This window comes from Calonectris borealis, chromosome 21 (genome assembly GCF_964195595.1).
Source record: "Calonectris borealis chromosome 21, bCalBor7.hap1.2, whole genome shotgun sequence".
In the NCBI taxonomy this organism is placed as follows: Eukaryota; Metazoa; Chordata; class Aves; order Procellariiformes; family Procellariidae; genus Calonectris; species Calonectris borealis.
This window is the reverse complement of record NC_134332.1, coordinates 12715637-12953387: the sequence shown is the minus strand read 5'-3', so window position 1 is coordinate 12953387 and position 237751 is coordinate 12715637. Positions and strand designations below refer to the sequence as shown.

The window sequence follows — 237751 nt, the reverse complement described above, 5'->3', positions numbered from 1 at the left end:
AAATAAAAATAAATCAGCAGAAGAAATATGCAGTTTTCACCTAAGTTCTTCAGCATTGTCTAGGACTAAAACAATCAGAAAGAACTGTCCACCACTGCTCCTGCCTGAAGTGAGGCTGCTTGTCCTCCGAGACAAGGGCAAGGAGGGTCCTCCGAGAGACCAGGCAAGATGGACAACTGTTTAATTTCCTCTGTCTCCAGGGCAGCTATACCAAAAGCCCACCGGTACCCTTTTGGGTCCTTGAAATACCCTCTCCTGAGATAGTCTATGCCAAGGATGCACGGAGCCTCTGGGCCAGTCACAATGGGGTGCTTCTGCCACTGGTCAGGCTCACTTCAGCCTCCAATACAGTTAACTCTTGGGATCCCCCTGTCACTCCAGAAATACAAATGGGTTCTGCCCCTTTATAGTTTGATGGCATCAGGGTACGCTGTGCACCGGTGTCTACGAGAGCCTTATACTCCTGTGGGTCTGATGTGCCAGGCCATCGAATCCACACAGTCCAGTAAACCTGGTTGTCCCTTTCCTCCACCTGGCTGGAGGAAGGGCCCCTCTAGTTCTGGTCATAGTATCCATCTCTCACTTCCTGCAAACGTGAGTCAAGAATTTCTTCATTGCAATTACAATCCAAAGTAAGATCAGCCATCCTACTCTGTCTGGGGAACTGTTCACTGGAAACTGGACTGTCGTGAGACAGGTTTTTCCTGACAACTGGAGCAGCATTTTTCCTGGGAGAACCCCCTTGTGTGATTGTTTTTCCTTGCAACTCACGTACACGTGCCTCTAGGATGAAGGTAGGTTTTCCATCCCACTGCCTCATGTCCTCTCCGTGGTCACGCAGGTAAAACCACAGGGTGCCCCGTGGTGTGTACTTTCGATATCCTCTCTCTTGAGGAGAAAAACGCTGACTCCTAATGGCTGAGATACTGGTCCGTACAGGTGGAGAATAGGACATATCCTCTTCGAGTTGCTGGACCTTCCGGGACACTTTCTCCACAGCCGAGACAAGGGAGGAGGAGATAGTTTCTTCAAAATCCCGAAGTCTGCTAACCACCTCATCCACCGTTGGTGCTTCTTCCTCTTTCCAGCACAGTACTGCCAACGAACTGGCATACGATGCTGGTGCGTTCCGTACCAACTTCCGCCACATGGGTCGGGTGCACTGGACGTCATCGGGATCTTTGGGTGTTCGGGTGTCGTCCAGGTCACTATAAACCACCTCCAGCACGCCTAGTTCTCTCAGGTACTGGATACCTCTCTCCATAGTGGTCCATTTGCCTAGGCGATATATAACATCTTCCTTGAAGGGATACCTTTCCTTTACGCCTGACAGCAGTCGCCTCCAGAGGCTGAGGACCTGTGTCCCTTTTCCAATTGCTTTGTCAATACCCGCTTCCCTAGCAAGGGATCCCAGCTGTTTGGCCTCCTTCCCCTCTAATTCCAGGCTACTGGCCCCATTATCCCAGCATCGGAGCAGCCAGGTAAAAATATGCTTGCCTGGACGACGGCCGAAATCTTTCCGCATATCTCGCAACTCATTCAGGGATAAGGATCAGGTGGTTTCCGTCTCGTTTATGAGTTCTTCCTCTTCCTCCTCCCCTCCTCGTGATGGCCCTGCTTTTCCATCATCCTTTTCTACACGACCTGACTTCCGCTTCAAAGATTTCTTCTTCTGTACAGGGGCGACGAATACCAGCGACGGTTGGTCCTCTGGTTCAGCTGTAGTACCCGTCGCGAGGGTTTGGGTAGCTGCAGTGCCTGTCGCAGGGGTTGGAGTACTTGTAGTGACTGTTGCCGGGGTTTGAGTGGCTGCAGTGCTTGTCGCACTGGTTGGAGTAACTGCAGTGACTGTTGGCGGAGTTTGAGTAGCTGCAGTGCCTGTTGCGGGGGTTGGAGTAACTGTAGTGACTGTTGCCGAGGTCTGAGTAGCCATAGTGGTTGTTGTGGGGGTTGAAGTAGCCACGGTGCCTGTCGCAGGGATTTGAGTAGCCACAGTGGTTGTCGTGCGGGTTGAAGTAGTTACAGTGCCTGTCGTGGGGGTTTGAGTAGTCACCGTGTCTGTTGCTGGGGTTGATCTCTGGACAGTATTCCTGAATAGTTGTTTAACTCTAAACAAGGCCTGAACCACATTCAGAAGACATAGCAATATGAACATGCTCGTTTGAACATCCCAAGGATATTCAAAATTCTCAGGGAATATTGTGGATGTCTTCATGAAGAGGATAGAAGAAAAAGGAGTTTCTGAAGATATGGAAGGGAAGGTGAACAAGTGGGAGAAAGTGTCCCATCCTGTCTCCCCACTAAATTCATCCTCTGAGGTGAAGACGTAAGAAGTGTAATTATTAATAGTTTCCAAAAGATAGCTCCCGAAGAACAGGAATGATGGCAGTGCTGAGTACAGGCTCGTGACCAATAATTTTATCATAACATAAAGCCAGGTCGCACAGTATAGCAAAGCAATGACCTTAATCCATTTCCCAGAGATGACCAACCCCACATACAAACTGATAATCAGCAGTATAGACAGCCAGTAAGGTGCTATATACCACAACTCCAAAAACAGATCCAAAAACTCTGAGAGCAAATAAATCAACATTGTGAACATCGAGTACTAAACTGATATAATGAATGCTTATAACAAATTTGTTTTAACCTGTTCGGGTCAGATGTGTCGTTATCTCAACCCTTCGTGCCCCACGTTGGGCGCCAAAAAGGACTGTCGTGGTTTAACCTGGCAGGCAGCCAAATACCACGCAGCCGCTCACTCACTCCCCCCACCCCCAGCAGGACGGGGAGAGAATTGGAAGGGTAAGAGTGAGAAAAACTCGTGGGTTGAGATAAAGACAGTTTAATAGAACAGGGAAAAATAAGGGAAAATAATAATGATAATGATAAAATATACAAAATGAGTGATGCACAATGCAATTGCTCACCACCCGCGCTGACCGATAACCAAGTAGCGATCGGCACTTCCTGGATCACGCCTACCGTTCATATACTGAGCATGACGTCACATGGTATGGAATACCCCGTTGGCCAGCTGGGCTGGCTGTCCTGATTATGTTCCCTCCCATCTTGTGTACCTAGCTCAGTCAGTAAGCATGGGAGCTGTCCTTGGACTAGGAGGACACTTAGCAACAACTGAAAACATCAGTGTGTTATCAACATTCTCCTCATACTAAATCCAAAACACAGCACTAGGAAGAAATTTAACCCTATCCCAGCCGAAACCAGGACAGTTATGTGGTTGTGCCCTTTAGATAATGAGTCTCCATGCAACGGTAATGTTAACAAATCTTTATACGCATTTTTTTTTCAAGTAAAACAAGATAACAACAACTAAGCTAGCCTCAGGAATCTATCAGTAACTTTGATACTAAGCAAAACAGTTTATTACACGACTAATATCCATTTCCCTTTAAAACACGTTGACTTAGCTCAGTTCAATATTAGAAATTTTGATCCTCTTTAACAGCACACTTTGTCAGGTGAACCACTAGGTCAACATTTTCAAACATGTATGTTGTTAAAATTCTAATAATTATTATTATTATTTAATAAGTACTTGCTGGAGTTATTTCCAAAAGGAGTCTGAATTTATGCTTGCCTTTCACTTCAAAAGAAGTCAGCTGGGGCGCAAGGGAGGGAGGAAGTAACAAGTACATAGCTTTTCTGACTTCTCATTAACATGCCTTGTATTGATGTGAACTGTAACATAGAAAAGAAACTGCCAGTTGACTCTTTTCAGAAAGCAGTTTTAAAGCTCTGACCTGGATCATACCTTTCATGATAAAAGCTTTTCAAAGGTTGAGGAAGGTTGCCGGTAACTAATTTATTTTATTTGAATGCTATTGTTATAACTGCAAGTTATAAAATTGTTGTGAAAGTGGCATGTCATGACTTGCCTATTTAGTACTTCTGAGAGAGAAGCCTGTACAGTAGCTGCAGTACATACTGCTCAATACTCAGTAGGGCTGAGGCTGTCATTCTGGTCCCAGAGATTGTTTAGGTGCTAGATACGCAGGCTGGAATAGAACAGTTTTAAGTGGTTAGCCTGTGTAAGCCTGTGCAAGTGAGTTGATGGAACCAAATTGCTAATCCTTGAAAAAAGTGGTGGACTTAAAGTGTTTAGCAATGCAGTAAAATCTTCCCTTGTTGTTACTGCTCAGCAGCATAAGCAATAAATGTCACTAAGAAACTACCACGATCTGTGAATTTCTCATTTACAGAAAACAAAGTTTTCAAAATCACACCAATAAATAATTTTTTTTCCAGTTATCACTAAATGTATAGGTTATAAGAGCTATAAGAGAAACAAAAGTGAAATTGGTTTATACTTGTATCATACAAAATTATCAAGATGAATGAAGTGACACAGCTGGGCAACAGCTTCATTCTCATCTTTTTCTCCAGTATTCTTTTTGCCTTTTATTTAAACAAAAAAGTGTGATTTTTCTTGCCAAACAACCTGTTTCAGATAGTTAAGCAATCTCTTATCACCATTCTGTCATTGTTTCGTCTTCCTGTATGTAACGAGAGCCCACTCTTTCTTCATCCTATCTCCCCATACATCTGTTCTTGCAAAATCCTCCTATGCCACTGTGCAGTTTTAGAAATGTTTAGTATTTTTGCTAGGGGGAAACACACATTTCTGCTTCTCTCCTCCTCATTTTTTTTTCCTTCAGAAAAGGCGTAAACTGGACCTAGAATTCAGAGCAGCTGTGGATGCCTCCATTTCTCAGTATAGAAACAATCACACAGAACATGTTAGAGAGCAGCGAGGGCTGGCGGCTCTGCAAGCGACAAGCAGCTGGGACCTGAGGGGGAGAAGACAGCTGGCAGGGTAGGGGCCTCAGCAGCCAGGGCCCAGTCCCTCGGTGCTGGAGCGAGGTGAGCAGGGCTGGCCACGCTCAGGACCACAGCCAGGCTCAAGCCCCCATCCAGACCACCTGCCAAGTCCATGGGATGAGAAGGCCTGAGGCCAAGCTGGGAAGCCGACCCACAGGTCAGGTCAGGTCCAGTGGCTGTTGGGCCGGTCTGTGGGGACAAGGCAGGACCAAAGCCAAGCCAGGAAGCCAGTCAGCAAAAATTAAATAAATCTTGGGAGACATGAATAAAATCACAAGCATTTAATAGAACAAAATTCACACAAGCCCAAACCCAATCTTCTCTAACTACTGAAACAACATTTCAGACACAGAAGAATTAGGAAAAAAAAAAAATCAGTTTGCAAACACCTTTGTCTAGACTGCCTACATATCATAGTGCTAAGGGGTTACAGTGAAGGTATATCTGTCCTAAACCAATTCATCACTGAGACAGAAGCTCAGCAAGCTTACATAGCTGCAGGGAAAATTGCAAGATATCAGCATGCTGGTTTCAACCACCATTAGGATGATCCCAGTTATAGAGTGATCTTTAGTAACTGACAGCCTTGGCTTAATCAGCCACCATCTGAGATCATCCTGGGTCATACATACCCTACCTTAGCATCAATCCTTTTTTTGTTTCCTACCTTTTATGATGTCACAGCGTGCTATGTTGTCCTCACTCCAAAGTGAAACATTTGACTGAAACAAATATGCTCCTGCCATACAGTAGCCATGAATCAGGGGTTGGTACAGAAGTTGGTAGCTCTGACATTAAAAGATCTCCCCCTTTCTTTGTCTCCTCAGAGCACATAGACTAGGGCAGCAAGACAGAGGCAGCTTGATCTCAAAAGATGTCTAAGGAACTGGATAGCCACATGTGCTCCACAGATGCTTCCCCTAATGGTTAATCAGCACATTCACTGCTTCGGAATTGCTAGATCTCCTCTTAACATTTCCCATTTTACTGCTAATTGAAAGTAATTATCCCATTAGATTCACAGTCTTTTGCACCTCTGGAGATGGAGCATGCCCATAAGAGATTACATGAGCATAGAATCGGGCTAGATATTAGCCAAGGGCAGCCTCAGGCAGGCTATGCTACGCTGAGAACAGTCTCTTTGCTACCTGTAGGGCTTTTATGAACACTATCATGCTCCTGCCTCTAATTTTGGGGGAAGACAACTGCATTGTTCCCATGATACAAATTCGGAACAACTGTATGAATGTGCTCAACCTCCTTTGTTAGTGGTGAGTAACCACTATCCTCTTCTAGCTGGAGACTGCTCCAGAAACTTAATTACTGAAAGAGGAATTTAATTGTGTGTTACCTTACTGTCTTTGCCATCTCATGTTAGTTCTTTAAAAATTAATTACAAATCTGAACTATAATGTGAACATCCTTATTTGTGTTGCTCTAGGACCTAGGAACGCCCCTCTGGTTGTGGAGGGGTTCAGTACATGTGATGCTTCTGTAGAAAACAATCTATGCAAAACAGTATACTGTATTAACTCTCAGATACAACATATAAGGTGCTCAGCTTCACACAGTGATCCAAAAAATGGCTGCAAAAATGGTGTTTTTAATGACTGACTAAATAACTTTCATAAAAGCAGTAGCTGTGCTAAAACATGCTTTTACTCTGCCACCTGCACTCACCCTCAGGATCTGAAAATCAAGTCTCCTCAGCAGTTAGAAACATACCCTCTTTGAGGCTGGTAGGTGAAATAAAAACTATTCCATCCCCCTCTCCCAATTGTTGAAAGAATTAAAACAATTGCATTACTAAACAATGCAGGCAGGAATAGTTGGGCTTCCAACTATACCGTACTTGAAAGCAGCACAGAACGTCTTGTAATCAAAAAAGGAAGTGGTTATTTTTTATTTGTGAATCCTCGCCTGTGGCGAATAAGGACACGGACTCCGTCTGAGAGGGCACGAAGACGAAAATCCCTTTATTATACAGCACAAGCGCCTTTTTATACCTCACATTATGCCATGTATGCACTTCAAAGAATTCCCTAGTACATCCCCTAAGCAAAGGTCATCTCGACACTCTTCCGCTAATTTCCCTATCTTTGTCACGCCGTCAGAACCGTTAACTGCCACCTCATCTCCCTTTTTCCCACGGCTTCTTTCACTTTCCATCTTCCCATGGCTTCTTGTTTACCAACACTATGATACTCCTTGTACTCTCAGGCATTGATTCCTCCACATCTCCGCCTTTTTCTTTTACAACAAACACTAAGCTAACTGACTTTTCTATTATTCGTTTCACACATTGCAATAAACATAGTACACACACAAGAATACATACGAATACAATCAAACGTATAATTCCCAGTTCAATCAAACTCATTACCCATTTTGCCAAGCCCCAATAATTCTATCTCTTGTGGCTCTACACTCAGGGGCGGACGGTACACCAAACATCCGTCCCAATTGTCAGTCACATTGCAGCCGCCACTACAAAGTGTTGCATGCGGCTCCGTGAGACCTAGGGTCCAATTGTTCCACGGGAGTCCCACTAAGCAGGTGGAAAAAGGATCTCCAGGTGACGAGAGCAAAAGGCAAATGGTCTCCTGGCCCGTCTGATTCGCAAGGGCGATCCAGATGTTCTCTTTGGGCTGCGGTGGGGCCCAAAACGCGCTTACGCCTGTGACAACGGCGAAAAAGACGGCTTGACGAACCGCGCTGGTACCCATCTTGGTCCTCGATCTGTGGAGACACAAGCATACCCTCGACCCCAGGTTATCAATGGAAACGGGCCTTCCCACTCATGAGATTCCAGGTTTCTCACCTTTACCCACGCCTTGTCCCTTACGATTGCCTCATGACCTTCAACAGAATCAAAATGCCTGCAAATCGGGGGTCCACCTTCCTCAGACCACCGATTGAGAAAATTAAGAACATAAACGGCTTTTGCCAATCTTTCCTGTGGGGTCAAATCCCCTACTCCCCCTTTTTGTTTTGTTAACATGTCTTTGAGCGAACGGTGCGCGCGCTCAACAATGGCTTGCCCTGTGGGACTGTGTGGAATTCCTGTGATATGAGTGATTCCCCACGTTTGCAGGAACGTCCGTGTGGCTTGGGCAACGTACCCGGGGCTGTTATGTGTTTTTATTTTGCTCGGTACTCCGAGAATGGAAAAAGCAAGAAGAAAATGTTTTCGGACATCCCGGGACTTTTCCCCAGTGTGGGCTGTGGCTGCAATTGCTCCCGAAAAGGTATCCACTGAGACGTGGACACATTTGAGTCGACCAAAGTCGGGAAGATGTGTAACATCAGTCTGCCAAAGTTCGAGCGCCTGCAAGCCACAAGGGTTGACTCCCCCCCGGCTGTGGAGGGCCCGCACACTGGCACTCAGGGCATGCAGTGACAATTTGGCGTGCTTGCGTAAGTGGTAAATGAAACATTCTAGCCAAGGCCTTAGCGTTCTGATGATAAAAGTTATGTGAATGCCTCGCTTGCTCAAATTTCCCCAGGACAACAACAGCTCCTGCAAGCGAATCAGCCAACCGGTTTCCCTCAACCAGGGGCCCCGGCAATGCAGTATGAGATCTGATATGTAATATAAAAAAAGAGTGGATCCTTCGATGAATGTGTTCTCTGAGGGTTTTAAACAGAGCAAAAAGCTGGGCATTATTTACATCTTTCAAATAAGCAAACTCCATGCGGGACACTATCCCTGCAACATATGCAGAATCAGTCACGATGTTGACGGGGTATTGCCGTTTTTCAAACACTAGTACCACTGCCGCCAACTCCACGATTTGTGGTGAACCATCTTGTTTCCAGATATCAGATTGCCATTGATCGTGGTCGTCCTTCCAGACAAGGACAGACTTACCCGTACACCCGGACCCGTCCGTGAAGACCGTTAGAGCGTCCAAAGGGGTCACGCTACATTTCGGCAATTGCTGCAGTGGTAGCAGGGACTGCAGCCATTTATGACTGGGAGGGTGAATAGAAATCGCTCCTGTAAAACCTTCCATAGCCATTTGAAAAGGTACAGACATTTGCATCAACCAAGTTAACATAGGCATCACGACAGGGATGTAAATGGTGTGTGGCTCTTTTCCGCACAGCGCTATCAACCGTTGCCTCCCTCTCATGACCAGGGATGCAAACATTTCTGCTCTAGTGGTGATGGTTTTTCCAAATTGATGGGGAAGAAACACCCATTCTATGACCAACAACTGTTCGCCACTGGGTGTTGGCTTCCATTGAAACAACAAACCATATGGTTGGAAGTCAGTGTTCACTATTGCTAACTGAAAAGGAAGCTCTGGATCACAGCGCTGTGCTTGCCGAGCCGATATCATTGTAGCAATCCGCTGCAACGCTTGCTGAGCCTCGGGGGTTAACGTTCGTCAAGACCCCAACGCAGGATCACCTTTTAGCAAATTAAACAGAGGTCTCAACAGCTCGTTGTTGATTCCCAACAGAGGCCTTACCCAATTGATGGTGCCCAATAATTTCTGCAAATCAGTCAGGGTGTGGACCTGACTACTGATCTTGAGCCCTTGCGGTATCACAGTTTGCTCAGTAATGCGCCACCCTAGATATTTCCAGGGAGCGGTCTGATGCACCTTTTCTGGGGCAACTATCAAGCTGTTACGCTGGAGGCTTGCTACGACAACCTCCATGGCCCCTCGTATCATGGCCTCAGAGGGGGTTGCTACAAGGATATCATCCATATAATGATAAATTACGACTTCAGGCAATTGGGCACGGGCTGGACTAAGGGCCCGAGCCACGAACCATTGACATATGGTGGGACTATTTTTCTTGCCTTGCGGGAGCACCGTCCAATGGTACCGTTGACTTGGCTGGGCTACACTGGTCGCGGGTACAGTAAAAGCAAACCGCGGCGCGTCATCTGGGTGTAGTGGAACAGTAAAAAAACAGTCCTTAAGGTCTATTATAGTGATGTGCCAGTTCATAGGTATCATGGTTGGTGAAGGGAGACCTGGCTGTAGAGCTCCCATGTCCTCTATAGCCTCATTTATACGTCTTAGATCGTGAAGGAGCCTCCACTTTCCTGATTTCTTCTGGATGACAAAAACTGGTGAGTTCCATGGGCTCGTGGATGGCACAATGTGCCCAGTGCGCAGCTGCTCAGCAACAAGGTCCTGCAAATGATGCAGCTTATCCGTGGGGAGGGGCCACTGATCCACCCATATAGGCTTTTCACAGGACCATTGCAACTTCAGGGTGTGCTGCCGATCAGTAGCCGCTAGGATAAATTTGTCCCCAGCATGACTCCCCATTGTGACAAACAGTCTCGTCCCCACAGCGTGAGAGGGGCCGGAAGAACGAACGGTCAGACATTGGCCCGCCGACCCTCCGGTCCCTCGATTTGAATTAATTGAACACTCTGCAGTGGTGCTGTCTGCCCTCCGATACCTGTAAGGGCAATCGGGACCTGTTTCGTCGGCCATTGAGCTGGCCAGTGTGACTGCGCAATGACTGTCACGTCGGCTCCGGTATCAATAAGGCCGCTGATGCGCACAGACTGCTGAGGGCCACCGCCTGACAGGCAGCAAGTCAGCTGCGGTCGCCCCGCAGCGACAGGCTGCGCCCACCAGAGTTGTGGCGTGCCGGTGGAACCAAAACCTCCCCTCCCCCGTTCCTGAGGCTCCGCCGCAGGAGGGGCAGCTCGAAAGTAGACGAGCTGTGCTATTCGTGCTCCTGCCGGCACGTAACAGGGCGGAGTAGGCGTCCACAACATGATTTTAATTTCTCCCGTATCGTCTGCATCAATAACCCCAGGGAGAACAAACAAGCCCTGTAACGTGGCGGATGAACGTCGCAGTAAGAGTGCGCTGTAACCGCCACCTAGCGGCCCCCACACCCCAGTGGGCACCGCTTGAACAGCCGTAGAAGTCAGGTTCACTGGGTGGGAGGGGGCCAAGTCCACGCCGGCACTTCCCCGTGTCCGGGCGGATAATTCGGAGGCGTGGATGCCAGCGGGGGGCTGGGGGCAGTTTCCATCATCGCACGGGGGGCTGCTTGTATCATCGCGCGGCCCCTCCCCGCGCTCCTGCGACCGTTTCCCTGGATAGGCTGACCGTCTTTATCATACCGCGACCGGCATTGATTCGCAACGTGCCGGCTCTTCCTACATTTTGGACACGTTCCCAGTTGTGAGTCAGCCGGCTCCCGCCTCCGCCCGCCTGCCTCCGGGCACTGTCTCTTAAAGTGACCGGGATGGTCACAGGTGAAGCACGTCTGTTGGCTAAACTTAGAGTTTGCAAAAGCGGTAGCCATCGCCACAGCCTGGTGCTCTGTGGTCCCCACACGGTTGCATTCCTCTATCATTTCAACTACCGTAGGGTTTTTTAACGGACGGAGCACCTTCTGGCAATCTGCATTAGCATTTTCAATTGCCAATTTTTGTAATAATATTTCCGCGCTTCCTCATTCTCTACTTGTTTGTCCAAAGCCTCTTTTAATGTCTCGATAAATTTCATATATGGTTCCTGCGGTCCCTGCCTAATATTAGTAAACGAGCGTTGGGGCTTCCCTACATCGGGGACCTTCATAAATGCTAGGTAGGCAAGATTGGACACAATTGGACACAGGCATTGATTCCTCCACACTCACCTACTCATTTCTGCCCCAGCTAGTTGCCCCTTCCCTTGCTTTCAATTTTTTTTTGTCTCTTTACCCCATCACCCTCTAAAAGACAAGGCATACGTTCATTGTGTTTGTGTCAAACAGGTTCACATCAACAGTTTTGTATTATTACAAATAACCATTTTGCTACAACTAACTTCCAGTGTTTCCAGGGTTCCTATGTGTTCAAAGATTACATTTATCATTTTATTAAGACAGTGGTATCAATTAACAAATCATATGTAAAATAATTTATCTAGCTGGTTGTTTACTTTTTTTTATTCTGCAGAATTGGATAGACTTTTCTCTATACATACACTAGAACAAATCTATTTGTTTTCTGACCTTGCTTGTTTGCTTTATATTCAGTTATATCATGCTTGCAAACTCAAAGCATGAATCATCTGAAGCAAGTAATCACTTGGAACACAACACACTCTTCCTTAAAGCTGAAAAGCTGATTTCTGGCAGTAAGAGCACGGCTACAAAGTCCAGAAATATAAAGGATACTTCCTCCAATTCATTACTATCTGCACTTTCTCATGCACAACTGTGTTTTAGTTGATGCAAAATGGGTGTTTTCATCCTTTCTAATATGCTTATCTAACTTGCTCTCACATCTGAGGTCTACTGAGACATGTAAACTTTGACTTCTTTTTTTTTTTCTTTACACTCCCCCTAAGGAAAGGTCTGGTATGTTTTCAGAATTTGATAAACAAATGTTCATAGTAATGGATCACAGCTATGGAAATACCACAACAACCATTACTGATTTCAGCAGAAAAATTAATGCAATTTACCAGTGCCATCATTTACATGCCTAGCACAGCCTGACATCTAAAGTAGGAACAAACTTATTAAAGATTTAATTTTGGGTTTCTCTCCCAGGTTACAAAACAAGAGGTTTGGACATAATGAGCATTTAATGAGCTCTTCAGTACTTATGTTTGGGTGTTGCATCACAAAAGCATGTTACCTTATAGTGCAATACTGCAATGCAGAAAGTAGTTCTCTTTTTCCCCTGCAGTTTGCCTCTCTAACAATAATAATGGCAATATGGTATATGGTGATTGTTGCTTTTCCTTCCTAATGTGCTCACTTTGTTTATTTTCTATCCTGTTGCCTATGGGGAAGAGAGGAATTCCAATCAATTTTCCCATTTAAACTGATGCTATCAGTGAAAAGAACCATGCGGTAGATGTGAAAGATGCTTATTGATGCTTCCTTTATAAAATATTTACAGTGAAACTCTGGACATGACCCTGGAGGAAAATTGTATAGATCCAAGTGATTTCCAAGACTACAAAGTAATAAAGTCTTGAAACAGTCTTCCTGTTTCTGGCGGATAACAGGAAAAGGAGTCCATTTCAGGAAAGGGATCTGTGCTTTCTTTTTCAGCTCTAAAAGTAGCCATTTTATATGAGCTTGTTTTGCTCTCACCTTCAAATTAGGTAACATTTAAAATCTCTCAGGCAACTACTCATGAAATTAAGTTTCTGCAGAAATTAAAGCACTTTCTTTGCTAGTCATAATGTGGAGCTTATTTACCTTGAATGTGGAATCATAGAATTGGAGAATAGTTTGGGTTGGAAGCGACCTTTAAAGGCCATTTAGTCCAATCCCCCTGCCGTTGGCAGGAACATCTTCAACTAGATCTGACCTTGAATTCAACTGACCTTGAATGTTTCCAGGGATGGGGCATCTACCACCTCTCTGGGCAACCTGTGCCAGTGTTTCACCACCCTTACCGTAGAACATTTCTTCCTTATATCTAGTCTGAATCTACTTTCTTTTAGTTCAAAACATTACCTCGTGTCCTATCACTAGAGGCCCTACTAAATTATATATTAAAAGGCTGCAATAAGGTCTCCCCAAAGCTGCCTCTTCTCCAGGCTGAACAACCCCAACTCTCTCAGCCTTTCCTCATAGGAGACGTGTTCCATCGCCCTGATCATTTTCATGACCCTCCTCTGGACCCGCTCCAGCAGGTCCATGCCTTTCTTCTGCTGAGGGCTCCAGAGCTGGACGCAGCACTGCAGGTGGGGTCTCACCAGAGCAGAGTAGAGGGGCAGAATCCCCTCCCTTAACCTGCCGGCCACGCTGCTTTTGATGCAGCCCGGGATACGGTTGGCTTTCTGGGCTGCGAGCGCACATTGCCGGCTCATGTCCAGCTTTTCATCCGCCAGTACCCCCAGGTCCTTCTCGGCAGGGCTGCTCTCAATCCCTTCATCCCCCAGCCTGTATTGATACCGGAGGTTGCCTTGATCCAGGTGCAGGACCTTGCACTTGGCCTTCTTGAACCTCATGAGGTTCACACGGGCCCACTTCTCAAGCTTGTCCAGGTCCCTGTGGATGGCATCCTGTCCCTCAGATGTATCAACCGCACTACTCAGCTTGGTGTCATCTCCAAATTTGCTGAGCGTGCACTCGATTCTACTGTCTATGTCATTGATGAAGATACTAAACAGTACTGGTCCCAATACGGACCCCTGTGGGACGCCACTTGTCAATGATCTCCATCTGGACATTGAGCTGTTGACCACTACCCTCTGGATGTGACCATCCAGCCAATTCCTCACCCACCGAACAATCCGTCCATCAAATCCATAGCTCTCCAATTTAGAGAGAAGGATGTTGTGGGGGACCATGTCAAAGGCCTTACAGAAGTCCAGATAGATGATATCTGTAGCTCTTCCCTTGTCCACTGATGTAGTCACTCCATCATAGGTGGCCGCTAGGTTGGTCAGGCTTGGTGAAGCCATGCTGGCTGTCTCAAATCACTTCCCTGTCCTCGATGTGCCTTAACATAGCTTCTAAGAGGATGTGTTCCATGATCTTCCCAGGCACAGAGGTGAGGCTGACAGGTCGGTAATTCCCAGGGTCCTCCCTTTCTACCCTTTTTAAAAATGGGTGCAATGTTTCCCTTTTTCCAGTCTCTGGGGACTTCACCTGACTGCCATGACTTTTTAAAGATCATGGAGAGTGGTCTAGCAACTACATCAGCCAATTCCCTCAGGACTCTGGGCTGCATCTCATCACATCCCATAGACTTACGTATGTTCAGATTCCTCAGGTGGTCTTGACCCTCATCTTCTCTTCACAGTCGGAGGGACTTTGCTCCCCCAGTCCCTGCCTTGACGTCCATCCACTTGAGAGGTGTGGGAAGAGGGATTGCCAGTGAAGACTGAGGCAAAAAAGTTGAGTCCCTCAGCCTTCTCCTTGTCCGTTGTTACCAGTTTGCCAGTCATGTTCATTGGGGGGGGGTACAACTTTCTTTGACCTTCCTTTTCTGGTTGACATACCTATGGAAGTCCTTATTATTATTCTTTGTGTCCCTTGCCAAGTTCAGCTCCAGCTGCACCTTGGCCTTCCTGACCCCATCCCTACACAACCGGGCAGTGTCCCTATACTCTTCCCAGGATACCTGTCCCTGCTTCCACTGCCTGTGCATTTCCTTCTTGCCTTTTAGTTTGACCAGCAGGTCTTGACTCATCCATGCTAGTCTCTTGCCTTCCTTTCCTGATTTCTTACACATGGTGATTGAGAGAAAAGTGATACATATAAAAAGAGAAGTTATCCAAGAAGATGGATACTGGTCAACATTTCCACGTTGATCTTTTCCAAGAGAAAGTTCTACTGAACATCTGATTGCTAGGCTATCCCTGTCAGCTGTGCTCAGTGTTTCAAGGTTTCATCACTGAAATCAGAGAGGAAATTTCAGATTTTAATACCAGAAGATATTATTACACGTCTACACTGATATATGGTGTAATGCAGGGAAGATAATTCTATTAGTGGATGAAATATTTTTTCCTGTTGATTTTGGTGGGTGGAGTTGAGAACCCAAGTGTGTAGATAAAGTTTAATTGTAAGTGCAAAGAAATTTATCTTGCTATCCAAGACAACATGCAAGTTTGGCAGTGATAAAATAAATTTCTTAGAAAAACAATAGGATAGGTTCATCTCTACTTCTTTGGACTTTCCAAATCCCACTTGAAAGACCTGCAAATTTGGAGGGTTTTTCAATTTTCTGTTAGAAATTTGGACTCTGTTGTATTTATACTATTAAATGACTATACACAGTGCACTATAAAGTCTGTTCAACTGTATTACCATTCATTCACAAATAAAAATTCACAAATGCTTGCTGCCTTTGAGCTAAAATGTTCCTTCTATACCTCTACTATTCTTTTTCAGAATATTTTATTGTTAACAGCATACATACTCTGCACATTTTTAAACTTACAACCAAATGCAATTGCTGTTGAAGTAAACAAACTTTTTTTACATTAAAGTATTTAATTAGTGAAACAATCATTATCAATGTAACAAACTGAAAAATACAGCAACTTGATACAAGACTGAGGTAACAAAATACTTCGCCAAAAACCTAGATTCCAACGGCAGGGTTATTATGGGTGAGACAGTTCACAAGAATTATAGAAAGAATCCTTACATAAATGGCATGCAGTGGACTGCTGGAAAATACAGCCAAAAATAGTGCAACAGTTTTCACACAAAACAAACCAAAATGTTGAAATTGGTTTATTTACATTATAATGTGACAAATAAGTCGCAATTTGAAAACTACTTTCTTTGCCTCGTTTTAGTGCTATTTGGAAAACCATGCATTTTGGCACTGAATTACATCAACATTGCACATTAATAAATTGATAATATTACCTACATACATTCTTTATCTTCACAATTCTGAAAATAGTAATTCTGAGATACCATTTATTTTTACACAACTATTGCAATTATTCTCTTTGATGGATGAAAACTTGTATGGTTTGTGATATTTTTGTGAAAATGCTGTATTAATCAGTACTGATATGCGATATGTTGTATTTCAATAGCAGCTTCAGTTCACATTAAAAGTACCAGATGACAGCAAATGGTACCAAATGACAGCATAAAAACTCAAATCAGCAGTTACAAACTGTTTCATACTTAAAAACTCATTTAAAATTGGTTTAAGATATTTTAATAGTATTCTTACACTGCCATCACTCTGAATTCTTTTGTATTGTGCAGCAATTTCACAATTGTGCTATTCTGCAAAGATGTTTACGTCACTATTGTGTAAAACTATCATTTGCTATGTTAATCTTTCTTCTATATAATGCTTTTTACATTCAAATGATAGCAGTATGAGGGAATTCAAGTTACTTTTGACATATTTCCAAATTCCAAGGCTTTGAGTAGGATTTCAGTTTGAGGATTGAAGGGTTTAATTTTTCCACAGATTCATCTTCTGTCAGTGACAGATGAGTGGGTATAAGAATCATTCATAAATATTGCCTTTCATCCATGCCACACTGTTTTGGGGCCCATCACGGTTTCTGGCAAAGATGCTTCCTTTCTAGTTTAGAATCTGTTTTACAAGCAAGTGAAAATTGACCCTTCTGTAACTTCTCCAACAGGCTCTACAGCTTGTAATTTTGAGTAAAAGTGTATTTTTGAAGGCTAGAACACTCTACCTCTTGTACATACAGTAACACTTTAGAAACCCTTAAATTCTAAAAGCCATTAAATTCTGTGTGTGTACAGGCTCATTCTATTGCTATTTTATCAGTCAGCAGTTATTGTTCTTTCCAAGGGAGGCTTGTTAAACACAACTGAAAATGGTTACAACATCCATTGGTTTATCTCAATTGCAATATGCAGGAAAAAACGTCACGAGTCCTTACTGATGTTCACTTTCACTACATCACATTAGAAACGGGTAGGTATTTACATGCTTCTAATGTAAAATTACATGTACATTTCATGCCAGTAAGTGTTGCATTTTAAATTTAGCTTATATTTAAGACAGATCAGGTTACTCCCTTTTAAGGGGAAAGGGCTACTAATAAGGTTAACTTTAAAAAACCCTCTTGACTTGAACAGTTCTGTTTTGGTTAGTGTGTCATCATTTTGGTCACCGTTCTGCATGTGGTTCAAACCCTATGAATGCTAATAATACACAATACACATAGTCACAGGTGGCACAGTCATTAAAATGGCAGTCCACATAACACTTGCATCTTCATGAATAATCTCACTGGTAACTAATCACTAAAGTTCACAGGGGCAGAATAATTCAGATTATAACATATTCTAACAGTCTGAAGTCATTTACTGGTGAGAGGATTTTAGCACATTCAAAAGCTTCTACACTGTCCCTAATGGTATTGGATGCTCTGCCCTCGCATATATCGATGTTTTGCCTAGTTCAAATTTAGCAAAAAAGGAGGAAAAAAAGGTATAAATATATTTTGCGTTACCACTCTTTTCACACAACTCCTGAGCTATCAAAGAAACTTTGTCAACTTTACATACACTTTCACATGTTCCAGGATCTAAATGCAGTTGTCGCCAGGAACTGGTTTTCTTGAAAAGCTAGTATGTATTATGCTTCATTTTCAGGATTGTAACATGAACACTTAAAATAACACAAAAGTTACAGGTGACCTACATTTAACAATACAGGTATTTTTTTGTTGTTGTTGTTGTTAGAGAAGTTTTAAAATAAAAATTTAGAAAATCATGCAAGTCCACAGAATAAATACTCCTAATGCCAGGGAGCTTGTTCTAATATAGGCTCTGTTCAATTAAACTGACTTCCATTTTTTTCATGGTTTGTAAGCTAGAAGTTGGCTTGCAAATTTCTTCTCTATGCAATCTTAGGAAACTCAGAAGAGGTTTTCCGCTGATTGATGAAGTCTGAATACTGACGCCTTATGGCGAAAGAGTTTCAAACAGAAAAAGTGCTGAAATTAGCATGGGAACAGAAAAAAACCTGTGACCACAGGAATGCCAGGGCACAGCAGGGATACAGCTATGGATGTAGAGAGAGTTCCGTCAGAGGAGAAGGCTCAGTTACATTCCTTTTTTTTTTTTTTGTCCTCTGGACACTGGTGTGAAGGCTCCTTTGTACTTGCTCCACTGTCAGACAGTCTTGCCTAGCTTTCATTGCCATCGTGTTTTCATAATAGCAGTACCATGTGCCAGTACTACACGTCATAAAGGTGCATCAGGTACTGGAATTGAGTGGAGCTGAGTCATCCACAGAAAGACAGAACAGAAACAATGACATGGAATCATTCTGAGGAGCCAGGGCCACGTGATACGTTACACCTGATTACATGCTTCCCTGTACCAAGGGACTTAAGATGAACAACATTCAGACTGAAGAAAAAACAAACTTGTAAGCAACTATGCCACTAGTAAAAGAATGAAAGACAACCTTTTGCACAACATAGATTTAAACAGCCTTAAATCCATTGTCAGGGCATTCCTGAGTAACATAACTGAACAAAAAGAAAACCAACTGTCGGGTGCCAAAATACACTTTTCCCAAATAGCTCAAATGTGAACACCAGAATTGTCCAGAGATTTGATACAAAATCTGAGGCAGCCACATTGCCAAGCAACTCAGTGCACTTAGATTATAAAAATGTTGTTCCACAATTTTCTATTCTAATTGACACTTTGCAGCAAGTTAACACTGTCAATCATTCTGTGCATTAGAAAGAATTGAAACCCAACATGGGCCAAATATTCTTCAGTCACACAAAGCAGCTTAACAACAAAAAGAACCGTTTAAAAAAGAATAGGCAGAAGACATGATGCTCAGTTTGTGGTCAAAAATCAGTTCAGGGCAGTCTCTGACCACAAAAAGTTGAGGGCTCTAGAATCCTGCAGGAGTCAGGATTAATCTTCTGTCCATCTAACTTGTCTGCTTTCACTCAGTGCGTGAGACTTTATCTGGTCCTAAGGTCAACATTCACTTTCTGCTTGTAAAAGCTGTGTCAGAATCACTTTCAAGTTACACAGGAAAGTGCTGAAATATTTGTGGCTGGCTCACGTCAGGAAAACCGTTCTCCTCTTCCTCCTTAGAGAACAATAGTCTGTTTCTTCAGTTTGGCACTTGAAGTCGCACCAGGCAGGAGAGCAAATTATTCGAATGACATTAGATTAGCAGGTACCTGGAAGAGAATGTAAATTATTCAGCAGTATAATGCTCCTGAGCCTATTACGGCATTGGGAAACTGCAAGGTTACAAAATAGAGTGGGCTAATCATTTATTATCCAATGTGAACAGTGTAATCAGGCCCAAAAGAAGGCTATCCCCGTAACTGAAAGGAAAGATAAAGACTCAAGCGATTTTTCTATTCATGGACCAAATCCAGCCAAAGTATTCTAAGAAGTCATCAGTATGCATGGCGGGGGATGTGTGTGTGTAAAGAAGATTCTCGAGCTGCATCCTGTTTTAGGTTCTATATGGATCAGCATCCTATTAATATAACCTTTGGAAATCCTTTTAAGAATGAACATCTTCCTCAAGAGAAGAATGAGGCTGCTATATAAAGGACAAACATAGCATTTTATATGACACTGTCTTCAATGGCACTTATAGACGCACTCACTGGAGTAAATGCTAGCATGTTTGCTTTCTTTGTCCGTGAGAATGCCCCTTCTGAAGTAGAGATGGGGTTACCTCACTTGAAGCAGTGAGTGTAGAGGTTATATGCTGTTAAGGTAACCAAACCTATAGCTAGACTTGCACAAATTCTGATTTGGTGGGAATTCTGTAGTTTTAAATGATTTTTATTCCTCCTATTGAAAAATTGGATCAATGTACGAAATGAGGAATTATATCTGTCCCACAGGACTGTGTGTGCACACAGATTGAAAAGAGGTATCTTTTCTAGTAAGGATTTTCTGGAAAATATGAAAAAGTGGGTAGAAATAAGTTTCACAACCTTACCTGAGGCTTGGTGCTTTTGCATGCATCATCCAAATGCTTATGCCATAATATTGCATGAAACCTTGAACCAGTCTGGAACTTGTAAACATTGCCTACAAAAATAAGAAAATCAAAGGCTCTAAATTTGCAGACAGACATGTAGTTTCAAGGCATTCCAATTTCTGTGCAGAAGCCAAAGTCCTGAAGTAAACTGTTAAATTAATTTGTACGTCAAATGCTCAAACAGGATGTTGCCCACATAACAGAGACTATGTCAGGCATGTTACCCAACGATCCTCGGGTGAAGGGAGTATGAGAACACATGTGGCCTGCAAAGCTAAGAGGAGTGTATAGGCAGAGAGGCCAAATTACAGCCACCGAAAAGACCACTTAGGTCACATCTAATTTACTCCTGGCTTTCTTCTCATTAAGACTGTTGTGGTTACTGCCAAACTTCTTATGGATGTTTTTGATATTTGTGAACTTAGTTTTCTTCAATGTCCTATTGCAAGTTTCCTCTATGCCTCATTATTTTATAAATTGTTTCTTGCAGTCAAATACTTTGTGCATTTTAGTCAACACCCAAGAGATGCACTTCACACAGTAGATGCAAATCCATGTCCAGCACCAAAGGTGAAAATGTGGAAGGTGAAGGAAGCCTCAAAAATCTTCATGTAACCACTCAAAGTGCAAAATAACTCCACGGGCTTTCTGATCTTTTGAAGTTTTTGAAGTTTAATCAAGGCGGAAGAGTTATGGCACTTCAAAATTAATTATTAAAAAGTAATTAATAATTATTTAAAAAGCTTTTTTTGGTAAATGGTCTGATGTTTGAAGAATTTTCATAGTATTTTAACTGGCCTCAGTGTAAGTCAAGCTTTGATATTCACCAATTTTAAGAAAGCTATTCAGAAATTTGGAGATCAGGGTGTGCGGGCACATGGACATGCAGCAATCTCATATTGATTGGGCAATTTCTGCAAAACTTAGAGTAACTGTCAAGATGCAGCAATACCTCTGTAGGCACCACAGAAGCATCACAGCATATGGTAGAGATATGTTCAATTTCATTTGTACCATCCCTTGAAAATTCTATATTGAAAATGTCCCTCTTCAGTTTTTAAATGAGTGCAACTGCAAGTTCTGTAATCTACAAACTTATTAATAGAGATTAATCTACTTCTTGTCACAGAAATATAATGCAGACAATGTCCATCTTGCAACATCTACCTTTGTCGGGGTTATTTAGCTGGAAAATATCAGGATGCTCAGGGTCGTCAGGCAGTGCCACCATCCAGCCCACAATAGAGACTTTTTTACCAGGTGTAGATTTATACTGGAAGAGACAGACAGGTCAGTCATAGCTGAGATTGTACTAGGGATTAACTTTTGACTGTAGAAGTTGTGCACACATACGGCTTAGCCTGGAACAGCAAGTACACTTCAAACACGCTTCCAGATCTGCTTATGAATACGCAATTTTTGCTTTTAGAACAAATTTAAAGCTTACATGTTTTCTTTCAGTGCCTCTTAAAGATTTTGCTCCAAAGTACAGAAGAGTTGATCCTGAAAGCATAACCCAGTATCTAGTCCATGAGGAGAGCTGAATCAGAAAGGAAAAAAATTAGGAAAAACTCTGCATATCTCTGACATTTCAAAAACCTATTCACAAGCAAGTCCAAGTGCTACCAAAGTTAATTTCAGAAGCAAGGAATGGAGGGTTAGATAAAGAATGTCTCCTGGTGTAAATCAGCCCAGCTACCTAAATTTGGATGGATGGCTATGAATACAATCCATTGAGTGCACGCTCAGCAAATTTGGAGATGACACCAAGCTGAGTAGTGCGGTTGATACATCTGAGGGACAGGATGCCATCCACAGGGACCTGGACAAGCTTGAGAAGTGGGCCCGTGTGAACCTCATGAGGTTCAAGAAGGCCAAGTGCAAGGTCCTGCACCTGGATCAAGGCAACCTCCGGTATCAATACAGGCTGGGGGATGAAGGGATTGAGAGCAGCCCTGCCGAGAAGGACCTGGGGGTACTGGCGGATGAAAAGCTGGACATGAGCCGGCAATGTGCGCTCGCAGCCCAGAAAGCCAACCGTATCCCGGGCTGCATCAAAAGCAGCGTGGCCGGCAGGTTAAGGGAGGGGATTCTGCCCCTCTACTCTGCTCCGGTGAGACCCCACCTGCAGTGCTGCGTCCAGCTCTGGAGCCCTCAGCAGAAGAAAGGCATGGACCTGCTGGAGCGGGTCCAGAGGAGGGTCATGAAAATGATCAGGGCGATGGAACACGTCTCTTATGAGGAAAGGCTGAGAGAGTTGGGGTTGTTCAGCCTGAAGAAGAGAAGGCTTCGGGGAGACCTTATTGCAGCCTTTCAGTACCTAAAGGGGGCTTATAAGAAAGATGGGGACAGACTTTTTCGCAGGGCCTGTTGTGACAGGACAAGGGGCAACGGTTTTAAACTGAAAGAGGGTAGATTTAGATTGGACATAAGGAAGAAATTTTTTACGATGAGGGTGGTGAAACACTGGCACAGGTTGCCCAGAGAGGTGGTAGATGCCCCATCCCTGGAAACATTCAAGGTCAGGTTGGATGGGGCTTTGAGCAACCTGATCTTGTTGAAGATGTCCCTGCCCATGGCAGAGGGGTTGGACTAGATGATCTTTAAAGGTCCCTTCCAACCCAAACTATTCTCTGATTCTATGATTCTACTTGAGTATCTCATAAAAATATCAGGACTGATTGTTTCACAGCAAAATAGTGTGCTGCATTCTACTGGACAGATCTTAGACTTCTGCATTTGATCAATAAAATTTATTGAGATGACATCTCTGCAATTCTTCAAATCTTTTAGCACTGAACAGTAGGGTTACACATAAAAAATATCACTGAACTCTACAGAAAACAAAAAATTACCAAATGCGTAGGACAGAACCATGTGAAACCTGTGAATTTAGGTTAAGTATGAATTACCATGACTTTGGTGCTATGGGTGGATGCCCTGCAGCCTTCTCATTTCACCATGATACTAAATTTCTGCCCTCACAGAAATGCATGCTGATTTATAAAGCTGCTTTACTCTTGCTCTGCTGTCACAACCTGGAGACATTACTTGCAAATGCAAAGAGAGAAGCAAAACTGCTGTAGATCAAGTGACATACAAAGGTTACAACTTTGTCATAACCCAGTTAAAACTTGGAAGACAAAATGATTTTACAATTGATAACAACAAGGAACATTGTTTTGTGTGGTATCAAGCTGCAGGTTTAATCTAATCCTGCAAATTAAAACAGCCACTACTGAATTAGAATCACAGGAAGAATTAGAATTAGGATCACTTACAGTAGGTTTCTTGCCTTCTTTGAGCAATGTTTTTCTTCTTAATGGCCCTTCCATGGTAATGACTCCTGTTGAACTACCTAATGTGCAGCTGCAGGCCCCTGTTGGGCTGGAGAGACAAAACATTGCCGTATGTATTTCAGCAGACAAATAAGGTCAAGAAGCAAGTGATACAATTTAGCTCTAAATATATTTTTCCGGCATTGCCTTACATATATTGTATCATCTGACACTTGACTCTGTAATATGTATTTTCCTGACCTAGATATCAAATAGGAACGCAGATCTTTGAGAAATAGCAAATTAACAAAAGGTTCTATTCTGGGGGCTTAGACATGAAAAAATAAAACCAAACAGAATAAATATTGAAGCCCAAAGTCAAAGGGAAAACAGGCAATTTTCTATTTTATTTTGGTAAATTACTTATGGCTTAAAATTTTGGCAATAAGAGCTCCCAAAAATGTAATTTTATCTTAAAATAAACTTTAGCTATCAAAAAAGAATGTAGGAAATTACCGTGGCTAATTGGAAAAAATTGGGAAAACTATATAACAATGCCAAATAATTTGTTGTACAGTGATTAAAATATTTTTTCCTTTCCCAGGACGAACACAGAGCTTCCCACATACAACAATGAAAAAGTGCTACAACTGAAAGAACCCAAGTACAGGCTAAGTTAGAAATATAAACAGCCATTAAGAACAGAACAACCAAAGACTGATTGGTAGGTGATGATCTGTTAGAATTATCTGCTGTTAACCTCTCTTCATTGCCATGTGATCACAGCCCTGATATTTATAAACACAAGAGCCAATGAAGTATACCAGATCCAACTAAATCACGTCTAATAATGGATACAAGAAAAAGGACGTGTATGATCTACCATTCAGTTGTGAAAGGAACACTATTCTGTCTATGAACAAGTATGATGGTGTCATATAACACATGCTGGTGAAAGTGATATACACAGCAACACCACCTATGCAAGAACAGCACTTCAAACTGGCAGGTGCATCTTCTTCGATTAAATGGAATTGCCTTATCTGTGCTAATGTGTATTCTTGCCAACTCTAGTCTTCTGATAGAAGCAGTAGAGGATTCCAGAAAAGGAAGAATGAACGCAGGCATTAGAATTACTTGATGGTGGATAAATGTAAGAAATGTATTTTAGGGAATAATTCTTCTTTGTGGATTTAATAGGCTTTTCACATTTTTATCTTCTTATATTTTATATTTCTAGCTTGCATACGTTTTTGAAACAAACCTACCATGGACAAGTTAAGAGATTATTTTCCAGAAGCAGGTGTAATAGCTGAAATATTGTTCCAAAATTTAGTCCCTTACTTATTTATAATGTATGCATTTTTATTCCTGTCTAACTTCTTCAAACTTGTGCTGCTATCAGATGTTACTAGCTCAAGTAAAATGACTGTACTTACATTTACACATTATTATCAACATTTCTACAACAGCTGAAGCAAACTATACAAAATAAAAACTGACTGGATTTAAACTCCAACTAAATCTCAGTATTTGCAGAAAACTGTTTCAGGGCCCTATTTTCTTTACTGTTCATATATACTTCTTCACTTCCCACCACCACATAATTTATCAAGTCCAGGTCAGGTATGGATGCAATGAATTATTTTTGTCCCTCTAACTATATACCATTTTCCTCTTTTTGGGCTGTAAATGGATTACCTGTTTCTGAAAAGTCCATGTCTTAGTGACTAGCAACATTGGGAGTGCCTGCTACATATGGCATTGCAGATGTTCCCTCTCCTACTCAGGGTCCAAGGTAACACCTCTTTACTGTACAAATCAACACATCATACTATAGCTCTCTGACACAAACAGATGTTATGGGTAGCTGTCCTGCAAATCAGGAAATAAATTGTGAGAAAGGGTCAAGAAGGTGTCCTTCTAACATCATTATTTGTCACAGAAGGCAAAGACGGCCTTCATGACAAACCTGCTTCTGTAGTATCATAAACCCCTAAGTAAACGCTAGTTTTCTGCAATATGGAAGCCAGATATAATAAGTTAAATCAATAGCTAAACTGAATTTCATCTGAGTGGGCCATACCCCTGCTTCAGCATTAATAGAAATTTTTACAAGCAAGAGAGGAAGACTCCCATGAGTTGATATGGTCATACAAGGATACTTTTGGACAAAAAATACATTATGCTAGGAAAGCGAGGAGACCCAAATGAAAGTTTAGCACCATACACTGAGCAAGATAGACCCTGAACTGTACCTGTAGACACAGCTTCGACTCCTAGGAGAATTCCGGATTGGTACCCTCCAGTTAGGCCCCAGCGTGGCATATAAACGACCCCTGTTTGTGAATGCAAATATCTGATGAGGGAAATTCTAGTCTGAGACTTCAACAGTTAGGGTTTGGCAAACATGACAGAGATCGTGACCAAACTTTTCAAGTCCACGGGAAGAAAAACATAACAACTTTACAGTGCTTTATTTCAAAAAGTTTGCCATTTTTTCCTAACTAATCAATAATTTGATAAAAATAACTATTGATTTAGGGCTTATCTATGTTAGGGATCATTCGTGAATTTCTTAGCTAAGTCTGTAGAGTGCTCAGTGAGTGTACATGAAGACTAACTCACCTTTCAAGCCCTGACGGCAGCTCCTCACTAAATTCCGAGCTTTCACTGCTATCTAAAAAAGAGTAGTACAGAGAAGGAGTAAGAAAACCATCCAAGGGAAAATACAAAGCCAATGTATGTGGATCACCAGAATAATCTTTATATAGTACCATGGAAATTGCTTACTCAAATCATGTTTCAAAGGTTGCTTTAATTTTCATTATGCTGCTTTTCCTTCAAAAGCTGAGCACTTCAGGAACACAAAATCCAGTTACTTTGTAAAACAGTATTTCTACCACAACATCTGTCAATTAAAGTTATTAGACATGATACCATTGTTTGTTTTCAACAAGCAAGCACACCTGTAACAGAGGATATGCCAGCTGCATGCTGCTGCTAGGAGCCATAACAAATCAATATGATGGTATTCACAATGGTAGTCCCTATTTCTCCTCCAGGCCCATGACCGATTTGTCCCTCCTTCCCTGGCACAGCTATTTAGTTCACAGTTTTAATTTGCCCAGGGCTGATCTTCTAATGCTCAGCATAACACAGTGAGCTGTGCCTGTATTTTCAGAAGTTCAAAGATCATCTCAGTGTCAAACTCTTCTTGATCAAGCAACCTGCTATCCTTCACAGCCTATTTCCTATTCCAGAAATAGCCTGAGTCACTTAAAAGGTGGCTTTCTCTTGCTTAGAACACAGCTTCTCAATCACTTTGTTTTTATTATAATAATTATTTTATTAATTATAATACCATAATATAATTGTCATCATCCTCTTTCACAAGTTCATTTTATGTTTGTTTTGAAGTCTCAGAAAGCACAGCTAAATTATTCTCCCATCTTCTAAAATGTATCATTAAAATTAAAGTTTTCTTTGTGAAAAGGTAGCTTTCAAAATATATATACACTTTTCAGTAACGCTTTTTTTTTTCCTGGTGAAAGCTGACAAACACTCTGTGTCACATACAGAGCATATACAAAGACAATCTTCCTTCATGCCACTTTTACGAAAACCATCAGTAGGCAACTGAGGAAAGCTGAGATAAAGTTGACTAGGTGGCTGAGCAGCACTGAGCAGCACTTTCTTCCATGAAAGGGAGCAGTCTTTGGATAGGAGCTAACGATCTTCCTAATTCCCTACTTTTGGCTATCTCTGTGTGTTTCCAGAACACTGGGACAGAAAAGCAGGAATGTCAGTTCCCCACACAGACTACCTATGGAAAGGCCGTTGGTGAAAAGCGAGTTCAGTGCGTGGCTGCGGGCCGGGCTGTGCGACTCCAGGACGCTGTCATCCAGGAGGTGGCGCGGCTTCTCCGTCGGGAAGGTGGCGCTTTTGCTCTCCACTACACTGAACTGACACATCATGCTGGAAAATTGGAAAGAGAAAAATGCAAAACCCCTCTTATGTCATCTAAGAGCAACCCTCGGCTCCTGGTATTTCCACTCAGTCTTTGCCTCATCAATAGGTTATTAAGTAGCAGGCAATCAAATGGTACTGCTCACGCTTTCCCTCTGCTGTACATATGCTCCTTGACTACCACAACAAGTTTCAGATTTAAGTGGTCTTTGTAAGTAACAGCTATTAAATTTCTGCAGATGGGAAATTTTAAGTTTTTTGACTCCTCTCCATACAAAACCTGAACACCCTGGGTGGAGGCAAAGGTAGAAAAACAGAAAAAGCAGACCTCAGCTAAGCCATTGCTTAGTGGTCTTTCACTAAGGCTGAACTAACACATCAACACTCCATGACCTTGGACAAGTCACGTGAACTTTTTTTCCCCTAACCCGTTAATTGTGAAATTTGGTAGATGCTGAAACCTTAACTGGGGAGCAGGTACTCTCACTTAGCTGGGTAAATGGTAGAGAAAAATGTTTCTAATCCGTATTACCCAGGTAAAACAGTGCAAAAGATCACAACTTTCCTGAATGGTAAGGTGTGCCAAGCAGTTAGTAAGTTTCCTTAGATGTATTAGCAAGATGTTTAAAAACAAAAGGAAAAAAAAATCAGTGATGCACACCAGGAATCTGCAGACCAAAGTGAATACACAGCTTTCAAGTACTGCCAGCGTCTGGCACTAGCAAGCATTAGAGTCAGCAAAAAGTGTCAAGAGAAAACCTAGAGAATACACGGTGAAGCCTGAAGCACTCTTGCTATACAAGAAATGGAAGGGACAAATACCAGAGTGTTCTCAAATACCAGAGTGTTCTGCTGCTACCTTAAACCTTTGTGATGCATGAAATTGCCTGAGCGTGAGAAAGCCTGGAGTACCCACTTGTTCCCCAGGCTGTGACTCTTCCTGTGCCTTGGTACAGGAGGTGTAGGTAGACTTGCTGCTACTGAGGCATCAGGACATGTGGGTCTCCTGCTGAATTTCATAATTGCTGACACATCAGATGGACCTAAAAGACAGAGATCATTTAACATTGAACTGATGCAAGACCCAGAATTTCATGGGCTGGTGTGTTTAGCCGGTGATTCAAATGAATTGTTACAGATAACCAAAAGGCACCATTTCTGAAGAACCGTTTCTTGCGCATTAGGGTTACGCTATCCATTTCTGTTATGAATTCATTTCTATATTCTTGAACTGTCTGGAAGTAATTTTTAAAACAGCTTTGCACATACTTTTAACAATGAACTCCTACAAAAAGTCTTGGCACCCTTACAACAGCTGGATGTGCCAAAGTGTAATATGCAGAGCCATAAAGTCGGTTTGTACTTCGGGTGTGAGCAGGAATGCTCACACATGTTTCAAATTTTGTTCACAACTCCATGTTGTGAATAAACTGTAAACAATCTGCTCATACTGACTCACAGCTTGAGCATGTAAGAGAAAGCAGGGGCTTTTCATGTGTCTAATGGCCAGACAGATGCATTACTTCTCAATCATCTATGAGCTCTAGAGATGTCTCACTGCAATTATTCTTCCTCTCATTTTACAGATTTTATGAGGCCTCACGGAAAACATGGACAAGCTGTTCTTGTTCCAGTTCCTTGATGCTGTTTGCAGAAGGCTGGCAGCGAACTTTGCAATACAGTGGAGAACAACATGGCCTATCATCATCCTCAGTGAATGCAAGGCTGTTCTTGATTTCACAATAAATGGTTGAGGTTTCACTTTTAAACATTTCGTTGTGGCACTGGTGCTTGTGAAGAAGTGGGCATAGTGGTCATGAAAGTGGCCGTCTGCCCCGTATCTATCTCCGGACTTGGTACAGCTCAGGTAGCCGCAAAACAGACTTCCCCCTGCATTACAGGAGCCACTTATTGGAAGCTCCAGTGACCTTAGCTTAGTCAGCTTCTAGCCTCTAACCTAAAACCACCCGTTAAGAGGTCGACAGAGACAGAAACTCTGTGATGTGAAAAACCACATACAACTATCATCAGAATCGTTACAAAAGTGTCTGGCCTCAAATTAGCGATAAACAGAAATAGAAAAAACGCAAACAAAACCCCAACATTCCAGGGCACAGTTTGACAACAGGATAACAACTCATAACAGAAATGGTTCTGAGAAGGTGGTTGGTCACTGGAACAGGCTCCCCAGGGAAGGGGTCATGGCACCAAGCCTGTCAGAGCACAAGTTGCGTCTGGACAATGCTCTTAGTAATATAATTTAGTTTTAGGTAGTCCTGCGAGGAGCAGGGAGCTGGACTTGATGATCTTTATGGGTCCCTTCCAACTTGAGATATTCTATGATTCTATCTGTTATATAGGCTACTTCACCTCTCCCCATGCACAGAAGTTATTAATCAATTTCTTCTGCCTTAAACTGAGGATTCGTGAGACGCAAGAAGTAGCAGGAGAACCAGTAACGGGTTTGTCCTAGTAAGAGGCAAAAAATAATACAAATAGATGCAAGATGCTTTACTGTCCATACCTACTCTGCAATATAAATTTATATCAAGTTGTATGAAATATAGGAATTAATTCCAAACTACTTGTATTTTTATTTCCCCATAGCCTAGACTCAGGAATTTCACTATGAACTGGGTCATTACTCTTCATAGTGATGAAGGTTTTTCCCTAGCAATAAGGGGAAAAATCTCATCCACTCATCCACTGCAGAGCGTTCTACAGATTTCAGCAAACTGTTCATTGTGCTGTTTAATTAACCATAAAAGGAGCCTCAAGACAAGCAGAAAGAGGAACCTGCTTCTAGCAATATAGAGAGGGGAAACGAGTTCATTAGAGGAACCTTCAGTAGTATAATTCATCAAGTGATCAATTTAGTGGGAGAACAAAAAGAGAAAACAGTTTGTAATCCTGTTTTCTACTTTATTCCTATATACTGTCTTATATAGGACAGCATTTTTGCCTGCCTGTCTTTACTACCATCACACAATTCAGAATTTGTGAAACATGACACCAGTAGCATGAGTCACTGGCATATGCGGCTTCAGAGAAGATCTTATCCTTAAAGGCCACATGCAGTTTTAAAAAAATGCACTTTTAATCATTACTTGATCCAGAGATTCAACCAGAACCATACGTCTGGGAGGTCAGAAGAGGGCTGAGTACAATGTTCTGCTGCATTTTCAATTAAAATGTTGTTGCATTTGGGCTGTAAGACGACATTGGAAGCTGTTTCCCTAAAGACAACAGGGTTCATCTTCCTCTTCTGCTGTGGAGGCTAAGCACAAGTTAGAATATAAAAAGTATGAATCCAAGCACAATTAGGTGGTGACTAGTTTAGTGTAAAAACTGTTTGATATTCCTATTTTACCATTAGGCCTGAAAATCTCGTCTGCTGCATTACCAGCAAGAACATATATTTCACTAAAGTCTTTTACCAAAAGTTTTCATTACAAATTCTTAAAATTTATGCAGAGACAAACCAAATGCATTCAGAAGTTTCAGAAATGATTAAAAGTTCTTTTATTTGAAAACCTCCAGCCCTTCTGACGAACTAGGTTCACAAAAAGGAGTTCTCTCTACATGCTTTGTTTGTAGTGCCTTCCCATCAGATATTTTTCAACTTGTGAATAGTAAAATACTTAGGACTACTGAGGTGTTTACTACCTTCTACGAAGCTTAAAATATATATGTTTAACAAACTGTTAAAACTGTTAAAACTACAGCCTGTGAAAGAGTAGCAATCTCAAGGCACAGCCCTAAATGAGTACCAGTATGGTGCAGTGCTTTTTCACACAGACATCACGCCACATGTCAAAATGATGGTTAAATTTTCTAATACATAAGAGTTTAAAGGTTTAAGTTTCTCACCGTGGAGAGTCACAGAGCTGAAAGCAGTAAGACTGTTCGATTAATTTGATTCTAAGACAATGTTCATTGAAACAAAGCACGGAGACTGCACCAAAATTACTTTATCTAGAGAAAGAACAGCAAAATAACAAGTTTTGTGCTGACACAGTCAAGCCGTTACAAAATCAAAGTCAGCTGGATTTGACTCCAGGTATTTTAAAGTATGTATAGGTTCAAATGTTATCACTATCAAAACTTACAAAAAAAAAAAAGAGATGTTGTCTACCAACAAAAATAGTTCTTTGAGAGTTTTCACTCTACACTCCCTTTTTTTGGAAATTAGACCCACGTGGAAGGAAGCATGGAGTGAAATTTGCACTAATATGAATACAACACAAAAATATTTAAAGATTGAACATTATAACTCATTTTTAGCAAGAGCTTTTATTACCTGGACAGCTTCAGAACAGAAAAAGTTTGTTAAAAAAAACTGAAACAAATGATGTAATGCATCTAAAAGGACTACATATCTCAGATTGAAAATAAGATTATAGAATCAGACTTCAGTTCAGGTTAAAATACTGCCTGACTAAGGTGAGATGTGTCAAGGGTGACAGAATTTGTGGAAATAGGTATAGGAGCCTTACAACTTAAGCCAACAGTTCCAGCCTGGCTTCCTTGCTATTATACATGGCAATCACAATTGCTTTCATCAGTCCTATGAAAGGAGGTAATGAACTTATTCTAATTCCTAGTTAGGTGTCTTTAGTGAAGATCCTGATGGCAGAAAACAGAATGCTTTGTGGGATAAGATGAAGACAAAAATATCAGCTGTGCTGGTATTACTCTGTCTGGAGTGGCCATTTTCTATGTAGTTCTGCATCTTCCTCATCTCCAAGGCAAGAGAAGGAAATATATACAGTTTGGCTCTGTGAAGCCTGTGCTAAGGTAAAAAGAATCTGAGCTTAAAAACTTTTACGATGTCTTTGCATCTGCTCTGCTGTCAAATGTCTTTGAAGAACTGTGAAGTTCAGAGTTCTCGTTAGACAGGACCTGTGCTGCAGGGTACATTCAGTTCAGCAAGAAGTCTGGGGTGCAGAAGGTGTCAGCATGAGTTATGGAGCACAGGGGAGATGACCTCATTTCTGTAAAGGGGTAAGAGACAACAGAGCCTGTGCCAAGAAGCATGCCAAAAAGGGTAAGTGGTGAGATACTGATGAAAACTGCACAGACTAAGGGATGTTTATGGACATACCAGACTGCTGAGCAATTAGCTGGGGAAGCTATGCCCGATACTGCTGATAACAAAATTCCAATATTTAAATTCATTTGAGATTGAGTTATTTTGCCCCTTTTTTTCCAATAAGTGAAGTCATCTGCTACTGCTAACTCTCCTCTTTACTCTCCTGGCTCCACTCCTAGTGCATACTGTTACCATGATTGCTATTCTGTTATTTTGCCTTTCATGGAGACAAAGCACTCTTAAGTAGGATTTTCCAGTCAGCTGGCATGAACAAGGGTTAGTTTGGTTTTCATTATTTCTCAGCATCCTTTTCAAGACTATGCTGACATGCACAAAAATAATGTATAAAAATATTAAAACATTATTAAAAATTTGTTTGCGTTAGGGAACGTGAGACAACTTCATCAGAGTGAGCTGAGTGCTGTTCAGAAATCTGTGGCAAGAACATTTGGAAAAGTTTACACATATCCCAAAGGATCTCGCTGTTTTTTCCTTTGCATAATTTTTCCATGAATAATCCTTCAAATGTTATAAATGAATGTTACTTTTGCAATCCGTCAGTAGAACATGTGAACTTTTACAGTCTCCAGAGCTTTTAAAAAAAGCAACAGGGTGAAGGAGTTACAGTTCACAATTTTTCTCCACTAAAAACCTATCAATAAACCAATACTAGGCATTCAAACAGAAAACTGAAAATGAGTTGCATATTATATGCTGAAAAAAGGAATGATTTTTCAGAAAGGTAAAACAGTCTCAACTACTTACTATTTTTTGGTGAGCAGCTAACAAGTAAAACTGATACTTACTAGCTCTGTTTCTAAAACTTAAAGACATTCCAAGCCACAGACTCTCTAGTTAAATCTTCGCTGTAAATTTTTACTGTTCTGTTGCCATTGTAACCAAAGTCAGTGGGTGATAATTAAAACTTTCAAATAGAAAGACCTACTTACAAAACACACAATAAAGAACTTAAGAAGAATTTTGTGCACAGAATCAAGAATGACGCAAAAAAATTAAATCTAGAACGACGGCTATTGTAAAAGCATAGTTTTAATTTTCAGATTATTGCTTTACAATTCAACTAAAGCCTATTAATGCATACAACATGCAAGAGACATGTATGTTATGGCTGCTTCTCAGACAAGAGCAAACCAAGAACAAGAATCAGAGTCTTTGGCTGCACCTCTCCAAGCCCCCCCAAACCCACAAAAGCTCCCCGCCCCCCCCCAAAAAAAAAAAAAAAAAAAAGAGTGTGTTTTGGTCAGACACATTGAAGCCTGCCTGCTCACTTTGGAAACAGTATGCACAGGCCTGTTGCTGCAGAGGTCAGGAAGATAATTTTGGTTATTGAATGAAAGCACTCTTTTTTTCAAAAGGACTATCAACTATTTCTAATACCAGGCCCTGGGAGTAAAGGGAACATAAACAGGATTTTGTATTTCTGCCACATGATCCCTGTTGCTGTAATTACTGTCCTATTCTAATCTCCACCTCCACTCTACGTAACAGCAAAAGTACAGATACATTTATAAAAAGTAATTTGGAAACCTTCTTCTGCAGTGCATTTTTTTTTTTTCCCTAAGGACAATAATTGGTATATAATATTAGTCTGTCTACTTTGACAATCAAGAATTTCCAATTCTAGAAGTATCATAGGACGAAAAAGATTAATTCACTGTTTCATTCCAGACTCTATATTTTTAACGTTCCACAAATCCTCATTCTCTTTTGATTTTTTGCATCTAAGAAGAATATGTTAAGTCTAGGGAAACATTCAGTAGAAATCACGATTAAGATTGCTGCAAATAAATTGTCTGGCTTTGCTGCACTGTCCTTTCCTTCTCTAAGTGTTTTTCTTTCACTGACAATCCAGATGAACCACAATTTTCTCAAGTGCTTTCTACTTCTAATATGTGTAAAGAACATCCTGCTATCTATTTACATTTTCCTTCAAATCATTCTCAGTTTCTTTAATTTCTATCTTGCACTTATCCTGCTACAGCTTGTTCTTTTTTCTTGATTCCCTTCTACTTCTCAATGATCCTTCCTTTATTACAGCCTTTAGAAGATTTTCGGGTGAAATATGCAGATTTGCTTTCCTAAATAATCAGAGGACAGCTTAAAGAAGTCTAACAACAAACTTCTTCATTTAGTAATCCAAAAAAGTCATGATGTGGACACCTCCTTCCTCCCGCAAACTCAACTGATTTGCTTTGTGCAAGTAACCTCCCATCCCAAATTTCTTAAACAAGCAAACAAAAAATGGGAGATTGAGAGAGAGAGACCTGGGGTACGTGGTATTCTTTTGCTTCACTTTACTTCCAGGTTCTATTTTTCAGACCCTATTTTATGTTTACAGGACTCCAGAAAACACCTGTTAGGCAATTTATTAGAAGATGTTTCTTCATAGCCCTTATTGTCTCATATATATCTCCTCAAATCTGTAACAAGAATAGCTTGGCCCAGGTTTTTTGTTGTTTTTTACAAATGCTACCACCCACTGGTTCCAAAAATGCTTGGAATAGATACACAGTGTGGTTGTCCTTCGATGCAATCTTTGCTTTATGTTCAAATTTGCATTAACAGAACCCACTAATTTAAAGGTTAATTCCAAAAGCATGGTTTGCAGTGAGGGAATAAACACTGACATGTATGTCCATCTTCTGCAATGTCTATCAATAACTACAATTATGAAAAAGAGAACTTTCAATCACATGAGCATATTAACTTATTCTTTTTCTTCCCATAAATTTAGGTATAACAGTGAATCATGCTGGGTTGTTATCTCAGGATACTAATGTCCCTTAATGGGCAAGTACAGCTTAGGCAGGCGCAGCTCCGTTCACCCTGTCTCCATTGCTGTTATGAAATACCTGCATCCATGTGTGAGGAAGTAGCTCAGTCTTGGACCATTCAATTCTGGCTTACTTTTTTTGCTATAATTGCCAGAAAGGGACCAATTAAGTGATGTGGACACAGAGGGGAGTTTGTTGATGTTACTGTATGAAGCGTCAAAACATACAAAATGGACCTTAGAGGAGTTTGCCCGGTAGTACTCAATCCAGTATCTCCAAGAGCAGGATTGTAGAAATATGTTAATAATGTAGTGAAAAATGAAATTACAGTACAGGTAAGATCACAAGTTTAATATAGTTAGACAACAGCAACAGCAAACCAGCTGGGGTACTTTTGTCTGTGCCACTCTCTCAAGATCAAGTACAACTAACCATATTTCTAATGCACAGTAAGCACACTTGAGTGTATTTCCTTCAAATGCTTCCTGAATAGAAGTGATACTTTCAATTTCAGGTGTTACTTTTATGGAATCACTAATTGTCAGCATTTGTGTTACTTATACTGCACCAGTGGAATGTGCAGAACCCTGACTTACACTTCAGCAAAAATGCTGAATTTCTTGCAGCTGGATCTGCAGGATAGTGCATGAGCTTGGATGACATCCATATTGGTAGTGAAAACATACCCATTGTGAGAGCATAGCTGCAGGGAAACTCTGAAGTTTTCGTTCAACAAAATACATTAACCAATCCATCAAAAAAATAACTTTTTGCAGAAATTATTTCAGGTGACTGCTCTGAAGAAAGAGACAAAAAAAACCCCAGAGCAGAAAAGCCCCTTGTCCTCTGGCTGTTTTACATGTTCTTAACATTCCTAGGGAGTAATAGCTTGGTAGTTAAAATAAGCATCAGTAAACTAGGACATTCAAGAGACTTGTTTGGTAAGGAAGTCACAGAAAATAATAGAAAGTGATAAAGTTAAAAACTGAGCATGATCGTTCTCTCCCTGATAACTTTCTATTTGCTTTGACAGAATATTCTTTACAATTTTTGTGAAGCTTTGGTCTGTTAAGAAAAAAACCACAGCACACTAATTCTGGCTGGATTTAGTGGTTGATAACAACGTGTGAATCCCACACATTTGTCTGGTATTAATTTATTTCAAAAATACTCAAATGAGTTGTAACAATAGGGAAAGTATCACAGAGGAAGAGATTGGAAATGAGTTTGAATAAGTTCAAATAAGTTTGAAACTAAAGAGCAAATTTTTCTGGATGATTTGTAAACTTTTGTGAAGAAAACTTAGTTCTTCCATTTCTACCTTAAGTACAGCGTAAGAAAAGCAGACACTATGCACATGAAGCAATAACCAAGCACTCACAGGAGGATTAGACAATCCTCATTTCCAGAATGATTGGCTGCTAAAGCACTTAGCACAAACTATTTATTAGTTGCCAAAGCAACCAGTAAAACAAATGGCAAAACTAAATGTCAAACTCAGTGTTTACACGGAAAATGATGGTGTGGGGTTTTTTTATTCTAAAATGCTGGGACTGCTGTACAGATGTCACTAGTGTAGTATACTTACTTTCAGAGGGTTACAAATGTGCAAACATCCCAGTCTTTCCTCCTTCTGTTTCTACATTTTATACATTTTTAACTCCTACATATCACATACTTTACATCCAGTAAATCTACTGCTTCTAATTAATTAAAATAAATATTAAAAGTTCTTTAGCAACTGTCAAAGTTGAATGGACCACAATGGGCTGAATTTTACCCCAATAAAAAAGAGAATACACCTGTTTCAGATTGATTACTCCAGATTCCTGGTAGGGCGGTAACATAAAACCCCTAGTCTACTTATTCTCCTCTCAAGAACTATACCAAGACCTACTTGGAAAAAAAAGGAGGCAGTGAGGGTCCATCCCTGACTATTGAATAACAAAAACCCCAAAATAAGGGCTGCCGACAGCTGAGGCCTGGCTGTTGCTAAAAAGGACTTCTAAATGCTAACTTTAATGCAGGGGTTCGTTAAAAATCACGGAATCATGAAGACCAGTCTTTGAATCACTTAATATTAGATACAATTTTCCAGATATGGTAATTATTTTAACATTATTCTATCTTTTTACATTGTTTTCCAAGACAGGATAAACATGGTATATTTCAGAGAACAAGTAACCATTTTCTATATTCTGATTAGCACTGCGCCCTGAACTTTTCAAAACAGTAAGATGATAAAGAACATGCATAAAGTTTTCTATACTGAGCTACACTTGGTGTGCAAATTCTAGGGAACTTCAGTTGCTTAGAAGGCTAACTTATTTACCATATATTACATTAAATCTTTTCTTTTGTTCTGGGAAAACGTATTGAGTTATACCTTCCAAAACAATCTAAGAGCTGTACCATAAATGCTGGGCACCTCCTAGCCAATAATGCAGGAACACAGATGTCTTTTACAGCTAATTCAACTGGAAACTGTGAACAGTTAGCATACTATAAGCTCTCCAGCTACATTCTCCCTCTCTCTCTCTCAAACCATAGCAAGGCAGAATGAACAGACTTAAGTTGCTGCCAAGGAAGTTGTGTGAATCACACAGTTCCTAAAAGCATACAATTAAACTGTTTAAAGCTCCTTTTTAAATGCTACTTGCAAGAGACAAGAATATCTGCAGCGTTATGGAATGCAAGAAATCTTCCTGTGAAAGCACTATTCACAATTATATATGCATTTGGTAATTAAATGAGACCATCTTAGCCACTAATATACAAAATATAGCTTGTTCTGAGACATTCATTTTAATCAGATGTCTACCTCCTGTTCGAATTTACTGGAAAACCAGTTGGCAACCAAAGTGGAAAATGGACACATGGTTTTCTCCAGTACTTTGCAAATAGAAATATTGAAGGATTTAACTGTTTTTATTGAGCCTCACACTCATAAAGATACTTTAAGGGGAAAAAAAGAAACCCACAATGTCCCTGGCTAGAGTAAACTGTTAATCTTCTTTTGAAAGAGAGAAAACTGAAGTTGGGTAGAAGATAGAGTCACAACACTGGGAAGGAAACTCCATTTCCATCATCAACACAAGTAATTATACTTTAGGACATGAAGACGACACTATTCCCTGCACTTAAGTCCATTACAGACTTTGGAATTATTACCACAACACTGAGCTTTTTCTCCATATTTGGAAACACATGGCAACCTATAAGAAGGCAGTATGTCACACACAGAACTCTAGACTTAGTGCTATTGGCAACGTATTAATTTTTTGACTATCAGGAGAACTGATGACTGCCCTTATGGCCCAAGAACCTTTATTTTACCTTAAAATCACTGTATTCAGACTCCTATGCCTTAAACTATTGACTGGAACATTAAGTTACTGCCTAAAGTATTTTGAGATCAACTCTTAGCATTATAGCTTGCTGACTGCAAAGGATTTACTCCTGGCACACAATGGCTGAAGTGGAAATAACCTCAAACTATAATTTGAATCCAAATAAAGGTGACTCGAATACCTTCGAATGTGCTATTTTTAATTCTCCATGATCAAATATGTCATTGCTGGTATTTCGGTATTTTAGCTCGGAATTATTCAAGAATAACATACGGCTATATTTCTATTTATTAATGTTATGAAATAAACAATAAATTATTGCCTTCATGCTTGGTTAAATTTCAATTTGAATTCATGCTAACTTACTTAACTAACCTTCTCCAGGAATTTTTTTTTTTTAAACTGGATTCCCTTTAGTAGCATTTTTGCAGCCACATAGGTGCAGGTCACTGAAAAATTAATGTGGGTATTACAAAGTGCTGGTGGCATTCATTGTCTAACTGGCAGTAAGTGAGAACTCTCTAGCTGAGCAAGAAATACAGCAGTACACAAGCGTGTCAAGCTTTTGAAGGAAATACTAACAGAAAAATGGAGCAATAGGAATGACTCAAGACTTGGTTTCTAGTAATCATATTAATTCTCACTCTGAATAAAGCACCCTTACAGAGTATATAGGGGCACTGCAGATTCAGAGGGGAAAGTTCACATTGTCCTAATACTGTCAGTTACCATACGATCACATATTCAACTGAGTAGGTACTACTGAACATTGTCCCGATCAATATCTGTGGACTCCAGCTGAGTTCACTGCAGTATAAAGCCGTATTACTTGCCTGCCTCAGGACAGTTCAAAGTTCTTGTTTCCAACTTTGGAAATGTATCTTTAATTGCCTTCCATTATAGATCTAATAAAGTCTAAGCCCTTGATTAAGAATTACAAAGTATTGGTGATGATCACATGCTATGCTGCTATGACTGAAGCTAGAACTTCCACAATCATCCTGATGAAATGTTAACATCAAAAACCTTGTGTAAAGCATTTAAACATGAGCAATACAAAGTGAAAGCCAGAAAACAAAAAAGTTCACTCATATGTCTGTTTTACATATGTAAGATATAATCATATGAGAGGCAATGACTTAGTTTTAAGTTTCAAGTATGAAAAAGCAAATCCTCACAAAAGCAAAATCAAGTATTACATGATGTAGTGGGTTGACCTTGGCTGGCTGCCAGGTGCCCACCAAGCTGCTCAATCACTCCCCTCCTCCGCAGGACAGGGCAGGCGAAAATAAGACAAAAAAACCCTCGTGGGTCGAGATAAAGGCAGTTTATTGAAGAAAAGCAAAGGCTGCATGCAATGTCCAACCACTGCCTGGGAAGAAGGGCCTCAGCCCTCGCAGCGGTTGCTTTGGAAGACAAATGCCTTAGTAACGAATGCCCCACCTCCTCCTTTTCTCAGCTTTTATTGCTGAGCACGTCATATGGTATGGAATATCTCTTTGGTCAGCTTGGGTCAGCTGTCCTGGCTATGTCCTCTCCCAACCTCTTGACCACCCCGAGCCTACTGGCCCTTTTGGGGAGGAGGGGGTGGATTTGGAGAGACAGTCTTGATGCTCAGCAGTAGCCAAAACACTGGGGCATTATCAACACCTTTCTAGCTAAAAATACAAAGCACAGCACTATGAGGGCTGCTATGGGAAAAGTTAACTCCATCCCAGCCAGACCCAATATACATGTCTGTACAAAGAAAGTGTTAATTAAGAACTCCTTTTGAACTTATCTAGTTTAAAAAAAAAATTCCTCCTGTGAACTACTTCCTTACATTTTACACAGCAATTAATAATACTGAGCATTGGGGGGGAGGGGGGAGAGTGCATTCCTGAAGACATGTTTTCTTCCAACTTACTATTTCTTGGAAGAAATTTTATTTAAATAGATTTATAAAGTAGATTTTATTCCTTTTTCCTTAGAACTGTATGGACTGAAGACCAGGTCAAATGTTTATCTGACTCTGGGATTAGCAATCACAATCCTGAGACAAACCAGAGGGCCCTTATAAATGACTGGCCATTTGACACTTAGAAAGGGTTTCACAGCAGCCAACATAAAGAGCTTGGAGGCGGAGGAAAAACACCCTTATTTATTTTTCTCCTTTCATATGTAGCATCTTCCTTTTTCTTTCTCTCTTTCATTCACTTTGTCTCTCCCTCATTTGGTGAGAAGAAAAGACATTTTGAATGTGAAATGAAATTGCTTGTCAGATGTAGTCTGGACCCCTTGGGTTTTTTACATTCACACATGGTTTAACATAATGAGACAGAAAATTGGCCATTTAGGTTTAAGAGATTAAAATAGAAGAGCTTTTGAGATAATGGCTCCTATAGTAGTGAGTACATTTCACATAGTCTGATGTTTGTTTAGTCTGCTCATAGAAATAAACTGTGTTGGTACAGCAGATTTGTTTTGGTCAACTTAAGGATGGTACGGTAGTTTTTTAGATATTGCTAAAAGCTATTACAAATCTTTTGTCCTCCCACTTTACACAATGAAATTGTCTCAAATTTATGTGTTAGTTCACACAGAAACCTGAAAGGAGAATTTCCTATGTTATTCACTGCATTGATTCGTTTGTACTGAAAGAGCGCTCTTCCTTCTTCACTTAATAATGAAAATGCAAGCATTTGTAAAAAATGACACAATCTAATTTCTGTTCCAATGCTAACAAACACCCTGTGTTACCCCTCGAACTGGAATTGTTTATATACAAGTCAGCAATCTTTACTGATGACTCATGCTACTGATAACACCTCTGAATTACCAGGTCTGGCTTCTGGACAAAAAAGCTTACAGCAATATTACTGGGAATCATGGTCCCTCAGGAGACTGATATGGTAGCAGGGTTAATGGAAGACTTGGTATTGATACTGATAACCTTGGCAATTTACGCTGGTCAATTCCAGCAATTAATTTTAGATGTACTCTGCTGTAGCTGGGTTTTTAATCTCAGCAGAGGAAAGTCCAATGCTACCTATTAAAAATGTGAAACCTACTAATAAAAACGCACCTCTTTGCCACCCAGGTAAATCTGTTCTCCAGAAAAGCAAATAACATACATCCCTCCTCTACAACCTCTGCAAATTAAATCTTACTTCTGAAATCAAATTGTTTTCATTCATTTAAGATCAATGGATTTGTTTTGCCTAGTCAAATGAATGCTGATATGTGTGAAATCAATCTTGATATGTGGGATAGAATTTGTTACTGTAAGAACCTCTGACAGTGGATATCATAAAGGAAGGAAATTATTTAAGACAAAGGACAGGGCTAACCCAAGTACAAGCTGGCTATGTAAAAATCTGCAATAAAAATCAGATCTTTTACAACTATCAGAGGAGTGGTGTTCTGGACCAAGGATGCTCTGAAACTGGGCATCTGCAGGGAAAGGCATCAATTTTCTGACAGCCCTTACAAGATAATTCTGTAATTGCAACAAAAGCCCATATTTGAAACTGATTAATTCCTCCAAAACCCCTCTGATATAAAATGGGTTTTCCCATATACTTCAGTGGAGGATTTCTGTTATTGAAATTATTTCCTTACTCAAATTTTCAAATGAAGTTTTATACCTGCAAGATCTTCTTTGGAGGAAACCAGTCGAGGAGAGCTGTTACCTGGCTCAATTCTTAATGATAATCTGGAAAAACAAGTTTTTAGAGAAATTAACAAAAAAATTTTCTCAATAAAATTTGAAAGAAACTGAAGAAAGTAATTATTTTGGCAGTGGTAAGCAGGAATTTTACTTTGTTGGAAGTGTAGTTTTTTATTTTGCTATGTAACAAAACAATAGATTTTTCAAGTAAATCACTACCTGTTAGATCCAAGAAAGAAACTGTGAGGGAAGCCTATGAAAACAGAAATGGAAATTGGTATTTTATACTCCCTATCAATGTAAAAACGTAAGTTCATATAGTCTTTCACCGGGTAAAAAAAAAACTCCAAAAGTCAGTAAATTTAGATACAAACCTAATAGCAAACATTTTATTCCCTCTGTGCATGAAAAGTGAATTTATTCTGTTATTATGTGGAAATAGCTGTTTAGAAATATTAGTTACTATGACTTATAGAAAAGGAGCATAAGTGGGTAAAGTGACCAACACTTAATAATAAAAGAAGATAATTAGAAGAAAGTTATAATATTATATGCCCCTCTGCCTCACTCCATGTGTTTTATGATGCCTCACTGTTGCCTTATCTCAGCACTCCAACACGTCTTGATCTTCCAGTGCATATGACTTCTGCCACCTCTCAAGTTTATGCACTCTTAACTTGACATTCATGGGTCCTTTGTTCTGTACCAGTTTGACAACAAAGTATGGAGCACTACAATGTTAAGTAAATTTTAACTGCATAGGCATAAAACCAAAGGAAATAACTGCTGTCATTGCACAGCATTAAACACGCAAAAAAGTTGTGAAGGTTTTGAGCTACAGGTTGCAGTACTCTGCTGTATAGAAACACCAGTGGAAGTCTTTCTAACTTTAGATGAAAACACGCAAAGGGGCGGGGAGGGGAAGGAACGTATGACAGCATTTCAAAATATCACATATGGCTTAACTATCACTTTCCTTACTACCTTGTCTTTCATGCACACAGTTTTATGGGGAATGCCTTCCAGTCCATTCTCCACTGTATTCAAACATTGTCAACTATGTTTTAGTGTGAAGTTAATTAACAAACTTATGGTCCCTTTTCATGTTTTAGAATTTCTATTCTTCTGATAGTACTAGATTCTTTTAACTATCCAAAGTATTTCAAGTAGGTAATGAATCATTCCTTTCCAGACTATCTTTTCTTTCTGTCAACATGATTTCCATGACCAGGAAGGGGCAACAGCCTCTCCTAGAAGCCAACAATGAGAAAGTTACAGTAATATAACTCAGTGCATGATTCAAATGTTAATCATATGGGAATTCCTTTCAGTATGGAAAAATGGCAAAAAAACTTAATGAAGTCTTTCCCTGTAAATAGTGTGAAATTTATCTTCCATGCCTGTAGAAATGCTCCAGTTGAATCCCTTGCACAGTAGTTACTCCTTTGTTCATTTTTAAGGCTGATCTGTTCCTCACTATATTAGAGGCTTATTGTTCCCATGCTGTGAGCTTGATTTTTGCACAGAAAGCTTTTTAAAAAAATTTTTTGGTTTTAAGAATCTCCTGCGGAACTGTGCTATTTACAGATCTTGAGAAATTTGGGTATTAAGCTCATTATACTGGGTTAGCGCCTATTTGACGAACCAAAGTCCTTGTGCAAAACAGAACACTCATTTCAACTTGTTTCACGTAACGGTTGTTATCCAAACAGAAGCAGACAGCCCTTCTCCTGCTAACCCGTCACTGTTCCACAATTGCTAATTTCTTTCTTCTATTTCTGTCTGTACAAGGGACCTGTTACCTATCCCTCCCCACATGTGATAACTGCATGTTTTAGTTTCTGCGAGCTTTAAGGAACTCATCTCTGATGCTCTTTCCTTATCCTGTTATCAAATAAATTACTCGGTTTTATTAGTCCCCTGTGGCAACAGCCACAATTTATTTGGTCACTGTGGAAACATTTGTCTAATAAGCCCATTTGCAAAAAGATATGACTGCAATTCAGTCCATGTAAGCAAACAGTTTCTCCCTTTTACAATGATGTGATTTGTAATGCATTCCTCCTGAAAATTTCTTGCTTTGTTAGACTAAAAGGAATTTAAATCTGTATGTAAGGATTACAGACTATTATTCTTAAGCATGCTGAACTGAATTGTGCTCATTAAGCAGGTCCAGTCTATCATTTCAGACAACTATTTACAGAACTAGGTATTTTTCAGAGCAGTTGTGGCAGGACTACCTAACCCACCTGAGGCGGCCACAAATCACTGGTCCAACTTTACATTTTTTATCAACTTAATTACTTTACTATGTATCAAGCTCCAAGACCCAGTACAACTCTTACATGTTTGAAAAACAGCACAGGTGAAATACTGCCTACAAATATGTACATGAGGGGAAGTGCCATGACCTGCTATCAGATTTAAGGCAAGAGCATTCTTATACCTTTAGTGACAAGAACATCTGACAACTTCCATGCAACTACTTGTACTATGCTATTTGTCTCTTTCTGTTTAAAAATACTCTTGTAAAGAAGAAAAGGGGAAGACAACAGCAGAAAGTAAGACCTAACACCTTTATGCTTTTAACAAGGCTTTAGAAAGAGGCATGGTATTATTATACAATCTAAAAAGCACCTGTGGTGTGTGCTGCACTTAAAAGTTCACTGACAGAGCAACAAGTGAGTCTTCAGTGCTATAAAATGATATTACATCACTTTCCACTGGTCATCTCTCCAGAAAATGTAAAGTTAGATAATGGTGTTTATCTGTTTGATTATGTTAAAATACACTCTGAAATCTTAGCCCTTGCTAAGTCTCTGACAGTTTGGTCATTGACTTCAATGATGCCAGAATTCTGCAATGTTTTCAAAATAACAAAAATGCAATTTAGCTATTCAACTGAGGAAAATACAGGCTTTATTAAAAGAACAACAAATAACTATGAGCCTAAATTTGAGTTTTGGTAAATATAAAATAGTCATGCTGACATGTTTAACAAAATATTTAAAATAAACTGTGAGAAAAGGGAATATATTCTGACAATGAGATGTCATGCCTGGACCACCTACTTTCCTCTTCCCTCTCTCTCCCAGAAGGCTGGAAACAATCAAAACCATTGTTATTTCAAAGAAGAGATACTGACAGTCAGTACAGTTTCAACCAGTCTTGGCTTGTTTGTCACCACCCAAATTCATTTTTGCAATTCCTCTGACACTGCATTTTCCACTAAGAAGCACAGGTTACATGCATGCACATGCATGCTCATCTGCTCTCACCTCACTACATGTGCATATAGTTATTCCCTCAGCGTGAGCAATGCCTCCCAAATAGCACTCACAGAGTCAGAATCTTTGGCCCCACAGAGGCTTAGTGTGAATCTATCAGTACGTCTCTGCAGACTTTGACGCCTGATGTGCTTACAACCAACATTCATCATTAAATAACACTCTGCTACCGAGTGCCGCCAGATAGCTCATTTAAGAGTAACCTTCCCGATAAGCAGGAAAAGAGGAACCTAACATAATGCAGAAAATAAAATAGGTAGCCGGTCTTGAACATAGTTCTGTTTCATGTGAGTATGCTCTCCAGTACAGGATGAAAGATCTGCTAGGACAGTAAAGCTACCTTTACTCAATTCTCCTAATATTAAGGAAGTGAATGAAGACAGAGAATAACCTTACATGAACAAGAAAATTAGCTGCTCCATGAGGAGGTTGAACAAAACTTATGCATCTTTCTTGAGACAAGGAAGATCTAAGTTGCAATAAAGCAGTGTAGTCCTCAAAGCTGTCAAAGCTCAGGGCATTTCTGACCAGTATTTGTTGTACGAAGCAAAACGGGTCTGACACACCTGGAACATTTTGGGTTGCCTGTGTAGCACTTAAACAGTAGGTCCAACAGTTTCTGGAAGCTTCACTGTCCCCAAGAATGTCCCGTGGAAGAGGCAGCCAAGTCACAACTACAGTTATTGATCCATATGGCCACTGGATCGGTAGAAATCTCAGACTAACAGTGAAGGTTTGTCCCTACCCCTGCCTTTGACAACAATTCTTGGAGGAAAAGGTCCAGGGAATATAACTGCCTGGGAGGCCTATTTAAGATGGACTGTAGCCAAGGTTCACTGTTATAGGTACTAATATTTTAAGCACCTGCCATACAATTCCTGTTACCATAAGCCCAAAACCAATATGGTGCAGCTGGCACTTTTATAGCGCCGTCATTGTTACGAGTCAGTATAATGTTTTAATTGCCTATTAATTTCTCTTGGATGCTTTCCCATACCATCCTGCCTAACAATCTAAATTTGAACTGATTTTTCTGTAAATCATCTTACTAGTATATTGGAATATCAGTGTCTTGCCTAATATGCTCTAAAGAACTGAATCATATGTATAGATAGCAGCCTACAGAACGGGATTCCAATCCCGATTGTCCTGCCCAGATAGCATTGCAATACAAATAATAGCCTTCGAACTGGCTTTACTCAAAGAACAGCTGTGGAGAACACCAAGGCCAATGTAGACCAAGAACAACTGTGGAGAATACCAGGCCTGACCTAATGATACCAAGGCATGGCAAGTTAGGAAAGGGTGTGGCATGATGCCACAACGTTTGGATAGCGCTGTCTAGCTCAGGGAAAAACTGCATACCTGGGGACAAGCACTCTCCTCAGATCGCTTCTTATGCTCCTGGGGGAGGAAGAAGACCCCGCAGCAGCTGCATCATGGTATCTCTAAAGCCCACTGGCTGCCAGTGATGCCCTGAGATAATGATGAGCAATACATTTTGGGTATAACTGGAAGGAATCCTGATGCTTTAAGTCCTATTTTTGCCCCCTTAGTCTTGTAACTAGCTAACGTCACAATTTCTCAGCTTCTGCAGAGAACAGTACACGGGCTGAGCAAGAAAGATCTATTATTTTTAGGATATGACATCATTGTCAGGGGTTTTCTGGAGTGTTCCTACTTGCCGACAAGCACGAACCTAAAGCATGCAATTGGACTGGCACAAAAAATTGTAGAGAAAAGCTTTGTTTATATAAAGTGCCTGCCAAATTTCCCTTTTCAGAGTAATTGAGGTTCTCATTTGGCGAAACGTGTGTTGGGATCCTGCCAATACATTTTAGGGCAAATATCTAAGCTTCTCTCCCTGACAGCCTGGTACTGAGATAGTTCTGTTCTCCCCGCCAAAGGTCAAGCATATATCTCTACACTAATGCTGTCCCTGGCTCAAAAAGAGCAGTCACTGGAAAGAGAAAGGAGATTCTTTCCCACTATAAAAACTTAGTACTCTTTGCCTTTTTAAGGCTTACGGTTTCTTCTGACGTGGGACCAGAAAATGCTATGAAACTGAAGATCCATTACGGAAAACTGAGAGGAAAATGTGAAATCAAATATTCAAAACAAAATCCAAAAACTTCCTATCAAATACAAAGATGGAAGAGGAATGAGAGTTCTCTTTAAGGGTACTTGTGATGAGTTTTGATGAATACAGACTTTAATTTAAAGCTTTATTCTGATGAAAGAAACATGACAGAAAAAGGTCAAAGTTCTCCAATGTATATAAACTGCAGCAACTTTACTAAGCTAAGAAGCAAATCTTTCCCTCTTTTTAATACCTCTTGAGACTTCAGTCCAGTTTTTCCTTGCCATAGTGAAGCCTAGAAATAAAACTGCTAAATTTTATTTAAATATTCTCATAACTAACTAAATCAAAAGAAAAACTACTAAACGATCTTTAAGACACATCAAATACCTTCCAGCATTATCAGCAAGGCTGCTGCTGAAGTTAAAATGATTTTCAAATTTAAACTGGAATTACTCATGACTTGTAGTTTTTCCAAATATTATGTTATAGGATCATATACTTATAGAAACCACTTGTTTAATCTATTTTTCCTAAGATATTACAGTTCATGAAAGCTATTGTATATATAATGTTAACATTGATGTATCATCAGGGAACTCCATCTAAAAATCAAATTAAGCAACATGACCAGTTTCTTGAATTCAATCCAGGAGCTGTAAAGCCTATACTAACTACAATTCTTCACCTTTACCAACTACTACTCAGTTTAATTTTGCTCTATGTTCGCGACTTTAATGAAGCATGCAAGTATGTGGGAAATTAGTAAATAATGACCATTTGTTAAATTTTAACACTGAGATTTAAATCTCAAACTACCCTTAACACAAGTCTTGGACTGCCTGACCTTTTCAAAAGGCTGTGTGCAATGCTAATGTTCAATACGCATCTGTTGCACAATGCAGGTCTATTTGTGTATGTGAAACATATACAATGTCATGAGACTGAGAAAAGGAAGAACACACGCATTCTATCATCAGTACTCTGGCAGAAATTCTAATTCCATGAAGCAGATAAATTTTGCTACAAAAACATCACACAATCTTTTTCTCCAAATAATTTTCCTACAGAAACATCACTATTCTTAGTATCTGTGATCAACCAGACACAAAAGCACAAACCTATCAAACCACAGCCAAGTATGATCTTTTGCAGTGAACTACCCAATGCTGGTTCAGCTTCTTTTGCTGAAGTTTTCCCTAAGTAAGGGGACAAATTTTGGACATTTTCTCTCTATTTGAAGTATGTCCTGATAATACTTGGAGAAGTTCCAAAAGAATACCTTGTCTGAATGGTTTTACTTTTAGAATTATTCTCTCAGGAAAAGCAAAGTTCCACACACATTTATCACAACAATCCATATCGCAGTTTTGGCTGAGGAATAGTACTGTATGCACAGTGGCCTGAACCAGAGCTAAGTGGAACAGCTTTGGCAGCTGGAGTTATCACAAACTGCAGTTATGTTCAAAATGGAAGAGCAAAAACAAATCACTTGACTCATGCAATGGTCAAATATGTGGTTTTTTGTTTCTGATATGGTGACACCTTCTTTTCCTGAACCGTTTCAGTAGGAGTTTGTATCTGTATGCCAGCAATATCAGTTATAATTGCAGAGAGATGTAGAATGGGTAGGGTAGGTCATTCTTTATGCTCACATGTACATGACCCCACACTAGTAATACACAGTCTTCTGATTCACTGAATCTGCTCTTTTCTTTTCACAAACACTAACTGGTAGCCTTCATTTCATTAACTGATCAAGTTTCAACTTAAAATTATTTAATTATTTGTCTCACTACTCTGATTAAGAAGCTGTTCCAGAATTCCATTACTCTGATGGTTAGGAACCATATTTCAACATTTAGCTTCTAAATTTTTGTATTCATTTATCTTTGTGCTACCATTCAATTTAGTTTAAACGGCTCTTTTCCCTCCCTATTTTCTCCCATTTGTGTTTATACATACTGATTCTATTACCTAAACGTCTCCTTTTCTAGGCTAAAGCCAAAGCTAGTTCTTTAAGACTGGTTCTTACAAAACAGACTTTATTCACCTGAATAAAATTCACCAGCATTTTTTTAAACCCACTCTAAGCATGGATGGCCAGAGCTGTGTACAGTACTCCACATAAGGTCTCATCAGCTCCTTTTGAAGCAGTATTAATGATTTAATTTTTTATAGAAACACTATATTTGATAGGGAGTAGGGATGAATTTGTCTTTTCTTGGCCGTATCTCACTTCTGACAGACATCTACTGATCAACACCATAAATTATTGTTAGAACAAATACATAACATTTTGATTTTTGTGTCACTCATTTTAGTCATCAGGCCATCTGATTCTTCCTTTGTGATATCCAAATCATGTTCTACTTCGATAAACCCTTCCAACACTGTTTTATTAGCATATGGTCTAAGTACAAACAAATTCCGAGACAAAGTTCTTAACGGAAGTGTTTAATAAAATTGGTAACAAGACTGATTTTAAACAAGTTCATTAGCAACCTTGATCTCCAAAACATATTCTAAAATCTTTCCTACCACCATCATATTACTGAGCATCTGGTTGCCTTGAATACTTTTAACTCTGTTCACCTAACTAGAGGTACTATATTTGTCAATAGCTAATTATATAGCATTGCATCTACATTGGTTGAGTTATTCAAAACCCTTGCTGCTAGACCTATGATTTAATGTGCTACTTCTTTCAGAATTATTGGCCAGGGATTATTGCCTCCTTTAACAGGAGCACATTCACATATTGACCAATGTGCTCTATGGTGTCTATTGCACACCGTTGTGTGGGTTAGCTCTTCTCCACCTCTTTTGTAAGCATTGCTTTAACATGCTTAAACCCCCAAAACTGTCAGGTTTATATCTTAAGTACCAGCTTATTAAAAACAGTAATTTGAAATTGGAAGATGTTTTTAATGTATTATTTACAAGAGCATAAAGTCAATCCTGGACATCTTGGAGATGGTTTTAGGGTTTCTGAACAAAATTCTCAGAATACAGCCATCATGTAATAGAATAAAGACTAGATTTTCATCTGCTTTTAACTTTTACAAAGATATTTCATTTTGGAAATCTGGTTAGAGTCATAAAGGAAGACTATCATTCTGGATTTTACTCAGGCATCCTGGTATTATCAGCTCCATTAATAAAATACTATGAACACCAGACAAACCGCAAAATATCTTCAGCCAATGGCTTTTTGTTCAACTCTTAATCAAACTAACAGCCAAGTGATCTTTCCATTAAATTCCCCAAACCTGAAGAAGAGAATAGTACTTACTTATAATTGTCATCTTCTACAAATTTCTGAAGTTCTTCAATGTAACGGACAGACTTCAAATACTTTTGCACGTGGGGCAATGTTGTAAGATGATCTGTGGAGTGTTCAAACAAAAAAAAGATGAACATTCATGTAATCCAAAATTAATTATTCTTTCAGGTTTTTTTTCTGGTTCTTATGATTATCTTAATGGAAATAGAGAATTTGAACCTTCCTAAAGAATAAATCAGGCAGAAATATTACTTTGACTCTAAGAAGTTGTTAAAGATTTGATTGAGCAAAAGTGATGTTCAGTTGTTAAAGAAAACACAGATGCATTTCATCATCATGAAAACTAGTGGATTTTATTATATGCTATCTCACAAGTGGAAAAGAGTTATATGCTGCAAACCCTGCTTCAGTTTTGTGCTCATTGTTCTGGGAGAAATTAAAGCCTGCACCCATGGCTGTTAATGATTCTTATATGAACATGAAGTGAAGAGACTTAAAAATTACAATGCTGAATACCAAGAAAGAAAGACGGTAAATTCAGAATGACAAAAAAATCCTTTGACGCATGGTGCATGGACAGGAACACACCTTGTAGTATCTAACTTAACTTTTATGCTTTTGTAAAGAACACTGTTTTAAAGGCACTCATTATTCCAGAATGTTGTTTCTTCAAGGCCATATTTTAATTTTCATTCTGATTTTAACAAAAGCACCCAAAATTAATGCATAGCAATGCAGGAAGCCGCCAAAACTGTAAAAACGAAAGTGTCAGTGAAATGATGAGATTTCTTTGTCATTCAAGGTATTCAAAGACAAAATGAAACTCAAAATAAGAACATTATAGCTGAATAATCTAACTATTCAGAATCATACATTATTATGCCTAGTCCCTACCTTTAAATACTTTATAATACCGAAGTTGACAACAAAGGACAAGGGCTGGATACTTAAGCATACACAATTTCTCACAAGCTAACATTTATTTTTTTTCTATTCAAAACTCTCCAAAACTGTAGCATTTAAATGTTCTGAATTTATTTAATTGTACAGCTGCTCTCAAGGTTTTCCAGCTTGTTTCATGTTTAAGCAATGAAAAGTCATGCTAAGTCACCAACAGTATGCTCAGTATTTGTCAAGACCCCAAAACCAGCACATTTCTTGACATAAGGCTTCACTAACAGGCTAGAATTGCAGAAATGAATTTTAGAGTAAAATCTTGTTAACAAAAAGAAGCAGTCCCCTCATGTTTCTCACTTCATCAACAAGTGAGGTATGTGGAAAAGCTTAACACACAATTTAACGACTGTTGTATAGATTGAAATATTTACATTTTGTTTTGTAAATGTATCATCAGGATACTAACAATAAAATGATACTGAAATAAACACATTTTATACTCCAAAGACACCCTACCTACTGCAAAGGAAAGGAAAGATATTAAGATAATTCTCTCTGACTGCTGCTGGTAGAAACAGAATATAATCCAAATGCAATAGCTGTACTTGAAAGTCCGTAATTTGTAGTCCGCATGCAGCAGTAAACTCTGCAGAACTTCTGTTACAGCTCTTACAATTTAGAATACATGCTTATTTGCCTAACTTACCGGTAAGACTGAAACTGCACAGAAGTGGAAGCTACATCACTTGCTAGTGTTCAACTCTACCAATGTTAGCCTCTTGTGTTGCCTTTACAGAGGGCTGAAACCCGCTTTCACAATGTTGTACTAAAGAAATTTTAGTTAAGGCTTGATAGGTATAACAAAATTTACCAACCATAGTTACAGGAGACTTGCAGATCAGCTATTATTCGGAGAATATTGTTCATTTGATTGGATCTTTGTTCATTCTCCATAATGCTGCCTGAAGCGGGATATGCAGAATCAATGTAGATTAAATCCAAGAGATAAATTCCTGAAACAAACAAATAAATCAACCAATTGATCTAGTGTTTCAAACATAAATAGTTGCATAACTTTTAACGAGTATAACAGCCAGCAACTATTTACCCCCACTGTGGTCTGGGCCCATTAAACAAAGAGGAGCTTGGGATTTGCATGTTGAAAAATTTCATAATTAGTGCTTAAGTTCTATGACACCTCTTAAAAAAGGACAGAAAACATTTTGCTCATGTGCACTTATATAGGCTAATGTCTACTATAAGCAATTTGCAGGACCACAACAAGGACACTAAAAAGAGTGACAGGTGCCATGAACTGCTGATGACGGTGCAGGCAGGCTGCGTGGAGCTGACAGCAAGCCTCTGGCCACCATGAATAGAGTTTAGCACTGCACTGTAGTGCCTTCTAGGTCTGCCACTATTTACTACATTAAGATATTACTGCATGTTTTGGCTGAGGCTCCAGGCTGCATTTGCTAGAAGACAATAGGAGCTGATATTTAGGTTTTGATTATGTGATGATCTAAAAAAGCATGAAGAAAAGGTTTTTACGCATGAATTTCTTAATTGAAAAAATGGCATAGTTATTTGCCTAGGCCTGGATTTCTTAGTAAATACAGAAAGATGGTGATTATTGTAGTTGCCAAAAATGCTGATTGTTCTAATTTGTATTGTACTTTCCCAAAGCACTGGCTGACTAGACAAAATGACATTTTTGGTTGGTAAACAAGCATGTTATACACAGAAGTCGTGTGTGGCAAGATGTCAGCTATCTTCATCAACAAAAATATACCTATATCCAATGTTTGGTAGGCAGGTATTTTGCAGAGTTAGTCTCTGTGGCACAGTACTTTTACCTTTACAAATTATCTAAGAAAGAAAAAGGCAGGCTTAAGGCTGAAATGAATTCATGATACAGCATAACATTTCTTGCGTCGTATCCAACTGCTTTTTATCAACACATGCCATTCAGTTTCACACACACCATTATGATTTGTAGCGGGCTTCTTTTACAGCCCTAGAACAGCTAGAAAGCAATCACAAATGAAGGGAAAAATACTGGCTGGGAAGAACATACAATATACAATTATCTTGAGAAAACTGAATCATCACTGAGATTGCCTAGAAAGTTGTAGTTTTTAACTCTGGAAAACTGAAAGATAATTCTGCAACACAGTCTCGCAAAACTCATGAGAGTTACTATGAAAGCATAATGCAAGGCTCATCTATTTACTTCAGTAACTAATTGAATGCATTTAAATGAAGATGAAGAAAAGTAATGGTCTTGCCTTTTGTGAGGATACTTTAATCAGTTTTAGTATTTCAATTGTATGAATGCAGGGAAGGAGCACAGAGGCTCTGAGCGTGTGTGTGAAATTAATTTATTTTAGGACTTCTAGCTATGCCCTCTGTTGATCAGGCCTTGGGTGCAGATCACAGGAAGGAACAAAGTCGTAATGCACAGTACTTCATCTCTTAGGCAAGTGGAATAGTTAGTCTGCTGAGGCAGAGTTATAACAATACACTTCATCATCTCCAGTGTGTCCTTGGCCACATGGGCACTCTGTGACTAAGACCTCCTGAAATAAGTGAGGGCAATCACCATATAAAAGGAGACTTGCTGCTCTTTTGCCTCTTCATGGAGCCATGTGACAGCCAGACATACCCAAACTAGACAATACAAGAAAGAAAGTGCAGCTTCATCCATTCTTAACATCAGTTTTACTTTTTTTTTTATTAAAAAGATCCTATAACTGCATGCTCAATCTGCAGGAAATACAAAGTGCTTAAATTTGTAATCATGTAACTTTGAACACTGGTTTACAAGCAATTTATACAAGCCATTGCCAGTAGTCATAAATAATAATGAAGTGGATGCAACCCAAATACTGTAATAGCACTTACAGTAAAAATCTTTTATATACAGTCTTCAATATTCTTACTTCTATTGATAAAACGAAGTGCAGATCAGATTCTGCTGGAAACCACAGTATAACAGTGAACTTAGAGCAAAATACAGCTAAGTACTAGCAGGACTAAATCAATCTTTTTGCATCTCAAAACTTAATGATTCTGTATGAATTAAAAACCAAACCAAAACAAACAAAAAACCTGTGCACAACGATGTGTGTCACTTGCTATGATTCTACTAAGCACTCCAGATAGCATGAAAGCTTGGACCAATGGAGGCAGCTCAAAGCAGTAGTCCTTTACCTGATTTTCGCACATCATATAAATACAACCGCTAGTTAAAGGTGGGGACACATTAATCAATCATGACAAACATGGTCAAACTATATTTTGTAGCTACATATTATTTACCTGTTTCAAGACAAGGCTCTATTAAAATCTGTTATCAGCTCCTTTCTCTGCGTATCTTGAAATCTCATGGCTATTATGTCGAACATTAGTTAGCAACAGATTATGTTCCATCAAGAACAATTTTATTTAAAAACAAGCTAAGTAGAAATATTCTAATCTTCTGTTAGATCTGAAATAGAATCATTCTGAAACTACACTGTAAAAAGTTTCTGTTGAGGCAAAATCCACCGGAAACAATAGCACATGGCAATTGTAATGCATAAGCCCTTGAGACAGCTTTGTAAACTGCAGCTTTTTCAAATTTCACCTTACCATTCAATTCACATATTCTTCTAATGGTTCAGTAACAGCACTGTCAGAGTATGCCTTCCAACACTTGCCACAATAAACAAAGATTTATACTTTCCAATTCTTGTGAACTATGGAAAAATGTCTTAAAACATCACAGAACACAAACACTAACTAAAATATTAGAATAGCTATGAATAGTGTCACAGAAGTCTGACTCAACATCCACATCCTCCCAAAATATCCCCCGAAACACCTTCCTCCAAATCACAGAAGAAATCAAAACCAAACTAGAATCATAGAATCATTAAGGTTGGAAAAGACCTCTAAGATCATCAAGTCCAACCATCAACCCAACACCACCATACCCACTACACCATGTCCCTAAAAGTTCTAAAAGCTCTAAAAGCCCAAACACAGCATTGCGATCCCAGAAAGCTAACCTGATGTGAGTCCTGGTTTTATAGTTTTTTGGGTGCAAATTCAACTGGCAGAAGAAAAGAAGTACATTAAAGAAACAAAAGACTATATTAACCCTCTACGTATGTGTTAGCGACTGGGTTAAGAAGTGTGCTCTATGTGTTTGCAAACCACCTTATGTACTAGGAGTTACTAAGTGATCTGTGGAAGATACTGTTTTACTATTAGCTAAATATTACACAAATATTAATTGTTTCAGATAAAAATCAGAATTTCCTGTGAGTGATAACTTCGCTCTTTCTGGACTAAGCAGATATAATGATTTTTTAAAACATTCCCAGAATTCCCCAAATTAAAATTCTATCCCAATAACACTTACTTTTTCTTCATACTACTATTAATTCACATACGTAATTTCTTTTCTGATCTCAGTCTGCAAAGAAGGTGGGTGAAATTAAAACTCAGAAAAGAAGAATGATGAGATAAATGTTTGTAAAAAGGTATCACATCTGTAAACTCTCTAAGACCTTTCTATAGTAGTACAAAGGTATTTTTTCAGAGAAGAATTAGAATCTTAGAATTCCAGTCTGGTGGCATTTTATGCATGCTTTGTGCTGGCACAAATAATCGTAGGATAACTTAGGTCAGAAGGAATCTCCAGAGGTCAATGTAGTCCAATCGCCTGCTCAAAGCAGGGCTACATCAAAGTTGGAAAAGGTTGCTAAGAACCTTATCCGTTTAGGGATGGAGATACTCTGATCAACTTAATCCAGTGCTCCTTAACCATTCCAATAGTATTTTTTCTTTTTGTTTATATCCAGTTGTAATTTTCCATGTTACAACTTGTGACTATTGCCTCTTGTCCTTTTGCTTTGCACCTCCGAGAAGAATATGGCCTGTCTTCTTTATAAGCCGCCTCTCTCCGACAACAAAACGTGTAGTAAAAATAATGAATTTGACCCACAGGGCTGGAGAACTGTCCTTCATTTTGCTACCAAATAAAATTAGGAGACTAACAAACGGGAAATTCTATTGCACAGAAGCAAATGCACTAGCACACTCTTATGCACAAAACAAAAATTTCTCATCTGATTAATGGGTGAAATCTAGAAACCGACACAGGTTCTTCTACAGCATTAAAATTACCAGCTTAAAAAACCGAGTAAGAACAGAAAAATTGCATGTTCTAAACAACAACATAAAATAGAAAATTAAATCAGCTTCACAAAACCTTTTCAAGAAGAAAAAGGTACATCAGCCTGAGAACTTTACACATGCTAACATTTCTGGCTTTTCAGCAAATCCGTTACCAGGTGAAGGTAAACAACCTACTGTCAAAATTCTCTGGAGTAAGTAAGAGCACTACTGGTACCTTCCTGATTTTTACTGTTGTTTTCCATTCCACCCATCAAACTCGGCTGAGAACTTCCTCAGGAACGTATGACAAAATTTCAATTCTGTAGGAGAACTGTGCTGTAATCTGTAACAATAGCATAGCATTTCAGTGCATCTCATAGACATGTGCAGGATGGTCTCAGACACAGAATCTACCTGTGAAGCTCTGCAGGAAGGATGGAACCTGACGAATTTTATCGTTTCCAAAAACAACCACAGCTTTTCAGGAACATCTTTTTACCATTTATAGAAGGGCTGAGTACAAAAGCATTGCAAGTTTATAGTTGCTACTCCAGTTCAGAAAATACACACAAAAGATGGGTTTAGTTCCTCTTAAGTTAGCAAGCAGCCCAAAATAAAATACCTGTTAGAGAAAAGATTTTTGTGTAAGCATATTTGCTCAGACTGCAAGTTATTCTAGATTGTCCAAGTCTTGGGACACACATTCCCAGTACCTGATTGCCAAAAGGTCTCAGAGACTTGATATTCCTGTGCTATTTACTCTCCCACGTCTGTTGAAGCCAGCCTGAAGCTCCTAATATATAAATCCCAAATTCTTTCCTTGCAAAAGGTAATTCTCATTTCCAAAGCTGGAGAAGGAGGGTTAATAAATGCAGTATCTTTTGAAAGCATGAATGACACACAGATTAAATGTTTTTCGTAAGTTAGTATTCAGAAAATTTGCTGTAAGATGACATGCAGTAGAAAAAACAAGCATTACAGACGTCTTTGCCTGGTTAAGTGCTGCTATTTTTTGGCTCTGTAATTTAGTTAAAAAGACACACAGCGTAGTCTTCCAGTCTCAGATGTCATTCACAAAACTCTTACTGACCTCAGTGGTCCTGGAAGGGAAACCCTTTATGAATGCAGGGAGAAAATGCTGTACAAAACGCTGTATTCAAATGCTGTGAACGCTGTATTCAAATAGACTGAATAGAAATCACTGTATGTGCTCCATTCAGGGATCATGCAGCTATTGCTACAGTGTGTCAAAAGCATTATCTGAGTCTGACTCTTCTTTAAGGATTGCTCAAACATTTAGGGTCAGCTAGAAGGCAGACTTTAATTTAATACATTCCTAAACTATTCTGAGCTGTGCAGGGAAGTTAGTGCTTCTTTGTCGCATAACAAAGAAAGGAACATGCTTTTGAGCAGGAAAATAACTTGTGTAGCATAAAAATCTACCATGTTTCCACATTAGATTTTCTATACTGTTTTTTGAGCATGTTTATAATTAATGACTCCCCCTCCGCCTCATGTTTTCTTGCCCTGCCTTGAAAAGAGCAGCTCACCGTCACTCTTCTAGCTTTAGAACATTAAATTGTCTTGATTCCAGCTATTAAAACAACAGGAAATGCAACTATGCTAGTCAAGCGCAATTTTTTAAAAGGGAAGGAAAGTCACTACAATGAAATGCATGGAGCACACCTAAGCAAGACACTCCTGAGAGAATTTCCGTATGCTCACATTAATTACTGATAATAATCAGATCTTTGGAAGTGTATTAAGTTTGTGCAGTTTTCACAAGCTATTTTCATGTAATCTCCTGGTAGTATGTACGCTTCAAACTTACTCAGATAAAAAAACCCTAAACCCTGGAAACAAGATTTCCATCTGGGAAAATATAAATTCTTTCCTGCAATTAAAACGTTCTTAGGTGTTCTCTAGTACTGTCTCATTACTATCACGTAGAGCTATAAGTTACAGACCACCAGCAATAGTCTAGCAAATTGAAGAAAAGCCATGTGGCTTACTAAAGTTTTCTTCTTTACAGCTTATGAAAAAAAAGACAGACCTGGCAATTTTGTTAGTTTTTAATAAGTACTGAGTATCTGCATGAGCAAAATCTCATTCACATGTTGAGTACACTCCATACTTCAATATTACATAGTTTTATAGCTCAGATTCAGTCTTGCTGTGGAATTTTGCATATCTCAAGTGCTGTCTGGAAGATCTCCATTAACGTTTCTGCTCTGAGACTTAGCAATACTTTATGAAAATCCCCCTTGCTACATATCTTTTCTTCAGATCTCTGCCACCTTAACAAGTAAGTGGCTCATGGGGTCACACTGGATTATGTCCAGCATTAGCCAGGCTGCCAGTGCCTACGTAATTTCTTTAGTTTTTAGCCTATTCATTCATGCATTCTGGAAAATCCTTCCACTGCTTAGGGAGGAATAGTTGAAGAAATTATAAGAACTGTCACTGAAAAATGAAGAAGCAGACATAGAGGCAGTGATAAGCAAGAACAAACTCAGTTCGTTATGAACTGTTAATGCTTTGCTAGGAAATCATAAGGCCATGACTAAACTGTCTCTCAAGCCCCCACCAATCTGTGAATTTGGACTGAGAAAGAACCGTATCCCTGTCAGACCCAGTGACACGATAGATAAGAGCGTGCTCCAGTGGACACAGGTAATATGATAACCCCACCAAAACCAAAAAGGATGTTTAGTCCTTATAAATGAGTGGAATAGAGTTGGATTAACAACAGAAGAATATATAAGCTAACTGGAATTTCCAGTCACACTGGAGTGAAAACAAAGAAAAAGGATGCTTAGAAATCAGGTCAAATTTTACAGTGTAGTTTAACTTCCTTCACAGTCCTTTAAAAATTTTCTTCCCATATTAAAAATGCTCTCTCTTGAAGTAGTAATATATCTCACAGATATGCGTATAGTTTATAAAGGAGAGGTTCATATGACTCAAACCATCTTAATGTTTTTAGCTTAAAAGCAACCTGGGGTATTTATTGCTTTCTCCCAAAAAGCACCTTCTAAAAACCATTCTGAACGTGTCTTCCATTTCCATCTCTACACATTTCTATCTCTAGAAAGACAGAACTGTGTATCATTAAAAGTTATGTATGTTTTCAATAACTGTTTTATTTTTTCTATTTTCTAATAAAAATAGCCTCCATTTTTGTAATCTGTAGTAGTAGTTTGGGGTTCTGGACCTATGGATTAAATATGCTGATATGCTTCTACTTCCCTCAACTATAATAATACCCCAAGCCAAAAGATGAGTGACATTTAAAGGAAAAGGGAGTGCTTGAGTTTGCTTTCTGTGTATACTTTGAGTCCAGGTCTGTTAACTTACCTATAGCAGTGTATTTTTGTCTCTGTGTCCACATGCTTGGAAACCACAGAGGATTAGACTTTCACTTAAGAATATTAGCTGAAAAGGCCAGCATGTTTAGTTTTGTATTTATACATTATCGTGGACAATATTTTAAATCTAAGAGATCACAGTTAATTCCCCAACAGATGGCCTGCTGATAACAGTAAGAGTTATTTCTGATGGTTGCTGGTGCTTGCTGCCACCTTTATGTTAAAAAATCTACAACATTATTCTTTCAATTTATCACTCCTTATATGTTGCCTACCTTCCACAGCCCCGTATTTCCTCAGCTTTGCAGGAAGACTAGCAGTCTCTGCCAAGTAAGCCAGTGAATCGCATGTACATCTACTCCCCAAGTAACCTACTGAATGACCTGAGCTTGACTGTTAAAAAAAATAACCTAGAAGAAACCATCTCTCCTTTGGGCACAAGATTTTCCCCAGTGTGGCCTGAACGCAGCTTGTCCCTCTTCTGTATGCTCATTCCATTCTCTCTCTCCTTTCTGGTTTCTTGGTTTGGAATTGACTGGTCTTTGCTGTTTATAAGAATGCCTGGATTAACAAAGTATATACAAAAGCAGAGGGGAAAAAAAAGACTTCACCTGTTTAGAAGACAATTTCCTACAGGTTTTTCATGATCAGCAACACCTGTTCTTCCTTTGTCTTTTCTCATTCTTGTGAAAGTTATGGGTACATGTACTAGTTTATTACATCTCATAGGAGATTTCACATCTCATATTAGATTTCACATGTCATACTAGAGAAACATAAACTAGATAAACATAAATAGCACCTTGGTCCTGCTTGTATCTGCTTTGTTTCCATATCCCAGTCTGACTTACATTTTAGGGGGGAAAAAACAACGCCCCAAACCCCAATTCCTATTTTCAGCTCTTCTGAACTTACCTATTACAAGGGGTCCAACCATACTGGAAGCTGCTTCAGCCATCACCCAACACGCAAGGGTTACTAACATTTACATACTGACAACGTGGACCAGGCACCTTACACATCAGAATGAAGGAAAGAATCCTGATTTCCCCAGTACTGGAATGGCTCTGTAACAGTCCGATGTGGAGTAAAACCAGACTGAGTCACCAAGATTTCTCCATGACCTGGACATCCTACCTAGATTTAGATTCCATGTAGGAGCTCTTCACTGTCCCCTCTTGCCAAGCGGCACATCAAAATGTAGTTAGAGTAAAGGCTGTAAAAATTCTATTTGCTCAGAGCCTCTATGCTGCAACATGCCTTACAGCAGCCTGGTTCAAGGCTACTTTCTACACTTTGAGCAAGTCTGCAGCTATTCTCATTGATATCAAGGGTATAAACACCCTCTCTATCTGTATCAGTAGTCGTAAGCATTTCTTCAGGACAAACAGTGTATTTTCCAGTGTATTTTCCAATATACAGATGAGGACCAATGAGACACATGAGCAACAAAAAGGATGAGGGGAGGTTAGCATAGGCCCTGTAAATTCCAAATAAAAGTGTAAGGAAATGGGCTTTTTGTGGGTAGGGGAGTGGGGGAAGAAAGAAACCAAACTGATGGATGCCAATAAAAAAATTAAGCTGAGTGTAACATGCTGGAATGTAACAGAATATATTCTTTGTAAATACACATCAAGCTACACCTTTTCAGGGGTGTTCCTCTCCCTCCCTCCATTTAAAAGCAAGAAGGATGATTAGTTTTTTGCGTTTTTTTTTTAGTGTTAACAGCCTTCACCTGGGCAGTGGCATTTTGAATTCTTCTATATATATGATGTGATAATAGGAATAGATGAGAATCAGTTTACTTTGCTCAGAGGAATCACAAAATTGTTCCCTTCAGCAAAAGACTGTAAGACCTGCTTCTCAAAGGAAAGGCTCAGGGTTGCCATACGCCAAAGAAAACACACAGCACTAGTTTTTCAAACCTTGGCTTACATTTGTGCTACTGTGCACTGAAAAAAGCTCTCTAAGATGTGAAGCCATCAGGATATTTTCCAGAGGGTGAGCTCATGGGCAGCTGCTTCTACAAGCAAAACATTTTCCAGTGATACTGACTTTTCTCCATTGTTACTAGAACTAATTTTGCAGATGGATATTGTATACGGACAACACAGTATTCATTAGTTTATGGTATCATGGAAATAATAACACAGACTAAAGAAAAGCATGGCCAAATAATCCAGAACTAAATTTATCAATGGAAATCACACTGTGTAAAGGGGACTGATTTATTTTTAAATTGCAAAAAGAACTATAATACCTAGCTCTTAAATTTTTATTGCAGAGCTCAAACAAAGCAGGAATATTACTGACAGTTTAAAGACAAGTGAAAGTGAAGTACAACAAAAAAGTGACCTTGAAATATAGTAGTCAATGCCACCCAGATCATGCATTTTGAGTGTTCCATCCACCAGACAACAACTTCCAAGGCTAAATTTTATTGAAAAAGTATGTATGGAGAACTGCAGTGTTCAGCAGGATGCAAACGTAAGTCTGTATATTTATGTCTTGATTCACAGTTAAGCTTCTCCTATTATTTCTTTATTCAATACTCAAGGCTTCTGAGAAAAAGAAAATAGCACTGAGGCAGATAGCAAATAAGCATAATTTGGGGTTGATGGGTACTAATAACATGCTCTTAAGAAAAATAATCCCAAGCCTTCTGAAATCAGTGGTTATTCAGCTTCACCCAATTCTGATGAACCTCACCTCAAGCATATGAGCTTTACAATTTTCATGAACAACTACGGTGTGTGATTTGTTCCTCGTTAAGAAAGACTGACATAACATGCTATGAAAGACAAAATACTTTCAGTCCAGTAAATCACATGTACAAAGTTATACCAATGAGAAAAGCTGGGATGGTATTACTTTAAACCGCAGTAGCAGAAACAAACGGAAATCTGTTTTTTAAGGCATTTGCCTGAAGTCAGAAAATCTGGGTTCAAATTTTCTATTCTGTCACAGATTTCTTTGACCTGGGCAAGTTTTGTTATCCTCTATTTTCCACGAGCTCAGTGAGAGAGATAGCATTTCCTGTCAGAAAGACCTCATGAAAATAAATATTATGACCGGGAAGACTTAACAAAAGTGTGGTTTAAATTCCTTACAGAAAATACGATGTGCAGCCTGTAAAAGTAGCAGCACCATCTATTCTTAACAATTCAAAATGGGGTTTATGACAATCTGCAGGGACAAGGTGTAATCCAAAACTTACTCTTTTTTTTTTTTTACTCTTTTTTTATAATGGATATAAAAACTATCCTGTGAAATTGTAGGGCTAACAAACCGAAAATTAAGTGGTTAAAGCAGGCCACTACTGTATACTTTAGTACATAGTGCTCTGCTAAGAGTCTGTGCAATTCTGCAAATGCAAATAAGTTAGGAAACAGCTACTGTATGGTATTTTTGTTAGTCAGACATTCACTACTTTGCAACAAAGAATAATTAGCTGATGGGGAAGTATTTCAGATTAGTCTGGGGACTTCAATTTGCTATTCTTACTTAACGTTTTGATCAAGTACTATAATAATCTTCTACATTTGTTTGGTAAATTGTACCGTTACTGAGACAACCACAAACACATGCCATAAGAGGAGAAAAAAAAATTAAATGTTTTAATGAACAAATTTAGTTTCCTACTTATCATCATGTACGCTTTCTGAAGATATTCACAACCCAGGAATCCCTGAATGCATATATGCTTGAGTGTAACATGGATGTCTGCGTATAGAGCATTCTTTTAGTAAAGGAAGCAGTGTCTACAAGACACACAGTAACTGGCAAGCATAACAGAAGGGAACCTATGGAAGGTAATTATTTTCCCTTTTTTCTCCCCAGAAGTTGAATAATTACACTGGTTTGATAGGAAAACCAGAAGAGAAAAATATGTTTTCAATTTGTAGTCAGCTATATTTATGAAAGCCTTTTCCCACATAGTGAGGTTGTATCATACTAAATAAAGCAGAGGACAGAGAGAAAGCAACTTATCAATTAACTAAGTGGTAGAAAGTCCAAATCACTACAGTCAGCAGTCTGTAAAACCAAAGACACCATTCTTAGGAGATTAGCTCATAGTCAGAAAAGCCAACAGTTTTGTGGTATCATTGGTTTCAAGAAGACTGGATATTTTCCATGGACTAAGGGCTGGAAAATTTTTCTACAAAACCAAATATATATACTAGTTAACCTTAGTAGGACTTGGAGTACTCTAAACAACTGAAGACAAATCTTTGCCACGGCAACAACATGCGATTTGTAATACATATTGCCGGCACAGTGGCCAAGTGAATGGGATCACTCATAGCAAAGTAAAGGTGGGATTACGACCAAGTTTATCACTTCTATCCGATGCCAGCTAGCCAGAACATAGTATCTGTATCACACACACACACAAATGCAGAACTATAATGAGGTAGAGTCAAAAAGGCAAAAAAACTTTCTCAATTAAAAAAATTTGTGTAATTTTTTACTTATATAGTTCCAAATTTCAAAACAGCCATTCTTGCCATTCTCTGGCATCTTCCTTTGCATATCCTCAGTCTAACGAGAGTATGAATACTCAGAATACCACAAAAGCTTTTTTTCCAAAAACACAGTTAAAAGCAATGCCTGTAATGATGTTGCTAGTAAGTTACTAAGAGGGGAAGTAGCTAATATGATTGCTTTCTGGAACATTATTTCTTCAACACAAGGATGAATTGAAACATACATATTCTGTATTGGCCAGTCTTTTTTTGTTGTTGTTTTGTGAACATTCGTCTACACGAAAGGGAAAACCATTATGGCTTCAAACCACACGATTTCTGTCTTTCAAAGAGAGAAGCATCTTAAAAACACATCAAGAAGATAATTTTCCTTATACAAATCCTCATATAAGTAAAGGAAAAAGGGAAACTTTAAAAATAGATGCCTTCCTTAAATAAGTTACAAATATATTAATTAGAGCTTTAAATAATTATTTAAATTGCTTTAAAGCATTTTAATGATGGTTGCTACAATGAGAGTTGCCACAAATAGCTTGACATGAAAATACGGACCACAACTATTTTCATGTTGAAACTGTAAACTATACGATTAATTAACTTTTCAGCTCTTGATAGGCTTGAGAACCTCTCCTTATTATTTACACTTTCAACAGGGAGGCAGATGCAGATTTGCATATGTATGTTTAAACTAGAATCTCAAAACTGTTCCCCGATGCACCTTCATTGGAAAGGATGTCTACATTTTCTTGTTGAAACAGCAAAGCTGCTTGGCAAAATCCACACTAATACTACAAACACTAAAACATGGATCCAAATAACTACTCAAGTGAGTATCTTGTTTATTGTTTCTGTTAGCACATAGAAATGTATTCATGATAAAATGTCTCCAGAGAGACATTAAACAATTATGAGATGGTCCCATGGACGGCCATCAACATGACTACAGCGTTGGAAAACTTGTCATAGGAAGAAAGGTTAAAGGAATTGTGTTTGCTCAGCCTAGAGAAGTGAAGGTGCAGGAAGGGGATCTAACCAGTCTTCCAGTACCTAAAAGGCAGTTACAGAGATGATGGAAATATTCTCTTCAGAGTGATACACAGCAACAGGACAAGAGGCGATAGGGGAAATTCTGTCTGCGTCTAAGCAAAAATACTTCACTGTGCAAACAACTAAATATTGGAATAGGTTTCCCAGAGGCAGAGTGAAACTTCCCTTGCTGGAAATATTCAAGATCTGGTTTGATAGGACCCTGGATAAGCTAACCTATGGCCCTGCTTTCAACAGAAGGTTGGACCAGATGATCTCCAGGGGTTCCTTCCAGCCACGACTCTATTATTCTATGATAAATGGATAAATGTGCTAGCCTATGCCTACACATCTATTATTGTAGGACAGTTTGGAGGACAGCAGTTATATGGACTAATTTGTTGTAGCAAGGCTATGCATGTACAAGCAGAAACCTGACACTGATTTTAACTGCGAATAAAGCAAGTACTTCAAGCAATCTCTTTTACCATGAGAGATAAGCAAAATTGACCTTATAAAAATGTACAGCTAGAGAGAGCACCTTATTTTGGCTCAAAACAACCTCAGCAACATCAACTAACAAAACTAAAATTTGATATTGATAGGATACACATTTAAGTATGTTGTAAAGCTAATCTGGTGAATACGCAAGAATGCATTAATAACTATTTTAGTTAGAGATAATCAACACCAACATTGTACCTGAAACAGTGTTACATCTTATGCTAAGCAAAAAAGCGCAGTATGCATAGCATGCAAGCCCGCAGTATTTTTTGACTTGAAACAGCAATATATCAACCAAAACCCCAAAGATGTTCTGTACTGGGCTGTTTTCTAGATTATATGTAATTTCTTAATTGAATCCAACTAACTTCTCACACCAATAATCATGCATATGCTTACTATGCATCAATTTCTCTCTTTTTTGGTTTCAGAACCAGAAAACAGTACTAGAGGGCCACATCACCACTCTGGGCTTGTCTATACCTGGAAAGCATAGACAAAGTATTTTGGAATATTTACTCTGGAACAGATAGTCTATTACAGGCCCAGCATTCCTCAAGAATGATCACATCCAAATTGAGACATTCACTGGAATAACCGCTTCAGTAAATTTTCAGTGTAGACAGCATTCACCTGAATAAAACTTACGGATCATTCAGGCAAATGTACTTCATGGGTTCAAAAACTGTGTCAATGTAACACCTATGCAGAGCATAACTCTAATACATAACTCTACCTCCATTAATCAAACACAAACCCCCAAATAATTCAGTAATTGGAGTGAACGTTCTGAAAATTATTTTACTGGCAAACAAGAAGATGTAATTACTAGCAACAAATAGCATTACGTACAATTAGTAAAAAAAAAAGTAAAAATAGTTGTAGTCTGTTACCTCTGTCAGAACACAATCTAAAATCAGTTTATATTTTAAAAAAGACAATAATTCCATAAAGTATTAAAAGATTTGTTCCAACCGACACTTACAGTAACGGCAAAGACATTTTTAAAAAATGGATAACAATAGTAATGGAAACTACACTGTCATTATTATAGTATGTGCATGAGTACAAAAGCAGTTCCACTCACAAGCAATAGCTTCAACAATGGGATATAATGAGCAACTACATTATTCCTAAACAAGACCCTTGAAAGGCATGAGCATCTTTAAAATCAAGCATTCATTCAAGAAAAATCAAAATAAAATTCCAGCACTGATGCAACTTTTAATTCCACCCTCTGCCAAGAGCATCTCCTATACTGCTCTGTTTCTTTTTCTATACATAAAAAAAGAAATAATGATCACCAGCTCCAGAAAAAGAGAAAGGCTTCAGATCACACTGCCTTCTCAGAAGCTGCAACACCTATTTAAGACTTAGCTGCTAGCTTGAATACATCAACTGTTTAGATATCCCTGATCTGACCTACAAGGAGAAAAGTAACTCTATGACTTTTAAGAAAGCAAAATTACAAATTTAACTTTATTTTTAAGGTGGATTATAACAGGCCATTTGCAGGAAATGTTGCTTAGTGTGCCTTCTTATAAAGTGCAACGTTACTACATGCACAGAGGTGGCAACCAAACAGAATACAGTTCATTTTCGAAAAGGTTTTGAAGATAAGTTTTTTATATCTACTTGGCAGCGGTGAGGCCACATCTGGAATACTGCAGTACAGTCCTGCTGCACCTCTGTACAGGACAGACGTTAAACTGGAGAGAGGCCAGCACAGGACCACTAAAATGGCCTGGGAGCAAGAAGCACTTGACAGATGAGGACAGGCCTAAAGAACTGGGCTTGTGTAGCCTGCAGAAGAGACGGGGCCAGAGGCGCAGAACGTAACTGTGGTTATTTCCCTAACAAAAAGGAGTGTGTGTGGGAGTTGTAGAAAACAAAGACAGATTTTTCTCAGAGATGCACTGTGACAGGACAAGAAACAACTGACACAAGCTGCAACAATGGAAATTCCAAGCAGAATAGGGAGAAGAAAAAAAAAAACAAAAAAACCAAAAAAAATCACCCCCAAAAAATCACTTTAAGAGGGGTCAAGCACTACACCATTGCCCAGAAAGGCGGTGCATCCCCATCTCTGGAGGTTTACAAAACTCAGCTGGACAAGGTCTTGAGTAACCTAATCCAGTTCTTAACTTAGCCCTTCATCGAGTAGGAGGTTGAACCAGATGACCTCCAGAGGCCCCATTTTCTATGTGATTTTTTCCTATCCCCTGTAACTTGCTGATGTGGCTATGGAACTGGCCTGCGTGCTGTACTATATGCATGCTGACAGAAACCTAGATAGAGAATACTAATTGTGACAGATATTTTAGCGGATTATGCCCTTACTAAATACTATACTTTTTACAGTAATATGAAGGTAAAAAATGCTATTTATAAAATGTGTATTTAGGTAAAACATAAGTATGCTGGGGAATCATTTCAGCATATGCAAATAAAATAGCTGCACCGTACAAGAACATATTCTTTCTTAACACAGTGAAATTTTACTTTTGTTGTGTGCATCAAAAAGGAATCAAAATTATTTCCACAAAATTTACAGGAACAGCACTAAAAAGAGTCTAAGTAGGAAATTAAATACTAGTCTACCCCTTTCGCTCTAGAAGTCTAGGCTAGTCAAAATCCAATCCCACACTAAACTTCCCTCTCAGTTTTCAGAGTCAAAGGATAAGAAATGCGCATCTTGTAATAAAGTGCATGTGTTTTGTTACAGAAAAGCTGTAATCAGTATCAATGAAAACCAAAATTCAACAGAGACTTACACAAACAAAAAAGATGCATCAAATCAATAATAATACATTTTACCAAGACAGCTTCTTCGAGCTACTCGCTTGGGTGGTGCATCAAATTGTTTCTGGTCTTACAAAAGTGTATCATGTATCTAGACCTGACTTAGTTCCTGAGTTAGAACTGCCCCATTAATGAGAGCTCTAAGAAATGAGGAAATACTCATACAGCTACCTGATATTTAAGCCTGAAGCCCACATCTATTTCATACAGTACAAGAGCAGCTGTTTTCTTGTCTCTTATTATCTTTATAATTAAGTATTTTTAATAAGTAAATCAGTCTTTAGAAAACTCTATTAACAAAAGATTCACAGTTAAAACACAAAAATCCTTTCCAGGCCATATAATAGCTTGCGTCCTTTCTACTAAGCATTTTTGCTTGTTCACTCCACCCTAACAACCTGCATACATTTGTACATTCTGGAACGCAGATCTTTAATTATTTTGAGATGTTCAAAAGTATCTTATACTAGATGCTATACTGCAGTGTTATGGTATGTTAAAAGTGAAAGATTACGATAAATAAACAGAATAAGGGAAAATAACTATCAGGCAGGTTACTGAAGATTCACTGGATGTATAAAACAGAAAAAATTTACTTTTCTCTGAGAAGGCTGGTAAACTCAAACCTGCAAGCACTCTAGTTCTTGGATCAGTTTAGAAAGAATGCATTTCTTCCCTGGTCCAAGTGTGTGACAACAACCTGTTCCTTATTATAGCTGTATCCACAAATGTGACTGTATAATGCTAACATTTTTCTTTCTCAGTCATATTTCTTTTGTGTCTTGAGTCATAAGAACAAAGATTAAGAACAAAGCCAAAGCACAACATAAGAACATGTGTCTCAAACTGTTCAGTCTAACTCTTCAATTCTTTTAAATATTAACAACCATTAAATAAGAAAGAGTAAGCTAGGAGTTAATTAATTATTTTTCACCAAATAATAAATTAGTAAAAAATGTGGTTTTCGTCTCCCCCAGACTATTTGTGAATTGTGTTTAATTCATTGAGTAGTTTTGATGGAAGTTTTTCTTTTCCTGAGCTTCATTTGCTAATCAGAAGAATAATTGTAATTTGTTCCTTTAATAAAAAGCTCAACGCTGAAATATTTACCTCAGGCAGAGCACTCTGCTAACTTAAATCATTAAATTGCACTTCATTTTTCATATTTAACATTGTACTACACAGTTTTGAATTTTTTTCTAGAAATAAAGGAAAAGAAATAGTCTTTCTGTGAAGGAAGACTAACAAAAGCACCAATGCTTTTAATTGCAGTGGTATTACTTCCGTGAGTGTCACAGATATAGACTAGTCTTTTCAAACTTCATTAACCTTCCCATGGCTTCTCAGGTCTACCATGGCAGTATTTATTTGTATAGAGTCCTGTTCTCCAAAGAGACTTTAAACTAAACTAATGGGTAACATCAGTCCTGTTCGGAATACAAAGAATGTGATAGTGACTCAATATGACAAGCATTTTCTACAAATGCTTGGCAGAGGCAGCTGGAAATACTAGTGCTTCTACAGTGGCATTTCAGCATGGTTAAAAATTCACAAGTTTTAAAGGAAATGAAAGTAATAAAATTTCAGTGAACTGACTTTTCAGTTTGACAGCTGATTTAAAGCGCTTCAGAGAAAAAAAAAATCCTAAAAGACATTCTGTCTTACCTTTCTGTGTATCAAATCCTCAACTGAGCAGCCTACCATCATGTTGCATCTCATGCAAACACAGACTGTCACTGATCTATATAAAGTTTTGCTCTTCTTCACTCAAGCACACTGGTGACCTCAAAAGAAAATCTTTTTGAAGCAGGGCTGCTAATCCAAAAGGCCACTCAAGAGTCTCTGTAAACATCTGAGACTTCTCAGAAAGTCACTGTCACTTGCAACACCAAAGAAACCTGTTTAACTCAACTCACTCACTTTCAGCCATTCCTCTCGTCTATGTTTAATGAAAGAAATAAAATATTATCATTGCTTCGTACTTAGCCATCCCAGAACTAAAAGAAGAAAACAATCCCATGGTGTGCCCTGAATAACCTCACCCTAATGGATCACTGGAATTAATCATTCCACCTTTGTCACTGTAGCAATGAAGCCTAATATAGGAAAACAGACAAATAAGTGCAGCATAAACCAAGCAACTTTCAAAATAAGATACCAGTGTGTGAAAGAAAAAGTTACCAGTAATTCAGCTGAAACTATGTTCAGGAATTTATGCCCAAAATCACCTCTGCCTGGTGCCAATCATGCTCTTATCCACTGAAACAGTCTAAAAAATTCTGAAGCTGTCTGGAGCTTCCTAGCAAAGCCTTCCCTCTGAACAAATCAGATTTTCTCAAGGATACTGCTAATTTTTTTTTTTCCCCCTCCCCCAAAACCCAACTATTTCCTAATGTTTTTCCCATGAATCAGGAAAAATATATTAGGGAAGATTAAATATTGTAATAGTGATTCATGTCAACATTTTTAAACATATGTTATCCAGTGGCAGAAAGCAGAGAATGTTTCACAAAAGAATATGGGAAAAAGGCAAAGGTACAATAGTTGTTTTCCAGATGTAGCTTCCTGTCAGCAGTGAGATGTGGTTTAGGGACTTCCTGAGATAGATCCTGTATAAACACTTTGTGTTTAAGTCTGGGTGGTATTTTTTCCTCACAACATTTCTTCTCTGAATCTGTCTGTTCACTTTTTCTTTTTCCTCCTATTCCTCCACACACTTTTTTTTAAAAAGTTTTTGGTTTCAAAAGATCTTGTGGCAAATGAATTCAGCAGCTGAACAGCACACTGCCTGAAAAATTAATCAGTCTGATTTCTCAAAGTTTGCCTTTTTAAGATTGGCACATTCTTACCTATTTTGTTTACCTTGAGCTTCTAATCACTGACTCAAAGTTAACTTCTATGACCAACTGTTTTACAGTATTTTCACTAGTTCTCAAAGCCAAGTCTAACATTAGACCACTCCTTGCTGATTGAGTTACTCTGGTGAAGACAACTGTCAGCTTTCGCAGCCAGAAATAACTGGCTGTTAGTATCCTACTATTAGTAGGATCTGTTACTCTCTAGTCAAGGATTTAAATATAAGCTGATCTCTGAGATTCTCAGTATGAAAAGCAAATGAAACAACTATGAAGTGTTTCGAAAAATCACATCATTCAGCTTAAAGCCGTTAACAAAAGCAATGGACTCCCCTTCATAGTATTACAAGTCCAAAGAAAAGGCATTCCCATTCGGTCCAAGCAGAATGCCCACATGAAGGCTAATCCCATTTTTCTCTTGAATCCTTCCCAAAGGGCAAACACCTAGTGTTATCCAAACAATTCGGATATCCTATGAACACTTGGCACATCCAAACAAAAGCTCCCTGTCACCTATCAAGTTGGCACAAGTTTATTTTTCCCAATAGACAAAACTGCAACAGATTGAAGAAATAAGGCAGCTTTGTCATACATAATTTGGAATAACCCATATACAAAAGTTTCCGGGAACAGGCTATTTAGACAGCTTTAAAAAGACAAAAAAGCACTCAGCACTTAATCAGAAGGTTGATCTGTGTAACAATACATTGTTTCTTATTCAGAAAAGAGGATGATCAAAGAAATCTGGTTTGGCTATTTTTGATCTTTCAAATATTTTAATTTTATTTATAATCATGTAGTTTTTACACAATTATCTGTAAGAGAACATTAATGACTAAAAAACACACCACAAGAGAAGTCTCTATCTAGTCTCCTTCATTGGGTAAATTTTTTAGGCGTTTAACTGCCCTTATTTAAGTGCCCTAAAATCAATGGAGCTTAACTATATGTTAAAGAGCTTAAAAGTGGTTATGGATGATTTATAAATATGGGCCTAAATAAAGAACTTTATCCTTGGAAAATCTTGGATTTCCAAGAACCTTGGTGCTCCAGGGCTTAACAGCAAGTTAGAAACCTGCATTTTTCTATAAAAGCAAAGAATCTGAAAATGTTCATTTTTAAATGAAAATTAAATACTCAAGTAGTAATCTAGGTAGGGAACCACCTTCCTAGCTCTGTAAGTAGTCAGGAATTTGAGAAATTGATCAGCACAGGATAGCCACCTCAATATTTTAGCAAACACTCATGGCAACCCGCTCCCTTCACTCTTCCTGCTCCCCGCTTCCCTCCCTGGAGAAGCTCTGTGTATCTGTAGGCTGCACAGGCACCTTGGAAATGAAGGAGTGTGAATCATATGCAAGTTGGAAGAAAATTTAATGGTCCTATTGCTAAATCTGTCAAAAATGCATAGAATTATCACATTCTGGTTCAATTAAGCCAGCTTTTTCAGTATAAAACTAGTGCATTAGAAAAGCTTTGGACTGCTTTAATCCCAAGTATCCAGACTATGCTACTTAATAGCACTGAAATGACCACTTCAGTCCCTGGTTTTGTGTCTTCTCTCTTTAGATATAGAAAGTCAGAAAATAACGATAACATAACAACAGTAACTAATAAGAGGCGCTAATATTCCCTGCAGGAATCTCAGGCCATACAGTAAAGGTACAAGAAACTTAAAAAGCCTAAGGCATACTGAATTACTAGTGTAATATATTTAGACATGTTTTTTTCTGACATAGTAGGCAATCACTTTTATGATGGAAATAATTACTGGAATAGCCACTACTTGTCCATGTTTTAACTTGAACAGAAATAGAGTTTGTTTTAATCCTGTATCTTTAAACCTCTTTATTCGCCCTTTGATTAATCTAAGTGTTATCATATTGGTTTCCTCCGTTTCTTCAAAACCCAAAGATCTCTAAAACTGCTTGAAAAACTATGAACAAACACATTATTTCAATATGGTATAGCTTTCTAAAGATAGCTATGATATACAATAACAGTGAAATAACAGTTTAGTCTGCTCAACTGTGATAAAAAGTAGGTAAAAAAATGAACGTTTTTATATTGTGAAGTTTCACTTTTAATTTTGATAATTTCTTTGCAAGATTCCCAGCAAGTTATAAATACATTTTAAAGACAAATTTTACATTAATTCAAAAAATCTTTTTTAAAACCAGAGGTGATAGCTAATACACATAAAGCTCTGTAACAGCAAATTTTTAGAAAGGTTCTAGGGAAATAGCAAGAATTCACAGCAATCAAATCAGAAACATGCTTTAGATTACTAACAGGAGTAGCAAGCAAACGTTAAAAAATGCACTGGTGTTCAGTCAAATGATGGATTCTCAATCTGCATTAGATTATTTTAAGAGCTTGCTTGAATTTGGGCAATTTTATTTTCCTTTATTTCTAGGAACATTCTGTTTCCTGATAGAAATGACCTAGGAAGTGGTAAAAATGGAAAATATCAGCGCTACTCTGAATAAAGCTGCCTTGCTTTATTTCTCTCTTTTAACATTAAAGAGGACCAGTCAGTAAAAACTACTAGAGACTACTTTAGTGTCTATGATGAAAAACATTCCATCTCTCTACATCAGCAAGCACGTTGTGAAAAAATGATTAAGCAGGAAGTAGCCCTCCCCGCGACATTTTGGGGACGAATCTATGCAGTTACACATTCTAGCACCTCATTCGATCTAAAAAGCCAACCCCACATTCCCCAAACGCAGGTTCCAGAATTTCTTCCCAAGTCTAAAGATTAACGTTTTTACACGTAACAGGTAAATAGCTTTCATTTTGGATCATCACCAGCTACTGAGCCAACAGCACCGCAACTGTTCAGCCGGGTCCAGCTTTACACGTTTGTCGCACCACGAACAAGAGCTGACGACTGACGAGAAAGACGTTTCAGTCAGAGAAACCACGGCTCAGAACTGCACCTCCACACAAGAAACAAGTCCCGGAGCGCTGGCGGTGCAGCCCGCCCCCCCGCGCCGCCGCCAGCCGTGAGGTCACCGCGCTCAGGCGGGCCCGGCCGGCCCCGCGGCGGGGGCCCGAGGGCGGCCGTCGCGGGTGGATCCCCGGCGCTTGTGGGAGGAGGAGGAACGCTTATCCAACCAGAACGCGTCAGCTGGTTGCAGGCTTGCCTTTTTTTTTGCCTTTTTTTTCCCCACCAGGATGTAAGTCTACCACAAAGGAGCTGAAGTTCAAATGAGGCTGCTTTAGCCTCGCCTGAAATGATGGATTCCAAACTTTAACACCGGAATGCCGAGCTCTCACCTCTCACCAAGAGAAACTCTTACTGTGCCTCCACAGCAGCACGGCGCGGATGCGGGGCTCAGCCTGGGCAGCCAAGCTGTGAAAGATCTTGAAGAAAAACGGAGAAAAAGAAAAGAAAGAATTTTGTAGATCGCCGAGTTATTTCCTTGTCTAACTCCAGTACAGCACACAAAGCTATTCAGCTGTAGCCTTCAGGTCACTGAAGACTTACGCTTTTGATACGATCAGCTAAGTGAGATGTCACAACTCCGGTGGACGAGCTGTTCTGAAAACCTTTGATGAGAGCACGCTAAGGACTGCGGAAAGACGCCCAAGGAGACAGGGTAAGAATGGATAGTACAAATGGACTGCGCTTAAAGTATGCAGCTGCTTTTGTAGTCCAGGGTCTAAAGACTGACTGGTTTGCAAAGCCAGCCAGCCGGACTATCGTGTGAGTGAATGTAAGCTTGTCGAAGATATTACTGCTCCCTAATACAAAGCAGCAAGCCTGTTTTTTCCTTTTTTTAAAAAACCAACCAACCAACCAACCAAATTAAAATATAGTTGTAAAGATAGTTGAGACATTTTATGATGCCAGGCAGCAAAAAGTCTTCTTGCCATTATTTTCAAGAATATGAAATCTTTTTTTTTTTTAATCTTATTTAACTCTGCATGTAACTTTGGGCTTCATGCTTCCTCAAACTCGCTGAAAATGCATATGCCTTTCAACAAACTTTCTAGGACATACTGATTTCTATGGTAACTTTTCTAAAGGACTATCTGTCTTTCTTACACTCATGTCTGATCAAGGAGATATAAAAGTTCCTGGAACTTTAATAGAGTCTATACAATAAATATGCAAAAGATTTTGCAAAAATTTAACTTAAAAAAGAACCTAGTATTTATGAGTACCTTTGTGTAAGCATTAAATATTTACTATATGATCTAACTACTATTTTTCATGGATAAAATGAGTCACATTTTTAAAAATATGATTCTGTTTAGGGTTATTATGTACAATGTGCACGCACACACGGTATAAGCACTTTTTGGTAGTGATTGGATTAAGTGAAAATAACGTGAGGCCGCTGTTAAGGGAAGTAACAACAAAAGCAGTGCTCTCTTTCAATAATTACATTCCACATCTATGACAGAACTTTAGTAAGCACAAAGAACAATCCACAAACAACATGACTAAAATTCTTGGTAATCCAGAAAGAAAATCTGCACTTCTTGTAACTAAAGAAGGTACTTTAACTTGCCAAAACTTGACAAAAAGGTACACGGTAGCAAAAGATACATAATCTTGTGAAGTTTCTTGCAGCACTTGATAGTATTTCAAAACAAAAGTTCTCCAAGAGCTAATTAGCATACTCTCATTCGGAAGTGTTGCTTTAGTCATCCATTCCCCTCAGTGAAAAAAGTATTTCCTTTTAAGAAGAATGAGCTAGTGCTTGAATCAAAATTTCACCACAATTTTAAGTGGACAGGAAAGCTGAGTATAGAATGCATTATAATGAAAGTATCTAAAGCAATTAATTGGTTTCTGTCAGTGTGGCACTGCTTACAATGGAATCAAGTAACTTGTGGCAAAAAACCAAAAATCATTCCTCACGGAAGTTTGGAGTTAAATTTTTCAACTTAGTTTTTACATCATGTTTTCATAATTGAAACTGCATGCTATTATGTGTCAGTCCTTCCCTATCCCCTATTATATTTATTGTAAAACTTCAAACAAAACCTTAAAGCTTTTCCTAATACATGCGGCATGCATACTACTGTGCTGTATTTTCACTGTGAATTGCTGTTTCCTTTTACAAAACTGAAAAAATCAGTGTTCAGGTTTTTCACAGCAGTACTCTTCATCTAAAAATCAAGCTACATGAGTTAATTCTAAAAGAAAACCTGTAGCGGTGGAAGTCCCTCTCCTTAAAAAAGAGCAAAAATTAATACAGCACATTAAATATGAAGACTCCCTGAAAAATTGAGAGGATGGATTAATATAATTCCATGCAAGAGAATGTTTGGGAGAAGGAGTAAGAACAGAACACGAGCTCTGAGAAAAGGGGCAGGGAGTAAGAAAGAAAGCAACTTCAGAAAATTCTTGCTTATCTATCCTATCACAATGGTGTTGTGAAATCCAGATCATATTTCTGGCCTGGTGCCTGGAACATGCCAGCTAACTCTAGGTCCACAAACACTGACTATTGAAGGACTCTGCAGAAGCAAAAAATAATGTTTGTTAACAAAAAACAAAACCAAACGCTCTGATCTTTTCGTAGTAGGATTTTACATTTTCGACACCCTTGCTCCATTTGCTTTTACAATCCAATTAAAATGTAAAACTGCACTAATCTAAAAGCCCCTTTTAATATCAAAGACAAAAGTATTAAAGAAACAGCGAAGATTTGTTGCTAGTTTTTCATGTTTCTTCTTTAGAATGAACAATTATCAAACTACGTGTGAATTCACAATCAAATAAAATAGTTTATCTTTTCAAGAATAAATGCTGTAATAGCTAACACTATGCCTTTTGTGATGTGCCTTCATTTATATGTCTAAATGCTTGAGGAATCTACACAAAAGGTACCATAGCATGTAAGGTATGTCGGAAAAGCCAGCCCATCAAATGAGTGCTAGCCTCATTATATTTAATATGACCAGCACACAAGAGCTGATTAACCCACAGAACTGAATTTTGTAACAGAGCGATTTTGATACAGAGCGTAGCAAAACAAACTCATCTGTATGTAGGATATCACTGCTACTTTTTTCTTTTAAGTCAAAACAACCATACAGGGAAATGTCAGAAAATATCAGCGTTGTGCAAAAAGTGCGTATCTCATCCTTCTTATATATGTGTTTTTTCATCTATCTGGGTATTTCTAAAAGGCTCTGAAGTATCAGTTTAATTACAGTGCATTCAATTCTGGCATGTTAGACCTGCATACACTTAATGATTGAGCCTCTAGACTATAAGCCCTTGAGCCAGAGCAATTTACAGGGATGGGAATAAATTGTGAATGTTGGACCTTGCCTATCCACTCTTCAATGAAATGAAAGTCACCTATTACCAAAAAAAATGAAAATATGACACATAAATAAAACCATATACAGAAAATAGAGTGAAATAATAAAAAATAACTCCCCAAACTCTGGAATTAACTTTCTAAGGGATGTAATACTCTGTGAGCCTTTTTAGGGAGGTTGAGCGACAACGATAGAAAATGGTAACAGTTTGTTGTAAAAACAAGAGTTGTTATCCCAAAGATACAATGACTTAAATGGAGAATCTGATTTTATTCTGACAGCTAACTGAGCACTCCTGCTTAAGTGTAAAAAGTCACACAAGAAACCTACTCCTTCATCTTGTTTACAATTACTATCATAACTGAAGCCCAATAAACCAAAAGTTCCTGAGCTGTGACATACAAGCACTAAAAATCTATTCTAACTTTTTGAAGTGAAAATTGCTGCTATCTTCATCATATACCACGTTCTGATGTATTAGCTCCTCAAACCAAATTGGTAGTGTTTTTTCTTAATTAGATTATCTTTGCAATAAATTAAACTATGCTGCAATTCAAATAATTACTGAAGTCCCCAGAAATGCCCTTGTGTAACATCCTAGTTTTAGCACAGAAAATTGCCTTCTCTGTAAAGCAGTCTCCACGGCTAGACACAGTATCACATATCACTTGTACAAAAGCTGCATTTATATAGCTCAGTACATTACACTTTCATACCTACAGTCCTCTGGCTTAATAACAGTTTACTATATATAGAAAAAGAAGAGCAGCAGCAAGAAACAATTCTGCTTTTACCTACTGGGTTCTTTTATGTTCCTTATCTGTGGGAGTAACCCATAGCAATGCAATTTAAGAAACAAAATTCATATTCTGGTATTAAATCCATGCAATTGTTTTCCACATTTGTCGTAGTTAAGGTTTTCCCCACAAGATTTACACAGATTGTTATCTTGCTTTTGCATTTCTCCAAAATGCTATAGTACAGGTGATGTCTTCCTTAAACGTCAAAACATTTCCTCCTCGAACTGACTTGTAATCCAAAGTAAAGCATAGTGAAGTTCAGTGCTCAGCCACCATCCAGTGGTCTTCCTTTCGTCTCAGCCCTTTTTTTTGCAGAACACTGAAAAGTGTAAGTGTAAAAAGAACATAGTATAAGCTCCCAGAGACAAGATGCCAATCTCTCAATGGTTGAAAGACTCAACATTGCAAAACCACTTTAGCTCTAGATGCAACAGTGTTGACAATATATATTCAGGCTTTCATAAATACCTTTCTTTCCAGAGCAATACTGCAAATGTCTATTTTATGCACAAATTTCATGCAACTAAAAACAGCCATAGCATTGAAAGGCTACTGGTAGCAGTTTCAAATAAGCTTAAAGATACTTTATTATGTTATTGCAAGTCATGTTTTTCATCTGATGGAAACACACCTTTGTTCCTTTTTGTACACAAAAATCCTTAGGATAGGTAAAATATTTCATAAAACCTGAAAGAGATAGTTAACCAGACTATTTTGTAAAAATGAGATCCTCTGAAGCATGGCATCAGAACCAACAAATAATGAAAAAAGGTATACATATTGGAATATCCACAATGAAATGTGTATTTTGGTATAAGTAGCTCAAAAAAAAAAAAGGCCACAGTGCTGACATTGCTACCTTTAATGCTTCCTCTTAAGGTAAGCTGATTTTAAAAAAAAGTGAACATTTGCCAAACAGTAATACTTTGCATGTAGAAATATTTTTACCTTTTTCATTTCAGGATCATGGCAGTGATTAAACTATAGAATGTGAAACGCCTGTATAGTTTGAGATGGTAAAATACTCGAATCTTGTTGAAATATCACGTATAAATTTCAAGATATTCATAACAATCAAAAGGTAATAAATATATTTTGACTAACCAAAAGTCCCATATCAACATGACAGAGTACTGGACATATAAATATTTCAAAGCCGAAGAAAGATTTTATTTATTTTTTCCCTTTGAGGGACAAGAAAAAACAATCGAATGCTGAAACATCTGATATCCCTTTCAGAAAGTTAATTTCTTCTTTTTTCACCAGATCATGGGAACATCCTCAGTTGGGCAAACAATGAATGAGCAAACAAACCAACTTATTATTGCCTACTTCCAGTTATATGCATAGATAGGCCAACATTTGGTCTACAAACTGACATTTTAACCAAAGCGCTTATGCTGGCTAGGAGTATGAAAAATACTATGATTATAACCCACACAACAATGCCGCCAAAAGTTTTCATACAGATGCAGTTATACTGACAAAAGACAAACAGAAAAAAAAATTATTTTGCCTGAATAAAGTAACATATAATGCCAAGTAGGATAAACCATACACAAAATTGGTTTTAGGTGCATCTGCACTAGGCCATGTTTCTCCCAACTCAACTCCCATGAAAAGTGCTTTTATGAGTACACAAGTCTTGAACAGCCAGAATCTAGAAATAGAATTACTTCAAACTTCTATACTTTTTCTAATTAGAATTTCTATTTGATTTTTAATTAAAATGAGACGTATCTTTCTTTTTAAGTGTGCTTCTTTCACTTCTCCCGTTTTTTGTTTGTATGCTTGTTTGTTGAAGTTTTGTCAATGTGCACAAGGATAAAAGACAGACATGCTTATTTCCAGTAATTAAGAAAATTTGCACCAAACCTGCAAGCATGCTTTTATATAACGTAGTTTTGTGCAATGGCGAGGTTGAAAAGTCTATAGCTACCTAAGTAGAATTTTGCACTGGGGACAAATATGGCTCCAGTAATATAGTTCCTTCCCAGTCCACTGCAGAAGAGCTACTGGGAGAGGGAGAGAGGAAGAGGGGGGCTGAGCCAGAAAAACAGGAAGAACCGAGTGATCAGCAAGCTACAGCACTAGTTAAGTACAAAGAGTATGAGCAATTACTTGGCAAAAGTGCAAACAGAAAACGGAAAGCTAGTGTGCTAGACATCAAATAAATAAGATTCTTCCTCTCCCATGGGAAGGAATTCTGATGCCCTAAGAATCTGATGTTCTCCTACTCAAAAAGAAGGGAAAGATATTAAAAAGCATTAAATCCTTCCTTAAAATTGTTTCTCTGGCTTCCCCCCCTACTTCCTCCAGCAAGCTTTTTTCTCCCTGAAGGATTAATCATTGAGAATTGTTCAAACAAGCATGTTGGTTATGAACTTCATTTGAATCCAACCGCAGAAAAGAAGAAATGCCATTTATGTTATGTAGTCAATCACAATATGCAACAAATAGGCCTCATTCTGAACACTTTTTTTTTTTTTTAACTGAACAAGTACAGACAATCAAAGACCTAAGAGATCACTTCATAAACAGACTCTGCAAGAAGAAGGACATCTGAAGACAGTATGGTTCTTGTTTCTATTTGTACAGGAGCATTCTCTTACCAATGTACTTTTCCTTCCAGTGTTGTTTTGTTTTTTTTTTTTATAGGAAGAACACCTTAGAAAAGGTGACATGCAGGCAAGATCATGAGAGAGAAGTCTTTCAGCACGGTCCAATCATGCTGATGTCATTCACTAATGGCTTACCTTCTGCAAACAGTGCTCAAACACTGGAACAGGCTTTCTAGAGAGGTGGTTGATGCCCCATGCCTGTCAGTGTTTAAGAGGCATTGGACAATGCCTTTAATGACATGCTTTAACTTGGTCAGCCCTGAATTGGTCAGGCAGTTGGACTAGATGATCATTGTAGGTCCCTTCCAACTGAAATAATCTATTCTAGTCTATTTTGAAAGATGTTTGAACGGATATGTTAAGATGAGGCTGATGAACTCTGTTCCATTTTTTTCTTAAACAGTTCTTAAAAAAAATGGAGAAAAATCAAACTCTTCTATGTTGCTTTGTATTTCTTCAGCCTGGAAAAGAATGTGCACCCCAAATCCTGTGCTCAATTAAAGACATGAGATGCTGTAACAAAGACACAACTGAACTCTGAGGAAAAAATTAGTTTCTTTTCAGTGACACAATAATTACAATTTTTGAGTGGGGAAAAAAAGATATTTCAATTCAAACAGTGAAATAAAACCCATTTTACATCTATATGCGAGAGACATTTGCAAAAACAGTCCATCTGTGCAGAAATATGAGGCCTGGAAAACTGCCAGGGTTTCCAAGTGTGACCTGCTGTGCAAATGCTGATTAGGCAAGTTAAAGCTGTCTGGGGTGAATTTATGTTCCCTGTTTTCCAGGGCTCCAAATAACATTCCATTACTTACAGAAACCATGTCAAACTCCAAACTTTTATCTGACAAGTTTTCAAGATTCTTCACAAGTTCTGTAAAGCACAATTCCTTTCTGTTTGCAAAATGAAAATGAGTTTATTCCATATAAGAAACCGAGGCAAAAATGTATATCAAAAAACTTTAACAAGGATCAAGTCCTGGTCAGTTTTGCTTGAATCATTTACAGAAGAATTTGCAGAAGCTTCTATGGTTTATTTCAAAGCAACAGAGAAATGTGAATGACTGCATATCCATCATTATCTTGAAACTCTAAAAAAATTTCTTAAAAAGTCAGCAGCTGCCTAGAATCACAGAACAATTCAGATTGGATGGGACCTCACCTTCGTCTTACAAAGCAAGGCTAATTTCAACATTAAATGAGGCTGCTCAGAGCCTTGCCTAAATCAAAACTCTATGTATTTCCAGGAATGGAGATTCCACTACCTCTTTACGTGACTGCTTCACTCCTTGGTCACCCTCATTGTGAAATTCTTTTTTTCTAAAAACCAAAATGAATTTTTTCCTGAGGCAATTTGTATCCATTGACAATTATACTTCCACTGTGCACTTCCAAAAAGAATCCATCTTCTCTACAAACACCCATTAAGCAGTTGAAGACAGCAATTAGATGTCTCCTTCACCTTCTCTTCCGGAGGCTAAACAAACCTAGCTCTTTCTGCTGCTCCTCATACATCATATGTCTGCCAGCCTCTAGCTATCCGTGTTGGTTGCGCTCAGCTGGAGTTCTCACAGCTGTTACTATCATCATTTCATGTCATTTAAAAAATTTAATTGTATTAAAGATGACCAAGCAGTAAGGTGACAGTTATTTAGGCACTGAATGGTTATTCCATGTGAAATGTTTTACAAGCAAAGGAAAATCTGATGGTAACACCACCTTGGTTTTACAAAGTATCAAGCAGGCTTTATACAATGAAAAAGCTCCATACCGCATTTTTTCCTCCTGTTTTATTTATTTTAAGAAAACTAGGTTATATATACACATGCCTATTAAAATTCAACACCAAAAAGCTGTTAGATATACAGGATATCAAAGTGCTGTTCAAGCAGCTGGTAAGAGAGTGATTTGTGACAAGGGTGTTCCTGGCAGTAGTGACAATGCTAAGCTCATGTTTCCAAGACGACTGTTACCTATAAAGTTCTGGTATTGACTTATTTTTTAAGAGCTTGTGATAGCCTCAAATTTCCACCTTGAATATGAATCTGCTCTGAGAACTAAGTTAGCGTAATTTCACCAAAAGGGTACTATCGCAGTATGTCAATAAACAGTAGTAGCTAATTTTAATAGCTGAGGGTCATCTTTATCCACCATGGACATATGCATGTGTTTTGCCCCTTCTGAGAAGAGACTATGAAGTGAAATGACCTGGCTGAGTATAAAGACAATGTCTCCAGTGAGAGTCACAAGAAATAGTTTTCTACTATTCTACTATTTCTACTAAATTCTACTAGTCTGGAAAACCAACAGATTTTACTGCCTGTGACATTTGGGCAGTAGAGTTATTAATTTATAGTTATTAAGGACTAATGTAGAGTAAGTTTTTCCTTTTTTTTTTTAAAAAAAACAACTCTGAGGTTCAATACTACTGACTAAAGTAAAATTGTTACATTTCATTTAAGCTGTATCTCCTGCAATATACATGCAGTTCTAAAATACTGCAAATGAGCTATTTGATATTTTTAGAACTTTTAACAGCACATATTAACTTACATTCTGTTTACATTTAAAGGTTATATTTGTAACTGTAAGAAATGAAAATGTAATTTATATTTAAATGAAAACACCAATCTTGGAAACTTTTGTGGTACTTGCCTGGAAGAAAGGACTCTTCAAATCCTGGTATTCTTCAAGTCCTGGTATTTATTACTTAGTTTCTTGTGGTTCTTGGCAGGCTTTAGATAAACTAGCAACTAGTAACTACAGTTCTGGCTACTGAGATACAACTATTCCCCATGATGTCCCCTTTAGCCAACATAAGTTCATGCTGGACAAGAAAAATCTCTCATGTGTACACAGACATACTAGCTACTATGTAATATTTTGTAAGTTTTAGAACAGATTATCAGTTTTAAGTTTGCATTGATTTCCTATTTGTTACTTACTGTTAAATTTATTTTAAAACAGATTTTAAAAAGTTATTTGCAGAAGAATATTGGACCAGAGCTAGAGGATCATGATGACAAGAAGATTCATCTGTTTAATGCTAATAGCTGTTGTGGGAGCTACTGCAAGCAAAACACAGGAATTCGAAGGCAATGACGAAGAAACAGAACAAGAATTCATTTATATGAACAGATACAAGCGTTCCAGTGACACACAGGACAAATGCACTTACACCTTTATTGTACCTCAACAGAGGGTGACAGGTGCCATTTGTGTTAATTCTAAGGAGCCTGAAGTTCTACTTGAAAACAGGGTAAATAAACAAGAATTACAGTTACTTAACAATGAACTTCTTAAACAAAAGAGACAAATAGAAACTCTCCAGCAACTGGTAGAGGTGGATGGTGGGATTGTTAATGAGGTTAAACTCTTAAGAAAAGAGAGCAGAAATATGAATTCTCGTGTCACACAACTCTATATGCAGTTACTACATGAAATTATCCGAAAACGTGACAACGCCTTAGAACTTTCTCAACTTGAGAATAAGATTTTGAACCAAACTGCAGATATGTTGCAGCTTGCAAACAAATACAAAGACCTAGAGCACAAGTACCAACATTTGATGTCAATTGCCAATAATCAGTCAATAATAATTGCCCAACTGGAAGAACACTGTCAAAGAATGCCATCCATAAAGCCACTGCCACAAACTCCACAGCCACCAAATAAAGTGTACCAACCTCCTACTTACAATCGCATTATTAACCAGATATCTACTAATGAGATTCAGAGTGATCAGAACTTAAAGGTTCTGCCACCTACCTTACCAACCATGCCTGCAGTTACTAGTATTCCGACTTCAACTGATAAACCATCTGGTAAGTAATATTATTGATATGTCTACATTAGTTTATGCTAATATGCAGTGGGCAACATTTTAATTGTAGTATCAAAAATGCAGACAACTTGCGCTCTAAGACAGGAGCAAAGGGAAGCAAGTGGTAGAATAGTAAGTGATGTTATACAGCCCTCACTAAGAATCTTAGGAGTTCTGCTGTAAGCAAGATTAGAGGCATCTGAAGTCACATTAGAGATCAATTGATCTACATGATAAAGAAATAACAGGTAAAGAATCCAGTTTCACCTATGGTCCCACATATTTCAAAAAAATAGTTCAAGTATTATGTGTCCCATACAAGAGAAGTCTGTTCTTTAGTGTGTAGGCAACATGTACTTGCTTCAGAAAAAAGATATGGGATCCACAGACATCTGAAACTAGGACTTGAAACAGAGTAAGGCATGTGAATTGCACTCAGAATGTATTTCAAGGCTACTTGCAACATATTCCAAATGATACCGTCAAACTCTTTAGAATTATCAAATAATGCAACTGCCACATTAAAAAAAAAAAAGACTTATTTCTCCATGGAAATATCCACAATGAAAGCAACTTAAGCACGTGTTTCAGTCTAAAGCAATCTCTAACACACTTTGCTACAAAGCAGTTATTTCATAATATTGCCAGAGATGAACTTACCAAACCTTGCATTGTGGCATGCAGAACCTCAGCCCAAAATATCATGATTCTAATGTTCTATGTAAAAAACCCCAAAACCAAAACAAAAACCACCAACAAAAAAAAACACACAGGAGAAAATCAGGTCTATTACAATTTCTTTGGAGTAATACACTATAGGATGGCCTCTTTAATAATTACATTTTGACTTTGATCTCAAAGTAGGTTCAAGCTTAGTCCAGTATTTCCCTATCTTTCTGTAAGTGAACTCTTTTGCAAGCATTCTTTTAAGACCTTTTCCCTTTCTGTTACACTCTTCTGAAAACTTGTTCAGTCGTCCACATCCTCCTTGCACTTTTAAGTACCCAAACTGGAGCTGAGGCTTCACCATGACAAAGCAGAACAGAAAAGTTACTTCATGTGCATAGTACTTTTATTGATCTATCCTCATATAGCATTTTCCTTTTTTGCGAAGTAAAACATTGATTCATGACTCAACTTGCAACCCTGTAGAACCCCTAGATCCTCACCTGAGGAAGTGCTGCTTATCCAACTATTTTTCATGTTGATCTCCAGAGGTCCCTTGCGAAATCCATGATTCTAAGATAAGATTTGACATCTGCTACTTCTCCCTTATCTACATAACTTATCAAAAAAAGAAGTTTCACATTCCTTCTGCACAAATCCATTATAATATTCATTTCTCTCCTTACTTTCTCGTTTGCAGCAGTTTGATTTGTTCAAGCAAATTTCCAACAACTGAAGTTAAGTTATTTAACCTTTCATTTCCAGGGTATCCTCCTCCCCTCTCTCCACCTTTCTTTTCAGACAAGGAACACTTAATACCTTTTCCTCATCCTCCAGAATGTTCTCCGCTCACAAAATACATCTCAAACAAAATCCCTCCCCACAATTAATGCTGTAAATGATGCTTCAGCCAGGTGTCTGGAATAAACTAGGAAAAACCCACAAAAACACCCCCCACCCCCACAACCAACACCCCACAAAACAAACAAAACGCACCACCACCACCACAACTGCCCAGCCACTGGAAAAGAATCCACCTGTATTTTATCCAATCCTTTCTTTACTGTGTCTTGAGTTCTAAACCTTTGCCATATTATATGGAGAAGAGAAGGCTCCGGGGAGATCTTATTGCGGCCTTCCAATCCTTGTAAGAAAGATGGTGGCAAACTTTTTAGCAGGGCCTGTTGCAATAGGATAAGGGCTAATGGTTTTAAACTAAAAGAGCGTAGATTCAGACTAGGTGTACGGAAGAAATTTTTTTACGATGAGGGTGGTGAAACACTGGAACAGGTTGTCCAGAGAGGTGGTAGATGCCCCATCCCTGGAAACATTCAAGGTCAAGCTGGACAGGGCTTTGAGCAACCTGATCTAGCTGAAGATGTCCCTGCTTATTGCAGAGGGGTTGGACTAGATGACCTTTAAAGGTCCCTTCCAACCCAAACCATTCTATGATTCTACAATAATCCTAGCCTCCTGCCCCCCCCCGCTTTTTTTTTTCAATTACACATGAAAAAAAAACATTTGAGAAAATATTTTGTTTAGTACAACTTAATTGTTCAAGTTAAGGTCAAGAAATAAAATATGATTAGAGAAGTTTTTTAAGAATCCAAACAGAATTAGTGACTGTGGAAGACAGAAATTAAGGAGATGCAAGACAAGACAAAAAGACAGGCTTGGGAAGAGTAATCATGTAGTTTGGGTTAGCAAAATTACAGATACAATTCTAAAAACTTATTTCACATTCTTCAACTTGGCACAGATGGGTGCAAGTCCAAAGCAATACAATACATCTCACACATTCAGTTATAAAAACCTGTTCTGGTCTTTATGTAACATAAATGTGTGGTCTCTTCACTATACAGCTGTATCTCCATCCTATATATCCAATACTACGAAAGTATTTTTGTAGTTAAACGTGTTCGTGCCAGTGAAAAGGCACTGTTCAGATTACAAAGGTACTACTCCTCAAAGGTCTGCTTGACTCCCTGGAGGTGATTTTATCAAAATTACGTATCTGAAAGTCAGGATGTTCTCACTATCTTATCAGAGAAGATAAGATGACCCTTGTTTGTGAAGCATGCTAATACTTCAGAAGGAAGATTTACATTTTATTATTATAAAAACACTAATTACCTGACAGATCTAGTAAAAGAACTGTCCTTTTCTCCTAACAGCAGCACATATGCTATAGAGGAAGTTTACACAATTGCTGCCCAATTTTTTTTTGCAATATCTGTTATTGCTGGCCAACCAATAATGTGACTGGCACAGCTGCATTTACCTTAGTCAAAAACCAGGAATCTGAATTGGAGAGTGTAAGAACTGCCACAAAAATTAATTTAACCAACTTACAGAGAGTTCTATACACATCACTTATCATAAAATAAAGTGCTCATCTTTTTTCTACATGAATATTTTTGAAACAACCTACTTTATAATTTACTTATAATTTAAAATCTTCAGAGCAGCGACCCTTTCTGTAATGACTTTATACAGTACTAGGATTCTAGACCCCTATGCCTACACTCAGAGGAAGGTACTTCAGAACAAAACTCTATTATGACTATGATCTAAAACAGGACAGTCATTTAGAAGTATTTCTCTGTCATGTTTCAAGTGTCTTTCCCTGCCTGCTATTATAGATTTACTGTGTAGTGTGATTTAAATGTACAACTGAATATTTTTTCCATATTCACAAAGGTAAGCCAAAACGACTAGCCAAATAACAAAAAATAATGTGTCAGATTTGAGAGGCAAGGCATAGAAGAATAGTGTCTTGTTAAAAATTTATTGGGAATACTTGAAGCGTTAGATATTTCAAGAGAGACATCAGAGTCTATCACCTCTAAGATGATAAAAGCTGATGACTGCATAACAAGAACATTGGCAGTAAATCAAAAACACGATGTAAATAAATTAAAGAACCTCAGTCTCATAGTAAAATGTTCTAGAGAAAAGAAACTGAAAGAATGCATTGTAAAATGTGGGCATCATCACTGGATATAAAGTAATTTTAGAGATACACAGTTTACAATAGACAAGTTAATTTCTCTGCAAGGACTAGTGTCATGCTTTGATCCATGCATTTCCCAGAAAGTCTTATTTTCTGAGGCATAAAAAACGCCCCAATGTTCCTGTTGCTGGTTCTTTGCAAAAATAAAGGAAAACACAGAAAATACTTGGTTTTGATTCTGAGTAGAAAAATTTGCATTTTATCTATAAATCGTTTACTTCAAATTCTTATTTGTGCATTCCTGTTTCCCACTCATGCCCAAAATAATAAGTTGGGTAAGTTTAATTCTGTCTGCAAAATAATGAACATGTACACAACACTGAAATTCTACGGGGGGGGGAGGAGGGGGAGGGAGGAATCAGTAAATAGCCAGTAAGTCACCTAATGTCAACACCAGAGATTGTTCAAAATAACTACAATTGTATTTTACTCCATTCTACTAAGCATAATATGAATTCCAAATAAAATTTCTATAGTCCTATTTAGGAACATTGCTCCTTAGACTTGCTTGAAAGAGCTAAAAGCCTAATAAAAGACTTCAGGATGAAATAGTTTAGCTATGACACTAATAACAACTCCTTTCTTAGAGCTATTACCCAGAGGTTTGGGATGGGATGTAGGGCTATGACACACCAAACCCCAATAACTTTGCATGCATTAATGCTTAACAGCTACAAGCTTTAACATGTCAATGCAAAAAGCAGATGTGGTTTATCTTCAATCAGTTTTAGTTTATAATATCAAAAAGTTTAGCCCACAGGGTCAATAATTCAGGTAGATCTGAAACAACAATTTATTAGAGTGTAGAATTCTACATACAACAGGACAAACACTATTATGTGAAGCACTGCTACATTTTCTGTATAAAACAGACTTAGATGAAGTCTGTATATATACTCCTTAATATTCTGCTTTGTATAAATTTGCTAGTGCAACACTGGAAGATGACTAGACTCAACACAAATGAAAGCTGAACTTGAAAACTGAATGAATTTGATTCATCATCCTTACCCAACAAATCAACAAATCTTTTTCTGGGAAAAAAACATTTAGTAGCCAGTTATACCAATTACGAAATGTACGTTTTCTTGTGCAATTGCTATAGAAGATATTATTCCTAGAAAAACATGCACACAGACCAGTTTATTATATTCTACCAGATAAAACTTGCAGGTAAACATTTTAACCCCATGCTGCATTATAAAAAACAAAGTTAAATAGTTAAATAATAAACAGCAAACTAATGCTAAGGTTAATGCAGTATTAACATACAGTGTATGCTTATTTTCTATGGTCACACACTTTTTCAAAAAAGGCAGTAGTAGTATACAAAAATAAACATAATAACCTAAGTAAGACAGACTATATATATTCATACTGATAATTATGGCTTAATGAATCAGATGGTTTAAACTGATATATCCTTTAGGTGAAGCAATGCGGATTTTTGTACCATCAAGTAAAATCTTTGGATAGGAGCACTGGACAAAATTCAAGTAAGAAATGCTGAAATGTAATCTGAAAAACAGATTGTTTAAACAGGGCACAGAAATATTAGGCCTATATATATATATGCAAGGCCAAGCCAAACATATATATGCTTCTCAACAAATATCACTTACACAAAAAAAAAAAGAAAAAAAAGATACAAGAACTAGAAAGTTGGGGTTTTAGCAAGATTTGATATAATAGCCTATCAGAAACTTGGGAGACACAAACGACACAAAGTAGCAGAATATTATAACACCAATGCATAAACTAAAAGTGTTAACTGAAAAGGTAAAATATTTTCAGGTACCACAGAGACTATTTAAAGATACCCTATTGGAAATTCAGAACTATCCATCCATCCAAAAAAAAGACTTTGAGAGGACCAGGAAATCTTGTCATGGTTAATCAGCTTGGTAAGAGAGCAGTATTGTAAGAAAGACGACATCATTCAAAGCATTAAAGTCATGTCCAAATGAGGAAATAAAAAAAGAACATACTCTCTGTCAGGTTAAATATAAAGACACATTACAATCTTAAGAACGACTTGCAAAAGGAAAAAAAGGCATAATAAATCTGATTTCTAACACATCAGGAACAGGAAGCCTGACTAAAAGTTTATAGGGAAAGATAAAAAGATGTAGAAATTAAGGCAACAGTAGAAAATCTAAATTAATTTTGATATGAGTATTCACTGGGGGAAACATTGAGGTTTCTGTCCTGTTGTTAGTTGCAAGGAGGATACTCTGCAGGATTTATCTCAAACTGAAATGTTGGTAGAAGAGGTTATAAAGCCAATGAAAGAAGTGAATACTAACAAACTGCAAAGAGTAAAGCACGTTCCCCAAGAGTTCTGAAGGAAACTGAGTAGGAAACAATTAACTGTACAATCTCTCACCAAAAATTGCCTTAGTATGTGAGGAATTAAAGATGGCAAATGTGACACTGCAAAAAAAAAAAAAAAAATTTCCACTAATTGATAGCAAATATGCTAAGAACAGTAGAACAAGCAGTAACAAATTTGAATCACATATCATCCAATCACCTTGCACAAGAATCAATTTGGTTTTTGTAATACCAATTTTGTATTACTTTTAGAGATATCTGAAGAGCTCAGTGCCCATGCAGACAAGAGTTCTGGTTGATATACAGTCCACATGTATTTCCAGAAAGCACTGAACAGGTTTCTTACTAAAGGTGTTTAAATTAAGCTGCTACAAAGTACAAAGAAAGAGTCTCACATAAATAAACCATAAAAATCCCTTAATTATTAAGTATTTTTTTTCATTAGGCATAGAGATCTGTGCTGGGGCCAGTCATCTTCAGTACGTTCCCTTTCATTTCTGATGCCAGATGACAAATCTCAGACTACACACTTTAGTCAAAATTTTGGAAAGTTAGTATCTGACCAAAAACCACTTGTCATGGAAAAGTAGTAGCAAACTCTGCTTTGAAGTATTTATAATAGTTTATCTTCATCTTAAAGCACTTTCAGAGAAAAGAATCATTTACAGTAGAGCACTGTTGCCACGTGGCCTAGAAAGAAACTGCAAGATTAGAAAGCTGTAAATACTACATCATATGGTGCTATATATTTATTTATATGAAGAGAAGATCAAAGATCTGTGGTTGACTACTTTAGCAGTTTCTTCAATAATGACTTTGAACTGACATGTTCTTTTTTAAGGTTTTAGTAAGTACCACTATGTACATATTGTGATAAAATAAACAACAGCAATTTAAATTACCAGCATTCATTACATTTGTCTTCTTCCACCTCTCATAATAAGCCATGCAACTCTATCACAGAATACTGCATCTACATCTAAATTGCCAGAAATCTAAACAGTTAGCCACAACAGAAATGGAGAAGGAGCTTAGAAGCAACATTCTAGGTACAGTCTGTGAATATGACTAAGGAAACAAGAACAACACGTGGCCACGGACCAAAAACTTGGATTGCCTCCTGGTACACTGACTTTTTGATTAACTAGTTAAAAAGACCAAAAAACCCCAACCCCCCAAAACACTGAGGTTGCTTCTATAAAACTAATTTATTACTAACTCATTTACTGAGTACAAGGGTAGCTCTACCATTACCAGTGTTGGACAGTGAATTATGAAAAAGGGTAGATGAACTGAAATAATTTAAAAGAAAAATTACTCTTGATAGCAACATATGCTTCAGTAAGACTCCTCATGAGAAGATCTGACAAGCCTTCCTCCTTCAGTGGGGGGAAGGCAGGGGAAATGAATCAAGGGTCTGTAATCTGAGGATTCTTGTTGACTTCACTCTCCTGCTTAGGTGACATGAGGGTAGCAGCAAAGCAGCTGGGGGAGTCTATCTGCAGATACCAACAGAGACTCCTAAATCGTTTATATCTAAATTTCCCAGACTCATTACAATAGAATCTAACTATCTTTCTTCGGAGAAAATTTCTTTAAAAATCATGCATGCAAGATACTTTCAAAAAGAATAAGCTCTTTATGGACTCTACTAAACTCAAGGAAAAAAATGCATTCTCCTTTTGAAAACAGGAGAGCATTATCTGTAATTTCTGTGAATGCGAAGTATTTTAAGTGTCTTCTCATTTATCTACAATTTCTCTCACTATATAAGTGGGCACTCCATATTACAAATCTTAATTTCTTTTTAGTGTTGTCATTTATTAAGGTGACAACAGTAACACCTACATTCTTAATTTATATTGCCGGTTCCATTGTTAATGTCTGTGCCAATGATATTTTTGGGGATCTAAAAAGCTGAATTTCTCAAAGACAGGAAAAAAGTCAAACTTGCCGTTTTGTTTTCTAAAGGAAATTATTAATACTTATCTATGGAGTCATTTATATTTATTTTCTTTGAAGATATAATCAATGTTGTAAGTGCAGTTGCCTTAAATAAAATAAACAATCAATCAACCTTTATCAGTAAAATTCATTGTGAAATGTTCCAGAAATAAAGTTACAACAAATGAATCTCTTTGAAAACACTTAGTGGACATTGTTCCTCCAATAAGAGGAAAAATAAACGCACTACTCAGCAGAAGCAAATCTACCGTAAAAAGCTACCAATTCAAATACCACCCTGCGTTAAACATATGCTCAATTGCATTTTGATGCAGAGTCCTTCTGTTTTGACACAGGGCCCTGGAGAGACTGTCTACAAGCATTAGAAGATGGCCACGATACAAGCTCCATCTATCTTGTAAAACCAGAAAACACAAACCGGCTCATGCAGGTCTGGTGTGATCAACGGCATGACCCTGGTGGTTGGACAGTCATTCAGAGACGGCTGGATGGGTCTGTCAACTTTTTCAGGAACTGGGAGACGTACAAGGTTAGGACAAGTGAGCAGTTTAATGTTTTCTACCCTCTAAAAATTATCGGTAAAGTTAATTTAAAGGGTGATTTTGGAGTCTGGCCAACAGCTTACTTGAAAAGGAACTTGTGTGTTTACCCTTCCAGAAGAGGAAGTCTCTATAAAATAAGTTACTGTGGTTCTCTACTTAAGAATACACTCAGATTTACCACTAAAACAGATGCACAATATTAACATGCTTCTCTTGCTTCCCTTACAGCAAGGATTTGGTAATATAGATGGAGAATACTGGCTCGGACTAGAAAATATTTATTGGTTAACAAATCAAGGCAACTACAAACTGCTCATAACAATGGAAGACTGGTCAGGTCGAAAAGTATTTGCTGAATATGCTAGCTTCAGACTGGAGCCAGAAAGCGAGTATTACAAGTTGAGGTTGGGACGCTACAATGGCAATGCGGGAGATTCTTTCACTTGGCACAATGGTAAACAGTTCACCACACTGGACCGGGACCATGATGTATACACAGGTAAAAGGTCCCTTTCAGTTGCCTTGCTTTTTTTGCCCTCCCCCCACCCCTTTTTTTTTTTTCCTTCTTTTTTTAAAAAGTAAAAATACTTATGGTGATACACACACACACACAAAAAGAAATTACATTTTTAGAGATTTGTCAATTAGTAACTTTCAAAGCACAAACTGATGTGTCAACCCTTATACGTACTAGCACTGAAACAAACTATGGAGGGTTATTTGAGACAGTAATGCAAACAAATTTTCCAGCAAGGGAGAGTAACACTAATGAGTCTGTCTGTAGAACCTAATTACAGGGGCCGGTCCTGTTCAATATCTTTATCAACGATCTGGATGAGGGGATCGAGTGCTCCCTCAGTCAGTTTGCAGACGACACCAAGTTGTGCGGGAGTGTTGATCTGCTGGAGGGTAGGAAGGCTCTGCAGAGGGACCTGGACAGGCTGGGTCGATGGCCAAGGCCAATGTATGAGGTTCAACAAGGCCAAGTGCCGGGTCCTGCACTTGGGCCACAACAACCCCAGGCAACGCTACAGGCTTGGGGAAGAGTGGCTGGAAAGCTGCCCGGAAGAAAAGGACCTGGAGGTGCTGGTCGACAGCGGCTGAACATGAGCCGGCAGTGTGCCCAGGTGGCCAAGAAGGCCAACGGCATCCTGGCCTGTATCAGAACTGGTGTGGCCAGCAGGACTAGGGAGGTGATCGTGCCCCTGTACTCGGCACTGGTGAGGCCGCACCTCGAATCCTGTGTTCAGTTTTGGGCCCCTCACTCCAAGAAGGACATGGAGGTGCTGGAGCGTGTCCAGAGAAGGGCAATGAAGCTGGTGAAGGGTCTGGAGCACAAGTCTGATGAGGAGTGGCTGAGGGAACTGGGGTTGTTTAGTCTGGGAGGGGAGACCTCATCGCGCTCTACAACTACCTGAAGGGAGGTTGTAGTGAGGTGGGGGTTGGCCCCTTCTCCCAAGTAACCAGCGATAGGACGAGAGGAAATGGCCTCAAGTTGCACCAAGGGAGGTTTAGATTGGACATGAGGAGAAATTTCTTTACTGAAAGAGTGGTCAGGCCTTGGAACAGGCTGCCCAGGGAAGTGGTGGAGTCACCATCCCTGAAAGTATTTAAAAGACGTGTAGATGAGGCGCTTAGGGACATGGTGTAGCGGGCATGGTGTGTTAGGTTGACGGTTGGACACGATGACCTTAGAGGTCTTTTCCAACCTTAATGATTCTATGATTCTACAGAGCTGGTTCCTGAAGAACCCTAAATTCACCTTGTTCCACATGGTATCTACATGTTAAATACACAGTTACAAAAAAAAAAAAAAAAAAAAATTGTTTTGTGCTTTGCTTGCTTGCTTGCTGTTAGATTTTTTCATTTGCTCCTAAGACTGAATCGGAGCTTTCTTTTGCAGGTAATTGTGCTCATTACCAGAAGGGAGGATGGTGGTACAATGCATGTGCTCATTCAAATCTCAATGGAGTTTGGTATCGTGGAGGACACTACCGCAGTCGATATCAGGATGGTGTTTACTGGGCTGAATTCCGGGGGGGATCATATTCACTAAAGAAAGTTGTTATGATGATAAGACCGAATCCCAACACATTCCACTGAAATAATTCTTCTCTTCGTTTGCTTTCTTGTTCTAAAAATCATGTAAAGCTATGATGTTATTATCTGGAATTATCTTTTCAGAAATGAGGAATGTAAGATATTGTACATTTATTGCTAAGATGTGAGGGCTTGTATATTGTATTTTCAAGAATCATTCCAGGAAAAAAAGCTGAAGAAAAAAAGGAACTGAAATGACATAACATTCAGAACACCTCTTGGTACTAAAAGTAGTTATATTAAGCCTTTTAGAACTGGCAGTTTAGATGGACTGTAGATAAACTTTCTGGTTTTTATTCCCTGTAAATTAAATTTGGATGGTAAAAATACTGCCACAACACTTAAATATTTTTGTATGTTATATTATGTATAAATATTCTCAAATACAGGAAATATTACAAACTGTACAGCAAGAGTTTTATTATTATTATGAGCAATCATTTGACACAGGAAATCATACCCTTTGAACTGTGTAGCTGGTATATGTACATTAGTGTGATTACTCTAATTTAATCTTTGTTAACTGCCATGAATAAAGTTAGTACTATATAATTTGATTTTGAGAGTAGATACGCAAACCATTACTGTCGTGATAAATCTTTCCCCTTCACTTTGAGCATTTTAATAATCTGCTCCTATAAATTAGAATTCACATGTGATTCAAATATTTTAGATTAAAGACACTAATGATTTTTCTTACCAAAATGAAGTAGCTACCTGCATATGGAAATTAATCCAGATTTACAACAGATATAATGTGCTGTATAGCCAACATGTTGTACTACACAACCGTCACAGTATTTTGTACCTGACTTCAGTCATTACCTGCTGTGTAGCCTCTGTAATCAGAAATGGCTGGATATAAATTAAAGGGACTATCCAACTTTGCAGGCAAATGATGGATACCAATACATAAGCTATTTAATATCCTTAGCCAGTAGATGAAAATTATATAAAGAAGTTACCTGTAGCCAAGAGAAGTTATATTTACCATATTTCACAATTATAACATATTACTGTCAAATTACTAAATAGATTTACTCATCTATATTTAGAGGTCAGTCACAACTATGAAATACTGACTGGGATAATTCCAATATTCTTCTGAGGTAGGTTTCTAGAACAGATTGTTGTAACACCCATTTCAAAACAGCAACTACTATGATGAAAAATATAAGTTAAAGAATGCATATAAGAGGGAGAGCAAAAGCCTCTAGAAATTAAATAGATTTTTCAGTAAGCCTGTAAGATACTGACTGCGGGTTTGTGTGCGTGTGCTTGCACACTTTTTCCCTTATTACCTCATCACTCCTTTACAACAGTATGTGCATTAAACTGACGTGTCATGTAGCATGTGTTGTATATAACTGAAAGTAGGGTTTTTAATATATTAGATTACCCCTGTAATATTTTAATTCTTTAATAAAGCAACAAGTGTTATTTTGACATGTTCAGATTTCATCCTGTTTTAGTTGATTACTCATAGCAAAGAATAGATAATTACTTAACTTCACACCGCTCTGCCTCATGACTCAAATCAACTCTTGATACACAACTACTACTAACGTGTGTGAAGTGTCTAAATATTGCAACATCAAAAGCAAAGCAATTTTCAGCTGAGAAAAATACTAAATTTCCAACACATCCCAAGGAGGAAGAACTGTTTGTAGGTCATATGAAAACCCCAAAATTTTCAAACAGTATTTAAGCTTTATCTTCCACTGGTTTATCTCCTGGACTCTGGAAAACAATTAAGTTTTAGGTGAGAAATATCAATGCATCTACTGGCCTCTACAGCCTGGCCACAGTGCTCTAACAATTAGGATAGTAGCATTAAAGCAGTAAAATTCCTGCTAATATCTACAATTAACCACTAGTTTTGTCAGAAGAAAACACATACAGACTGACCCTACCTTAGAAGAGTCACTTATGAGTTCTTCAATGTGCACGGTGTGTATGCACATTAAATTTGTTATATGTCTATAACTAAATAATCAACACTTCCTGAAAATACTGCTACTGCATAGCAATATCCTTAGGTCACGTTCATACTCCACCCTCTTCTTGTGCTCCTTTGGTAACATGCTACCACAGCATATCCAGGCAGGGCACAACACATAACCCACAGACTAAGATACAGGGGTAGGAAAACAAACAATGCATTAGCCATATATATATTAGTTTGGAAGAACTTCATGCTACTGGTAACTAACTACTCTGGGGTGTTTGCCTACTTTTAAAACATGGGTCACTACGAACATTACCTCCCTACACTCACAGGTTGCATGAAAAGGACTACCAGAAGCTTTATGAAGACAGCAAATTCAAGATACTCTTCCAAGTGCTACTTCATGCTTGGCTTGATGAAGGAATGCAGAGAACTCCAGGTATCCATTGTGCCGATCTCAAGAATGGGGCGTTCGCTAGAAAAGCTATTACAGGTGCTTTTCTGTAGCAGGACATATGGCTACAGATACATCTCCACAGTAGACACTCATGACAGGCTTTAAACCCATGTCCATGCTGACAGTCTTTTGTTAAAATAACCATATTCCTTAACCTTTCTACCTAAAAGGCGAGTGATTTACCTAGAGTCTTGTCCATGTAATTAAAAAAAGACAGTGCACAAAAGTCAGTGTATGAAGACCTGTTTTAACCCTGGAGATACCACATCTGAGAAAAGAACTTAGGCAAACTAAAGTTCTTAAATGAGATTAGCTGTGCTACACCCCTCCTCCCTGGAAAAGAAGCAGCAGCAGCCTTTTAAAGAATGCTTGGTCAGAGGGACTTCACTCTTCCCCACACTTTCAGCTAATATGATAACACTCGCAGATGCTATTTTCAATGAAAGGTGAAGGACAGACCATATAATTGTGGGCTCAAACAGTTAACTTGTAAGGAAAATAAGCATCAGATTAAAATACCACTGAGAAACACAGTCAATAGACAGAGGAAAGCTGCAACTAGCATTGTAAGAAACCAACAAATTCTCATCTAAAGATGGGTGAAAGATAGACATAGCTGTAGGGTGGACCCAAACCAAAGTAACAAAAAAATCTCTAGTCTACTTTACAAAGAAATTTTAATTTAAAGTCTTAATCTAAAAATAGTCACTTCTCTCATAAGCTCAAGATGCCTCTTTCTCTTTTTTGAGGAAGCGAAATGAGGCACAGAGAAACAGACTGAGAGTGCTGAAGTTGCCTGGATCTGAAGAAGCTGAATGATCTACCCACGAAGTATCCTGAGATTCTTTGCAGCCTGTAGTCTTGAAGTTCCAGAAAAAAAAGCATTTGACTGACATGCAGTACTTGTCACACACAATAGTTGAGGATGGAAGGGACCTTTGGAGATCATCTAGTCCAACTCCCCTGCTCAAAAAAGCATGCTCGATAAGGGCAGGTTGCTCAGGGCGTTATCCAGTGAAGCTTTTAATATCTCCAAGGACGGAGACTTCACAACCTGTGAAGTCTGAAGTCTGCGCAACCTGTTCCAGTATTTCAACACCTTCACCATAAAAATGTTTTTTTCCTTAAGTTTAAATGGAATTTCTTGTATTTCAGTTTGTGCTCATTGCCTCTTGTCCATTCACTAGATACCACTGAGAACAGTCTAGTTCCATCTTCCTTACAGCCTCCAATCAGATTTTTATAGACGTTGATAATATTTCCCCCCTAAGCCTTCTCTTCCTTAGGGTAAGCAATCTCAGCTCCTTCAGACTCTCCTCATGACAGATGCTTCAGTCCCTTAAGTGCCTCTGTGGTCCTTTGCTGGGCTCACTCCAGTATGTTCATATCTTGTACTGGAAAGCTCAGAACTGCACACAGTATTCTAGGTGTGGCCTCACTGGTGTTGAGTAGAGGGAAGAATCACCTCCTCTTGACCTGATAGCTACACTCTTTCTAATGCAACCCAGGATGCTGTTGGCCACCTCAGCTTGACAACCGCCAGGTCCTTTTCTGACCCACTTGCTTTCCAGCCAGTCAGCCACCAGCCTATACTGGTACATAATGTTACCCTTCCCCAGATGCAGGACTCGGCAATTCCCTTTAGTGAACTTCCTGAGGTTCCTGTCTGCCCATTTCTCCAGCCTGTTGAAGTCCTCTTGAATGGCAGAAAAATTGTCTGGTCTATCAACCTCTCCTTTCAGTTTTGTATCACCTGCAAATTTGCTGAGGGCACACTATGTTTTATTGTCCAGGTCATTAATGAAGATATTAAACAACATTAGACTCAGTATTGAGCCCTGAGGCACACTGCTGGCCAATGGTATCCACCTGGACTTCATGCTGCTCATTACAACCCTTTGAGCCCAGCAGTTCAGCCAGTTTTCAGTCCACCTCGCTATCCACTCATCTAGTCCATACCAAACCACAAGTTTGTCACTGAGGATTGTGAGAGACAGTGTCAAAAACCTTACAATAGAGGAAAGAAGCTGGATTTTTGGTGATAGGGCAGTGTGGGTAGAACAAGAAAGCTTGGTGTAACTACACATAGATTAAACAAATTCACTAGCAAAAATAAGTTGGAGAACAGAATAGTTTAGAAAATGGAGGAGAGGAAAAAAAATATTGTGCTGTTGTATCATTGGCCAAGAGTGATGTTCACAAGAAGAACTGTGGCTGACAAAGAAGAACTGAGAATATCTGACACATTCAAACCAACCGGGGGTGGGAAGCAGGGAGAGGAAAGGATGCAGAAAACAAGGTCCAAATGAACAAGAATATACGTCCAGTTGTACCTAATGATTTAGTTCCTATCATATTTAAAAAGTCATATTTACATCATAATAAAACACTTTGCAGAAGTGGTGTAAGGCAACGTTTTAAACATACAGATTTACTGAAATTAAAGGCATTGGAAAAAGCTGTCTATATTACTACACGGATTCTATTCAGGAAAAGTCTTTACCAACTGGAACTTTGCTTGGCTCAGTGTGGACCATCGAAGTAGGACAACAATAAGGACCATATCATTATTTCACAATTTAGCTAAGGCTTGGTCAGATAAGCCCTCTAGAAAAAGAACAAACAAAACCAAAAACCACATCCCAATGTTTAACACTGCATTTTTTTGTATAAACTTTGCATAAAATAATTTTAAACAAACCCAGAGGCTGGCATATCAAAAACAATTAAGCATAGAGAATTTAGAACTTATACACTGAAGTAAGTTACTGGAAAGTATATTGGCAGAATCACAGATCTGCAAAATTTCACTAGGACTTTTTTTTTTTCCAAATTCACAGAACAGAACTCAGTTTGCACTAGATCCACCATTTCACTACTATAAACTGTGAAAGGTCTTAGTTTTTCCCGTTTCTCTAATTATTTCCAATTCTTTCAATTACATTCTTGTTTCACCACTCCTCAAAGAAGTGCATCTCTGACAACGCAACACTACCTAAAAATCACATACAAAACATTTTCCTATCATTTGCAAAAGCACATCAGGTGAATTTATACAGAAGGAGAGAACTGCAGCACAATGGAGAAGAGTTCTAACAGCTTCAATTCTCCTGTACGCCTCCTTAATTTCAAAAAGTACTGTAGAAATCGTCCAGCCTAAAAACTTAGGTTGCTCTTCTGACTTTTTGAAATATCTCTACCTTTTTCAGAACAGTAAAGAAAATGCTGTTAACTAATACATTATCTGTGTATCAGGAACTAAACAGTGGGGCTCCGCCTACAGCATTTAGGCAAAAGGCTCTCTCACAAGATTTAGTTTACTTCAGAAGACAACTCGTTATTCTCTTATACACATATTTCATAAGAGTTCTTTCCTGAAACTGTTCCATTATCAAAGTTTTCAGCATTATCCCCATCGTTGTATTCCAAGGAAAAAACCAACAAAACAAACCACCACAACTCAGTGAAATATTGTAGAGTGGAACAGAACATACCCATCATTGTCCTTTCTATAACATACAGATACAACCTAAAAGATCACCTACAGTGAGGACAGGAAAAAGCTGTAGCTAGTCACTGCACCCATGAATTTTCAAAAGAATGTAACTGCTATTTTTTCTTAGATCACACTGTGGCTAACTGCTTCCAACAGTCCAGACCACAGCCTTGCCAATCTCATGATTTTTTTCTTTCTCTCTTTTCTTTTTTTTTTAAAACTTGGAAGATCAGTCTGAAAAGAAAACAACTGTTGGATATTTTAACATAGTAGTTTTAAACATAGTAAGGAATATATTAATCTCTCATATTATAGCTTGAGGTTGTAAACATACCAGTTGCTGTCTCCTGTATTCAGCTGGTTACACAAAGGTTCAACTGCACCTCTCAGGAAGCAGGGAAAACCTTACTTTAAAAAAGCAGCAATGCTGCTTAGTCTTTGCAATCACCAGGGAGAGGCTCTCTGTTATGTACAAAACCTGAGGTACAAGATATGCAGGAGGATCTGAAGTCTAAAGGAGGTTGGCAAGTCTAGGAGATTGGCAAGATAGAAAGTCTAAAGCAGGAATTTCAGGTTCAACCTTGTAACTCAGTAACATGCAGATTTTCTCCTTTCGCTTTCATTACCTATGTCTTTTATTAGGCTTGTAACACTTTTGTCCATTTCAGAAATACTTTCATTTTAAATTTAATTAAAACTGGCTTGGAGTGATGTTCCCATAACTGGACAGTACTAAAGGATTTCTTACACAAGGCTGTGAGCGAATTCTATAAACCAGAGTATTTGGTCAACTTAAGCAGTTGTTTAACTCCCCAGCACGTTCTCCAGCGCATCTCAAACATAATCTCAGACTGTCCCAGATGGAATGAGAACTGATATCCCATAACTAAGTAACTGTCTTGCAGTGAGAGACAAGAAGCTCTACAGCATGAAACGGGAGCCCTATGAACTCTACAAATCTTCAGAGACTTCGTCACTCTCATTCAGTTCACTATTTACACCTAACATAGAGCTATTAGTCTACTTGTTCATTTAAGCAGACAGATTAAAGAAGCTTTTCCACACCTAATATTGTCTCCCCTGAGAAGATACTCACTGAAAGAAGTCCCCTTTGAATATTCTCTTTTGATAAGCCAAACATTCATTCAAACTTGAAATTATTTTCAAAGAAGTTTTAGTTACTCATACCAATTTTTCAACACATTTTTTTAAGTATGGCCATTAGGGATGGCTGTCAAATTTATTTAATAAGAAATATTTTACATTAGCATTGCTGACTGTTATCCACAGGAATTTGTGCTGGGGCTCATGCTGTTCAACATATTCATAAGTGACCTGAAAATGGAAGTGAACAATGGAGCAAAAATCTGCTGATGATATTAACTACTTGAGGGGAGCAACGAGAAGGGCTGACTGAGACGAACTGCAGAAGGATTTATGAGACAGACTGCTTGGACAGTCTTCCACTTCATAAATACAAATACAATAAGTAAAATATTCCCAGCAATTGTTCATATCCTCTACGTCCTAATATAATAAACTGCCTTTTCAGCTTTTAAATCAGGCTGACCATGACAACATATTTGTCAACAAGGCTTGGCGCATCTGTTTTCTTCTCTAACAGTCTCTTGGTAAAGAATGAAAGCAGTTCTACAAATGACAATTTGGAAAGGGTCTTACTTTACAGATCTATACCCCTTGCTTTGGGGGCGGGGGGAGGCAGGCGAACAAAAAAACCATCTCCAAACCATTTAAAATAAACACAATACCACGTGTCGTGGATTTCTTCTGAAGTATATGCACTAAATCAACAGAATAAACAACAAAAAAGCCAAAGAAATGAAAATTCTAAAAAGCCTACGGCAAACTAGATTAAGCTACTGATTGGTTTGAGTGCTCTGAAACATCCACATAAAGGGTTTTTTGTAGTCCTTTGAATACTTTAAGACTACAAATAAGCTTGCGGTGCTAAAAAGCCTATGCAAAAAGTAAAGAGTTTTCCTCACATATCTTTTTGAAATTTTATGAATATGGCAGGTTTGCTCATGTTAAGTAAGAAGTATCACAACGATGAGAAGCCTTCTGGGAATACAACACGGTTCTCCAAGAACTGTTATGTATCATTCCTAGAATACTTAGATTTTCTTCTCATATGTGTAGCTGTAATTGTAGATTATTAACTGGAATTCCTATGTCAGGAATAGCAGCCATTCCAGTACTTTACGTAAAGGTGTATTTCACATTTGATTTTGTGGAGTTCATGTGGTTTTTTTAGTTTGATTTTTTTAAAATATATTTTTTCTGGAAGTCATATTTACAGAATGTTCAAAACAATTACTTCACCAGGACCATGCTTTCCATACATGGACTGCTATAGAAAAAGCACTGCATTTGTCTTTTCTTGGACACTAGAAAATAATTACAATAAATTATCTAATTGTTTCTATTATACCACTTAGAGAAGACATGGCTAAATACTTCTTAAATGAACTCTTTCTTTTAAAAAACCCGTCACTAGAAAGACATTCCAGTGCCTGAATGGTCTTATTTAACAGGAATCTGGTTTTTGCAGTGTTCCTCAGGAATGCTAGCACAGTTCAGCAATGGGCAGGAACTGCGAGTTAAAAGAGCCGTTGGGGAAATAATGATATAGTCTGTCTATATGAATAATCAAGGGAATACTGAAAAGACAAGTCAATCAACTGAATTGACTATTCAGTTTGTATCTCTTTTCAAAGTATTTACAAGAAACTGACACAAACCAACAACTACAGTTTAGAGATACCAAGTTATGAGGTATCTGAAAAAACAGTTGAGCAAAAATGAAAGCTACAGGAATAAGGTCTTAAATCATGCTATACTCAAAGACACTTCTGAAACCCAATGCTCTTGTAAATTCTGAAGACATCAAAAGGACAGTAAAGAAAGACATATTTGTTCTTTCAGATGTCAGTAATGCAAAAAACTTCTTCAAGTCAGAGATCCCTGACAGTGTATAGCTTAAAAATTTTCACCAGATCTAATTTTCCTAAATATCAAACAAAGTGAACCATACCTTCTATATCTGATGTTCTTCAGGTGCATAACATGCTACACTAGTGCTTGTCAGTCAAAATGAGCTACAGATAAATAAGGTAATTGTTCACACTCACCTAAATATGGAATAGTAGGAACCATTTTCAAGCTTCTGATGTACTCTCGTGTCCTTTTATAATTATTTTCCTTAGACAGTAAATAGTCTAACTTCTCAAAGGTGGTCTTATCTTTGCGATTCAAAAGCTACATAGAAAAAAAATGAAGGAGATAATAAAATTTTAAAAGACGAATCTCCACAGAGACACAGTAAAGGAAAGCATAGTCAAGTTAAGCTTAAATTCATCATCACCACCCAAACCAGACGAATCTCCACAGAGACACAGTAAAGGAAAGCATAGCCAAGTTAGGCTTAAGTTCATCATCACCACCCAAACCAGCACAATGTTTGAAAACGTGCTACATGTTAAGAAAAAAAAATGCAATTCAGCATAAGTCTTAAGCTATGAACAAATATGATTATTATTTCTGAATAGTTTATCAAGGATCCACATATCACTCCCTCAGAGTTTTGAATAACCGCAGCAATATTAAAGTTTTAGAGGAAAAATATATGTTATTATACAGTCATCAACATTCTCATAGTTTATCAGAATTGCCAGAAATCCTCTTGAATTTGAAAGTAGAAATAGCAATAGAAAATGCTCTAAATAAATGCAAATTGTGCCATTTCAACAGTGCCTTATTAAAAGTATGACAAAACTTTTTGGAAAAAAGTATAAGGAAAGTAAATCACTGTGATATTTAAATCTCTATTTTCTATTACTGGACTTACTACAGAAAATCAGAAAAATATTTAGCAATGCAAAAGATCCTAAAGTGACAGAAGATTGAAAAGTAAACACAAAATACACAACTGTAGCTACACTCCCTATTTCAGCTGTTTTCAGAAACACCAGCAATATTTTTAAGATGATTTTAAAAGCCAATTGAGTCAGAATGAGTGGAGAATTATGGCACTGTATACTGACTTATTGCAGTTGTACTTTCTGACAACAGACAGCTGTTCCACAGCACATTTCTTAATACACCTCTTCCTCTGTAAAATTCCAACTCTTGTATTACAGAGCTCATAAGCCTAGCTGTTTTGTTTCCAGATAACTGTGAGTCTGCCCATTGTTATAAAAAAATACTGCAATGGATATGCATGAGTTAACTGCTTCATTCAGTGTTGCTCAGAACAGGATGGGCTTGACAGGAGTAATCAAACAGCATTGTAAATGGGAGCCCTGAGGCCCTTTGCAACTCTGGAACAGTGCGCACCACATCACAGTTAAACAACAGCTGTTAGTAAAAAGTAACATAAAAGGTACAAGAGTGAAAAGATTTCAGAATAATTTTGCTGTTTTCTTGCTAAACAGCACTGAGAATTCCTTGAGGCCCTAACTCTGCACTGTATTGTATTTTTGAACTGTGCCTACAAAGAGCCGTACACCTCTTTAGGTCTAAGTCCTGCAATGAATTATTCACACACTTGGTTTAGATTTTCCCTATTTAAGTTCCATCTTCATCAAGCTGCTCAAAACAGCAGGCATTTACATTTTTATTAGACTATAGCCTAATTCTGAGTAATCAAACCATAAAAAAGTTACAGGCATTTTAAAGACATAATAAACTTAGGTAAAAGAGTTAAGCATAGCCATCTTTATTTATCAGCTCTGAACAGTTAATGTGATCCATGTTGGGTGGAATACTAAATTAATTAGAATTACCTAATCCTTTGTATATTTAAAGATTACATACAGCAGGATTACATTATAATTGTGTATTCCCCTTTAAAGAAATAGCAAAACTTACAGTAAATTTAAATGAGAAATTCTGCCCTCAAGAGACCAAATTTCTGAAAATGGAATTATCAGTGCTTTTAATTTCTAAAAAAAATGAAAAATGAAATGCATTGTACAAGAATCACAAAATTAATGCTTATATATTTGTAATAGGTTTTTTTTCTTTCTTTTGCTTTTAGGCAATGTATTAATGACACACACTATGATTTGTATAATGGGATACTGATACACACTGTATATGAGGGTCTTCTAAGATTAGTTATCAACTAAAGTCCTCTTGAGCATATAATCAGTGACTTCTAGAACAGACAGGAAAACAGGAAACTCTTACAGGAAGAAAGATTGTTTAAAAATATACAGCCATTTAAACTCTACTTTCACAAAACATGTAACAGATCACTACTACTGCTATGATGGTACCACAAAAACAAGAATATAAAGAATCTTCTTCCAGAGCATGCAATTCGACATTCAGAAGAGTTCAGAAAACCTCAGAATTCAAACAAGACAGAAAAGACAATGGTCAAGGAATAACTTACAGCCCAGGTTTTGGTCAGTCTGAAGATCGGCGCACTTTGCAGTGCTGACACCACAGACATAAGAGAATGAAGGTTATTCAGTTCTAGAAGCTTCTGAAAAAAGGAAATAATAACTTTCAGCACATCGAAAAAGGAAGCAGGATTAGTTAATCTCAAAGTTGCATTAATAAAATAAAAATTTTTTCATTAATAAAATGCAAACTTTTCATCAATGACTGCAGACAACATTATCCAATGCTGTCAATGTGCAAAATTCTCAAGATCACTTTAAAAGTTGCAAATTTTCCAAATATACCCGTCAAAACAATAGGCATTTCAGTTATGAGAATACAAACTGTATTTAATTTGAATTTGTTATTTTCTAAAGCTGTTCCTTCAGGAACAGAAAATATGAAAAAATTATTTGATCCATTGTCCTTGAAAATTAGTATAATTTTGGAAGTTAAAAATTTAATCAAGCAAAAAACATCAACCAAAGATGCTGATGACCCTTTCAGAATTAATACAACTTTTTATTTTGTAATCTGTTTTACAGGACAATTTTTCCTCACTTCAACGTACTTTAAATTCACTCTATATTGACAATTACTCAAAACATATTGATCTCAAAAGAGATAATACTTTAGAATAAAGCTGTCTTAGATGATAAAGTTTCCTACACATAGTTCCAGAAAGATAGAAAAATGAGAACTGCTGTCATGTAGCTTCTTCATAAATCTTAAAAAAAGGCTGGAGTCATCCTTGAGTATCGATTTACTCATTGCCCAGGAGCATTTGAGGAAGATGTGGATTTTACTGAGGGAAAAGAAGGAAAGGAAAAAAAAAAAACACAAAAGAAAAGAGAAAGAGAGAGCAGTGTCTTCCTTTCTGCAGGAAAAAAAAAACCCAAACCTCTTATTTCTAAGAACAACCTAGCACCTCCAAGTTGACTATTCTCTTAGTACTTGGACTACGCATTTTTGCCAGGAACTTATCCAGATACATTCTCTTCTGCGTAAGCACAAAACTGCTAAGTAAACTGATTGGAAATATTCACAATACAAAAAAAAATTATTTTGTATTACATGGAAAATATTCTAATTACCTACACACACACACAATTTCCCATGTACAAGACTAGCACTGAGGCCATTGATCAAAGTGCTGTCTTCTTACTAATATTAGTGTCACACAGGGTCATACAAAACAGAATGACCACAGATCATGAAGCAGAAAAATATTTTTTAAAATAAATATATTTTTTAAAAAGTTAAGAATTACTTGTAAAATGCAGTGCTCAACCTCATTAAAATAACTGAGCTTTAACAGTGGTACTTTATACCAGCAACTACATGTTACAAGTAGGAAAACAAGTCTCACGATAACCATTTTAAAAGCAAGAGATTGCATTTCATAAAAAGTAAGTTTGAATGGGGGGAGACAAAAACCAGAACAGTTTACAACCATGTTCAGCGTTGGCAACACCTAGCTGGCCATCAACAAGACAAACCACTTTTAAACTTGTTAGGCAAAGGGAAAAGATGAATCACACTGAATTGGGTAGTTTTATTTAACCAAGTAAAAACAATAGATGTCATACCTTTATCTTATTCATGTGGTACAACATAGCAGATATGCTAAAAAAGAACGTTACCCTCTGTAATCCAACAACGGTTCATAGGAGTAGTGCAGAAACAAACAAAAAGGAAATAAGATTTTGAATTATAGTACAAGAGATTTGCACTTACTTTAGCTATTTTCACAAAATGGCTCAATATTTCTGCCCTTATTTTTAAGGTCTGTGCTGTTAATATTTCTCGTACAACCCAAAAACTGACCTATAAAGTAAACACATATAACTGAATTTATTTACAAAAAAGCGACTTTATGAAATATTTGTAAACTTTCATGATGCTTCAGGGAGAAAACAAGGTCAGAAAAGAAAAGAGTTCTGATCCCATGTATTCTCATCTGTATAGCTGCAATTACCCAAAAGCATTACCACTGGATATAAGAAGTAGGTAGAGAAGTGAGGCAACACTAAGATAACTGAATGAGCAGGTGAAACACAGAAAAAGAAAGAAAAGAATTGCTAATGTTGTACCATGACACATCAGCAAAAATTATTAGGAATTAATAATTTCCAATGGTCTAGAGGAACAACATGAAAATGTGGACAAAGCAATTGAAAACAGCAGCTGCCATTTTAAAATCTGAATCTTCATTTAGAAAAATATTCTTAAGTTTTAATTCATAGAGTAGTTCTATTTAACTTTAACTCGAAGACAACTGTCAAACAGTACCTGTTCATCACAGTAATCAAATCATTTACCTGGTTAAACCTCCTAGTAAAGGCAACAATATTTGGAGCGAGGATATGTTTTTCTTTCTTATTCCATCCACAGCTGGCTAGTTCCTAGGAAACACATTTAAAAATTGCCTTAATCAGTAATGTTTAAAAACATTTAAAAGCATAAAAACTGATACATGACAAGCATCTGTCAGATAACCGCTAAAACCAATCCAAAGCACCGATTCGATGACAGCTAGTCTAACCAAACACTTCTGTGTTTTCCTGATGTATATAAATGATGTGATTCCTATATTCTCCTGATAGTAGAAAAAATAGACATTATTAAAACTCAGATACAAAAAGACTAAGCATCAGCCACAACTGATGTCTCTGAAGTTTCATTCTGCATTCATTATTTCAGTCAGGGTTCCGTTGTATGAGCAAATCAGTAGATACAGGAGTAAAGAATTTGCTACCTTATCTGGTTCAAAACTGAAGCTAAAGCTAAACATACCAATAAGCAGTATTAGAAGTAGTTAAAGAGTACAAAATTCAGCTGTGCAACTAGAGGTGGTAATCTAGCTATTATTCCTGAATGTCATCCTCATTATTACATTAGTAAAACTTCCATGAATACACCATAGTTTAGCATATTCAACCTCTAATGTTTTTTATTAAAATGTGAGATCTAAAGCATTTGAAGAACACAATTTTGGAACTGTAATATTGTTTACAGTAGTTACAAACTTATTTTAAAAAACCTGACATCTCCATATGTGATACTCAGACTGAGAGAATCTATATTTGAAAAAGGCTGGAAAGTAACAGTCTTAAGCCTGAAGGTCTTCTGGTCAGAAGGTTGGGGTTACAACTCTTCGTTTTATTTTGAGTTTTGATTTTTTTTTTTTTTGGCTGTTTTTTAAGCCGTAAGAGTTTAGCCAGAATTGACTGAAGTGTGGCATGTACTTAAAAATATAGATTAGTACTTTGGTGCTAATAAAACAAAAAGTTGCCAGTAGGCTGCATAGTTCAGTCAACAGTACATGAGACAAATTTTTGAATGCTCTTTCATTACAATGACTACTTCAAAGTCAACCCAGTTCAAAATAAGACAAATCACAAATTCTGTAGTATACCCGTAACCCGTAACTAATGAATTTCAATGCATAATAAAATCCCAGTGCTCTATAGCAAAAAATAATCTTTCACCTAAAATGCAAAATAAATAGTAGAAATTCCTGTGGGAATTATAAAGTAAACAGAAAAGCTAAAAAGCAGATTAATGATTTTCTCCTTAAATAAACTGTATTAAATTATGCATCAAAAGAAATTTGAAATTATAACTACAAATTTGATTTAGCCAGAAAGAAAGTGTCCATTTTCCAATAGTTATTTCAGGCAGTTTCAAATATATTTAGACAGCCTGGCTTTTTTTAACTACAGATTCAAGTTACCACATATCTATACAGTCTTTATATTCAGATCTGACAAGTGGTAGATACACACATACTGGAAATGAGTTCTCCATAACACCAGTTCTAAATCACTCTTCTGTTTTTAGAACCACAAATTTCATTTTCAATCAAAATGTTGTTCAACTTTCCAAATGTAAGCTATTAACTTTAGAAGCCTTCACATGAAAAGGCAGAGAGTCAGCCAAAGAGAATTCTGCCTCTGAAAAGCACTTTGTACGTTCTGATAAATGGAACACACTCTCGAGATGTGGAGGTCTGCATGTTCCTGTGTGAGCACCAGGAAAAGCATTTCCAGTTCCAAACATATTTTGTATCCCAGTCTTCCAGCATTTAAGCCTTCTGCAGATAAAAATGCCAATTCGCATCTGTCAAAACACAGATTCTCCACATGATCGGTGCACATCTGGTCTTAAGAGTCTGGAAATTATATGTTTATGTGGAAAAATCTCAGTCACTCTACTAGGGATAGCAAAATTTACATTTGTCAGAAAAGTGGAAGAGGTCAGTAACCTAATGATATTAAGCAGTTGTCAGAGGGCTAGTGAGCAACAATGGAAAATCCTGTGCATGGTAAAATCATTTGACTAGGTTTAAAATTTGGACTGAATAGGAAGGTTGATAACAGTAAGTGATCCAACATGCCCCTGCTGAATTTTTTTTATACTGCTAAAATGTACTGTGTTCTAGTATCATACTTCATCTTTTTGTATGGAAGGATGCAGGCAATTTCCTCAATGCACACAGTCACAAGAAACTTTCCAATCAAGTCTGCAAGAAAACCATGAAATTTGTGGAGATTGCAACTTCCATGACTTTGGGAAGAAAAAAAAACTAAATAAAGTTACACAGAAGTCTAGAAATAAGCATAGTTATTTCTGCTGGAGAACAAAGAATTGTTAATCAGACATCCTTTACTGAACTCTTGCAAAGTAACATGCAGATGTGTGTTTTAGTGATAGCTCAATGGAAAAGCAGAAAAAAGCCTCAACAAGTGCTAGGTTTAAAGGATGTTTGTGTGTTTGAGATAAGAACTGGGCAACCACAACTCTCAAATCTTAAATCTTCCCATCCATGCATAAGCTCATGTTAAAGACTAAAACCTGAAGAAAAAACAATATAACGCTGTCCCCCCATACACAAAATTCAACAACAGATAACTCACTAAAGCAGCCGGCCCAATGGTTGCTGACTAAGGAAACCTTCTCTGTGCACAGTTCTGCTCTGGAACTTAGCTATGTGACATCTAGCAAAATCTAGCAACACCTAGCATTTCAACCTCTCCATGCTTTTTTCAAGCCCCCTTTCTAGCACAGGAAACTGGAAGTATTCACTCTTATTCACATACCAGTGTATTTACCACCGCTTCCTGCATACAAAAGCTGATTCTGCAGAGCAATTGCAACCACCTTGCACAAGCAAGTACGAAAGGAAAAGTAGGGACCATAACTCTGCCTTCATCCGACCCAGTGACGTAGTAAAATGAATACATCATGAAACACAGCTTTCAACCAGAATATTTTCCTTTCCTTCTTCCATGCAATACAAGGACACCAAAGAAAGACTCTGATAAGGTAGCGTTCCAGTGTAAAATGGCAAACACCTCATCAACAACACAAGAGCCAGTCATCTACGTGAAACCCTGAGGGCCTCAAAGGAGTAGTTTATCAACAGGTATCCAAGCTTACGGACACAGGAGAATGAATACACCAACTTAATTTTAAAGGCTACCAGGCGTCAAACAAATGCAGACAGTTACAGACTATACATTAATATTTGATCTGATCAGAAAATTTTAACCTTCTTAGTGTAATAACTTACCTAATAACAAGAGGCAGGTAGATGACAAATACACAGACTGTTTCTGGCTTTAAAACCTAGTCCTTCAGCTGACAGAATTTCAGGATAGAAAGTTGTTTATTTTTGGCAAACAAACAATTAAATTATATTGGTAATTCCAGTAAGATGAAAATCAGAAAATACAATTAAAAACTAACAGTTTATGGCAACTGCTACTTATACACAAACCTGTATTCTAGCAGAAGCTGAAAATATGACGATAGTGTGGGGTTTTTTTATCATTTCTCACTAAGTTACATCTATCTGCCAATTAGAGTAGCACTTCAGGAAATTTCATTTCCAAAAGGCAAAATGAAGCAATGACAAAGGAAAAGAAGAACAGCAAATCAGTATTTTGTTTTGCTATAAAATTCTATGGCACAGATATTTCATAGCAATTAAAGCAAATGCAAAATTCACTTTAAATATGAACATCCACAGTTTTGTATTTTCTTTTGTATTCATTCATCTCCTCAGAGTATCACACTAACTCTGCTTTTGGCAAAACCTCCATTTTGTTCTAACTGATGTTTTTCTTAGCAAAATTTTACCATGAAAAAGTATCTATATATCTATTTGTAAATACTAATATTTTTGCATTAACAGATTTTTTTACAGGTATTGATGGTTTCTTGCTGCATTGTTCATTTGCCATTTTTTTCCTATAGTAAAGACTCCCCGACTGCCTGGAGAACACATGTAATTTCAGAAGCATAGAAGGGTTTTCAGCTACAAAACTATCTTCGCGCTTGAAACAAAATTAATTTATCTGACAGGAAGGCCAGACACCAGATAAATGAATTTTTATTTTCTTCCCTATACTTTCTCAAAATAGAAGGCTACTAATCTCTCTGAACCACTGTAATATACAACGAGTTGTTTTGTTAGGGACCAGCTTAGATGGATTGAGCTTCTACTAAGAACCTTTTAAACTGGACTGCCCTTTCTGATGTTGTCAAAAACTCAGTTCCACTAATATTACCGGGGTTTTTTCCCCTTGTCTCACCTAGGCACAAGACGACATATACCTTAATGGATCTAAGGACATGTTCTTATATTAAAGAACTTGAAGCTGAAAACATGCAATACTTGTACCTTTTGCAGAAAATAAATTTATTTAATCAAAATACCAAGGTAACATATCACTTCTATGCAAATTTAACATATTCTGGTAAGTACCTTCATTCTTTATTTTTGAAGTTCTTATTTCTGATTTTCAAATGTCTAGATTAACTTTGCTTTTTCTCAACAGGCCTCAAGTTTCTTTCTATGTCTTTCTTAAAAGGTTAAAAAATTAAAGGACACATACATTAACTTTTAAGGGTTTGGGCTGATTTATTCCCTCAGAATTGAATCTTAAACATGATAGTACAAATTAAAAAGTTTATCAAGCAGCTGATGCAGCCTAAAATACAGGTTATGACTAGAGGCATAAGTCAAACTGTGAAATCAGATGTGAACTGAAAAACAGCAGAAGGGAGAGTAGAAAATTTTGACATTTATCCTGAAGAAACACTCAACACAAAGCAGGACAGGAAGATTTCCGTAGTCACCTCTGTTGGCAATAGATGACAAATCAAAGTAAATCAGGCTGGGTTACAGGTTCACAGTGCTAACAAGGAATAAGCCTAGAAGAATATTAGTGCAGTGCAAGAAGTTGAGCATTTTTGAATGAAAAAGCATTATTTAAATGGTTACATTCCCTCAGGCACTGAATTCCAAAGAGGTAAACAGGTAGTTTAAGAAAACCTACCTCAGGCTGTATAGCTTTAAATACTGGCGTATCCATCAATGTAATCTGGCTCTGCAATAAAGATAAAATTTTAAATAATGTAATACGAAGAGCTAACAATCATGTATTTACGTCTGCCCTTTAGTAACAGCAAACCATACAGTCACATTTTCTCCATAGACCAGAACTGACCAGTCCCAAATTCGGCCTCCCCCGTCCAGGCTGACACACCGCAAGCAGAAACTCCACCACCCTGAGTGGCAACATGTCTGTCATTATATTCTCTTACATTCTCTTAGGCTATACCTAAGAGGAAAAACCTGTATTTGAGAGTCTTACTGTTTGGGCCCTTTATTGGCACAAGAGAAATGGCAGGAAGAATTATTTGCCTTTCACACAGAAAGCAGCATACATTTTACATTCATTGGGTTGAAAGGCAATAAAGCATTACGATGTGTTAATTAGTTATGATTGGAATATGCTTTAAAGGGGTCACACGCAGATTTCCAGTCACTGATGAGTATATCCTGATAAGACATTGTAACGCTGTTTCAAAGCCAATGATTTTGAAAAAAAGCATTTATAGAACATTCTTAGCCTCCGAGTGATAAGATACTTGAATTGCTTCAATGATCAAATGACATTATATATTTGGAAGTTATGTAAATTATGACTATAAGCCATATTATGTGACATTAATAAAGACGTTTTCAGCGAGAATTAGTAATTGTTTCAACAAGATGCAGGTTCAATCAAAATCACCAAAAAGGTTAGACCAAAATTCAGTAGTATTGACAAGATCTGCTGTTTTTTTCGTTATATATGTGACTACCACCAGGGAATTTCTCCTCTGCTGCTTCTAAATTTTAAAAAGGAACACAACACACTAAATTTGGAAGTGACCTTAACTTGGGTCCATTCCCTTTCTCTAAATATTTATATTCCATACAGCAATCCCATCTTCTATAGATCTCTGCCCTGATGTCCAGTAACCAAATTGTACTAAGTAAAGTAAACCCAGACCTGTGGTTTTTTTCATTCTCCCCAACCGAACTGTTATCTGAAGTTATTTGAAACAGACTACCACAGTCTTGAGTAACAAGAAATGGTATGTATAATTTACTGGTTGCTATTATTTACTGAAAAAAGAAATTATCTGCTTCTCTAGATGGAACAGAAGCAGTAAACATTACTTCGGCTGTTAATAAATAAAGAGGATCAGGGTAAACCAATGAAAATGTTTTAATGTGGCACAAGGAGAATAGCTACTCTGGCTAAGAAAGCCTTGGTGTTAAAAAGTTTGTGTGACCATATTAAAATCAACATCAACAAACCAACCAACACCAAACAAACAGGCCTACCACTAGGATTCATATATGATGTTTTTCAAGCCTCACTGCCAGTCCTACAGACACACATTTCAATTTTTCGTTTCTTTGGGGATTGGTGGGTTTTTTGTTTCTTTGTTTGTTTTGTTCATGGCTACAGGAACTAGACAGAGAAAAGCAACTTACAGAAGTTTGGCCTTCAGAGTTAAAAGATATATTACAATGTCATAAGGGGGGGTGTGTGCGCCTATGTGTGTGTTTTTCAAAGTGTACGATTAAATCAAGACCCTCATCAACGAGGTTCTGTCTCAAACCAACAGCACTAGGAATTATGAACGTAACAGAAAACTGATCAGTTGTAAGGTACAAGCAACCTCACCTTGACTTGCTCATCTCATAAATACAGTTCTGAGATCACCACAAATTCATTTTTGCTGGTGTAGATTACACACTATGTTCTGGGCAGTCTTTGGCCTTAACATTCAGTCTCCTGTGATGAAATTACACATCTCTATTTTTTGTGTGACCTTACAGGCCTGTCTAAATTGTGGCTCTGTTCATTTCTGAAGGTAGTCCGTGGCCATGGATTATCTGAACTTGGATGAATAGGAGCAAAAGCATCAAGCTATTTTTTAACTGAGTTGATGCAGATTTGCCAACCAAGTATTTTTATATTTTTACCTAACAACAGCTCTCATCTGTGTACTCTGTATTAGTGTTAAAAAAGACTCATCAGAATTTGTTACAAAAGTGACAAACTTCTAGGAATAATGTAGGCATATCTCCAGGATTTTTTTGTGAACGGGTATTAAACAATCTTACACCAAATGAGGGAAACATAATTTTGATGCCCAGAATATTAATGAAAACACTAAACTAGGTTCAACAGCTTTCATCCTCACTCCTTCCTGCTCCCCAGCAACTTAACATACAAATTAAAAACAAGGGGCCAAGCACAAGAACTGTATTGGACTTTTGCCAAAACTGCAGTTCTGCTTTCAGTTTAATACTGAAAACTTGTTATTAAGGAATGCAAATTGTTTCCTCTCTACAAGTTTCTTTCCTGCTTTTAAGAAACTGATTTTTCTGAAAAACTCATGTTTCAGCAGAAAAGATGAGTATTAGTGGTTTCAATTAAAAAAAAAAAAGAATCAGACTGTGGATAACTAGTATCTTTAAACCTATACTAGGGTCTTCTAAAACACTAGAAAAAATTCAAATGGCTTTATACAGAAAAACAAATATGCTGTGTCAGGTCAGTACTGAATGATTAAATCCCAAGACATGCTAATTTGTTTTCAAGAACATTGGAAGTTCATTTAAAAGATTTTATTTTAAGAAAAAAGTTTTATGTGTTTTTTAATATCCTTCAAGCCCTGAATATTATACAAGCTTAAATGCAAAATAACATTTCTACTTACAGCAAACTCCTCAGGAGTTACTTTCAACACATCAAATACAACTGCATCGTAGCTTTTATTGGCATAATCTGAACTTCGCCCTTCCAGAGAATCTGAGCTGCTACTACCCTACAAAAAAAAAAATAGTAGGCTTATCTGCAGAATGATGAATTTCATGTCAAATTCAGAAAATAAATGTGTAAAAATATTAAGAAATTATAAGAAAATGTATGAACTTCAAAGAGCTTCAGATACTGAATTATAAAATTTAGTTTAGCGAATGTTTCCAACCAACTTTCTTCTGCAAAAACTATAGTGACATACAATTTTAGCTCTATGAAATTTCCAACTTTAGAAAGCCATTTTTAAAATTGTAGACAAGATAAAAGAGCTGTCATACAAAAGGAAACATGTTGGGATTTTGGAGATTCATATTCAATGGAAATTTTTAAATTAAATATGCAAGGTAAAGAGTGGGTAGATCCAAATCATGCTGCTCTATCCGTAACATTATAAAATAGGAAAAATTGACACGTCCTGAAATTTAACCCAATGTTAGCTCCAGGGTACTTTAGAATAGTACTGTGTCTTGCCTTAAAAATTAGTGCCTTGCCTTCTTTTTGAAGTTTCTGTCCTTGGGCTCAGATGCAGGCACTTGTGCCTCATTTTCCTTTCTTCAGGAATAATGTGATTTAATGATAATAATAGCATTATTTTTCTATTTCTTATCTGAAAACTACACACTGAATAAAAATATATGCACATAAAATCTTAAGTCCTTACCTCACTGAGGTTATTTGTTTGCTAGAAGAACATTGTTGTCAAAACAAGATGTTTTGGCATCTTAATTAACTGTGACATGTAATTCTCACTTAAAACTGACTTGGTAGCAAAGAACTAGAAGGTCGTAAACGAGATGCTGATTTTTTTTTTTCCCCTACAAAGTATCTGGGGAACTACTGATTAGGAAGCCTGGCATTTGTACTGGGCAAACCCAAGAAGAGAATAAAGGGGAATTAGTAGAAACACATATAGGTATGCTGTATCAGGAAATTGCCAAGTTAGTATTAAGAAAGAGAAGCACTGCCTCAGTATTTACAGACATGTGGGTAAAGGAACATGATTAATACAGTCTTGTTGGACTTCCGAAAAATTTTTGATGTGGTTCCTCACTCCGAAGACATTAAAGAAACTATGTAGCCCTAGCATAGACTACCCTTGCAAGTATAAATAATTAGTTACAAGACAGTAGTTACAAGCACTGAGAGTATGTGAATCAGCAGAGAATTATGCATGGATAAGTGATTATTATATATTCAACAATCTGGAAAAGAGAGTGAACAATGAGGTGACAATTTGTTGATGACTATGGATCTTCATTTTATTAATTCAATGTGGTAAAACAAAAAACAAAACCTGGCATTGAAAAACTGAAAAGGGACTTTACAAGATTTGCTAAGTCTGGAAAAGAGAAAAATATGTAACAGAGTATGAATATGCTCCTTTATAAATCCATGGTGCACCCAAAGTTGGAATACATATGCAATATTAGTCTCCATCTTAAAAGGGGTATCAAAGAACTGGGAAAGTTTCAGGACAAGGCAACAGGATGATCACAGATATGGAATGGCTTCTTTACAAAGAAACACTGGCTATGCTAGAAATCTTCAACCTGGAAAAGAGGCAGTGGGTTGTGGGAAGGAAGTACAATAACCAACAAAGTAAGCGAGACGAAAGGTAGAAATGGTCTCTCTTTGCTTCATCTAACACCAGGAAAAGAGGTTATCAGTTAAAATTAAAGATGGATTTTAAATGAATAAGAGGATACAGGTCTTCACACAGCATACAGTTAAGCTGAAAAACAGCTTGTTATGGGATTCTGCATAAACTAAAAGACTACGCAGATTCAAACAGGGGACTAGGTGAATTTATGGAAGACAAATACACTGAGAGATAAGCAAACAGGACCTTCCCCTCAGGAAGTCCCTGGGTTGCAAACAGCTGTGGCCAGGATGGTACCGGCGGGATGTTTCCTGTGCTTGCATTGCTCTTGTGCCCTTTTTCAGGCATTTGGTGTCGGCTACTATCAGAGGCAGAATAATGGATTAGAAGAATCTTTGGTTTGTCCCTGGAGGCTTCTTATGCTCTGACCTATGACAGATATTTCTGTTCTGAGAAAACGGTGTGTGAAAGTCTTTTTTTTTTTAAAATTATTTTGAAGAGGAATTTCAAAATTGTGTGTTTACATACCCAATTCAAAATGTTCCCAATCTTGAGAGAATGAAAACTATTTTTGTTAGTCTGAGGGCATTTATACTATATTTGAAAAAATGATCTTCTGCAGGGCACAGCTGTATTACGTATTTTTGTTTTGTTATAAGATTTTTAAAGATCAGCTCACAGCTGATTTGTTTCATGCAAATCAGGACAACTACCTTGACAGGATCAAGTTGTGTGTGCAAAAGGCACCACTACAATAGGAAAGCTTGCTTCACACAGCTCTTCAGCTGTCTTAAGAGATGAAGTAGTAGAATTTTTCAACCAGGGAAGAATTTCATCAAAATGTTACCTTTTTAAAAAGCAAAAAGTACCTCCAATCATACATTTAAAATGTGTGCTTTACTGGGCAAGCTTTATTGTAGCTGATTTATAATATTTCATCATAATATTACATGAAAGTAAAAAACCAGAAAAACCTCAATAGGATAACTAGTTCCCAAGCAGTCCTCAGTTAACTGTACCTACAAACACAGGCTGTTAGCTTTGCACAGCAGCTCAACACAGAACTAGGTAGTTTTTGGAAACAGCACGACAGAGCTGCCTGGTCTCCAAAGAATACAAAGAGTTAAAATGAACAAAATCTTACAGAGCACTTTCTTACTAGTAGACTAGTAAATTCCAAAAAAATTCAGCTGGAGTATTTTTGACTGGCTCCACTTAAATGGTACGTTACATTGCTCTCAACTCAATAATAAACGGCTGCTGTAAGTTACGGAGTCACAGGTCAAAAATGCTATTTAAAACTCAGCTAAATAAGTAATCATCATCAACAAAAAATAGGTTGTGAACACTCAGAACTATGGAGTGTTCTAAAATTACTCTGTTGTTAAATACTATACCATTCATAAGAAAAAGGATTGACATGACTGGTAGTGGAAAGGGCTTCTGTGAAAGTTGAAACAAGCCAAAATTTCCATTTTGATACAGCAGCTAACAAAAAACAAGGAACTGTACCTCTGGAGTTGCGGAGGTGACCATCACATTGGCCATGAGGTCATTCCTTTTATACATGCTCTCCCCAAAACACAGGAAGTTTCAGCTCTTCCAGCACTGGTGAGACAACATGATGAAAACAGAATTCCTGCAAAGTAAATGTATTCATGCAAACAAATAAATAAATTTTAAAAAACCAACAATACAAGAGATTTCATTGTTCTTTCTCAGAAAAAAACTCCAGAAACAAGATGACCTTAGGAGCTAGATTCTCTTTTCTCTTTCAGGTACCAACTGTGAAGGAGTATAACGGAATATCGGTAAAGCCACGCCAAGTCCTCATCCCCAGTTCCAATCAACTCAAGAAATGTAGGGGGGAAAAAAAGTGTATTATTTGCCATTCATGTTGAATTAGGTTTTATATGAAGTCCATGCTAAGCAGTATTCATCCAGAAACTGCAGGTTACCATAACATATTTTAAAATAAGAAATTCAAGCTATTACGTGACTGAAAAAATAGTGCTTCCTCACTTTTCCGTGCTCATCACTTGAATTAGTCTCATAACTGGTGATTTAAGCCCCACTGTATCTTTCTAATGCGCAAATCCTATTTGCAGCTGCTTAGGCCTCCACTAATACCTATACAGACAGGTGCGCCAGAAAACATTTTATGTCAGGCCTCAAAGAACAGAAGTTTTCCAGAAAAGAGAACCAGACAACATCATCCTTCTTAGTTGGATGGCTGAATCTCAATCCAGCAACAGCACTGTCTGAAGTCAGACTTTTTCCAAACAGGATTAAGCAGACAGATGCAGTTCCAAATTGGCTTAGGACTTCACATATGTAATATACCTTAAGCTTCCTCCAGAAACCAAAAGACTGGACTGCAAAAAATCTGAGTATGTGGTACCATGAAGCAGCTGCCTCTACCCACCTGGATCAAATAATCCGTTCCAGAAATACAACGTGTTTAATGAAAACTAAAACAAACAAACAAAAAAACCCAACCAAAAAACCCCATATTGCAGTTCTGAATTAACAAAGCCATTGATCACAACAGTAATACTCGTACCTAAAAGAACCATCAATCTTGAAATAAAGCACAAATAATTACGAGACAGCATATTCCTGAGTATTGAACAAAGATAAGTATTTATAAATATTTATCTCCCTGAGATCAGGAAAACAGATTTCATCTTCTTGGATAATTATTATACATTAAAGGATACGCACCATATGGACATAGGTGGATATAGAATTCCACAAATCTAACCAAGTTGCATCTCATTCAGAAAAAATAAAATTTGTATATAAGTAGGCACAACTAAAATGAGGACAACTGACATGATTATAGACTTAATTCGGATAGCAAGGGTACTCATAAAATAATTACACACACATTTTTAAATAAAATCACTTACTCAATGACAACAACAGATACCTCCAGGCACAAAAACATTCCTTTTGGTCAAAATTTTATTTGACTACAAGGGAAGTGAAGGGAATCCTAAGCAATTTTATTTTCCATTCTAGACAGCAAAGAAAAATTTGACCGTAAGATTGGCTAATTCAGAAAAATCAATCACAAGACTTTTTCAAGTCAGTTAAAAAATTGTCACCAATGGATATGTCTGGTCCCTCCCTCACACTGGACCTCTGATTATTGCTGCAAAACTTAAGAATTAATTCATTGTTCCTATAGAAGATACTGTTTCGAGACAGCATTCCCTATTTATATAAAGTGAAGTAAAAGGCAGCACTAAAATTCAAATTCTACTCTCAAACACAGCAAAAACAGGCTTCACATAGATACAGTATTCGGTGCATTTTGGGCATCCATACCAACTACTAGCTTAATAGGTTAAAGTTGTCTTTCATTAATGGTCCAACGACAATTAGCACAATGATACAGTACCTGCCAAAGTCCTTCAGTTAAATGTTCAACATAACATGTTGAACTCTTAATTGTTGAAAATTTTGTCAGCTAATACATCATAATGATATATTTGAAGTTTATGTTCATTGAATCATGAATCAAGAGTTCACATAATCTCAAATCTAAGACTACTCTTACATCGTAAACAATCTTATAGGAATACATTAACAGACTCTTAGGACTACAATGAAATGGCTGATTAAGTGAACAAGGAGACAGCCGTGGATGTTTACAAGCCTTACTGAAGTTACAGCATTCAACATCATCCACTCTAACATTCTTTATAGAGGTCTTAGTATAGGATCTGCCTCTCACCTTGTCAGGTAAGTAATGCTTTGCAAGATTCAGATCTGAGAATTCAAATGGGACCTTAAGTGAAAGCTTGTTAAGATGGGCATAAAAAAAGTGAACACGGTTCAGAACTGCAGGATTGTGCAGAAGAGACTGCTGAATCCAAACATCTGTCTCATCAAAAGAAAGGAAAACTTTTCCTCCCAAATTAAATAATCAGTATTATGCCTATGGAGTGAAAACTAAACTACCTGACTATTTCTAATTACTAAACCTAAATCAGCTGCTAGGGACAGGTTAAAATACAGACACCATATAGCCCTGTCTCACTGTGCAAAGAACTGGCAATATTGCAGAAAGTTTACACGCACTTTAAGCATGCTGCTAACAGACAGCTAGTAAAAATTTTTCAGATACGGCATGCAAATACATACTAAGAGCAGAACCATTCGTGTGTGTCTCTGCACATGTATAAGCATGTGCACACACAGAAACCAAGAACTGCTTACAGAATTACCAAGTCAGTTCAAGCTCTGATTCACTTTAAATCGAGAAAACAAACAACATGGTTGTTTCATCATTCCCCACAGCACACACAGATAAATCCCATGGCAACCACTGCCATAGACTCCTGTACATGTACTCTTTTAGCAAAATCTGCAGTTGCTCAAATATGCAACTAGGGATACTGCCACATCTCCCTTTGCGTCCTCACCCCTTCCCACAACACTCTGATCACACAAACAGAAAAATGCTGGAAAAGCAAGCAGCTGAGAATAAAAATAACCTCTTATTTTGTTTCCTTGAGAAAGATGAGGTCTTCCCACCACCTGTCATCCCTACAAGGTCTTACATGACAAACAACGACAACTCTCCCCATGATCTCATGGGCATGCATGAAACAAGTCAGTAACTGTGTTTCAAATAATGCCAGAATCTCCTCAGTTAAACTAGTCAAGAAGCAATTTCCTTTATCTTGTGTCCTGATAAAATAAACTCATATTTTGAGCACTAACAGACTGTAAAGCATTTCTAGGTCTGGAGTTGCTCCTATTAATAGTCCTTAGAGATACTGAAGTGGAAAGCAATTTTCATCATGTAATTTCTTTAAAACGTGGCATTTACATCAAGGCCACAAAAATATTCTTGTCTCCTCCTTCTCCGCCTTTCTGACTAGGCTTTCCAGCGTGCGGGGGCTCAAAAATGCTCTGAACAAGGAAAGAAGAATCCCATATGTGATCTTGTATCCTGTCCAAGCTCGGTTTTACTCCAAGTTTTAACCTTCACTAAACCAAAAAGAGACAAATATCTGCTTTAATATCTGAAACCAAAAGCACTAACATACCTTTGCCTTTCAACATTCAGTACATAGAAAAAGCTTGCAAGGTTAGATACTTTAATTCAAAAAGGACCAAAATAGATTTTTTTCCCAAAATGTTTCAAATACAACACAAGCGTTAAAAATGCACTGTTTTTCCCTATGTGCATAGGTTTCTCCAAGATTCACATCTCCTATGAAAAAATACTTTTCTACACAGCCATTTGTTTTGCTGCCTTGAGGAAAGTCATAGGGAGCAATTACCCTTTTAAGTCACATCCAAAGAAAGAGTTTTTATTCTTATGAAATCACCCGCTGATTTGAAGTATTTCCACACCTGCTATCACAAAAGCTATTACTCCGCGGATTAAGTAACACTGGAGCTACTACTAAGCCTACTGTAACAAAAGGCTGTCAGACTACATAAAGATATTAAAAATAACTAATATAAATCTGCTCCCCCACACTTGCAATATTTCACTCCAAGAAGATTAAGAAGAATTTTTTTAAATTCTGAAAATTATCAAAGGTCCAATATGTTGGCAATAAAAGCTAAAAAGTCACTAAAATGACATATGTCTTTTCATAGCTTTTGCTTCTTAAAAATTCTTTCAACTTGCTCAGGTTAATCATTAAAATGACACATTATGCAAAAGTGCTAAAAAAAACCACAACAAAGAAAACACTTTATCTGGTTCACAGGTACAATGCAATAGATCTCATTCATAGATTGCCAGAAGCAAAGTGGATATATCAGCATGCAAACATACGTACCACCAGCGGTTGTCTGTTCTTCTTGGCCAACTTAACAAACCCATTTAGATATGTAATTCTCTCTGAAGCAAAAGTGAAGACAGTGCAAGAACAACTAAACTGGAAAAAACAAGAACAAAAACCAAAACATCACCATCAAAACTGAGCACAAAAGTAACCCCTATAGTCATTATTTTACCAGCATTTGTTAAATTTTGTCATCTATGGCACAGAAGTGACATTCTCTAAAAGCAGAAATGCAAATTTTACGTTTCTGTTAGTAATATGCACGTAATCCAGTTACAATGACCATAAGTTCATTCTCATTACCAGTTTTCCAACTCACAAGAAAGTCACGAGAAGACTCTTAAGCACAGACATCACCTCTGGCCAAGGAAGACCCCGTACCTTAATTTCTGAATGCTAGCAGAGCGATCTGGTGAACTTACTAACTGTTCACACTGCTCTCAGCAAATATGAGAATAACCATGTAAGCAACCACTGATGACCATTGTTCTTATTGATTTTGTTGGAGGAAAAAATATTGAGATAGACAGGCTTTCGATTAGACCTGGTATGGTCATTCTGGGCTCCAAAAGTTAACTGTCTTAGCTGATTTCAAACCCCATTTACTTACTACTTTCAGTAGTTCATTATGGTTTTCCTAATGTCACTGAGTCATGAGCTGACAGCTACAGCATGCTTTTAAGAAAACATACTTCAGTATTCTACAAAAGATAACTCTTCTTTCTTAAGCTTAAATTAGCTGCACAACGGGTTCAGTGAAGACAATTAAAGAGCACTAGGGCCCTGTTTGGGCACTGATAAACTTGGTTGGAACAAACAAAAGTTACCAATTGGGTTTTTTGATGTTTTTTTTGTTGTTGTTTGTTGTTTTAAATAAATTTAGAATAGAATAGTTCCAGTTGGAAGGGACCTACAATGATCATCTAGTCCAACTGTCTGACCACGTCAGGGATGACCAAAAGTTAAAGCTTGTTATTAAGGGCATTGCCTCTTAAACACTGACAGGCATGGTGCATCGACCACCTCTCTAGGAAGCCTGTGCCAGTGTTTGATCACCCTCTCGGTAAAGAAATGTTTCCTAATATCTAGTCTGAACCTCCCTTGACTCAACATTGGAACCATTCCCACGCATCCTATCCCTGGATACCAGGGAGAAGAGATCAGCACCTCCCTCTCCACATCCTCTCCTCAGGAATCTGTAGAGAGCAATGAGGTCACCGCTCAGTCTCCTTTTCTCCGAACTAGACAAACGCAGAGTCCTCAGGCGCTCCTCAGAATTTGGTATCAAACATCAGAATGGTTAGCTGTCATCAACCAAGATAAGGAAATGAAGAATACTTGCTTTCTGCCTCCAGCAGATCAACAATATACTATTCCACTTCATTGGCAATTGCCACAACCTAAGGACACATTTACAATAGACCACATAGAGCTCCATATTCAATTCTGAATTGTTTTTCATCATTACACTCATTTTCCTCTTTCTTCATTCCAAAACTATTCCTCCAGATGTTCACCATTAGAATGTTTCTTTCCTTGATGAACCATGAACAAAGTAATATTCAGATGCTGTGGGCGTAGAGTACAAATGAGAGTATGTTAGCACATTTAACGTACTGGAAGAGGAAAACGGGACTGTATTACGAAAACAGGATGAAACAATAATGTGGTTATACTTGTGCCCCTGTGTTTGCATTCAGCCACTGATGTGAAACTTATATCACCATCTACATCACATCCAGCTTCAGCCCAGATGCTCATAAGAGGGGGGAAAAAATCCCATCTTTTTGTGTTATCGCTAAATAAAGAGAAAAAGGCAATTAGCATCAAGGTATCTAAAACCATGTGTTGCTCGTTCTCCATATCTAGATATTTACATACCTTTTTAGTCCCCGCTAAGTTTCTTTTGTTTAGTATTATCATTTTAATATTAAAAACAGAAAAAAAAGTAAATTTTCAAAATCCTTCCGAGTCTGAGCAATTTACAGCTGTTTTGTCATTGCAGTGACAGAGCAAGACAGTCTGGAAGGATTTCTAGAGCAGAATTTCTTTAAATCTTTCAAAGCAGCAGCTGCTGAGTGCTATGGGGATACTTGCTAACCTAGAGAAAAGTTAATGCACAAACCTCAGAAGCACTGAGCAACACTGGTGTAAAACCATTTTATTCCTGACTGACACCACCTCCTCCCAGAAGTTTAGTACATTCAAACACTACATCGTATCCTCACTTTCCTGAGTGCTCCTGTCCAGTCAAGTATCACCTCTCAAACCCCATTTCTCATCCCCTCACATATGATTTCTGCAAAGTGGAGAGGAAAAGGACCACATCTCCCATAGTAAAGGCAGAAATGATCCATGTGAACTCCACTTCTTTCAGAAAATCGCAATCTTTTGTATGCCATTCTGAGCCCTTTCATGACTTACAATGCGTGCACAAATGCACATATGAGACTGGACAGTTGAGTTGGCTACATAGTCACAATGCTTTATATGAAAAAGCTCTTTTCATTTCAAAAGTCCTTTTGAAATAATTTAACATTAGATCTTGGTGGTCATTTTGTACAACATGAAAAATTCTAAAGTATTCAAAAGCCTGGATTTAAATAATAATCGCCTACTAACAGTTTAATAAGAAAAAAGTAATTAGGCTACAGAAGATTAAAAAGCCATTAATATATAAAAAGCCATTATATTATATAAAAAGCCATTTAAGATCCTCCTACACAAAAACTGTCTTGTGTATTTTCAGTATCCGTTTCACTGGAAAGTCCCTAATATATTTCATTATGCTTTAGGCAACAGTACCACCTATAGATAAAATATGCCATAAACAATTTAGTAGTTTCATGCACATCCTTTTCTGAGAAAATTCTTACTACAGTTAATGAATAATAATGAAAATGTAATGGAAATAATGTTTATACTTTAGTACATAAATCCCTATATTGGGCTGTGACAAGATCCAATGACGATATACCTTTTGAAGGGAAACAGCACTCCAAAGTTTAGTGCAGCAACTTATACCAGTCACTGTTATGCTACCAGCACAAATGCATAAGTTGAGCAGAACTACCAAAATAAGCGTGTCTCAGATTTAGGATCATTAGACCTGTCAATCTTCAATAGATTGAAATAGGATTTTAACCAAAACCACCATAAACATTATTAAGGGTCTGTGGATTAACTATGTGTTAAATTCACTGATTTAGCTAACCACAAACTGAAATCACTGAAGTAAGCAAATATGCTTCAATAAAGTGCATCATTCCTGAGCAAACAGGCTGAAAAACTGATTCTTGCAGCACCTCCCAATAGCTGCCAATGAACCAAGTCTAACTCATGAAAAAGCAGATTCAAAGTTGATTTCTCTTACTAAAATTGTCTCAAGTCTCCTACTTCCACCCTTCTAGTGCATGTAGACTCAAAAGAGTCCTATCATGAGGAGAGAAGCAGTTCCTGTGATGAGTTTAAGAAACAAGTTCAGAATCCAGGTCCTAAACTCTTTGGGTTTTAAGAATACAACTGATTTGAATTATACCTAACAGTAGGTTAAAAACAACATCTGAAGCTCAGGTCATGCTTTTATGATATGCTCTACTTGACTAGTCACGTGTTATACTAGACTGCCAGAGATTCCTCTGTCATAGCCAGGCTGCCCTACAACAGTCCAAATCCTGGATTTTCAAAATAACTTGCGGTCATAGGGCAACCTGGATACAAGAAATCTGTGGCAATCACTACACCAAAAAGGTAAGCTGACATTCTACCAGTTGAATAAAAATAAGGTCTTATTATTTTTCAAAATTACAACAAACGCAAAGTCTCGCTCCTGTAGTTTAAGAGCTGTATGCACAATCTCGTAACGAAAAGGCTCTTCATAACGCTCCTAAACTGTCAAAATTTATTTCAAAATTATTAACTATCTTACAGGATCCTTAGTTGCTAAAACCATGGAAGAGCAAAAGACTGACAATGCAGGTTTGAATGTGTGATGCTGTTTTTATCCTGATTATGCCCTATATCTTTACTATATCCACCGATAATTGAGTTCGCTCTAATGACTGTTTATTATATTTACAGGTTAACTATTAAGTGTTCTCTTCTTCCCTCTCCATTCTGCTATCTCTACCACCATTAATGCATCAAGAAGTAAAGTAATGATATGATCAACACTACTTGTATAAGCAAAAGAAACATAATAAAGTGACATTCTACCGTGAAAGATCTCAGGCTGCATACCTAAACAAATTAAGACAAGAAATACAGTACAGGTTTCTAATAATTAGAAACTGTTTGAAGAACTTTGCATAGAATATGGAATTTCAACTATGTCTGGAAATCTTTACATCAAGGTTGAATTTATTTATTTATTTAAATAAAAACGCAAAACAATCCTCTACAACAAGACTGAATGAGAATTCGAAGAAGTTTTATGACATACAGTATAGAAGACACCAGTGATTATCACCAGAGTCCTCTCTTGTTTTCATGACCTATTAATTAATACAGGACACATACCAACAAAAGCTTTCATGCTGAAAATCACCTTCTTGAATAACAGAAACTACTAAGAATAGTACACAACTATACTTGGCAAGTTCCACCAGCACTGACAAAATGAAATCGTCACTGCAAAGCCCAGACTCTGCAGTAAACATTCATAAGAAAAATGGGAGCCAGTAAACAGTTTGTTATTTGTCATACAATCATTGATTTGCTGGGAAATGGCAAGGTGACTTAAGACCTCCTTTAGCTTGACTGATATGGCACTCCCATACCACAGTGTTGCAGATATTCCTCCCCAAGTTAGATAAAAGCTGCATTATGGTAAGTTATTGGTATCTGGAATGTATTTTCTGCTTCTGCAAACTGAGCTTTCCATTTTCATTGTGAAACTGACAAAAATGCCTCTCAACTAAAGCAGTAATTTCTAGTCAAACATTGCATTCTGATTTAAATTTCTCAGCAAAACTAGTTGAAGTTTCATATTTAGTACCAGTCTCGACATTAGAAGACACCCTGCCTGTCACACTAAACATCATTAACATATTTTGAAATAGTATATAAACAACATATTATAGAAACTAGTAAGGACTAGTATTTGCAATTTTGCCACAAAAGCATAACAGCCTTTGTGGCTCCTGAGTGTTCCATTAATAATAAGCTGGTTTTGTATTCAAACGTTAGAAGTCAGCACGAGTATCTCACATGTTCTACTATAAATGGTGAAGAAAAAAAAAAAAGTTGCATTTCTTAAATGAAGAATAATGACTATAAGCTACTCCAAAAAAAGAAATTCCACTAGGTGGCAGTGACTCTTAACTTATTACAGGCCTGTTTTCAAAATGTTTTAAATCTTTTGTTTTAATATGTAATCATAACTCAGAAAAGAATATGTACTCATGTTTGATAGATTAAGAAATGAAAATAGAAGAAAGTGCTTTCTAGGTTTTAGGTTTTTTATGCAATTACTCTGAGAACCTATTTTACAGCATCCCTTAGAAAAATAATGGAAATAAATACAGAGAAAGTGTCACAACTTGGTTGATGTGAACTCATTCAGAAGACAATGCTAGATTGCACTGTACTGTCCTAAGTCCCAAAGAACAGAATTTACTCAGGGCTGGACAATAATTTATCCCTCACAGTTTCCATCACTCCGAACTACTTTCATACCTGTATTAATTTTGCCAAATAATTTTGGCTGAAAAAGCAACTATTTTGGAAGAGATTTGCAAAGTGTAGGAGGCAATGATTACCATTACTACCTTGCCCGTGATTTAACCTATACTCCAATGATCAAGATGTTCATGTAGGACCATGATAAATATTCCCTCTTTAGCATGAAGAGTTATTCACCACAACTACTGCCATGTTCCTTTACTGCTTCACTTGCATAAAGTTAGTTTAGAAAGCCTGCTGTCTCTCAGATTCTGTAATACCCACAATCTTAGTAACTATCTTTTCACAGAATCACTGAGGCTGGAAGGGCCCTCTTGAGATTATATAGACCAATGCCTCTGATCAAGCAGGGCAGGTTGCCCAGGACCACATCCAGTTGGGCTTTGATTATCTCCATGGATGATACAACTTCTCTGCACAACCCGTGCCAGTGCTTGATCATTCTCACAGGAAGTGTTTCCTTGTGTTTAGGTGGAATTCCATGTTTTTTCCATGTACTCTATTCTATTCTATTTTAATTTGTGCCCATGCCTCTTCCATACGCTGAAAAGATTCTGGCTCCATCTCCTTTTACATCGGGTACTTCTATACATTGATGACATCTCTCAGGAGCCTTCTCTTTTCCAGGCTACGCAGCCTCAGCTCTCTCAGCCTCTCCTCATATGAAAGATGCTCCAGTCCCTTAATCATCTTCGTGGGTCTTCGCTGGACTCATTTCAGTAAGTCTGTAACTTTCTTGAACTAGGGAGCCCAGAACTGGACACAGCACTCCAGATACGGCCTCACCAGTACTGAGTAAAGAGGATGGATCACATCCCACAACCCGCTAGCCATGCTCTTCCTGGTGCAGTCCAGCATGCTTTTCCACAGTAACACAGCAGCCAACAAATAACTAGTAAGTTGGGAAAAAAAAGCAAGACAAAAGTGAAGAGTGCCTTCATTGAAGGCAAATGGATTAAACAAATTCTCTTTTCCTCCCCTTCCCATTTTTTCATTGAACTAAGGCTGAGCACTGGGGTGGCAAAGGTCGATTTACAATAGTTCTAGGACCCTTCATCACTGACCAAAGAACAAGAGTCTTTGTGTGAAGCACAGTACAACAAACAAAACAAGAAGTTATACAGAGCTATCAGGACATGGGTGAATAGCATAAAACAAGAAATGGATAGACTGTTACAGACTACAAGAATAGAGAGAACAGAAGAGGATTACAGTGTGACACAAGCACTTCTAAAATACTGCAGCTTTATTTCTTAGGAATAACAGGGAGCAGTGAATTGGAAACTGAAGCAAAAGCTTTGATGACTATTCATTTAAGTGAAAAAATAATGGTTGCTATCCAGAACCAACCAGTTCTTCAGGTCTGAATCCTTTAGATTGGTAACTAGAAAATTGCTGGGTGACGGACTTTTGATCCTTGATGAGGCCTGTTCTGAATATCCTTGACAAAGGGGACTACAGTTCAATTAGAGGAACACTCACTCTCTTACGGGGGAGGGGGGGAAAGGCAAGAATGAGTGAGCAGAATCAGTATGCTTGCTGCACAGGAAAGAGATCAGATGACTCTGCGAATTTAACTGTTAGAAGTCCCAAAGTAAATGTAAACAAAGATCACAAAGGATGTAGAAACTGAGGCACAGATATGTTTATTATTTTGAGAGTATTTAAGCACAATAAAGACTTTACACAGTGTAAACGCCTACTCATTTCAGTTAACATGTTCCAGAAGCCAACTGTAAATCTGAGGCTCCTGCAACAGAGAACTTGGAAAAAAGATATGCGTACAGGAGCAGCTCAGAGATCATTACTGGTTACAGGGCTTACAGTCACTGCAAGAATGGGTTCTGCTTCCAAGAAGGTGTAACCAAACACCTGTACCAAAGAGAGTCTGTCCCAAGAAGAAGCTGACAGAGACACTGAAGTCTAGCAAACAAAGGGTGGATGATTGTGTTCCTTGTCTGCAAGTTTATAGGAATGAGTCGAACATTCCTGTATTCATCTTTAAATCCTAGGACCTAGGAAGGAACCACCTATTGAAGAGACAGAGATGACAGAACGAGGAAGGAAAACTAAAACTACACAACAGAAACTGCAAAACATTCACCCAAGCAGGTATGTGACAAAAGTTATTTGTATATGTATTTTCTTATGCATGAGAGGATCTGAAGTCAGGAAAATGAGCCAGGGATATGTACAGATGGGGATTAAGAAACACACATGAGAAGGGAAAGAATTTATATAGAAAACTCAAGGTTTGTAGAAACCTGCCAAAAGCAGATCCTGAAGGACAGAAAAATCAGCAAGAAAACTACTTATGTGAGCATATGACCATGTAAAAAAAGCAGAGAAAGTGACAGCATATCAATGAAGAAAAAAACATGAATCTGCCTCTGCTATAGAACAAGGAGTTGTCTAATGATGGGATGGCCAGAAAGTAAGAAAAGGAAATTAGCCTCAGCAGAAAGGAGTCAGGGAGGTTGGATGGGCTGAATGCCAAAGTTCAAATGTGCTAGAGGTTTAGAATTTTTACAAAAGCTATCTGGAATTTTCAATCCAAACAAAAAGAAACAAGTCAGTGATGCTGCACAAGATCCAATGAGATAAATAATCATCTCAAAAGTGGTACTAGGAGTAAAAGGTTGACAGGGAAATGGGAGGGAAATAACCGTGACTAGTGAAAAAAACCCGCAAACTTATAGTGGAAATTAGAAAATAAAAAGAAAATAAGAATAGTCCAAAGCCAACCTCACATGAAGTCTGCAACAGATATTAAATACAAAGATTAAATAATTCTTTTGTCATGTAAATAACTGCATGCTGTGTGAATGGTTCGGAGATGAAGAATTATAAAAGTCTGTCCTTTAAAAAAGTTAAAAAAAAAAAAAAGATGAGAAAAGTGTAGAAGAACAGCACTGTTAATGGAAGTAACTATAAAGAAGTAGAAATCACCACATCTAATATAGTAAACTCAGCAGTGAATGCTTTAAACAGTATACATACTAGAGCTGATAATCTAGGAGACTAAATAATTTCCCAACACTCTAGACCAAAAATTCAATCTGCTTCATTTTCTCAATTAATTTCCAAATACTCCTAGATGACAGAGAAACTATTTTAGCAGAACATTTATATTCCACATGATAGAATCCCTACAGTTCACTGAATGCAATATGGCTGGCCATTTACAAGCCAGAGAGAGACACTGTCCAGAGAATATGCATCAACTTTAGAAAAGCTCCATCCTCTCCGAATTGGCTTTCAGGTGCACTAGCAGGTATGTAGTACTAGCAGCTTTTCAGGGCAGTAGCAGATATGGGAGGAAAAAAAAAAAAAAGCTATTTCCCCAGAGCTATGACGATGTGTGTTTATAGGAGGGAGGGAATATCAGCACAACAGAGCCATGTCTTGGATCCTGCTGAGGTTAAAAGAAAGTGTCCTATCTTAAGGCTTTTAGATAATAAAATCCTTTAACGCCTTGATGGTCGTACTGTCAAGTTTGAAAGCAAGATTAAGGCATTAGCTATCAACGTGCTAAACTGAAAACTAATCCAATGTAGATATAATATAGAAATGTGCATTCCAAAATTTTAAAGTATTGGCAAGAATCTGAATGCTTTATGCATACATACAGGTCCCAGAGCTGATTATTCAGTTAGCTAAGACACTTCTCGAGCATCAGACTACCAGTTTCAATTGTCTCAGGCTTCCTCTAGATTTTGACAGTAAATCTAGCATAGAGTTCTACCCCATGCATCTCAGAAGACTGGTCTAAAGTGAATTGGTCTGGAAGCAATCCTCATTCCAACAGATGATTGTGTGAAGACACCTTGACTGTAATACACACATCAATTCAAGCATGCTATCAGACCAGATTCTCCCATCTAGTCTCCCACTGACGCTTTTTAGAAGTAATGTCCTTGAACTGCCGGTCTTACATTCCTGGAACAGTGAAATAACACTATATTGCTACTTCAGCGACCACTTCTTTCCTATAATGCAGTTGGGGAGTTTTGCTGTGATGCATTACATTACTTTGCCTTATTCCAGATTACATGCAGTTGATATTCTGCAGGAGTCACCCTTAGAAAAGCAGCTCATGGAGGCTTCCTGTTGGCACATGGAAAAAAAAAATCAACTTTTATAACCATGTAAACATAGTTACCCTATGTTAATTGGCAATTACTTCAAATAAATGAAACATGAACATAAGCTCCATCTTAGCAAATTCTAAGAAACAGAAATATTACTGTATAAAATGAGGAAAAAAGGGAGAAAGCACTGCTGCATAATGTCGAAGGGAACAAAGTGAAAAATATTTCTAGGTTAGCAACAGTAACTACAAAAACAATACTTGTCCTTAACAAAGAACAAATAATAAATAATAAAATACCACAAGTTAAAAACTCAATACCATCTTGATCCACATCAAGACAGAGCTGCAGCTCTCTCTCCAGAAGTCCTCCCTCAAAAGCCATTACCATTCAAGCAAGTCTGCTGACTTGCATAGGTTAGAAGGGCAAGATACATGTTTAGGAGAATTATAATTTAGGGGAATCTCAATAAAACAGTCACAGGAAAATAAATATATATCAGCTGTATTACAGTATAATGCTATCACGACTCTAACATGACTCTAGGTTCTCTTAACAGAAGAGAACTGACAGACACCTCCATAATCTCTGGTATCAAACATAAGTAAAAATAGGAAAATACTTGCTACTTTAACTACAGGTGCATACTTACAGTGGAATAAGGTAGTTCTGCACTCACTCAACCCATTTTCCTGCACACCTCCATCTAGTCCGTTGTTGGGTCTAGTTCTGGCTATTGAGCAGGTTTATGTCTTGTTTAAAAGCATGACATTCCTGTAAATTAACAGGAAACAGAATTATGGTGACATTTATTATGTAATTCAGTTCTTCTCAAACTACACATTCCTCACCTGAAACGTGCACTCTGGCATTTTTACTCTTAGCTCTCCCTCCCACCTTTGATGGATAGTTCCCCATTCTAGTTTCATTTGTATGTGACAAATTCCAAAACTCAAAAGAACTAAAGAATACATCACAGGGGGAAGAGCAACATGTTAGGAATTTCATAACTAAATATTCTCCAAATATGTACTTGTAACTCTTCCTCAATCTGTCAATCAACACAATGTCCAAGATGATATGGGTTTGCCTATTGGTTTTAATAACTTCTTTCAAGGTGCTTTATGAGTGATAAATGCTACTCATTCTCACTTCGTTTTCCTCAAGACTTAACTAAACAAAGCACAATGGACACAAAACCAAACACAATCATTTTGCTTCCTCTGTATCAGCAAATTAAGCCACAGCTCTTCCACCAAACATGATAAGCAACAAACCTAACAAAATACTGTTTAGGTAACTCGCTCTGGTGGTATTTAGACATAGCCCTTCCCTTTTCTCCTCTTTTGCCTTATAGCAACCTTTATAACAGCTAATATTTAAGAAAATTATACATTAAATGAGTAGAAAATAATCTCAAAGATAGACACTTTCATGTGGAAACTGACATGAAAATCCCATTAAAGCCCATGTTGCTTTGATAAAGTTAAAAATCACTGCGGATCACATGGTGTTACTACTGTGCCTCTACTACAGTCTCTATTCTCCTTCTATTGTTAAGGAACCTCCACTTACAAACGTGTATCTTCTAGTCTTTAAACACATGTAATTCCTACTGGCATCAAAGAAAGCTATCTTTTGCTGGAAAAGTAGTATTCTTTTCATACACTCAAAACTCATCCAAACTCCAAGAATACATATAGCAGGCACTCCCTGCATGAGCAAATGATCCTAGCTCATAAAAGAATCAAAATTACAAGTTATGAATGAGTTAGCATCCACTTAAGTACTTCAACCAAAATTACAGACATAATGTATGTTCACATCCCATCTCAGCTTTGTCAATCAGCTTTGTTCCCTGGCAATTAAGTTTCTGTTTTGTGTGTGTCCCCGTGTGTGCACTCTATTCTGTCTACTTCTTTCACTCTGAATGGCTTTGAAAACTTTGATACATCCGAAAAAATTGCCTTTGCAAACTCTGTGCTGGCAGTCTCCAGTGTATCTGAACTTTTCAATTAGGCAGCATTAATTCTTCCTGTTTCTCCACCTCCCCCTTGCTGTTAACAGTCAAAGGTCATTTAGCACTGAAGACAGACGTCAATTAGGCAGACAGGAGGAATTTATCAGGAACAGATACACATGCCACCTGATGTCAGCAAACAGAAGTCCGTGAAAACATTAACAAACAGGGAAGAAAACAGCCTCTTGTTGGAAAAAATTCATCAATATTTGGAATCCTGCATTAAAGAAGACCTCTGCACCTTGCCACAAATTAACTGAACAACTTTTAATGAGACTAACATTCATTCAAGTTGAAGCATGTGTTTCACACAACAAACCAGTAAAAATAATTTTTTATAGTAACCCCGTTATCCACTATAGTTGATGAAAAGCTTTGAGCCAAGGAAAATATTTAGGACTATGTATACGAAGGAATGACAGGAATCAGAAAAAAACTATAAAAATTAGGTAATCCCAAACCATGTCTTAGGTAACTGTAAAATAGTGCAAAATCCCTACGTTTCATATTACTTGCTAAACGAACTATTAAACTTCCACTAAGCTTCCACCTTCCTCAATTTCTTTGGTGCAACATCTTCCATAAGAGAGTATCTAAATGTTTATTTGGAGAAATTTCTGCAGATCCAAACATGAGAAAATACACACTTTTTTTAAAAATACTTAAACTAGTTTACTTTCTTAGTTAAAAATACTTGTACTTACTTAAGAGATATGATTCTTCTGAATATCTATTTCTGACTGCTTATGAAATCAGATGTAGTCATCAAAGAAAATCATGGAAAGCAGCATAATTTAACTGCGTTATTTAAACAGTCGTCTTTCCTTTGGTAAAGGATCAGCTATGTGTTCCTAAAACACAGAAGTGGAGTCTACATTCACATACCAGTTGCAGAATTTTTTATTCAACATTTAAAATCTGAAAACACTAATTGGTGTAAAAAGAATACCTAAACCTTTCCGCTATTCATTTTCTATCACTTGAAGATGGCATTTATAAGATAAACCTAAAGATATTAAAGTAATATTAAACCAAGCATTAGTCTGTCGAAAAAAGAGAATTGTCTTGAAAGCCATCCTAATGTAGTTTCATAAAACAAATCCAGCTGAAGAACCGTATCTAGCATTTTGCTCAGAAAACAGAATGTATACGACATAAAGGCCAACTGAAAGTTAGGCTTTCATTGGCAAAAAATAAGAAAGACAGCTCAGATACAAGAGGAGAAGGTGAGAAAACTGGGTTTGTTAATCTTAAAATGACTACGCTAAGGACTGATCTTGCTGCTGGCTTTAACTGCCTAATGCGAAATTACAGAGAAGATGGAACCAGATTTTTCTCCAAGGCAAGCAATGAAAAGACAATAAGCAAAAGATAGAAGTCACAGGAGGGTAAATCCCCCCAAACATACATCAGGAAAAAAATATTCACAATGAAAATGCTTAGGCATTGGAACAAGTTGCCCAGAGATGTTATGGAATCTCAAAATTCAAAACTCAGGAAGATGCTGAGCAACCTGCTCTAAACTGGCCCTGCTTTAAGCAGGGATTTGGTCTGGATTATCTTTGGAGATTCCTCCCAACTTACATTATTCTATGACTAGAGAAATTCCTTACTCTAAAAGCTGTGTGTTTTCCTCGACATCATTTCAGTCCAAGCTAGAGTCTGTGAATACCTAAGCATACTGTTCCATATCCCACCCTAAATGTCTTAGATTAAGTTTTGCACAGTTGTTCAAGAAGCATTTGGACAACGCTTAGATACATGGTTTAACTTTTAGGTTGCCCTGTGTGGAGTCAGGAGTTGGACTCGATGACCCTCGTGGGTCCCTTCCAACTCAGGATATTCTATGATTCCATGTTACACCACTATTAGGTCTAAACTTCTACTCACAGCAATTTAAGCTGTAAGCGATCATTAAAATTACTTAGTCCGATCTTCATTTTTTAGTGACAGGTCTTTAAATTTCACCCAGTTGTTTGTGTGTTGGCCTCAAAAATTTATCTCAAAGTGAACATAGGATGTTTTTCCTGAAAGAGAACAGAGAGATCTGAAGTCTCCTGTTTTTTTGCTCCAGAACTGCATCCTAATTTCTTATTTAAAGTGTTTTGGCTTCAGTTTCATTTGTTTGTACTCTAAACATAACAACAGCTGTACCAGGCGCACCAATCATCTGTGCAGCACAGCTTCCAAGCTCCATACTGGTTCATAGGTAGAATGTACCCAAAAACAGAAGATGAGGGAAACCATGTAGCATTACTTCCTCAAAATATTTTTTCCAGTCTATTGTGATTTGAAGTTCAAGGGCTTCCTAAGTCACAGATAAAAATCTTTGCACCTAATACTCCCTCTAGACTTTCCTCTTACGAATTTATCCAGTTGCTTTGCAAATATACAAAGGTTTTTTGCAAATCTTGGATCATCTACAACATCCGCTAATGAGAAGTTCTGCAGCTTGTGAGAAAATTAATGTTTCTGTGAAAAACATCTGCTCCTGAAGCTAGTTTTTGTTAGCCTTATTTTATACCCTGTGGTTCTTGCATTAAAGATAACAAGTGAAAAAACAATCTTTCCTGTTCACCTTCGCAATTCATGATGTTAGAAAGATACCATACCCTCTCTCAGACATCTCTTGTAGCCTGAGGGCTCCTAGCGAAGTTACAGTTTAACCCTTATAAGTCAACCACATCCTTCACTTCAGCCCCACTGCCCCTCTCTCTAGCTTTTCTAATTTTCTCACACCCTTTTGAGGATGTGAGAAACACACACTGTTCAATATATACACCCGCTGTATACTTGGTCTTTGGTCTTCTCATATAAATCCCTACCACTAACACTTTTCTGATCACTTTGATGTTCTCACAGATATTTCTCTTGCCTATCTTGAAGGGGCTGACTGCAGCAAACACTTCTCACTTGTGTTCAAGACCCTCCTTGAGCCTGCATTTAATCAATTAGGCTGATCTTGCTCTTTAAGTCTCTCATCACAAATTCTTAAAACCTTTTTACTGCTAATTTTGGGGCACTCAGAACTTCTACCTTCCTTTTTAAAATGAGGATATCAAAACTGTGCATTATAATCCAGTATCATTTTCACCAAACACTTCAGAACTTCAAATCTTCTTCCTAATTCTGTTCACTACTTCCTTGTCTATTTATTTAGTGATACAACTAATCTTTTTTTCCTGTAACATTGCTGAGAGTTCTTGTTGCGTTGCTTACCTATTTTGACTGCCTGCATCATTTGCAGAATGTCTGCTCCTCAAAACACATTCCCTTGTACTTGAAATGAAGCCTACAGTTCCTCTCCTTCAATATAAAAATTTGTTTGACCTTAACACAAACTCCACTGAAATACAGAGCAGGCCCAGTGGTCTGTTCAGATTGACTTGACTGTTCACGTTTTTAACAGGTTGTCATTTGCAAATGTTAACCATGCCATTCACAAATCTATTGCCAGATCACCGACGCTGCAGACCTAGCACAACTCCCTGTAGATGTATTCGTATTAAAAAATGGTTCTTTCATAAGCAGTTAGTACCAATATATCAGAGAGACAGTAAACCATCCATTTATTGTGTTTGTTACTAAAAGGGTAATACGTTGTTATTTTTTAAACCCGAGTATCACACAGTATTAGAGTGCTTGATTAAGTAAACCTATTTATACTTTTTACCTAGTTACCTTGATCAATTCAACTTACAATTGAATACAAGAACAAAGTTAGTTTTGGTTAGCAAGACAAATTTCTCACAGAACCATAGAATCATAGAATCATACAGGTTGGAAAAGACCTCTAAGATCATCGTGTCCAACCGTCAACCCAACACCACCATGCCCACTACACCATGTCCCTAAGGGCCTCATCTACACGTCTTTTAAATACCTCCAGGGATGGTGACTCCACCACTTCCCTGGGCAGCCTGTTCCAAGGCCTGACCACTCTTTCAGTAAAGAAATTTTTCCTAATGTTCAATCTAAACCTCCCTTGGCGCAACTTGAGGCCACTTCCTCTTGTCCTCACAGAACCATGTTGCCTAACTACCCCAATATTTCTGTTCTTCAACGTATTATTAAATAAAGCCCATCCTGTTTTCCCCTATTATTTTGTTTTATATGGGTAACCATGGTAACATTAAGGAATAAGCTTCATGGAGTACTTGCCTTTCGCTAGCTCAACACTAGAACTCTCTGTCTTCAAAATCAGAACTGGCAGACCAGAGATCTCAACTTGTATCTAGCAATTGAAGAAGAAATCTGGTTCTCAGACTTTTAATTTGTTTATCCTCAGAAGATACTGTCTGACATTGATTAAACAGAAAATATTTCATAGCTCTTATCTGATATGACATCCTGTTTCTTACCAGAAGAAAAAAAAAATATTTATTATACAGATGTTAATGGTTTTCCCAAATTTGCCTGGCAATAGACAAACATATTGCTAGGCTTCCTCCCTGCTTCCTCCAGAATATGTACCAATTCTTTGCTGTCCTGAGCTCTAGTAAGTACAACTGGCTCCAAAATTTTTGGTTACTTATTCATCTATGGTACTTTAAAAATTCCAATTTATACAATTGCTACCTAGTTCCCCTACTCCCATTTTTATATATTCATTTTTGCTTCTAAACACCTCCATTTTTAAACTAAGTCAGTTTGAGCAGCTGATGAATAGTGTTACTCTTCTCAAGTATCACAGGAATGGAATGCATGATTTTTAAATGGGACAATCTCTCTGTTGAATCCCCCCCCATTCCATATGGGCTAATACCCCAAGTATGATAAAAAATGGGAGCAAAAATTTGCAGAATACAAGTCTTAGACAGAGAAATGTTCTTGAAAATTGAAGTTTAATTAAGAAAAACGTAGTTTTTGGCAGTTGAGAAAGACGAGCTTTTGTTGAGTGTCAATACAACATATTACTTTAACCAAAGAGACTGAAAAACTAAAAATAAACACAACTCAATTTCACCATTACTAGTCACAGAAAACACTGAATGGGATAGAAAATATAGGAAATATGGTCACTTAAAGACTTTTTTTTTTAAAAAAGTTTCAGTCTCATAGTCTGACAAAAGCTGTGCTCCTATGTAAGTTTGCTTTAAAGATATTTTACATTTGTATACACAATAAATTAAAACATCTTCCATTTTCTAAAGTGCTCATTAGTAATGCTTTTAAATACACTACTGTATCTACATGTAAAGTTTGATCATGAAATGTGCTAAGAGCCTGGAAATACAGTCTAACATGGAACAAAAAGCAAAGCTCATAACTACTGTTCATCTTGATTTCTAGATGTCTCCGCTTTACTAAGGTAAGGTAAATAAACAGAAAAATGAACAAAATAACTTGGTTAAAATAAGAGTTTTCTAATATTTTTCTTCAAACTGGTGCTACACCATGCCAGATGGACAACATACAGAAAATGAACAAACAAGCGCACATAGTTCTGTCCTTATTACACACTCTTCCTCTCCTTCTCACACATGAAGAACAACTACTAGGCACAGCACAAATGTTCAACATGAAAACTATTCTGACTTTAAAAGCATCTGTTGGACATAGAAGGTACAGATTGCTACGTTCAACTATAAGGTCTTTAAGGCAAGGAATATCTTTCCACATCGTAAGAGGGACCAACCCAGATTTAATTTTTTTTCAATAAGAAATAAGACAAGAGACTATGTATGTTCCATTTTCTTGGGTTCAGAACAACAGAATACAGGCAAAAGGCATGCTGCGGTTCTACAACTGAGAATTTCAACAACAGTTCCTTCTCCACTACATGCCAAAACCTCAGACGTATTTAAGCCTCCCGAAGCCAGACCAAAAATTGCTTGAAGTGATTTGAAAACCGTTCTCAGCCAACCAAGGCTCCTTACAGCATCTGCATAATATGATTCACATGATATGCAAACAGTTTTCAGATTTATTCCAGAAGTCCAGTAGAGGATGTGGCCAAACCCAGGTTTTCATCTGCTCCCCCCATTACCCTACACAACAAATACGCCCCTTAGAAAGGCTACCCTCATTGTCTACTGTCGAAAAGCACAGTACCCTCGGAATCCACGCGCCCAAGAACTACCCTTCATCACAACGTGCCCTTTCATCACAGCCTTCAAGCCTTGGAAATCCAACCAATCGGTAAAACACCTGCACGAGCGCCGCACGGACCAGCTGCAGTGCGCGGGGCTGACAGCGGGCCGGCCGAGCCCCGGCCGCGGAGGGGCAGGGGGCAAACGGCGCGGGCAGCGCAGAGCGGAGGCGGTGGCACAAGCGCCTGGGGGGGTTGTCCGGCCGAACACGGGAACGTCACGCGGCTGTCCGCGCATCGCCTGGAGGCGACAGGCCGAGAGGCCGTTCCCGAGGGGCTGCCGTGCCGGCCCGGCCGCCGAAGGCCACGCGGCGGCCAGGTGGGCGCTCGCAGCGCGGGCACTCGCCGCCTGCCCCCAGCCAGAGCCCGGAACGGCGCCTACAGGGAGGGGCCTCGTGGCGGAGAACGCGAGGAGCGGCGCGGCCCCCACGCGCGCGCACCTGCCCGCGGGCCGCGCCGGAGGCCGCGCGGGGCCCGCGCCACCGCTGCCGGCAGAGACGGGCTGCGCTCGCCGCCCCTCCGGAGGGCCGGGAGCCGCGGGCTTCCCGCAAGCGGCGCGCCCCTGGAGGGTGGGCTCCCGGCCGGGCCCGTCGCCGCAGAGCTCAGCCCGCAGCAGACGCCCGAAGCGGGGACGGCGACAGGCAGGCAGGCGGGCGGGCGGGCGGGGGAGGGAGGAGGCTGCGGCCCACGGGCCCGCAGCTCGGCGGGGCAGGGCGAACGCAGCCGCCCCGCGCCAGCGGGGGGGCGGGCAGGTCCCGCCAGGCACGCAGGGCTCGTCCACGTCTCACCTGTCCGGGGACAGCTGCCCCCGGCGTCGCCCACGAGCCCTCTCGGCGCGGGGACCCGCCGGCACCGGGGCAGGGGGGCGCCCTCAGCGCCACAGGCCGGCCGGCCGCCGGACCGAGCCCCCCACCCGCCGCAGCCGCCGAGTACGAGGCCCAGGCCGGCCGAGGGGGATCGAAGGGAGGGGACGAAGCGCGCCGGACTGACGGGCCCCCCGGCCAACCGCTGCTCCGCACGGGAGCGCTCACCAATCGGCGCGGGGCGAGGCGGGAGCGTGCGAGCGCGCAGCCACTGCGCAGGAGCCGCCGCCGCTGCCCGCAGGTGCGCTGAGCCGCCCTTGGCCGCGCCCGCCGCCCTCCCCGCCGGCGGGCTAGGGCTGGCTGCGGTCTCGGAGGCGCGGCCCGGCCCGTCTCGGCCGGTGAGGGCGGTGTCGCGGCGCGGTCAGCGGCTCCATGGGACGAGGCGGGCCGCGGGGTCAGGGCGCCGGGGCGGCCCCTCAGCGGGACGGCCCGGCGGGCCGCAGCCCGGGCTCGCGAGAAGGTCAGTGCCGGCTCCGCAGAGCAGCGGGCCTCTGCTCCCTCCCGTCCTCGAGCCTGCCGCCGAGCGGCGGGTCCAAGCGCTCCCCGAGGAGACGCGGCCAAGTCTGTGCGCAGAGACAAAGGATCTTCTATCCGCTCGCGGCCTGCTGCAGTACGAACTTGAACTCATCTTTCCCGATGTATCAAAGAACATCTCAAAGCCCCCAAACCAAACCTGACTTGGGGTTCACGTACAAGCACTAGTGCTGGAGTCATCTGACAGTGACAGTAACGTGTTCTTCCACAGCAGTTAAATAGGGCTTTGTAGGCTTCTTGAAGATGCTTGAAATTGAGAGCATTTCCACCAAGTTATGTATGGTTAAAATTGCCACACACTAAATGGTTTTAACTCTTAGAAGCGGTACAGCAACCTTCAGTGCTTGAAGCTACATGGTAAGGAAGGTGCATCTTTCTCTAAATCACAGCTTCTCTAGAAGCAATATTCAGTGGGTAGGTAGTCTGCAAGCAGAACTATAGGGAAAACATTTGCTCTGTGAACTGGTAGCTACATGCAGGATTGCTTTCCAGTCCATCAGACTGAACTGAAGTACATGAGAGAACAGAAGCCTAGTGAGATTACTTGGAGGAAGTTGTGAGAGACTGCATGATGTCCAGAATACATTTAGAAGTTGTCTTTCCAGTCTCCTAGTTACTAAAGGTCTTCAATGACTATCAAATCCAGAGCAATTTAAATATCTTCAGACATCCCAATTAAACATATATGAGCTTTCTTTCCGAAGCAGAAAGATTAATTTTGAGAATAAACTATAAAAATAACTTTAGCATAGATTTGGGATCTGCTTGTGAATACTGATGCTCACAACTCCAATATCCACATCAAAGCCGAATGCACTATATGGCTGAAGAGTTAAAATTAATTTCATGTGAATCTCCAATCATTTCATAGGCATAGACTATTCTTTACTCATTAGAGTTTATCCCATTGCTACTGCTAAGCTATATACACTTACCTCTAAAACTTCTAGCATCACCTTCCACTAGAGCAAGAGTACAGGATTCTCTGGCAAAATGTTTTCCACTCTGTCGTATATCACTATGCCAGGACCTTAAAACAGCAGTTCATGGGCTACAGTCCTCTTTAAAAAAAAAAAAAGCTATTGGTATTTCTACAAGGATTCAGAAAAAACAATTTGAAAGCTAGTTACTTCTTTTCCTAATAATAATATTCCAAGTCAGAGTTTCCAAACTGATGCTTTAAGTACTGCAAAGTGGTAATGTTCACTGCCTAAATAGGTCTTGTGCATTACAGTAGGACATCCTTTGAAATCCTGGATATAAATACTGCCCTGCTAAGAATGGAATTACTCAGCAGCTGCTTCTGTACAGGCAATCTTCCTGTAAATGAAGATTGGAAACTTCTTTTTTAGTTCCTGTTTCAAGTTTCTGCTATGTACAGCACCTTAAATTATCCCTACGTAACATATATCTTAAAAAAATTAGCCAGCACCCTCTGGTGGAAAAAAATGCATAGACGAGATTTAGGGTTGTACTGTACTGAGTTATTTGAAAAGGTTGGCAAAATGCATGGTCAAATAATGTCGCTTTAGATAATGCCGTTAGCCATATAATTTCTCAAAATTTTAATGAAATGTTTCTGTCTATAGTTCAACTGACATTTGATTGAATATTCAATTTAAATTTTTCCTAAATCCATGCACAATACAATTGTTATATGCTATTTCATATAGTTAATGAAATGTAGCATCCATGGGATCAGGCTCCATTTTCCCTGCATGATTATTGCTGAAAGAAAGTAAATTCTATGACATGTCATGTTCATTGGCTATTCTAGCTTCCCTTCAAGCTGTTTTCAAGAAGTTTGCATTATGAAAAGTTAAACAATGTGGAGTGTGTCTGCATGTATACAAAGATCAGTTGAACAGAACTGGTTTTTTTTAACCTAAACCAATTTTTTTCCTTAGCCTTCTTAACATAACTTCTTTACAAAATCTTTGTCTTCTATCTCCCGCTTTGCTAAAAGTGGTGTTTTATAGCACCTTTTTAACAAGTATTCTATCTCAGAGTCTGTTTTTCCCTTGATGCTGAATTCAGATGTGCCAGCAAAGATGAGAAAAGTTGAGGTATTTCACAGCATTCATAGAATCATAGAATCAGAATGGTTTGAGTTGAAAGATCATCTAGTCCAACCCCCTTGCCATGGGCAGGGACACCTTCCACTAGATCAGGTTGCTCAAAGCCCCATCCAACCTGACCTTGAATGTTTCCAGGGATGGGGCATCTACCACCTCTCTGGGCAACCTGTGCCAGTGTTTCACCACCCTCATCGTAAAAAATTTCTTCCTTATGTCCAATCTAAATCTACCCTCTTTCAGTTTAAAACCGTTGCCCCTTGTCCTGTCACAACAGGCCCTGCTAAGAAGTCTGTCCCCATCTTTCTTATAAGCCCCCTTTATGTATTGAAAGGCCGCAATAAGGTCTCCCCAAAGCCTTCTCTTCTCCAACCCCAACTCTCAGCCTTTCCTCACAGGAGAGGCGTTCCATCCCCCTGATGATTTCTGTGGTCCTCCTCTGGACCTGCTCCAGCAGGTCCATGCCTTTCTTCTGCTGAGGGCTCCAGAGCTGGACGCAGCACTGCAGGTGGGGTCTCACCGGAGCAGAGTAGAGGGGCAGAATCCCCTCCCTCGACCTGCTGGCCACGCTGCTTTTGATGCGGCCCGGGATACGGTTGGCCTTCCGGGCTGCAAGCGCACATTGCCGGCTCATGTCCAGCTTTTCATCCGCCAGTACCCCCAGGTCCTTCTCGGGCTGCTCTCAATCCCTTCATCCCCCAATCTGTATTGATACTGGGGATTATAAATTATTATAAAAAGCATTAGTAACAGCATTATAAATAGCAAACCATAAAAATGCATCAAAGATATACTGGCACTGGGCAAATAAGTACAAATTGACACTGAAATTGTCAGTAATTAAATTCAGAATTAATATTCCATTTAGAGTAACAGAACTTTGCATCTCTTAATGGGTTTTGAGAGAACCTCTGTCAAAATTTCTACTGTTTCTACTACCCTCTGATATTTATCCCATCCTCACATAAGGCTTTGCATGGGAATGGCCATATCTTTCCTTCTGCTGACTCTGCTACATAAATGGTAACTTCCAGCAAAGGAGATACATAGCAGTGCTGAGCAACACCCTGTAAATCTTTATATTACAAGAACATGTATACACAATAGCTAGAGTAGATTTAGAATGGTGGATACCCATAAACCAAAAGTCCCTGCTTGTAATATTTATTCTGCTGAAATTACAGGCTTGGTTTAGGGAAGCAGGTTATACTATGTACGAAAGTAGGAAAAATGAACCAAATGAAAGTAGTTCTGATAAGCAGTTTAGGCTTAGTGTTATCTTGGATCAAGAAGTTCTGTTTGTTATTTAAAATGATGAACTATTAAGTAGTTTCGATAAGCAAGCTTTTTTGTGTGTACATTTGTCTGTCAGCATTGCTTGAAACTGATTTAGAGAAAACTTTTTTCAGGATTTACCAATTAGTGCTTTGGAAATAAGTTACTTTAGTTTATGCAATACAATTCTTTTATTGGATATCTATGCTGAAATAGCCTAAAGTATTTTCCAAGTTATTAGGGACAAACTCTAAACAAGCAGATAAGTTGAAGTTTAACCACACATACTGTTCTATGGCACTGTAATTATTGCCATGGATTGCAACTTTAAACAAATATGAACTACCCAAGGTCAATGGTGTATCCCTAGATAGAACTAGATGAAGTTAGAATCCTATGCAGCAAAAATACAAGGTTAGCTAGAAAAAAGGGAGTTAAAGAAAAACCTGAATAATTTCTAAGTGTTAAGCGCAAAGAATAGCAGAATTATTCTGATAGTCTAGAGACATTTCTTAAATCTTAAAATAATCTGATACACACCGCCACAATTTTTCTTATTTCCACATCTTCAAGTGGAAAAAACAGTCAAAGAAGGGGTCCTTTGAAGCTACCAGCCAGTTTACACAGACAATTGACCTGTGTCATCTCATATCTGAGCACAGTGGAACTCCCCGTCTTTGTATTAGAAATTTTTCCTTTCTATAAAAGGAGAGAAACCAATCTTAAGAAAGAGTATTCAGATACTGTGAAGTCTTCTGATGTATTATGAATGGCTCTTGAAGTGACAGACACTGTGTTTTACATGGTGTGAAGATTTGATTGTAACATCATCATTTCAGCTTTATTTGACTAGCTTGACAAGTTTTGACTCACTAAACCTACAAAGACAGTTTTCTAATCTTGTTGCTTTGGTCATATCCCTTCATTGTTTTCCCAAGTTTTCTTTTCCAAAAGCAATTGTGTATCTTCACTTCTAAGGGCTTTTCCATTAATCTTCAATATATCTATAATCTTATCGTCACATTTCACTTGTATCTAGCCAGGGTCACTGTCCTTTGCCTGCTTACTGTGTTTTCAAACAAGCACCTTTGTACTTTCTCTGAAACTGCCTCATACTGATGAATTCTCCACCAACCTTGCAAAATTGCCTCAAAAAATCATCCTTCAAAACCCTCCTTTGTTTCAATGCCAGAAAAAGTCCACTGTGGGCGACTGCAACTTGCCCCTCTGACCAAAACCCTTTTATTTTTTCCTCTCCCGTCTAGATCTGTTGTCTTTTGTTTTATGCAGTACAAGACTTCTGGGGAAGTCATACAGAAACATGTCTTTCTTAAACACGAGTCTGATTTATAGTACCATGGCAGTACAGACAGACAGACACTTTTTCAGAGCTCTGTACGGCCTTCGTAAGCCTTCTGTTACACTCTATCATACAAAAGAACATCTTCCCTGATACTATTTTACCCTTTTTTTCTGATGCCAGAATTTAAGATACTTGGCAGAAAGGGAGATCTCTTGTGCCCAGTCAGCATTATTAGCTCCTATGCATATAGTTCTTGTGTAACTAGAAAAAAAGCTCAGTTTGCACAGTGGACATAGAAGTATAAGCCTTCATAAAAGTACAACTTTTCTCTAATGCCCTCGACCAAACTCCAGTACATTCAGGGACAGGCGACCAGGACCAGTAGTTTACCGCTACCCATAGTGGCATATTTACATTTTGCTAGTGCTACCATTTTGTGCTTTTCAAAAGAATACGGTTTTAAAATGTACCAGAAAAAAAATGCAATTTAAAGGAAAGAATGTTTTATTTCATTAAGAATTTAAGTTACTTTTATAATTCACAGTACCAATCGTGCTATAGGGCACACTATCCAGATGCTATTGCACACATTATGCATGTATGTTGCTCTGATGGTGCAAAGACATACATCCCATTCTTACTGAAAACCGCATTTCCAGAAGCACCAGACATGTACCACTTCCCCATGAAAGAAGTTCCTAGTTACTTTCTCTTCCCCCACTGCTTCCAAAAAGTTTGGTGCCCTTAGGAACAGTATCTGTTCTAAAGGGCAAATTTATCTAGAACTCCATAACTTAGATTGTACTTGCATAGCATTGCCAACAAAATACAGCATGTTTGTTTTGCTTGACTAAAGCAAGTAAAAGGCAGCCAGCCATATCAAGGAGGAAACTTTACACTTGCCTTCAAACAGAAATAACTAAGAGATACTGGCGCCTGTGACTGATGCTGCAGTGCAGCCCCCTCTGCATACTTGCACACTAAAAGCAAATTCCACAAGGTGCCCAGTGTTGTGTAACATCTGTGCCAGCATCCAGTGCACTGACTATCTGCTGTAAACAAATCTATGACATTATAATGCAATTGTTGTGGATCATGTCAGCTCACACTCTTCCCAACCCACAAGTCTGCACAGGGAAGAGCCAAAGCTGCTTGTATTACTGGTCTGTGGATAGAAACTTACAGTGAAGGACACACAGCAAATGTTTTCTGAAGGAACTGGTGAGCAGCTTGGCTCTAAAAGTTAACTGCATCAAGCTCCATGACACAACCTTGCTCATCTTATCTCTAACCTCTATGGCTACCTGACAAGATGAAATAATTCTACCAACTCAAAACAAAACAAAAAAAGCTGTGGAGGGGAATGTAAGAAGTATGTTATGTTCTGTCCCTCTGCTCTCCAGGTAAAAGCAACATTACATTTATTCGTAACAGTCATGTCTTGTTTACCCCGTTCTGCATTACTTGAGTTTTCAGACCTTATAAGCAAGGGGATTTGAAGAGATGTTTTGCTAAAATAGTTAAGTCATTCTGAGTCTGCCCACAGGGTCTCAGGGGACCAAACAACCAACCAGATAAACCCCCATCTCCCCAAACCCAAAACTCCAGAGCCAGTCAAGAGAACTATATCCTTCAGCTGCATTAGCATTATATAAACACACCCTTTGCTCCCATGTGGGTTTAAAACTCATTTACATTTAGTTCAGCTTTATTATAGAACAGAAATCTTTGCCAGCATACATCTCATACACAATGAAAAACTGGCAACAACGTTGGTAAATTTTAACCAAATGTAATAGTATCAGTTGCGTTTTCATGAATATAAAGCAAAAATTCTTTTTGCAAAATTCCAGTTGTCCCAGGAAGAATAGGTCTATCTCAGCAAATCAGTGACAGTATACAGCTTGGTTGAGGATACATTAACTCCTCCAAGAAGCTGCTTCTTACAAAGGCACTTAAAGAGCTGTCAACAGCCAAGTGCCATGAAACAAGTTAAGGCTGTGCTATCACCTGAAAGTAACTAAGCAGTTGCTGGCTACTCGTGTTAAATTCAAGCTTGTGGGCTAGGAGGTGCTGTGTCCTACACTTGCTGATAACAGTATTGGCTCTACTGTTACATATGGCATAGCATAAAATGCAAATGCTGCTGTGGAAACTAAACATCACCTCCCTACCCAACTCACTTGCCTCTGGCTTGGCGTTAGACAGGTTGCCACCACCTGGCTGGGTTTTTTGTTTTGCTTTGAGAGTTGGAAAAGGTTTTGGAGCACAAAACTCAAATTATTATCTCTTCAGAACTAAACAAGCAATGATGGCAAAAAAAAAGGAACTTGAAGAGTAGTTTGTCTCTAAAAATTTTTGATTCCTGGTTGATACATGAGTATTAAACTGCAACTTTTTATAACGCTTCAGGAAAAGCATCTAAAATGCAAGTCCGTTAGTAATTAAATATCTAAATGTAGACACTGACACCATAGATTTGCTCTAGAAGCATTTTAATTTACAAACAGCAATTCCCATTGACTTTATACCATAAAAAAAGCAATTTACAAGCAAGAAACAAATTCATCAGAACAAAATAAAGCAGCACTGAAATATTCATGTCACAAATCTAAACCCAAAGTGAATACAAGAGTAAAATATCATTTGAATAAATATTTTAAAATTCATGCTATAAAATAATCCTTAATGGCAAGTTATTAATTGTTACAGCATCAGCTTAGCTAGCTTCATTTACTTCATATGGTGATGAAGTGTGGAGTTGTGAGGTTACCGGTTTATATTGCAAGATAATGACACTAAGTCAAGTCATTCAAACTGTTCAATTATTTATCATGAAAAACAACCATACAAATAAAAGTTATTTAAAAATACAATTTTTCAGTCAGAAACAAACACTGTTAAAATCGTGCAAGAGCTCTACCTCTAATCAGATAGACAACCAGAGGCTTGCAATACAAGTCCAAAGGCTGAATTCATAGCATATGTAAATGGGAGAGACAGCAGTTTATTGTATCTACCATAGCAGGAGTTTACTACAAGCAAACCTGCCCAGTTACTGATACTTAGCTTCACATCCCCTGAAGAAATACAGGAACATATGTCCCAGGCTTACTTGTTTGTTTAGCATTTTTTTTAATATGTAAACTTGTGTAACTTAAGTTAATGCTGTCACAGGGATGTGCAAGTAGTATTAAATCTACAATATTAAATACAACTATTCTGGCACTTGTTAGAATATATGTAAAATGCACACAGATTATAAACTTTGAACATTTTGAATGACTTTACTAAACTTCCAATTCAACCACTGAGTATTACGAAATTTACAATTAATGAAATAAACAGATTCATATAAAGAATTTACATAATTCCCCAAATACTTTCAAATATAAAATTTAATAAATAACCCTGACCAGTCAAAAAGCACCATTCAAGGGTAAAATTCCCTTGGAAAATAGATTAGGTGTTGCATATTTGAGTCCCTTTCAATGGTTTCATGTGAAACCTGTTTAGAAAAATGACAATAAAAGAATCACAGTAAACTAATACAAAAATTCAAAGATGATATATATATATATATATTTAAAGGTAAAGCTCATTCCATCTTTTCCCAGCCCTTGATTTTATTCCTGCTGTTCTTCCCATAATTCAGCCTAAACATATTAAGAGGCCTCATTGTTTTGTCTAAAAGTAAGCCAAAGGCTGCAGCATAAAACATGAATTCATGCTTGGGAAGACTGCATTAAGAACTATCAATTTAGGCCTACAGTATATTCTGCTGAACAGTGAATTGACAGTATCCTTTATGCTATTGAAAGATTTCACACTAAAAAAGCAGAGCCAATCTTGAGGCCTTATTGACCAAACTGAACTTTTAATATACTTTAAATATTTACAAAGCTATTTTCTAAATGTATTTACAAGTTTAAAAGAAATAATATGGAAGATAACTGATTAAGAAAACTAAAATAACTGTTTAAAACCACAAGCATTAGCAAAGGTATAAAATCCTTTATTTTCACAGTTTGTCATAATAGGTTAAACATCTAGAGGAAAGGACACTGTCACTGTTTTCACATTTGTCTATAATTAAAAAGGTAGATTAAGAAGAGACTCAATTATGAACCAGCCTATATAATTTCATGATTTATTTTGCTGTCAAATATTTCTTCACATATTTTATTGACTTCTGCATTTATTGTAAATGAAATGTGTAACAGCTCTGTGCTAACTTAAAACTGTACAGACACAAGACACTGTACAGTACTTCCATAATTTGCTTAAAATAACACAGCATACTCTGTTTCGGTGGACTTGTGAAATGAACTTCAATCAGATAATGCTTCATGTTTCATGACAATGTTAATCCTGGCATACCATTATGTGACAAGGCACAATTTAATTGCTGTTGCCAGATTTGAAGTTCGTTTTCTACCAGAGTCACACACTTTGTAAGTGTAAATGTAATGCTTGGCGATGTTTTATGCTCACCTACGTATGCATTCTTTGAAGCACTGCTGAACTTTACAGTACTGTGTTATGGCTTGATAATTATTAACACTGCTAGCAGTGGAAAGGGTAAATGGCATATCAACATGAATAGGAGCAAGTAGAACTTGCAAACTGCTGAATCATGATTTTGTAGAAAAAGTGATCATTTCCTGCTCCTTAACAGTCCTGTTACGATGTTTTGAACCTGAACCTGTACAATCAAAGTGATGTTGGTTTTTTGTTTGTTTTTGTCAGAGACAATTTTGGATAAGTCACTCTTTGGTAAACTCAAACCATTTTAATACATTTACAAATACAAAGAACTAGATTTAAATAATGTTAAGATTGTGACACAAATTCAAGAAATATAAAATTAGTACCCATATCCTGCTATCCTCAACTCATACTTCCATGGAAAAAGTCACACCAAAGGCACCACAGCACAGGTCTGAGATAAAGGGTTAAAAATAACTGTACATTTCTTGGATTTTGAATGTCTCAAACTTAATTTATCAAAACACAAATTTTTTTGCATTTAATTACTTAAAACAAACATTTAGGAAAAACCAACATGTTTTTAAGTGGGTAAACATATAGACTACCTTCCCTTGACACAGACATATAATTTCCCTTACTGGAAAGAAAAGTTCTATTGTTGCTTCAAGGAGAGAAACATCTCCCCACCCTCTGCCTCTTTATTTAGGCAATTTTGGACAAAGAGGCAAATTATGTACTCAATTTAACTGAACTGCTCCAATGGAGCAGGTGGGGTTTATACTGTAAATCTGTATTTAGTGAAATTAATTCTTATTGCAGACTGTCACAATATTAAGAACTAGTGAATTTAATAAAGCTACTGCACAAATATGCCCCAACTTCATAGGAGCCAAAAAAGCTTTACAAGATAGCAAACCTACCTTTTTGCTTTCCCGTAATTTAGGAATGAGCTTTTATTTTCTAAATTTCAGGAGTTAAACAGCACGTTCACAGATGTATTTTCAATATTTGCTAAACAAACATAAGGCCCCATTATATAAAACCTGTATTTTAAAGAAGCATGTGATTAATTTAATTCTGTTCATCAGGTTGAATTTTACACAGTAGTGTTCACCAGTTCATGCTTTTGAGGTCTCTTAAGCTATTGGGGCTTTTTTGTTGTGGTTTGTTTGTTTAGGGTGGGCTTTTTTGTTTGTTTGTTGTTGGGTTTTGGTTTTTTGTGTGTGTGTTTTTTTTTCTTTTGCTTAACTGTTACCATTAGGTTTCACATTTTGTATATTATACTGACCTAAATTATGAAGTTAGCACCATATTAAAAAAAAAACATTTGGTGAAACAAAAAGATTTAGAGTATTTTTAAAGTTGTTGGTAGTTCCTTTATGCAGAAAACAACCACTGAAAATAGTAGGGAAGCCACAGCAACTCTGTAATACTCACACATGAAATAACAGACATATTGCTCGAAATTCCCATAGCGTATTTGTTTTTTTAATACAAAAAAAAGTACAAATTCCAAGTGCTGACGTATCACTTGGAGCTTTAAGTAGGAAGTCAATGTGCACCTGAAAACAGCTCTCTGTGAAGAGACCTATGAAAACACTGCTTGGAAATACTGTAGTTTAAACTACAACATCTCTCTCAGGTTTTAACCATGAAGAGTGATGAAGTTAAATTTAATTACCTGGTATGGTTCTACAGTACGAAATGAAGGTAGATTCTGAGGCCAGTAAAAACACATTTAAAACCACAATGCTACTTATAGGTTTGCTAAATTTTTTATATATATATATATATATAGATATATCTATCTCTATATATATAAAAATGTCAGCACCACAGGTTGTCCAGCTTGTGTTCTAGACAACTAACAAAACCCCTCAACAATTTAACCATAATTTAATAGATTTATGGCATTTGGTTTACTTATGTGATAAAGCAAAGCTATTAAAACAAGATAATTCACTTTGCTCACTTTTGCACACAAAGTAATAGTTTAATAAAATGAAAACCAAACAACATTCTTTTAAAACCAAAACCATTCTCCCAAAGTCCGAAGTCCTAAATCCTAAGCAGAGAGGAGACCTAGCAGTTGAAAGAGTGGTACATGGTATAAACCTTGACATACTTTTACATTCACCTCAACCAGAATAGGAAAAGTGAAAGCATTTTATATATATAAAGCATATTTATATATATAAACTAACTACCAAAAACAGTTAGTAAAAGCAAACATTTCATCATGACACACGGAAGGAATCAAAGCTATAATATTCTCTCTCCCCACTGCTGTGTAACTCATTACCAGCAACAGGATTTAGGAAATAAAATAAGGGAGATTACAGCTTCTTGGTGTATCCAGCAGAGCTGCCAATCTTATTCTAATATCTTTCTCCACTGGAATTTGTGTCTTGCCAGAACAACCAGGAGGGACAGTTTAGCAGACTCCTCTTATCCTTTCCCCAGCACACTGTCTTTTATATTTTGAGCATCTTCAAAAGTAAAAAAAACCCAAACAACCCAGCCTCCTTAAAAAACAAAGAATACTTATGTAGTCTTCTCCAGAAACCATTTCAAACTGATTTCCAGAGGGTCAGGAAAATTAAAAGGCTGTTATACTGAAGATTACTAAAAGAATAAAAGATTTAAAAAATACATTAGTAATGTGCTTGTTTGTGTTGCACTTAGAATGTAATTTTTTAATCAGATGTGTTAGACATTGCATGAATTTCCATACTAGAATCCATAGCTTCAGAAGCTGAAGCATCATTAGCTACTTTCTGTTCCACAAACGCTTCTGTTCTGTCTGGAGACTCTACCCTGTTTCTTACTTCTGTTACCCCAGGGTGATTTTTTCGCAAATGCTGGTTTAGCGTACCCTGGAAAGGAAAACATTTTCCACAGATTTCACAGCGAAAGGGCTTGTCATCTGTGTGACCACGAATATGATACTCAAGTTGGTCCTTGCGGGTATATTTCTTCCCACAAAACTTGCACACGAAAGGAGTTATTCCCATGTGCAATCGCATGTGTCGATCAAGGCTCCCCTTCTGGTTGAAAGACTTTCCACAGTAAATACAAATTAGCCTCTCACTGTATGGATACCAATGACCTCTTGTATTTCTTTCCCGTGGACTATTTTCATATCCTGGGTTACTCACCATGGATTCACTGTCAGCCCCTTGCACCAAGCCCTGAACATCACTATGCAAGTGACCAGCAGATACCCGTTTTTGGCGTGCACGACCCCCTCTGAAACAGCTCAGCATTGACCTTGAAGGACTCGTATTGCTCAGGCTTCCGAAGGTTTCAGACACACCTGTAGCCTGTGATGAGGCATGGGTAAACGAATAAACATGTTGTAAGACAGACCCATATGAACCAACATTTACTGCCACCACTTGCTCTCCATCCACCATTTCAGTATGGTATCCATCATCACCAAGGGAAGAGCTATCAGAGCAGCTTGGCCTGTCAGACTTTTCCATTTTAACTTTCACCTCTGCAATCTGACTTTCCCTTACTATCAGGTCTCCTTGCTCATGATCACCTTCGATCTGAATCTCATATTCAGAGATACTCCCACTGCTTCCTCGATCTGAATGCCCTTCTTCTTGCAGACGACTACGTAGAGTTTTGCCTGGAGTAGTTTCCATCCTAAGATCGCTGCCTGCTGTTGACTGTCCCACCTGAGAGCAATAGGGGGGAGATATCTCAATAGGATTGGCAAAGTAGCTGCTGTCCTTAACTCCATTGCGATTTTCTGAATTTTCTTCAGCACCAACAGTGACAGAGTCAACATCACCAACACTGATCTTTGAATGAATACTCTCCAGTATCTGTGTGCATTTATCAATGACGCACTGCATCTGTAGAAAGCTAGCTGCAGTTAGAAAACTAACAACATCCTTCAGCTGTAAGGACATCCTTCCAGTGTAACAAAAAGAAAGCAATTGTTCAAAAACATTGGGATTTTTAATAACTGATATTGATAAGCCACTCATGGTGCTTAATGCTGAATGGTCACGGAAATATGGAGAACTGGCAGCTAAGACAGCTTTATGGGCTCGAAATGGCTGACCCTGAATATGCACAATTATGTCACATAGCTTTCCTTGCAAGCGGAGTTCATTTAACTGGCTCAAAACAGTGTTGCTGTACTCGGGCACATCAAACTGAATGAAACTGCTGCTGTCCATTTCTACTGATGTAAAGAGTAATCTGAAAGAAAAATGAGAAGATTTACAACTGAGAATGAATACAGTTTTCCATTTAAAAAATAAATGCTTGCACATGTTGAAGTTAAATCACCATTTTGATCTGTTTAAGGTCCGTTACAACAAAACAGTTTGTATAAATACTTGATACAATACAAAAAGTAGACTCTTAATCTACGCATTTCTTCTGTTTCTATAATTTGAAGATCCCTCTGCAACATTCACAATTCAATTGCTCATAATACATCACAGGCTCCCTGGGACAGTCTATGGCCTAAAAGGAACTTCGCAGTTTCACTCCTTGGTAAGAACTGCAGAACAATACCCCCACCATCCCAAAATAATATTAATTTTATAGTCACTAGGCAAGTTAAAGACTTCAGAACCTTTAGTAGGTCTTCAAGCCAGATACTACATCAATACTTGCAGAGAACTGCACTGTTAAATTGCCCAAGAATGATTTTTGGAAGGCACTTCAAGAAGTTTGAAAAACCTGCTAAAGAGAAGCCACAGGCGCATATGTGTGTGTGTGTGTGCATACACACACAAAAAGATTTTAAAAAACCATTCCGTAGGTCTAGATATGTCAAATTTATTTCAGAGGAGATGAATGTACTACACCAGTGACATTTCTGTTTAAACATTTACCTTCTTAGAAAATAATCTCAATAATTGTTTAAAAAAAGTAAAAATCTATCTTTCAATATTCACATCACAAAACAAGGAAATCCTAGTGAAAGGAAACATTTAAGTGTGAACTCAATTCCAAACTATTTACTCAGTGTGTCAGAGGTTCCCAGATAATAATAAATTTGTGTCAATATGTGAGGCAGCATTTGAAGGAAAAGTGTTTGAGCCACTTGCGGACTTTCAATTTTTTTTTAATTTCCTTTTGTGATTTTAATTTTTTTTTTAATAAACCATGATGTGAACTTTGAAGCTTATCTGACACAGCAGTGATTTCCTAGCTAGAATGATTTGACATTTAAATTCTAACCTAACTCAAAAGCCATGGGTACTCAAGCTTGCCTGATACACTGGTAAAGGATGTTCCAAGAGGCTTTACAGAAATGTATATATTTCAAAACAAGATCTAAAGAAAAGCACTTTACCAATTTTTCATAAAAAGCACACACATACTTGTCCCTTTGTGAGTGTCTACCTGTAGCAGACATCACCTTATATTTCCAAGACTGGGCCCCTAATGAAGTGCCCAAGAATCTTCAGACTTTTATTGCTATTCTTGTTCTTATTAATGCAGAAGTCTAAACATACAATATTGCCACCATACCTGCTTTTCCAATTGAACAAAAAGATCTCAACATCATCCATTGACTTCTGATGCAGGAAGCATGTCCAATGTATCACAACATACTAGTGGATTTTTTTTTCTATTTATGTCTTATGTTACATGCTGTAATGGGACATATGAACAATGTAAATCAAATTATTAAAATTCAGGCACTCTAAAACCAAAATCAACAGGTAGGAATATGATAAAAAGTTTGCAAGGAAGAATTGGAGCTATATCAGCTGACTGTCACTTAAAACTAACATTCATATTCTTCACAAATGGAATTTCTTTTCAGCAGAGAAACAATCAGCCAGCTTCCTGACTTGACTAACATTATGTCTGATTTAGAAAACGGTCAAAAACTCTCGCAGAGCATTCAAAATCAGGTTATCAGAGTTGCTAAATATGTTCTGTAAGTTACCAATGTGTCATAGATTAAAATGGGTAAACCAGACTTCATCTGAGTTTTTACAGTTGTTACGGAAAAGCAGGGGAAGAGACATTTTATATGCTCTTATATCCAATGAGGGAAATAAGGACTAAAAGGTGGTTAACAGAATTGATATGATCACAGCCATCTATACAAAGATAGCTTTGGCAGGACAGTTTTATTCAGTGAACAAAGCTACAAAATGATTCAGAGCTTGTGAGCTGATGCAAGTCAGACATAGGTCAGAAATCAAACATTACAACAAACAAACAAAACCCAATCTAACAGTGGAGTACTTAAACGGCAAGATTAACCTTGTTATTCTGAGCATCCCTGCATGTTGTGCAGAGAACCAAGTCCCTAGCAGATGCATCCACTCCATTGAGAAGATAGAAGTCTCAGCAGTAAGGATATATGTTTGTCAACTTCTCTCTCATTTGACAGGGCAGCAGGCTTCATTACAAACCCAACATAGATCACTACCTTTAACTTGTGGGGCTTATGAGCTATGCACTGATGCAACAACAGGACATTCCTGATTAAGCTTCTCTTTGCTAAGTGGAGGAAGATCTTTTGTTGACCTGAAGTAACATGAATTGACAAGTTACCAAGGTTGAGGACTGTGTACAAACTACAAGACCAGTCCCCAGCAGCAATAATTTGTCATTCCTGCATCATTTCAGATCCTTGAGCTAAGGAACCAGATCTTGGTCAAGCCTCACTCAAATCCCATCAGAAATTACTCCTTTTTTTGTGTCTAGAATGTACAGAAAGTTTGTCATATATAGAAAGTGGCCTTCCTCCTTGCCCCATACTTCCCTAAGGCCTCTTACTCAGCGAAATGGATAACAACTTAGTCCTAGACAAAATATTAAAATACAAACTCACCACTAGCACTAGTGCAGACAGAAGGAATGAATTAAGGACAGCCACCTGAGTAGAAAGAAGATGTACATTTTATGCCTTACCATGGAGAAAAAAAATTATGTTTTGATCATGGCATCTTAACATCTCCAGATGAATTCACACTCCCTAGGAAATGGCCACACATTGAAAATGGACTGTGAACCCATACCAGAGAAAACGTAAGAACCAGGAAGAGTGGGACACCAAGAGGAAAGGGATCCTCAGCGATCCTTGCACATCACAACTCTGTGAGAACACCTAATTATCTCCATAGGCATATGTATCTATAAGCAATTCTACATCCTTGTTCTCAGAGTTGTTTCATCTTTCGTTTGGGAAACAAAGAAGCTTATTTTCCTTAAAATGTTAGGAGTAAACAGCACAAATCCTGGAATTGAGTGGAGAGGATCATGGAGTTAAAGGTCTGTAAGTCTGGCTGTCAGTGTGGCAGACAAGCAGTAAAAAACAGAAATAGGGATCAAGGGAACATACAGTATTGCTTTGAAAGCAAACAAACAGATCAAGTACACAAAACGCAGCCCAAAAAGCAGTGGACTATACCCATCTGCTCTTAAAAAAGAAAGTGAACAAGCTACAGCATGCACTTGTTGTGACTACTTTTCCACCTTAGTTTCTTCCTTTGAAGACGCATGCTTCCTGTGATCTTGAAAACATCTGCAGAAAGCTGGAGTTAAATAACAAGAATTTTGAACAGCAGCAGCACTTGACAGAAGGGAACCCTTCTTTCGCTTTCAGCCAAACACTGAAATCTCTAGTTGAAGAGGTCCTGGAACTGACGAGGTTGCCAATGAACACCACATTCAGGAGTAAGCAGGACTGTAGCAGGAGCAGCACTGGGACTGCAGTAATTTTGCTGGGGTTAGTACCAGGGCACCCCAACTTTCTTGCATCGATTTGGGAAGGCAAGACCCGGGGAAAAATCTGGGCATTACACACATCAAAGAAGCAGGCACCACTAGCAATGTGTTATTGATGAATAATGATTAGAAGAAGAATGATCTTATTTATTCACATAAATCGCCAATGTCACTATCTAGAAAATAAAAGTAATCTTTAGATTATATTCCCATACACAAGAAGGTTTTATTTTATTCATATACAGAATGAAGTTAGCAGTTCCATAATCAAATTCCAGTAGAATTAACCAAAATATTGTTCAGCAGGGTACTGTACTATAACAATACTCAATTATTCATCAATGCTGGCAGGCCAGTAGCTCTTTCAAGACAATATGACTTATGGCTGAAGTGTTTCTGAAACAGTCCTGGAAGATCACTACAGTTTGAAAAGCATAGTAAGAACCCCCCAAATTTTTAACAGCTTCCTCCAAGTTGAAATGTCTCTCTAACCTCTTCTCTTTTGGGCTGGGGTGAGTAGCATTAAACTGAAGCAGAAAGGTACTCTAAAATGCAAATTAACTTCAGACACATCCACTGTATGCTCTCAAGAAAAAAATCTCTACAGTTAACCAGACCGTCATAAGGAAGCTTTGCTTCCCAAAGCAATGAGAATGTAACTACTTTAATTCACATAAAAAATCTTTATAGAATTAGCAAAGGTGAGGAAAAAAAAAAAAATTAATCTGTAGTCAGAAGTCATGTCCAGTACCTTCTATGATATTTCAGCACATACGGAGGTAACCTGTGTTCTTTAGGTCCAAGACCACAGGATAGTGACTCAGAATGAAGACAATTTTATTTGTATTATACAAACTCAAGCATTCGGGCAGTAGTGATAACTAAAACAACTCATAGCAATGTTAGGTACTCTCATCGTTAAAAAGTAATGCATTTTGTCTTGCTTTAGCTTCCAACCCTGACTGTGGAATAGTGTAATGTTCGGTTAAAGTCCTGTAAAATTTAAGTCCACCTCCGGGCACCTATCTATGAATAGGCCCTCTCCTAACCTTCCTGCATAAGTAGATCAAAGTGTTTAAAGTTTTCATAGACATAATGTATCCAAAAAATTGGCTGAAGGCTTTCTAGTTTTAAAGCACAGGCCAGAACTGGATGCTAGGTTCACTAAGTCTTAGCAGCGCTCTGTGTTGAGCCTCCTGTCTATTACTGTAGGAGATGATCCAGTCACACTCAAAAGAATCATATCAATCCTCTTTGCGTCTGCATTACATTTATTCATCAGGGTCTTATACAGCAAACGTAGACCATAGTACTAATTTACTAGTAGTGGATCGCTGCCCTATGTCTTCAAACAAAAGCATTCATTGACGTAACCTGTGAACATGAGACTGACAGGCATTTAACATTTCTCATTAGATTTCAAAAGAAACTTACTTTAAAAATTATGTTCTATGAAAGCTCTTATTTCACTTAAAAAAACAAGAATAGATGGTGACAAAACACATTCTGTATTTAATTTTACTGACATCATACAGTAGCGGCAGGGAAGCATCATATAACTACAACATGAAGCTGTGTATCTGCCAACATCGTATTAGTTTCTGCTTCTAAGTCTGCACCTGTTTAATTTCATTCACTCACTGATGTATGATTTGCCATTCTTATAGACAGGTGAATGATACAAATTATGTTCATTTTAACTCACACAAAGGTGTGAGAAAAGATCCTTTGCATTTTCTTTAGTTAGCTCAGCAACATGGGTTCCTTGGGAAAAAACACACATTACAAATCATTACTGTTGTAGCCTGTCTCTGAAAACAGAAATACATAGAAAAGTTAGGAGGATCATAATGAAAATTAAGACTAAAACAAAAAAAGTGCCCCATGACACCAAGAATGGATACTCTATACATTACTGCTCAGAATACAGAGAAAAAGCAAGAAAAGAAACAGGTATTTGTATAAATCAGTGCACTCCTCCCTTGCATTTTGCAGGATTCAGTATTTAGTACACCATCTGTGAGAACTTAAGACATCATTGCAAAAATGTATCATCATTCAAGAGAATTTTAACTTAGGAATGTAACCCTGTCAGCTGTGATCATGGAAGTTTTGGGGCAAAAATCTTCATTACTGTCACTCCTTTCAGTTTGCATTTGCCTCAGTCTTCAGATTACAGCAGTCGCAATAATTAATGCTAGCTGTAACAAAGAAAAACTGCAATCAGATATGTCACAGTCTAGGGGCATTTCTAAGACAATCCTCTTTAAATAATCTTTGAAAACAGGGAAGGAACTGATCATAAAATCTTTTACCAGTTTATACCTGTCATAACAGTAAAGTATTATATTCTCTTTTAAAAGTCAACATATAGTGCCCTTGGATGGCCTTGTGTAGCGTGACACACAGCACTGCTGCTTCACTGAAAATCTGGCCCCCGAGGTATGGTAAGCTTTCCTACAGCTAGAAGAAAAAAAAAGCTACTCTCCCAACAATTGAGATAATTTTGTGCAGAACTACCACACACTTATAATATAAGCAGTACTATGTAAATATGTAGCATTGATTTTTGCATCAATTCTTCCTAAATTCAAGCAGCCATTTTCTTAAGAACTCTCCAGCCTTTAAAGATAATGAAGGAGACCAAATTATAGTTATCTCAAGTGAGATAATCACATACTATTTTTTTTTACAGATTTAAAAAATCAATTGCACTAAAGGTTTTTCCAGAAACACACAGAATAAATAATAAAAATAGAGCCTTGTGTATTTTCAGCTCATCCATGCAGTCTATTTTGTGGTCTATACAACACACTGCCAGAGGCATCCTCCTAGTGACAGAAAATATACCTAATGACACACTTCTCCACATAATTTATGCATTTAAATCATAGACATACATAGACATACATATTTATAAATTTAAAACAACTCCTTTAAACCATAGAAAGGACAATTGGGAGAATGTTTCCACTTGATACTTAAGGGAACACTTGGAACTTAATGGCAGGGATATATAAAATAAGTCTTTGTGTACTAACTAGATTTTTCTAAACTGACTGCACTACATAGAACTAACATTTAAAAGGTCTTTAACATAACATTTATTACATAAATCATAGCACTACAGTAAGCAAAAAACTGTTGAAAACTTTACTCTTTCTGATTTTGGTGACCTAGATGTTATCTTGTAGCAGTAATTCACAAGCACGTGACTGTTAACTAAAACCAAAGAAATTAATAACACAAAGCAATAGGCTTTAAGATTGGTGGTAAAATTGCAAGTGTCTACTTGACCACATAAAGTGATAGTTTCAACCATTTTCTTTCAAAGCTTCCCTTGAATGGAACATTAAACAAGTATGGAGTTACTGCTCAAGTATTTGTCATGTCAAACAAGATAATTTCCTAAATCACTCTTATTTATACTCTTCTTTTGTGAACTCTTGGTTTCCAGAGAATTACAAAGCTGAATTCTAGAAGCATTATTATCCATAGAAGAATAAATCAAACAACAGTCTTTGCTTAGGTTGATTCGTATTCTTTGTTTTCAAAATCACTCAAATATATTTAAACTTCGACACACTGGAGAGTACAACTAAAGAGACTGCTGCATATAAACATGAAATTTCGATATCTCAGAATAAATAAGTGACTGTCATGGACTCAGATGGAAGTTTAACGAAGAGTTGATATGCAGATCCTAAGAGATGCTACAGCACAACAGAAAATTCTGTTAATATTTCTGTTGCAGTATGAAGTTTCATTTTGTTTGCAGCTTCTCCAATAGTACAAAATGCACTTTATTTATGGCATCTTTTACATCTACAGTGATCTCAAAACCCTTTCCAGCTCAGCTCAACACATCATTCTGTTAGATTCGCCTCTCACAGGTAAATAAACTGCCAGTATGATTAAAAACAGCTAGCACAAGCCTATGTTTACGTATAAACTCCCTGCCCATACTTTTGTTAAGCTCAGTACTGTTTTCAACAGTCTATGGTATAGTTGATTCCTGATTCAAAAGCCATCCAAAAAAAAAAACCCCTAAATGAGAACTAAGCTACTTTTCCAGTAGTCTAATAACAGAGTAATGCAAAAGTTATGGAAACAACCACATCTCTCAAAAACAAATGGCTATGGAAGCAATTAGTTCCTTTCTTAAAAAATGGGATTTCAAATCCTCATTCCTCCAAATGTTAACCATTCACAAGTCACTCTATAGATTTAATTCACGAGGTGTGTTAAGTTTTGGGAAAGCTTGAACTAAGCTAAAAAATGTGCCCACTGGAATCAAAGGAAATATAGACAGTTCAGCCAAAACTTGAAATAGTGAATTTTCTGTGGTAAAACATACAATAAAAGGAGCATATGACTTATCATTCGTTGGAAAACAGCTTTGAAAACGAGTCTGCTTCACTTCTATTTTAGAATCTGTTATAGCAGTGGAGACTACACAACAATTTAAAACTTCATTACATTACCTCATAAAAATGCAGGAAAACCCCAGTTTCCTCTGGGGTTCAGAAAACTGAAGCTAGTTAGTACAGGCTGAAATGTAGTTACTAGAAAACTTAGTTCTTGCACACTTTCATCAGTAGATATCAGAACGCTACAGTGAAAGTCAATGTCATTATTCCTCCTCTGCAGACGAGAGAGGCAAAACTCTACTCAAAGCACTAAATATCCATAGTGACATCAAGAGTAAAACTCATGTCTGTCAGGCAAGCACTCCTAAAGTGTCACAGAACACAATCCCATCATTTGCATGGGTGAGCAATCCATTAAACCCCTACACTTTTTGCAGAAAATTTTTTATTAATTCAGACTTTTGTCTAACAAAAATTGAAAAGGATTTCTTTTTACCTCACCAACATTCACAATATGATGAATAGAAAACCACTTGAAGGAGTGGATGGCTTTAACATCAAACTTAAAACCAATTAATTTATATATACGTACATAGATACACAGATGCTAATATCGATAATACTACAAACCTATTCTCAATGTTTAGTATGGTGCAGCAGGGAAATTATTGGAACTGCATATTCAGCATTTCATAGAAAAAACCCAGGAGCTTCTTATATGAGCAAATATCCAAATAAATCATTTGTGAAACTTAAGTCCAAAGGACACCTTTGTCCCTTATTCTCAAATTGTCTTCCCCACAATTGCCTGCCTGTATGGAAGTGATTAAGAGTAAAAATAAAACAACTAGTGATGCATAAACAAAGTGTCACGCAACAATTAGAAACCTCAATACAAATAATCTCTAAATTTTGCTCTACAAGTCAAGTTACTACAAAAGCAGTTACAGGTATGTATGTATTTCTGAATACAGAAAAAAAAAAGTTACTAGAAGGCAAACTGGACATAGCCAAGATCAGCAAAAGTATTGTGTCAGATAAATAAAACAAAGGGGCATATTTATATTTATACATACACTTTAAATCAGCAAGATCTGACAAGTGATGACCACAATCTTTTATTTTGTGCACAAATTTCATAATATATCCATTATGTAATCCTAAATAGTTACTGTCCACATTTTCTGAATATCTGACAACTTTGAGATGTATGCTTTGAGAAGCCACTATCAGTATAAAAAAAACCCCAACTGAGAGCATGAGACTTGCAATATATATGCACCCAGAACTTGAGGAAGTGGGGAGGGAGAGGAGGGAGAGAGGGCTTTTGTACTTTCTGCTATTACAATAATAAATGATTTGCTACCAAGGTAATACTCGGTTAGTATTATGCATTTTAATCCATCTACTTTTTTTTTTTTTTTACCTTAGTCACTCTTCATCGAATTGTAACTTTTTGGCTCCAATGTTTCTTTTAAGCAATGCAGTAGCTATATTCTCTAGATATCAGCAACGTTTTTTGCGGTAGATTTAAAGTAGCTCTGAAGAACACATTTTCATAGTATTTTCCCAGTCCGTTACTTCTGATCGACTGAACATTTTGTAGCTCTTATTGAATAGGCAATGAAGCACAGGCACATCCTGATTCCAGATGTTGAGAATCCTGTAACAGGTAACAACTGCAGTGAAGCTAATCCTATGCCACCTTTTTTCTGGCAACCAGGCTCTCCCATGTTAACGTTTCTTAGATTGTTCAGGCTTGTTCCAAATTCACTCTCAACTTTGTTTTATTCTGAAATAAATCCAATTCTGTATGCTATGTATAGCTGCAGGGATTTTGAAGGGCCTTTGCAATTACAGAGATTGGGACTTCACTAGAGCTTCCAACTCGTGTAACAGAACAGCAGCAGCTGAGGGGTCCGCCGGCTCCTGGCAGTAACACTACAGACGGTACCAGTCTCAACCCGCTTCAGCCAGCCGAGCCCACTGTGCCAGCTATTTTATGCCTCGTTCGGGTTGAGAGAGGACCAAGACACCCACGCATTCCAAAGCCAAAATTACACTAGAGACACAGACTCGGGTTACGCGACGAGAGCTTCTGGCGAGACAAGGCTGGGAGCAGAGCAAGCCCGGCCAGCCGGGATCGGTCGCGGCAGCAGAGCCGCTGCCGCCGCTTCCAGGCGGCCCGCGTCGCGGCTCGCCCCTCGGCAGCCGGGCGGCCGCGGATCCGAGCCCTCGCGCGCTGGTACGGGTCGGCGAACGAGCCCTGCGCGGCGGCCGGGCCGCTCGTCCCGCCGCCGCCGCCGCCCCTGCCCCTGCGGGGCCTGTCAGGGCGCTGGGACCCCCTTCCCAGAGAACAGCCTCCGTCCCGCACGGGAGCGCCGCGTCGGCCCTCGGGCCAGGCGCCCGCTGCAGCGCGCCGGCGCGCCCGCTGCTCACCTGGAGCTGTCAGGGTCTCTCACATGGCGGGTCACCGGCCCGGCCCGGCCCGGCCCGCCTCCTGCCCGCTCCCACCGCCGCTTCCCGCCCGCTCCCACAGCTACTCGCACCCGGAACCGATTCCGCTGGCAGCGCTTCCGCTTCCTGGTGACGTGCACCGGCAGCGGGCGGAGCCACCGCCCCGCCCAGGACGAGGGGCGGGCGGCTCCCCGCGTGCCGGGCGCGGCGGGCCTCGCCTCGCCTCGCCTCGCCGGGCCCCAGGCCGCCGCGCGGCTCGGGACCTGCCCGCCCCCGCGACTGAGGCTGACGGCGCGGAGCCCGCGGGGCCAGACGCGCTCCTAGCGGCCGCGTTCTCCGCGCCGCGGAACCTGGGGCCCGTACCGGGTCGAAGTCTCCCTTGCAGCACGGCTCCCCAGCGAAGACGCGAGAGAGTTTGAGCTTTAACTGCCTAGGCAGGCAGATCCCTTCCTAGAATTCTCACAGCCTTCAGCTTCATAAGGTAACGTGCGTTCCACCTGTAGTGGAGAACTTAAAAACGTGAAACCAAAGCATTAGAGATTACGATAAACAGCTTAGCATTACATCAGAAGCACTCATTTCTGGAACGGCACCACCTCCTGCATTTTGAGAGACCAATTTTTTTGTCCCCAAGTCTCGGGCATACTTCAGATAGCAGACCCATCTCGGTGCACAGAGATGCAGTAAGGAAGTTTTTGGGAGCAGACCCCTCCAGCTGTGAACTACCACCTTTATTGAACAGCTAAGTGAGGAATTAAAAAGTTCACCTGTGTTACACTCTCCTTATAACTTACACAGATTGCTTTAGCAAGCACACATGTATTTTTTGAGCTTATCCTGCATATGCTTGTAGTTTATGTGGGGCAGTGATTCACTGTTTTACCAGACAGTTCATGTACCGCTTGATAAAAGTCAAGTGACTGGTGCCAGTAGGTACCGCTGGGATATCCACGTGCTCTACCTTTGGACATGGCATTTTGTCTTCCGCAGGTATGTCCTTCGCTCCCTATAAAACATATGGAAGACAGTCTTCAGAAATCAGGCGCTGAATGGTAATCAGATAAAGGAGCAGCCTGGGGGACCATCCTGATCAGGGCATAAATAACAAATAACAGACACACAAACAGTATTTATTCACTCATATAAAAGAAAATCAAATGACTAATTCTGAACAGACAGGATACTTCGGGCTTGTTCTTACGTGCATTGAGTAAGTGTAACCAACAGCAATAGGAAATGAATTTGCTTGTACCATACTCCATTTAAAGTTGCTGAAGACTGAGGAGTATGGTATACAAATACTGATTTCTACATCAATTAGCTGAATATACTTTAAATGAGAGTGAGCTCATATTTTGTTTAGATAGCAAGTGTAAAATTGCTGAGTAAGAAGCATCAGCTATGACAGTGCCATGAGGACTGAACAGATGGAGACTGGACAAAGTAAATTGTTCAGTAAGAGTACCTAAATTTAGTCAGGGAAAGGAAGAATCCTCACAGGAAGATAATGGAAACTTAATCTTGAATACTTTTTCACAGTATGAAATTCCTTTCATGCTTAGACAAGAAAAAAAATCTACATGTTATCTGTACCTACTTCAAATTTACATGTAGGCTTTTTGGACATGCAGTTGCTGCTACTATGAAGTGAGTGTTCTGGAATTTTCCTATCAGCCTGTACATTGTGTATTGCAACTTCTAAAGATCACCATTCTGCAAAAACCAGTTATAATAAAACCTGTTTGATAAATTTGGACTAACATGGGAACTAATTATCTAAGCACCAAAGAAATGGGCCCAATTCCACAAATTCATCAAGCTACTGTATTGTAAAAATCAGTTTTTAGTGTTTTCTTAGGCTACGCTGGCATGTTCTCAGTATTTCAAGAAGACACATTACTAGATACAATTTTTCTTTATGTATTTAATAAAGTTATATATCAACAACTTTTGGATTTATACTTTTGTTTGAGCACTTACTGTTTTGGCAAAAGTGAAGTATTAAATACTAGTACTAGGCATGCATTCCTTTCATTCAAGCTTAAGAAAACATTTACAAAGTTGACAGATAACATTTATTAAAACATGTTATACAAAAAAGGGGTGTGGGACTCTTCTATAAGAAGAAAATACTGAACAGTAACATTAAATTAAAACCATGCTGTACAATTAGGACAGCAATATTTATAGACAAAACTATCCAACCTCTGCAATACAGGCATAACATCTCACAAAATATCAAGATATGCAAATTTACTATTATAAATGACTTGTTTAGAATAAAAACTTATAGCTCATTAAGGAAGATACACTTGACTTGCATAAACAGTTACATTTCTGGAAGAAATATGGAATCCCATGAGTAATAAAAAAAGGAGCAGCAATCGACAGACACAGGCTTCAAGCAAAAATTGGAACTTAACAATTTAATCACATTAAAAATATACCATTTTGTTTTTCCAGCATCTTCCCGTAGGGTACTGACAGTTTACAGCTTATAGCTAAAGAAGCCTAGCTATCCAATGAAGCATTTATATGACAAAACCCCCCCCAACTTTCCTTTGTTGTTTTGAGAAAGGTTCTAATTCTGTTAAAGCAAAATACTCAATATACTGCTCTAGGCTCTCATAATTCAGAGACAAGTCACCTTTCTGGCACCAACGCAAAAGTGTTGAGATAACAAGACCTGACTTGCCTCCATTCTTTCAGGCTCAATAATACAGGGACATCAAGTATTCTTCTTACCATGAGAAATCCAATACATTAGCCTTAGATCATCTGCCTTGCTTTTGGTACGGGACAAAGTTTCTCAACCCCAGAAACACCTCAGATAAAAAAAAGCTTAGACCAAAAATTGTACTGACAGTACCTTCTAGAGTCTACCTGCTCACCTATAAAACAGAAAAGGTAATGTGTAAAAAACAAAACAAAAAAAAACCCCAACAGTGGTGTGTGAAAGAGGAACCTCCTCCCTCAAAAGGTCAGATATACACCTAAGCAGAGATCTTAACCCTGCTAATAGTTGAATTTTTCAGAATGGCAGTTACGCAGATTCCATGGTAATTAACATCTTAGTTGCAAAATGGAATGAAAAGGAACTTAGTAGTACCATTAAGCGTTCTTACCACTGATAGGACAATGAATGGCTTCACAGTAGCAGGAAATTCTGAAAGCCTCCTGTGTGTACAATGATTCTGGTTTTCAGAAGACATTCACTTTACTACAGCCAACAGCGAGCAATATAAAAATGCACAAATGTTTCTAAGCCATATCGTTAAAGGTGATGAAGCTTAAGGGAAGATTAATGAAATTTATCATATACATATGCATTCATATTTTTTATATATATATATGGATTGCTTCCCTCCTCCCCACAAACAAGAAATAATTTCCTGTATCTTGAACAAGACCACTCCATTAGCAAAGATTAAGAGCTTGACAGAAGCTGCATATCTTGGTTTACTATGTACAACTGTATTGGCCATAAATTGCAGGGTTTCAGTAGCAGGGGGCTGCAAGGGTGACATGTGGCAAGAGGTTGCAAACTGCCCTGTGCTAGTCAAAACAGGTTTTAGCCTGCTCTGAAACAGATGTAAACAATCCATTTCGTGCCAAAACTTCAACCAGAGGTGCACACAGTGCCTCTTGCTTAAACATATTTAAGAAAGAGTGGCAGCTGCTAGCAAGAGGTGCAGGGAGACACGTAAGGAGAAGATACTCCTGGGGAAGAAACACATGCGGAGAAACTGAAGAGCTGCTCTTGGGAAAACACATGGAGAAGACACTGAGGACATGGATAGAGACATTCACAGAAGGACACACTCCATGCCTGAGGAGATTAACTTCTGAGGTGACTTTGGCCTATAGGTAAGCCAGAGGAGGTACACCTCTAAAGTAACTGAGGCCCATAGGAGACCCAAGCTGGAACAGGCACATCCCTGAAGGGACTATGGCCTGGTGTCACCATGACACTGACCAACCCAGAGCAGCAGAGGACACCCACTAAGAAATGAAAAGCATCAGACAAGCCAGTATGCACATAAGCCCAACCTCCTGTGTGATCTATCATGTCCCTAAAAGAACTGGCATGGACTGAGTGCCACGCTCAGTGAAAACAAGGGGAACAGACTACAAAGGCAGGGAAGAGACTTAAGCTGAGCCTGAGGAAGGAGGAGGAAAGATGTTTCCTTAAGTGTTTAAGTAACTTTTTGTTCTCTTTTTCCCGCAATACCTGAATCAGTGATTAGAAGTTTGTCAAAGGGCAGTAAATTAAATTCAGAAAAAACACAAGTCAACTGTTTTGCCTGTGATAAAAGTAAGGATTTTAGACATGTATCTCAAGCTTCCCTTAAATCATCAATCCTCTCAACTAGATTTCACAACAATCATAGTATTTTCCTGCAATCAATTGGTTTCATGTAAATTAACATCTGAAAGCCAAGTGCTACAAAATCAGTGGAGCAACATTTGTTGGACTTTCAAGACAATGTCATAATATGGGGTAAACCAGTCATAGGCAAATATTAAAAAGTTACTATTCATGTTAAGTCATTAAAAAAGGACATGGTTCTATAATATGACCTACTGGACCTGTTATAAAACCTTTAAAGTGTCTCTCGCAGTACATTTTATTTTAAAGCTTTATTTCAAAGTAATCTAACTGCAAATAGGAGTAATGTTTAACTGTGAAGTGTCCCATGTAACAGTCATTCCAAGCTGGTAAAAGAAACAGTTTTGCTGGCAGCTCTGTAGGATGGTCTGGGTTTAACAGAAATCATTTTTTGCTTGACCATGGCTTTCAGCCTGGTGTTTCTGACCAGCCTTTTTTATGGTTAAATGGGAAGAGGCACCCTTAACCTTTTTATGCAACACTGAAGTGACAATTTGAAAGGGGTTGAGAACTAATGTAATATACAAGATCATTCCTGAAATGAGTATGAGAATATCTTCCCTCAAATGTGATGATGGTACTTGCAGAAATGACACCCTGTATGTAGTAAGGCCTTGGAGAATGGAAAAATAGGGCCGCTGAGTGCAAGAACTCTTTCCTCTACACTCATGTAAACCGGCAAGCATTATAATTTTTTTTTTTTTTTAATATTAAAAAAGACAGTGTTAGCAGTGTGGAAACAAACCATAAAGGGAATATAATTTCTAAGTTTAAAAAACATACTTATAAAGTTTTATGGTTTGTTTGGTTTTTTGTGTTTTTTTTTTTTTTTTAAATACAAAGTGCTTCTATACATTAAGCAGGTTACAGTGTTAGTGAGCAAATCCCTGTTTAGTTACCTTGATTACAAGGGTTATATATGGCCACCATGGTATATTGTAGAGTTCAATTAAGTGCTAAGAATAGGAACTCTGTGGTGCTGACCATTCGTGCCCATTGCCAGCAATGGGTTCATCATATTTGGGAATATCTGTTTTAACAAAATTCCGTATGAAAAAATATCTGAAGCATTAGAAGATTAAGAATTAAGAGCCTCTTAAAAAAATTAAAGTTTGTAAGTAGAATGCCAGAAAAGAAGTTACAGTAATTACAGCCCACTGAGTAGTAAACCCCCAGCTTGTAACAGACATTCATGTTCAGGATACAGTTCAGTCGTATCTTAAGACAATTTGTAACTGGGAGTTCAAAAAAGCATGTAAATAGTAATTATCTTTGTGTGGTTTTGCTTCAACATACAGGATCATCTGTTTAAGTACGTTATCCTGCATATTGCAGTATCTAATACATAAATTGGGGCCAGACAGGCTTAGGCCTTCGATGCTGGATAACTTTTTTCCCTACGTTACCAGCACTGTACTTGGACATGACTTCTTTCTATTATAGTCTATGTATGCTCTAAAGGCTCTTTCCTTATTATAATATGTTTCAGTAAACTACAAAGAAGGGTTAATTGCTTTTGCATAGGACTGCATTAAGCTTTCAACCCCAAAATCCTGTTGCCACCTTTACAATTGATGCATTCACTCTACCTGCAGAGCTGGCAGCATCTCTCAGAACTACAAACACTCCTCCGTCTATCTCCAGGAATGAGAGCCCAGCATATAGATCCTCATCCTAACGAAGCAGAAGTGCCACTTTCCCAGCAAAAATCCAGACTTTGGATATGAGCATGGTGCCATGTTCTGCAGTACCATTAATAGATCCAAATACCACACTTTCTACTTTTTCCACAAGCAACTTCATTTGAAGAGGTAAACAACTCCGGCTGCTTGTGATCACACATAACCAGTCACAGTAGTTCAGTACCAAGAATCTGTATTACAGTTCTTACTTTTCAAAGAGTAAAGAATTAAAAGTATAAATACCTATCAATGACTAAATCATTTTCCTAAAGCAGGTTTCTAAAACTAGATAGAAGTTCTCAAAGAAGTTTTTGTACCAATAAAAAGTCAATTCATGAATCCACAGAGTTTGGTACTTGCTACTGTAGTAAGCCACAGAAATCTGAGCAGAAAACTACAGTTTAAATGTTTGATTATTTTGGATAAGTTCCAAATGTTACATCTTACTTTTTTTTTTAAAAAGGATACTTAATTACACACACTTCTAGAGGCTCTCACAATGTAGCAATCAAAATCAAGTCAAGCGTCATACAGCATTAGACCCTAGAGGAGCAAAGACAAATTATACAGATTGAAGTTTATATAGTGCTCAACTATATTTAAGCACTTTACAGACTCTAAATAGAAATTGGGCACAAAATTAGACAACATTTGTTTTACTGAAGATGGATAAAAATGGAAGACAGATAAAGGAAAGCCAAACCATCTTTAACACAGCCTTTCATTAAGCAATACAGCAAAGGCTATTTAATGATGTAGACTATCTAATGATGCATGTTAAGTAGGTTGGCAGTCTCCAGTTTGAGGTGGAATTCTAATTTTTTTCATTTAAATATGAATCATATAACCTGGTTTGATCATCCTAGTTCTCTTTTTCATTAAGTAGGGCTGCTTGAATTCATGCTTCATGTAAGTATTTGCAGGATTTGGGTCAATTTAGAGCTGGGTTTTACTGTGAATTTAGAAGACTTAGAAAAACAACAGGGCTTCTAAATACTGCTGTGATTACAATCAATGTCACAAAGACCTTACAGACCTCATTTTGCAAGCACCTTTCAGATTAACCATTTGCACTTCACACATCAAATACTTGGAGTAATACTGTGGAAAATAAAATATACGTTTGGTCTGCTTATACCAGCATAATCATTAAAACTTGTTTTTTTGAGAATTTACAATAGCAAGTACCAGACATTATTTGCATAATTAGTTTATTTTTCTTACTCTACTAAACAAATGTAAGGACTAATGTCTTAGTTCATCTCAGTAGTACTCTGCTCAGCTTTAGAAGCTTGATATGACTTGGTACAAGAGGTCACATGCCGATGAAAACTGTCCCGCCACATAAATCTTTTCCCACAGATGTTACACTCATATGGTTTTATGCCTGTATGAATTTTCATATGGCCTACAAGATGGTGTTTCATTTTGAATTTTTTACCACAGACACCACAGCCATAAGGTCGAAGACCAAGGTGCATACTCATATGCCGATCTCTCTGACTTTTGTGTGTAAAGCTTTTACCACACTGACAAGGATACAGCTTATCAGCATGTGAGAATCCAGTGAGGGACGTTTCTTCTTTAATCCCCGTAGCCATTTCAATGCCTTCACCATAGCCTGCTGCTATCATAAGATCCTGTCTGTGAGCACTTAAATTTCCATCTGCCCTTTCACCAGAAAATTCTTCCATAGAAGAGCCATAGAAGTCTACTTGTTCATCATAATTACTTTCATCTGCCTGTTCATCAAATTCTGCTTCCATCTTTTTGTCACCTATATGAAAGTCTTCAACACCTGAAGACTGGATTGAATGATCTGCCTGAATGGCATTCATGGATTCAGAAACTTGGTGTTCATCATAAGGATTATCAACACCTTCACAGTCTTGTTCAAACCTTTCTGGTTTCACATGGATCCACCGCTTGTGAGACATGATGCTGGGTTTGCTATACATAGGTCTGGTATACTGATACTCTGCACTATCACTAGTTCCTTCTTCACCATCCTGACTTGTCATTCCAGTGCTAAGTCTATCATGTTCTGTTGAAGAATTACTGGGAAGGTACTCATGTTCTGTCAGTTGACATGACAGTTCGTCTTTAGAGCTCTCTTCTTCATTTTCGCCATCCCTTAGTTCCTGCACTTTGTGGAATTCCGTCTGTCCTGCAGAGCCAAGTTCAAACGTTTCAACAAGGCCATTGTAACTACTACTGCTTGGGGACTGATGATCACTGCCATGGTTCATCTTCTGACACAGAACTGTTGGGTTCCCCTCTAGCACTTCAGTGCATTTATCCACTACGTGCCACATCTGAAGGAAACTTGCTGCTGTCAAATAACTAACAATTTCTGGAGCAGGCATTACCAGCCGACCAGTATAGGTAGACAGAAGAATGTTTTCAAATACTCTGGGATTCATCACATCAGGCAGGACTATTCGCCTGCTGTTTTTCAGGAGAACCTGATCACAGAAGTAAGGTGAACTAGCTGCAAGAACCGCTTTATGGGCTCGGAAAAGATGGCCCTGAACTACAATGGACACATCACATAATTGTCCTTGCTGGCGCTGCTGGTTTAACTTCTGCAAAATGGTGCTAGAAAAATCTGGAAATTCCACTCGAAAAGAGCTTGACCCAGACTCCATTTCATTACAAATTTAGTGTTGTGCTGCAAGAAAAAAAAAAAAAAAATCAGAAATTCTGCTTAGTATTGATCCTTCCATTTCCTTCTACACTTTTTTCTTTAACAAATAACAATTAAGCAGAATCATATGGAACTCACCCAACATTTTCTGGAACCTATGTCACTACTGTACTTCTATTTCTCCTACCCCACCTCATTTCTCTCTTTTCTGAAAGTTGTTCTGAGGTCACAAAGTGCTATGCACATTTTGTCCTGTTTCTTCTATCCAAGAGGATTCACCAACTATAGCAGGAGCTACAAACAGCATGTTACCCAGTTGAGATAGTTTAAGCATTTCAAGCATGAGTTTAGGATAACTGAAACAGTTATTTGATGAAATTATAGCACTAGAGGATGTCCCAGAGTTTATAACAGCATATGAAAGATTCTGCATTTCAACTGCCAACAAAATTATCTCATCAATCCCCCAATAAAGACTGACTACTTTTATGAAATATTCCACTTTAAATGAAGTTTTCAAAAGCCAACATAAGGCAGCACAGATAGAACCCTAGTGAGAATAAGGCTTATGACTATTCTAGTGATATTTCCCTGTTGTTTTATTAACTGAAAGGTGGAACAGCAACATCTTGTACAGTTGCAGGACTATAATCCAATATTTTAATTCTGAGCTTTTTCAGATGTTATTATAACATTCGTTACTTTAAGAAAAACCTTACAGAATTTAAAATGTTAATCAGGCTAGTGATACCTCTGCTGTACAGAATTTTTTCTGCATGTACCTTGTATATTTGTAACAATGCAACAATTATATGCTAGAAGCTCAGCTAAAAGCTCGCAGATTTTAATGCTTGTATTCCCACATGATCCAGATGTCTTATTACGAAGTTAACAGTCTTTTAAGCAGGAATACAATTCTTTAAAATGTCTACTTTAAATTTTAAATTGAATATGAGATAAATTTGCATGTTATTATCATTAGAAATAATGACAGAAATTTAAATGTAACTATGAAAGACCAACATTAACTGCCTGAATAAGTTAAATTTGCGCAATTTTTCAATTTGATAACGTGTAAATTGAATACAGTGGAATTCCAGAAGAGCCATGGAGTAGCAAGCAGTTTTCCTCTGTCAAGTTCTGTTTCTCATAAGTGGGGAAGTGTCAAAGTTTTAACAGATGGGGCTGCACACCTGAGAGAGAATACTTAGTAAATTAGCGGATAGCGTATACATACAGAATTTAAAGCACTTTGTTAATATGGTGCAAAAATAGAATTTGCATTACAAACAGTTGGAGGACTCTGAAATTAAAATACTTCTATGGAAATACGGAATCGAGAAAATATGCTTATGAAGCCCTGCTACAGAGAGCCTGTACAATAACCATTGTACTTTCCATACAGTTATGTAACCATCAATAGAAAACCGTTCATTTGGTGCACTGTGTTAAAATGCTGGCACATCGGCACAAATGTGTGACTGCTAAGTGCAGAAAAAGCAGCAGTGTTTGCTTACAAAATACAGATTACACAGGAGTGATTATGTAAGTCACTCAATGTTTAATCAACAGCTCATGGTTACATAATCCCTTCCTTACCATTTTGATCTGTTTTCCAACTCATATTCTTGACAACTCTCCCCCACTCCCCAAAAAACTCAGTGTTCCATCTCCAAAGTTTCAGAACTAGAAAAGGATAACAAGCATATGCAGCATAGGTGAACACAGATTATTCACTGTTATCTCACATAAAGGTGACTAGGGTTTCCATAGAGAAGAGATTATGGGAGTCAGAAAGCCATCAAGACTTTTCAATAAATACAGGCCCAAACTCCTTGCAAACATTGAAACTGGCATCTTCTGCAGAACTGTAAAGATTATGCTTTTAAATTTCCTTTTAATTTTTCACTAGAAGCATGGTATCAATGCAGCTCTCTAATGAAGGTCTCTGAAGAAAACAGACTAGGAGGAATAACCTGTTATTTATGAAACCCATTTGTAACCATAAATAATCACAGCAACATAGTCAAAAGAAAAAAGGTACCTTTTTTGACCAGTTTCCTTCTTTCTTCAAATCTTACACTAATTTCCAATGCTGGGCAGCAGGAGGAACTGAAATGACTGAATAACGCTCCCACTGGAGGACAGTCAAGTGACTAAAAATTTCATAGCACCGTAACCTGCTGTATACAGTCACATTCACTTTTACATTTTCATAAAGTGTTACTGTTTTACTGGTTGAAACAACTGTCTAACTTAAGAGGTGTTTACCAACTACCTCGGGATCCTCAGATTTAAGATGAGAATCAGTCACTATTTTTTTTTTTTTTTTAAAAAACACTTGGTGGCACAAGGCAGTTTTCCTACAAGTTCTGCCTCACATAAATCATGGGTGAGCAGTTACGTTCTGCTGAGACAGTAACCAAGATGCATCAACTGAGGAAACAGCCCAAAACTTGCAAATCTAGCACACCACTACTTTCAAGTGCTTTGACTAACAGTGTTATGAAAGAGGAAAGCCCTTTACATCACAAAGCATTACTCCTCAGAGAGTCCTCACCTTCAGTCCTCACAGCTTGCTTTAAGTATTTGACAAGCTAAAAATGATTATGCATATCCCTGAACAAGCTTCTTGAGATGTATTCCCAAAAGTATATGGAAATTTTCACATGAAGGTGCAAAACAGAAAACAGCATAACTTCCTCACCTTTTAAGTGAAATAAAAAGTCTAGGAACAGTAATCAACTCACCAGAAGTGAATTACCACAAACTGTCATACCTCAAGTGTAAATGTGGAATTTGGATTGAATAGTACTACATTTATAACCTCGCTGTCATTTAACCACTTTTAGCTAGTCCAAAAACAATCTGTATGATTGTCAATATAAACGGGTCAGTAGTCTGAATGGTTCTTGATTTAGTAAATCCAATGGAGTATTAGAAACAGCAGATTTTTAAATTGCTTCCTTGAAAAGGAACCTCCGAGAAGCTTGCAATTCAGCTGATCTTCTTCAAGTTGTGACCTACATAATAGCAGAAGATCATGTTTAAATTTACTGTCTTCAGTACTCCTCCGTTTTTTTCCTCAAAGCATCAGCCCTGCTATGTACCCATACAAGCAATCCACTTCAGGAGACAAAGTCAGCTACTGATGTTTTTCCAGAGAGTAACAGAATACTATGCCTGCCAGTTCAATCGTTAATTTTTCTTTCCACTTTCCTTAAAACAACTTGACAACATTATTTAAGTATTTCAAACAGTTATCTTATACCTGGTGTACATTATAAGATATCTACTTTTGTTAAACAATCAGATTTTTTTTATATAGATGCAGTTCTTTACCTCCTTTCAATATTCTCAGACTTAAGACTATTTTTCAATACTTGCCTACAAAAAAGATAAGCCTTCAGGATACGTTCAACTGAAATTTAGAGAGAGAGACATATTTATAGACCTTATATAATTACTACTAGTCCAAACTGCCATCTTTCAGCAAGGACTCAGCATGCCACCACAGAAACAATTCCAGGTGGGAGCAGACTTTTATATATTTTAAGTTCTCATTAAAACCAAAGCCATCAAAACATAAATAAAATACTTTCTACTAGTAAAGCCATACATGTCAAGAAAACTTTGTTTTTCCAAAGAAGTTTCACTTCTTCCTTTTACAATCCGTTCTGCTTCTGCATTTTCTTTATCCTGACTCATAACGAACAGTTTTTCTGTTTTGATAAAAAAAATTAGTCTCCATGCTGCAACACTGAGCAAAACATACACGGCACATTTACAAAACACACACAGCACTTTAAAAAGTGCTAGTAAGTAGTTACTTCTGCTCTCCGTACACAGAGCTTCTGAAGAAATTAATCTCTTACATCTGCCACAGCAGCACCTCAGAACGCTGCAGCATCAGCTGCCGCGGACGCGCCGCTGGGCCCTGCCCGGGAGGCGTTACAGACTGCGGTCGCAGGTCCGGCCAGGCCCCGCTGCGGGCGGACCCGCCGACCGGCTCTGCCCGGAACAGACCGGGTCCAGCACCCGTCTCCCGGCCGCCTCCCGCGGCTCCTTGGTCCGCCGGGAAGAGCCGCTCCGGCCGGGAAGCGGCGCGGCAGCCCCCAGGCGCGGCGGGGAGAGGGAAGGCCTCACTCGGCGCCCCGCCCCAGCGCGGGCCCATAGAGCCAGGCTCGGCGGCAGCGCGACCGCCCGCGGACCACGAGCGGGCAGCGTCTCACCTGCGGGCCCCGGAGTCTCTCGCATAGCGGGATGCGACCCCACCCCAGCGCTCGGTGCGGCCGGCACTCCCCGCGCCCCAGCCCGGCCGACGCCGGAAGCAGCCCCCCCTTCCTGCGGAGAGCTTCCGCATCCCGGGCACATGACGGCCCGGGTCAGCCCTTCTCCTTCCTGCCCGCGAGGGCCCGCCCGCGCCCGCGCCCGCGCCCCGCCCCCGGGCCCGGCCCGCCCCCTCCGGGGCCGCTCAGCGGCTGTAGGGCGACCGGGCGCGACTCTTACCCGGGCGGCGGCGGCGCCCCCTGCTGGCGCAGCCCCCGCCAGTGGCACCGCTTGGAGGCGCGGGGAGGTCGCGCAGCTGGCGGCGTCGGGCCCTGCTCCCGTCGGCGGGCCGGGGCTGCCGGGGCCCTGCCGCGCCGCCTCGCTGCCGCGCGCGGGCTGCGGCGACGGCGCTCGCCGCGCCCGCAGCAGGCCGCGCAGCGTCCGCGCTTTCCTCCCGCGGCCGCGCGTGGCGCGCTGGGCCGCGGCCGCGGCGTGCAGAAAGGCCGCCCTGCTCGGCGTTCCGCGGTCCCGCCCTGCGGCAGGCCCTCGGGGCGATCCGGCGCTTCGCTTGTCTCCGAAGTCCCGGACGCGAGGGGCGGTCGCGGTACTCGCCGGCCCCAGGGACACCTCAGCAGGGCCGCAGTGACGGGTAGCGGAACACGGCGCTCCTGCGCTCCCTAGCGAGGTCTGAACGAGCCCGAAGGTGATGGTCAAGCGGCAGAACCAGGTGTTGCTACAAACAGCAACAGAAAGAGGGAAAGAGCACCAGTCTTTTGCAATGTAAGTGCTGCTGAGAAATCCAGGAGGAACTGAGTATTCTTGGAATCCCCTGGAGGAGAAATAAATGATGATATATATTTACTATGGTAGCATGTCTTCAACTGGTCTCTGAATAGAGTAGGTGATTTTTGAACACCTGATTGCCACAGAAAAAATATCTGGAAGCAGACGGTGTTGCAATGGGCATCTAGTCTGCCCTGCCAAACGGTTCTGCTGCCAAAGAGTGAATTAGTTTCTCAAAACTAAATCTAAACTAGCATTTGGAAGCAGCAACTAGAGAAAGCATTGTCATTTCATCAGAATTTCTCAATTGTTGAAAAATATTGTTACAAGACTGAGACTAATATATGCACTGTAATTTCTTATGAATAATATGGAAAGCACTAACTGTTTAATGAGCACCAGACCTCTAAAACAATTTGTTTGTGTTACATAAGAAAAGAGGCACAATCCAGCAAGCCATCAAAAGCAGGTTACTTTACACATTTCACAAAACAAATGCCATCTAATGCCTTGAAAAGAAACAAAGGAGATCCATTTTGGAGCAGAACAATAATCTTTCCCAGTCCAGCCTTTTTTTTTTTTTCCCTGTGACAAGTTAATGTGCTTTGTGGGAAAGGGTAACATAATATGCAATTTTGTAGGAATTTATCCACAAGAAAATTTTATGTTTACTTTTACCATGTTACTAGTTGCCTTAGTATGCCTTGAAGCATTATTTTTCTATTTATTAAAATACATGTCTTTATTTTAAAGTTAAGGCTGCTTCTTACAACTCTTGTAGTACTTCCTGTAATTTTCTGAGCGGGAGTTAACGCATATATAAAAGGAGGGACTGAATCCCTAATGTCTTCTCCCTACATTTTAAATACATGTTTTTCACATTCTCTGAGTCTGTTTCTTTGGATTAATGTGGCATTCGCCTTTCTGATTTCTTGATGATCTAGAACCAAGAATCATTTAGCAAGAACTCCACATGTAGAAATGCAGCACAAGATGAATGTATAGCAAACTCATCTCTAATAAAATTACTGTTAAATTGTTCTGTGTAAAAGAGAATGATGTTACTATGTATACACTGGAGGTGCCATCTACATATTGGCAGAGGAGACATATCTTTTTTGCCCTTGATCTACCAGTATGGTGAGATACATAAGGATGGACAGATATCATAGATCCTGGTACAGTGCATCCTTTTTCAAGTTTTTCCTTCCTTTCTAAACTATTTCAATGTGGGTTTAGATCAATATTATTTGTAGAATTCTTCTAAAGATTAAATAGTTGAACTAAGGAAACATGGTTCAGGAACGACTCCCGAAGTACTGTGCATTGTTGCTATACTGGCCATGCGGACGAAGTCTTAGAGCTCAGTCAAACTTCAAGTCTCGAGCTAGGCAGGTGGAAGCTGTGAAATTGGTCTCAGAGGGTTGTAGGGGCAGCTGCTCTGCTCATTCTGAATCCTCTGTGGGCAAAACTACCAGGCGCCCCAGCGTTATTTCGCAAGCTTGATGTTTCTGCCCAGTGGGTAGATTAAGAAGAGAAAGGGAGAAAGTGTCTGTGAGTTAGAAGGCAAGATAGGAGGCATGTGGGAGTCAAGCCAAAACGAAAAGAGTGATGGCATGTTTTGTGTGTGTTAGCTTTACAGATGCCTGTGTTGTGCCATCAGTGTCATGAATGTGTAAGAGGTGTAAGGAAGATGTGTTGCATTGCTTGCCTAGGGACAGCATTCTCGGATTCTCAGAACAAGCTGTCAACACTCTTATTGGTGACATTAGTTTAAAGATGTGATTGTTTTTGCTTCTTGGGAAAATTGGGTGTGTAACACCCAATATTGGGTGTGTAACTAAGTGCTATATTGGGGGAAATAGTGAGTGAAAGCGATAGACTGGTCAAGGACATAACTTCTGCCATCATTTTCAGCGAATGTTCATCTCGGAGCTTTAACAAGTAGGGGAAAGCAGATTCACATAGCTTTATCCCAAGTAGCAGGATGAAGGAAAAATACTCTTCATGCATGATGAAGAAGGAGCTGTAATTTAACTCAGAAGTAAACATTTTATTTGATTGTTAATGGACTTTTCTCTTTTCTTCCTTTTTTAACTGAAGGTTAAGTGCAAATGTGCATTCCTGTTTTCATTCTCCAAACTTAACATATAAGGAGGAACAGATACCTTCCTTTTGGAGTCTTCAAGCAAAGTTTGTGTATGATGATTGAAGAAAAACAAAGAACAATAACTCCATCCTCCAATGGTACTGCTGGTTTTGTCTGGGTATTAAGGTATATTACATACATTTAGATAAGCATTGTTCTATCTATATTGTCAGAATTGAGAGGCTGATTTAGTGATGAAAAGCCAGAATATATTAAGCTAGAATTTAAAGAATACCCATACAGTGTACTGTGTATAATTTCTCGTATTACCCAGAGTGGACCTACTGAATCCTGGATGAAAATTGGCCTTAATGACAATGATTGGGGGGGCTCAGTTCCTGCAGTTCACTTCTAGCTGCACTTACTTCAGAAAGCAAATTTAATGCAGAATTGAGCACAGGAACATGAAGAAGTAGCAGGAAAGTTGCCAACATCACATGTAGTATACGGAAGAGATGCATTTGCCACTCAGGGATTGTGATAATGCATAATTGCTTGAAAGGTGACTTACTTTCTGTGGTTTTATTTGGGAGTTGATGTATTTTCTAATATAAGCAGTCAATAAGAATAATATTGTCACCACAAAATTTCCCTGAAGAGTCCCCTTTTTCCTTTGTTCCACCGATGCTCTCCATTCCCATGTTTTCAACGCTGCTGTAGGCACTACTAGGAGGGGACCACCGGAGAGCAGTACTTGGTTCTGCTGTCTTAATAGGGCTCTGGCTGTTCACTTGTGTTCTTCACGTGCTAAGGACAGATACCTGATCTGCTACATGACAAGAATTGTTCTACAGTCAGACCACTCAACTGGCCATGCAATGAGCATATACGTGAACTTTTCAAAATTAAGATGAGATTCCACAACAATGATTTATAGGATGAAAATAGATCAAAGACTTACTCTGAACTCTCTGAGCAAAGCTGTGGCCTTCATGATAGTGTTATTGTGCTGACATATTAAGGGAATTCATAACTCTACAGTCGGTTGTTCTATTTCTATCAATCAGGAATCAAGCCTCCAAACAAAAAGTTAACACCTTTTTGGACAGTATCTTACGGTAGTAAGAGAGGCAACTGAATACCAGGCATTTTGGGGAAAGTAAACTGCTGAAACTTTGTGACTCTTGCTCTAACAAAAGGAAAGGGGGTTCAAGCATAGCCTCTGTTCGTGCTAGATGGCATGGCATTTTCTTGCAGTTGTTAAGGATGCAGCAAAAGATCTGCATTGCTTCTCTGTAAGAAACTGGTGAGCTAGGCAAGGGTAGTGCCACTTTATTTTTGTTTCAGAAGTTTCTCATTCAGTTCAACTGTATTAGAAAGAAAACATGACAGAGTCTTCTTTACAAGTGAAAATCCAGCAAAATAATTTTCAGTCTTGGAGGTACCTGGCATAAGCAGTGACTCTCTACACTTCCCAGTCTTGTCCTGTTTAGATTCTCCGAGTTTACCTGGAAGTGATGATGATTTTAATTTTAGCTGCACACGTTGTACTTGGTGTTCCTTATGAAATGGTCTTCAAGGAAAAGAAATAGCAATTACATGCACCTATAAAGCTATGTGTCAGGGAACTTAATTTGTTGACATTTGTTTGCCAGTCACCTAGTATCTTTTGGGTGGAAACGTCTCGGTAGCTTAAAGGGGGAGAGGCCGGGCATTTAGGGTATGACCCCTATTGCTTCAGGAGCCTCCGCAGAGGCTGTGTTTCTGGAATCCTCTAACGGCTGGGTCCGCTCGACTCCTCCTCGGCCGATAACGGGCGCCTCCCGCTCTCCGCAGGGCTCCGGGCGGGGCCTGTGCGCGGGGGGGCGGGGCCGGCGCGCGGGGCGGGGCGGGGCCGGCGGCCGGTCTCGTCTGGCCCAGCAGGTGGCGCCCACGGCCGCGCGCCCGTTCCCGCCAGCGTCGCTGCTCGTGCCCGCGGTAAACCCCGAACGCCCGGGCTTTTTCCTCAGAATAAAACGTCTAAAAATTAATATTTATTATGATTAATCTTTTTTAAAAGAAAACAGACGATAATATCTGGATTTTTAAATTCGTCACAAAGACGTCAGCTAGATTCGACTCATCACTGGAATGCAGCAGTCTGGAGAAATATTACATATGGACAAAGTACGTACTATGTATATTTACAGTGGCTCCCACTTTCATTGTCAAAGCTCTAAACGAGAAACTTGCTTTACTTGCTGGCCAAGAAGCACCAGCGGAGCATGGCCAAGATCTAGCGCTCCGTAGCATCGCACTGATTTGGATCATTCCCAGGCTGTGGAAGTCTCATCCCGTGTCTCCTCAAAATTTCACCCAAGCTGAAACAATAGAGATTTTCTTTGACGTAGCTTGAGCAAGAACACATGTTAAAACACAGAAGGGAAGAGAGAGAGCATGCTATTCCACAAGGGCTAAACGAGTTCTTTGAGACAGAAACAATACCTGTTTTATCAAGTATTATATCTGGACAAAATTTGGTCTGTGCATGTATTTTCAAGTCTAATAGTGCACATTCACAGATTTTAAGTCCATATCCTTCCTACCTTAATAGGAACCCTAAACAGAACTTTAATACAAACATAAGAAAAGGGAAAGCCGGTATTTAATTCAACACAATTATCTAGTTGTCTTCTGTAGTCATTATCAGAAAACGTTGGTGAATTAAGCAATATATGAGAATGATAAGCAGTAGGGCAAGGAAGTTTTGAGTGAGGAAAGACCTATTGTCAGGCAAAATTTGAAAACGAAACAATTACATAATATCGCAGCTGCTGCAGAAGAAGAACCTCTAACACTTACAATGGCAGGGTAGGGGAAAGAGAAGGCCTCAGTACTAAAGATGGCAGATAAAAACAGGGAAAAGTGAAACAAGGTATAGGAGAGACCCTGGAGCATTTGTGTTAGAAACCTGGTTGAAAAAAAATTATCAGAGGAACATTGTACAGTGCCATTGTACAGTGTTTTGGCAAACTGTTGAACTTACAGATGAGTGCAGAATATATAAAAAATAGCTTAGTATGAAATCAGATAAACTAACCTATCTCGACACACAATGTAAAATCCCTATATTTGAATTTTGAGATCTAAATAGGAAAAATCTAGCATCAGGACTGTACTACTCACTGGGTGATTAGGGTGTAACAGTGGTGGCAACGTGCTGATGGAAATTTGGCTGAGAGGAGCAGGAAACAATCAGTGATTCCTCCTACCACCATGTAGATTGAGTAAATGACACCTTAGGATATGATGCCATTGCTAAGTTTTGCTAAGTTTGTCTGCTGCTTTGTGGAGCAGCCAGCTGTGATTCCACTAGAGGAGATGTGCCTCTTAACAGTGTATATGACCTGGGCAGAATATTATTGTCAATGAGCCAGTCTGTAACAGACCAAAATGTGTTTGTATTTCACATTTTTGCAGGAACCTTAAAACCAAAAAATTCTGTAACAGGAGGATTTTGGGTTTTTTAAGTAATATATAACCCCCCACCCCAAATTCTTGTTAAAAAGAAACTAAAATCGACTCTCAAAAGGGAAAAATGTTTCCAGGTGGCATGAATGTTATTAAAGATGCCCGACTGGACCAGAAGAAAGCTAGCAGGGCTGAACGGTAGACTGAAGGAGGCTGTTAGTAAAGACAAAATTTCAAAAAGTTGAAGTCATGTCCAAATGATGAAAATAGAAAAGATCGTAAACTTAGGTCAATTAGATCTCAAAGTACAATAAGGCAGCTCAAAATAAAAGACATTGAGGAAAAAAGGTGCAATAAACCCTTTTTCAACACACTAGGAGCAGGAAGGCTAATAGATTTTGCAGTGTCAATGAATTATCAAGAGCATGCGGAGAATTAGATTAATTTTTTCCATCTACTTTTTTTTGTGAAGATCAGGGAGGTTTCCACATTAAACTCATGTTTTATAAGAGATGTACTGGAAAAAATCTCTCTCAATCTGAAATGCCTATAGTTCTAGAAAGAGCTATAGAACAGATGAAGAAAATGAAAAATAAAAAAGTGCCAAAGCCAGATAACTTTTTATCAAGAATTCTAAAGGAATTTGAACATGAAATTCATTCGTTACTGACTGCAATTGCAACCTGTTTCATGAAAGAGCTTCAGTATCAGAAGAACAGAAATGGCAAATGTGATACCAATTTTTAGGCAGTTTAGGAGAAATCTGGAGAGCTAGAGACCCATATATCCGAGATACATATTCAGAAAACTGCTGGAAACAATAATAAAAATGGTTATTACACACACAGAAAAATACGCCTCAGTGAAAAATCAGTGTATCTTTTGCCTCACAAAACTGTTCATGTTCTCTGAAGAAGTCATTGAGCATGAGTCCAATACAGTCTTGGATTTCCAAAATGCATCTATCAAGCTCCCTCACCAAAAGCTTTTAAAGAAATAAAGCAGGCAAGGGACAGGAGGAGAGATCAGATCTTCCCATGGATAAATACCTGTTTAAATATGAAACTAAGGTAGAAATAGTTGGTTGTTTTTCTTAATGGAAGAAAACTGGTAGAGGTGTCCAGCAGGGGTCTGTGCTGAAGCATCTGTCATCTGCCAGGTTATGAATTGTATAAAAGAGTTGAACAGTGAGGTGGCAAAGTTTTCTGATAATACTGAGTTAATCAGGGTAGTTTTAAAAAAAAAAAAGACCCAAAAGGCAAGGGATTTAGAAAGACTTCATGATACTGAACAACTTGTGATAAAATCTTGCATAAAATTTAATGGAGATAAAATTTAAGTGGCACCCATCAGGAGAAAAAAATCGTATGTAATTATGGACTCTGCAATAATTGTTAATACTGTGGAAGCAGATCATAGATTATAATAGGTGGGTCTTTGAAGATTAATGCACAAAGCAAAATCAAGACCCCTATGACCAACAGGATGCTGGAAATTCTCAGAAAATGAATAGAGAATAAAAGAGAAAACACCATGGCATTTTGTCCTTGTGTGCTATCTCAAATTTTGAAGAGGCACAGAGGATGCTGGCAAAGATGTTCAGCGGTAGTGAGTGGTTTCTGTGTGAGAATGGGTAAATAGATCAGGATGGACAAGGAAAGGAATATACCAGAGGCCTGTCATGCGGTCCATACAAGGACTAGAGGGCATTTCTGGCTTGGGATGCCCAAGGGCTGCTGACAGCTGGGGGCTGCAAAAGGGTGCTGGGGAGCTCTCCAGTATGTATCTGAAAGTGACCCACTGGGTGATGTGAGCCTAGATGGATGTTGGTCTGGACTGGAGCAAACATCCTAAATTATTGACAGGTTAATGGAGGGTTTTAGAAATAGGATCAGTATCCAATCAGGCCCCAAAATGGAACTGGTAGGAATTATAAAATAAAGCATCACATGTACAAATCCAGAGAGACATGGAATTATGTCTCCGTCAAAACTGATAAAATATTAATACCATTATGTTTTTTAGTGATGATTTATTATTATGAAATTGAAGTGACAGAATGTTCCATGGTGTACCATGAAGCTGTCTCCAGTAGGAACTGCACTATGCGAAAAAAAAGTAAATAGGCAAAATGGCAGGCAAGGCAAGTGGTCTTGCTTTTGATCATTATGCTGATTTTTCTATACTATTCACTGCTCTCAGAGGGAGAGAGCAAAGGATTGAGAGGGCTACAGGTTTTTAGTTTGGTTTGACACCATCCCTTTAAAATTTCATGTTCACACAAAAGAACATGTCAAAGTGACAGCTAAAAGCTGACATTTAAAAAAGTGAAATCTCTCTAATGTCACTTTTGTTACTGTTTTTAATTTCCTGTTGCCCTATAAGATAATTGCAACCAATACTGAAAACAATTCAGGTGAACTTCATTATCTTTTGAGGGTACTGAGTCACTTTCCTATATGATGTTGCTTCATTTACTAAAAAATGAGTCTAAGCTTGCCGCAGACTTTTGTCCCACCTCCTCCCTCCCTCTCCAGTGACTGTAAAAATTGCTAGCTAGAAATTATTCTTGGTGTTTAAATCTGACAAATTACATGCCCAATCTCTATGGGCTGAGTTCTGACTGAAATTGGCCACCTGCATGGAGCAGGCTGCTCCGAGGTGGCCCCACAGCTCGAGCAGAGCTGAACAAGTCCCTGTTGTACCAGATTGCCCTGAGCAAGCCATGTAGCCTCTTTGAGCTTCAGTTTCTAGCTTGTAAAATGAGAAACAGCCTTCTTGCTACTGAAATGAGGAGGCATATACTCAATTGCTGTCTTCACCAGAAGGATTTTGAGAAGGGGTTTAACAAGGAAATCTTGAACATGAGGAATGGAAAGGAATTTCAAACATGATACCACGGAAGAGAACAGTAGAACGGCATTCAAAAAGCATAGCAAAACTACAATTCTTTATTATAAAAAACTACTTTTGCAAGTATTTTCAGTTCATCCTCCATCTTCTTCATTGTTTTCCTAATGTTCCTTGATAAAGAGGCAATATATTCTACTTTTTCAGGATGTATAGAAGTGTTTTCTAGTAGTGTGTTTTGTAGGTGGGAAACCTCTGTAAACTATACACCTCTTGCATTCTTATTTCATTCCATCTGTCTCTTTTTTTTCTAAAAGCTGATTCTCCTTTATTGAGAACCAGCTCCTGTGAACAGAAACTTCTTGTGGGTTCAGCTGGCTGAAAGCATATGCCTATATACAGTATTCTTGAGAGCTATGACAATTCTTTTCCTGAGCAATCTCAGGGCAGGCTCTAAACCTGATAATGCTAATCATGTCTCTTGGTGGCAGAGGGCTATGTTCAACCCACAGTTTAGAAATAGACAGCAGGCAAATACAAGAGCCTCACTATGTCAGACTTTCATAGTTAGCCTTATGTAATGCTAATATCATAGAAATTCCTCAAAAAGGAGTTCTTGGATCAGAGTTAAACTCTGAAGAGTTATCAGCTAGATGGACATTTTTCCTAACTTGGCACTTAAGACACAAGGCTAAGACACTGTGACCCTACCACTATACTTCGAGTTTTATTGTCATTGGATTTGTCTAACACAAGGTTGGTCCCCTTCCAATTTATGTGGGATTTACAGTATTTCTAAAAATCAGAAAGTAAATATGAAGATGCCTTAAAAGCCTTCAAGTTTATACAGTGTGTCCATTCAGCTGATGCCCAAAATAGATCATAATTATGTATCATGCCTGTCCCCCCCCCCACTTTTTCTTTTTTTTTTTTTCCTTAGAAATTTTTGCAGCACACAGCTGACAATTGCTGGGTCTATACTGCTCCTTGCTGCTGGTGGGCAGTCTTGTGGACCGAATCTTCATGCTAACAGCAGATGGGAGGTTTGGGGCCAGGGGCAGAGTGTTGCTGCATGTGCTTTTGACAGACCAGATTAATAGGTTTTGCTTAACATTTTGTATGTCAGAGAAAATTCCCATCAAAAAAGCAGGCCCTTGTGTGATTAGAAAAGGGTTCTAACTTTGACAGGCTATCAAGCTATCGATAACATTTTAAATGGCTTTTAATCAAAGTTTCCTATCTTTCCTTGTAATCTCTTCTGAAAGTTGTCTTTATTATCTGCTCTACTGTTTGCTTGACCAAAAATTCTTTCTGATCAAACTAATGGTGATGATCATCTCAAGATATCATGTCTTATGGTTTTGCAGAACAGGTAGTGAATCAGCTGTTCTGGACCAAATTTCAGATGTTGACTGCAGATGCTAACACTTTCAGCTCTGAGTCAAAGAGAAAAAAGAAAAGCAGTAGTTTATTGGAAAGTCTTTTTATATGTACTTCTGAAACAAGCAGTGCCAGGTACTATTCTGCTGCTCACGCCACCTATCAAGAATTCTTTTGATACAATTTGCTTTCAGTCAAGATGACAGAAGCAAAAACTTCTCTCCTTATTTACAAGCAGAAAACACTTAATTTGTTAAAGAGCAAGTTTATGCCATCTTCCATAGTTTTTTTTTAGATGACAAACAAACTGTAGTTGAGAGATGAAATGGCAAAGAGCTAACTGAAGCCTATGTTTTGGCCTGCGTAGAGGACACTGAGATCCCACAGTTAGAAGTGCAAAGTGTTGCAAAAAGTGAATAATGATACATAGAACAGATGTGAAAGAAACTCAAACAGAAGAGAGCTCAGCCCAACCTTCAGTAGCACAAACAGCAGTAGAGGCTTCCTTGGCTGCCCTGGCAGTCCTTGTTGCACGTTCAGCACGCAGACAAGAGGAGAGAGGATTCAGTTTGCTCCTGGTATGGGAGTCAAGTACTCTTTACTGGTACGCAAGCTATTCAGGTACAGCCTCAGAGTGTTACCTCAAGGGTAATCTAACTTCCACTGTAACCAATTGCACAAACCACTTTTGTAGGGATGTATTTGGTAATTTCTCTCTAGACTACCGTAGTACTAACTCTGCACCTTGCTTTGCCTGTCAGGTAGCTTTGCTAAGCATTTGGATAGGAAAACAACCACATACTCCTCTTTTTAAATGACAGATTTCTGTAAAGAATCAATAACACAAATGCAATTGATACCTGACTCAACAAGCTCCATCCTCTGATTATAACAGCACCATAATTCCCCAGCAGGAAGCCCACACCAGCAAATCTCACAGTTCAGAAGATACCCTGACTAATGCCAGGTTCATAATGCAAACTGGGGCCTCAGTGAGACTTAAAAGCTCCTGCTACTTTCTCTACTAAATTAGTCAGGTGCTGATGATTATTCACCTGCCAGACTCCTCTCCCATCCTTTCCTTGAAACGGCCTCTGACTCTGCATTATCTAACAGAAGCCAGCTGGAATGGGATACATGTCTGATATAGCTCTGAACTAAGAAGTAGAATTCTGAGATCATGGTGAAGAGTATCAAATGAAACCCTCTTTTTCTCCCTCGTAATTTTGGAAGCTACTAAACTGTTTTTTTTTAGATGGATTTTTTTAATCTCTATTTCTATGTTTATGTGATACAGAATCTTAAACATGATTTAAAAAAAAGGCATTATCCTCTGTCCCACTTGATTCTTTGCCAGTCAGGAAACCTTTCATTTTCCTTAAGTTTAAGGACTGTATACTACATTGCTCTTTTGCATAACACTGTCAATGAAAGATCTGGAGTATTATATTGGCTCAGCATTTACACTGAATTAGCACTGGCAGTCCCTGTTAGATTCAGGATCCCATAGTGCCGAGTAATGAATAAACAAAGGATGTTCCTGCCCAAATATTTGTTGAAAAAGGGATGCAAGACGTGGCAGCTGGCTGCAGCACACTCAGTGGATGGTTTAAGTGGGAGAAGGGCATTGTGGTATGAGGAATATATGATTATGATTTGAAATACAGACAAAATCATTCTATATAGTTAATAGACGGACAGCGCTCACTTCTCATGTTAGTATCAGACCTGTTGTGCTGTGAACTCCTGTAATGATTTACTTTGCAGGATTTTGGGAATTAACAGCTATTTTTGTTAGCTTCTTCTGATTTCCTGCTCCTGCATTTTCTTCAGAAAAAAACCCGTGCTTTTAAAGGTAAAATCTGCCTGCAATGCCAGTTATGATTAACCATAAGCTTGGCCTGAAAAACATTTTGGATTTCCTTCATGTGGTCAGTTCTGCCGTTACCATGTAATCATACTGACTCCAGGAGCAGGGTCAAGGCTATTTTATTAAATAAAAATTTCTGTTTTACAAAGGAAGAAAATGGAAACAGCATTAACTATTTTTTGTATGTTTTACTTTTTCCTAAGGTTATAAAAGTTTGGATCAAACTCACGAATATAAGCTACTATATTACCATTTTTGGCACTTTCTGGTGTTTCCAGACACCTGTAAATAGTGAAGCTTCAGTTTGGGATCTGCGGCCATGACAAAAATATAAAAGCATTGTGAATACTAAACCAAATGCTAGAATTTTATTGTCTATTGCTAGCACGTCTAAATTTACTTTGTATTTTAATTGCAGCACAAACCAGGGTCCTAAGGCTAGTGGTTATTATAACCAGTGGTTGTTATAACCAGCATTAAAATGGGAATAATAAAATTGTAAAGTATTACACAAAAATGCAGCTTCAATTAGTGAGATGTTTGTGTTAAGAGGTCCAACTGAAGAGGTTTGCTCATAGCTAGGGGCACTGGAGCTTGCATATTTGACAGCACATATTTGGCCTCCCTCCTTTCTCCTGATTTTGGCAGATGCGGTGCTAATACTGTTCATATCTTTCAGCAGTTGGATGTTTGATAAATATGTCAGATTCCCATCCAGGTTGGTTTTGTTGTGGATGTTTTTGGTAGCTGATTTTGTTTTCTCTGGTGCTTACTAAATGAATGCACTGAGAAGGCAAGGAAAAGAATGCTGACTAAAAAGCTGGTTGGCAACTCAGCTGGCCTCTTTCTCTTACCAAGGATCTTCTGCAGAGATAAAATAACTGGTCCAACTTACAGACTGATTATTCCTTGGATACCAATTGCATGGAGGCTGCAGGTGGTTCATAAGCTTATCTCTCTTCATGGTTTTTTAAGAAGAATGAACTTGATTTAAAAGAATGTTTGCCTGTTGGCTGTTCCTGCTGTTAGCAGCCTTTGGGGTTGTTGCCTGGTTGCTGCTCATGTCCTGAGTCCTGATGGTCACATATGTCTCTAGAGCCCACTGAGGTCAGCAGGAAACCACAGATGGTGTAATTCCCAGAGCTTTGGCTGCACCATCCCAGAAGCTTGTGCTGTTGAGGGGACCCTTATTTTATTCCCACGTGGCACCATCTGGTATTGAATTGAACATCTTGACATTGAATTGAACAGTTGGAAATTTTTGCTTTTGCCTACTTTTAAACCATCCAAAAATAATGTAAAGCATTTCCTTTTACTAGTGGAAAATAGAAACACCATATCTGTATGAAAGAAATTATTTTGAAGTGTGATGCTTGTGATCTCCAAAGCCAATACTTGAAATACTCCTTTTGTGTAATAGCACTGCCAACTGCTTAGCTCTTTAAAGGAAATACCCATTAAATTCTCTCATTGCAGAATCAAATCCTTTTTAAGTGTTTCTTAAAACTAATAAAAAAAAAAAAGACCTCCGCACCCCCATTAATTTTCCCAGAAGGGAAGTCTGATTTAAAACTCTTAGTTGCTTGGCATAGATTGGACTAAGTTGGACTCTCTGTGAGTTACGAGTTAGGACTTTGTGTCCTGGCATGCAGTTGCACTGATGTTATTCTACACTGTTGAGAGACAATACTGGTGCTAAAAATCACTGTTACCTCCATCTTTCGCTAATGGAATTTAGTCCCATGGCTGAACTCCAGGTAGGGAAAAATCACGTGCTTCTCTGAAGCTGTGTCCTTTGGTGTGAGGTGTCAGTCATTACGGACAGTTCTTCATCTCATAGGATCCATTTCTTTTCAAGCTGAGACAGGCAATTCATGTACAATTACAAAATGAAAAGAGGAAAGGCATGTACTATTGCACTTCGTTAGAGGCACGGAAGGTTTCATTTGTATCGGGGCAGGTGTATTGAGCTGGTAGACTGGATCGATCTATGTTGCAACATTTTCATCAGTGCCCTGAAGAAAATAATTTCATGGCTTATATACAGTACCTCCTGATGGTCTAGTGGTCACTAATAGAAGAGGAATTTTTATTTGCTTTTTTCCCCCATTTTCCCCTCCTTTTCTTTCTAGGACATGGCTTTATTGGTTCTTCCTATTCGGAACTGCTCCTCCTGTGTCTGGCTTTTTAAGATGCACTGAATACAAGTTGTTTAATGCAGTGAAGTATTCTACAGGCAACCAAGATAAATTTGATGATGAGAAGAAATTCAGTGTAACACTGCCAGCATCAACTTGTTTCCATATCCGTGTCTGAGTATTGGAAACGTGCACTTGTTATAAAAACCCTGAATGAATTTGAACCAATCATTGTAAGAGCTGGACCAGTGAAAATTAGTAACTTTATAACTGCTGCAAATCCACACAACCCTCCCCAGTTCAGATGATGCCTCTGCTAGATGCTCACTAGCAGACTGGGCAAGGTTATGGCAGTTGCCGTTCCAAGAGGTGGGATTTTGGCCATTACATGGGGCATTTCTATGGCCTAAAAATCCTCTTCTGAAAACACTATAGAATCATAGAATCATTTAGGTTGAAAAAGACCTTTAAGATCATCAAGTCCAATTGTTAACCTAGCACTGCCAAGTCCACCACTAAACCATGTCCCTAAGCACCACATCTACACATCTTTTAAATACCTCCAGGGAGGTATTGGTGACTCAACCACTTCCCTGGGCAGCCTGTTCCAATGCTTGACAACCCTTTCAGTGAAGAAATTTTTCCTAATATCCAATCTAAACCTCCCCTGGCGCACCTTGAGGTCATTTCCTCTTGTCCTATTGCTTGTTACTTGGGAGAAGGGACCAACCCCCACCTCACTACAACCTCCTTTCAGGTAGTTGTAGAGCGCGATGAGGTCTCCCCTCAGCCTCCTCTTCTCCAGACTAAACACCCCCAGTTCCCTCAGCTGCTCCTCAACAAACTTGTGCTCCAGGCCCTTCACCAGCTTCGTTGCCCTCCTCTGGACACACTCCAGCACCTCCATGTCCTTCTTGGAGTGAGGGGCCCAAAACTGAACACAGGATTCGAGGTGCGGCCTCACCAGTGCCCAGTACAGGGGCACGATCACCTCCCTGCTCCTGCTGGCCACACCAGTTCTGATACAGGCCAGGATGCCGTTGGCCTTCTTGGCCACCTGGGCACACTGCTGGCTCATGTTCAGCCGCTGTCGACCAGCACCCCCAGGTCCTTTTCCTCCGGGCACTTTCCAGCCACTCTTCCCCAAGCCTGTAGCGTTGCCTGGGGTTGTTGTGGCCGAAGTGCAGGACCCGGCACTTGGCCTTGTTGAACCTCATACATTGGCCTCGGCCATCGACCCAGCCTGTCCAGGTCCCTCTGCAGAGCCTTCCCACCCTCCAGCAGATCAACACTCCCGCCCAACTTGGTGTCACCTGCAAACTGACTGAGGGAGCACTCGATCCCCTCATCCAGATCGTCGATAAAAACATTGAACAAGACCGGCCCCAACACTGAGCCCTGGGGAACACCGCTCGTGACCAGCTGCCAGCTGGATTTAACTCCATTCACCACAACTCTCTGGGCCCGGCCATCCGGCCAGAAGAGTACGCCCATCCAAGCCATGAGCAGCCAGTTTCTCCAGGAGGATACTGAGGGAAAGGGTGTCAAAGGCTTTACTAAAGTCTAGGTAGACCACATCCACAGCCTTTCCCTCATCCACTTGTCACTTTGTCACAGGTCACTTTGTCACAGGAGATCAGGTTGGTCAAGCAGGACCTGCCTTTCATAAACCCATGCTGACTGGGCCCAATCACCTGGTTGTCCTGTACGGGCCACATGACGGCACTCAAGATGATCTGCTCTGTAACCTTCTCCGGCACCGAGGTCAGGCTGACCGGCCTGTAGTTCCCCGGATCCTCCCTCCGGCCCTTCTTGTAGTGTATAAAACAGTCTGCAATGGTACTCGAGGGTGTATGGTGTATGACTGTAGCCAGGCCTATTCTATAGCATTCCAGTCCCTGCGCCGGCAGTCAGTCTGTCCTCTCCTGGAGGAGAGCGGAAGAGCCATCCTTGGGAGGAAACCAAACTCCCGAGCCCCGCCTGCCCTGGGGAGATGGTGTCTGATGCATCCCAGTGCCCCTGCTATTGCAATTTGAAAGCACTCACCGTTCTTTTAGGGGCTCCTCTTTTTTTCCCCCAATGCATCAGCTGTGGGTCGAAATGTCATTATCAGTTATTATGCTTTTAAAATTTAATTAAGTTGTAAAAAGTCTTCCAATTATCAAGGTATAGGTTCGATTGCTCTGTTTTATTTGCTTCTTCAGGCAAGCTAGTGAGACGTTCTGGTGAGGCCCACACTCCTGGATCTGGGCCTGAATCACTGCTGTCCTGCATGATATGTAAGTGCCAGTACATGTATAGACCCAATGTTTTTTCAGTGGTATGTCTGCTTTGAATAGATAAAAATGATTTGGAAAGGAGAAAAGCAATTAGGTCTAACACGTCTGATATAAAAACCCCTAGCATTTAACCACCAAAGTCACAAACATATAGAAATATACGGTCACCAGATTATATGTCTTGAAATAGCAAAATGACAATGCCAAAGGAGAATTTTATCATTAGGTTTTGGCAGAAAGCAGAAGGCTGCAATTATTTTAAGAAGGGTTTAGCACTTACATGTCAAGCTCTGAGTACTAGGTCTGATATGGATGGTATCTAGGAGTAGGTTTCAAACCACCAACAATTTGGAAACAGAAATCTGAGATAAGTCCATAGCTCTCATTCTTTTCTTTTTTTTCCCCACTCGTCTTGATCATTCTAAGCCTAGAGACCATAATTTTTCTCCCTTGAATGCTTTTTTTATTATAGTGTGGGTTTTTTCCTCCTCTGTACTCCCTGCTGTGATTCATTTAAATAATTTATTTTTAAGGTGGTGGGTTTCACACTTTTTCTATTATAACAAGAAATATAATGTTCTAATAAGTCAACTGAAAGGGAATTCTTCCTGGACATTTGATGGGCTGATATAGGTGTCTTTCCAAAGCATACTTATTTTGATTTTGAGACAGAGATACTCTGCATCACCTTCTGTTGCTAAACAAAACATCTTTATTTATAATTCTTACAGTAAGCACAACAACGGCTTTAGCTGCACAATGATGGTGAAAAAATGTATTTAGGTCTGTCCCATCGTGTTCTGAATACTCTGAAAGTTTGTATCCTCATTTAATCTAATAAGATGACAATAGTTAGTACCTTGATGTACGAGTCAGACTTTAACTAGCAAACTACTCAGAAGGGCAACCTCTGGTACCTGTGGATTCTATGTAGATGCATTGAAAAGTTTCCTTCTCCAGGAAACTTGGGTTTTGATGCCACGATCCCTGCTCAGATAAGCCTCTTACTGATTTTCAGTGCTGCAGAACTTGTCCTAGAGACTGGAAATAGGGAGCATATTTTTTCTTTAATCTGAGTCCAGCTTCTTCATAGTTTTAAAATTTCTTTCCTCAAGTGAGAAGAAAAAATTTACACATCTGTAATTATGCAAGGCAGTTCATTTGCATGTTGTTAAGTTTGTGTTTTACATTTGTATAAAATTTTATATTTCAGCAGACAGGCTGAAATCCTTTGTGGCACTATTGTTTAGAAATACACCAATCCATTAATCTCCATGTTATCTTATATTACTGCAGAATTAAAAAAATATCTAAGCATTGATGCAAGTCTAGGAAATAATTATGTATGTATCAAATATTTATTGTTTGCTCATAAAAAAGAGAATGCCACAATGATAAGATAGATACACTTTACAATGTAACAAAAAATTACATGTAAAATTTTATAGCACTAATCAAGAACAGGAAAGTATTGAGTTCCACAACACCTTTAAATTTTAAACAGACACGCATTGCAAAATCCCTTGAGCAAAACTTAAATAATACATTATAAAGATATAAATTTCCTTCTGCTTCTCCCCAAAAAGGGAAGGCTGTCTGTTGAGAAGACCAACCTGTGTTGAAAACAGACTCCAACAAGGATGCTTACAGAAAACAAACCAACCAAACAAAAACCCATTTATGATTCAGCTATAGACTTGTCTTTATTGTACTTATAAAATATACATAGCCTTTTATTGAATTGCCTGCTGTCGAAATCTGCAAGAATTTTATTGCTTTTTACTGTCCTGGAGAGGAATAAAGCAGCAGCCTCTGTGTAATTTCATAAGAAGTAAGGACAGTAAATCTAATTTTGCTGGATATGGGATCGATGATAAAAAATCATGCAATGACCAAAATTTAGAAGTTTTAGAATACACAGTATCTGTATGTTTCTCCTCATTTGTATTTCCAAAATTTTTTTTATATTTATATCTGAACATATTTCACATTACAGTGCACCATATGAGCTATTTTAAGCTTTGTATTTATATATTTCCCACGATAAATACATTAGCCTGTTCCAATATTAAATCAGAGTTTGAGTCTGTGCACTTTACAGCAGTACCTCCTTCCTTTCACTTTGAAATGGGATGTAGTTGACTGCAGTATGATGGGAATAAGGGGGACTTGGCCATTTAACAAAATCCTTTCCTTGCCTTTTGTTTCCTTTCCTCTGAACTGAATGAGGGATCAAAGCATGACACGCCCAAAATGTCTCCAGAGAAGCCCCTATCCTGGAACTTGAAAATCGGGATATAATTTTAAAGCAAAATGTGTAGCTTAGGAACTTTTCGACAAGATGTACAGTATGCTGCTGTTGGCTGTGTTTCTAACCTTGGGAACCCTCCGAGTCTTTCCCAAATTTCCTGGATGTCCAAGGGAATACTGGACCAATATATGACTAGTTGCTTCTCACATCCTTTCAGACGTGAAATAAAGCTCTAAAAAAATTATTTGACCTCCTATCTGCCAAATACTGATGTTCAGCATCAAGGTCAGTTTAACAGTTCAAGGAAAAAATAGGAAGAAAAAGTTCTTTTCCACTGTAAGTTTTGTAGTTTTGCAAGAGGAAGGGACATTCAGGAGCTGATATTATCAGATATGGTCTATCTGCTCTGATTCTGGAGGATCCCAAAGCACTTCACAGTTTAAAAGTCCGATGCAGATCGGACCTAAGTTCTTGCAACTTTGATCACTGGGAACTGAGGATGTACGGAATCAATCTGTTAAATTAATAACATTTCAGGACAGAGAGTCAAGAAGAAACAACAATCCCACTGAAAGTTTTGAATGCCAGGGGATATGAAAGGAGAAAATTTGAAGAAGGAGCAGTACAAGGCATAGATGGCTGAGGAAAAAAAAAGATCTTCTTAGCACAGGATGTATGGGTAAGAGACTATCTGTCGCTGTTGCTACCAGAAAACTACAGTACCTCTACCTCAGTCGCAATAAAGTATGGAATGGCCTGGGAGTAAGATTTTCTTGCACCATAAGCTGAAAAGCCCTTCAGTCATAAGACCTGACTGTGAGTCATAAACTTGTTGCTATCTAGAGTGCTGAAAATCCTGACTCATCTTTTTATCCAAATCATGTTTGTAAAGTCCATTAAAGTTTGAATTTTGTAGAGGAAAAATATCATGCAGATCTTACATGGCAGAAAGATGCTACTCAGTATGATAAACAGAAGCCTTGCAAATACAGAAGTTTGCATCTGAAACATGAAAAAAAATCAGATTTATTTAACTAGGGAAACAGAATTTTAAGGTACTACCAAGTCAGCACTTGTTTGGCATTTTGGAATGGGATCCAGCAGAGCTTGTGTCTTCCCCGGGGGCCTAGCTGGCGCCATGGGGAGTGCATGGGCCGGGGCACCAGGGCAGTTCTCACCTGCAGTGGTCCAAGGCACTCTCCTGGTGACTGGCAGGTGCATTGTTTAACATGGAACGGAGGAATGAAAGTGCTAAGATGCAGCTAATGGGGAGCAGCTCTCTTTCAATTTTTGGCAGAGCTGTCATCGTCCATGTATAGATTTCACATTAAAAGGTTATGTGAAAAAATATGTGAACAGTTTTTAGTGGAGCACTTGGAGTCTGGCACTCCCTCCCTTGGAGTGAATTCTTGAAATGAATGCTGAAAGTTTGGCTCCAGGAAAGGTACTGAAAAGCTGAAAACTTGTTCAGTTTTCATGATGGACTCCTGCTGCCATAGTCTTCTACCATGGGGAAGCTGAGGCAGCTCAGATGCTCACACAGAATGAGTCTACAAAGCCCTCTCATAAACAGGCTATTCTGAATGAGCTTCTTCGAAACCTATCCAGAAGCAGGTCCTAGAACAACTTCCCAGTCTGTTGAGTGTTGCCTTTGTGGAAATGAAATTACTGCTGACCTTCCACAGGTGTGCAGCTGGCTGTGGCACTGCTGTGCTTATCAGGTTTCCCCGAGTGTGGCAGTGCAGCTTGATGAGCTAAGGAAGCTCATTATGTTAATCAGCCGAGCTCTTGCACATGCACTTCTACTAGCTCACATAATTGAAGTTGAAAATCACTACACTATTGCTTCTAGATTTGTATGTTTTCCCATTCTACCAATATCAACTTTAGTCTCGTTTTTAGAGGCAATTTTGTGTGGCTGCATGAATACCTGTAACTTTGGTTTTGTGTGTTGGCTTGCCAAAGCAATTGGTGTAGTTTAGTGTGTTTTCAAATGGGTAAGAAATTTCAACCGTGTGGCAGTGATTAGAATTCTGTGAAAAACCTTTAGTCTTGCCCAGGAAGCTATTGACACTCATTTTTTTGTTTACATGGAGAAAAAAATGGTATTATTATGATACTGGACTGTGCCTTGTTAGTCCATGAATTAGATGAAATCTTCCATGAAAGAGATGAAAATTTTGGTCTCATGAATTGTCTTGCTTTAGTTTCCATATCTCTGCAAAGGGCATTCTGAGAGGAGCGTTCTCAGGTTATATGCACTTATTCCTGTATAAGAAAGTTGAAGAGCTTTTGGTCTCTAGAAAATTTTATAAGTATATGTTCTCACCTTTGCTTCAATTTACTTGCTGTTTTTTCTTGGAAAAAATGCTATTTATTACTGTCATGTAAAATATTTATTTTGTAAAACACAAACAAACCTAACAACTTTGGCAACAGTTAACTTTGTTTTCATGTAAAAATAGTGAATTTCATCCTAGGGAGAAACCTGCAGAAAGCTCCCAAGGGAAATAGTTGGTTTTCATTGGAGTAAATAGAATAAATTCTCCCTAGGGTAAATTTGAGTATCCTCACAAAATACTGTAAAAAGAAGTTAGTGTCTGTATGGGAAAATCCATTACAAAAAAAATCTATAAAGCAGAAAAACATTTTAGCTCAGCTTCAAAACAGCAATCAGGGGGAGCATGCATCTTTGTTGTCAAGATGGTGTCTTTGACAAATGTATCATTGCCCTGCCTGTCACTGGTGACGGACAGCACTCATGTCTTGGGCAGGCAGCAGACCCAACTGCTGTGTGAGCCTGCGGGATGCCAAAGGGCATGCTGAGAAGCTGCGGGGAGATTGGCTCTCCTGTCCCACCCTGTTCCAGTATAAAGTGAAAGGCAGCACTGTAAATGTGGCTGGAAGAACTTTGAAATTCAGTTCTAAATTGTGGTTGTTGTTATAGAGATTTTCAGAGGCGAACAAAGAAAATTCTGTGTCATGTGTCTCAAAAAATGTGCCTTATTCGCAGACGTTTATTCTTCGTACAATGGGTCTGCTTTCTGTCTGAATTTCTTTTGTTGTTTTTTTTAAACTGCACAGGCGCTTGTAAGAAGATGCTTATCTGGGGGCACCATGGCCAAAAAGAATGTTAAAAAATGATTTGGCATCACATGCTATGTCCTGGTATTATCAAGAAGCAGCTTGATGCCAAATGCCTGCAAGTAAATATGTATTTAGGAATAAACTGATACCAGGCTCCTGCAAGAATAATTTGTTATCAGATGCTGGCTCTTTAAAGCTCTTAGATACTGGATACCTGCAAAAATTAAATTAATTCTTTCTTGTGAAACAAATCTTATTTTAAGTGTTTTACTGTCTAAATTCTGTCATGAAGCCAGGAATGAGACATAGAGCATTGTATTAATACTGACGCTGTCTCTTTTCTTTCAGCAACCTTGATGAAAAAGGAATTCCGAGGAACACAAATGGAACTTAAAAGTCTAGTCACTGGAGGAAAAAAAGCAATGTTAAGCTTTCCTCAGATACACAGCCCTGAGAATTACCAATGTTCAAGGGGCTGAGACTTTTGGCATGGCACTGGCAGTGAGGGTCAGAAAGGGTCAATCCTGCAAAAATCACCTGTATGAATGTATCCTTTGAAACTTCTGCTCAATTAAAAGCACATCTCTGCAGAACTGCATAGACTGCGGAGTATGCCGGGAGCTGCTTATGCAGGGCCTGCTCTTTATGGCTATGAGCTGTCTTCTTGGACCTTAGAGGCTGTGCAAAGGCATTTTATTTTTGGTTTTTCTAGAATGTGAAATACTGCCTTTAAAGCCAGTCTGTTTGGGGAGTGGTGGTGGTGTAATTTTTGCTTTTGTGAGACTTGCACCTGGCCTACAACTATCCTGTACACGAGGAGTTTTTCTAGACATCTGGCTGAGTCCTAAGCAGGGCAGCATACAGACACTGCTAACCGCAGTAACTTCACTGATTAACTCAATAGATCACGCTCACTGTGCTAGAATCAATGACAGTGGTTAAAGGTCTGTCCAATTGCTGTTTTTCCAGTAATGAGTTTATAACAAAGATGCCACCAAATAGTTTAGTGTCATGTGTCTTCTCCTTTATTGATTTCAATAAAAAGGCTAATTTGAGATATGCTGGATTGTCATGTCTGGGTGGAGGGTAGTTAATATAACTAATGGCATTGCTGCAGCACAATGGAAACACCAAACCTGCCTCACTCACAGAAAACAGACTGAGTTTAGCAGAAAAAGGAGGATGTTCCAAATGTGCATCCTGGGTTGGACAAGATGTGGCAGCTGCCAGGATGCATGTTGATTGAACTGTGTGTGCAAAGCACAGCCAAATCAGTCGGCATCTTGCTTGTCCTTGGTTCTAGAAAACCAGTGCCTTTCTGCAGACCTTGTTTGCATATTGTCGTGCTGTGTACATGGCAAGACTGCAGGCCCACTATCATTCTCAAGGACAACATCAAGGGACTGGGACATCCAGGCTGCTGCGGTGCAGCGGGCGTTGCTGCAGGCACACGTATTAAGCCTTTCTGGTACGTCAGGGTTTCGGCCCAGTTTAAAGCTGAAAAGTGGCCAGTGCCTGGCATCCTGCTGAGGCACTGGTGCAGGGGACCTGAGGCAGGGGCTAGCTCTGCTGAGATGGGACTCCCGTGCTCAGCGAGTGCTGTGACTGTCGGGGTGCTCTATATGCAGGGCCCAGCTGCTAGCGGGCCTTAACATCTGGAACCACTGCATCTTTCAGATCAAAACTGCTCTTCGTGCTCCTAGACCAAGGCAGCAGTAGCTGGATGAAGTAGTCTCTGCAGAGAACTGCTTAATCTTCTGAGCCAGGAAATTGAAAAGGGCCCCTGAGTGCAGCTGGGGTGGTTCCTTCACCTTTGCATGCTGCTGGCATTCAAAGGGATTATTCCTTCCTGGGCTCACATTTCCTTGGGTTTAGATCCCAATCTGTTCATTGCATCCTCTCATGAGTATTAGGATTATAAATTCTTGTGCTTTTCAGACTGCCATGACCAATGCTTAGGAAAAGGCTGCCATAGCAGAAGTTGATGCAAGGATTGACACAATAGTTTAAGAACACAGAACTTGCCTAGAGTAAAAAAAGTTTTAGTGTCAGACTTTGTGGTATGTGGCTCTGAGCCATTTGAGATTGTGCTCTTAGCTTTTTAAAGAATTCTGGCTTTGGAAATATTAGCCTAAGCAGTTCTGAGTAATATTTCGGGAAAGTATTATATTGGCTTTAGCTACTATAAGTCCAGCATTAGTAACTAAACTCCAGTTAAATACCTGATGAAAACAAAGACATTCTCAAAAGACTGATCTGTTTAAAAACAGCATCCACTTTGGCTATATTAAAGGTTCCCTTATTTCAAAAGAAAAGCATTAAAGAGAAATCTTTTTTAAAAAAAAAAACAAACAAAACTAAACATAGTTTGACAATGAAGAAAACCTGTTTAGCTGTGATCTCTTCTAAATACTAAGCTTCATTCAGTGCAACATAATGGGAGTATGCAGCTGCCTGCTAAGTACTCCATGGTTTGCATCCTGGGTTTCTCAGTGTCCTGAGAAAAGTGAATTTGTCCCAGTACCAGCTACTTGAGCAACAGTTGCTTACAGCCCCAGACCCCAGGCACACTGCAACCAGTGGAAGGACTCCCACCGATTTCTGTAGGGCTGGAATTAAGCCTGTGGTGACGAGGGCCTATCCTAATTTCCCCTCTAGACTGGGGGCAGAGAATGCATCCAGGAGAGCAGCCAGTGAATCATCACGTCCACCACTCTGCCCTGGCTCCCTTATCCTTTCATCAGCCCTGGACCTTCAGCTCCTCCCTCCCACTGCTACCAGTCCCCTCTCTCTTAAGGAGGTGCCGCAGCCAGAACTAAAACCAGATTCCCTCCCTTTTTTCCTAGCCTGGGGCGGAAGAAGCAAAGACGTTCTTCCTTTTCTCCCTACCAAGGAAGTGGAGCTCTGCGAGCTGACAGCCCTTGATAACCTTTGTATGTGTGGGTGGAACAGAGGGCAGGTCCCTGATTGACTGTCAGCCTCCGGGAGAAAAGCAGTCAGTGGAAAAACAGCATAATAAAGGTGCTTTCTCCAGGCAGCACTGAAAATGTACGCTGAAATGTATCTTCCCCACTCTGATGCCAGGGTAGAGGTCCCATTTCCAGCCTTGGTGCAGTGTACCCTAGTAAGAGCTGGTTTTGAGGGTTACTTACTGATAGTCCAACACTGTGATCTATGCTTTCCAAGAATGAAATGAGAACATGGAGCTGAGACAAAAATCTGGATGGGGATGTGGCTTTCTTGTCTTGTATTACCAGAACAGGAAGACTTTCACTGTGACTGAACACACTGTGTGGAGCTCAGCGACATGGGAAGTTCTTCATATCTGGATTTTAACAAGAGCTGTATGTATATTGTCAATAAAGATGCTAATGGAAGACATACTTTTAATTAGTGAGTAGCATGTGATTTAATATGGATCGAAAAAGATATGATGTCTTTCCTGTCTTTTAATGCAGAGCTCCTGCACTTCCTCCGAAACACGTGGTGCTGGCCACTGGGATGTGTGGAGACCAGATCCAGGCTAATAACTTCTGAGATTATATGGTACTAAAAGAGACTCTTGCACAGTGTGCCCAAGCTTTGTTTTCAAGCAAGAGTATATCCAGTTGCACTAGTCTGTAGCTTTTGCTTGTGTTTTAGTTTGTCATGACCATAAGATGGTATTATGATGCGTTTGCTGTATGTTTAGCTTTCGTATGTTGCATATGCAAAACTGTGTACATATGTGACCACACTCACATTCATATAAAGACGAGTAGCACACAGAGACCTGCTTTTTCTTTTCACCTCAGTTTACTATCATGTAAGTGGACATAAGAACACAGGTGTGTATCTCCAGCTTACATGGTCTGATAGGAGAGTTCTTAAGTTTTCATCTCTGCTTATAAATGAAATTGGTCAAATAACTGTGGTTTAAGATAGAAAAACACAACAAAAGCTGCTGAGCTGAATGATTTTTGGCACAATATGAGGAAAAAAATAGATGCTGGCTTCTCTTTCAAATAAGGACTGTGTTCTGCAGAGCAAAGATCAAGCCAAAGTTCACGTTATCGGCTCCCATACCTCACCTGGGGCTCTGTTATTGATAGGTCTGTCATCCTCTCTAATATTGGAGGGGTAATAGCAGCCGATGATTAGGCCACTCTCGAGCTATTAGCTACATTTCTTATCCCTTTTATAAGAGCTTCTTAGTCAGCTGGGAAACAAAGGCTGCCTTCAGCGAACAAGAGCCCAGATTGTGGGCCTGCATCCTCCAACCTGAAAGACACAACTGTTGCACTTAGAGGAGCCTTCGAAGGCAGCGAGGGGGTGGATGTCAAAGGTTACCCCGTGGTGTTATCTGAAATGAGCGGGCTCTGACTGCCTCTCGTGCTGACAGAAGCTCGCAGAGAAATTACACAAAATTGCCTGTTTTGTCAACATTTTCTCGGGAGGTTTAGAAAAAAAAAGGACTCTAGTTTCAGAGAGTTAAAGGGGCTCAGTCAGCCTAGAAGTGACTGACAAACACTCTATTATTCATCTATGTAAAAAAGTGATATTTTATATCATTTCTTTGAGTGATTGTTAAGTGACTGGATAGTGACATTGACATGCAAGATAATCCCAGTAATATTTCCAGTTCTCGTCTGAAGGCAGGCTTGCACATTTGTTGGTGTTGACAATAGATATTCAAAAAGCAGTGGTGATGAAGAGCCAGCTCCCAGTGTAAACCCAAAACACTGGGAGTGATCTGTACCCTCAGATCTTAGCACAGAGTGGATTGGAAATGAACTGTACTGTGGTGGAAAGAACAGGCACCCACCCTCCTCAACCAATCATTTCACCTTGGGTAAAACTACCGATATGACCAACAGGACTTCTGCCACACTGCAGCTAGAAAAATAGCTTTTCCTGCATGGCTCTTGTTTTAACCATATAACAGATTTTTTTCTGTATAGACGGTTACTGAGTTGGAAATGTTTTTGCAAGAATGAAACAGCTAGTAAGCTTGAAAAAAATGGCTTTGCTAAACATTGGTTATGCCAGTTACAGATGGATGCACTGTAAAAGAGTCCGATCTGAAATCCTCATTGCATTCTCACAAAACGCAGAGTCTTGGTCACTCTTGCCTCAGACCTGTTGTAAGGAGACCGCCCTGTGTAGTTTAACTTCGGTGGTTCATCGTTGGTATCACGGGGAAGAAAAGCATGTTTAGCAGAGTAAAATTCTAGCTAGTCTCCCTTATCATAAGCGTGAAAAGTAGTCATGTTACAATATAAAGCTGATCCCTGGCATTCTACTGAAATGGCCCTGTCACGTCTTCCAGCATTTATTCAGCACTCAGGGTAGTCGTTGGCATATGCAAATGAGTATCTATCATATTGCAATCATCGCCCACTAGTACCCCAGTCCTGTCTCTATGACAGAGGCTTGGAACTGTGATGCTTCCCCTCAGCCTTTTGCATTAAGCAGAGCAGAGCCTCACCACTTTATGAGGCCCATGAAGGCTATTTACACCTTAGCTGAATTGATGTCTCTTAGTTACAACTCATAAAACCATCAATAACTTGTTGGATTTGTAGTGTCACTGCAGGTCAGTAGATGTTGTCAGAATGCCAGGAAAATGTTACAGAGCAACTGAACTAAAAAGACAATTTGGAATAAATACACATGAAGTTCCTAAGGGACACTATCTGGGATCAAGTATGAATTTTATAATAAATGTGGCTTTAAAGTATTCTACTGACATACCTTTTGAGAAAATATAACTTTACTTTGGTGATAAGGTGCCTTTGGCATTGTTGCTGCTGGTGACAGAAGGCTTACAGTGAAGGAAATAGATGCAAAAGCACAACCGAGAGATGTTGTTGTTCAGACCAGGATTGCACTCTTGGAGTGCTCACCAGGTGCTAGTGGCATTCGAGTAAGTCTGCAGAGTCAGTGCAAAGTAAAATCTCTAGAAGTGCAGACAGTGTGGATGTAGGATGCCTGGGTGCCCTCAGACTTACAGAGGAGTGAGAACACATTTTGGCTGCTGGCAAGAAGGAGAACAGATGGTTTGGGAGAGCAAATTCTGCAGAGAAAGTGCAACCCCTAGTCAAAGAAAAGTAAATAAAAATTAGGCAAACAAACTAAAAACTGAGTAATTGCATTACTCAGATCCAAGCTCTAGGGTTACTCTGTCCACTTCTTTCCTCATTCTTAAAATGTTACAATACAAAGATCAGTGAGTCCAGAGGCAGGCAACAAAAAGGGTTCAATTTTACTGTAAATAGCTTGGTTTTGTTGAGATGAGAGATGAAAAAGAGAGAATGTAGTAATGAGAAGTCAAAAAAGTCCACAGAAAATCATGCTCTCACATTTATCCTTTCTCCTCATGTAAGAACAAATGCAGCTGAGGACAGGAAAGGCTTTTCTTCGTGGTCATCCTGTGGAATTCACGGGATGCTTAGCAGGTGCTTAGCAGATTTTAAAGAGTGAAAGAAATAACATCCACGATTTCTTTCATATCTTTAGAGATACTAAAAACTGTTGCTTCTGGTAGGACAAGCACTGAGCAGTGTTTAGGAAGAAACTGGCACTGCAAAGGAAAGTCAGATGAGACACTTGGAGTGTTGGATTGCCAGAATCATACAGAGGAGAAGGTTTCGCCTCACCCTGCCTCTTCTCTCCAATTTGAATTTCTCTCGTCTGTTGTCTCTCATATGCTGCTATTTCAGACATGAAGAAGGCCTGTGTACCCAGAAGCTTGGCTGACCCTATTGTATCAGCTGATATAATGAAAAATACAATCTTGCACTACAAGTCTTGGCTTTGCTTTCACTATTCTGTCCAGAGTGCTCCCTTCTCTTCCTCCTTGCCATGCAATGAAAATTTTTTCAGCTACCTCATCAGCAGGGTAGAAAGGGGTTTTTATACTCTTGGCATTTCTTCATGAATGCCAGCTGTGACTGCACAGCAATTAGTCACAAAAGGAAAGGTGAAATTAGATGGTATTTGATGTATATTATAAACAGCCTAGTATTTATGTACCCGTATTAAATAAGACAAACTGCTCAGTCACAGGATTACATTACCACAGTTTAGGTAATTACTATATATCAGCAGAACCAGCACGTCTAACTCTCTGCACTCAGTGCATTGCAAATGCAAACCCAAAATATTACTTTAAATTTCCCCCATGAGAAAAAATGAATGCGTTTCACCTTGTGTTTGTGGCGTTACTGCTGGTTTTACTTCAGTACCCGGGGTATTAATGGGGGCACAGCTGTTGCTGTCGGACAGACTGAGACACCCATGGAGCAGGGGGGGTGCGGGGCAGGCAAAGGGCAGCAGACAGTGATCATCATTGCCAGCCGTGCTTCTCAGCTGAGGGCTTCACACCAAGCCATGTCTGTTCTCTCTTGGCTTGCTGCAACGCGCTAGTTTTGCTCTGCAGCACATGGAGTATATTTCTCCCATTTAAACACCATTAAGAACGCAAAGAACATTTTACCTCCTCATAATTTCAAAAATAATTTCCATAGATAATGCTTCTCTCTTGCTGCCAGTTTTGCCAGGTAGATGTGTAGATGAATAGAGGAACTAAATAAAAAAATGGGAGAAATTGTATAAATGTCTTTGTCTCCGTTGGTTAGTCATTGTCTACACCTTGCAGGGACTCATTCATTCATGTTGAGCATATTACTTTAAAAATGTATGGCTTTCAAATCTCTTCAAAACCAGGGAATTTGTTGGATGAATACTGTATATTTAAGCACTGCATTCAAAGGGAACTGCTATTACGACCCATTTATAACAGTGGTGATGTGTATATGATAAGATGTCAAGAATATGCTCAGAAATGTGATACTCTGTACATGAAATCTCCTGGTTCATTTTATTCCGGGACTACGCAACTCACCTTGTGACCTCTGCAGTAACATTCTTGGCTCTTTCGGAGCACCAGATGTCAGTTTGCTAGTTAACCATTTTGCTTCTCTGTGTAGCAAGGCAGTTCTCAACTACACAAAATGATCTTTAGACAGAGCAAGCAAGAGAAAGTTTCAATAATGCATGATCATTTAAACTTCTAATTTTGTTGCTACCAGTGTTTTGCTCTGAGTCCATAGAAGCTGACATCAGCTGTCAGAGATCTAGGTCTTGGATGCCACTGCTGCGGGACTATATAAACATTGCCAGCAATGTTTGGTTATAAAACTATAAACCCAGATGTTTGGCCACCTCATGTGCAATTAGTATTTAGCAAGCACTTCTGATTGCCTACTGTCATAAAGTTCAAATCATATAAAGTTTCTTGCATAACAGGATTATGGCAATCCTTAAGTTTTCTCCCTCAGGTAACCTGTATGTTAATACTTCCTTTCACATTTGTTTGTTACCTGACACATTTTGGATGCTGGGATAATGAATAATAAAAATAGCAGCTCTAATGGCAATATAGTATGCTGTAGTCCCTTAGTCTTTGTTCATCTGTGCAGAGGATGTTTTTGTTATTAAAATATATCTCACACCAAAGTCTGCAGTTTAAAAGGCTGCAGAGTAAGACTTCTCACACATCTGGGCTTTTACAACTTGTCTTCAGAGTTGTTTCCATCACATGAAGGAGTTCACGTGTGCTTTTACAAAAGTGCTCTTCCATTATTGTTTTACATTACAAAGCCTGGATGACACAAGAATAAACAAAACTGGCTTCTGATGGTGACCTCTTTTGGGTGTGATCAGTTAATGTAATTATTTTTAATTACTCGAGTAGTTATGTTGGATTAAAAAGAAGGGCTAGGACTGCAAAAAAAAAAAAAAAAAAAAAAAGAAGGACAAATCATAGAGTCTGTCTAGGCTTCAAAACCCTGACTACAGATTGCAGCCAAAGGATCCACCATAAATGTGATTTTTCCTAGGTTTGCTTCTGGCTTCAAAAAAAGACAGGATGGGCACTTGGAGTTTTGGGGAAGAGGAGGAGCCACATGCCCTCAGGTGCTCCTTTTGCCACCCAGCCACTGAAGATCACCTGTTTCGAAACAGGTTACACCATCCTTTGTACGGTGGGTTTTTCATGTTTTTCAAGGGTCTGAGGGATCCTTTCCCATAGGATGGCTGGACAAAAAGGGCTTGCACACCCTTGTATGAGACAGGAATGTTTTTACAGTGCTGCACCTTCCTTACTCTGAGAGCATGGGTTTACCTGTACGCTTTCAGTGCTGTTAGCTTCAGTGGCTAATGGGGGATGTGGTAACAAATCCTCATAATCTTCAAACACAAGAAGTGTGTGTAAAGCATCCACAGCTGCCTCATGCTTCCCACAACAGTTGAGAGATGGGAAAGTAGTTACCCATATTGTAATGGGCACTGATGTATTCCTGAAGTGGGTTTTGCTTCCAGCACTTCTCTAAGTGCATCTCATTCCCTTCCTGGTTCCTCTGGGCATACTGAAAGACCTACTGACTGATACTTCCCAGCTTTGCTCCTGTCTCATATCCTGCTCACATTTTCTACCCTGAGAAAGGCAGCAACAGTATCTGCAGCAGGAATAGCCATGAAGTCCAACACTAGAAGACCCATCAAGGATTGCTCAATTTTCTCCTGCATATACTATGCAGATAAGGATTTGTGATCGTTGCAGACTTGTACAAATGTTAGAATTTTTATTAGCAGCCAAAATAATTCAGCTTGCTTGCATCAACCCCTGCCACACCCCTAGGAAGATCCAGAAATCTTAGGTTAGAATCAGCAGCGAAGAGGTAGATGAATTAAGCATTAATGGTCTGTGGGAAAGTAATTGTTAATATCCCAGAGCTACCACAGTCTCCCAGAGAAATGCCAGCCAAGCTTGTTAGTATTGTGAAACAGAAAACTGTTCACCTCTGTCCCTTTTCCCAAATGCAGCAGTTGTTAGATTGCTACTCCTTAGCTAACCCCGGTGCTAGGAGCAGTTTGTGTCAGGATAAAAGGGGTGGAAATAACACTGCAGCTTTTGGGTAGCCCCTGAGAGGTACCCAAGCTGGAATTACCCAATTCAATTGCAATCTTAATTTAACTGTATTTACTGATAATGAATTTGGTTTATACATGTTTTTTGAAGAGGGTTATTTTTAACCCAGGTCACTCCAAAGATTCAGTTTACAGTGCAGTCTCATAGACCATTATATTGGAACAAGTGATGATGCAGCAAGGGTGGACCATGAGTGAGAGAGCATGTGAGAAACCTCTCCAGCAAACTCCATGGCAGGGAAGCTGTAATGTGCAGGTTTATTCTCAGAAGCTAGTATTTTGACACCACCGTTGTGTGAATGTTTTGGACTCCTGTGACATGAACGACAAGTGTGAGTATGTCCTTGATGTTTGCACTGCCGTGCAGAAAGACCACTATACATGCAACGTCTGCCTGAGAAAATACGCAGCAGAGCAAAGGAAACACAGGTAGCAGTGTGGCTGGCCAGGTGAATCATGTCTCTTGGTCACCCATTTATGAAGATTCTAGGGGACCATGGTAATCAACTGCTCCAACCTCCTACAGAACATAAGACATGGGACTTCCTGAAAGTCATGACATTGGAACTAAAGAGTTCATTTTAGTAAAAACACATAATCTCTATAGAAAAAAAGTGCTATTAGGGAAAGTCCACTACAACTCTCAATAAGTTACTTAGCTTTCCTCACAGTAAAAGGGAAAAAAAAGACCAAAACCCAACACTGACTTAATTTTAGCCTGAATTTACACAGTTTCAGCTCCTTTCTAGAGCCATGCCTACTAAGCAATCGTTTCTTATTAACAAACACATTCTGACATTATCCATTAGCCGTTTTCAATCCACTTTGCATGTTGCATATTCGTTTCAAGGCTTTTTTGGTTTCTAAATTAAAATTTTGTCTTATAACCGGTCAGTTATTGTAGTGAAGCCTCTTTCAGCAGCACTTGTATCAATCTTAGCAATCCATGTGGAAAAAAGATAGATTTAGTCTCAGAATTATTCTCCATAAATATAACTTTGCTGGCACTGATTCTAAGACTACCTTTCAACCATTGTCAAAATAATGGTGAAACTGAAGTCTGGTTTTACTGGCTTACAAACCCTTGGACTACTTCATATACTCTTTCTAAATAAAAATTAATTTTCTTCCAAACTGCCAAATGCTCAAAGGCCTCTCGAAAGAATTAGCATTGAAAGTTCAAGTCAATCTTTACTTATTTCTTCTTGAATGCTTGGATGCAAATGATTTGGATTTGTTGATTTAAAAATATCTGACGTTAATGATTGCTCTTTAGTAACCTTCAGACTCACTCTGATGAAATTTGTTTCATCACCTTCCATCAATATAACCATTTTTGGTGAATTTTTCTCACATTTGGGATAGAAATATATGCTGAACACTGCCTTTTCTGCATCAGACAGTTCACCATTTCCATTGGAAACAGTAAAATCTTTAGAACTCTTTGTAGTCCTGCTACATACAACCCCTGAATCAGTGTCCCAATTAGACAAATAGTTGACAAATTCTGAGCAACAGGGAAAAGCAAACCATTATCTTTTGAAACCACAGAATTCAGCATTCTACCAGCATTCTACTGGCAATATTCAGTAACAGGTTTTGTTTGTATAATTCTCTTTCCTTCTCTCCCTTAGCTTATACTCTCTGTTAGGAATAGTTGTAACCTTAAATGAATCTGATTTCTATCTTCTGCTCAGTGAATTGGGCAGTACTGCCTTTAGAATTTTTCATGTACAGGAAGAATTTATATGTAGAAGTAATGTAAACATGACTGATGTTCACTGGCACCCCATATGATTGTGTGATTTTATCAAGAGAACAAGATTCTTTAATGCAACATCAGAGAATTTAGTATTCTCAATAACACAAAGTCATGCGCGTAGTAAAGTCACGACACTCTTTTGAAGACTGGACTTCCCTTCTTTTACTTCTCAGCAATGGTAGTTTGGTTTTACCTGCTGCAGAGCACTGGGGGATTTCTCTGCAAATATTTCTTTTTTTTTTTTTTTAAATACAATCTTTAATGTGCTCTAAAAAGCCTTTCTAATTTGAGTTTTCTCTCAGTGTTATTAATTTTTTTATTACAGATCTTGTTATTTTCAGGGTCCCCAAAGGACCTATTAACAGCAGACTTTTATGGAAAAGAAGCATGGTTAAACTGGTGAAAATAACTGTGCACAAGTCATAAGTAAGTAATATAAGCTGCAGCAAGGATACTGTGTGTTGTTTTAATTTCCAAAATAGCAACAGTTCAGACATTTAATTGCATTTTTTATTACTTTTTTTCATAGCTGCCTAGTGTAAAATATGTTGCCAGTAATATATAACTGCTAACAACTTTTAAGTTTCTTAAGCTGGCATTAGATTTCTTATCCTATTGGAAAGGAAGGTCACTTAATGTACTCTTCATCCTTATGAGGAAAAAAATGTGGATGGTGGATGTATATCTCTGTTTTTATGTTCTTATAACTATTACCTGAAATCTTTTCTGCAGTAAGAAAAATACAGGACAGTGAATTATTTATGTCTTCTCACAGTCTTAGGTGTGTAAAGGGAGATTTTCCACCAAAGGGGTTTTATGAGGAGCCAGCTTAGCTTAATTTTGTAATAACTGACTCCTGGTGCCATGGACATGCAGATCCTCCAGTCTCTGCCCCCCCATTATTGTGCAATAATAGTGCACTACAGTGTGATGTACAGGGCTGGGCTGGTGACATTGTTCCCCTTGGAGTTTTTGAGGCCCCACCAGCGCAGCATCGCTGGCAGGCCCTGTGCAGAGCCTTCTGCTCCAAGGAAAAGTTGTGTTCATTGTTCCAGAGCAGCATCTCTCCACATTTCTGATCATCTTGAGATAAGCAGTCAGGAGATTGCAGGGCAAATCTGATGGAGCAGGGCAGGACATGTCTTTTCCCCTAGACGTGGTGGTGAAAGTTCAGCAGCTGACAAATGACTCGGTTTTTTCTCTTTCCCTGTTTTTGGCTTTTTTTCTTGTTGTGTTTTTTTTTTTCCCCCCGGTAACATTGGTAGGAGAGCCTTTCATGTGCCCTGGACATTCAGCTAGGACCAGTTCCCCATCCTATGCACTCTCTGGTAAAGGCTCTCTAGAGTTGGAACTCCCTCTGAGATTTAGCTTTATATCAACCTTAGGTAACCTTTAAGATCCTGCTTGTTGTAGAGAACCAGGAAGGTCAGAGCCAGGTGCTTGCCCTAAAGCTTTGGCTCAAGCATCATATTGATCTATTTGATGTGAAATTAAATAAATATTGTGGTGGGGGGTGAAGAGGACGGGACGACATGGGCAGAGAGAGAATGAAGTGGGATAAGGCTTCTTTACCAGGCTGCTGGTCATCCAACTGTGTACTGACATTCAGCAGCAATGAACTTTGCTATCATCATTTGAAAACACAGCAGATGTCTACAGTTCATGGAACATCTGAGGGACAAGAACAGTCCCCCAACATTGAGTTTGTTTTCTCCATGCACATAGGCTGTAGCCCTGAGTTTGCTGAATAGTTTGGTGGATTTGAGAGGCATAGGGTGAGCACTTTTTACATCTGGCTCATAATTGACATAAACAGGATGACAGAAAATCATTTACCTTGTACTGTAAAAAAGCAGATACAAGATGCTGCCCTAACAGACAGACTTGTAGGTACCTGGAAAGATAGCAGGAATTCACTTGTTGTTTGAATTAGTTTCAACTTGATTTAGCATTTAAAAATTCTTACTAACACTGTCATCATTTTCTGCTCCAATATTGCAGCCTGCTTTTCTAGACTTCCTCTCCCTGCCCCCTGCCCAAACTGCAAAGATAATTTTCACCTGAGCTCTCTATTCATCCTTCCACTGACTCTTTTCATTGCCTCAAATGTGTGCTACTTGACTTCTTTCCATGATCCATCACAGTTTATAGCATCTTGCTGTCATATCCCACTTGCTATTAGTCGGTCAGTTTTGCCAGTCACTGTCCACATTTTCCCATTTTCAAATAAGCTTTCAAATAAACATCTTCTCCTATGCTGCCCCTATCTCTATCCTACTGTGCCTACCAGCTCTTATTGTGTGGGGCTACAGACTGTAACAGTGCTTAGCTTGGTCCCTAATATTGACCTATACGAATATTAATAGCCATAGTAGCATATAAGGATGGGAAACTGAGGTAGACAGACTAAAGCACCATTCTGCTATGTCTATAGCTATCTATTTGCTGGGCCATGCCAGAAGGAGGACCCTGGCATCCAGCCCAGATGATGTCAACTGGCTCATGTCTGTGTTGTTCATGGCTAGCATCCTTTGGGGAAGAGCATGTCCATTCATACCCTGGAGAAGTCGGTCATGTCTCCTCTGGATGCCTTATACTCCCAAAAAATTTCTGTAACAGTGAAAGGTGCGCGGGGCTAGATAATTTTTAAAACATTACACAGGGGATGAATATTCCGTGCCTTGTGGCATGGCACAAAGGTGGATGGAGGCTTTTGGGGTAGTGTTAGAAGCCTGGCCTGGGCAGAGGCAGGGAAATTTGCCTCTTCTCATGCATAATTGCTGCCTGGAGTATCCCTTGTCTGAATTACTCAGCCAGCTCTGCTTGAGTTGTTTCAAGGATGGAACTAACTGGCTAACTAGAGTGTCATGAAGTATCATGACTGAAGTATGGATTATGTAGACACCAGGGTCTACAATAAATAGGGAGCAAGTCAGACTAGTAGCCTAGACACAGGGAGGACTAAATCCCATATCTAGAAACAATCTGACCATTGAATTTAAATAACTTCCTTCCTGCTCTGCTTCACATCTTCAGTCTTAATGCCATTAAAGAGATACACAAATTCTCTAAAGTCACAGCAAGGTATTAACATCAGCTACTCATACATCTTGCCACTCTCTCTTCCTCTTTGTCTTCCATCCACTGACTCCTTTCTAAATCACTGGCAGTATGCTACAGAGTCATTGTACTTATTAGGATCCAGTAATGCATTACACATTTCTCCATGTCCTTCTAATTATTCCCTTTGGGATTATTCAAGCAATACTGGACATTGGGAACATATATTACAACTGTTCAGTTAATGGCCCAGTGATTCATTAGACAAGACATTCTTGGAAAGTAATTGATTGCATTAATTTTTTCACTAAACTGTGTGGACCACAGCTGCTACACGGCCTTCCCAGCACTGGCCCAGAGCTTCTGCTGTGGCAGCATCAATGGGGCAAGTTGTTGCCAGCTGTCATACTGTAGGTGCATTGGATCTTCTTGTTTTCCTTTGCCCAAGACTGTTCTCTGCTGCCATTGTCACTCTTTGTTTCTAATTCCTTCAGGAGATCTGTGATGTCATCTCAGGCCAGAATAGGTGCTGGGGCGTGGGGAGGGACATTTAGCAGGCAGTGCTGAAGACTGCCTGCTCTTTGGCACTGACTAGTATTAGGTTACTGGATAGTCTTATTCAGTGGGATCGAAAAACCAGGCATTTTGCAAAACTTCATTATGCTCAAAACAGCAAATGACTTGGTGAAAGTCATATTGCTCAGAGTGAAAGCAGCTATGATTTAGATGACTCTCACAACTGCAGTGGAGATGAAGACTAAATGGCCTGCAATAGTGAGAGATAAAGGAGAATATCAGGGATTGGTATGACCATCTCCTATGTCACGTTCCCCATTTTGCACATGGTCATGTTCCCCTTGCTTTTGCTGCAATGACCTAAGGAAGACAAACAATAACAATACAGCTCCTATTATACCTGAGATTTAAAACAGTATGTTGGCCCATGCAAGCTGTTAGTTTTCCTACCCTTCCCTGCATCCACTTTGCTGTGCAGCTTGAGGTGAGACACCTGCCTTCTGGGGTTTGGCTTTAGGGTTAACACTAGTAAAGGCAACAGAGCAGGAACTTCAAGTCTGTGGGTGCCTGGATGGGTTTCTGCAGGATCTTCCAATTTGTGGTTCTAGTTGTCTCTAATCAGAGATTTATAGCCACCCCCTTCCTAGTCTGGCAGCACAAAAGCTGACATTTGCATTGAGTGGCATCAAGACTCTAATTCCCCTCTGGGGTGCGACTCATCCGAATAGCTTTGTGCAGGCACTCTCTGTATCTGTGTAGCTCTGAGGGCCCATTCTAATGGGTCAGAGAAATTTGCTAGAGCAGAACTGACGCTGAAGTATGAGCATGACACTGTATGGAAAGATCTGCTTTAGCGACGTGGGGAATTGCTGCATCCAGGTGACAAAAGGAAGGTTTCTTTTTGGAATTAGCTCATCATAGAACAGCTTGTCCCAGGATGAAGAGTAAGAACTCCCCTACTTAGGGAGCAAAAAATGATGGTTTGTTCTATGTTCTCTGAGCATGCAGATGGCATAGCCTGAGCAGGGAATAGCTGTGCTTACAAGCAACCTTTCCGAGATGGCATCACATGACATGACACACCTGTGTGTAACATCCCTAAGATGTAAACGTCACCTACCAAAAAAAGAGGCTGCTACAGGGAGGCACAGAGATACTACTGAAGACCAATGCAGCCAGCACCATGTTCTAGTTGCAAGAGGAAAATGTGTGCCAACAACATAAATATTTATTGACGTAAAAGCAATGCAAGCCATGGCTGCACACCTCTATGAGAACTATGCATCCCTGCTTATTAAACCACTACTATGGCAGTGGTGATTATGATCCTTACAGTGTCTGGCCTTACAAAACATAGAATGTACATCAGCCAACCTAATTTCTGAGCATTTTAGGGGTCAGACCAGAGAAATTTGGCAACTTATAAGACAAATGTAGCCCAGGAGGCTATAAATTAAGGTTACAAATTGTAGGAGACTTGGTGATAAGGAATATGCAGTTGAAAGTGTCATAGATAGTAACCTTTTGTAATTATAGTTTGCTTAAATACTCCCTTGGAGACTTCATCATTATAATTTACTCTTGCTCAGAATGTTATCTTTGAGAGGAGTCATGGTGATTGATTACTTGGTGAGTATCCAAGCAGTCAAATGGGGAACAGTTGGGTAACTTCTAACAGAGAGGGAAGCAGAATCCCTAAATTGTGCAAATTTCTGAGAGGACAGTCCTCTGGATATTGTGTACCTGATCCGACTGCTTTACCTGGCATATAAATAATGTTGCTGTATCTATTTATGAAACCTGCATACCTTATAGAGAACATTGCCCACATATTTGAACACTGCTCTGCCACACACATAAGGAAAGTAGTCTATTAAAAAAAAACAAAAACCAAACTGGAGTAGACTTTGGAATTTAAAGCTGCAGATTCTGAAATGCCTCATTGTAGACCAGTTCTTTCATGAAAAGACATATGAAACTGTTTCTTGCTAATGGAAGAGAAATAAAGGCTATTGGTCAGGGCAGTTGCCTAGAAGCCAGGCACTAACAACCACTGGGGTGCCCACCCATACTGGATTGGACCAAAAGTCTGTGGTCCTGTTTCTGACAGTGGCAGTCATGGATGTTGAGGGAAGACCGTAAGACCAGAACATGCAAATAGCAGTTCTTCCCAAAGTGTACCTTCTCAGACTCCAAAGATAGTGGTCTGGGGACATCCCAAGCTGGGTGGGGATCAGGACAGCTCCTCTTGTCTTAGGGTCCCTGTAGCCACAGGGAGCTGTTCAGGGTGTGGAGGAACTGAACTTTTCATGGCTGCTGGGTGAACATACACGTTTGTGTGTATGTATAAAAACTCCACGTATTTGTCTGTGGGACATGTAGAGTGAAGTAGTCTTTCAGAGAGATGCAGTAAGACTGGCTTTAGAAAGAAGTTAAAAAATAGCCTCAAATAGTCTAATTTGGAAAATAGAATATATAGTTTGTAGTATGAAAATATAACATCACTGTCAAGCAACAAATACCACAAAAAGCATACCATTGTTTTTTGGTGACTGAAGAAAGTTATTTGGTACTTTGGAATGAATAAATTTGGCTTAAATGATGCAGCTCAAGGCAATCCTAACTAGTCATTGTTTTAAAAGTTTATAAAATTAAACAAAAAGCTTTAAAAAGAGATATCTTAGACACAATATCAACGTCAGGGGAGAGTAAAATTATCTTTGAACTTGCTGCCAACTGCTAGTCACTTACTGAAGTTTTATAGCATTAGCTTAGTAGTGGCGGCCTTCTGTGTCTGTCACATCTTGTTTTATTTGCATCAGAGGCTATAATTATATTCATACAAACTTTACTGTATTTTAAAAGCTGAAAGCAGCTCCTGATTTATGCTCCCTACAAGGCAATTCTTTCTCTTCTGGATCTAATATGTCACAAAAAAGAGTGAAGCTGCAGCATTGCTGCTATCCCTCTGCCTTCTCCATGCATGCCTTCAGGATACTGCAGATACATTAAACAGTGACAGCAAGCCCTGGCTTCTTTCCCCTCTCATGCAATGCTCACACTCAGGGGTTGCCTATGCCTTCGCAGTAGAACTTGTAAGTGATGACTTCTCAGAAATGCTAAAACATGTTCCTGAGAACCCATACATGTCTAGTCCTCTGTGCTCGCAGGAAACCCCTCTGGGGTACAGCAAGGCCCACAAGGGTAACCAGTTACTCCATCTCATTAGCAGAAAGGTGAAGAAAATGAACAAACACAAGCATAAGCATGGACTAAAGGCCAAGAGGAATAGTGTACTTGACCAGGCTGACTGTGGCTTTGGGGAAAGGTACTGCTCTGGCCATGAATCTGTGGGTAGCCCAGAGGTTGAGGCTGCTGTTCTTCAACAGACCCCTGATAGCCATGCGTTTGGGCATCCACATACCCATCTGCCGGCACTGAAGTCCTCACCCTTCTCTGTCACTCCTGGTGGTGAAGAGCTCCTTTGTCCAGGGAAAGTCACACTGATGGGGTGGAGGGCTGTCAGACATCCAACACAGGTCTCAGGCTGGGTTTTGTAACACAGGCACAGGCTATTGAAGCCATGAAAGTAACATGCCTGTTTCTTCTGGAGAGCTGCATGTGTGGGCTGTGCCACCACTGGGAGGTAGTGGTCCAGGGTGCGGGGAATGGCAGAACCAGAGGCAGCCCATGATGCAAACTAATGGTATGGTGAGGACTGATGGGAGGGCTGTGAAAAAGCCCTGATGGAGGCTGGGACAGTGCTGTGATTGCAAAGAGGCTGCAAGTTTAAATTTTAAAGTACGAGGAATGGGGAGGTTGTGGGGGCATTGCATCTGTCCATACCCTGTCTGCTTTTGGCTAAAGCAATGACATCCTTGTTTGATCTGTAACTTCACTCATGAAATTTCTAAAATAAATTTTGGACAATAAAGCTTTTCTGAGAGAGCAGACTTGCAACACCAGTGCTCCCATTTCAAAGGCACTGGTGTGAAGAATTTTGCCTCTAAACTACTGAATCTTCCTGCAGTATCCCTTACTTCACTTTCACAGAAATTCAGCTGCACACCCGGTCAAAATGCTATTAGCTGACTAGAAAGATATGGCTTTTGGCTAAAAGATTAAAATGAAGATTTATAGCCTGTGATGCTTCTCCCTACAGTCATTCCCCAAACTTTCATGCGGAAGGAGTGGGGTGACACTGTCTCCTTTCCATATTTATGTTTTGACAACTTTTTCTTCAAGCTTGCTGCTTATTGTCTCTTAAAACTCCTTTAGAAGAACTTTCTGAAAACTCTTGGTGATGTCAGTAAGCATGAAGCCAGCTTTCAATTGCTGAGCAAGGACTTGTCTGAGGTTGGCTGGTATGTAAGAAACAAACATTCAAAAAGGAAAAAAAAAGAACCTCTAGAAAAAATCCGAGCTGAATACTCACAGAACGTATTTCCTATGCACAAATATTGCATGGGTTTAAGTTTCTAAATGAATTGGGTTTTTACATTTCTGTGGAAACAACTGGGAAAGGAAAACCCAACCTCAGAAACCATTCCAGTCAGTTACAAAGTGTGGAAATGCCAGGCTTTGCGACTTTTTGCTTCTTTTTATTTTACATTGTTAACATGAGATTCATGGCCTAATCAGCTCTCATAATGCACAAGTGGCAATCATAATAAAGGCAGAATTCAGGGACCCTGACCAAGACCAAGGGGTCCTTGGATATTTGTGACACAGGAAGAAAAGGCAGTCCCTTGTCCTGAGCTGCACAGCTAAATAGGTAAGACAAGGAGTGAGAGTGCAACTGGTGTTGCTTGACTGAACAGGAACCAAGGATCACAGAGATTAAGGGCTTGAGACAGTGTCAGCTGCAATCAGGGTCAAATCCAGACAACTTCTTTCAAATTTGAATGAGATCTGAAATAATCAACCCAGTACTATGGAGGGGATGCTACTGGCCCCACAGCAGAACTCACAGTTGTCTCCCCAGTTCAGCACTTTTACCACAGAATCAGCCATGGTGTATGCATGTGTATGAGTGTTTGCTGGAAAATAGTTAGAGCTTTTCCAACTGTGGAAGAAACAGGGAGAAAATTTCCAGCTTGATTTCAAAGACAGACTCTCACATGCCTTCCTAGACAGAAACTTCCAAAATCTCAGTAGCAGGCATCTCCAAACTGCATGGCTCATTGGCTTGATCTGTATTTCAGAAGCTTCTGCCTTCTTTCTTCCTTTGCTGATATCCCTGTTTGGCGTTTGAAGGACAGCAATTACCTTGCTTTATGCATTAGAAACATCCCAAGCACCTATCCTGTGACACTCAATGGCATTTTGGAGTGCAGCATCACTTCTCTGCTTTTGCTGATGTTCATTCTCACAGAAACACATCCACATAAGCAATGTCTGCAGCGGTAGCATAGAGTTAAAATTCACTGGCAAAGGAAACCTTAGAAGGATTTGCTAAATGTCTTTAAAAACTTGGGAACAGTTGGTAGAACTGCATGATTTATCCTGTGCATCAGCTTTCCCTTCCTATATTTCCTATTAAATATGACAAGCCTGATAGAGGCATGATTTTATCTGTGATTTCTCTGCATGTACAGAAGTGAACATATGGTTTCTTGTGGGTACACTTAGGGGTCAGTTAACCATTTACAAGGAAAACTTGCTGATGGGGGTAGAGCGCGGTGTGAGCAAACACCCCGCCGCTGGGCAGCGAGCCCGTGAGGCTGGGCCTGCACACACCTACCTTATATTTGCCCATGATCTTTGCATGAGTCACTGCTGAATGAATGATTGGCCGTGTGAGGAGGATGGCCAGAAAAGCAACATTTAGATCTGTTGGCAGGTTTCTTCTGAGGTCATGACAGAGACCTTCAGAAAGAGAGCAGCACTGGATGTGCACCAAACCCCTCACATTTCTGAGCCACCACTGGACCTGAACTATCCAGCATCTTCCCAGGCAAAAAGTTCCCTTCTGAAATCCTGTTCCTGCTTCCAGCCTGTCATTTTCCCAGCAGCTTCCCAGACCCTCCGTGGATGTGGGGAGATTTCTGAGCAAACGCGTGTCACGGAAAGCTGCAAGAGGAGCAGGCCTCGGGAGCCGGTGCCCAGCGAGCGGGGCTGAGGAATTTACAGCCCTTCTGATGCTCACACTTTATTTCTCTCCACAGTTGTTGTTATTGTGCAGCCGTGTGAGCCTTCTGTGTTGTGTCAGCCAGAGACCTGGGACACAGAAGGAGAGTACTTTCCTGTGCCTTGCTCGCTGCTATTATTCCGAGTTTCCCATCTCCGAACTTGGGGAATATTTCAGATCCCTCGCAGGGTGTATTGATGTCATGAGTTCAAGCCTTGTGGCTGCAGCGAGCGGGGGATTTGTTCTGGGGGGGCGAAGGTGTGTGCGGCTGCCATCCATCCTGGAGGGAGGCACAAACCAGAGCCAGCCGACTCTGCAGCCGGTGCTTTCGTGCTTGCTGCTGACCTCGGGACAGGGGGAGGGGGCCTGACAGCCCCTTGCTGTTTGACTCTACCATCTTAAGACAATACGCATTTCTGCATTGCTCATAAACAAATGTATCTAAAACACCACACTTTATATCCACTTACAATTCTGAATACCTTTCCATTTATCTAAAGCTTGCTGAGGTGAGTTCCTATAAGGGAAGACTTATTTCATTTCCATGAAATGTTTATATTTTCTGGGAAGTTTCTCTCTCACCTCTTTAAATTTTACTGCAGTTGGCGTGCAGCCTGCAGCAGGGTCCTCCCAAGGAAGCTGGTGAGGCAGGGAGGTTCAAGAGGGACTATAAATTTCAAACTCTCTGGGTTAGAATAATTTAAGTGCACCAAGTTCTTAACCTTAAAGGATCAATACTGAGTTTTTTTTTTTTCTTGTAGTGCTGTAAAATTCGAGCTAAGAAAAAACTTAACAGAAAAAAAAACCAAAACCAAAACCAAAACCAACCCCTCAAAAACACAAACCCAAAGTAAATAAAGATTGTATGGGAACAGAGGATTGATCCTGAACTGTGTTTCTGGAGTTTCAAATTATATTGTCAGAAGGACGTCTGTTTTGGCTGTTCATGAGAATAACCACCTCGGAAAGGTTTTCTTTACAAAAAAATATAAAGACCCATGACCCAGTACTCATCCTTGCAAAATGGATGTAGTTCTCTTTCTGCATCTAATTTCTTTGTTTAAAGCCCAGAAGGGACTTGGCCTTTTCAGCACTGATTTTTGGAGTGGATTAGGGCTGGCAGACATGATATGTCCCCATGGGTGATGGGGCTGTGGCTGTACAGACCACTTTTCTGCATTTCACCCTGCTGCTATTACATTTTCTGACTAGTTTGCTGAGTGTCCAACTTAATATCAAGCATCTATATGCAGTTTTTATGTCTTATATCCTCATGTATGGCATTTGTATTAATGAAGGCATTGACTAACCTGTTTTCTTCTCAGAATATTAATGAATTTCCTCAGTGAAATCTCTAGCAGTATATTCAGGCATCCATATTTGTTTTGGGAAAAAAACTAATACCTTCAAATGTGGCTCACAAACTTTTACCAAAAACCACACAAAGAATCCCAATGCAGTATAAAATCTCAGATGTTGTTTATCCAGCAGGCCTGTAAGGTAAATGCATCTTAAAAGAAAAATTTAAATACCATATCCTGTTTACTATTTCAGCCAGAACTTGGGGTTAGGATTTTCCATATTTTTCCTGCTGACATCACAGGCACCTAAACTAGCTTTTAAAATCTTATTTTAGCAGAATATGTGAGGTCATCAATCTAATGTGGGAAATATAGGACCCTGATGTCAATATTTGACAAGTCAGTGCAGGAGAAGAGGTTTTATAAAATACAAATTCATGTTTAACCTCTAACCTACACACGGTCTCCAATAATAATTTTCAGTCTGAAACAGTTCTGTCCCATGATACTCCCACAGCCTCCAAAAATCATACTCATCTTTTAAACTCACTGAAGGTTAAGATTCTTCATCGAAGATATTACTGGACACAGCTACGTCAGCTTGTGGGGGGTACCCACAGCTGCCGTTGGGGAGGATGCCGCTGAGTCCCTCTTTCCCAGGGGAAAAATGGCAGGGGATGGAAAGTGCCAATACAGACTACATTTATGCCAGTATTTAAACACTTCAGGGTGCTGGAATTCATTCGTACCTACTGTTGAACAGTTAGCGTGGCCCTTGGCCCAGTTCTGACTTAGGCCAGCTAGCGTTCTCCAGTCAATTCCCAGGCATGGTTTGGAAGTTAACCCAATTTGCGAACCATTCCCACTACGTGTTTTCCATGTGGCCAATGTTTCTGCAGACTGAGATGAATAGTACAGACACTGGTGGCCCTCTGCCAGCTGTCCTCAGTGCCATTGTCACTGGCACATTGTTTTATAAATGCACGTGTGGCTTCCCTGTCTGAGACGGATGCTCCTGTCTAGCATGGCTACTCCAACCCAAATGCACCCTTGTCTTGGTTTCATATCTGGCACCACTGAGAAACCCTTGATCAACCAGTCTTCTCAGTGGAAAGTCATCTGACATGAGAGACACTACTGCCAGTCCAGCACAGTGGACTGAACTTGTACTGTGGTGATAAGTCACTTGCCCTCTTTACTTGTTCCTCACAGCCTGCCCCACAATAAAAGTGGGGGACCTTAATAAGGAGAGCAAACCCGAGTTACGGGGTGCATTTTGGGTCTCTCCAGGAGCCCTGTAGAGAAAATTCCTAAGTTAATCTTCTGGATGCCCTCACTTGATCTGGGATTACAGAGATGAAGCCCGTTTTGGCATCTTATCTAGAAACTCCATTTGTAGATGCCAAGAACTGCTCAGAAGAAATAAAGGATACCTTGTGTGATAGTGACAAGGCTTTCTATATAGAAAGTATCATCTTCACAAGCTAGATCCATAGTACAAAACCACCCAGTATGCACTCTACTGGGCATTTTATATAGTCTGCAGATCCACCTGCCTATCTGCTCCTTTTTCTGGCAGCACTCAGTATGGTACCCAATGAAGGTGGAAAGTATGCACCACCTTGCTTGCATGCTGGGCAGCAGCTGCAGATGTGCAGTAATGATAGCTGATGATCGTGCTTCCACTGCTGCCAGTCTTTGCAGGCTCAGTGCCTCCAGAACCACTCTCTCGGTAAGGCACCTTCTTTTTCAATGACAATCCTAGCTTTGCCAGGCTTTAAGAGGCATAATGGAATCCGATCTAATCTCTGTAAAAGTCTGGGAACAAACTGTACTGACACCCCTATCTTCTAAGGACTTGGAATACAGGATAGAAGTGGCAGGGTTTCTGCTGATAGAAACATTTAAATTGGGAGAATTCAGCCAGTGCTGAAAAAAGACAAAAGAAACCAGTGTATTAGATTTAGCTATTATCTAGTAATCCTATTCTGTACATTTTTGCCAAATTTTTCTGGCATAGTTTGTAACTCCCAGAATCATCTCTGGGCAGTGAAATAAACTATGAATTCATACTCAGAAATTCCCCCTTGACCTATGAATGGACTTTCTGAGAAGTCAAAAAATAGCAGAGGTAGAGCAGAGTTAGTGTTCATGGTGCTTCTGGTCATGTCAGCTTCAGATGAGACTGGTTTTATCTATCATCGGCCAGCTGAAACTAACAGAGATCACATACCAGCAGTAGGATCCAGAGTTGGCTCCCCAGTGTGCATGCAGCCACTGCCTCTGTATTTTAACCATAAAAAATACCCCAAACCTGTTCTAGCTGTGCATGTTCAAGCCTGCCACAGCCTTTCCAATAGCTGACTGACAGCATATCAGGGCAAAGGTTTGTAAAACTGCAGCCTGCTGTTCTACAGGAGCATGGCAGGAGCCAAAGCTGAGATCCATGCTAATGTAATTTGTCCTCCCATAGCTTTCAAGATAAGAAGGGAAATGTGGTATTGATTTACCTAGTAAAAGTGACACCCCCCAACATGCGGAATCTATCCCTGCTTGTCACTCAGTGCTGCTCTGCCTTTTTGGACAAGGCTGCTTGTATGTGTGAAGTTATTAAGCAGAAACGTATTGCCCAGCCTGACTATCAGAGCCAGCTTCAGAAAGGGCAGATATCACACCAATTCAAAGAGCATGTGAAAGACCAAATGGCACTTAGCAGTAAGCTGCAAATCAGGCTGCAGAAATGTATACAGACACCTGAATCTAAAGAAACATATTTCTATTCCTGGCCATAAATCCCATGAGATAGTTTAATTAATAATTAATTCAAGCTGCTTCTAATCCATATTTTTTTATGCAACAAACCTAAGGAGTGATATGCTTATGAGCTTATACTATGAAGAAAAACTTACAGAAGAAAAAGCTTAGAAAATCTATCCACAGCTAATCACATAGGGAAGGGAAGTGGTCACTGGCTCTTGCTTTATACCGTTTTCAGGGGTATCTAATAAATAATTAAGGCTGATAACAGTCAGCTGGTTAGTAGTTCCTCTCAGGGCCTGGGGACTTCCAGTAGTTAAGGCCTGAGCAGAATGGAATGGATATTTGTCCTTTGTTAATATTAAACGGGTGAGAGCTGGAAATGTGCCTGGAACTAATGTTAAATTAGGTTGTCTGTATGGCAAGGTCACTCAGTGTCCTACTCATTCTTCCTCTCTCTTCTTCCTGTCTGTCTCCGTCAAACTGTTTAAAAAAGAGGTAGAAAGAAGCAATGCCTGTCTGTGAACTTATCAGGAAGCAAAGCAAGGAGCCAGCTCAGATTGAATAGCCACAATAGGCTCTGTAGGGAAGTACCTGAACGTAGAAGCTATATAAGAGTAAGAATAAACTCTATACTAACAGGGAAAGTAATAAATAAGTGAGATTAGCTAGGCCTGTGAGCCTGGCAACACTCACGGGAATGATCTGCATCAGCTGATATGAGATTCAGTCAATAAGAAGGCAAAAGACAAAGTTGTTATTGATGCTGATCACCTGGGTTATGAAAAACATTTGTCAACTATCTGAGAATTTTTTTTATTGTGAGAAAACCTGGAAATCCATAATTGAGGGTTGATGTGAAATGGGAATTTATCCTGGGGAGGGCTGGTCTATATATTTCCCCTTAGCATTTGCTAGTGAGCATGGCTGGGCAGGGGACGATAGAACAGAAGGAGCCCTGGCACTCTGGCACAGCTATTGTAGTCTGCGTGGGTAGGGTAACAGTGCGGGCAGAACAGACTCAAGTATGTCATCTGGTTTGGTACCATCTGCCATTTTGTTCAGGAAAGCAGAATGTTATAAGCATGCCCAACATGACAGATATAGAATGTGGAATCTGGAGTGGGAATGGAGAGTTTTTATTTTCCTTGTGTTTGGCATTGTAGCTGAGGCTGGAAACCTTATTCCGGTGTCTTAGTTCAAAGAGTGGGTCTGTGAAAGAGCAACAGAGAAAATCACTGAGGTATGGAAGTATTCTGAAAAGTGTGTCTTGAACTTTGCACACCAGTGCAATCTTCTTGGTGCCTTACCTGCCCAGCAGGTTTGCCCCTTGCCTCGGCAGACCCTTGGGGGCACAGCTTCAGGGCCGGGTCCTCCTTCTGCAGAGGTCCTCCACAGCAGCAGAGTGCACTGCAGGGCAGGCTCTTTTGTCAACTGAGAGGATTTCCCTGATGTTTTACAATTAAACATAGTATGTTTAAGATGGGACTTGTTCAGGTATTCCCCATCTTTCTTTGTCTCTTGCAGCTGCTGTCTCCTGTCATCATAGTCATCGTAACTGTGCAGAGCAAGTGCTTGTGGCACTTCTGACACGAAAGAAATAATGATCTTCATTGGTAAATGTCTTTATTAAAAAAGAAATCATTTTAGTCTTTCTAGCTCATGCCGCTTCAAATGATTTTTCAGCTAGGAAAGTAATGATATAAGTAATTAATTACAGATTGTGGTCATTAAAACTACAGTGAGAAAAACGGAAATCCTTTTCTTTATAAAAAAGATTTTCTAGGAAAGTTAACAACAGTGCTATTTGCAGAGGCCTTGCTTACATGAATGTCTGACTAGTGAGAAAAGAAAAAGAGAAAGAGACACAGAAGAAATATTATTGTGAGCAAGGTTATTCCTAAACTGAATATTTTTCACACTCGTTTGGAGGCCCAAGGATCTTAGATGAGCAACAGCTTAAATGTTCTTGCATACAACTTACTCTAATAGCACAAGTTTCCTTTGCAGTGGCAAATAATGTGAGCTCCAGAGCAAGATGCAGAGCGTTCTCTCAGGTTACCTCTGCTGTGTGATCTAGCATAGCAGAACGAGCAATGCAAACAATAAATGATGACAGAATCAAAAAGCATGGAAGTCTTTTTCCTGTAACAATATATATCTTTTAGTGAAACACTCTGATCTCACAGAAGTAATGCACCATTATGCCCCTGAGGCCACTCCTCTGATTCCACATTTTATGGACTAGCTCTTTATTCCTAAATTCAGCAGATGCATGGCTTATAGCTGGTCCCAGCATGGAATGCATCACAAGCAGCTTGTCTATTACAAGTGACCTGCAAAAGAGAAGAAATAGTGTTTGTATCCTCTGTAGCATTTTTAAGGCTGAAAAAGACTACTTGGAAGATTTCTTTTTTTTGGATCCTGCATATTGCTCAATATTAAGTACCTGGAATATAAAAAAAACCCTGAAGACCCATTGTTCATTTATTTTTCTGTTGGAGGGGTGGAAACAGAGGATGAGTAGTGGAAATCCTTGGGAAGGACTCCGCTTGAACAGTAAGGTAACTAGAAATTATCTACAACTGCTCTCTGGGATTTTGGCTGAATAATCCTCCTTACATGGAATTTTAAAGGCTTTACTAACAGTATGATTTTAAAAATAATCTGTTTAAACTGCTGTGGAAAGTTTTATAGAGGTTTTTTTTTCAAGATTTCTGTTCAAACAATCCTTAGTCTTTTCCTTTTTAGTAAGAGCTTATTGTATTGCTTGTTATTATAGCATATTACACACTAATATATATTTAAGCCTTCTTATCTCCTTAAAAATGGTCTATTGTATATCTGTCCTTCCAGATTACAGACTGTCCTATCTAGTGATTACTTTTGGGGTGCAGTGCTGGGCTGTGTGCCAGGTTTAAATTGGAGTAATAGAAGTGATGCACAGCCTATAATTCCAGTTAACATCTATCCAAATTCCTGAGATAATGCCAGACAAATATTTGTGTGTGTGTGTTCACCTATACATATATATATAAACACACACATATATATATGTGTATATGCATCAAGTCACTGCAGAAATGGTCCACATGATGGTTAGAAACACAAGCATTCTAGACCAATGGAAAGTAAAGGCTCCAGCTGCCACTGTCCAAGAGCTGGGGCTTTGCCTGTCTTGATGACAACTGCCCCTCTCCTGTGGAAATGAATAAAAGTTAGTTCCTGCTCACTTTTGGGTTGTGCTTCCGATTGTGACTTGGCCATGAGCAATAAAGCCAGTCTCCTGTATGCGAGGTCATATTGCTTTTTGGCAGGTAATACTGAACTGGCCACCACCAAGAGGACCTAAGCAGCGTTACTTCAGGATCTTTCCACTTCCTATATTTTTCATGTTGCTCCAATCTCGGAATTCTGCAGCTTAGTCATAACAATCAATATAGGTTGTTTTAACTGCTTTCTCCAAATTTTCTTCATCACACCCTTGTCCATCTTGTTCCCAGAGCTTATTTTCAGCTCAGCTTTCTCAGTGTTTTTGGACAAGTATTTCAAACAAACATTATGGAGCTGCTCAAAGCAGACACCGATCTGTGGGGGGATGCTGAATAAAAGAGTATCCCTATATGCATATGCCCGAGTTAAACACCACCTGCATACTGTGTCGTGTCTCAGTTGTGGCATCGCACGGGGACTCTGATTTCCACTGTAGATTGACTATTCTGTAACAAGACACCAAAGCATATGGCACAAAGCAGAGCTAATATTTTCTTTGTCTCTTGTTTTCCTTCTGCTGGCTCCAGCAGCCTTCTTTGGCCTACCCACAAAAGCCAGCTTTGCACGTGAAGACACAGCAGTCCAGTGGTTTGCCTCTATAATTCCTGCATGGAAATAAAAAAAAGCAAAAACAATGGGGAGCTGTGAATTAAGGAAGACATTATACTGTGGTATATTTACTGAATGAACATGTGCACTCTAAAAAAGTGTATTCAGGTTTGGTAGAGGACAGCCATAATAGAGAACTGGTAGTTTCAATTCCTTCAGAGGAAAGGCTGGAGCTGTGTTCTGCAGTTAAGAAGCACCGATGATGTAATGAATATTTAAAGAACAGACTTGTACTTTTTGAAGCTAAGTTTCTTAGCTCCCATTTCCTTATGGAGAAGTCAAACCATTCTAAGAAGCTCTGTATTACCAGATCGCCCAACTTGCTCAGAGTGCTACCTATGTCAAAGAGCGTTTGAAATTCGCTCTTTACTAGTGTTTTTTTTGCAGAATGTGTACTGCAATTTACAAAGCAATACTATTTTAAGAAGGATAACATGATGGGGAAGGGAGAAGGCAATGGAAGGATTGGCTCCCAAGTTATGGAGGAGTCTGATCTTGGTTACCTGAAACCATATGGGCATCCAAACACAACAGGACTGCAGCAGGAAAAGGGAGGGAGAGCTCATTTCTTCCCTGGAATGGAATGACATGTCTCCAACTAACACTTGGCCAAGAATCTTTATTATTGTTGGTGTGATTTCAGAGCTATAAGGAAAAAGCTCTGAGTGCTGATGGGAAGGACTTGCACTCTTGCTTCATGGTGCTTAGAATTTTAAAATAATCCCTTGAAAGAAGAGCACAATTGGAACCACAGTTGAATGTGTTGATTCTTCTCCCTGCAAAGTCTACAGAGAGCCTTACTAAAAGGGGGAAAATCATCTGTGTGGCCTTGAAACCTTATATAATGTTTCTGTGTTGGGCCAATAAAAAATATCCTAACCGTTATTTTGTCTGAGCTCAAGTCTTGAAGGAAACGTTGGACTGAGTAGGAAAAAAGTTCTACGGTTACAGCTCTTATAATTCTCAGAGCTTTCCCCCAAATACCCCCTACTTCCAAGCCCTGTCTCCAAACACTCAAACTGTGGAAGTGATAACCTGCAGACTTGGCAGTGTACATGACATTTTACTAAGGGAGCTTACACAAATATTATCTCAAGTGAAATGAGGGTTTAATTCTATTATCTGTGGCTTTTCTTTCCCTGGGGTCAAAAGTACAGAAAATGGTCATGTTGTCTTTATAGCCCAAGAAACAAAAGACCTGTTTTTAAACCAAATAATTAGTCATCCAGAACTAATGTCCCACAGCACTAACCACTAAGCGGGCTTTAGAGTGATCTGAACCAGTTTGCAGTTCTCCAGACACATCATTTCAGAAGTGCTGGTAAGAACATGTTGCAGGGGATTCTCTTGAGATGGCTGACACTATAGTCAGGGAAACTAGGAGTGGGGACTGTGCAGGTACTGTGAAGAAACCCTACAATAGCCTATTCCTTGAAGAGTGCTATTCCTTGTGTTACACTGAAAAATTCCATTACCTGTTGCTTTGTCTTTACGTTGTGCAAGTTGCAGGTGTGTGGCTGTACATGGCACACCCTTGTGACAGCCAGCAGTCCACTGCAGAGAACAGAGGGCAGATCTAGGGTGATGCTGGTAGAGGTCAAATGTGAATAGTGTGTGGTCTAGCATCCTACAATGCATCTTAAATTCTGCACCTGTGATCAGAGCTGTTTGGAAGAAGGAACTTTCCACCCCAGCACCCAGAACTGGAATTGGCATAGATCTGCTCTTTGGCTTTGACTAGTCACTTGCTTTAAGCAGTTCTTGTGCAAAACAAAAGGAGTCCAGACTCAGTTCTCTGCCTTTTAAACTGTTTGTGATCCAGATTTGGGAATTCTGAAACTTGCAAAAGACTGAAAAACACCAAAGAAGATTTTTTACCTGTGGAGCTAAAACCTTAGTAACTCCGGTTACTGAATCCTGTCTCCTCCACTTTTGCTGAGGATGTGGGTCCCAAAGACCTCACAGTCTAGACAAAAGATGCACGAAAGTGCTGGAGCACTATATTTGCTATACACTCTGTTTGGCCCACTGCTGTAGTGCTACCTCTCTCTAGTAATAAGTACTCTAAGGAAGAATGACACAAGCTCTCTCTGACCAGGATTTTGGCAGTGGATCAGGTCAGAGGTTATGCAAAAGAGCTTTTGGAACTGGCATGACCTGAAGGAATGAACTGGGAAGGATGCCTGTGTCAGTAATGCACACGTCCATCAGCTTTGCCTTTGCTGCCAGGTCACACTGCAGAAGAGAGCTCCTAAACAAATGGAAACCCTGAAAGGGTCATAGTAGTCATGACATTGGCTCAGGGACTTAGGGAGTTCATAACTTACTACAATTCATGTCCCAAGCCAACTCTTTTAGCTAATCATTAATTTATAAGCAGTGCCCACAGCACTAATTATTATTGCTTAGAAGAATGACTCAAATCTAGCCAAAGCTTTCATAATGCTTCCATCTGAGATATGCATTGCAAGGCTAAGAGCTGGATCTTCTTGTTCACTGCAGGTTCTCGAGGAGGAGGTGCTTAGTTAGTTTCAAATTCCTTACTATTTCCTCCTAGAAATCCCTGTTTTCTCCTAGCATCCATATGACGGCATATGATTGCCCAACAAATTCTACAACTGCTTTATTGTACTGCTTTTGGCTGGGATAGTTACTTTTCTTCATAGTAGCTGGTATGGTGCTGTGTTTTGGATTTGTGACCAAAACAGCCTTGATAACACACTGATGTTTCAGTTATTGCTGAGCAGTGCTTATACAGTGTCAAGGCCTGCTCTGTTTCTTACACTGAGGCACCAGTGAGCAGGCTGGGGGTGCACAAGAAGTTGGGAGGGAACACAGCTGGGACAGTTGACCCCAACTGACCAAGGGATATCCCATACCATATGACATCATGCTCAGCAATAAAAGCTGGGGGAAGAAGGAGGAAGGGGGAGACGTTTGGAATTACGGTGTTCGTCTTTCCAAGGAACCAGCACGCATGATGGAGCCCTGCTTTCCTGGAAATGGCTAAACACCTGCCTGCCGATGGGAAGTAGTGAATGAATTCCTTATTTTGCTTTGCTTGTGTGTGCAGGTTTTGCTTTACCTATTAAACTGTCTTTATCTCAACCCATGAGTTTTTGCACTTTTACCCTCCCAATTCTCTTCTCTTCCCCATCCCACTGTGGGTGAGTGAGTGAGCGGCTGTGTGGGGCTTAGCTGCCTGCCAAGGTTAACCCACAACATTTATATGATGCAGCAACTGAGACTTTCAGCTCACCTCATATAATTTGTCAGGTAAAAACTACAGTCCTCTCTCAGGATTCAAGAGATACTCCCCACTTTCTCCTACTCCCAAAGTCATCTCAGACCTTTCTTTCAGGTTGTTTTTTCCTCAACACTGCATTGGGAGCTCTGAATGAATGCAAAAATTGTTCTTTTAATGAAGAAGAAACTGAAAAACGTGTTTTGTTTACAGCACATGCTAGAATAATAAGATCCAATGATACTGCTATGCTAGTTACAAGTGAAATAGTCCTTCACCTTAAAAGATATTATGCAGACTCTGTTTGTTCAGATGGCACACTGTCCTTTTGGTCTAAAGCTATTACTTAAATTTTCCACATAACAACTTCCCAAAGATGCCTTTGAAAATTTCTAAAGACAACATGTACTTAATACTTTAATATAAGAAGGTTTGATTCAATACAGATTGTTCAGAAGCACCAAATATCTGTGGATGTATCTTGGGTTGTATCTAAATCTGTACTTCCGTGCATAGTTTTGTGTCTGAAAGCAATCCCAAGCCATGTCGTCTATGAAACAGCGCAGTGAGCTTAGTAGAAATACGAACCATGTGAACTGTGATGCCACTAAACCACAGATCTTCCTTTTGTCTGTTTTGATAGCCCTTGATCCTCCAAGGACGTGGAAGTATTTTTCAGTCCAGCAATTGAAAAATATGGCCACTTTGGATTCTGGAAAGAAAAACATTCTGTTTAAATCCATCCCTCTATACTTTTGTTTTCAGACACTGTCTGTCAGTCTAGCCTTTGAAATTAGCACAAATACCCATGAGAAATATAATCCTGCTCAAGGCTCTGAATCAAATACATTGCAGCCGATAAATAGTTGCCCTTTGACTTCCAAATGATGTTTAATCTCCGAAGCAGGTACAGTAACCTTGGATAATCTGCTCATCAGTTTTCTAGGTTAAATAAATGGATATATTAGTGTCCTCTAGATTTCATTGTTCTGTAATAGCAATGGGAACATAAGATCAGCACCACAAAAAAGAACCAAGAACTGTCTGCTACGCTTTGTAGAGTCTTATTAACGAGCCTCAGAAAAAAGGATCTTTATCACCCAGAAAGTGACTCTATGCTGCCCAGTGAGATAGTAGGCATTTCTGGGGTGAGGAATCTCAACTATAGGAATGTTGTATCTGCCTTGACCAGATGTAACTGGCTAGCAGAGTTGTTGACTGTTAGACTGAAATAACATGTGCTTAGCTTAGGGCCCCAGCAGACACTGAGGCTGGCACCTTTACTCTGCTTGAGGTGGAAATGGTATCACTGAGTTTCGCTTTTCAGGGTTTGCCCGTTCATTGTCTGTATCCCAATATCCCTGACTTTGCACAATAACTTGCTGGAGACTAATTTACTTGGAAGAAAGCACAGAAAAAGAACATGATCACTTCAGGTGTTTAAAGAAGCAATATAAAGAAGATTAGTTAAAAGAAACTTTTACATAACATTGGGCATGCTCAGTAAAAACTTCTTAGGAAATCAAAATAATGTCAGTATATTTAGATGAAAATACTTTTAAAATTCAGATTCAGCTCAGAATTAAATGAGCAGTTGACAGAAACCGTGGTATAGTCTATAGAACTCACGCAGCTCATGATTTTAATGCTTGTAAGATTCTTCATTTTTTTCAAAGCAAATAAAGAAACAAAAATGAAGCTCATGTAGTACAAAGTGTACCAAATGAACCCTAAGGACACAGCAGCCC

General features: G+C 39.0%; 4 protein-coding genes and 2 long non-coding RNA genes across 19 annotated transcripts; 3 read left to right on the top strand and 3 right to left on the bottom strand.

Annotated features, from left to right (window-relative positions):
* Nucleotides 1–15676: 15676 nt before the first annotated feature.
* On the bottom strand, nt 15677–144132 carry RALGPS1 (Ral GEF with PH domain and SH3 binding motif 1). Of its 3 annotated transcripts, XM_075170926.1 has the most exons (23): nt 143913–144132; nt 135666–135787; nt 125235–125333; nt 120937–121063; nt 117724–117831; nt 114996–115046; nt 109971–110054; nt 109387–109476; nt 107660–107752; nt 105393–105519; nt 52846–52983; nt 51083–51176; nt 42398–42465; nt 28451–28577; nt 27392–27543; nt 26194–26245; nt 25824–25904; nt 24545–24643; nt 23569–23674; nt 21735–21827; nt 21455–21560; nt 20246–20337; nt 15677–19463 (listed from the first exon to the last, which is right to left on the bottom strand). In XM_075170926.1, exons 4-23 carry the CDS (start codon nt 120991–120993, stop codon nt 19434–19436), a joined length of 1848 nt encoding a protein of 615 aa, XP_075027027.1. In that variant the 5' UTR covers nt 120994–121063; nt 125235–125333; nt 135666–135787; nt 143913–144132; the 3' UTR covers nt 15677–19433. The 3 variants fall into 3 exon arrangements, with proteins under 3 accessions (XP_075027027.1, XP_075027024.1, XP_075027025.1); XM_075170923.1 differs by lacking the exons at nt 24545–24643; nt 135666–135787 and having other exon boundaries at nt 143913–144130; XM_075170924.1 differs by lacking the exons at nt 24545–24643; nt 125235–125333; nt 135666–135787 and having other exon boundaries at nt 143913–144130.
* ANGPTL2 (angiopoietin like 2) lies at nt 75197–97785 on the top strand. 2 transcript variants are annotated; one of them, XM_075170931.1, is made up of 5 exons: nt 75197–75783; nt 84864–85720; nt 94033–94226; nt 94468–94738; nt 96143–97785. In XM_075170931.1, the coding sequence occupies exons 2-5, from the start codon at nt 84913–84915 to the stop codon at nt 96340–96342; spliced, it is 1473 nt and encodes a 490-aa protein (XP_075027032.1). In that variant the 5' UTR covers nt 75197–75783; nt 84864–84912; the 3' UTR covers nt 96343–97785. The 2 variants fall into 2 exon arrangements, with proteins under 2 accessions (XP_075027032.1, XP_075027033.1); XM_075170932.1 differs by lacking the exon at nt 75197–75783 and adding an exon at nt 84416–84595.
* A 7520-nt stretch (nt 144133–151652) lies between the features above and the next one.
* ZBTB34 (zinc finger and BTB domain containing 34) lies at nt 151653–168301 on the bottom strand. Of its 4 annotated transcripts, none has more exons than XM_075170927.1 (4): nt 168197–168292; nt 167184–167420; nt 159171–159293; nt 151653–157883 (listed from the first exon to the last, which is right to left on the bottom strand). In XM_075170927.1, the coding sequence occupies exons 3-4, from the start codon at nt 159209–159211 to the stop codon at nt 156362–156364; spliced, it is 1563 nt and encodes a 520-aa protein (XP_075027028.1). In that variant the 5' UTR covers nt 159212–159293; nt 167184–167420; nt 168197–168292; the 3' UTR covers nt 151653–156361. The 4 variants fall into 4 exon arrangements, with proteins under 4 accessions (XP_075027028.1, XP_075027029.1, XP_075027030.1 ...); XM_075170928.1 differs by having other exon boundaries at nt 167184–167436; nt 168197–168260; XM_075170929.1 differs by lacking the exon at nt 167184–167420 and having other exon boundaries at nt 168197–168289.
* Nucleotides 168302–168458: 157 nt separating this feature from the next.
* LOC142091518 (uncharacterized) lies at nt 168459–174642 on the top strand. The gene is made up of 3 exons (XR_012676837.1): nt 168459–168695; nt 169205–169266; nt 174200–174642. It is a non-coding gene; the product is annotated as an uncharacterized LOC142091518 (long non-coding RNA).
* Nucleotides 170121–181322, bottom strand: ZBTB43 (zinc finger and BTB domain containing 43). Of its 2 annotated transcripts, XM_075170934.1 has the most exons (3): nt 181166–181308; nt 178533–180354; nt 170121–176957 (listed from the first exon to the last, which is right to left on the bottom strand). In XM_075170934.1, exon 3 carries the CDS (start codon nt 176932–176934, stop codon nt 175540–175542), a length of 1395 nt encoding a protein of 464 aa, XP_075027035.1. In that variant the 5' UTR covers nt 176935–176957; nt 178533–180354; nt 181166–181308; the 3' UTR covers nt 170121–175539. The 2 variants fall into 2 exon arrangements, with proteins under 2 accessions (XP_075027035.1, XP_075027034.1); XM_075170933.1 differs by lacking the exon at nt 178533–180354 and having other exon boundaries at nt 181166–181322.
* A 190-nt stretch (nt 181323–181512) lies between these two features.
* Nucleotides 181513–206742, top strand: LOC142091513 (uncharacterized). Of its 7 annotated transcripts, XR_012676830.1 has the most exons (5): nt 181655–181982; nt 184089–184260; nt 197967–198041; nt 200830–200971; nt 203728–206742. It is a non-coding gene; the product is annotated as an uncharacterized LOC142091513 (long non-coding RNA). The 7 variants fall into 7 exon arrangements; XR_012676832.1 differs by lacking the exon at nt 197967–198041 and having other exon boundaries at nt 181657–181982; XR_012676833.1 differs by lacking the exon at nt 200830–200971 and having other exon boundaries at nt 181660–181982.
* The last annotated feature ends 31009 nt before the right edge of the window (nt 206743–237751 follow it).

What these genes read in the sequence shown, in the direction of transcription:
- RALGPS1 (XM_075170926.1), bottom strand. Translation starts at nt 120,993, where the DNA reads ATGTATAAAAGGAATGACCTCATGGCCAATGTGATGGTCACCTCCGCA. An exon ending in GACTGACCAAAACCTGGGCT is followed by an intron (nt 105,520 to 107,659) that starts GTAAGTTATTCC and finishes TTTTCTATGTAG; the next exon opens with CTTTTGAATCGCAAAGATAA. An exon ending in GCAAAAGCACCAAGCCTCAG is followed by an intron (nt 19,464 to 20,245) that starts GTAAGGTTGTGA and finishes ATTCTCTTCCAG; the next exon opens with GTACCTGCTAATCTAATGTC.
- ANGPTL2 (XM_075170931.1), top strand. Translation starts at nt 84,913, where the DNA reads ATGATGACAAGAAGATTCATCTGTTTAATGCTAATAGCTGTTGTGGGA. An exon ending in TTCAACTGATAAACCATCTG is followed by an intron (nt 85,721 to 94,032) that starts GTAAGTAATATT and finishes GTTTTGACACAG; the next exon opens with GGCCCTGGAGAGACTGTCTA. An exon ending in GGAACTGGGAGACGTACAAG is followed by an intron (nt 94,227 to 94,467) that starts GTTAGGACAAGT and finishes CTTCCCTTACAG; the next exon opens with CAAGGATTTGGTAATATAGA.
- ZBTB34 (XM_075170927.1), bottom strand. Translation starts at nt 159,211, where the DNA reads ATGGATGATGTTGAGATCTTTTTGTTCAATTGGAAAAGCAG. An exon ending in TTGTTCAATTGGAAAAGCAG is followed by an intron (nt 157,884 to 159,170) that starts GTATGGTGGCAA and finishes TTTTTCTTTCAG; the next exon opens with ATTACTCTTTACATCAGTAG.
- ZBTB43 (XM_075170933.1), bottom strand. Translation starts at nt 176,934, where the DNA reads ATGGAGTCTGGGTCAAGCTCTTTTCGAGTGGAATTTCCAGATTTTTCT.